At 54.1% G+C, this 224,853-nt stretch overlaps 8 protein-coding genes and 3 long non-coding RNA genes across 27 annotated transcripts; 7 read left to right on the top strand and 4 right to left on the bottom strand.

Annotated features, from left to right (window-relative positions):
* Window positions 1-12,723: 12,723 nt before the first annotated feature.
* PIGG (phosphatidylinositol glycan anchor biosynthesis class G) lies at window positions 12,724-45,294 on the top strand. Of its 3 annotated transcripts, none has more exons than XM_033105945.1 (13): window positions 12,724-13,019; window positions 13,845-14,050; window positions 19,437-19,574; window positions 20,899-21,087; window positions 22,302-22,443; window positions 25,746-25,958; window positions 28,941-29,158; window positions 29,493-29,774; window positions 30,908-31,362; window positions 33,446-33,637; window positions 37,379-37,688; window positions 41,262-41,425; window positions 44,013-45,294. In XM_033105945.1, exons 1-13 carry the CDS (start codon window positions 12,866-12,868, stop codon window positions 44,224-44,226), a joined length of 2,877 nt encoding a protein of 958 aa, XP_032961836.1. In that variant the 5' UTR covers window positions 12,724-12,865; the 3' UTR covers window positions 44,227-45,294. The 3 variants fall into 3 exon arrangements, with proteins under 3 accessions (XP_032961836.1, XP_032961835.1, XP_032961837.1); XM_033105944.1 differs by having other exon boundaries at window positions 19,437-19,646; XM_033105946.1 differs by lacking the exons at window positions 12,724-13,019; window positions 13,845-14,050 and having other exon boundaries at window positions 19,541-19,574; window positions 20,852-21,087.
* Window positions 45,295-55,869: 10,575 nt separating this feature from the next.
* TMEM271 (transmembrane protein 271) lies at window positions 55,870-57,738 on the bottom strand. The gene has a single exon (XM_033106390.1). It carries the CDS (start codon window positions 57,736-57,738, stop codon window positions 56,629-56,631), a length of 1,110 nt encoding a protein of 369 aa, XP_032962281.1. The 3' UTR covers window positions 55,870-56,628.
* A 715-nt stretch (window positions 57,739-58,453) lies between these two features.
* On the top strand, window positions 58,454-66,334 carry LOC117022484 (uncharacterized). Of its 2 annotated transcripts, none has more exons than XR_004423059.1 (4): window positions 58,454-62,905; window positions 63,355-63,522; window positions 64,186-64,293; window positions 65,614-66,334. It is a non-coding gene; the product is annotated as an uncharacterized LOC117022484 (long non-coding RNA). The 2 variants fall into 2 exon arrangements; XR_004423058.1 differs by having other exon boundaries at window positions 58,454-63,188.
* A 5,907-nt stretch (window positions 66,335-72,241) lies between these two features.
* On the top strand, window positions 72,242-102,177 carry PDE6B (phosphodiesterase 6B). Its single transcript, XM_033106575.1, has 22 exons — window positions 72,242-72,786; window positions 76,387-76,539; window positions 76,689-76,778; window positions 91,055-91,195; window positions 91,282-91,356; window positions 91,501-91,565; window positions 92,264-92,330; window positions 92,537-92,584; window positions 93,239-93,388; window positions 93,626-93,769; window positions 94,267-94,332; window positions 94,748-94,894; window positions 95,963-96,070; window positions 96,386-96,495; window positions 96,674-96,761; window positions 97,034-97,134; window positions 97,295-97,402; window positions 97,952-98,015; window positions 98,291-98,365; window positions 99,666-99,749; window positions 100,875-101,019; window positions 101,742-102,177. Exons 1-22 carry the CDS (start codon window positions 72,319-72,321, stop codon window positions 101,801-101,803), a joined length of 2,559 nt encoding a protein of 852 aa, XP_032962466.1. The 5' UTR covers window positions 72,242-72,318; the 3' UTR covers window positions 101,804-102,177.
* A 1,199-nt stretch (window positions 102,178-103,376) lies between these two features.
* On the bottom strand, window positions 103,377-104,904 carry ATP5ME (ATP synthase membrane subunit e). Its single transcript, XM_033105259.1, has 4 exons — window positions 104,746-104,904; window positions 104,452-104,506; window positions 103,873-103,971; window positions 103,377-103,453 (listed from the first exon to the last, which is right to left on the bottom strand). The coding sequence occupies exons 1-4, from the start codon at window positions 104,779-104,781 to the stop codon at window positions 103,428-103,430; spliced, it is 216 nt and encodes a 71-aa protein (XP_032961150.1). The 5' UTR covers window positions 104,782-104,904; the 3' UTR covers window positions 103,377-103,427.
* Window positions 104,905-105,043: 139 nt separating this feature from the next.
* On the top strand, window positions 105,044-110,293 carry MYL5 (myosin light chain 5). Of its 2 annotated transcripts, none has more exons than XM_033105258.1 (7): window positions 105,044-105,182; window positions 108,144-108,251; window positions 108,414-108,489; window positions 109,072-109,176; window positions 109,429-109,507; window positions 109,817-109,865; window positions 110,140-110,293. In XM_033105258.1, exons 3-7 carry the CDS (start codon window positions 108,426-108,428, stop codon window positions 110,239-110,241), a joined length of 399 nt encoding a protein of 132 aa, XP_032961149.1. In that variant the 5' UTR covers window positions 105,044-105,182; window positions 108,144-108,251; window positions 108,414-108,425; the 3' UTR covers window positions 110,242-110,293. The 2 variants fall into 2 exon arrangements, with proteins under 2 accessions (XP_032961149.1, XP_032961148.1); XM_033105257.1 differs by lacking the exon at window positions 105,044-105,182 and adding an exon at window positions 107,512-107,657.
* SLC49A3 (solute carrier family 49 member 3) lies at window positions 110,294-129,131 on the bottom strand. 9 transcript variants are annotated; one of them, XM_033105249.1, is made up of 10 exons: window positions 119,552-119,733; window positions 115,340-115,498; window positions 114,945-115,158; window positions 114,721-114,797; window positions 113,156-113,293; window positions 112,961-113,077; window positions 112,170-112,322; window positions 111,798-111,955; window positions 111,463-111,572; window positions 110,299-111,024 (listed from the first exon to the last, which is right to left on the bottom strand). In XM_033105249.1, the coding sequence occupies exons 1-10, from the start codon at window positions 119,684-119,686 to the stop codon at window positions 110,855-110,857; spliced, it is 1,431 nt and encodes a 476-aa protein (XP_032961140.1). In that variant the 5' UTR covers window positions 119,687-119,733; the 3' UTR covers window positions 110,299-110,854. The 9 variants fall into 9 exon arrangements, with proteins under 9 accessions (XP_032961135.1, XP_032961138.1, XP_032961144.1 ...); XM_033105247.1 differs by lacking the exon at window positions 119,552-119,733 and adding an exon at window positions 128,959-129,131 and having other exon boundaries at window positions 110,296-111,024; window positions 114,721-115,158; XM_033105248.1 differs by lacking the exon at window positions 119,552-119,733 and adding an exon at window positions 128,959-129,131 and having other exon boundaries at window positions 110,297-111,024; window positions 112,961-113,293.
* LOC117021892 (uncharacterized) lies at window positions 113,106-114,885 on the top strand. Its single transcript, XR_004422957.1, has 3 exons — window positions 113,106-113,186; window positions 113,355-113,551; window positions 114,754-114,885. It is a non-coding gene; the product is annotated as an uncharacterized LOC117021892 (long non-coding RNA).
* Window positions 115,046-117,416, top strand: LOC117021893 (uncharacterized). Of its 2 annotated transcripts, none has more exons than XR_004422959.1 (4): window positions 115,046-115,171; window positions 115,311-115,791; window positions 116,110-116,182; window positions 116,635-117,416. It is a non-coding gene; the product is annotated as an uncharacterized LOC117021893 (long non-coding RNA). The 2 variants fall into 2 exon arrangements; XR_004422958.1 differs by having other exon boundaries at window positions 116,107-116,182.
* PCGF3 (polycomb group ring finger 3) lies at window positions 128,448-174,454 on the top strand. 4 transcript variants are annotated; one of them, XR_004422956.1, is made up of 12 exons: window positions 128,448-128,639; window positions 142,257-142,296; window positions 142,625-142,758; window positions 148,027-148,144; window positions 149,315-149,411; window positions 151,804-151,859; window positions 152,824-152,934; window positions 153,850-153,938; window positions 160,467-160,604; window positions 171,353-171,433; window positions 171,527-171,655; window positions 171,919-174,454. XR_004422956.1 is itself a non-coding variant. In XM_033105255.1 (12 exons), the coding sequence occupies exons 5-12, from the start codon at window positions 148,036-148,038 to the stop codon at window positions 171,964-171,966; spliced, it is 729 nt and encodes a 242-aa protein (XP_032961146.1). In that variant the 5' UTR covers window positions 128,448-128,639; window positions 135,622-135,759; window positions 142,257-142,296; window positions 142,625-142,758; window positions 148,027-148,035; the 3' UTR covers window positions 171,967-174,454. The 4 variants fall into 4 exon arrangements, 3 of the variants coding, with proteins under 3 accessions (XP_032961146.1, XP_032961145.1, XP_032961147.1); XM_033105255.1 differs by lacking the exon at window positions 171,527-171,655 and adding an exon at window positions 135,622-135,759; XM_033105254.1 differs by lacking the exon at window positions 171,527-171,655.
* A 13,878-nt stretch (window positions 174,455-188,332) lies between these two features.
* CPLX1 (complexin 1) lies at window positions 188,333-215,868 on the bottom strand. The gene is made up of 4 exons (XM_033106309.1): window positions 215,709-215,868; window positions 214,303-214,406; window positions 195,778-195,953; window positions 188,333-190,251 (listed from the first exon to the last, which is right to left on the bottom strand). The coding sequence occupies exons 2-4, from the start codon at window positions 214,331-214,333 to the stop codon at window positions 190,054-190,056; spliced, it is 405 nt and encodes a 134-aa protein (XP_032962200.1). The 5' UTR covers window positions 214,334-214,406; window positions 215,709-215,868; the 3' UTR covers window positions 188,333-190,053.
* Window positions 215,869-224,853: the final 8,985 nt, after the last annotated feature.

Genomic DNA, 224,853 nt, shown 5'->3' with positions numbered 1-224,853 from the left:
TGGGAATGTGGATTATAACCAGTATGACCCCCTCACACAGATGGGAACGCGAATTGTAACCTGTGTGACCCCCTCACACAGATGGGTACGCGAATTCTAACCAGTGACCCCCTCACACAAATCAGAATGGCTATAATCAAGAAAACTAAAACTAACAAGAGGCACCACGATGTAGAGAAATTAGGACCCTTAAACGTTCCTTGTGAAAATGTAAAATGGTGTGACTTATGCACACAATACTTTGAAATTTCCACCCCGCAAAACATTCCTCTGTGGTTCAACAAATCCACTTCTAGAAATATACCCCCCAAAGCTAAGCCAGGTGTTAAAAGCTGATACCTGAATCCGCAGCAGCTCTGTTCACAACAGCAGAGAGATATGAACAGTTAAATGTCCATCTTAATCTTTAGTAAAAACTAAGTAAGAAATTGTGCAGTTACACCAGAGTTCTTTAGATAGTTATGACTGTAATGAATAATTTCTACAAATATATTTCCTCATAGCACATAAACGAATTTTAATGTGATAAAAGATATGTTTAGTAATACACCCAAATATATTAAGTTACTATACAATAAATAGCAAAACGTTGATAAATCTATGTTCAGTAATTAGTGTTTCACTATTTTCACTTATTTGGAAATGGTCTAGACATTCAATGAATATTCATCAGATAAATGAGATAATGAAACTTCACAGTTTCAAATTATCAAAGACACCTAGAGCCTTTTCAATGTATATGTACAATGTAATTACCACTGAAGTTTACTTAAAACCTTTTATTTGTACCTATTGTATTAATTAGTTAAAACTTATTGAGATTTCAGAGTCAATAATTGCCCAAGCTATCTTCTTGACAGGTTATGTAACATAAGACATACACTTAATATTGTAAACCCACCTAAAACAAATTCATTTTATGTTAATAACTTTCCAAAACATGACTATGTAATGAAACTAAACTTACCACTTTTAATATCAAATATTTCAAATTATCATGATCCTGAAACGCATTTGGTCAGTTTCTGTTTTATTTCTTAAATTACATTAAGTATTGAATTTCTTCAGTCCCATCAAATATTACAAACTAGGAATATCACCCAAACATAAAAAACATCTTACCACACAAACATAAACATGTTTCACACACTTGTCAAAAATTAATGCAATTAGCAGTAATTGTAGAGAACACATAAGATGTTTTCCAAAAAAAAAACAATGATTGTCATGATATCTCTATAACAGTTTCCAAATTAGTGGTGGTCGTCCCCAACCCCCTTCCCCGTTTCCAAAACTTCATCTTCTGAACGTGCACAGCGAGGTCTCAGCAGCGACTCACACACATCAGCCTCTTCACAGCTCAGGCCAGGAAGTCAGAGGCCTCCACACACAGAGGACCAGGGACGCAGCCCTCCCAGAGCCAAAGGGTCACAAAGACAGAGACGGCACAGATCTCATCACCCAGGCGGTCAGGATGGTGGGGCGCATACAGTGTCTCCGGTCTCCCTTAGAACGTGAGGTGCTCCAGCCACGAACACGCTCATCCGTGGCCCCGGCTTGCGCGACTGCACTGGGATCTGTCCAGCACTAACGGATGACGAAGGTTAAGACGACAAAGGCCTCCTGTGAGCTGGAGCCGCTCCTGACACACTTCCTTGGGAGCTGGCACGGCCAGGCGGAGGCACACTGGGAACCCCAGTCTATCCCACTGGCCACCAGGTGCACCGCGGAAACTGCAGCTTGCCCATGGCGGAGACCAGAGAGGATTATGTTCCCCGGTCACAGAGCCGTGCTCTCGGGACACAGAACGAGATGAAAAGAAAACCCTCATGCGGTTTCCAGACAGGGACCCACAGCAAAGTTTGTCTCCGCAGACGCCCGTCTGGAGAGAGCCACTTAAGTGCCCCTACTTAAGCATGTAGGGCCGACTCCAAAGACAGGCTTACGGGAGCCTGTGCCTGTGTTCTGGTAGTTCCTTAGGACAAATCGCACGCAACCCACAGACAGACACCAAAAAAAAAAAAAACCAAACATCGATAAGAGCAGAGACCCAATAGAGAAAACCCACCCCTCCATAGGCCGAGAGGCTAACTTCACAAATACGTAGTCATAACTGCCAGTTTAAACTCAGAAGACAGACATAGGACTCATCACATCTAACCCCTACCAAACCCCACAGGAATTTTAACACATGTGCAGGAGGAATTCACAGAAGCATGAGTGTTCGACAGGCGGTGAAACTACACATGGCACAGATGACAGTTTGGAAAAGGGGTGGGATGTACTTCTAGATTTTATTGTAGGAATGGGTGGTTTGCAGGTAATTTGGAAAATCTCAGTACATGTGGCAGATATGTTTCTGTTGGGCAAGCTAGAAAGCAATAGTATACTATGCAGTGTGGAGGGCAGGTGGGTTTCCAGGCTCCTGCTTGGAGTCTTCCAGTCCACAGCAGAGGTCATTGTGTTACAGTTTTTATTTGCCTTTGACAGTGTTTAAGGAGTCTGGGGAGGGGGCTATGCAAAGGCGTTGTGTGTTAATAAACGTACTTTTTATCCAATTTTTTCTCCTTCCTTTGCTCCGCTGGCCTGGGGCAGTTGTGGCCCGTGTTAGTATTTCTGATCTACTCGCCAGGGCATGGGGAAGGTGGTGAGACTTTTGTTTAAATTCCTATCACACTTTGAAAAATCTGTTTCTATTTTCCCAATTTCTGATCAATAGGTTAATAAATCCATTCAATATCTTGTTAGATTTCAGATGGGACACAGTAAATATTTCTGGTGTTGTTAAACAATCCCTTAGACCCAAAAGGGCACTAAAATAATAACTTCTAGAGTCTTTCCCTCTGATGGCAAAAAATTTAAAAAATGACAATTTTCATTTCCCATTTCCCCACTGAGACACAAGGTCTATTTTCACAATACAATCAGGTCAAAGAGATTCAAATAAAGCCTGTTTAAACATTCCAAATTCCATCATCATGCCAAAACTTCCATTTCTATATATTTTTTACTATAGTCATAGCCCTAGTCAGGGCTACACCAACGGGTTTTGGTCCCCTAGTCAAGAACTCCCATCAAGGAGTTCTGGAAATTTATCAAGGAAACCTGGAAATTTTTCTGACCATTTTACATGCTCTTGAGTCAAAATTAGAACGTCAAAATTCTCTGGCTCCTCAGAAAGAAGTCAGCCCAAGGGACCCTGCCCTGTGATCAGTCTTCACTGGACTGAACCGTCCTGGCTGCCGCCCCAGGGGATGGCTGGTCAGGTTTCTCATCCTAATGGCTTCCCTCCAGTGTTTTAAATTTCTCCACACGGGGGTAGAATACAGGTGACTTGTTTGACGCCCTTCGTTTTGGGGGGACTATCAGGGGTCAGTTTGGTCCACTCAGCTCTTGGTAGTGCTGTTCTGAAACTTTGGTTAGAACCCTATCAATGTCTTTTTTTATTTATCCTCAATTTACTTAAAGTATCTACAGATTTCCACCCTGCAAGGACCAGTCCTGTAATTGACTCTCCTTCCCCTCTGTTTCACCTTTATTAACATTTTAAAATAGGTATCTCTCTCATTATTTGATTTGGGAGCGTATGCTTTCCAAGTGCACTTTTAAATAGTCTAATAGGAATAGTCCTCATAACTGCCACTGTAGTTTTACGTTATCATTCCCTTGGGGCCGCAGCAGTTTTGATAGGACCTTAGCCGCATACGCGGACTTTCACTCATGTTTCTGTCTGGCCGTAGTTTTGAGCTTTAAGATTTCCTAACCTTGGATCCACAGTCTATCTTGGCTGCCCACCAGATAGATGCATGAGCCTCCTCCAGCTGGGAGAGATAACAGACCATCTCTGAGAGTAATGGGAGGACACCGGAAGCTCTCTTGAGAGCTTGCCATGACTGGACACTCAGCAAGGTGCACCCTGGATCGAAGGCCAGAGAGAAAATATTCTCATTGATCATAAGGCCAAGCTCTCGGGACACATAAGAGGATGAAAGGAGAGAAACCAGACAGAGACTGAGAAATGTGAGACCCACGAGCACTCATACTAAATAACAAAGAGCCACTAGCCCAAGAAATGAGTCACAAATATTTTCTCCTTCCACCTGAATATAGAAGAGAGAAAAGGTTTCTTACCAGTTTTGCTTCCACCACATCCTACAATAGAAATCTGGGGGTGTGCTGACGTGGTAAGAATCCTTACCTTACACGGGCCACTGTTAGATGACCCAGGATCTCCTGGTCTCCAGCAGCTTAGAGGCGAAGTCCAGGTTCCAGCCTACGAGTATGTTCTGCTCACAGTACCAACTCACAATTAATTTTCCTCTATCCTCCAGGTTGTTCTGGCTGTTCTAATAATTAAATAGACATGCGACAGATTAGCAAGAGAAAATAACCCAATTTAATACAAATGAGGACGGACAATTAAGTTTGCGAAATCATCCTAGAAAAAGTGTTCCATACCTCATTGCTGAATATCACTATGGTCACCTTTGAAGGACTCCCCTTGGGAAGCTACACACAGACACAAGCAACTAGTCCACCGTTCAAAGCAGTTTTGGAACTCTTTTTCTGGAATGGCCATCAGAGCTGTCGTCGTGTTACTCTTGATGTCCTGAATGTCATCAAAATGTCTTCCTTTCAATATTTCCTTTACTTCGGGTAAAGACAGAAGTCATTGGGGGCCAGATCAGGTGAGTTGGGAGGGTGTTCCAATACAGTTATGTGTTTACTGGCTAAAAACTCCCTCACAGACAGTGCCGTGTGAGCTGGTGCATTGTCGTGATGCAAAAGCCATGAATTGCTGGCGAAAAGTTCAGGTTATCTAACTTTTTCACGCAGCCTTTTCAGCACTTCCAAATAATAAACTTGGTTAACTATTTGTCTAGTTGGTACAAATTCATAATGAATAATCCCTCTGATATCAAAAAAGGTTAGCAACAAGTTCGCGAACTTAATTGTCAGACTTTGTACATCTATACATGAACCCCGCGTGCAAGAGAGTCAGACACTCCACATGCAGAAGTGGAGAGATAGAAAGGGAAATGGCTATTGAACACATCCTGAGCTAAGGGTGAGGTAAAGTGACATGGGGGTTTCAAAAAGCCAGGGCAGAAAGATTAGAGGAGATGATTAGTGACTATCAGGTTGCCCGGCCCTAGAAGTGGGTCAAACAGAGATGGTGGCTGATAATCTCATATTATGGGCAAAGCCCCTAATTAGCATTATTCTGGATAAAGGGAGGGCCAGAAGTTTATCATCAGCCTGAGGATACAATTACCCTTAGCTCAAAACAGTCTGCACACCACAATAACACATCTTGGAGTGACTTGTTCCGAACTCCCACAACTTTACTTGAAAATTAAAGCCATAGGATGGATAAGATAATACAAAAGAAGAGTTAGAACCAAAATGTACTGCTGGCAGATGGAATAAAATAAGCTTCCCTGTGTAGTCAGCCAAAGTTTTCTCTTCATAACATTTGTATGAAAAGCACTTCAGATTTGTATTTGTCCTTGGAGCAAGGGAGCCATGGAGGCATGGAAGCAGTCTGTGCTTCAAAAACACACTAGACCTCCATGTTTTCCATCCGTATGTCATTATGGAACAATATAAATTATTCATTTATCCAATGTGAAAATATATGATTAACACAACTTTGGTACTTAGGGTTGACAGGATTGTTTTCCTAGTAATCCAGGACAAGATTAAAAACTCTTTTAAGATAACAGAAAACTCTTTTACAACAACATAAGATCTTTGCTTTCTAAACAGAAAACTTTTCATAATATCTTCTCTGGAGCACAACAATGAAGGAAAACTTTGTCCTTTAATAAAGTTGAAAAGAACCAAACTCTGCTTCTACATCACCTTACTTTTGATATTTAAGTTCATTTACTTAATTGAATTTATTCTAACCTTATCTGGCTTGACCATACATAACATTTCTTCTCTCAAGATTTCTCTTCACAAACCTTTTACAACTGTCCAGTTTACATTCAGATTTTGTCCCATTTTCCTGTTTCCCATTATGAAACAATCAGCTTTACTTTCAAACAAAGTTAATTGCCTTTCCTTCAAAAATACATCTCCATATCTCATATCGTTTTTTTATACCCAAAATGTATCCTGTTTTTCTTGTATATACAATTTTTTCCTATTAATTTTTATTTCTGTAGCTTTAATTGCATATTAGAATACTTTACTTTAAAAAAAACCCTTCATTTCCAGTGAAAACTAAAAAGTAAGCACTGTGACTATTACACAAGTATTCTTTAGATTGACATTCATGAACAAATTTAATAATTTCTACAAATACAATTAGCCTCTGGAGGTTCAGCCACAGTGTGGTTTTAGTTGAGTGAAACCTAGTTTATGTTACAACAAACAGACAACAGCTTTCACTGAATTAATATGAGAATAGCTGGTGAACAAGTGAACGCTGTAAGAGTAGGGCCGTTTCCAAAGAGGGAAATTTCATGGTGGGAAAAAAGAGCAGCACAATAGCTGAAAAAATGGTCAAGAAAAGATGCTACATTGGTTAATGAGAGGTGAACATACTGTAAACACAAGGGAAAGAACCAGTACTGCATAGACACGGGAAGAGAAGATGATTGATGGGCTGAAGGACTTCTGGAGGGAAAGGCGTAAGAGCCAAACCTGAAACTGGACTACTCATTCCAAAGAGAAAATGGTGGAATAAAGTATGAGTTCGGTTTGTCTTCTAACAAGAGAAAACAAACCATAAAACAACCCTCTCCCCCACCGACATGCAGTTCTTCCTATCGGGTACTGTTAACAGACTCCAATGGGAATACATACAAGGTAGGTGCTTCAAAAGAAACAGAAAAGTTACTGAGTTCCCTTTAAGATGAGAAATACCCAATAATACTCTAGATAAAAGCATTTAATTAAATTAGAATTAAAGTACATTTTGCAATATAAGAGTGAATCAGGTTGTCTTCTATATGCAGCAATTAAGTCAAACAAGCATAAAAAACATAAACCCTCAAAACTTAGTTAAAATCCACCTGCTAAATCCTAGTTTATGTTACAACAAACAGGCGAAATCACACTTGGTATCCGACTTTACCATCTACTGAAGTTCCAATAACTCTGAACAAGGATCTTAGGAAATTCCTACAGGTAAAACATCAAATTTCCAAGATGTATCCTTGTCTTTTCTTATTCTTTATTATCTAAGAAGAATGAACCTTGAGTATAACTCATTTATGTACCATTTACAAAGTATTTTCTCCTTTTAACTGAAGTTGATATTGGTGATGATGTGGGCACTTCAAGTGTTTACAGAAACAAACTGGAGCCTAACTTGTCAAGCTGGGAGCAAAGAATAGCACTTACAGGTGACACCCAAAGGGGTGTCAGTCCCATGTTGTACACGAGGTGGCAGCAGAGAATCACTTTCCCCGGTGACCTGCACATGGTGTTAATTCCAAAATGCACAAGACATGGCAGCAGAGAGCGTTTCCTTGTTCCGCATTTCAATGAGAAACCAGACACCGGGGAATAAGTTCCCTGTGAGATAAATCCTGTTTCAGGCCCTGGACAGGCCTCCTCTCACCCGCTGCTCCCATTTTCCAGAAAAGGCAGAGACGATTATTATCTCCATTTCACATGGTACTTAAACGGGAGACTGATTTTAACACAGTTCTGAGTCTACACTGAGGCTGAAATGGGCCCACATGGGCCAGTAGAGCTTGAACACACCGGGTCCTGGACAGAGTGATCCAAATAGTCCTTCAGCATTGGTTGGAACCTTGGTTGTTCTATTGGGGAAAATCTGCAGATAACTTCATGGTCCAGCTTACCATGCACTCACCCAGGCAGGTTTTGGGGTGGGACCAGGGCAGGCAGATGGGGATGGGGACAGGTAGGGAGTGAGATGGTGGCCTGGCCCTTCACAGGAGGACAAGCAGCACCAGATCCCTGTGACGACGACTCCCCCCACAGCTAAGAGATGCCTGTGCTCGGGCCTTTTAACATCTCTTCTTCCTCAGCCCAGAACAGGGCTTTGCTTCTCCCCAGGTTCCCTTCCTGTGAAGTTGCAACTGATAAAAGCTCCCTGGCTCTTACCAGAATGGAGTCTGGGGCGGCACTTTCCTTATGGAGGGGTGCCTGAGCCTCAGTCAGGCGCAGAGCTGGCTTCTGTCCCCTCCACATACCAGCTGTGTGACTCCAGGCAAAGACATGGAAACAGTCTCCTGGGCTGTCAGGTGGGGATAACTGCTCCTTCTCGGGGTGGCTGTGAGGGGTCAGTGAGGTGAGGCAGGTCGGCTCCTGCCCCACACGTGATGGGCGCTCACTCCCCCGCCCTTCCCCTCTCAGTTCTTTCTCTACCTTCCATGGGCTGGAAGGATTAAGTGTTTAGCAAACAGCCTCCTGGTGGCAGAATGAGCTCTCCTGTTGGTGTCCACACAGCCACAGTCCCCTGAGTGCTGACTGCCATCTGTGCCAGCTTCATCCTCAGGGCGGTGCTCACCACAGCCCCTCCCTGGTCTTCTCACCACCACCACCCCCCCCTCCTCTCCAAACTCATGGTCTCTGCCTCAGCTCAGGCCAGAGCGCCTCTCACCATTCTTCTCACTGGTCTCCCTGTTTCCCATCCCTCTCTCGTCCAGTGCATCCTCCACACTGTGACCAGCTTGATGTTTCTAAGTTAGGGACCTAATCCTGTCACTTCCTGTGCCTAGAACTACCAACAGCTTCCCCCCAGGCTAGAGAGTAAATTCTCTACCATTGGCACAATGTCAGCTCTTTATCAGGCCTGTTTCTTCTCCTGGTCTCATTTCCTATCGTAACAGGCCAATATGGTTTCACAGGTACCCCAGCTGTCAGCATTCACCTTTGGTTGGATGACCAGTGTGGGTTTTAACAGACAGAGGCGCCAGCACTGAGACTGAGCCTGAATGCGGGGACCTGAAGAAGATGTAGACTTTAGTGTCTAATAATGCATCAATATTTGTTCATCAATTGTGACAATTCTGGAAAGGGGAGAAATTAAAGGTAAAAGTAAGATAAACCTACTGCATCAGAAAGGTGAATTCCTAATAAAAATACACATTACCAAAACGGACACTAAAATAAGGAAATAGAAACAGACCAATTAGCCATCCAGGACCTCTTCCCCTGCTGGTTCTCCTCTCACTGTTCTGGGGTTCCCTCTCTTGAGACAAGGAAGGAACAAGGACAGAGTTTGTTGGCAGCTCCCCTAAGGTCTGACCCCTCTCAGTGTCCTCATGTCCCCCAGACGTGCCCCGCCCAGTGAGGACACTGTGCAAGAGGAAGTCTCAGGGATTATTGATTCTGATGTGTCAGCCAGGACTTTTTGACTGCAGGGGACTGGTCACACGTACGGAAGTCAAATAATAATTTTTTTTTTAATTTTACTGGGGAAGGGGAACAGGACTTTATTGGGGAACAGTGTGTACTTCCAGGACTTTTTTCCAAGTCAAGTTGTTGTCCTTTCAATCTTAGTTGTGGAGGGCGCAGCTCAGATCCAGGTCCAGTTGCCGTTGCTAGTTGCAGGGGGTGGGGCGCAGCCCACCATCCCTTGCGGGAGTCCAACCGGCAACCTTGTGGTTGAGAGGACACGCTCCAACCAACTGAGCCATACGGGAGGCAGCTCAGCTCAAGGTGCCATGTTCAATCTTAGTTGCAGGGGGCAGAGCCCACCATATCTTGCGGGACTCGAGGAGTTGAACTGGCAACCTTGTGGTTGAGAGGCCACTGGCCCATGTGGGAATCGAACCGGCAGCCTTCAGAGTTAGGAGCATGGAGCTCTAACCGCCTGAGCCACCGGGCCGGCCCCAAATAATAATTTTTTAATGGCAGAAAGAAAGTAATACTTGCAAGAGGCAAGTTTAAAAGTAGGTCTGGTCCTGGCAGGTCCCACTTCTCACTTTCTCACAGTGGGACCTGGTCCCTCTCCAGCCCTCAATCCTACCAAAATGCATTTGGGTGGCCCCATTCACAGGCACAGTCTCTCCCTGCACCCTGGACTTCCAGCCACTCCAGGCTGACACCCACTCACCGTCCACTGTACCCGGAGGGTTTCTCCTTCCCTTTTGTTCCATTAAAAATCACAGCTTTTAATGTCTTTGGCCTGGCTTAGGTCACATTCTCATCCTTCAACCCATCAGCACCCAGAGGATGGGTCATGGGGTTGGCTAGACGTGGGGTCAGCCCTCTGGAACTGTTTGGACTTGAAGCAGGTGAGATGAATTCCCAGTGGAAGCTGAGGTGCTGTACTTGGGCCGAGAACAGATGCTGGGTCAGGAAAAGCAACAGATTCCACGTCACAGATGCCCCACTGCCCAGCTGCGGGATCCAAAGGCCACAGAAGGGGGTTCACAGGGTCGGGGCTGCAGCCACCTGGCCAGTGCTCTTGCTATCTTCCCACAACAGCAGAAGCTCTTCCACTTGCTGAAAAAGCAACGCCATTGGCGTTAAAATTCAGGGTCCTCCCTTGGGCATTGGGTCCTCGCATTTCAGAGACTGGCCCCGGTGGCCTGTGTGCCCTGGAAAGCACACAGACCTCCTTCGTGTCCCTGGGAAGTGGGAGGAGTCACGCCTGCCCCCGAGCCCCACATTACTCAGCCATCCCTAAAGAACAAAGTGGCCATTTCCAGTCTCTGCTCTTCCCTTTATAAGGAGCAGAGACAAAGGCTAGGGTAGTAAGGAAACTATTGCTCAGTGAAGCAGTGGGAGGCTCAGGATTATTCCATAACATGGAATCCTCAGTTGGCCAAATTTCCAGACACCGTACGAGCTGGACCATAGATGCATGTGGCCTCAGTGTGAAACTGCCTGTTGGGAAAGACGGTTGCTCCTGTATCTGGTAGTCACGCGAGTTCATCTGGAAGGTCACCTGGAGGTCACTGGGGCTCATGTTGGGGTCATGCCAGGGTCACATGGTGGTCAACTGGCAGTCATGTGGGATCATACAGGGTCATGAAGGTCACGTGGAGTTACATGGGTGTCATGTGAAGGGCACATGGTAGGAGGGGTCCCATGGGAGTCGCGTGGGGGTCACTGGGAATCACAGCATCAGGCTAGAGTGTTCCTGCCAGAAATGCAGGCCTGAGTCTGAATAGGAGACATTAGGCAGACCCAGGTGGGTGTCTTCTGTGCCCTTCACATTGATCAATGTGTAAACATGAGGGTCAGTCTCAGGGACAGTTCCAGGAAGACTCGATGTGACCGGAAAAAGACATTTCGCTCAGTTGGGGCAGGTGTGAGAGGTGAGATGGGCCTGAGGTGGGTTGTGATACAGAGACTCCACTGCTGTTTGCATTTGGGGCTTTGTGGCCATTCTGTGGAAGAGTGTCCCTATTTGGGGCAAACCATCCTGCAGCACTTTATGTGAGGTGGCAAATTTGGTGGAGCAAAGACAGCTGGGAAATTGGATGGCTTGGGCAGCTACTGATGGTTTTCTGTATGTTCAAAATTACTGGAAAGTAAGTACTGTTAGGAACAACCATGTGATATATAGGAACAATCTATAGTGATATGGAACGTGGTGGGCAGAACCGTGAGGCTCTCGCCTGACCAGTGTCTGCCTGGCTCCAGAGGCCTTCAGGAGACCATGACGTCTTGGGGTGCGGTGACCGGGTCCTGGGCTCGATGCTCAGATTCTACTGTCCACACTCAGCCCCTCCCTGGGCACTGAGGCCACCCCTGCTGCTGGGTGCCACATGAGCTTCCCCGTACCTTCCTGCCTCTATCCTCACTTCCCACTTTCCCAACCTTTTCTGCACCGTTCCCTCACCTTTCCACACTGTGACTGAAAAAGGGGTCACATACGAAAGCTGACAAGCTCAGGCGAGACCTGCATGGTGGGCCTCACAAACCCAGAGACCAAAGTAACCACACAGGGTGGTCCGAACATAAAAATATCTAACCTTCTAGAAGCGGGTCCTGGCAGGTAGCAAGGTCCTAGGCCTGCAGCTTCCTTGGCAAAGGTCAGTCTTTACCTCTGAAATTATCTATTGTCTTGTGCATCCAAGATAACATACCTTGAAACGTCAGAGTAATTTCCTTTTCCAGACCCCTCAGGGCACAACCTCCCACCAGGGCAGACCACAGAACCCCTCCTGGTGGCCTTGTCCCCTGAATACCATCTCCACGTGCTGTAAATGTCATTACCTATCCTGTGCCCGCCAATGGGAAACACGTGTGTGTCTGTTTTACTTTTTATCCAACCCCAGAGATTTCCCTCCTTTGCTTCTCCCACTCCCTTAACCTACGTCCAATGGATTCCATGTAACCTCCTTACGTCTCCTTTGATTCTAATGTATAAAATAAGCTGCAAAACTGCTGTTCTCAGGAGCATTTTCTCAATTGGTTGCGGTTCTGCTTCCCAGCAATTGTCAGTTTGGCGCAAATAAATTAATTCTACCGGTTTGGACGTTTCTGATGTCAACAGCACCTTTTCCTCATACCACCGTCACCCTAACCCTAACGAAGGGCTTTGCATCCCGCACCTGGGAAACACAGGCAACGACAGTTCGAAGTTTGACGTGAGGTGGACGGGTCTCACAGGTGGGAGTGGCAGGGGCGGGGTGCAGTGGGCGGGGATTCGCTGTGGGCGGGGACTCGCTGTGGGCGGGGCTGAGGCTCGGATCGCGCGCCGGCGCGCCGGAAATATATTGGACTGTGTGCCCGGGGAAGCGCCCTCCCCTTTCGTACGTATTTCCGGTGCGCCGCCGAAGTGCGACCCTGGGAGCCAGCTCCTGTCAGGGACGCGGGTTGGCGGTCGCTCAGAGGCTGTTCCCTGGAGCAGGAAGCAGCTGCCCTGGGCGAGTCTCCGGCCGGTCAGGGAGCCGGGATCCCCACCCGGTGGGCGGGCACCATGCGGATGGGCTCTGGGACCTTCGCCGCCTGCTGCATAGCGATCGAGGTGCTCGGGGTCGCGCTCTTCCTTCGGGGATTCTTCCCGGCTCCCGTGCGCTCCTCTTCCGGGACCGAGCACCAAGCAGAGCCCCCAGCGCCTGAACCCGCGGCTGGTACGGACCCCTTCCCGGCGTCTCCGATCCCCGGGTCCAGATTTGCAGCGACGAACCTCTTTCTGAGACCCTCCTCTGGGACTTCTTCCCGGAACTCCCGGGTGGCCTCCTTTTCCGTTCTCGTCCCCACCCTCATGACACCCCCCGCCCCTTCTTACAGCTCCGGCCTTTTTTTTTCTGTACCCAACAACTGTGGCATCCACCACTGTCAGCCCTACTTTGACCCCGCTCTCTGGTCACGGAAAAGTCACCTCTCCACGCCGGGGCGGCCGCCTCTCTCCTGCTCACCCGTCCAGTGACACCCCCAACCCCTTCCCTGAGCAGCTTGGAGTCACTCCCTGTGCCCAGCATCCGTTTTGCTCACTAAGTCACAACAGACAAAGATTACTGCCGACCCCTTGCTTTTTTTCCTATGACAGGTTAAGAGCCTTTTTAACCACTTAAGACCGCCCTGCATAGACCCCTTCCCACTCTCGTTACCCAGCAATACACACCAGGTAAAGGGGCTCCCATTTTGGACCAGGTCCACACAGTGTCAGCCACCGACCGTGTAAACACACCTACCATGCCAAGACCCTCAGGAAAGATCTCCGCTGCTCCAGTACTCACCCTGCTAAGCGCAATTACTGCTGGGGTCCCTGAGCTTACCTAATGCCCCCACCAACCCAGCATTGTGTACCAAGAACCCACCCTTTTCTATATGTCGATATGTAGAGATAGGACAGGATATATGCTGGAGAAGTAGGCAAAAACTAGATTATAAAGTGTTCGAATGCTAAAGAATGTTTAAAGTTCAATTTCCTTTTTTCCTTCAAACACTTTTAGGAGCCAGTTCCAACTGGACCAAGCTCCCACCACCTCTCTTCAGTAAAGTTGTTATTATGCTGATAGATGGCTTGAGAGATGATTTTGTGTTTGGGTCAAAAGGTGTGAAATTTATGCCCTACACAACTTATGTCGTGGAAAAAGGAGCATCTCACAGTTTTGTGGCCGAAGCAAAGCCACCTACAGTCACTATGCCTCGAATCAAGGTAAAGAGTTTGACGTAATGTTTTATAAATCATGGTTTGGCTGTTTCAGAGGTTTAGAGGGACTCTTGTAGTCTTCGTCTTGAATCTCAATATTAACTAAGTGGAAATTAGTTTGGTGCTATTGACTTCCCTGGGGCAATGGGGCAACAGGATGCTGAAGAAGCCTCACAGGTTAGATGGAACTGGCACCATGATTTGTGCCCCTTTTCATGTAGCCGAAGCTCATGCTCCACGGGAAGCAGAAATGATTAGAGCCTGATCGCGCAGGCCAGCCCGGTCTCAGAAATACCATCCTCCTTGCTAACCTGTTCGTTTACTTGTTGGTAGGTCAGTTACGGTCCTGGAAGGAGCCTTCAGAGTTATCTAGTTCAATCTCTTGGCTTTATAGATGAGAAAGGAAACTCAGTCTTGTGCAACACTGTAGCATACGCATGACCTGGTCTCAGCAGTTGTCACTGTTTCCACTGTGTCAACCACCTTCAGGTGTTCAGCCTGATGGGAGGGGCTTAGAAGTACACAGTGCTTTACCCAAGAACTATGGGTAAACAAAAGAGTATTTACTGCTCGGCTCAAGAACTATTTATAAAATAACTAGTATGTGTTAAAATGGTGTTGGGTATACAGTTGGGGGGAAATATTTCTGCCTTCATGGAGCTTTTAGTCCTAATGAGAGAAATAGCCATTGAACAAATAAACATGCAAATAAATGTGCAGTTATAAAGTGTGATTAGCGCCTGATGAAAAAGAACAGGATGGGTGCTGGGTGCTGGGTGGAAGGCTCAAATAACATGGGGGGGCGGGTAGAAAAACCTGTCTGAGGCAATTACATGCAAGTTGAGGCAAGAAGGGTGCATATAGGGGTGGAGGCAGAGAGGAACAGAGGGGCTTAAAAGTGTGACTAGATTACAAGATCGCGGGGTATAAAATGTAAAAGTCTCTGTTTGAGCCTTAATCTGTGGTTGACCATCGACGTCTCACAACTGGGGGTGCCACAAAAATGTACACATTTTAAGAGCTGTTATCTACGTATTATCTTTCGAAATTGAATCGAATTACGTAGCAACGTGTAGTATGACATTTGCTCAAAAGATGGCGTTAATCAAATGAATCCTAGCGTCATTCGTTGTATTACAATTTTAATACAGTTTTTTTCTTTCTTAAAATGTGTATACATTATTTTGGCACCCTCTGTATTTGGCGAGATTTAAAGCTTGGGGACAGCATTCAGTAGGAGCCCAGTAAATGTTTACTTGGTGAATAAAACTGGGACTGATGCCACACCTTTCACTGACTTTTTCTTGAGATCCCCACTCTCTGCCACTTTTGGATGTAGCGTGTCCTTCATTCAGTGACGTTCATTGAGCATCAACTATGGAACAGCCAGTGCACTAGGAAAGAGGGACTCAGTGAAGAACAGGGCAGCAGCTGTCCTGGGTTCAGGGAGCTTACTCTCTAATCGAGGGGACACAAAAAATGCATGTGTACAAGTAAATAATCCAGATAGTTTCAGAGACTGATACATGCAGTGGAAGAAATGATGGAGGAGAATGAGCTCGAGCGTGACGGGTGAGAATGCTCAGAGACAGCCTCTTGGGAGTGGTCGCCCTGCAGGAGGAAAGGCTTCCAGGCTCCCGAGCTGCAGGGCACCGGCCTCTGGATCTGCTCCATCAGAAGTGTGCAAGGGACCCGTTCCTTCTTCATTCTGGTGGGAGAAGTGTGTCTAGGGATCTGGGCACACTTCTAAGGAAGTGTGTACATGAATGTGCAGATGCCAGGTCTGTCCAAACCTGCACACAGTCATGCGCTTCTTAGGGACTCCTGCCTCCAGCCTGTTTGTTTCAAGTTGCAAACCAGTGTTTTGTTTTATATTCAGTGATTTGCAGGTTCTTGCGCCCATTCCCATCAGGAGCAGTTAGAAGAGGAAGTCTGTACTGAGTGAGGGTTAGGGGAACCAGGGGGTGTTGGCCAAGGAATGTGCCCTCCGCCCCCCTCTAGTTAGGGAAGGGACTGAGGTGACCTTGAGGTGTTGATACATTTGTCATGAGATGCCGATCGAGAATGATGTCCCTAGCAGCACTTTCACATGTTAGGGTCCTGCAGCGGCCTCTCTATAAAATCACGTAAGTTTTGAATGCCTTTCCTTTCTTCAGGGACCTTAGAGTCCCAACACGGAGCAGCTGCTGACCCTGCTCTGTCAGCGCAGAGTGAGGTGTCATCTCACGTACTGCCACAGCAGCCCCATGAGCCAGGCTCCTGAGGTAGGCACTGCTGTTTTCTGCATTTTTCAGATGAGGAAACAGTCTTAAAGTGGAAAAACACACCCCTGGAATCAGAAACAAGCATAGGGCTGTGTTTGTCTGGTTCCAAAGTCTCTTGGTCACGCCGTGCTACACGCCAGTACTGCAGATCAGGGGTTCAAGTCAGATCCTCTCCAGTAGTCTCTGCAGAGCCCTCCGTAGCCTCAGAAGACATAGAATTACTATCCCCAAGGCCATAGCGGCCCCAGGGACGCTCCAAGGAGATAGCAGCTGAGCTCACGCTCAGATTTCTTAGTACTCACAGCCGCTGCCTGCATGCTCCCTGTCCTCCTTGGAAATGTCAGTAGGGACCCGGGCTAGTGTGAGAAGGAGGGGAGTGCCTTGTAAAAAAGCCCCAGACGAGTGGATGGACAGATTTGGCTATATGAAAACAGAAAACCGTCATGTGACACAGACAAGTAGAAACAGTCAGCTGACCAGTGATAAACTGGAAAAATTACTTACAGTTGACATAAAAACAAGATGTTAAACCCAGAAATGTAGAGTATCCAATCAAAGAAAACAGTCCAGTGGCGACTGGACTAAGGACATAAAGAAGTCCACACAAGGAGACATTGAAATGGCCACGAACGATATGAAAAGATTCTTGACTAGAAATCATAGCAAAGCAGCCTGTCCATCAGGTTATAAACATGTAAAGGTTGATGATAACCTCTTCTTCACAAGAAATGGGTGGACAGGTGTCTGAATCCTATGGGTGTGACTGTAACTGCCCCAAGCCAACACCCCCACTGCCACCACCCTACTCCAGACCCTGTCCGAGCACAGGTCAGCTCATGCTCCTTCACACCCGCCAGGGGCCCTCAGTCTGCCTGCAGCCCCAGGCCTCGAGGCTGGGGACTCCTGCCCGTTGACGTCCCCACCCTCGCCTGGGCTGCTCGCCCTCCTTCTAAGTCTCTCGTTCACATCACAGCTTGTCCACCGAGTGTGCTGTCTCCCCTGTGCCTTGGAGCCTCTGCAGTTGTGAGTCTCCCCCTGGAAGGCCCCCCTCATGTCACCTAGACAGCTTCAACCTTCAGGTCTCAGCTCACACAGCACTTCTCCTGGAGGCTTTTAAAGGGAAATATCCATGAAAACAGCCTTCCTTACATATACTGAACATCCAAACACAGTACTTTATAGCTGTTTTAAAAAGATGAAGGAGCTGTTTACTTTCCAGGGCAAGAGGTCCATGATCTAGTCTTCGTTGGAAAACATAAGCTAGTTGTAGAATTGTTTATGGAGTTTGTTTGTTACTATTTTGGTAAAAAATACATCTCTGTATGTTTGTGGTTGTACATATGCAGAAAAATGTATGAAAGGGCACTCACCGAAAGTACCCGGTCACCTTTGAGGAGCAGAATTTGGGGTAAGAGGCTCCCCTTTTAGAGAGACTTCGTGGAAGTGGAGCTTGTACAGCACAGCGCACTTTCATGTGTGTAGTTCGAGGAGACAGGACAGATGTGTATATCCATGCCATGCTGCCCCCACCGCCACTCGCGATTCCGAGGCCCACCCAGGAGTGGTGACCGTTGTCACTGTTGTGTTTGTGTGGTGAGTGAACTGGACCGTCTGTGTCCCCTGAGCGTGCAGTCGCTGGTGTCTGCTAGTTGTCTTTTTAAGTCTTATTATTATATTTTCAGGCTGTTCCTCCTGAGGGTCACCCCCCTGGCTGGTGACTGATGGAGGCTAAGCTTCGACACACGTGCTGAGGCGACCACCTGTCTCAGGGCCGTGTGTGCGGGGCTGCACGCTCAGTGCCCAGGGCTCAGGGCTTACGAGTCGGCCCTGCCTCCGCGTTCCTTTGAGCAGGGCCTTCTGCTCTGCCGGAACGTAGAGATGATGAGGCCCTCTCTGTCTCTCCTGAGAGTACATCACACTCGTGTGAGCACGCAGCCTCTGGGTTCCAGGAGTGTGTGGGAGCTTGGGCAGGTCCGCAGCAGCTGTCTCACTCCCAGACCACCTTGCACTTGGGGCTGGTCTCTTAGCACAGCCGGCATCCGAGCCCCTGGCCTTCCTGCTTTCAGTCTACAGGGACTGCTGGTCCTTTGGCTGCGGCGTCCCGAGCTGGGGTGAGGAGCGCAGCAGCCCGTGGTGAGACAGTACAGGCGTGCTCAGTGCCCACCGAGACTCAGTGGTTTGTTCTGAGTGAGAACTCACTTGCTGTCTGTCCTTGGTGAGTTCTTAAAGTCCTGAAATGGTGGTTTTGGACAGTTTTATCCAGTTTTATCATTGCTTTTGGGGGAGAGGATTTGTGGAGCTCCTCACTCACATCCAGAAATTAATTCACATTGGCATTTATTTGCTGTTAAAGAAGTCTTGCTAAAATTACTGCACCTGTGGCGCGATCGAGGTTCCTGTGTATTTTCATTGCATGGGTCCCTGCGCTTGTGTTGGGGACACATTGTTGGGAAAGCCCCATCACGGAGGCCGAGACCCATCATTATGGCCTGTTGGACTGTGCTAGCATGAGGGAGGTCATTGCCTCAGTCCTCTGTCTGATAGGTGTGAGGACTGGCAGCCACCCTCTCCTCCCAGCATAGCACGCAGGGTGCCGCGTCGGAAGTCCCACCAGCACCCCTGGGCTGCTTTGCTGTGGGGATTCCTGAGTTTGTTCTCAGGGAGCGCTTCCCTCCCCGGCTGTGTGAGAAGCTGCCCTGTTGCTGGGGGGTGGACACCGGAGTCTCCGGGGTGGAAGGTCAGTAGGTGGAGGTCACTCGGAGCAGGTTTGAAACTTCGGTGACAACCTGCAACTGGTTTGAATGGGCAGGTCCGTGTTCTCCGCACACAGCACGCTGGGCCGTCTGCTCCTCTCTGGTGACCCCCAACTGCTCCTCAGGCCATCACCGTCGTGTGGCTGCCCCACAGCCCCTTCCTCCATCCTCTCCTCAGCTGAACTCTGTCCAGGTCCTCACCGTGGAGTTTCCTGCATTTGCCCAGACTCTGTGCAGCTTTCCCCGCTTTGTCCTGATACTGGCCCGGCCTCCAGTAGTGGGGTTGCCCTCGTTCACCAGTAACGTGGTCTCCAGTGTCCCGCCCCCGCTGCCCTTTGGACTCCGCTGTCTAACCCTGGGTGCTTCCTCCTGCAGGCGCTGATGACAGGGAGTCTCCCCGGCTTCGTGGATGTCATCAGGAACCTCAACTCTCCTTCTGTGCGGGAAGACAACGTGCTCACACAGGCCAGAGCAGCGGGGAAAAGAATCTTCTTCTATGGAGACGACACATGGGTGAAATTATTCCCAAAGCATTTTGTAGAATATGATGGAACAACCTCCTTTTTTGTGTCAGATTATACAGAGGTCAGTTTGGACAGTAAGAATGTTTGTTAGACTAGGTGGAGCCTGACGCCGTTCTCAGGGAGAGGAAACGTGGTTATGTGTGTGGCTGTTACGGGTGTATTGGGAGTAGTCTGGGGACGTTGTGGGCATTGTCCATTCTCATAATCAGTTATAACCCAGCGACGTGAACCCTGGTGCAGGTGTGAGCACGAAGCCCAGACCAGCTGAGCAGCGGCTGGCGGGATACAAATGATCAGGATGGGATCCCAGCAAGGGGACATGAGGTTGAGTTTTGACTGGGGAGTGGGGACCTGCTAAGTGGACAGAACAGGTGGCAGCATCTGTCAGAGGCAGAGCCCGCACCCTGCATGGGCTGCTGGGGTGCCTAAGGCTGTTGGTCCCGCTGCGCGTTGCGAGGCATGAGGGCAGATGGGGAGCTGGGTGGAACCTGGGCCTCGGGGCCATCGCCCCATGCTGGGAGCGCATCTCCAACAAGGAAAAGAGTGTGCATAGAGCCGTGAGGCAGAGGGATACCCAAGGGCCTGTCTGAGCATGGCATGGCAGGTTCGGCCCTGCTGCCCCCCACACCTGTGTGCCCGGAGAAGTGCCGGCCGTCTGCGCGCGTTGACACCCCTCTGCAGCTGGCCTCCAGCAGAGACTGGGCTTCCCCGCCTGGTACACACTCACTCAGACTCCCGTCTTTGTGGGAGATTTCTCAGTGGGAGGGAGGTGAGCCAGCTCGGGCGTCAGGGCTGACCTGGCTGAGGGCTCTGTGAGGGCTGCTCGAGGGCCAGTCCCTGCCTGGGAAGGTACTATGTGCTTTCCCTCCCAAAACAGCCTTATTGGGCACACGGAGATGCCCCCTGCTTCACCCCACTGGTCACCTGGACAGAGCACCGCTCGGACTTAGCCGACTGCCCTTAACCTCATCGTAACGTAGCACCTGCTAGACTTGGTCATTTGCTTAAGGCCCAGAATTGGCCCCACAGAACGGTTTAGTCAGAATAAATCTTGCTCATTTAATGTGGCTATATAGTATGTTCTGTCTATAACCTGGGGACATAAAAACAGTATTAGCGAGTGCTTAACTTAATACTAATAGCGTTGGCTTAGTTTTTTATGACACTTTCTATTTCCTGGTGTTTTCCAACTCCCACAAGTCCTGTTACTTACAATAAACCCCTGTAACTTACAATGACCATGTCCCTTTTCCTTGGGGAGTGAAGACCCAGGGAGCTCCGGGGAGCTGTTCATCCCGACTTCCCCCTTGAAGGTGGATGACAATGTCACACGGCACCTGGACACAGTGTTACAGCGAGGGGACTGGGACGTGCTGATCCTCCATTACCTGGGGCTGGACCACATCGGCCACGTTTCCGGGCCTGGCAGCCCACTGATCGGGCGCAAGCTCCGTGAGATGGACAGTGTCCTGATGAAGACCCATGCCGCGCTGCTGGCACAGGTGAGGAGACGTGGCTGCTGGCACAACCTCAGTGGCCGTAGTGGACATCCCACTCAGGGAGCCTTCGCAGACTGCACGTCCGCGTGCCGGGCACCATTGCGATGCTCACCTGGGCCGACTCAGTCTCCCAGCAGCCCTGCAGAATAGCGGCTGTGACCATCCCCACCGCCACTCCTCCATCCAGCCATGTTCCTGCCTGGCTGTTTGTGGAGCTCACACTCTAGCCAGGAGGCTAGAGCAGACAAGAAACAAATGAGGACTAGGGTTTCCAGGCGGGAATTCCCGCCCGTTCTCAGGAATCTTTTTCGCTTTCCTCTTCCCAAATCCTGAGATAACAAACTGTTTTCTGTTCTCCACGATGAATCGTTTCCACAGTGACGGCCAATACTACCAACCACCTGGGTTCAAGGAGCCAATTTTCCCGATTTCCTGACCAACTTTTCTTGGGATTCGGGAATGGAAAAGCGAAAAAAATTCCCCAAGACCGGACGGGAATTCCCACCCGGAAATCCTACCTATAAATAGGAAAAATGTCTAAGACGTACATTGTGAGTAGTACGTTTATTTCCCCTTGTGGGTATTACTGGGTTTAAGGAGCCGATTTTCCCAGTTTCCCGACCCACTTCTCTCAGGATTTGGGAATGGGAAAGCAAAAAAATTCCTGAGAACAGGTGGGAATTCCCACCTTGAAAACCTAATGAGGGCTAACATATTCTTAAAAGTGATTGTGCCATAGGAAAATGTAGGGCAGGAGGGGACAGCGTCTGAGAGAGGCTGTCACTGAAGCAGCATGGTCGGAGTAGTCAGGTGCCAGGTGAGCAGAGACTGCAGGGGAGGGAGGGCCAGAGCCTGCCAGGCACATTCAGGGGCAGCAAGGCCATTGCTTGGAGCCCCAGGGCAGACGGGACTGACGCCGACTGAGAAATGTACCTTAGCTGTCACAGCTTGGGAGTGGCAAGGACAGGACCTGAACCCAAGCCCTCTGCCCTGAGCGCCCCAAGCACGAGCCTGCTGTGCTGTGTGGCCTCCAGGGGATCCCTGCTGCTTCATATGTGACTTTGACTCTTTGATCTGACTACAGGTTACAAGAAAAATGAGCTCATTTCAAAAATGCTGTGTTTATGAAGTAAAGCCAAAAGCTGAAGTTGTTTTGTGAGCAAAGTCACGTGCTCTCTGTCTGAGTCCAGTTACCGTGCTTTCCCTTTGTCTTACAGGAGAAGAAGACTCTTTTACCCAGTTTGCTGGTTCTCTGTGGGGACCATGGCATGTCGGAAACAGGGGGTCACGGGGGGTCTTCCACGGAGGAAGTAAATACTCCTCTGGTCTTAATCAGCTCTGCGTTTGAAAGAAAACCTGGTGAGAATTGAGGCACGTGTAACATGTTGGACTGTGCTTCATTTCTGTGTTCTACAGCCTGCTTTTCATTTTAAAAACTGTTCTTGGAAGCTAAGTTTGAAATATCCTGAGCAATGTGAGAATGAAAACAAATGGGGCCACGGGCACTCAGAACTGACTTGACCACATGCTCTCTGGCCGCTCGCTGGCTGTTTCCTTGTTGGATTCTGTGGCTTCCTCCCGTGACCCTTGGTGTCACCGGCATTGCTGGCCCTTGTTCTGAGACCTGCCTTTTGTCTGGTTTCTTCCTGCCTCCAGCTTTGCCCTCTGGTCCTCCCTGCTGGCTTAGCCTCCTAGCCCGGCCTTTTCTCTGCATTTCTTTTGTCTCCTTTTACACTCACTCCCGAGGTGATCTGGGTCGTGTCCATGCTTCTCAGTGCCGTGAACAAGCTCACCTCTCTCACATTGACCCCTCCAGCTGTTTCCTCTTCTCCAGGCTCTGGACTGCCGACTAAGCTGCCTGTCCATTGGGCAGGGCGCGTCCAGCTGCCCTCCCTGTCTGCCAGCTCCTGGCCTTCCACGTGGCCTTCGAGTCCTTGATCTTCTTTCTCCCTGGCTCCCATGTGCTAGACCATTCCCTGCCTCCCACATGGAAAACCTTGCAGTGGCTGGAGGTGGGGCGCAGTGATACCCCCCGTGAGGCTTCTTGCCTCGCTCGCGCTTCCTCTGGAGCCATGGTCCCCGCTCCTCACTGCGTCCTGGCCTATGCCCTTCCCAGCACTTGCTCCTCTGAACATATGCCTGACCTTCTAAGACTAAGGTGTTCTCCTGTAACTTGAGCCGCTCCTAGGGCCCCACAGGAGCCTGCCTGTCGGGAGTGGGCATAACACCCTCCAGAGAACCCATCTCTACACCCCGTTGGCCCACACTGCATCCCACAGCAGGGTCCGTGCCACTCCGAGCTGAGCGAGAGCCCACGTCAGGAGGGGCCATTCCTTCTGTCCACTCTCTGGTCCAGCAGAGGTGTGCTGGGCACCAGCACAGCCGTCACCCCGGGAGCTTGTACTCTGGGGCGGAGAGGACACAGCTGAGTTGTCCGTTTCCACTGTCAGGATTTTTGTCCAGCCTGAGGGCTGACGTCCCATCTTGAGGGTGCGTATGGGACTGGCTCCTCCCCGTGCATGGGCCTGACTGCTTGCCCGGTGCCAGGAAGGGCCAGGGGAGCTGTGCTTGTACACTGACCTCGGTGCCAGCGGTGGGTTCTGGGTTTCTTCATTTGCTCGTTTTATGAATATTCTGAGACCTCATTCTGCTTCTTTTATGAGCCAGGACTATGGGCAGCCATCGTCAGTATCCATTTTAGGACATTTCATCACCCCCACCACCACCCGGCCTGCCTGCCTTTGTTAGGTCTGCCTCTTTGGGGTATTTTGTACGAAAGGAGCCCTTGTGTGACTCGCTTCAAGGTTCACCCCCAGGGCAGACGTAGCAGCTCGTCACTCTTTCTGTCGCCAAGTGACGTTTCATTGTGTGGACGTGCCACGTTCATCCCTCCAGTTGTCAGTGGATGGACAAGTGTCTCCACCTTTCGGCTGCACAAATGGTGCTGATGTGAACATTTGTGGACGAGTGTTTGTGGGGACGTGGACTTTCATACGGTATCGTTTTTCCTCCAGTGCAATTTGCCCCCCTCCCCACTGTGCTGTTAACATCAAATCCATTACATTTCCACGTGGTAACAGGCGGACACTAACTACATGGATGTAGTTTCATTTACAGTTGGCCCTTGAACAACGAGGGTTTGTGTGGGTCAAGAGGGTTTGAACAGTCAGTTTCAGGGGACCCTCGCAGTTCAGACCCGTGTTGTTCCAGAGCCAACTGCATTTTTGAAGCACGGTTGGGAATTCATGTGCACGGAGGCCCTACTGTGCTTACAGTCAGTTACACTCTGATGACACAGCAGCTCGACACCACAACCCCTGCATAGTTCAGGAGTCCACCAGGATGGCTTTTGGTGTCAGTCTTTCCTGATTGTATAATCACCTTTGCCTTTTTTATTGGATTCATTACCATCTGGAGTCACTTGCTCACAACCTGAGGAATTTGCTTTAGTATTTCTTGTAAGGCAGGTTTGCTAGCAGCAAATTGTCTTTCTTTCCCTGGATGTCTGTATTTTGCCTTTGCTTTTGAAAGACAGTGTTGCTGGATTTAAGGTTCTCGGGTGAGTGTCCATTTTCCTTTCAGCACGTTGAATATGCTGTTCTGCTGCCTCTGGCCTCCGTGGTTTCTGGTGAGGAATCAACTGTTAATCTAATGGGGTTCCCCGTCTCTGTCTTCGGCTTTCAGCGTTTTCAGTGTGTATGTCTGTGTGTCTCATGTTTATCCAACTTGGATGTGTGGATCATTATGGTTTCTCATCAAATTTGAGAAATAATCTATCTGTTGTTCAGATGGCATAAGTTATATCAGCCTGTCTTTAAATGGGCTAACTCTCCTGCCAGTTCAAAATCTGCTGTCGAGCTACTATACTGAATTTTTCATCTCAGTTCATGTTTTTCATTTTCAGAGTTTCCACTGGGTTCTCTTTTATAATTCCTGACACGATTGATAATCTCTTTGATGAGGCACTGTCATCACATGTTCCTTTACAGCTTTACGCGTGGTTTCCTCCTGTTCTTTGACCATATTTCTGATGGTTGCTTGGGATACTTAGTCTATCAGTTCTGACAGCTGGATCTTCACAGAAAGGTTCTGTGGCTTGTTAAGTTTCCATTTGAGTTATACTTTCCTGTTTCTTCACATAATTGCTCATAGTTTTTGATAAAAAAATGAACATTTTAAATGACACCGGAGGGGCCAAAAAATGTACACATTTTGAGAGATGTTATCTATGTATTACTTTTAGAAGGAGGTCTTGCTGGTCAGAGTGTTTAGGGGCCTGAGGTCAGCTGGAGCCCGCGTCCGTCGCCCGCTCGCCGAGTCAGTCTGAAGGTGGAGGGGCAGGGCCCCTAGGGAGACTGCCTCACCCTTTTTCAGGGCTCCAACTGCTGCCTCTGTGCCCCCCGCGCTCTAAGCTCCCTCGTGACAGTGTCGTGTGCCAGGCACCGTGCAGTGTGTGCTACTCTTGCAGGGGCCGCGCTCCACATCGAATGGGTTCCGGTCTATTCACTGACGTGAAAACAGTGAGGCAATTTCTGTAGAATCCACGTGGCATGCTTTGAAGACACCGGCACTTAGAGTCACATTAGTTGCAGGTCAAATTCGAGAATGACTGCCGTCGTGCACGTCCCAGAGCCTGTCACTTACACTGTTTTTTCCCCTAGGTGACGTCAGACGTCCAGCGCACGTTCAGCAGACTGACTTGGCCCCGACACTGGCCGTAGGGCTTGGCCTGCCCATCCCCAAGCACAGCGTGGGCAGCCTCTTGTTCCCAGTTGTGCAAGGGACGGCACTGAGAGAGCAACTGAGGTTCTTACACTTAAACACAGTGCAGCTTAGCAAACTGCTGCAAGAGAACGTGCCCTCCTATGAGAAAGGTGAGCCCTTCTGCGGTTGCTGCCATCGTCAGGCTGTGCGTTTTCACAGCACCTGAGGCTTCGCTGCTGTTTTCCATGTGTGTACACTGTCAGTCTGAGCGTCTGTGCACAGTTACGTCCCTGTTTCCTTAGAACCCTGATTCCCACCGTTAGCAATTAGCTAAATCAAGCTCTTTTAAAAGTTTATTCATTCAATAGAAGTGGAATTTTTTCACTAAGTTCCTGTTTGGCCAGACGCTACTAAAGCACTGGAGACGTAGCAGTACAAGGCTCTGCCCTCAGGGAGCTTATTTTGCAGAGGGGAACCAGAGAGGCTGGGGAGCGCGGTGGCCGAGGGGCCAGGGCAGGCCTGGCCTGCAGCCTAGGACGGAGCGCTGTGGCAGTGCTGGCTCCTGTGCTGGGGACGTTGCCTGCACATCCGAGGAAGTACCAGGGGCCAAAGTAGCTGGAGCAGAGAGAACGGCGAGGAAGGCAGAAGGATATGCGGTCAGAGGGCCGGCAGTTGGGACCTTGGCCTGAAATCGGGGCTCCACTCTCATTCCGAGCTGCGTGAGGAGTGCCGGCAGGGTCTCAGGCGTGGCCCCTGGCACTGAGGTCCTGCCTTGTGCTGCGGGAGAGTTAGGGGCTGGGCTGCTGTGGGGCTTGGGGGAGGAGGCAGGCAGTGGCAGTGGAGTCCAGGACAAATGGCTGCATTCTGGACACATTTTGAAGGTGGTACAAGCCCTGGACCTGAGACATGAGAGGGTGGGGTGACTCAGAATGACTTGGGGTTCCCAGCTGATCAGTGAAGAGGGTGAGGGGCCATTCCCAAGGTAGGAACAGCAATTGAGGAGCAGATTTATAAGGTGGGCGCTGGTGAGGTGTGGGCTCTGGTGTCGAGGGAGCCGAGGAAACAACTTGAAGCAGGGGGAGTGCATGCTGTGTTGGATGCTCTCTGGTCACAAGTTGAGCGGCTGAGGCCGGACTGTCCACCCGTCCACCGAGCAGCTAGGTCGCCGGCGACCTTGTCAGGGGCCTTCACGTGCGGTGCTAGGAGGGCCTGGCCACAGCGAGCGTGGCTGAGGGACTGGGCACAGCACGTGGCGGGGGTGGGGAATGGGCCTCTCTTGGGGGGGATATCTTCATTTTCTTTTTCATCTGGGAGAAACCAGGTGTGTTTATATGCTGGTAGGAATGGTTCAGAACAGAGACACCACCTCCCCAGGTACTGAAAGGGTGACGGGTCTGACACTGGAACTGGACATGTCTGGTGACCCAAAGGGGGGGACTCCCAGTCGGGACAGCGCTTCGTGGGATGTTGGCAGGTTTCCTGTTGGAACAGTGGGGACGCCCCGTAGACTGAATGCCCCGTAGACTGTGAGCGCCCTGAGTCGCTCGCTTGTGGAAGACAAACCTGCCAGCAGGGAACGGTTGGGAATAGGACGTCCGTGTCCTGAGTGGCAGCACCAGCTCTTATCGGGGGACGGCCGTGAGCAACTCCATCCAGGGCAGGGCTGGCCACAGTGCACACACCAGACCAGACAGAACTCTTACTGTACTTTTGTTTTTTCAAAAATAGCTTAGGAGCTTGGGACCTTTTGTAAATTTGTCTTTACTGTTACTGTGTGTTCTTTTTCATACATTAACAACCTGTAAAAATATCGAAAACAAAAACAGTGGGGGTGGTTTGCTTGTTTCCCGAGTAGCAGGGTAGGGAGAACTGAGCACTGCAGTGGATGTGGCTGGAAACGAACCTGTGATGTGAACACGGGCCGGTCCCTGGAATGAGAAAGCACTCATGGGCCTTGGACCCCTGGGACACCCTTTGTGTACACCATTGTGACCATGTGTCCTGAAACAAAACTGGGAATGTGTCTGACGCTGAAATAGATTTCAAGGCCATCTGTGAGTCCAGCCCAGTGTGATGCAACTCCGCCATCACTCATCTGACTTGCTTTGGTTCAGGTGGGAAAGGCTTTTCTCACCTCAGGACCCTTGCACGTGCTGTTCCCACTGACTGCATGTTCTTTGCCCATGTTCACCTGGTGAATTTCTGGGCACGCTTTACATTTCAGCCTAAATGTCAGACCTTCCTTGTCCCCCACCTTCACCCCAGTCTTAAGGCAGTTCCCTCATCATTACCAGAAGTCTCTCATTATTTCCTCTCATTTTCCTCCATAGCATTTTATACAATTTGTGATCACATGCATGTACGAGAGCCCAACCAAACAGGAGCTATGTGTGTTTGCACATAGTGCTTACTCAGCACTTAGTGCTTGTTCAGATGCACACACGGCTGTCCCCATGTCTGTGACTCTGGGGGGTGGAGTGTACCAAGTAAGGGTACCAGCCTTAATGCAGACTACCTGAGTGTAGATCCCAGCTCTCGCCTGCCTGCCTGTGAGTTGGTGTCTGAGTTTCCTGCCCGCTTCTCCCTGTCTCCTTGGTCATGGCGAGAGGACAGGAATGAGGAGCTGAGAGTTGTGCCAGCACCCAGCACATGGTACTTGCAGGTCAGCTGGCACCAGCAGCAGTGTCAGGGCTGGGCCTTTGGGCTGTGCTCAGGGCTTGTGCAGCAATACAGCCGTGCAGCGCAGGACAAGCGGAGAGTCTCTGTCCTGGCTGTGATGGGGCAAGCTGGGCAGGCACACGGCTGGTGGATAGGGCCAAAGGCACAGGAGGGCTTAGCCAGACCACCTTGACCAGCTCTGCTGGAGGTCGAAAAAGCATCCTAGATCCCAGGGAGAAAGACAGAAGGAGCGGGTGGGAGGGTGAGGTCAGGTGCGGGAGGTGGAAAGAGGGGGCAGAGCCTGGTGCTGAGGGCAGGCCCGGCGAGCAGATGTCAGCGGGTGCTGACCCACCACCCACTGCGTTAGGTGTCAGATTGTTCCATATGCCCTCAATAACCGCAATTTACTTTGAAATCACGTGTGTGCATGTGTGTGTGCATGTGTGCACGTGCGTGTGTGTGTGTGATCTATAACCTTTTCCTCTTCTCGTTAGAGCCTGGATTTGAACAGTTTAAAATGTCTGAAAGGTTGCATGGGAATTGGATCCGACTGTACCTGGAGGAGAATAATTCAGAAGTTCTTTTCAACCTGGGAATCAAGGTTCGCAGGCAGTACTTGGATGCCCTGCGGACGCTGAGCCTGTCCCTGAGCAGACAAGTGATGCAGTACGACATCTACTCGATGGTGATGGGGACAGTCGTGGTGCTGGAGGTACGGGGCTCATGGGGGTGCCGCCGCTCTGCCGTTAAACTGATCAGACCACTCAGAACACTGCAGTTTAAAGTACATATAATAGCAGTGTTTCTGAACATGGAAAAGGAAGAGTTTCCTGTTGGTTACACTCGCACTGTGTGTCCCTGTGCACAGAGGATTGCCAGCTGTCATCCCGGCCCAAACTGCTGCAGGCGCCGGTCCTGGCAGCTCAGTCGGGTTTATTGGGCCAGCTTCTGCCCCCTCCGTCTGACAGCTGACAGGTTGGGCCGGGCTGCTCTGATCGTCACCCGCCCAGCCCAGCATCCCGGGCCCTGCTACTCTCTCCGTCCAGGTCCTCACCCTGCTCCTGCTCAGTGTCCCGCAAGCACTGGGCAGCAAGGCCAACCTGGACGTGCCGCTGTGGTCGCCTGTGCCCTCGCTGCTCTTTTACCTGCTGCTCCTGATCCTCCTGGCCGCCCACGTCACTGTGTGCACCTCAGCTGAGAGCTCGTGCTACTTCTGCAGCCTCCCGTGGCTGGCGGCAGGCGGGGTGATGGCGCTGATCTCGGCACTGCTCTCTGCCGTCCTGGCTGCTCTGACCAAGCTGTTTGTGGATTCGCGGCGTCTGAGGACGGTAGGGCAGGTTCCTGCACAAGCCGACCTTCCACTCAGGCATTGGTGCAGCCCTGGTGTGTGCCAGGCACAGCACTGGTGTGTGCAAGGAAAGGGGCCGTGCTCCCAGGTCAGCGGGGAGGCACTTAGACCCGTCCCCTTCAGACATGCAGCTCAGTACTGTCGGCTCACAGGCCTTGCCTCCTACGGGGAAAGACAGGGGCCCTGCGACTCACACGGGGGCATACAGAGCTGCTGGTCACAGGCGGGTGGGCAGCTGGCTGAGGGGGAGCAGCCGAGGACGAATGTGCCCGGCAGGAGTCGCGTCAGACACTCCGGGAGGCCCCGGACTGCGTTTCTCTTTTCAAGAAGGACATTTTCCTTTAGAATTCTTAGAGCCTTTGGCCTCTGACACCATCACTCACTAGCCCGCGGTGGTGGCAAGGCTCTGAGGAAGGGTTGGGCACAGTCGGTGCGCGGAGCCCAGGGGCCCAGTATAGGGGCTGTTGGACGCCGACCCTGGGTGCCCGTGTGAGGACGTCCCAGGCTGTGGCTCATCACACGCTTCTCCCCTTGGAGCAGGGGTCGCCCCAGGTCCTCGGAGTCTGGGTCTCGGCTCCTGGCTGCACACAGGAAGTAGGGTGGGCGTCAGGGAGTTACCAGGTGTCAGTCAGTGAGTCATCATCTTCAGTTTTAAATGCTGCAGGTTAGTAAGATTCAGGGCCGTACTGTGAGGCCAACTTCATCATTTCAATAGAATTGATCATTTCCGTGGAAACCTGGATGTTTGGAAAATTCGTGGAGAAATTAGGTCTGATTTCGGGGGACTGTCCTTGGAGTTCTTTGCTTTCAAGTAGTGGGAACTGGGTGGGGATGCCTGAAGGCCCAGGCTCCCCGAGGTCAGAAGTCCGGCACGGACGGAGGGTGGGCCCAACCACCCACTCACTCGGGACTTGCAGTCCAGGGTGTTTCCATGACCCCTGACTGTGACCCAGGAGGGCGGGCAGTCCCAGCACAGCAGGGGGCTGGGTGCCAGCCGAGGAGCCATGGGTGTGTGTCACAGTGGGTTTTCTGTGAGCAAGAACCTCACGTGCGTGTAGCCAGACACGTGCAGTGTTCCGATTTCCCCTACAAAAGACGTCTTCCTTGTCACAGGACCCAGGCCCGTGCCCGTCTAGGTGGTCGGACGTGGGGCTCCTCGCCGTGTTGGGCACCGTGGGCCACGCCCTGAGCCTGGGCGCCAGCAGCTTCGTGGAGGAGGAGCATCAGACCTGGTACTTCCTCGTCACCACCCTGGGCCTGGCTCTGTGTCACGAGGCCTACAGCACCTGCTTCCTGGGAGGCGACGCGGAGCCCCCAGGCTGCCATCGCACGGAACGGGGGCTTGACAGCATGGTGCCAGTGCAGGGCGGGAACCCCGGCTGCGACGTGTTAGAGCTTGGCCAAACACACAGGAGGCCTGCGTCCCTGGACGGACCCTGGGGCCGTGACAGGTGGCTGGTGCTGGCCAGCCCGTGGCTGACGCTCGCCTGCTGCCGGCTGCTGCGCGCGCTGAACCCGACAGGTGTGCAAGGGGCCCACCGCCCTGGCCTGGGGCACTGGCTCGCCAGGTGAGAGAACGGGCCCACAGCTGCTGGCCACACGCAGCCTCCTTTCTCAGTCTAGGCCAGTCTTCCATACTCAGGACAGAAATGGCATTTGGGATCCGAACAGATGCCAAAATACACCACAGCCGTGACTGGCTGTTGGGAGGGGAATGTGTTTGAGACTGGCCTACTATGTTTGGGTTTTTATTGCTGAGTCGCAGTTATTGGTGCTACTTGAAGACCCGTGAGTTTTCAGTGATAATTGTAGCACCATGTAATGTCTCTCGCTGTTTCCCTGTGGTGGGGACGGCTGGGGAGCGCGTGGTCAGAGCCCTTTTCGGCAGCTCTGCCCCTTGGCTTTGTCCTCCCGTCGCTCCCTCCCACCCGGTGGCCGCAGTCCTGTAGACGTGGTGATACAGAGCTAGGCATGGAGCTGGCTGTGGAGGTTCCCCCTCACCCACTGCCAAAGCCTGTCACGAGTGGAGCGGCGGGGGGACCTGACAGGGAGTGTCATAGGCAGGGCGGCTGGAGTGAAGGCAGGAGGCCAGAGCGGGCTGTCCAGGTTTGGGCAGGTTACACATTTTAATTGTCAGTGAAGACTGAGAAAGCTGCAGTGAAAGGGGGGAGCAGAATGAATCCTGTTTCCTGAGCGAGCGAGCGGGTGGCCGATGGGTCACTGTGGTGCTGAGGGACTTCTGGAGAGACTGCCAGGGGGTGGGCTCTCAGGATGGTACCAAACCCGCTCATGAAGGAGGAAGTGCTGCCTCTTGCTGGTAACTAGGAAACCGCAGGTCAGACAAGGTGCAGAAGCAAAATGAGGTAGGACCAGAGTCCTGGACCACTGGCCGGCACAGTCCTTTGGAAGTCACCTGGCAGTGGACATCAGAGGCCACCAAACTATTTGCTCCTCTGGCCACGTCATTCCTCGGGGAGATTTCTCCCCGGTATTGACAACATAAGCAAACACTTCACAACCCTAGTAACCACAGGTAGCATTTCCAAGTGAGCCTGCTACAAGCCCAGCCTGAAGGGAGAGCACTGGCCTGTCCCACAGGGGGGAGCAGAGGGCAGTGGGACGCCTGCCCAGTGACAGGCCTTGCCGGATGCTGTGTCCAAAGCCTGAGCACGTGAAATGCAGTCCAGCACTTCTTTTCTGGAAAATGGGGGCAATGCAGAGAATTTACTAAGTCCAGCCAGTGCGGTGACGTGCGTGTGGGAGCGCCCCCAGCGGCCCTGCTCCCCTCCGGGCAGGCCTGTGCCCACTCCTCAGCCTGGACCCTCCTCCAGCAGGCACACTGGGCACGGCATCACTCACTGTCCCCGCACTGCTGGCTTCTTCCTCCTGCGTCATAGAGCCCGAGGGGCGTGTGAACCTCCTCCTCTGTTGCTCTGGTTTTCAGTTGTGACAATCCAGCAGCGTGCATAAAACCTACACTTGAAAGAGCCACAGTGAGTGGACACCCTCGTGACCACCTCCCTGAGCAAGGACCAGGGCAGTGCCAAGCCGCAGTGTGGCTGCCCTCACCACCTGCTGTCATCGGGACTCACCTCCTGACCCTGGCTGCAGCTTCCCTGTGCGTTTTCCCACAGAGCTCTGCATCCAAGTTCATGTGTATGTACTTGGCAGGATGGTCACTCACCCGCCTAAGGACTGTTGAGTGTCTGGGCCTCGTGAGTGAGCTGCAGCGAACACACAGGAGGGCACCCGCCGTCCCGAGCAGCACTCCCAGGGGGCAGTCACGGTGGGCGTGGCCCCTCCTGGGACAGCTGCTTGCTGCACCCTCTGGCTCACTGAAGTCCCCACCTGGGAGGATCACCCAGGACGTCGTGTGCCCATGCGTTTGCCCAGTGCCTCTTCCACCATGCTTGGGGAAAGGGGCGCAAGGGCCATGCAGGGCTGACGTGGGGACCATGGTGGAGGGGAGTGACAGTCTGGATGACAGTCCTTCGTTTGCTGCATTTTAAGAAGTGCTGTTTGAGTTGGAATCACCACTAACTCGTTTTGCTTTTCAGGGAAGTAAGCTCCTCTTCCTACGGTCCTTACAGAGACACTTGCTGTGGACGCGCCACGTCCGCAGTCACTCGGGCATCTTCCCTTTCGTTTCAGCTCCGATCACAGAGCTGAGCTCTCTGTCCTGGCTGCTCTTTCCCTCCTCGTGATCTTTGCGCTGGTTCAGAGCAGGTGCTCCTGGGCATCGAAAGTAGCCCTGGGGCTGGGCCTGCTGGGCGTCTACTGCTACCGGGCAGCCACTGGAAGTGTGCTGTTCCCATGGCAACAAGACAACAAAGACATTTCACGGTAAGTGTGCTGGCCGACCCCAGGCCTTGCTTTGAGCTCTGTTTAATGTTTTATGAACTAGAAAATACCATGCAGTCTTCAGGACACTGGAGTGTGTTGCTTCTGGATTGCGATGTTGTCAACAGTTCTAGAGCCTCCCCAAAAAGACCTCGGTGAACTAATCGTTGCCCTCTGCTTTCTGGTAGGAGAGAGACATGTCAGGGGAGTGTTTGGAGTTTTTTAAAAAGGGATTCTTTAATAACAAAAAATCTGAAAGTAATGAGGGTGAGAGCAGCTAGTGGATGTGTGGGGACAGAGCCAGGAGAACAGTTTCCAGGCTCTCAGCCTCATGTGGAAAGGTGCTGGCTCGGTTATTAGATGGCCGTCAGCTGTAACCGGTTAGTCATCAGCCACTAACATAACTGCCATGTCTGGGCTGGCACAGGGGTTGGCAGAGAAGCGGAGCAGATTGTGGCTAACAAATGGGGTTGGTTGGTAGAGGAGCAGACAGTGGGTTGCGGATCGTGTGGATCTTGCTTCCTGTGTCTCCAGCCCAGCCGCCAGTGAGAGTATGGTGGTGTGGGCCTCCTCTCCGTGGCTCCATTGGTGTTCCTTTTTGGCCTCATCATGTCCTGCATTCTTGTGCAGGGAGTGGGACCAGAGACCCTGCATTACAGGGTGCTTCCCAGCAGTGGAGAAACGAAGGAAGCTTCCTGTAGGGACAGAGTCCCAGAGCGCGGCTTCCAGGCTCTAGACCTGACATGGAAAGGTGCTGGTTCGGGTAGTAAATGGCCATCAGCTGTAACCAGTGAGCCATTAGCCACTAATATAACTGCCGTGGCTATGCTAGCAAGCGCAGATTGCAGCTAGCAAGTGCGGTTAGCAAACAGATGGCGGATTGCGCATCGTGTGGATCCTACTTCCTGTGTCTCGCCCGGCTCCCAGCGAGACTGGGGTGCAGGAAGATCCCTCGTTGGGGTACTGGCAGATGTTTGCTTTTGTGTCTCGACCAGCTGCCATCGAGTATGTAGTGGTATGACTCCCCTCTCTGTGGCTCCGTTGTTGTTCCTCTTTGGCCTCACCATGTCCTGTGTTCTTGTGTGGGGAGTGGGAGCTGAGTCCCCACATGACACTTCCCCATATTTTATGACTCCTGTCAGCCGGGGGCCTCGTGACTGCCGAATCGTGCTTCTGAGTAGCAGCTTCTCTGTCCTCGGTGGTGATTGGGGTGGCGTGAGCAAGGCCGTCTGTAAAGCAAGCTCACAGCCTCCCATGTACCCTCCAGGGCCGGGGCGGTGGGGGTGGGCAGGCACAGGCCCTAAGCACGCACAGCTGCTCACAGTGAGAAACAAGGGAATCGGCCAATGCCGGTGGGGCAAGCCTGACTTCCGAGCGAGCGCTGTGTCTGGCAGCCTGGAAGCTATCGAGTCAGCGATGTCTCTCAGAACACAGGATGTGGAGCAGTGCTCTGATGGACCGCGGCAATGTGTGCGCGTTTCCATGTTGGCGTGGGAGACTGTGCGACATTGGGGGTGATTGTGTTTAGACACGGGCTCAGGTAGATTTGATCTTCCTGTTTCACTTTTTTTTTTTTTTTTTTACTGAATTTGACATTTTATTCAAACACCTGTCTGATCACACATGGTCCAAGAACATTCGAATAATAAACCCAAAAGAAACAAATGTTAACGATTGGTCTTCAAACATTATAGCCAGTAGTGCCCGCCGACATAAAACCACATCCACACCTCAGTGGCCACAAACCATTCAGCGGAGCTTCATGCTGTGAGCTGTTTGAAGCTATCAGTTTGAGCACTATTGACTATTGTTTTCAAGTTCTGAGTAGCTGTAAGGAGCTCCCCAGGGGTTGTAGGAACCAGCTCAACCTTGGCGTAGTGCCAAAATGTGGCCAGTGGAGGCTGTCAGTAAATCATAGTAGTGTTTGGCAGTGCCAGGGCCTTCTCTACAAGGTGACGGACAGACTGGGCCGTGGTTCTAGGACTGAAAGTCCATGGCCTCGAACAGCCAGATGAATCCTTTTTCACTGATTTTTGTATTGCTTCTCTAAGCAGAGAAAGGAAAGCAATGTCTCCTTCTCCTGAAAGGTCAAGGTGAAAGTTGAGGGCCATGCCACTCCATGTGGGTGGCCGAGGGGCCCTAGGAGCACACTGGCACACGACCTGCCAACAGGTGGGGAGCCGAGGTGGTGCCCAGGTGTTGTCCCCTGACACAGGAAAGTCAGGTGGGGACAGCATGGTGTGCGCACTCTCAGGGTGCCCACTCCAGAGTCTGAGTGGGGGCAGGGGTCGCAGCTCTGGGTGCCCGGTGCAGGATGTTGGTTTAAATCTCAAAGTGGGATACGTGACTAACTCCTCACTTCCTCTCAGATGGAGGCGCCTGACTTCAGCATCACTCACTGCAAAACTCAGGTCACTTATCTCACCTTCCATGGACTCAGGCAGTACCTTGTTGGTGTCCAAAATACAGGCTGTGCTGTATCGTCTGTGCTGATTCTGGATCCACCCTGGTCCTGGAGCCCGCCTGGTTCCAGGGTCCCTGACAGCTTCCATGCTCCCCAGACACTGCTGCCCATCAATGGACCAGAGCCCGCCCTCACCCCTCGCTCCTCCTCAGACCCCAGCTCAGCTGCCCTGAGGGCCAAGTCACACTGGCCCGGGCACCAGTGGCCCTTCTCCTAGCATCCTGCCCCACGTCAGACCCCGTTCCTCTCGGCAACACTCTGGTTACTCAGCCTTGCTGGTTCCCCCTTCTGTAGCCCAGCCCTCCTGGGCCCGTCAGTATCTGCTTAGCGCGCACCAGGCCTCAGCCCCTGTGCCCGGCTGGGGGCCTGGGGCAGGTCCAGGCTGCGGCCAGGCACGCGGCAGACCGTGCGCCGAGTGTTTGGATTAAACTAATGACACTAAAAAAGATTTTTTTAAATGTATAAACCTTCCTAAGAAAACCTGAGATCTGAAACTTCAGTCTTTCAAAAGGCATTATTCTGATTATTTCATTATAAAATTTATGTACTTAGCATTACTTTACAGGATGTTTTCTAGTATATATACTGTATTTGATGTATGAAATTTATTTAGAATATGTTTTAGGAATATATGTGTTTCATGAGATAAAATTCTCTGGCCTCCTGTCATAACTGTGTCCTTTACAGCAGCTATAAGTGAAGTGCTGGAAGAATTAACCCTAAGAGCCCTGAGTACCTACTGCGTGCCAGACTCCCAGGGCAGCCCGTGAGTAGCAGGTGCCCTGCCTCTTCACTTCACTGACTTGTTCCCAGTGACAGAGCTAGTGAGCCACACTGGCTGGGCCTGGCCTGTGCAGGCCCCACGGTTGGATGGCACCGTGTGTGCCATGCTTGATTGTGAGTGTACTCAGTTGTGTCTTAGCATTTGTGCACTGTGGAAGCTCTTGACGGAGCTGGACCTGAGCCTGCTGCAGTGGCTTTCCATGTGAACTGTGCACAGCAGGTGGACAGCGCTTCTGGCTCACTGCCCTGGTCCTTGGGCCGGTGAGCACGACCTCCTGAGCCAGCTCCATCAGGAGGACGGGCCTGCTGGGCTGTGGCAGGGACTCGGGAGCTGATGTGCGGAGGCCGACACCTACCTCCACGGAGTTCCCTGGGCGGTGGCACTGTAGCTTGTTTGGTCAGCGAGTTGGACACTCACTCTTCATGGGAACGTGTGCGTTTCAGTCTTTCCAGCTGGCACTAACGAATCTAATGTGTTTTGCTTTTTTTCCCCTTAGGGGTGTTGTTGAAGCTCGTTTTGTTTATGTCTTTGTCCTTGGCATTCTGTTCATGGGTACCAAAGACTTGCTTAAATCTCAAGTTACTGCTGCCGCCTCCAAGGTCAGGACCAGGGGTTTATGGGAGACGCACAGCGGCTTCATCCTTCTGGCGGCGCTGCTCTCCAGGCCACACAACCTGCCCGTCTTAGTGTCCTGCCTCGCAATCCAGGCTGTGATGGCCAAGTTCATCTGGAAGCCCCTGAGGCACGATGCCGTGGAGGTCACTGTGATGCATTACTGGTTCGGTCAAGCGTTCTTCTATTTTCAGGTCGGTTTTCATTGTTGCTGTGGGTAGAAGACAACTAACTTTTTTATTTTTATTTTTATAAATTTTATTGGGGAATATTGGGCAACAGTGCGTCTCTCCAGGGCCCATCAGCTCCAAGTCATTGTCCGTCAGTCTAGTTATGGAGGGCGCAGCTCACTGGCCCATGTGGGAATCGAACCGGCACCCCGGTTGTTCAGATTTCACGCTCTAACCAACTGAGCCTTCCGACCGCCCCATGACTAACTTTTTATATGTCATTTACCTTTTAGTTTTCCTTTGAGAATATTCTGCCATAAATTGCGAAGCTACAGTGTTTTGGGGTTTTTTTTAAGATTTTATTGGGGAACAGTGTGTACTTCCAGGACTTTTTTTTTTCCAACTCAAGTTGTTGTCCTTTCAGTTTTAGTTGTGGAAGGTGCCGTTCAGCTTCAAGTTGTTGTCCTTTCAGTCTTAGTTGTGGAGGACGCAGCTCAGCTCCAGGTCCAGTTGCTGTTACTAGTTGCAGGGGGCGCAGCCCACCATCCCTTGCAGGAGTCGAGGAATCGAACCGGCAACCTTGTGGTTGAGAGGACACTGGCCCATATGGGAATCAAACTGGCAGCCTTCGGAGTTAGGAGCACGGAGCTCCAACCGCCTGAGCCACTGGGCCGGCCCGAGGTTACAGTGTTTTTCACTTGTTCAGTGAAAGAACTGTCATTATGGAAGGATGGGTCCCGCTTTAGTCCCACGGGTGTTTCATTCGATACAATATGCTGAGCTAGGAGGCACATCATGTCCACGTTGCTTTACCTGATGAGGATGCTGACCCTGCTGTCTCATGCCCTCTCCCCTGCTGTCAGCACTGGTACTTTTGAGTGTCCCCACTTGGTTATTAGCCCCCTGGGGCCCAGTAGTTGTCCCATCTTCTCTGCAGTTTTGAAAGGCCCGTCAGGGGCAAGCCCAAGCCGCCTCCATGACAGACCTGAGTGTGCACCTTCGTACCTGGAAGGGCACCCGGACGGGTGGACAGAAGCACCAGCTCCTGAGCTCCAAGGGACCCGGTTCCATCCCAGCCTCCCTGTGTGGAGCTCGGAGCCGGCCCTTGACCTGGCCCCTCCCAGCAGCTGCGTGCTCCAGTGACTGTGGTGTGCAGTTCCCAGCAGAGCTGCAGGGCCATGGCCTCAGCAGCAGTGTCCAGCCCTGCCGAGCTGGGTGGCCTCTTGCAGGTGCCTGCTGTGCCGTAGCACCCTCGGCTGTGGTGGGGGATCGGAAGCTCCCTTCCTCCTTGGTGGTTGTGAGGAGTACCGTTACCGGCCTCACACGAGGGGCGGTCCGTGCGGACGGAGCTCTCAATGCCGGCGGTGCTCCTTGACCTGGTGAAGGGGTCACAGCAGAGGTCTGTGTAGAACCACAGTCCCAAACTGACGAGGAGTTGCTGGCCATTGCCAGAAAGTGCCAGGTGAGGGAGGCCGCGTGCTGTTGGCCAAGACGCTGGGTGAGAAGTGCTGGTGGGCTTAGCCTGCACAGGCTGACTCCGGTGGGCCTTCTGACATTTCAGTTCGTGTGTCTGTGGTGTTTCAAAGGCCACAGCTTTCCCAGAGCCGTCTGAAGAAATCTAGGAGGTCACAGGCCTTGTGGGTTGGGGGGACATGCAGAGCTTGTCGGAATTCTAGAGCGCCAGCCAGGAACGGGAAGGAAACCAAGGGACCAGCTGTGAGCACAGGCATCGTGAGGCGGGGGGCACATCTGTGGGCCCCTGTCGGTGTGGTTTACATCCACCTGTGTCAAGGCCCTTCAACGTGGGGCTGCTCCGTGTCACTTAATTATTGTACAGGACTCCTAAGTTGGTTGAGCATTTCAGAAATTTCCAAATGGCGTGTGTCAGCCTCAGTTCCCTCTCTTCGTCCACAAGTCATGGTGCAGGCCTGTTTTGGGGGGTGGCCTCCCCTCCAGTGGTCTGTTAATAACCATCACTCAGTCTGACCACAAGGGCCTGGTGGGGGATGGGAACACTGCCAGCGCGTGAAATCACCACGCCCTCATTCCTTCTCTACGCTCCCCAGGCACCACACTAGAGAGTGTGTGTGTGATAATATGGAACACTCCTGGTTCAGGGGCATGCGGCCAGTCACGGCTCTGTGGGGGGCGACGCTGGCAGCACCTGACGAGTCACAGTCCGCAGAGCCGTCCTCTGTTCGCAGACTGTTGACACGGCAGACCCTGCTGGCATGGTCGGGAGGCTCCCCCAGGCTTCTCTGAGCTGAGGCCTGGCTGCCAGGAGACTCACGGAGCCACAGTTTGCTCTGAGTGAGGAGACAGCCTGTGAGGTTGTGTTTGCTCCTCTGTGAGAACGAAGCTGGGGCCGTGGATGTGATGCTGGTCCATCTCCAGTGATTCCCTCAGGCGGCAGAAGCACACATGTCTGATGACCGGGATTCCCACAGCGGCACCAGTGTGTTGGGGGCCCAGCGAGTACAGCCTGCACGGGTCTGGTCCTGTGCAGCTGGCCCCACAGCCTGTGGGACAGTGATGAGGCGCAGTGCAGGGACGGGACCAGTCATGGGGTCTCCAGTCACCTGCCAGGTGTCACCCCCTTCTCCATCCCACCACACTACCCTCACCCTAGCAATTTGGACACTTGTGCTCCCCCCAGCAGCTCCGGGGTCTTCTCAGTCTCCAGGGAGGGGCTTCTGGACAGGATGTTACATAACTGGGGACAGCCCAGGTGGCCGTGGGCGCAGTGGACTAGGGAAGCTGCACAGCGGAGGTGACTGTCGAGGGTTGGGGTCAAATGATGAGGGGAGCAAATGAGTGACCCCAACATGTTTGGAGGTCCTGCATCACGGCCCCGTGACGGCAGCCACCAGAGGAGGCCGTCGGGCTTGCCACTTGAGTTTGCAGAGTTGTAAACACCAGCCAGAATTGTGTCCTGGGCCTCAGGATAAATGGCTCTGGAGAGGGACGTTAGCTGGGCTGGGACAAACAATTGTGCTATCAGATGTGTAAGAGTCCTAAATATGTGAGGAAGTCCACCAGCATCCGTAAGGACTGCATGTGGAGAGAGTGGCTGAATGTTAGGGGACTCTCCTCTTGAACGAAACCCTGCCCCTCGTGTGCAGGACGAGCTGTGTGGCAGGACTTACTCACCGGGCTGGGTGGTGACAGGCTAGGATCTCGGGTCTGACATATCTGGATACCGAACAGCTGAGCCCTCCCAGAGGCCAGCTTGCCTTTAGCCTGCAGCGCGAACCCACTGGACCATGTTGCCTCTAGGGTCACATGCAGCCTTCAACAGGGCCCCTGGCAGGGGGTGGGGTCTGTCTTAACACAGACAGGTCTGGGAGACTCAGAATTTGTGCAGTTCGTCGGCAGACAGGTTGTGTGGTTTCTCAAAGGTGAGAGACGTTCACTTACTGCTCTGGGCCGGGGAGGGAGGCAGGCAGGTGGAGGGACAGTTCGCCCAGCGTCGGCCTGGGACAGAGAGCAGTGGACGGGGGCTGGGCTCCTGTGTGTCCACACACTGTGAGCATGGCTGTCGGTGGCTCTTCGCGGTCACTGGCAGCTGTGCCAGTGCCATCCCTCCCTGTGTTCTAGGGGAACTCCAACAACATGGCCACAGTGGACGTCTCGGCGGGCTTCGTGGGCCTGGACACGTACGTGGCCATCCCAGCTGCACTCCTGACGCTGTTTGCAACGTACATGGGGCCCGTGCTATGGGCCAGCCACCTGCTGAACTTCCTGAGCTCAGAAGCCGGCAGGTGAGGCTCCCTGGTTCTGCAGCAGCATCTGCTGCAGGGCGGCCCTGGCCTGGAGCCAGGCAGTGTGGACAATGGCCGCGGTCCACACTGCAGGGCCTTCGTCACTCCTCTTTAGGCAGATCGCTGTTGGCTGAGGTGGCAGGTGTGGCAACCCCACTGGGTGTCACTGTGGGAGGCACCTGTTTACCATGTGTGACACCAAGATGCAAAGAGGGGCCGTGTCCTGGGCGCGCCACATAGCCTCACTGTCCGGCCAAGAAGGGTACAGGGTCAGTAGGCTCCCAGCTAAACGCAGGCCCTGGGCTGTTCCCAGGAGAGCGTCAGCAGAGCCCGGGACAAGGCCCGTTCAAACACCAAGCTCTCCCTGAGTTTCCCTTTGAGTTGGTGCAGTGGCCCCAGGAGGTGACGAGGTAAGACCTGGGGTCTTACCCTGATGGCTTGGGTCCCTAGTGGACCCATGGTGCAGGCATAAGGACCGTCTCCAGGAGCTCACGGTTGGTGGGGGCAGCAGCGAAATGAACCAGCTGCAAGCAGAGGCCATCGTCGCACAACGGAGCCAGGTGGCTGGGCCCCTGGGTCAGAGGGCGTCTCTGCGTCCCCTGAGCGGGCGTGTGGGGAGGGGCAATCAAGGTGTGTGTGGGGGCAGGTGGAAGGGCCGAGGCCGCCTGCTGTGTGCGAGGGGAAGTGAGCAGAGGGTGGTGAGCGCCTTTGTGGAGAGGAGAGGTCAGCATGGGCGGGGCTGTGGCCGCGAGGGCTGGTGTCGACTGGACACGATAGTTTTCCAGGTAGTCCACCAAGAGGAGGGTTTATTGGGGAAAGGAAACAAAACAAATCCATCCCACCCGTGTGAGAACGTGCCCCTCAGGTCAGGCACCCACACGCGCAGGGCTCCACTCCCCTTCTAAGATGGCCTCTTTATATCTGTCCCCTCCCTGCCTGACTCAGGACGTAAGACCCATAGAGTTTTAACAGGAAGGCAGGCCTAGAGAGGAGCAGGAAGCCCAGCTCCATCCACAGACCTCCCAGCTCCTGGGGCGTTCTCTTTTTTTTTCCTCCCTTTCTTCCCCCCGCCACTTCAGTTCAAGCCGTTGTTTCTCAGTCTAGTTGTGTAGGACGTAGCTCCCTGGCCCATGTTGGTGTTGTGAGCCTTGCCCTCCCCCCGACTGAGGCAGTCGGTCGCCAGTCGTTGGTCGGCTGCTCACAGCAGCTCACGGCAGCTCTTGCCAGTGGGGTGGCCACTCACGATGGCTGCCAACCACTCACGCTGGCTGCCAACCACTCACGCTGGCACTAGCCACTTAGGCGGCTCACGGCAGCACACAGCAGCCTGCAGTAGCCCACGCCGACCTCCGGCTGCTCACCGCAGCCCAGCTCCAGGGAGAGCTGTTGTTCACAGTGTTAGCTGTAGAGGGCGCAGCTCACTGGCCCATGTGGGAATCCAGCAAGCGTTCCAACCACCTGAGCCACTAGGGCCAGCCCCTGGGACCGTTCTCTTAAAGTACCAGTTCGTTTTTATCACTGGATGGCATCTGGGAGCTGGCATCAGGGAGTGGGGCCTGGTCCACGGGCCTGAGCAGCCCCTTTGTAAAGCACAAGTCTGAGAGTGCACACTTGTACACGCACAAGCACGCACCCACACGTGTGTGCACCATGAGCAACATGCACACTCACAGCTCTGGGCCCTATACAGAGCTCCTGCTGCTCACGCTTCCTGTCCACACCCTTCGTGCAGGAACATGGTGCCCCCAACACCCCCAGCACACAAACCAGCCACCCCAGGGGGTGTGCTGACTTCCCGTCTGCACCCCATTCTCCTGGGTCCCCGTCCTCATGCACACCAGTGCGACTGCTATGCTGGGGAGAGGTGTGGGGAGGGGGATGCAGTGACATGTGGCATGCGCTGGCCACCGAGGGGCCACCTAGACGCTTGTCCGGGTGTTTGCCAGGAGGTAATAGGACCAGAATCCGGAAAGCCTGACCCCGAGGATTTGTGGGGTAGCTGAGGAACAAAAGGTGCCCTGACGATGGGACTTGTCATTTTTAAATAATAAGTTTGGAAGTTGCCTTAAAGAATAGGTTAGATTTCTGTGCCGCTGGTACTGACGGTTTGAGAACACGGGAATGACCTTCATGTACCTGTCCTCTTTCACGTGCTGTTCTGCACTGCAGTTTGCTTAGCTCGCACTCTTGGGCCAGTGTCCCCAGACCCAGCCAGCAGATGCTCCATAGGCAGCACAAAAAAGGTTCAGATGTGTATCTCATTCTTGTGTGTTTTTTCTCTTCGTTGTTTACAATTCACTATATATATGATATATTCGCATAGTAGTACATTTGTATGGTTTTGATGAGATGCAGAATTTGGGGTGCATTTTTCAAACATCCTTCACCAGCTGTGGTGGCCCCAGAGAGTGACTGGAAGTGCCTGCCTGCAGCTGCTGTCCTCTTGGGCAACTCAGTGCCCATCAGAAACGCAGACTCCCACCCACCACACCTGGACTGAGCAACCTGGTCAGTCTCAAGGTGAGACTCTGGTTGCCACGTGGTGTAAAAGTGTCGGAGGCTAATGACGTTTCCTTTCCGTTAACAGTGGTTCAGCCCTGAGTCGCGCGTGCTTCTGCTACGCACTGGTTTGTTCCCTCCCAGCTTCCGCATATATCATTTTGGTGACATCCCTGCGCTATCATTTGTTCATATGGAGTGTGTTCTCCCCAAAACTCCTCTATGAGGGAACACATCTACTCGTTACAGCTGCCATCTGTGTTCTCTTCACGGCCGTGGATCAGACCCACACGAAGCCTTAGCCTAGTCCATTAAGACAAATGGAAACAGAAGATATGTGCAAAGTCTAGTGTTGACTTCGTGGATTTGACTAATAAAAATGTGTTTAAATGAAAGATGATTCTAAAAAAAACCTCAAATTCTACAATGTTGTTGGATAGCTTCAATTTATTTGACTACTATACTTGAATTTGTATTAAATAGTTAGTGGGTTAATAACAGGTCACTTTAAAATACTTAATTTGAATATGAACCATGTTTCCTGTTGACAATCGCGACAGAAACTTTTGAACTTTCATTTTCCTCTTGATAAGTTATGATTTGATCCAAGATATATGTGTTTTAATTGATACATAGAAAGGTTGCAGGTTTGTCATGTGTGTGACCTCCAGAGAGCCTGGCAGCCCTGTGGGGGCGGCTTGTCTGCTGCCAGGCTTGTCTTGCAGAGCTCAGGCCCTTTACCACCTAGAAACCGCTTGGGATCCCAAGGAGATTTGGTTTACATGGGTTACATCTGTCAGCATTAATGGTGTTTGGAATTAAAACTAAGACATTTCAAAAAAATTTATTAATTTAAAAATAAATATAGAAACCCGTTGCATGTTTCTAGAACATATTTTTAAGAAAAATATATTTTCCAAAACAAAAACATTTAGCAAGAAGAAGGGCATTATTTTATATTTTTGCAAACTTCCTTAGTGTCTGGCTTAATTAAAGAAGGGTGGGTTCCCCATTCAGTCAGTTATCTGTGTGTTCAGGGGAAGCGGTCACACGAGATGTAGTTAGAGCAGGAGGAGGATATCCTCGTCCTGATCCTCGTGGGCTTGCTCTTCTGATACTGCTCTAGAACTCAACAAATGATAGTTTCTTAAAGGTTGGTTGGAAGAAAAAGAAATGAGTGCATGTAAAACAGGTGAGAGCCTGCTGAGGTCTGCCCTGCGTCAGGGCTGCCCCTGCGTGGTCACCGCTCCAGGACAAGCCTGTCACATGTCACTGTGGGAGGCCGGGGTGGCACGGAACTCTGTACTATTTTCCCAACTTCTTGTGAGATTTAACCTATTTCAAAATAAAAGTTATTTTGAAAAGGAAAAGATTAATTGCACTGTGTAACCTGAAACCATATCACGGAACTTTTGGCTTCATTAAAATCCAGTGCTCTGTCCTGCACCCGGGTGTGACTTTCCACACGTCGACACAATGCACTCTTCAGTACCAAAACCCACCGGTGCCTTCGCCAACACTATCATCAGAAAGCTCTTGGAATATGGGAAGCACAGTGCCAGATGCAGGTTTTCCAAAACTCTTTACCTCGGTGCGCAAACCCAGATTTTAGGAATGGCAGCATATGCTGTTTTCTCCTTGTACTGACTTTGTTTGCAAGGGAATGTCTGCCACCCATCCAACCCCAAACAGACACTTGGTCGTTCCTTCAAGTAGAAGTGGCGTTCCGCAACAGAGGGGCTTTCCTGGGCACAAACTCGGGGTCTGGGTACAGCCCAGTCCACGTCACACGGCATCACAGGTGTGGATTGCCACAGATAGGTCACTGCCGCTGCTTCTCCAAGGACGTCCTGGGGAAGCTGGCACTCTCTTCACTGAGGTGAAGAGCGCAGTGACCACAGCACAACAATTGGACCTTTGCCTTTAAAATTCTTCTGATTCAGAAAAGTACTGTAATCAAACAGGAAGAGGAAACTGGACGTGCTCAGTCCCATCCACGGCGGCCTGTGGAGCGTGTTCAGAGGACGGCCCTCGGTCATGGTAGCTGAGGTGTGAGGATGACCATCAGGATTGGCTCCTGAACAGGTGTTTGCTTAGCAACGCTCTGCGAGCCAGCACGCCCTAGGCTCTGGGAGCCCTGCTCTCTCAGCATTGGCATTCTCATGGAGGCACGTGTAGTTCAGATCTATTGCTCAGTGCTGAAAAGAAAAATGAAGGCAGGGAAAGTATAAAGACGGGCAAGAATGCTATTTTTAGCAAGGATATTAAGAAACAGCTTTTCCGAGGAAGGAACTTTTGAACAGAACCCTGTACAAAGTGAGGATGAGCTGTGCCTAGGTCAGCGAGGACCAGCACGTGCCAAGTCCCTGAGGCAGCAAAGAAACCTGAGAAAGACCTGAGACCAGGGAAGGAATCGTAGGAGATGAAGTTGAGAAGGAGATATGGCGGGCTGGCTGTCCCCCAGAGCGCTCACAGGAGCACAGATGATGGAGAGAGGGCCACTCGGGTGCTGGAGGGGCAGGTGGCAGGCCTTGGGAAAGAAATGTTTGCAAGGCCTTTGCATCCAATCATCCCACCGTCCTGTACTTTATTATCAGAACTAATTCCAGATTGAAAATAGGCAGAGAGGCTGAGATCCTGCTTGAGGCCACGTGAGTGTTGTACACTGACTGGCCAGACAGCACGAGGCTCTGTGGGGAAGCCATTGCGTGGTGAAGAACGTGTGACAAGACCAAAGCACTAGAGACCTGGTCCAGGGTCAGGGGCCGTCCGGCTCCGTGGCCGGGGTGGGGTGGGGGGCCACCTAGCGGGCTCCGTGTATAGCAGCTGCTCGGCCTCAGGCTGTGCCTCCTCCTGTTTCCTTCAACCAAAACCTTCTTGTTTTTCCTCTCTCCCCTCGTCTCCTCTGTCTTACATCCCCAGGGCCCACCCATCCCCCTTTTTAAGAAATAATGAGATGATATCATTTGTAATTTTTTATATTATAAATACTTAAAACAATAAAGACACCACATTTTTAAAAGAAAGTATTTTAAAGTATCCCCACCCAGAAGCAACAATCACTAACATTTGGTAACCGCAGTTCACGGCAGCTCTGGGGGCGGGAGGCAGGATGTGTCCATGAGGATAACCATGATAATACGTATTGCTTCTATAACCCAAAGTACATACATTTAACAGGAAAGAGAGAAATTAAAGTGAAACGAAAGGAAGTGCTGCACTTTGGGAAAATGATTTTATTACAAGAAGCGTTAGTTCATAAATATTCGTATAAAATTAAGAAGAAAGTTTATGAAAACACTGAGACTGAAGCAACGTAAATTTTTAAAAATTATTGTTTCCTGTGTTAGCCCTTAGCTATGGACTCGCTGCTATGAAACGTGACAAAATTAACACACATTCTTCCTTCTCCCACCTACCAAATTTTCTTCTAGAATTAACACAATTTATAACATACATTTTATTCTGTAATTTACACAACTGCTCAGTTTTGATCTGTAATAAATGATCATGGCTCACTACCACCCCCCCCCCAAACACACACACACACAGACCCTCCCCCGTCCTTTACCCCCCTGCTTTTTCTTTATTATCTTCCCTTGATTTGCAGGACAATTTTATTATCTATTAAATTTTTTTAGAAAGGATTCATAATGTGGACTTTGTAAATGTTTGTATCTGTGTAATATCTGGTGTGGAATTCTTATGCCACAGGGTCCCCCTCGGGACACGCAGACATCACTCTGCTGTCATCTGTGGTCCAGATTATCCAAACCCTTATGCGTGACTCATTTCCACTGGGTCATTCTTTTTTTATTTCTTCCTCTCGTCCCCTTTCCTTTCTTCCTTTCTTCTGTTTTCTCTGTCTTTCTGCATTTTTTCAATTCCCTTTCGAAGGTTTTCTAGAACAGTGGTTTTTTTTCCTCCTCATTTTTTATTTACCGTCTAGTTTTATCTTTTCCAGTTAGTTGCATAGCTGGAATCATACAGTATGTAGCATTTTCAGATTGGCTTCTGTCACCCAGTAATATGCATTTACAGTTCCTGCACATCTTTTGAAGGCTCGCGAGTTTCTTTTTAGTGCTGAATAATAATCCAGCTGTCCGGATGGACCACAGTGTGTCTGTCCATCACCTAGTGAGGGACACCCTGGTTGCTTCCCAGTGTTGCAGCCATGCATAAAGATGCTGTAAACACCTGTGACTGCCCAGGGTCTCTCGGCAGGATCCGCCCACGTGCCACTCACAGGATCCTTGGGACCCAGTGTCCCTTGCAGGGACCTGACAGGAGCAAAGGAAGGTCCTGATCTTGACTGCACAAAGCCCACAGCCCATGTCAGGAAGGGTGGGGGCTCAGGGAGGGGGGCCGTGGGAAAGGAAGCCTGCACTTTGGGCTCGTTTGACTGCGAGACAGGGTGTTCACCTCTGTCAACAGCTGGGGGTGACTTGGGAACAGATTCGGGGGAAACACCGGTCAGTTGTCAATTTCAAGGATCCAGGAAAGAGGATGTAGTCGCGGACCAGCGTGCCCCTCACCTGTGAGCAACATCTGTGGTCTTCATCAAACACAATACTGATTTGAAACAAAAAGCCAAAACTCCACTGGGCGGGTGGGGAGAGTGGCTGTCTATTGAGCTGTGGCTGTAAAAAAACCTAACCGCAGGGAGTGGGGGTATCACTTTGTGAGGGGTATAAATGATAAATGTCTTTTACATTGTTTTGTACACCTGCAACTAATAAAAGACAAAAACAAAACTAACTGCAATGCTCAATGGTAAGAAATCAGTAATAATTTCTTACCAAAATGGAAATAACCAGAATTGCAGTGTAATCATTTTTCTATAAAAACAGAGGCATATTCCCAAAGAAAATGGTTGCTTTCAGGGGTGGAAATACAGAGTAGAAGGGTAAAACAATAATACAACTGACCTTTAAATCAGATGCATTATTGCATGTTGATTTAAAATCAACATACACGTTACTACAATTTACCACAGTGACAGATTCATCCAGGAAAAAAACATGATTATTATAATTGATGAAAAAAGACATTAATAGTGTTAAAAACAAATTCCACTTAGTAAGTTTGGAGATCCATTAGCCTCATTAAAAGATTCATGAACTTGGCTACAGCTCATCTAGCAAACAGAGGGCAAAAAACATTCCTAGCAAACTGAAAATGGAAGGACACTCCCTGATGTCTTAAAAGGAATCTACCAGGATCCGGACGAACCCCACGCTCAGTGACTTGTCAGAAACCAGACGAGGAGGCCCAGCGTCCCCAGCGGTGCTCAGGCTTGTGATGCAGATCTTGGAGAGAATGCTTGCGCTGGAAAGTGTGCCGAGGGGTTGGGAAGACAAGCAAAACCACCATCAGAAGACAATGGAAATACACAGATTATTAGAACCGAAAAGACGTTTTTGCAAACTTGCTCAGCACAAAATCAGTATGCCAGGTCAGTAATAGTCTTTAAACCAGCAACACATATATAGAAGATGTAGTTTTTTGAAAGAGGACACATAATAGCCACAGAAACTAAAACGCATCTCGGGGAAAATCAAACAAAAGTCAAGCAATGCATTTACAGATGAACATATTAAACTGTATTGAAAAACATAAAAGAATCCTGAATAAGTGGAGAGAGAGACCCATGTAAAGGTGGAAGGAAGCAAATGTGTCAAGAGGACATTCTTCCCAAATTAACATGCAAACCCAATGTGGTACCAGCCGTCCTGGCATGGTTCTGCAAGGCACGTGACAGTCTCATCTAAAATGCACATGGAAAATGCCAGGAACACCACTTTGAAGAAGAAAGACACGGGATGTAGAAAAAAATGAACATAGAAGAAAAATTGTAAATATAGAATATCAGAATGTGAGATATGATGTTACAAACACCTTAAAAAGAATTATTTAATAAAGGAAATGAAATAATTGGCTTAACATGATAAACGAGTGCTAGAAAAAAATAGCTATCCATACAGCAAAGGGTAAAATGATAAAGGGGAGGGGGGATGGATGGAGAGAAGGAGAGAGAGAGGTAGATGATGGATAATTAGAGGTAGGTGTATACAACACACACATATAATAACACAGGATCTCACCTTACAAACAAAGATAAGTTCCTGGGTGGATTAAAGACCTGAACATAAAAGAAAACTAAGTTTTACAACAAAAGGAAAACTGAAACACGGGGATAGGGAGGATTTCTTAAGCAAGACACAGGAATACAAGCCATAATGGAAATGATTAATAAATGTGATTTAGGTTTTGACAAATGATCACAAACAAATGAAAACCAATTAAGTATGATCGGGGATAAGGTATTTGCGAACCCCAGAGGGGTACCCAGCGTATGTGTCCTGGAATGCTGGAGACAGTAAGTAAAAAAACAAGTGATTTTTTTTTTTAAGCTAGAGAATAAGAACTCAGAAGACAATCAGTACATACATCTCGCTAGTAATAGTGGAAATGCAGATGAGAACAATGTAACCCCATTTCACAGCAACCCACAAGAGGACAAGGGGAGGTGCTGGGGGTGGGGGTACCCGTGGGGCCTGGAGAAAGTCTCAACTGTAAATAAGACCCAGAGAGGACTTTGGTTGGGACACTGATTATAACAACGGAAAAGGAAATACCCTAAGAGGCCCTCAGGAATACGCTGTGGTTTACCTACCCAGTGGGATGCCTGTCGGTTAGCACCACAAACCCCAAAACAGTGTTGAGTGCAAGAGCGCATACTGCGTGAAGATTAAGTGTAGCTTGGCACCACTATGTGCCGTTTAGAAATGTGCAAGGCGGCTCTAGTGTGCACGGACACGCTATTTCATGGCAATAGCACAAAATCTCCCTGGGAATGACCCACAACCAACTGGAGATGTGTGGTGGCCCACAGGTGGGGGGGGTTAAGGGGGGTGGGTCTGCTGCTCCCGGGACACTATATATTTAACAAAGAAGAGAAATGTGGACAGATAGGGAAATAACAGTTTAAACTTAAACTGTTTCACTTTTGGTGGCAATGCAGCCAGTCTCATGGTGGTAACGTGAGTGTTATATTACGTGCGGTGCTTTACATTTCACATGTTTCCTGATCAAAATAAAAGAAATCTGTAGGAAAGGGGCTGTTCCAGGTGAGACCACTTACCACACAGCTACTGCGCATTTCAAACGCGACTGGTCCCAATCGAGATGTGCTCTCCAGTTCTCCCAGGAATGGCACAGGCTCTCATGGGACAGGCAGGTGGGAATGGTCCAGGCAGCTTGTGGGGATGGTGGGGGACAGGCGGGCAGGAGGTGAGGATGGAGGGGCACCTTGGCGGCTCCAGATGGCAGAGAAGCCTCAAGCTACTGAAATGAAGTCATGCATTTAGGAAAACATGGGCGATTTACACTTGAAAGGCAGAGGGAAGATGTGGGAACCCTGCAGCTCAGGCGCCTGCACAGCAGACACTGACCTGCAGGTGAACTTGAGAGAAGCAAAGGCAATGGAGCAGCTGGGTCAGGACAAGGGATAGGAACTGTGTCCAAGGCTGGGAAGTCGCAGAGCAGCACGAAGAAAGTTCCCACAATAAGCAAGACTGAGGCCAACCCGAGGTCCTGCATCTGTGCCCAGGTGGCAGGAGCCCCTGTCACAGGGAGAGGTCCGTTTCAGAGCAGCCTGGGCCATGAGCCGCTGGTCCTTCAGCCTTTTGGCCTCGCTCTCCCAGCTGCACTAGGAGACCCTCTCCCCTGCTCCCTGAGGCCACTTCTGCCCCGATCTGCCATGGAGTGACATGTATCAGCATGGATTTGTACAATAATTCAGTTGTTTATGGCTGTCATCTGGAAATAGTTGCAAATAAGCCAAATGTAACTTATTTTCGTAAAGCTTTTTTCCTTGGGCAATTAATTTTACTGTTTGAGCTTTGTTTAGAATACTCCTCAGACAGGTCTGTTCAGGTCTGGGAACACCCGTGGACTGACGACGGCTCCTCCGATTTCGTTCCCCGTGACCCGGCCAGGTTAAGGAGTGCCTGTGCCCTGGGGTCCTCGGTAGCTAGCCCCATGCAGAAGGAAGGGGCAAACGAGGAGCCTCGACCGAGTTCGGTGCTGGGTTCAGTCCTGTGCACCCAGAACGTGGCCTCGTGTGGAACTAGGGTCTTTGCAGATCATACTGGATTGCAGTCGGATCTACGTTCAGTGACAGTGTCCTCATAAGAGATAGAAGCACACACTGATATAGGACAAGGCCACGTGAAGGCAGAGATTGGAAGGAGGAGCCTTCAAACCAAGGAACGCCAAGGATTGCCAGCAGCCACCAGAAGCCAGGAGAGCAAGGAATAGATTCTCCCTCAAGCTTTCAGAAGAAAGCAACCCTGCTGACTCCTTTACTTGACTTCTGGCCTCCAGAAAAGTGAGAAAAAAATATTTGCTTTTCAGTTTTAACCCACCCAGTTTGTCCTTTGTAGTAGCAACCACAGGAAACTGATACGAGCTCCTAAAATGTCCAGACCCATGAGGAGGTCTAGGCCCCTGAGATAATACAGGTCCCTGAGACAGTCCAGGCACGAGACGTCCAGGCCTCTGAGTGTCCAAGCCCCTGAGTGTCCAGGCCCCTGAGACGGTCAAAGGGATCGTTTTGTGGAGTGTGTTGTGCGTTAACATACACTTTATTGATCCTAAAGTGACAGGGTGTTTGCATTCTGTTGAGGTTCAGTGGCAGATAAAAAGGCAAAATAGAGATCGTGGCTTCTCTAGATGAAACTCGCATGTATAAGCAGACTCCCTCTGAACGTGGAGGTTTTCGGAAACTGTTAACGACACAGCTCTGTGACGTGGACCACCAGGCTTTCTCCAGGAAGTCCTAAGGACAGTCGCACTGGGGACATCCTGATGTATGCATACCCTTATTCTAGGTTAAACTTTTCCATTTTGTTTTACTTTGTTCCTGTCAATTACTGTGCTGAAAGAGAGCAAATCGAGAAAGCCATGAGATTATTTGGGATGTAAACCAATTGACATTAGGCTTCTCTGTCTCACGTAAAAATGTAGGTACACAGGTATGTATATTCAGTTTATATGCCAGAATTCATTTTTCTGCAGGTCTCCGTCATTTATTTTCTTTCATATCTTGGGAGCAAACAGTGCTTTTGGGCATGACCACCTTGAGGGCACTGCAGGGCACTGACATGTGGAAGCCGTTCTTCAGTTGGGGAGCTCAGCCCAAAGGTGACCCAAAGGGTCAGCACCGACCAAGCACCATGTCCGTGCAACACACACCCACCCAGGATTCTAGGAACTCAATCTGGATCCCACCATTCACCCCAAACCCAGTGCAGCTCCAGTGTGGCTTGTTGCGCTGGCATCTGGGTAAGGGGTTACCACACCAGGCTGCCCCACCTGCATAAGACAGAGTGGGCCTCCATGCAGCTCAGTACCCCCAAGCTGCCCTCCAAGACACGGTCCTTAGGTGCATATCATGTGACGCTGCAGCAAGGAGGTGGGGCACACCAGCCACAGCCAGGCCACTGCACCCAGGACCAGCTCTACCTGGGCTCCTGGATGCCCCAGGAGAGGCTGCTGGCCTGGCCTTCAGACACTGCCCAAGAGGCCGTATGTGTGCACACGTGTCTGAGTGCGTACTGTGCACGTGTCCACGCGTGCTTTTGTGTGCACTTCCATGTGTATATATGTGCATGTGTACTCGTGTGTGCACATACTTGTGTGTCTGTGTGCATGTTTGAGGCTTCTGCCTGTACCGTGTCATGACACCAGCCAGGAGAAAAAAACTTTAATTACCAGCAGTTTGATCTTTACCAGAAAAACTGATTTTTTTAAATGATTGTTTAATTGAATTTCAGTCAGAAATTCAGTTGTGTGGTTCACATTTGTGTTGCCAAGGGTAGGGCACCTCCTCTAAGGAAAGACATGGAAACCGTGATACCTAAGACCCTGGGAGTGGATGTTTATCTTACAAAGTGTGGCTTATTTGATGGCCATATCATGTTACCTTAGTTACATTATTCCCTTAAAAGTAAACAACCTTGAGGTTTCACATAATAACTTACCAGCTCAGCATTAAGCCACTTAAAAATGCTGAAATGTGTTTGATTATGTTATTTTATCATAATGATAAACTCTTGATCTGGCTTCCAAGAATAACACCCATTTTCAGAAAGGTCCAAGAACTGGCATTATTTTCCAAGGAGTATAAATAATCAGTTCTAAACAATGAACTTAAACTTTCAAAAAGTAGAATGAATGTGAATAAAAAGTGCCTCCATGAATTAGACAACCTTCAAGGGATTTGGAGCGGCCATAAAGAAGTTGGTCCTATTAGCGGGAAGCTCGAAGCTTTGCGACTCCCCAGTCGGTTGGTTGAGTGCTGGTCTTTGGAACAATTTCAGCTTTGGGGTATTTGGGATTTTGTTTCCTGTAGTAAACATAAAAAAAGTAAAACCCTGGCATCCCACATCATTTCAGCATTTTTAAGTGGCTTATCAGCCTCTGTAAAGTGAATTAAGAGTATTTGTGAAGTTAGAAACACTCCCATCTTTAAAAATGCCTGCTAGTTTTCTGGTCACACTAGGGAGCAGCCCGCCTCCCGTACCCATCCCAGACACTAAGAAGTGACGCTCTTGCTTGCTGGGCACTGGCCCTGCCCCATCTGCTCTGCCTTCTGTCCTATCACAAGAAAGTCTGAAACTTTAGAGAGGTCACTGACTTTGATGGCAAATTTGGAAGGCTCCTAAGGCACCTACCATATCAGCTGTATAAATGGTGTGAAATCAAACAGTGCAGGGGCCAGGAAGGGTACGGGGAGGTTTGCTGTCTCAGGTCATGCTGCCTGCGTTCACTCCGTCCATCCAGGCGGGCCCTGCACAGCAGCGTCCTGCAGGAGCCCTCCAGGTGCCCCAATGCGCACACGCTGCCCAGGCCACCTCCGCGCTGCAGCTCTGGGAGTGGGAACAGGAGTGCCTGGCAATGCATGTTGATCTGACTTAGGTAGATGGGAAAAGCACTTTAAAAGGTACTTGCTGCCATTTCTCTTTCCTGCTGCAGGTTGGTGGGCAGCCAGCGGGTGGTATGGGGGCAGGAGAGGGACTGGGTTGTAAGGTCCAGTGGTGGGACTAGCGGGGCCATGCCCTCAGCCTGGCTGAGTCCAGAGGCCAAGTATGGACACAAATCTGAAGAGGCCTGTGGATGAGAACCTAGTAAAGTGGCCATGAATGATCCTTGTCCCCCAGGCGGCGTCCACACGGTAAGACACTGCCTCTTTGCTTCTTTGACCAGGTCCCCAGTTCCTCAGGACTTGATCATGGGGGGAGGAGGACGTGTTTGCCACCTGCATAGATCAACCACTGAGTGGTGCTGGGCCTCCACTCCTCTGGCAGGTCCCCGCTGGGATGGGTCCTTGGTCACCCAGGTATAGGGCACGCTGGCTTTGGCTCTGAGGCCTCACCCCACGGCCTGCACTTGCAAAGTCCACCTCCATCCCTAAATCTGGGTACTTTTTCCCAATTAGAAGTGGACCCCAAACACTGTAAGTGTATTACACGTATTTCTTTAGCTTTTCTCACCTTAAGTTTGTGCTGTGCTCACCCCTGGCAGAGCACTGGGTGTGTCCCCACCTCTGAGCGCATTCAGAATCGGTGGCATACCTGCTTGCGGCACTGATTCCAGCACGGGGCGGGATCACCTTTCCAGAGACAGCCTGCCTGGCTCCCAGCCAGCCCCCAGAGTAGACCGAAACCCTTCATCATCGTTTGGAATGGATTTCATACCGCGTGTGTAAATGTACACACATATATCCTCGAATGATTTAAAAGTATGACTTTCACATCCATCAAAAAGGATATTTTAAATGAAACGCTATACTAAAAATTACCAGAATAATGAATTAATCAACAGGAAAATAATCTTTGCCAGGAAAACTATGACTGATTTTCCAAAACAGGATTGGGTTGTTCATATATATTAACCAAAAATACACTCAGCTTCGCAGTAGAAACGGTCACCACTTTCCAAAAAAAATGTGAGACCTGGCACCCACAGAAAGTTGGCTTCAGAGAGAGGATGGAGTGAGTCAGCCTGCCAGCTGTGTACAACTGTTGGAACGCAACATCTGTGCGTTCTGACCAAATTCCACCATTTCCTCCCACACTGATTTGTAGGTAGACATTCTCTAATTTGATGACTATGTCCAACAACGTAGCAATTAATTTAATAAAGAAACTCACCAATTTTAAATTGCAATAAATTTACCAAACATTTCACTGTTTATGGAGAGCTTTACAGTAAGAAAGTACCGACAAAAGCAGGCACATCCGTGTACAAAGTGTTCTATTGGGTGCTTCTCGCTTCTCTCATTCCAGAAGTCGCAGCGGCTTGGTCCTGTCCTCTCAGCGAGCGGTCTTCCTCCCGCGGAGTCACCCGCTTGGTGAGCTCTCACCAGGGACCTGGGAGCCTGGCCCCAGGGAACGGACTTGCCAAAGAGAAGTGCGGTGGGGCGAGCTAACCCCAGAACATTTATTGTAAACTTTAAAATGGAATCCGGATACGAACAGACACAGAAAAGACAAACCTCCCAGACACAGAAATGATAATACTGGAGGACCAGTCTCTGGCGGGGAGCCCTCGGAGGCGGGCGTAGGGCCACACCGCCCCTTGAGATGGCAGCGCCCCGCCAGCCCGGTGGCCCCTCGTCGCGCGGGGCGGCCGGGGACTCAGCAGGCCCGGCTCGGCTCCCAAGGGCGCGCCGCGTCGCAGGGCGGCCGGCAGCAGTAGGGGTAGGAGGCGTTGAGGTCGGGGTCTGAGGGCGCGTACCCTGGCAGCTCCACGGACGGGTGCCCCCCGCAGCACACCTCCACACCCGCCTCGTCGAACGCGTGGAAGACGCCCACGTTGATGTAGGAGACCGCGTGATGCGCTGCGAACCCCGCGCAGTCCCCTGGGGCGGCCAAGTCCGAGTCCTCCGGGGACAGGATGGAAGCCTCGCTCGGGCGCTGCTGCAGCCGCCGGCCCCGCCGGCCCCGCCGACCCCGCCGCACCCGGGAGGCTGGCGGCTGCGCGCGGAGCCCCGAACCGCCGCGGGGCCGCGCCGGGGCTCGGCCTCCCCTCCGCCGGCCGCGCCGGCCGCGCCGGGCCTGCGACGACCTGTAGTTCTTGACCAGCAGGAGGCTGAGCAGGCCCAGGAGGCACTCGAGCGAATTGAAGACGGTGGAGAGCACCAGGCCGCGCTGGTAGTCCTTGAGCTGGCGGCACTTGGCCGACGTGGCGCTGTCCAGGCTGCTGCGGGCGCGCGGCGCGCCGGGGGCCGGGCCGGGGGCGGCGGGGCCGGGGGCGGCCGGCGCGCGCGGGGGCAGGCAGTAGTGGGAGTACTTGCGTTCCACCAGGGACACGGTGTCGCCGTCGATGACGGCGCCCGCGAAGGCGCTGAGGACCCCGAGCATGAAGACGAGAACGCCGAGCAGAAGCAGGTTCTGGCTGTTCACCGGCCCCGGAGGACCGGCTGCGGCTCCCGGCTCGGCCGGCGCGGCCTCGGGAGCGCCTGCCGCGGCTGCGGGGACCCCGAGGCCCGGGCCCGGGCCCGGGCCCGCGAGCGGGGCGTCCCGGGGTCCGCAGCACAGCAGGGCGGCGCCGAGCAGCGAGAGGCCGGCGGCCAGCAGCAGCCCCGAGTAGAAGGCGCCGGCGGCCGCGCCCAGCCGGAACGGCTCCCCGCGTAGCTCCGAGCCCAGCGAGAAGCACTTGAGGCCGACGGCGGCGGCGCTGAGCGCGCAGGCCAGCAGGAGGCAGGCGGAGAGCGCGGCGCAGGCCCCGCGGACGCTCCACTTCATCCTCCGCGCCCGAGCCGGCCCGCGCCCCGCCGCCTGCGCCTCCTCCCGGCGCCGCGCGGCCGGACCGCCGGCCTCCTCCTCATCCTCCCGCGTCCTCCCGGGCCCGCGCCGCCGCCGGAGCCCGCATCCCCCGCCTCCCGCCGCCGCCGCCGCGGCCCCGCGCCGGGAACCGATGCGGCGCGGAGGACCGCAGGGCGCGCGCCCCCTCCCCAGCCTCCGCCGCCCCTCCCAGGACGCTCCGCTCCCCGCACCGCGCCCGCGGCCCCGCGCGCCCGGCCCAGGCCCCGCCCCCCCAGCCCCCGCAGGCCCTAGGACGCCCCTCCGCCGCCTCCCGGAGGAGAGGTGCCCCCCGCGATGTCTCTCCACCTTCCTCCGGATACCGGCGCCCCTGGCCGCTTTGGAAACGCCAACCCCCACCCAAGCTCTCTCCCCTCCGGACCCCCCCACCCAGGCCCCACCCCCAGCACCTCCCACCTCCCGTGCCCCTACGTCTGCGCTTCCCTGGCGACAAGGCCTGGGCCGCACTCCACGTCCACCGGCTTGCCAGCGGCCACGAATCCTGAGGAAGTTAGTAGGGATGCGGGGAGATGGGGGAGAGGGGGCCCGGTGCTGGGGGGCGTATGGGGGAGAGCCTGGGTGCGGGAGGAGGGGCGAGTCGGGGGGAAAGGGGAGGAGGAGTGGGAAGAAGGGAGAGCCCAGGTGGGGAGGAGAGGGGGCCCCGGGAGAGGGGAGAGTGGGGTGATGGGGGTGCTTGTGGCGGAGAGCCTAGGAGTGGGCGAAGGGGCGAGTCTGCGGGAGAAGGGAGGGCGGAGGGGGCGGGGTGAGTCGGGGTGCTAGGGGGTGGGGGCAGGAGCTCAGGTGCCGGACCCTCCAGCGCGGCCTGGGACGCGCCCGCTTGCTTGCTGCGGGGGGAGGTGGGCAGACATGAAGCCCCAGGCAGAACCGTGGATAATCCGTTCTCCCGGGTGCAGGAATTTTCCACAGACGCGAGTGGTGTGAGTTAATTTATTAGAAGGCGGTTCACGGCCCGAGGGTAAATGGGCGGCGGGGGTGTAAATTGCTTCGTTTCGACCGTGAGATCTTCAGGTGGATGAGAGGAAGGCGTGGGGCGGGGAGACAGCCTTCCCCCAGGCCTCTCCGGGTCCTCCATCCTCTTCCCAAAAGGAGGCCTGAGGAAGGGGCGTCTCTGTTAGGCCCTCTGAGGTCCCACCGGACGGAGAGGCTGGGCCTGCGCGCGGTCCCTTCAGCGCGGTCTCTGACGCCACAGCCGGTGGCCCGGGAGCCGATGACTCACCCCGGCGGCTAATTACAGCGTTAAATAACTTTGCGCTGGATCCCGGAGAGGCCGGCGTGGATACAGCGAGGGGACGCGGGTGCGCGCGCGCGTGCAGGGGTGCTGTGAGAACACACCTCCGTTCCTGCCACCCACTTAGCAAGTTCTGCTGTGGGGACACCACCAGAGTGCGCAGCTTCATGGCCTTCACGCGCAGTGTCGGTTGGTGTCTGGTGAGCCTGGGCACAGTCCCAGGTGGCCCCTCGAGCCGGACAAAGCCGCAACCCCATCGAGAGGCAGCCCGCGCGCAGGGGCCCCTCGCCCACTTTCACGGAAACCATCTGCCCGGTGAATCTGCAAAGTTCCCTCCTTGGCTCTGCACAGTCGCGTGGGACTGACTTGAAGTGCGATCGCTGCAGGAAGGAGCAGGTTTCGCTGTATTTTTAGCAGGGGCTGCAGATTTTAGAACCGCGCCTGGACCTCCTCGTTCTGTCCTCCGCACGCGTGATGACTTTCCAGAACACTAAGGATATCGAGCCTTCTTTTCCATTTGTGGTGTATGGGTTTTTAAAGGACGTTGTGTAAATCAGCTTGTCTGATCATCAGCACCCACGCGCGGAGTTGCCATGAGCTGCCTTCTGATGATTATTTCGGTTTCCAGGGCAACGAGGTTTGCAGCCACCTCCGTGCAGAAAGATGGAGCAGCCTCTCCATTCCCAGCACAGCCGCTGAGGCCAGATCGATTAGGTTTTGGGGGCGGAAGCGCGCGGACGTCGGCTCTTCCTCCGCCGAGCGGGTGGGGGCGGGGCCGGGAGCGCTGGGGACCACTTGTGAGGTCCAGGGTCTGAGCGAGGCTGGTCGGCTAGGCAGCTCCTCCGCGATCCCGCAGCTCTCTCCTACCACGCCCCCCCACCCTCCAGTACACACTTCCATCCTGAACACGTCCCCGCCCCCACACTCGCCCCACGTCTTCCTGCCACAGCGCCCTCGCACGTGCTGATCCCTCTTTCTGCTGTGCATCCCTGTGGCTCAAGCTCCCCGGTCGGGCTCCTGCCTTCCCAATTCCTTAGATCTTAGCTTCAGCTCATCTCACAGGAACTGGCTTCTGTCGGGTGCCCACGGTCCCCCGACCCTCATGAGCACTTTGCCTGTTATCCTCAGACGATTCCCATGAATAAGCCCCGGTGGAGCCAGGATTCCAACCAGGCTCTGTACACCGCCTCCCTGCCGCCCGCCTCCCTGCATCCCTACCCCTTGGCACAGGGTCCCCAGGTGTTCTGAGTGTTCCCCACCAGGTAGGGAGCTCAGTGCAGGCAGGTCCACGTCCAGTTTGCCCCACACACACACACACTCTGCTTTACCTGAGCTGCATGGAGCGAATGACTGAATGAGTGGACAGCCAACCTTGGGTCGCTCTGACCTGTGACAGAATCTAAATGTCACTTGGGTTCTGCTCACAGGGAGGACAGGGACAGGTGATAGGCCAGGCAGGCAGCCAGGAGAGGCGCCCTCCTCCGGGTGAGGGGAGGGAGGGAAGGCCGTTGGGGAGGAAGCCAGAAGAGGGGTCAATAAAGGCGTGGTGGGGGCGGGAATTGAGAAAAGCTGGAGGCAGACAGTGACCAGCAGGTGCCCTGTCCTGGTGGGTCTTCATCCTGAGGATGGGGAGATTGGAGAGGGTCAGGAGACACCCTGTGTTTTAGGAGCACTGGCGCAGGAAGGCTGCCTGGGATGGTGGCATGCTGGGGGGGCGGTCCTGTCCCCATTAGGGTGCTGGTGGCCTTTACTGCCACCTTTGCTTTGCCGCTGCCCCACTCACTGCCTGGCACTCAGCAGGTAGTCAGCTGTCTTCCCACAGTGAGTGCCTCTGTGTCTGCAGGATGGAGCGGCAGCAGTTTGTGGTCCTGTCATACAAAGCGTCCTTTAGGGTGTCTGTTGGGCTCACAGGGCCTGTGGAACTGTGTGTTTCACAGGGAGGGCCTCTGCTGCTTTCTCAGCCCTATAACCAGGGCTGTGAAGTGAAGCGGCTCCTGCACATTGGGAAGCAGATTCGGTGGCTTTATGCAGGAATCCTTAGCCCCCCACCCCAGGCTGACCTGGGAGAACTCTTCCCTCCCAGCCACCTGCAGCATTGCTCCCCACCCCCTAGTTCCTCAGCTGGCCAGAGGGAACCCCAGAGCAGAGGTCTATAGCCAAGTGATTTGAGGTGCTCACTCCGGAAAGAAACCACCTTAGTGAAAACTGACTTTCTATAGGTCGCTGGGGAATGAGGAATTGTTTTAGAAATCACAGAGCCCACCACATGCACATGCCCTGCACGTTACAGGGACCCTACAGCATGACCACAGGGCTCTCTCCTCACTATGTCACTCCCCCCCACCCCCCCGTTGTAAAGATGGGAAACAGAGCCCAGAGCTTACATTTCTAAACCATCATGTGTGTTTTTCTGATCACAACAGTGATCATGTCAAGTGAAGAATATTTTCCCTATCATTTTAAAATCGCATTTTGCTATTTACATTTAAAATCCAATCTCCTAGAGTATAGACTTCAATTAATTTGGTCGGTTCTAATTATTTTTGGTAATTTATCATTTATTTTTCGCTTTTTAATGCTTTATCTTTTTTTTTTAAGATTTTATAGGGGATGGGGAACAGGACTCTATTGGGAACAGTGTGTATTTCCAGGACTTTTTTCAAAGTCAAGTTATCCTTTATCTTTTTATCTGGCTAAATACTCAAACTTTCTCTTCTCACTAATTCTCAGACCTCTTTTTCCAGGAACGATAGTATTCATCTTCTCTTACAGACATAGTGTGCACTTCTCTGTGCCAAGTCTGCGTAGGTGACAATCTGAAGACCTCACTCTAACAAAACCAGAGCCAGTCAGTTCTTGAAGACGCAAGAATGGACTTTATTGTTTTAAAAGCTTTTGTCCTGTGAAATAAGGTCCACAGAAAAATCCATCAAATATACACGGAACAGCTCATGGACTTGTGAATGAGCATCTGTGTACTTGCCACCAACTCAGGAAACAGTATGAGACATGGGCACCTCCCTCCACACAGACGCCCTGCTGACTCCATTTGAAAGCTCTTCCTTGGGTCTGTACTGTACCGCCAGGTGTGCGCTCTGAACACTTCTGTTTGGGATGCTTGTTTGCTGACCTTTATCTAAACGGAACATTACAGCACAATTGTCATATGTCTGGCTTCTTTCATTCAACTTGGCGTCTGTGAGGCTTGCCCGCTCTTGTACGTGTCTGTAGTCGCTGACTCTCACTGCTGGATCCAGGGCCATTGTGTGAATATGCAAGGATTTATTTAGCCATTTTACTGATGCTGTGCATTTGATTTTTTCTAGTTTGGGGATATTCTGAATAAAGCAGTTGTGAACTTCCTTAAACGTGTGCACGGATGCACTTGGGCGTATATTTGTGAGATCCTACGTAATATCGAAGTTCAGCTTTTTATGCCCTTTTTTAAATTGAGATACAGTTTACGTAACTGCCACAACAAGCACCCATTTTAAGTGTGCAATTCAATGAGTTTAGACAGCTGTAGGCGTCAGTATAAGTCACCCCCACAGTCACGCGGGGCTGTCGCAGCCCCCACAGCTTCCCCTTGGCGTCTTCCGTCCTCCACCCCGGGCCTCACACAACTGCCCATCTGTGTGCTGCTGCCATAGTTTTAGTACAAGATGCCACACACCTAGAAGCATAAAGTATGTAGTTTTTATGTCTGCTTTCAATTGGCAGAATGCTTTGTTTTTATTCATTTTATTCAGTTTTTACTACTGAGTAGAATTCTACCGATAACTGTTTATCCATTCACAGAATGGTGGACACTACAGCTCTTTTCTATTTGGAGCGATGACTAAAGCTGCTGTTCACATTCAGGTACACATCTGTTATGAACGTGTGTGTGAATCGATAGAAGTGCGATTGCTGGGTTGTATCGGGCTTTACATTGAACTTCAGAAGAAACTGACAGACGGTTTTCCGGAGTGGCTGTCCCCACCGCCAGGTTGGAAAGTTGCAGGCACCCCGTCCCCTCGACAGCCTTCCTGAGGTGCTCTTAGTGTTGGCCATTCTGCTGGGCTCGCAGTGGTGTCTCGTGGCTTGAATTTGCATTTCCTGCTCACGAGCCATGGCGAGGCTCTCCCACATCTTCTTTGTGAAGGTCAGTGCTTTGCAAATATTTTGTCTCAGCGTTGACTTGCCTTCTCTGTGTCTTTTATGTGGCAAAAGTTCAGTCTTTTGGAGTCCAACGTGTTACTTTTTTATGGTTTTTGTGTCGTATCTAGGAAACATTTGCCTAAACCAATATTATCTTCTGTGTCTTTCAGAGGTTTTGTAGTTTTTGCTGTTACACGCATCTGTGATCTACTTTGATTTAATTTTCATGCATGGTATGAAGTAATGTCCAAGGGTCTTACACATGATGTCCAGCCGTTCCACACCTTTACCATTAACCACCTTGGCACTTCTATTGAAGATCAATTGTCTGTAGAAATGTGAGTCTATTTCTACACTCCCGATTACGGCCCACTGAGCAACATGTCCTTATGCCAGTGCCACACTGTCCTGACTATTGTAGCTCTAGAGTAAATCTTGAAATCAGGTAGTGTAAGTCCTCCAAAATCTTCTCTTCAATATCATTTTGGCTATTCCAGATTCTTTGCATTTCCATGTAAATTTTAGAATCACCTTGTCAATTTGTACAAATAAAGGTGTGTGAAGATTTTGGTTGGGATCGTATTGGATTTATTGATTCATTTGGGCACAACTGATATGTTAGTAACATTGAATTTTCTCACATGAATATGTTCCATCTCTACATGTATTTAGGTGCTTATTAATTTCAACATTTTATAGTTTTCATATATAGGTCTTGCACACATTTTTTCTAATTTACCAAATAATTATTTCATATATTTAATGCTTTTGTAAATGTTACTTTACATAATATTTTATTGTCCAATTGTTTGTTACTAGTGTATGTAAACACAGCTGCTTTTTTAAATTGCATTTTTGTCCTGCAATTTTGCTAAATCCTAGCAGCTATTTTTGTAGGTTCCTTAGATTTTTCTGCACAGTCATATCACAGGTAAGTAGAAACAGTTCACTGCCTCCTTTCCCACCTGCATACCTTTCGTTTCTGCCTCTTCTTGCCTCAGGTAGGCCATCATGCACAGCCCTGAACAGACACAGGGCTGAAGAGAGTGAGAAGCCTTCATCCCTGATCTCAGTGGGAAACCATTTGGTCTTCAGTCATCAAGTCTGATGTAAGCTGTAGGGTGTTTGTAGATAACTTTTGTGAGCTTGAAATCTATTTCTAGTTTCTGAGAGTTTTTATCACAAGTAGGTGAATTTTGTCAAGTTTTTGTTGTATCTGTTGAGATTATTGTGGGTTTTTCTTTTTCAGTCTCTTAATACAGTGAATTAGGAGTGATCAAACAATATGGTGAATGTTTAAATAAAATACATTTATTACAGTGAAAGACACATTGCCATTAACCCCCCCCCCAAAATACTCCCCCTTGCTTCCAACACACTTATCCCATCATTCCTGCCACTTTCTGAAGCAGTTCTGGAAGTCCTTTTTTATGAGTATCTTTACTTGCGCTGTCATGGCTGCCTTGATGTCCTGAATCATTTTGACTTTGGAGAAGAGCCAGAAGTCGCGCGGTGCCGGGTCCAGTGAATAAGTTGGATGAGGACACTGTAATGTTTGTGTTTGACAGAAATTACCGTACCAGAAGCGATGTGTCACACAGAGCGTTGTTATGATGGAGGATGATTCATGATATACTTTAAAGCACGCCTTCTCTCAACTGTAGCTCACACCCGACTCCAATGAACAAGCTGAAACTTGTCACACACTAAGGTTCGATGCACAGCTTCCCATATTGAAGATCCCTGCCTTTCCATTGGATGGCATTCGGCAGCAGCACTTACCGTATTTTGTGATCACAATGGAAAGGCTCTGTATCACACATCACTTCTGGTACAGCGATATCTGTCAAATAAAAACATTACTGTGTGTCTTCATCCACCTTATTCCCTGAATCTGGCACCATGGACTTCTGGCTCTTCCCCAAAGTGAAAATGACCATGAAAGGTAAACATTTTGAATCCATTCAGGATGAGGCAGCCATGACAGCACAACTAAAGACATTCACGAAAGAGGACTTCCAGAACTGCTTCAGAAAGCGGCAAGAGCAATGGGATAAATGTGTTGCAAGCAAGGGGGAGTATTTTGAGGGGGATTTATGGCAGTGTGACCATAATATTTTTTTTATTTAAACATTCACCATATTTTTTGATGACACCTCAGACATTCATTGAGTTTCAATGTTAAACCTACCTTGCATTCCCAAGATGAATCCCAGTTATTTGTTGTCAAGCTAGTACCATGTTTCCCCAAAAATAAGACCGGGTCTTACATTAATTTTTGCTCCAAAAGACACATTAGGGCTTATGTTCAGGGGATGTCATCCTGAAAAATCATGCTAGGGCTTGTTTTCCGGTTAGGTCTTATTTTCGGGGAAACACAGTAATATCTGTTGCCCATCACCAAGAGAAGTACAAATATTCTCCCACAGGAAGACGCAACACAGCCCAGCACTGGATGGGACGAGCTTCACTCACAGAGAAGTGAGAGAGCTATGTGCCTGTTGCTCCCTGCTGGCCCGCGAGCCCCTCCCGGCAGCTGACCCATGGCCGTTAGCCTGTATGCACCCCTCTTGTGCTGGAGAACCGTGACGGGGGGAGCGGGGCGGGGGAGACTGCAGGTGGCTGCAGTTCCCAGCACTCCCGTGGACCCTCCTGTTTACACTCGGGAATGTGATTTGTTATTACTTTGTTGAGGATTTTTGTATCAATGTCAATGAGAGGTATTACTTATAGTTTTCTTGTAATGTTTCTGTCTTATTTTGGTGTCAGGATGATGCTGACTTTATAAAATGAGTTGGGAAGGGCTCCCTTATTTTCTGATTTCTGTAAGGGTTTGTGTAGAATTGGTATTGTTTCTTCCTTAAGTGTTTGGTAGAGTTCATTTGTGAAGCCATTTTGAGTTACAGTTTTCTTTCTGGTATGATTTTAACTATAAACTTCATTTTTAGAAACTGGTACAGGGTTGGGGCCGCCGGTTAGCTCAGTTGGTGAGAGTGTGATGCTCGTATAATACCAGGGTTGCCGATTTGATTCCCACGTGGGCCAGTGAGCTGCACTCTCCACAATTAGATTGAAACAACTACTTGACTTGGAGCTCGATGGGTCCTGGAACAACACACTTAAAAGAAATTTTAAAAAGTTTAAAAAAAATAGTTATAGGGCTATTTAGGTTATATATTTCTTTCCTGAATGAGCGTTAATAGTTAGTGTATTTTGAGGAATTTGTCCATTACATTTTTTTTCATTTGTTTACATAACGTTGTCCACATTCTTTCCTTTTATTGTATATTTTACATACAATAAAAATAAGTTGTTACCTTTATTGTTGTAATATATACTTCAATAAAGATGAAAGAATAAATGTTTTTTAAAAATTATTTTGTGTGTCTAGGATTTGTAGTGAAATTCCCCCTTTCATTTCTGTTATTGGTAATTTGCGTGGTTTTCTTTGATCAGTTTGGCTAGAGATTTATCAATATTTTTGATCATTAAAAAAACCTAGTGGTCAGTTTTATTATTTCCTTTATTTTTTGTTTTCAATTTTGTTGATTTCTGGTCTTTTCTTCATTTGGCTTTAGATTGCTCTTCTTTTTCTGATTCGAGACGTTTCTTCTTTTGTTATCTGGTCATTTAATACGATAAACATTGCCTGGTGGCTTAAAATAACAATGAGTACATTGAATCCCTGTTTTGTTTGTTTGTTTTTTAATTGGGGAAGGGGAACAGGACTTTATTGGGGAACAGTGTGTACTTCTGGGACTTTTCCAAGTCAAGTTGTTGTCCTTTCAATCTTAGTTGCAGGGGGCACAGCCCACCATCCCTTTCGGGAGTTGAGGAATCAAACCGGCAACCTTGTGGTTGAGAGGATGTGCTCCAACCAACTGAGCCATCTGGCCACCGGGGAGCTGAGTGGCAGCTCATTTACTTCATTCTAGTTGCAGACGGTGCAGCTCGCTGGCCCATGTGGGAATTGAACCGGGCCAGCTCGTGCTCTAACCAACTGAGCCACCCGTCTGCCCCTGAATCACTTAATTTGAACTTGAATTCATAAAACAAATTTTCACTTTTTATTTATACTCCACCACAACTTTTTAAGGTGCTATCTGATGGAAGATGCTGGAAGGGTTTGTTAGCCTTGAAGACAGGCGTTGGCAGGACAGATGGATGGTGGATGGATGGATGGGGGGGTGGATGGATAGATGGGTGGGTGGGTGGGTGGACAGACAGATGGACAATTGGATGCATGAACAGATGGATGGATGGATGGTGGATGGATAGCTAAATATGATGGATAGATAAAATAAGATATAGGAGTGGCCTTGCCTGGATCAATGATGATAATGTCTCGTGAACTGGGGAACAGGATTAACTGAACTCTGAACCTGTGTTTAAAAAAGAAGTTAGCTTCTTGCTTTTGCTGAGCTAGCAGACAGCCTCAGGTGAGTGTGGCTCACAACAACAAACTATTCCCCAGCCTCCGTGGCTGCAGAACAGCTGTGGTTTGCTCTCTCCATTGTAGAACCCCCGCTGGGGGAATGGCCCCTTGGAGAACCGATGCTTCTGTGGGACAGGGACAAAGGGCAATGGTGGACCCACTGCGTGGCTGTTTGCAGATGACGTTCTCCCTCCCTCTTTCCCTCCCTCCCATATTCCATTAGTCAAAGGCACAGCTCAGTTGCCCGAGGGATGGAGGGGGTGGAGCTTAAACCTCTTAGCAGAGTGTTAGCACTGCTTTTTCCGTGCCAGCTGGGCAGCAGTGTTTTATGCCAACTCCAGGTCCTGAAGCCACCTTGCTGCCAGCTACAGTTTCTTCTGAGCAGACTGACCTGTGGCTGTGGCAGGTTACTCAGCCACGGGCTTTTCTGTTCCTCCGGGTCCTTGGGCCTGTGATCGTCCCTGGAGAGCTGCTGTCTCAGGCCTCACACACACACACACACACACACACACACGCTCTGAAGTGCGGCCCCCGTCCCTTTGTACTTGTTTTCTAATGCATTTAATTTGTGTCTTCACTCCCACTTCCTGTGGTGAGTCCCGGTCCAACGTCCCAGGCTTAGGGCATGCCAGTCTCCCTGCCTGGCTGAGAAACGGGATGAAGGGGAGAACAGAACCTACAGAAATATGTTTGGGGCACCAGCAGATGCCTCTGGATGCTTACAGGACCCAGTGTTCTCGATACCCAGTCTTTTCCAAGTAGCTCAGCGGTGGGCGATACTTAACCTAACCCAGGGGGCAGCAAACGTTTTGTGTCAAGGACCAGATGTTACGTTTCAGACTTGGCGTTCTGCACAGTCTGTGACACGGGCTCAGCTACAAGCAGCCGTTGTGTGAGGCCTGCTGTGTGAAGCCCCAGGTCCCTGCCCACCCTAAGCAGGCTCTGCTGGACTCTGTCACTCTGCCTGGGGCCCAGGCTAAACCAGTCAGCACGGGGGGTTTGCTGGCCGATGTGGGCACTTACTGCCCTGACTGCCACTGCCACCAGCAGGGGACCCAGATCAATGCTGGGGTCACAGAGCCACAGGAGCCAGTGTCCACCACTGGTTACTCGACCTCTGGACTTGGGGCGTGTGAGACATTTCCTCGTGCCGAAGACAGTTAGAGCTGATACCTGCTTACTGTACTGGCTGCTCTGAGCAGGTTGTGACAGGGCAGCCAGGTCCCAGCTCAGTGGCCCGTCCAGGACAGCTCCCTGAGCGCCGCCAGCTGTGTAGTGAGCCTGCCCCAGATGGTGGGATGGTGTTCACCTCGTGTGTGTGTGTGTGTGTGTGTGTGTGTGTGGTGCTGTGATGACGTCGGGCTGGGAAAGCCTGGCGTTAGTGCCCAGGCAGGACGGGGCTTGCAACCTCCACTTGGACAGCCAAGCGCTTCTAAGATCAGGGGCCCCACCCCTGGCTTCAGGGACAAACTTTGATTTTGTATGTTGGGGGCAGCTGCCCACTGTGGATGCTGTGTTTGGTCTCAGAGCACGAGGCACTGCCTTTTCCTGGGCCAAGGTCAACTGGAGGGGCCTGGTGATCAGAGCTGGCCTTGTAGGGTCTAATGGCTGACGTGTAAATAACTGTGGTGGTTAATTTTGTATGTCAGTTTGGCTGGGCCCTGGGGTGTCCAGATACTTGGCTAGATGCTATTCTGGTGTGTCTGTGATGTTTGCATGTGGCATTAGCACTGGAGTCTGCAGGCTCAGTGAAGCAGACGAAGCAAAAGGTGGAAGGCAGGATGCTGAGTGGGGACGTCATCGCCTGTTAGGACTCGGACGGCAGACCGTGGGACTTCTCAGCCTTCATAACCACTTTAGCTAATTCCTGAAAAGTCCTCCTTTCTCTCACTGTCTCTGCTAGTGGTGGTTTCCTGGGAGGGTCCTGAGGACTGCTGTGACTGAGCTTTGGTGGCAGATAAATCTCTTCAGTGCGCAGCCTCCCCTGCAGGTCGGAGGGCTGAGGTGAGGAGGGCGGAACCAGCTGTGTTCTCAGATTCTACCGCCCTTCCTTCCTCTGGTCTTGGCTCTGCCCTCAGACCTGCCTCCTGGGACAACCACTGTGCGTCCAGAAGGAAAGAACCTGATTGGCCACCGTGGGCCCAGTGGTCCCCTCCGCACTGGCGGCAGTTGTTGGGAAGTCATTGGGGTGCTTGGTCCCCAACCAGTAGCTGGCCAGAGGGACAAGACTGTGGCTGGCTCAGACCAGGCAAGTGACGGCCCACAGGCAAACCTGGCCCACCGCCTCTGTCAGTCTGGGGCTGCCCCACCGAGGGCACAAAGTGAGGGGCTTAAAGCAACAGAAGCGACCATCTGTGGTACCCAAGGCTGGTTCAAGGGCTGGCTCTGGGGATCTGAGGGGAAACTCGTCCCAGCCTCTCTCCAGCTTCTCGTGTGGCTGGCAATCCTCAGGGTCCCTTGGCTCCTGGACACATCACTCCTGGCTGTGCCTCCGTCCTCTAGTGGCCTCCTCTGTGCCTTTCCTGTGATGACACCGGGGATTGGATTAGGGCCACCCTCATCCAGTATGGCCTCATCTTCAATTGGTTCCATCTGCAAAGACCTTATTTCCAAATAGGGTCACTGTCACGGTTCCAGGTTAAAAAGGCAAAAGGCAAAAGTTAATTCACCAGAGCCTTCTTTTTTATAGTTTTAAAAGACAAGACAAATCTCTGGGGACACTTGCTCCTGCTCCCAGCCTCCTCCCGGGACCCTTCCCCATGGAGGCTGAATGCTTTGTGGTTAGGGTCACAGTCATTGGGCCTCTTCTTCACTGAGTGAAAATGAAACCATTAACACTTTTAAGCTCGAGTGATTCCCCTGGGTTTGTGTCAGGTCATAGCCTAGCCAGGTAAGTGTGGGCCCCTTCCGTTGCTGCAGTGTCAATGAGGCCACCTGACCAGCACACAAGGCCATGCCTCTTATGGCACGCTGTCAGCAACCAAGGTGAGAACACTGGAAGCTTTGGGGGCTGACTGCAGAGCAAGGTGACTGCAGAGCATCCCACCCCAATCCCCAGTCAGAGCCCACTATTTTTAGGAAAAGTGGGGACCTTGGAGCGGATCCCTGAAAGGAACCCGCTGCATGACTAAGCAAAGGCAGGGAAGTCACAGCACAAGGGCCACCCACAGTGGCACAGCAGCAGGGTCCCAGCCCAGAAGCCCTGCAGAGACTTGTCCAAGCATGAGAGTCACCCCCGGCTCCACGCTTACACGCATGTGCACATCACAGGAACGTGCACACATTTTTACTAGTCGAATGCAGTAAAAGTCAGAATCGCACAAACCCTGCATCCTGGTTAAACGTACAGTGACGATACAAACAGGCAGCATGAGGGAGAGACAAACCCCAGACCGTTTTCCTGGTTTGAGGTTCCTGGTGTGTGGCTGGGAGGCACCTCAGGTCCTTCCTCCAGGGAGAGGCCGGCTGGCATGGTGCCACGCCTGCTGCTCCAGAAGGTGAGTCCTGAATGCCAGGTTTCCCCAGTCTCTGCTGAGTGCTGTGCACACTGGCTCACGCCACAGACATAGCTCCCAGCCCCACCTTCCAGCAGTCTACGGGTACACATGCACACACACACCCATGCATGCTCCTGTATGCACATGCAGAATGCATGTGCCCACCCGTGTACACACCTATATGCACACCAAGCACACACACCCAGCACACACATGCACATCTGTGTACATACCTGTATGCACACGCAGCATGTACACACATACTCGTGCATGCACACACATCTGCACACAGCCTCTGTGTGACGTGAAGGGCACTCCTGCAACAGAGACAGACCCTCGCTGAGTCCTACACTTCTAAGCCAACCTTTTGGATCACATCCTGGCTCACAGAGGAGCTAACGTCTGTGTGACATGCAGGGCAGATGGAGAAAGCCTTTAGCGGTGAGGAGGTGGGCGCTGTTTGAGGCCCGGAGGCAGGAGGGATCCCTGTGTCGTGGACTGTGAGAAGGCAGCACAACTGAAGGTGCAAAGTGAGTAGGAACCAGGCAGCAGAGACGCCCGCAGCAGCTCATCCAGACTTGGACACAAGGGCAGTAGCTCTTAAGGGAACAGCACTGTTGTGTGTCAAGGTGACCGAGTCTGCCGTGCAAACCCCTCACCTGCCAGACTGCCCAGGGCCACCTCTTCTCCAGCAAAGGGGAAAGTCTGTGTGCGCCCCTCCCACCTCCACACCAGGCACTGGGCGGCCTTCCTCCTCCCCACTCCCTCCGTGGGCATGGGACCCCAAGCTGCCCTGCTGAACTCCAGCACCTTTAGGGGACCCATGGGAGGGCTCGTGCCACACCTGCCCAGCACACCTGAGCCCAGGTCTGGGCGCCAAGGAGACCTGGGGCTGCCTGCTGGACCAGGTAAAAGGCTCACAGTGTTCGTGGGGTTCCCCTGCGTGCATAGGAAGAAGTGTGAGGGCCTGCTCCACTGTAAGCACGTGCCTGTCCCCAGCTGGCTGGGACCCTGGCCACAGGTGGCAGTCCCTGGGCTGTTACTTGGAAGGCCCACTCCAGGGGGACAGGAAGACAGGGACCTAAGTGGGGGGTGTCAGCACTCTAATCTGCACTAAGAAAGGCTTTGCTGATGACAGTGTTTGCTGGCCGTCCAGCTGCGCTGGGGACTGGCCGCGTTTCCAGGACCTGCAGCCAGACACCATGAGCCTCAGCGAGGACCAGGTGCAGCGGTTCCTGGACCGGAACCCCGGCTTTGCGGACCGGTACTTTGGGAAGAAGCTGAGCCCGGAGAACGTGGCGAGGACTTGTGCAGACGGGCTGCTGGGGGACTGCGCCAGCTTCCGTGAGCTGTGCCAGGTGGAGGAGGCGGCGGCGCTGTTCGCAATGGTGCAGGACATGCAGGAGAGTGTGAACATGGAGCGCGTGTTGTTCAGGGTCCTGCAGCGGCTGGGCGCCCTGCTGCAGGCCGACTGCTGCAGCCTCTTCCTGCACCGCCAGCGCAATGGTGTGGCCGAGCTGGCCACGCGCCTCTTCAGCGTGCAGCCGCACAGCGTCCTGGAGGACTGCCTGGTGCCCCCTGACTCCGAGATCGTCTTCCCGCTGGACATCGGGATCGTGGGCCACGTGGCTCAGACCAAGACAATGGTGAACATCAAGGACGTGACCCAGGTGGGTTCTGGGCCGTGACTCGCAGGGGCCGTGAACGTCCCACGCCATGTGGGGACCTCGGAAAGGTGGCTGGGGTGGCGGACGAGGGAGGAAACCCTTTGTTCCTCTGTCCCCTTGGCTAGGACTCCCTGGACGGGTGGGGGTGGGCAGTGAGGGGTCAGAGCAGGGCGGGACAAAGGCCAGAGAGAGGCCAACAGGAGGCCACCCACTCTGCTCGCTGGGGCAGGGGAGTCCAGCTTGCACCCAGGGAGCAAAGGGGTGGGCAGCAGTGCCTGGAGCTGAGAGATCCAGGAGGACTGGTTCTTTCTGGGCAGGAAGGAGCAGGAATGCCAGTGACACAGCTGGGTGTGGGGCTGACACACGGGGCGGGGGGTGGGGGACAGGTACCCCTGCGTGGAGTAGAGTGGGGGGTGGCCAGGGAAGGTGCTATCCATCTGGGACACACTGAGCATGAGGTTCCGGCTGGACTGTGTGGTGGGCGTCGGGACGAGGGCTCTCAGAGGGCCTGGCCTGGGAGCAGGAGCCTGGAGCTGGCTGGCCTCTTCAACACACCTGGACGGGCCTCTCCCCCAGCAGCCATTGTCCCTTGTCCATAGAGACAAACAGGCATGTGCAGACCCCAGACCCCTGGTGCCTGGGCCGGAAGCAGCCGGGCTACAATCCTCTTACACTTATCTGCTGTAAACCAGCCTCGGTCCAGCGACCTGAATAGAGTAATCTCCAGGATTAGCTTCATCTTGTCTCCTTTTTAAGAAATGGGTCACCCACGAGTCGGAATATCAGGAGCATGAATTACCCAGAAAAGGAGAAGTTCGAGGGGCGGGTGTTGGGTGGGTGGGGTGTGCACCGAGCACCTCCCGCCCTCCCCCTCCTCCCCTCCCTCAATACCTCTTGTCCCCTCCCTCCTCTGAGTCTGGGATGGTCCCCCCAGCCTCCAGAGGCACCCCACACCGAAACTGTGCCGTGGGTGTCTCATCATTGCTCTGAGGGTCTGGTCCCAGGTGTGTCCCGCCCCCTGTGGGGCTGTGTCTCCCCGGGGTCTTGTGGCCTCCATCAGACGTCTCCCTCTTGGGGCAGGGCCAGTGTGGGCCTCAGTCCTCGGGCCACGCTGGGTTTGTCTCTGATGAAGCAGAACAGAGACCAGAGTCAAAATCAGCACAAAAGTGAGTCCCATTAGGTGCAGCAAAAATCCCTGAGCCAAGTGTCTGGTGTCCAGACTCACACAAGGCAGCTGGACCGAAGGCCCTAGGAAGCTCCTGGACAGCACGTGGCTCAGCTACGGCCACCCACCCCTGGGCAGGACCAGACCCAAGTCCTGGCTCTGTGCTGGTCTCTGATCCCCCCACCCACAGGGCTGTGGGCCCTGAAATGCCTGTGTGTGACCAAGGCATGTAGACCAGTCGTGGCAGCTGGCAGTTGTGTAGTCAAAGGGGTGGTATGAGGGCATTCTCGGGAAGCTCCCGGGAGCTAGGACAGCGAGGGCGGCAGGACTGGCTGCTGTGCGAGCACAGATGGGTTGTGGCTGGTGGAAGCCCAGGGAGTCTGCAGGGACAGATGACTGGGTCTGGGCAGCGGCGCAGCAGCAACAAGTCAGAAGGCTCAGAAGTCTACTAGGTCTGAGGGGAGGGAGAGGCCATGGTGACACAGGGGTCCCCTCCATGGGGCGGTGGCTGGATGCCAATCCCTGGAACAGAGGTGCGGGAAGGCTGGTGTTGTGGAAAAGGGGTTAGGGTGTGAAGGGCCTGAGACTGCCCAGCTGCTTAGTCAGGTCTGGTTCTAGGGGCTTGGGGAGCGAGTTTCACCTGTGGCTGCAAAGTGGTCCAAGGTGCTGGGCCGCATGGCAGACAGAGGAGTAGAAGCAACACAGATGAGGAGCCCAAGCCTCACTCCTGGCAGAGGTGCAGGGGACAGGAACTCGGCAACCCCAGCCACTAGGTGACTCTGCTCAGAGCACTGGCCCTGGAGTGTGTGGTGGGGGCTGACGAGCTGCCTACAGAGGCCCTGAGTCAGAATATCAGGAGCAGGAATTACCCAGGGAAGGCCCAGTGCGGTGGGAGCCATGGGGTCTCTAGCACGGCTGTGCAGGGTCCCAGCTGGGAGCAGGGAGGCGCACGGGCACACGGCAGTAAGCAGGGTCGGGATGGAGCACCAGGAGCTTTGAAGGGACCAGAGAGAGGCTGGCAGGCACAGGGGCGTGAGAGCGTGACACAGTCCTGAGTGCTAGGGCACGAGGACACTGAGACCTTCTCTGGACAAGCTACTGCCTGGTGCCCTGCTCCTTGGAGGTGAACTTGGTGTCAGCAGAGGCTGGTGCCACCGCTTGATGTGGCATCATCACCAGGGCTTGCATACTGATCTCCCTTTGATGTCGGGTGCCACGTGGCTGCAGGTGGCAGCTGCCTCTCCAAGATTCAGGATGGAAGAAAGCGGGGCGGACTTGGCACCAGCCACATGCCCCCTTAGGAGAACCGCTGCCTCCTCCCCGCAGGCTTCCTGGGATGTCCCCGGGCCTCGCTGCTGCGAGGGAAGCTGGGCCCTGGGTGTACTGGACAGGCCAGCGATGGGGACGCCTTGGAGTCATGTGACATCAGTCACCCGGCATCTGACGCAGTCCTTGAGCTCACCTGGAAGAGTTCCTTTAACAAATAATAACAAAAAAAGTCAGAGGGAGCACTTACAGGGATTTCCCCCTACAGCCCATGCTGACCGGTGAAGAGGGGCAAAGAGCAAGAGGTCAAACATTGGGTGGTGCAGACCCCAGCCCAGGAGGCCTGACTCAGAGCCATCACCATGGCCACCGCACCAGGTCACTTTGGCCTCATGTGAAAACACGTCAGCACTAAGAAAGCAGGAGAATGAGGCTGGGGACAGAGTCCCAGACACCTGGGGGACGCTGAGCCTGGGTCTGAGCCAAGTCAGAGCTCAGCTGACCAGTACTAAGACCCCCACCCGCCCCACAAAGCTCTCAGCATGGGGCCAACGAACCCCATGGAGCAGACACAGCTAGAGCATAGGCCTGGGAGCCCCACAGTGGCTGGTGGGCGGGTCATGGGGGTGCAAGGGAGCCTCGACCCAACTTGCCCACCCAACTTGCCGGCTGTCCCACCAATAAGCCACCAACGAGACTAGTGCTCACTGTTCACTCTGCCAAACCTATTTTATGGGAAGGAGTGTGGGGTGGGGGGTAGGAGCGTGCGGGGAGGAGCATGGGGGGCGAAGCCTGAGGGGGGATGAGATGGCAGCCAGGAGCAGGAGGGACTTACGGATGAACAGAGGGAACATACTAGTGGCATCCAGGAGGCAGGTGGGGGGACCCAGGTCTGCCCAGAGCCCAGGTGGCGTGTAGCGTGTGCAGGTGCCTGTGGGACTCCACAGAGTCTGGAATCTGGGCGTGGGGTCATTGGCTCCAAGGCGGGGAGATAGGGACCCACCAGTGGCCGTGTCTTCATGTGCTTCCTGGGCTCCCAATGCCAATGGTAGGGCCACCTCGGTCTCAGCAGTGGCCTGGGGGCCTCCACAGAGTTCAGCCCAGACCCCAGGGATGGGGGTGCCAGGGCTCCAGACCCACAGAGTGACAGCCTCTGTCCTGTGTCCTCCCAGAGCTCCCACTTCAGCTCCTTCGCTGACCAGCTGACTGGCTACGTGACGAGGAACATCCTGGCCACACCCATCATGAACGGCAAAGACGTCGTGGCAGTGGTCATGGCTGTGAACAAGCTGGACGGCCCGTGTTTCACAAGTGAAGATGCAGATGTGAGTCTCGGGGCGCCTCTCTGTCCCCGAGCGCTCGCGTGCCCCGTGCCTGGCAGGGAGTGTGCACAGCTGTCCGTGTGTGTGTGGCCCCCAAAGGCACAGCTGAAAGCCAGGGTTTTTAACTGCTCTTGTTGCAACATCTGTTTCAGGTTTTCTTGAAGTACCTGAACTTTGGCACCTTGAACCTGAAGATATACCACTTGAGCTATCTGCACAGCTGCGAAACGCGCCGCGGCCAGGTACTGTGACTGGCGGTGCTGTGTTCACCAGGGCAGGGTCCCAGGAAGAGGCTCCAGTTGCATTTGTGGCCGTGGGAGTGATGTGTGAGTGTGCAGACCTGCCGTTCTGCCACACCAGGACCCTGGGGGGATGGGTCTCTCGCTCCCCGTGTGCCCATCCGCTCGTGCTCCACTCCAGGTGGACGAGAACACCTCAGATGCTGAAGGCACAGCCCCTGCTCACCAGCCACCTTGGAAACCCTCCGTGGAAAGGGCTGGGATGCGTCGACAATGGGAGCAGAGGGTCCGCAGGCCGAGCTCCCTGCTGGGTTTGGTCCCTGGCTGCATAGCAGTGGAGCAAGGCAGGCGTGGGAGCTGAGGGAGCAGGAGGGGACCTTGTATTGTGGGAAAGGGTGTGGAGCTGATGGGGCACGTGAGGGCCGGTCCCCTTCATGTCCCCTGCCTCTGAGTCCCTGGCCCATGGGAGCCCTGAGTAAATAGTGGGTGTTGGGAGTATGGACAGAAGGCAGCTGCCCTCATGGGCCTGGGGCTGACCTGGGGCTGGCAAAGCGGCACAAGATGTGGCCTTCAGGCTGAGCCTCAGAGGACACTGAGGGTGACATCGTCACTCCACACTATCCCCACTTTCTCTTCTGTCTGTGTCCTGGTTACCAGCTGTAAACCTGTTGAGAATGATGACAGGTTCCTGAGCTTTTCTCGGCGTCTGTAGAGAAGGGCTGAGTTTGGGGGATCTCTCCTGAGGGCTTCAAGAGCAGCCTGGCCAGCCCAGTGAGGCACCTGTGATAAAACCCTCCAGGAGAAACACCCCCAGAGTCAGGGCCATGTGGCGGGCATGAGGGTCAAGGGGGACGAGGCCAGCTGTCCTGGTGTTCACAGTGGCCTTTGGAAGGGGCAGTGGGAGGACACTCAGCGAGATGGAGTGCCCTGGCAGAGGGAAGGCATGCCCAGGGCCTGAGGCCAGCTGGACTGCAGGGTGGGGGTTGAGAGCAGGGATCTCAGGGCCTGGCTGGAGCCAACTGAAGGGCCGAGAGGTGAGCGTGACACAGCTTAAGTTGCATCTGGTAAGGCCCCTGGGGGACCGTGCTGTTTGGAAGGAAGTCACTCTGAGCCCCACACTACAGGAACAGGGGTTTGCACAGGGCTTTTGTCTCTTCTTGCCAACTTGTTAATTTATGTAAGTATTTGTTTATTATCTGGACTCATGGTTACTGACGTTATTGACTTGGTTACTGAGCTGGTTCCAGCTGCAGTGAGTACAGCCCCTCAGTGGCGCCTGGGCCCCTAACACACCCCAGTGTCCCCGTGATTGGGGTCTGGGTTGTTTTTTGTTTGGTTGGCTTTTGTTGTTTTGGGTTTTTTGCACGTCTGCTCTTTCTGGGACTCCCTGGTGCACCAGGCTCTGTGTGTTTCATGCCCAGTCCTGGAATCGGCCATTTCTGATAGGGCATTGGTTCCTCCCACTGGAGATGGTCTTAGAGACTAAGACCTGAGCTCTAGGTGAGCTCATTGCTGCTGGAGTGTCTGTGTCTCGGCCCTCTCACCCAGCACGGCGAGGACGAGGACGAGTCAGCCTGTGCAGATAACGGCATAACCACCCAAGTCCACACTGAGTCTCCATTCCAGCCTCCCTCCATGGCTGGAATGTAAGTTTCCGCTTCCGTCTTGTGCCATCCATTCAATTCCAGTACATGTGTTTGGGGGGGGTCAGACGATTGTTAACCTCTGTGCCCATGGGAATCCAGGGTGCAGTGTTCATGTGCAGTTTCTTTTGCCTTTCGTGTCAGACTCCACCCTTTCCCGCTGACTGAGGTCAGCGCCTTTTCTCCAGCCGACTTGCCTACGTGGTCTCATGCATTTCAATACAGTTACATTATCTTGTCACCATCTGCATTCTTTATCAGAATCCCCCAACCTACGGAATGATTTTTTTTTAATATTTTTTATTATTTTGTTAGGGTTGGGTTATTCCAGTTTCTTCCTGATATTTTTCCCTCTAGGACATAATGCTGCCAAGTTCCAGAATTGATAAGGAATTGGAACGTAATAGTAGTTCTACTTTTTTTCCCCCCTTTCTTCCGCCTCCCCCCCACACTCCTGTTGAAGCCATTGTTTCTCAGTCTCGTTGTGGAGGACACAGCTCCCTGGCCCAGGCTGGTATTAGGAGGTCAGCTTTAGTGTGATTTTTGAGCTGACTGTCAGCCCGTGTCACTGACACGGCTGTGAGAACTACAGAGCCAGCGGTGGGACTTCTGCTCGTGCCTCTCCCTGTCCTGAGTGGGGGCCGTGCAGAGGGATTCTTACCACAGGTGCTGCTCAGCACGGTAGTGCTACCAAAATGTTAGATCAATGAGTAGGCAGAAGTGGAGTTTAGTACCGGCCTGCGAGGATGTTTAAAAGCCTCTGAGGTTTTGAATGGCCTGCTGCAGGGCCAGCCCCACAGGAGTGGAAGACAGAAGGGCACAACAGTCAGCTGCCTTTCACATCTTCAGCGAGCGATAACGAGCGCTGCTTCACATAGAACGTGTAACGGCCAGGCCGAGGCAGTGACTGTCATCATTGGGGATGTTTGTCACAGGACCAGGGCAGCGATGGCTGCCTTTCTTTGGGTGGGGCTGACTGGCAGGAGCACCGCGGAGAGAGGTCATGTTCTACATTAACACGAGTATCGACAGGATCAGAAAAAAACATGAGGGACAGGTTGAGGCTGTTTGTCATCATGTTCATTTGGTATAAATAGGCCAATAAACCTGATTACTAGGCTACAGGTTGTGTTATTCTTCATAAGCATGTAACTGCTATTAATATAATAGTTGGATTAACATCCAGCAGCGGAGAAGGCTGAGGTTCTGTGTGTTGTCAGCACCACACGTGTTAGGTGCTGTGAGTGACATCCGCACTCAGCTTCTCAGACTGGCAGTCCTGGCAAGTGGGCTGGCATTATTAGTATGTGAGGGAGGTAGTCAGTATTATCACACTTACTATGACGACTGTTGATAGGGTTATCCTTCCTAAGCTTAACAGTGACATATTCAGTATGACTGCTGTATTGCAGTCAGGGACACTGCAAACCCTAGCACAGTGCTGATGTAGACGACAAATGCTGGATCATTACTAATTTAATCATACTCTAACCAATCAAAATGTTCACTTGAGTGTAAACTAATTGTCATTATTCAGTGTGTTCTACCGCTTTTGAGTCTTTCATACGCTAGACAAAGAGCTAATGGTGGCAGTGGAACTAGTGCTTTGGTGCGTGTGGCTTTTAGGTTGTTCGTGTGGGACGCACAGGATAAAAGTAAGAGGAGCACGATTTCTAGGTCAAATTATTAGAATGTGACAGCTGCTAGGGAGAATTTCACAGACAAAAGTCAGCATGCTGGTTGTGGTGGGCAAAATCTGCATTCGTATAGGATTGATTTTTCTTTACAGACGTTTACTTGACAGTCAGAATACGTAATTACAGGCAATGAGACTAGCAGTGTGGATGCATAGTGCTAGCATAAAGCTTATTATTCTTTGTCGGATTATACTAAAACAAATTGATTGGAAGTCACCTGTACTTTTTAATACTAGAAGAGCCTCAACAGTAACTGCACACACACAAGAATACTGAAACTACGTCGACGCAATGTCAGCCTCAGGCAGTGGCTTCAAATCCAAAATGGTGATTGGATGTGACACGGATACCATACAATAAGGAAGGTAGAGCCGATTGTTACATGTATCCATGAGAGCTTGTAAATAATGTTGGTCACCGAGAAATACACACCCAGGCAGATGTGACAAATGGGCTTGCAGCTTGTGTCTGTAGTTTCCATCCATCACACTGTGGGGGGCCCATGTGATGGAGACTCCAGAGGCTGGTGGTCTGGGGCATTAGGAAGCGGTACTTCCAGGGGGTTCAGGGGCAAATGCCTTAGGTGATCGCCATCCACCTGGTTCAGGTTTCAGGGTTACACTTAAATGGTAGAAAGTTCAGAAAAATCCAGAGAAAAATAAGACTTCTGAGATGATTAAAAAAAAAAAAAATGAGCCCATTTGAGTCACTGTCCTTGGAAAGTGCTTTCTCAGGTGCCATCTCGTGTCAGTGACCAATAGGAAGTTGTCAATGCACCTAGTAACCCTAGTGCTACAGTGTTGAAGTGCAATCATATTACGAAGCCAGCTGTTACAAGCAGGGCTCAGAGGGCTCCCTTACGCGGTCAGTGGCTTGGCTGAACTCTGTGGGAGGCTGGGGTTTCCTGGGTCATCAGGTGTCGGCACATAACTTGAGGCTTACAAGAAGGGTGGACACAGAGGCCTGTGAATTCGAGGACAGTTACTACAGTGAGAATAATACATGTAATAAAAACTGCAGTGGTGCTGATGTTTAAATGACCAGAGTAACCCCTCCGGTTAGGCAAGTTAGCAGATGCAGGCAGCGGTGCTGGCTGTTAGTTGTCGGGTGAGCACTGCTTGTTGAATGAATAGCCTGATAGTTTCGCTGACTACCAACGTGAGCATGAGGGGGATGGGGTTCCTTGTGGTGTGGCTGAGCAAGGGGGTGCTTTGTTTTATGGCGCCATCCAAGGATAGCCGTTCCTCCTGTGGATGAATGGCTACTCCTAGGTTTATTCATACTCACGTGGTGGGTGTCAGCCAGTGGGAGCAGGCCTGGCAGATGAATAGAGTGAGTGACGTCAGTATTGGGGGTCCAGGTTTGACTTTCACGGTTGTGAGTAAGTTATCTGCTTTGATTTTGGTTGAATTAGGCGTAGTTTAGTTTTTCAATGAAGGAGTTGAATGTTTTATTATTAAACGTTGTCTTCTGCAGGGCTGTTGCTTCACTGTATAAAAACAGCACCAGCAAACACAGTATATTGCAAAATTTAGACAGTATTGTTCATCATCTGACACTGTAACAACTAACAGAACTTTTCTCCACTGCCAGTTATTTCCGGTGGAAAGATCATTAAGTATTTGCACCCAAATCCCAGATGGATGGAAGCAAGTTGTAATATTGTATAGGGTGTAGGGTAACAATGTTATTGTTGAATTACATAATTTTTATAACTAGATTTTACCACAAATAGTTACAGGAACTCTGAATATTATAACTGTAGTCTAGCATAAAATTCATAGGGAGTTCTGAAAAAAGGTGCATGTTGTGTCTATCTGCAATCATTCAAGTTAAGGGGTATTGTTTTTTTTTTTTCCTTTCTTTTTTTTCATTAGTTTCAGGGTACAAAGCAATGTATAAGGAGTATTTTCTTCCGGTAGCCCTGTTGTAGTTACTTTTTCCATTGGTATTACTAAAAGTTGCTATTTTAAATCTTCTCTCCACCATTGACTTCAGACAACTATGCCAGATTAAGGAGTTTATGCTACTTTATTTAGGGGTTCCATTGCCACTCCTCAGCAGATTTCATGTCTTTCTCACATGTTTCTTCATCGATTATGAAGGGTTCCAATGTCATCTCCACAGCCAACCGTCCTCAGAACAAGATCGTTGACAAGTCCTGAGTTTTCTGCAAGACTTCCGTTAATTGCAGTTATTTCTCCTGAATAGAGGAGACTAGATTTCACTAGCAGCTGTTACACTTTCCAAAGCACCAAATTCATCTTGTTTGTTCAATTTTGTCCCAACTTCAGGCAATCTACAATAAACAACATTTCCCAAAGCTTTCTGTGCAAAATTGATGGTTCCCACTATCCAACACCATTTTCTGTTGTTATCCATTCGTGTTTCTCTGTGAATTTATGCACCAAGAGCAGGTCACTGGTGTACAGCGTGGGGATGGCACAGGTCCTTGGGCTCCAGGGCCCCAGTGGGCACCTAGGTGATGCTCAGGCCGCTCTGCACCGTGTTCCCCGGATGGCACATTGTTAAATGGCAATTAGGCAGTTGTTAATTAATCTCCTGGTTGATAGAAATAAAATACTTAGGGCTATGATGGTTAAGTTTACAATATACAGTCCTGTTATCTTAGGGGTAATGAGAGAGGAACATAAATTTTCATTCATTTTACTTTTGAGGGAGTGTTTTGATATTTCGTTTCAGGTTCAGGGCCGTAGTAATAATGTTTTGAAATTTTCAGTTATAATTAATACTGTGAGGATTGTTGACGAAATTGTAGTAGATCACGTTGCTCTATCCAGCTGTGGCTATTGTTAGGAACACAATTTATAATCTCACTATTTAACTTAAAAGGTTAATGCCAGTTAGCTCGCTATGGGCTTTAGAGTATGATGTAGATCATTTTTCGGTGCTTTAATGGCACTAGTTCACAGACAATAGGTATAAAGCTTTGGTTTCACCTGCAAAGTCCAGAACGCTGTCTGTAGTACGGATCCCCATGTGGGTGTCAGGTTGTTTGGCTGAGGGTCCTGGGGGAGCACCTGTTTTGGGGCCCGGGAAAGGGTGGCTCATGAGTGTGTGATATCTTCAGATGAAATTAGGATTGGGATTCTCATTTCTGTAGGTACAGTGACTGCAAGGCATCGCCTCCTGGCTTCAGGGTTCATTAAGCTTTATGCGGCAGTCTAAATTTATCTTCAGATTCTGTATCCTTTTTATCTTCAGGATCACTGGTGCCCCTTTGTTTTCACAGTTAGAAAGGCGTTATTAAACTCACCCGTTATGCAGAGGGTCCGTTGCGATGGCAGGGCACTTACGATTACAATGGTGTCTGGTAAGACGGTCCTGATTGTTTCTGCTGCCTGTGCCACTGCTGTGCTTCTGTGGGTTCGGATAGTTGTTAATGTAAGTGAGATAATGTACAGGTCAGGAGCCGATTAGGGAAATGATTGTCACTGTGTGGTCATGGAAATGCAGTTGTTCTGTGATGGGCAATGTCGCATCTTGAAAGGCTAGTTGGAAGGGATCTGCCGTGGAGATACAAAGACAAAGTTTGTGTAAGTCTGCTAAGGTGCGGCTTGTGGGGAAGGACGCAGTGGCTATGATACTGGCATGAACAGTCCGAAGGGTTCAATCCCTTTGCTTATTTTGAGTCTTTGTACGTGGGCTCTTCCAGCAGGTGGTGTGACGTGCTCGAGATGAGTGGTTGGTAATCCTGCTGTGCAGTCTTCTCGTTGGGACATGATGCCTCTCAGACTATACAACTGTTGGTGTCACTGCGGTTAATGATGAACGAGCCTACGGGTGAAACGGTACTTTATGTTGTTTGTGCAACTGGTAATCACAGTAGCGTGGGGGTCTTGCTGATGGGCCGAGGAAATGTGTGAAGTTCCATTGGTGCCAACAGATGTACTTATGAAGGGGATTTTAGGGTGTGGACTGGAAATTGTGGGGGTCAGTGGACAAATCCTCCTGTGACAGGGCGCAAATGCCGCTCTAGTGACAGGACGCTGTGAAAATGCTACGGCATTGTCTGTGTCATGAAGTGCAATGTGCGGTAATGACTTGGCAAGGGCAGTCCTGCTAAATGTCCCACTGTGCGTAAGCAGGTGGAAGCCAGGACCCACAGTACAGCGGCCAGCCCTCTGGTTACGTCTGTGTAGGGCTGCTAACCTGCCGGATGTGTTTACTCCTGCAGGAATGGCAGTAATTGTAGTGTTGGGTGTAGAGTATGCTCATGTGTCAGTGTCTGTACCCACTGTGATTTCGTGATGGGTTCCTACAATAAACCCTGTAGAGCCATAGGTATTATAACCCAGACTGTTCCTCTGTATCCGAAAGGCCCTTTCCCTCTGATCACCATGTAACAGGATGTGAACTTATTCTGAACCCTGGTGGAATAAGGGGTTGGCCACACATGGGGGTGGCCAAAAAGTACAATAGATGTTGATATAAGATAGTGTCGGGGCGGCCAGATGGCTCAGTTGGTTAGAGCGCGAGCTCTGAACAGCAGAGTTACCGGTGCGATTCCCACAGGGGCCAGTGAGCTGCGCCCTCCACAACTAGACTGAAGGACAATGACTTGCAGTTGATGGGCCCTGGGGGAACACAGTGTTCCCCAATATTCCCCAATAAAATTTAAAAAAAAAAAAAAAAAAGATGGTGTCTTCTCCTGCAGAGTCAAAAAAAAAAAAAATAAAGCATTTGTTGACTGGATAAAATAATTTTCTAGGTAGTCCGCCTAAAAGGGTTTAATTGGGAAAAGGAAAAAGCAAAACCACCACAGCAGTGTGAGAACGCACACCTCCAGCTGGCCAGCCAGCGGGTACAGAAAAAGCCATCTCTGAAAATGGCCCCTATATATACCAACCCCCAACCCCCCAACACACACACACACACACACACACACACACACACACACACACACACACACCAGAAGTCAGAACCATAGAGTTTTAACAGGAAATCAGGCCTAGTGAGTAAGCCCAGCTCCATCTAAACCTCCCAGCTCCTGGGGCTGTTCTCTTAAAGTGTCAGTTTGCCTTTATCACAATCAAATGACTGTGTCCATAGCACGGTAATTCCTGCAGCTAAGGCTTGGAGAGATGGTGGCAATACAGCTATGATTAGAACTGAGCAAACGGATGGTGGCATCTGGTATTGGGACAAAGCTAGTTTTATAATAATAACTGTAGAGGTGCAGTTAATAGAACCTAAAATTGGTGAAACTCCTAGATGGAGGGGAAAATGGTTAAATCAGCAAAGTCTCCTGCAGGGGCGGGGCTACCGAGACGGAGGGTAGACAGGTCAGTGATTCCCGCGAGGTGGACTATTGATGAGGCTAATTGAGTAATGATGAGGGTAATGAGGGTAAGAATGAGGGAGGGAGCAGTCAGAAGCTTCTTCCAGGGAATACTGTCTGCTGGTCCAATTATTAGTGGGACTAGTCAGTTTCTGAACCCTCGGAGTATAATATACACGACTATAAATAGAGTTATTACAAATGCATGGTCAGTTACAGCGACGCTGTGGATTTCATCATCTGCTCATAAAGCCCCGGGATGGCCGAGCTCAGCACGATTACAAGGCCCAGGGCGGTGCCCACCATCCCAGCTCAGGCACCAAACGTCAGGTGCAGGGTGCCAACGTCCTTGTGGTCTGGTGGAATGTCACCGGCTTGTGAGCAGAGGCGGCAGCCGAGCAAGCACTGGACTGTGATCTGGAGACGGAGTTGGGCCCCCTCTGTGCCAGGCCCTGCACTGTGTTACACGTCAGCGTGTTCAGAGGAGCAGCTTCCACCCTATCCATGCTTCTCCCTCCCGCCTTTCCCCCTTCATGTCCCAAAGTGCAATGCAGCCAGTGAACTAGGGTATTTACGTGTTAGCTGAAATTTCACTGGGGGAAAGCGCACCCCCCTGGTAAGCCTTAGCTTAATGAAGGTGGTTGGTTGCAGTCAGTTACTGTGGGAGAGTCTCGCAGGCCTTATTGTAAGAGCTCCATGTATTGGTTTGAAGTTTTGAAGGCCCTTGGTCTGGGCTAACCTAACGTCCTGCTCCAGTACTGGCATTTTTGCTGTTAAGGAGACAGTTAATGTAGATATCACAGTTATGGGTAATAGACAGTTTGTTCATTTTGTGTTTTCAAATTGTTGTTTAGTTTTTGAGTTGTGTGTGGATGGAAAAGTCAGTGATACAGAGTGTGCCGGTCACACCTACCCGTGAGGTGTGTGCCGGTGCCACCTACCCATTAAGTGGTGCTGCAGTAGCTGCTTGTGCTGGCTGGTCAGACAGTTGTCATAGTAGTTTGTTATTTCTTGCTTGACCATTCTCTTGTGCAGGAAGCATGATGGGGGAGGCCTCTGAACTCTGATATAGTAAGTGGAGATAGTAAGCAGGGACCTTATTCCAAGTGTGAAAGCATCGCAGTTGGCGGGCCACATGTGAATAGCGTCAGTGTGGGTGTCACTATTAGGATGCATGTTAGAGATTTCAACCATTGTGGTTGGGTTGTAAGTCATGATGGTGGTTATTCATCGTACGACAGTCGTGAGAGGGCTACTATTTTTCCTACTTGGGTCTGCTTTAGTCCTCCTCGCGGCCTCCTGTGATTGACAGTAGGATACAGATCACTAGCGGCACACTCAGACCAATGGGTGCTGAGATTCCGCATGCGGTGATGTTAGGCCTGGTGGCACCTGAACGCCCATGTCACTCCAGGACCTCAGAAGTACAGTGGGCAGAGTCCACATTTCACAGTGAGGACTGTTGTGGTGACAGTTCATTGTCCTGAGGACATTCAGTTAATGGTAACAGCTATTGTAGGGAGTACTGCTGTGCTGGCTTCTGTTAGGAATAGTTAGGGGCGGTTTCTAGGCCTCGTGGGTGGTGGTGTTTTATTGACACAGGGACAATGGCTAGCGCAGTATTTCAAAGCCCACCGGGATCATTAATCAGGCCAGCGTACCATTACAATTATAGTTCCTGATACACAGCCAGCACGATTCAGATGAGGATGAGGGAGGAGTCAGCACGGGAGGCATGCACAGCGCCTCGGGGTGTGAGTCCCATGGCGTTTGCAGCCGGCCTGACTGGAACGTGCTGGAAGGTGGGAGCAGGGAGATTTTTGAATTCTTAGGAGTAGGTTCAATTCCTGTAATTCGGGAAGTAAGGGGATTTAACCTCCTATTATTTAGTGTCTCAAAGTTACTCTTGTCCAACGTATTTCTCACATTTGCGGTGCGGTGCTTCTTGATGGCAGGCAGGGCTGTGTAACATGCTAAGAGCCAGCGCTCTGCTGGAAAGGTCTGCAGGAGGGTGTCAGCTGACCCATCGTAGGGGGGCAGGAAGGTGGTGGGGCTTTGATGGCAAAGGTAATTGTGTGGAGTTATCGTGCGAGGGCTGGTGAAAAGCTCCTAGAAATACGGTTGTTGTGAAGACATGTCTTACAGCAGTGTTGGCGTGTCCTGCCAGAAAAAAACGGCGCGAATGGGTCTCCTGCGTGTTCCCCGTTAAACCCAGAAGCCACCTGGATGCATCTTCTGTCGTGTCAAAGGCTCCGACTGGTCTGCGAGGACTGAGCTCCTTGCGTTGAGGCTGGAGGTCAGCATGGGAGCTGAGTCACGTGGTCCTGGGGAAGCACTCGTGTCAAGGTGCTTTGTGGACGAGCCCTTAGTGACCGGCTGATAGGAGGACAGTTGGCGGTGCTCCCGCGTGCACTTGCCCGCACTGCTGCTCGTGCACCCGGGATGCGGTCTGGAAACTCGGGGCGCAGCCAGGTCTGGGCACAGTGGACGGCTGGGCTGCAGCGCAGGTGAGGCTCACGCTGAGGACGGGTGTGTTCCAGGCACTGGCACCCACGCCACGAGAGGGCTGGGCCTGGTACGTTGATAACGCGGTATTGGTGACGTCCGTTAATGAAGAACTGCACGCGGGCGGCGTGCGCTGTATCAGTCCGCGAGGCCTGCTCCGCCCGGGCCCTCACGCAGTGGACGCCCCCAGTACTTTCCGTGGCTTGCGGGGGGTAGCACTGCGGTGGGGACAGTGGGACGAGCGCAACAGGAGATTACGTAGGAGCGAGCTACTGTTAGCCGAGCTGCGCCTCTGGGGACCACGGTTACGGTTACGTTTTACCGTGGTCGCCGGGCTCCGCCTCCCTGGGCGCCAGCAGTTACTTGGGTATTTATTACATTCGTGATATATCATCTACTACAGTGAAGGCGCTTTTGTGAAGTGTTTCTTTGTCCTTTCCTTCTGGGAGAAGCATAAAGTACAGGAAACCAGCCTGTGTCACTCCTGTCTGAGCTCAGACCACATGGGACTTGACTCGTTTCACAAAAGAACCATGAGTAGCGGTCACACCACTGGGGGACATCCCCATCCAACCCCAAGTGGCAAACCCTGTTGTCGCCGTGGAACAGGACTGGTGCTACCCTCTAGGGTAACAGCTCCGTGGTCACTTTTTAGGATCAATAGATGATACTATGTTTTGATGAGTCGGTCTAAATTGTAATCACTCAGAGACTATTCTGTTTTCTGAGGTCATCTCAACCTAAATTGTTAGTCCATTTAAAGATGTGTTATCCCTGAGATAGTTAATAATTTTGCTTTTTGGACTAATTAATTAAAGATCCATAGAGTCTTTGCATCTTATTTTTTTATTCACGTTTCTTCACAGGAAAGTCAATTTCATTATTAAAAGTAAGAGACACTAAAGCCCGTGTGGGCGTTTCATACGAGTCCTTCTTTAGGGAACAAGTGATCGCGCTACCTGTGCAGTCAGGACGCCGCGGCCATTACACAGATGTCCCTGGGCCGGCAGTGCTGCTAACAGTGGGAATGCCGGAGGTGACATCTGGGCACAGGCGGGTGTTGTGTTTACCAAGGGTCTCTTACTTTTTAACCTTTCCGTGAGTGCGTGCCTGTGTTGGGTTACCACTTGTTTAATGTGGTTTGATTCTTGGGCTGTTTATTTCTTTGGCAACTAGCGGTGGGTCATTCGTATGGACAGAACCTTGTGTAGGAACAAACCGTCTCCCACTAACAGTGCGCTCCTGTTTGTGACGGAGGCCTCTTGTCGCTGACTGTGGCATTGTTTTGCCCAGTTTCTGACAGAGCTTGTATCTAAAATGCTGTACCTTCTCAGATTCACATTTAAATTTCCATTACAGTGATTGTTTTTTAGGTAAATTTAAATTTGAACAGAAACTGTCTTCTGGACCAGCTGCTGTCGCAGGGCTGGCGGGCTCTTCCCTCCACCTGAGACTCTCGTTCTGGCACAGGGATGTTGGCTCCGTGAAGGTGTACGCAGGCACCTTGTCTGGTCTCCGGCTCTCCTCATTTGCTCTAGTTAAATTGTTATGTTCACGGCTTGTCACAAGAAGATGAGCAAATGGAAGGCAATATGAATATATGTGAAAATAGTTTTAATTTCATTGTCTTAGTTCTTAAATTTGCGTTACTTAGCTTTAGCAGTGGCAGCGTTCAACAGCTGGCTGTCAAAATTCCTGAACATTCGACAGCCCACTCTTGAGAAATGACCATTAAATGAGCATCCTGGAAGCCAAAGGTGGTCACAGTTTCACTGGGTCACCTGTCCTGTCTGCCCCCCCCCTCAGGCATACTGACACCTCCCTCCTGTAGCATGAGCATAAGGGGAGGCTTCACAAGGCCAGCCTCCCCTTCTAGGGGGCTCTGTAGCCCTGTGTCCTGTCAGTCCCCAGATATAATTGGATGCCCCTCGTCACCAAGGTCCCCAGTGGACTTCCAGGTGGCTGCCGGCCACAGGACTACAGTTGAGACAGTATACAAATCTCACAGCTGTCCATGCAGTTGACAAACACACGCTGAGCACTTTGGAGCATGGGGCGCCGCTGGGCCTCCCGGCCTCACACAGCTTGTGGTCGAGCACTGACACAATGACACTGAAACTATGAGGCAGGGAAGAAAATGGGGTGCGCAGGGAGCTGCTCTGGCGGGAGCTGAGGGAGGGCCTTCTGTACACGGCCTTGGGCTGAGGCTCAGTCAGCGTGAGGCAGCCCTGGGGTGAGGCAGAGGTCCAAGCCTGTGCCAAGGAACGCTGAGGGCCCGTGGGAGTGCAAGAGGTGGCCAGTGGGCTGTCCCCCGGGAGAAGACTCCAGCGCACGTGCGGTCTTCAGAGCCCATACTGCCTGTGACACAAAGGTGGAGGGCTGCAGAGGACCCCAAGAGGGGACGGCAGGGAGGGAGCCCAGCCAGGAAAACTCTGGTGGAGGAGGAGGGCTCAGCAGCAGGGGTGCTCTTTCCAGGACAGAGACATGCGAGGTGGTGCTTGGGGCGAGAGGTGGGGCATGGAGGGACCTGCCTTTGGGCCCCGGCTGAGGAAACGGAGGGGAGGGCAGCCCCATGAGTTGGTCCGAGCCTGGCCACCGCCCTGGACCACAGCTTGGGGCCCGGGGGCGTGGGTGTCGAGGCCAGGGCCTCCTGGGGCGTGTCAGTGAATCGTCACTCTCTCAACTCCCTTTGCTGAGACCAACAGAGGACCTGATATACAGAAAACAATGCATTCATGCTTTCAAACCCCCGCTCCTCTCAGTCTGATGACGGAGGGCTGGCTCGTCAGATCTGGCCTTTCAAGCCCGTGGCAACTGATTCCAGCTCTGTCGCTCACTGACCCTGTGTGAGGCCTATACCAGGCAGGGGGTGGCAGGTACGTGGCCGAAGCCTGGGGCCTCACCCTCCAGCAGGTTCCTGGGTCTCCTGGTCAGGTAGCAGGAAGTCAGGTACTTGGATGAAGCCCTCGCTAGTGGCAGTCTTTAGAGATGCTGTGGGGAGGGGCACCGGGTTCAGTGTGCCTCCAGGGCTCTGTGTGTGTGTCACATATGTCAGCTCACACCCAGGTGCTGCTGGGCTCAGCCAGGTGTGTGTGGGTGTGGCCACAGGCCCACAGGTGTGCCACCCCGCAGGTGCTGCTGTGGTCAGCCAACAAGGTGTTTGAGGAGCTGACAGACATCGAGAGGCAGTTCCACAAGGCTTTCTACACGGTGCGTGCTTATCTGAACTGTGACCGGTACTCGGTGGGCCTCCTGGACATGACCAAGGAGAAGGTGAGGCCTCAGCTGCACGAGCGTCCTGGCCAGCTGGTCCACTTCGGGGCTGACGCACTGCCTGTCTCCCTCTGTTCTCTGCCCAGGAGTTCTTTGACGTGTGGCCGGTTCTGATGGGAGAGGCCCAGCCGTACTCAGGCCCTCGCACCCCTGACGGCCGTGTGAGTCATAGGGGTCAGGCCAGGCCCACACCCCAGCTCCAACTGCAGGGCAGGGAGGACTGGGCAGGGTGCAGGTGCCAGGAGCAGACACCTGTGTCACCTGGGGCGCCCAGCGGGGCCTCACGACTGCGGTCTGTCCCCCAGGAGATTCTCTTCTACAAAGTCATCGACTACATCCTCCACGGCAAGGAAGACATCAAGGTCATCCCGTAAGTGCAAACAGCAGGCTCCCTGTGCTGACTCGCTGACCTGGGAGGGACGGAATGGGGTGGGCAGGGAGGTGACATCTAGAGTCCGCGTCCAGAGGATCAAGTGAGCTGCCCAGGTGGCCCTGTCAGCGGCAAATAACCTTAGAGGCCCCTCGGGGTGTCACTGTGGCTCGTCCAGCCACCCAGGCAGCTGGAGACCCTGAAGGGGCGTCCCAACTGTACACCCAGTGGGATGGGACAGGAGATGACATCCAGCCCAGCCAGTGGCACAGCCAGGGGAAACTCGGGGCAGGACTCCAAGCTGGAGAGACCGGGGAAAGGCAGCCGGCCATGCCCAGCCCCACAGCCACTTGGCCATGAGGCGATCACCCCACAGGCCTGTGCGGGGACTAGGAGCCATAGATAGGCCAGGCCTGCAGGAAGGTGAGCACGCTCAGCCCCAGGAAGTGGCCCCAGTAGGGAACGGGGTCCCCAGAGGATGAGGGGCCTCAGGTTGGTCAGAGAAGGAGGGAAGAGGCATCACAGAAGCCCCCAAACCTCACCCCACCGCTCCCCGAGTCCTCACCAGTTCCCCCACCCCACCCCACAACCTCCCAGAGCTCAGACTGCAGTGAGCATCACACACACTGTGCCACCACCACACGCACCCCTAGCAGCCCATGTCCGGTCCGCCTGACCCTCTGCCCTTCTGCCCCCAGCACACCCCCGGCGGATCACTGGGCGCTGGCCAGCGGCCTTCCAACCTACGTGGCAGAAAATGGCTTGGTGAGTTCCCCGAGGCCCTGCCCTTGCCTGGTGCCTCCCTTGGTCCCTTGTGCCCTGGCCCTTCCCAACAGGCGGGTGCCTCCTGCAGGCCCAGCCGCTGCCCCGCTTTGCCCATCACGAAGCTCATTGCGCTGGACAGTTGTTTTTAGAATCCTATTATACATTTGCCTGCTTCAGCTGAAATTGTTTTTCTGGCCCTTTTTCAGATCTGTAACATTATGAATGCCCCCGCTGATGAAATGTTCAAATTTCAGGTATCTGTCTGTTTGTTAATAGAAAATGCATTGCGCTTGGGGAAGATGACATGGGGGTTCAGAAATGATGGTCTGAATTGGGTTTGGCTGCGTAAGAAATGCCCTCAAAAGCTCAGTGACTGACAGCAACACATATTTCCTGCTCACGTCTGCGGGTGTGCTGGCACATGAACCAGCAAGGGTTCAGGTCTGCTCCCCACATCTTCACCTGGGGTCACATGACGAGGGCAGGCTCTTTCCTGGAGGAGGCCGAGGGTTGAGCGCCCTGGGAAGTGGGCTTGGTCATCAGGGCCTCTGCCGGGTACTGGCCAGTGTCCGTACTTCACTGGCCAGGCGTCAATTGCGTGCGAGTTGGGACCAGCTGCATAATGTGTGGGGCCGTGAGAGCCCTGTCAGAGTGAGACCCCATGTGACTGGAGCACCAACAAGGAGAAGCCACCTCACGGGGTGTGCCCTTGTCCCCCTGGGTTCTAGGGGTCGGGCACATGGACGTCAGGTTCTCATGGGGGTGGGGTGGTGAACACACCCTGAGGAGCAGTGACCCAGATACTGCAGTTTGAGGGCAGAACAAATGAGGTTCGTCGTCGCTGGGTGACAGGCCCAGGCTGGCACCAGACCCACAGCAGCAGTCGTCCCTGACCCCTGTCCCTGCAGGAAGGCCCTCTGGACGACTCTGGGTGGGTCATCAAGAACGTCCTCTCCATGCCCATCGTCAACAAAAAGGAGGAGATTGTGGGGGTTGCCACGTTTTACAACAGGAAAGATGGGAAGCCTTTTGATGAGCAGGATGAAGTCCTCATGGAGGTAAACCCTGTCACAGGCGCAGCTCTGGCGGTGACGCCTGTGTGATGGCAGGACATGGCTGTCTGCCTTAGCCCCCGACCCAGCATTAGGCCCGAGGAGAATGGGGACAAGCTGGGAGGCCCCACTCCTGACAGCAGGGGCTCTGGCGGGCACCCTGGAGGCCCTGGCAGAGGCGATCACCCTCAGCACCCGTGCACCATGGCGGAGCTGGCGGCTGACAAGCTGCCCGGTCTGCAGTCCCTCACACAGTTCCTGGGCTGGTCAGTGCTGAACTCTGACACCCACGACAAGATGAACAAGCTGGAGAACCGCAAGGACATCGCCCAGAACATGGTGCTGTACCACGTGAGATGTGACAAGGACGAGATCCAGCTGATCCTGGTACTGCCCCCGTCACTTCCGGTCTCCTCCCTGCCCAGCGGGAGGCGTGGCACCCCGGAGCTGTGACCCTTCCTGAAGTCCCACGCGCTCCGCACAGCCCAGGGTGGGTCCCTTCCTGGGCCCTGGTCTCCTCGGCTGTGAGCGGGGAGTGACCAGCTCCTTCCTCTGCTGTGCCGCGTGAGGGCTCCATCGGTCAGGAGAGCTCAGCACGGTGCCCAGGCAGGGGCGTGCAGGCAGTGGGCTCCACCCCTCAGGCACTGCCACCCATCGCTGAAACTGGAGGCTTCAGCTGGGGCTTGCTGCAGCCACCATTATTCTTTTGTGCCAGATGCCACCTTGTCCCACACTCACGAAGGGTGTAGCTCACACTGCCACCTTGTCACACACTCACAAGGGGGTGTAGGTAACACTGTCACCTTGTCCCCCAGTCACAGGGTGACTGTCACAGGATGTAGCTGATGCTGTCACTGTCTCATCACACGTGTTTTGTCTCCTAGCCAACAAGAGAACGCCTGGGGAAGGAGCCTGCGGACTGTGAGGAAGACGAGCTGGGGGAAATCCTGGTCAGAGTCTGAGCCTCACTCTCAGGTGGAGGCTGGAAGGGCCTGAGGGTGGGGGGACATTTCTTTACTCTCAGGAGACTAAGTGTTGTCTTGTGATGTGTGCTGCTATGTGCATGCCTGGTGCCCATGTCACGTGTGCCCTGTGTGTCTTTGCATGTGCACATCTTTGCATCTGTCTCCCTGACAACATCACTGTGTCTGCCCAGCAGGGCAAGTTGTTGGGCCGCAGGTGGGAGGAGAGGGCAGGAAGGGGGCTGAGCCAGCAGGGCATCAGTGTACTGGGCTACAGGCCAGAGACTGGAAGGGCAGATGTCACCAGACGCCTGGGGCATCTGAGGCTGGACAGAGACAAGGCATGAGTGGGGCTTTGACATGAGTGGGCCTGCCTCCCTCAGCTCCACAATCCCTCCTACAGAAGGAAATGCTGCCAGGACCCACCAAGTTTGACATCTATGAGTTCCACTTCTCTGATCTGGAGTGCACAGAGCTGGAGCTGGTCAAGTGCGGCGTCCAGATGTATTATGAGCTGGGCGTGGTCCGAAAGTTCCAGATCCCCCAGGAGGTGGGGTCATGCTCAGGGGCCCCAGGTCCCCCAGGAGGTGGGGGATAGGGTTGGGGTCCCAGATTCCCCAACCAGTAGGGGCATGGTCAGGGGTCCTAGATCCCCAAGAGATGGGAGAGATGTGCTCGGGGGTCCCAGGTCCTGCAGGAAGTTTGGGGGTGGGCAGTGAGTATGCCCAGAATAAATGACTGCTTGGGTGGGTGGGTGGAAAGTGTGACAAATAGGAGTTCCAAGCAACCTCGTCATTAAGTGCATCATTGGGCAATAGTGGGGGCTTGGTGTGCTGTGGAGAGGATGCAGAAGCAGCCCGTCACCTGTGCAGAGAGCACACGACGTCCTCCCACTGGGAACACTGAGGTCCTCAGAGACCATCCCACGGAGGAGAAGACAGCCTGCCCAGTGGTGCCCACAGCTCTGCTGCTGCCCTCTGGGTTCCCAGCCCACCTATGCCCACCTTCGACCCAGGGAGCAGCTTTCTCCCCAGGGTGCTTCCCCACTGCCCACCAGGGAACCAGCTTTCCTCAGGGCAGCAGGCTGGCATTTCCAAAAGACATTTTACCAAATACTAAAGGAAAACACAAAAGGAAAAATTATAGAAAGTATTAACAGGAAAAATAAAAGATTCCCAAATAATTTTCTGGCCCTAAAAATCCCAGCGGCAATAAGAGTCCCCCGGTCACCTTCTGTGGGCCCAGATAACTACCCTGCACCTCAGGCTGTGTTCAGCCTATGGACCTGCTGCCACCAGCCTATTTCTCCATCACCCCTGCCAGGTGCCCACACATCTTGCTCCAGTCAAATACCCGTGCTAACATGATCCTTTTCTTCTAAAATACCGCAGACCCCTCACTGGGGTCCTCTTCCCAATTTGGGGCTGGGCGACAGGGTGGAGGCCCCGAAAGCCCCACGAGGCTGGTGCTGTTGGGCGTTGGGCATTGTCCCCCTGGGCTGCAGGCAGCCCGCATGTACCCGGCAGGTCACACCCAGGAAGGCAGTGCGGGCCAGTGGTGAAGCAGGACGGGGAGGTTGCCGAGGGGACCGGGACTCGAGTCTCACGCCCTCCCGCAGGTCCTGGTGCGGTTCCTGTTCTCCGTGAGCAAAGGGTACCGGAGGGTCACCTACCACAACTGGCGCCACGGCTTCAATGTGGCCCAGACCATGTTCACGCTGCTCATGGTGCGTGGACCGGCAGGGGGCAGGGCGCCTCCTCCCGCACACCTGCTCCTGACTAGGGTTGGGATGACCCTGCCGGTGGGCTCCAAGGACTGTGCCCCAGGCCCCCGACGGTGGGGTGGGGCCTCCCCTGGCAGAGCTGTGCAGGCCACACCCCTCCAACTGGGAAGTGGGTGTTGGTTTGGGGAGGGGCAGCGCCTCAGGCCCAGCGCCCCCATGCCCTCCCCACTTGCCCCCCACCCCTAGCAGGGAAGGGCGGGGGCGTGGGGGGGAGCGGTGCTGGCCGGCTGCAGGACCCTGGGCGCCTGTCCCCTTCAGACCGGCAAACTGAAGAGCTACTACACGGACCTGGAGGCCTTCGCCATGGTGACGGCCGGCCTGTGCCATGACATCGACCACCGCGGCACCAACAACCTGTACCAGATGAAGTAGGCGCGCTGGGGGCAGCCGGGCGGCGCGAGGGGCTGCCGAGAGCTCCCGGACGCGCAGCCGCGGCTGGGGACAGTGGGGTCCCCTCTGACGGGCTGCAGCGCCCACGGGCTGTCCCTTCCCCGCCACACACGGGGCTTCTGACCGCTGCGTGTTTCTTCGTGAAACCTCTGACAGGTCCCAGAACCCCTTAGCCAAGCTGCACGGCTCCTCGATTCTGGAACGACATCACCTGGAGTTCGGCAAGTTCCTGCTGGCCGAGGAGGTATTTCCCGACGACCGACCAGCGCCCGCACCGCCCGCAGCCCCGGGCCAGCTCCAGCTCCACTGCACGGGCCTCGGTCCCCGAGCAGGAGTCGGAGCCGTAGGAGGGTCGCCGGCCGGGCATCCTCCGCGGGGTGGGCTGGGCTGGGCATGAGGCCACCCGGGTCTCGTACCCATGACCGCAGGGTGAAAGTTGGCAGGCAGCGCCCGGACCCCCGGGGGCGGGGGTGGGACGAACCCAGGGCGGCACCCGCGACAGACCCCCTCCCGCAGACCCTGAACATCTACCAGAACCTGAACCGGCGGCAGCATGAGCACGTGATCCACCTCATGGACATCGCCATCGTCGCCACCGACCTGGCGCTCTACTTCAAGTGGGCGCCTCGCAGCCCCGCCCCAGACTCCGGAGGGAGGCGGGGGAGCCTGGCTGGGGCGGGGGCGGCGGAGCCAGTGCGGGAAGGGTGGGCGGGGTCGGGGCCCTGAGCGCGTGGGGCGGTGAGGGGCAGACACTCTCCGCTTGTTGTTCGGGTGCAGGAAGAGGACGATGTTCCAGAAGATTGTGGACGAGTCCAAGAAGTACGAGGACAGGAAGAGCTGGGTGGAGTACCTGTCCCTGGAGACGACGCGGAAGGAGATAGTCATGTGAGCAGTGGGGTGGCAGGGACCTTGCGTATTGTCCGGTGGTTAATCCTGCGACGCACACGCACCCAAGACCAGGAGACTGCGGGGTCCCCGAATGCTCCAGAATGAGAATAGCTCCTTTCTTAATGGCTTTGATGCCTCAAAACAAATGTTTCACCTTGCCCCTAGTTTTCAGGGAGACCGCGGGGGACTTGGGGTCAGACAGGCCATTTCCCTAGTCTGTGAGCTTTAGCAATACTTCACTCACCTTGCGAGCCGCATTCCTTCATGTACGCAGTGGAGATTCAGGTTCTTCCCCAGGCCGGTCCCAGAAATCCCAGAAGGAATTATGTGCATATAAGTCACCACATAAATCCTTGTTGACTTTAGTTTGGGCTGCAGATAAGGGGAGGCAGAGGGGGAGTGGCTGTGCACACACTGCTCTGCTAGAAGGTCACAGGCCAAGGACCTGTGCCCGGTGGTCACCAGGCCTCTCACGGCAGGAGGGCACAGGGTGGGCTGAGGGAGCAAGGCATGTCTGGGCCCGCCTGGAGCTTCCTGTGCTTGCAGGGCCATGATGATGACAGCATGCGACCTGTCTGCCATCACCAAGCCCTGGGAAGTCCAGAGCAAGGTCAGTGCTTTTGGGGCTGCACCAAGGGGGAGTCTGGGGGCACACCCATTGGTCTGCAGGCAGGGCTGAGGGCTGCCGCCCTGCTCAGGGACCAGGCCAGCAGCTGCTGTGGTGGAAGATGCCGCTGTGCTCACTGCGCGTCAGGCCTAAATCGTGGGGTTCCCAACGGGCCTGGGGTGGAGAAGATCGAGGGCACAGAGCCTGCTGCATGTTCTCAGGAAGTTTCTGCCCACGCACTGAACTCCACAGGATAATCGCTTTTTTATGCCCCCCAGGTCGCTCTGCTGGTGGCAGCTGAGTTCTGGGAACAAGGTGACTTGGAAAGGACAGTGCTGGATCAGCAGCCCATTGTGAGTGTTGCTTCCAGAATCTTCTACCCCTACTGTCATCCTTAAGAGCCTCAGTCTGGTTTGGTGCAGACGGGACCCCGGGGATTCTGAGGTCCTGGGGCCTCAATCTCACTTCATGGGTCACGTGATATGAGATGTGTGTGAGTTAGGTGGCTCTGGATCTGGGTAAAGATGTGATGCCCATGCAGAGGCCAAAACTGGCAGAACCAGGCTGTGGCTCGGAGCTGAGCATCTCTGTGGGCCCAGGCAGTTGCAGTGAACACAGCTGGGCCTTCTCGTGCTCCAGGAATGCCCAGGACAGGACAGGCCTGGCCATGGGAAGGGTCATGCCAGAGAAAGCCAGTGGCTGGAGCCCAGGGGCCCACACCATGGTGGACAGATGATGCTGGGGTCTTTGGGTCCTGAGTGTGAGTCAGTAATGTGCTGCCAGAACACAGGGCCCCACAGAGGAACCAATGGGACAAGCAGCACGGTGCTGTCCAACACGTGGAAGAGATGCAAAGAGGGTTTGCCTCACAAGGAACCTCCAGTCAGTGAATACCGTGTTTCCCCGAAAATTAGACCTAGCTGGACCATCTAATGCGTCTTTTGGAGCAAAAATTAGTATAAGACCAGCTCTTATATTATATAAGACCTGGCCTTATATTAAAATAAGACCCAGTCTTATGTTAAACTAAGACAGGCCTTATATTAATTTTTGCACCAACGAACGCATTAGAGCTGATGGTCTGGCCAGGTCTTATTTTCGGGGAAACACGGTAACTGTCTGGGCACTGGTTTGAGAAGGCTGCAGGAAAAGGTGTCCTGACCAACTAGCAAAGTCTCTTGGAGGAAGGACGGGTAGCCCGTTTGTCCCCTCCGGGCCAGGCCTTTAAGATCATTCGTGGCTCACCTTCGCCACGCCAAGACCGTGGGTAATGGTGAAGAGACTGACAGGAGGCAGCTCGGTGGGTCTGGAGTCTGTGGACACCAAGGACAGCTCCGCCAAGCTTACCAAGGGTTTGCCCCACAGGGAGCCTCGGGGCTGTGTCTCAGCACCATGGACAGCTCCCGGGGAGCTGGTGGGAGGGGCTCGGGGCCTAAACCCAGCACCGCTAGCGTTAGCGCAGCTCTGCCAGATCGCGGGGGTCGCCGACCGGGCTGCCCTGGAACCTGGGCCCGATGGCTCAGGGGTCATCCCGTGGGCGCTGCTCATTCTGCGTCTCCGTGAATACGGTCAGCCACACTTGGGGGGCGGGTTAAGTGAGTCTTGGGTGCATGCCTGCTCCTGACGCCTCACGGTGTCTCTGCTCCCTCAAAGCCCATGATGGACCGGAACAAGGCGGCCGAGCTCCCCAAACTGCAGGTCGGCTTCATCGACTTCGTGTGCACGTTCGTGTACAAGGTGAGCACGCCTGGGTCACAGGCGGAGGAAGGGCCCGGTGGGGTCGCCTTACCGCCCAGCACCGCCCTGGCACCGGTCCTCCTCATACCTGTACTTACAGTCTGAACCGTGTCATCCCACGCGGAGGCCACCACCACCTCGTCCGGTCCCCGGTCAGGTCTTCAGAAGCACTGCGTGCTTTCCCACCAGGCTTTCTCCCTCTTGATGTCCTGGCACTTACCTTGAGATCTCGCCTCAAATGCCCCTTCCCCAAAGGCCATCTAGGGCACCCCCACCCATGGCTGACTGAAACTTGTCTTGGTGCACGTGTTCGGTGTCTGTGAACCCTGGGAGGACAGGGTCAGGTCCACCTGGCACAGCTGTTCACCCAGCAAACACGTGGCATAACTGACAAGTGACAGTTGGACACCAGAGACTCGGACCAGGTGCTGTGGCATCACAGCTCAGGCACTGCGGCGGGTCTGACTGCAGAGCCCCTCCCTGGTGAGGCCCCGCGTGCCCTGTCACAGGGCTGTGGGGGCAGCCCCCTCTCCCTGAGAATGCCTGGCTCTGAGTGAGGTCACCCCTGAATGGAGCGGTCCCGCCCCTCCTCAGCCCTCATGCAGCCCACCCACACTCCCCTTTACCGAAACCCCACCTCCTTCCGGCCTCTACAGCTGGCCGAGTGCTGGGGATGTGCCAGGATATGCGTCCAGCAGCAGTGTCACAGGTCACAGCCCCCCCGCAGCGCCCCTTCCCACGCTACACAGCGTGTGTTCACGTGTTTATGTGTGCATGTTGTGCATGCACTGTGTGGTGTGTCCATGCCTTAGCATGTGTGTGACGTGTAAGAGACACGGGAGGAGCACAGGACCCACATGTCCGCCCGTCTCCCTAGCCCTCTGCCTGGGGTCTCCCCTCTGCAGTTGGCACGCTGTACTCTATTCTTGGGGTCCTCTTCCCCCCCACCGCCGTGTGTGTCATGAGCTCCACGTTCTGACTTCAACAACACAGACCCATGCCCTTCCCCCTTCTCAGGGCTTTGCTGGGACAGTGACATCACAGTGGTCCTTCCTACTCCTGCCAGGCACACCCCCTCCCCAGGAGCAGCTGGGGTGCATTCCGACTTCTTGATTTCCTTTCCAGGAGTTTTCCCGGTTCCATGAGGAGATCCTGCCCATGTTCGACCGACTGCAGAACAACCGGAAGGAGTGGCAGGCCCTGGCAGACGCACACGAGGAGGTGAAGGCCCTGGGGCAGCAGCAGCAGCAGGAGACGGCGGCCAAGAAAGGTCTGGGCCCTGCTGCGCCGCGCTGGGACAGGGCACCGGGTAGTGGCCGAGTCAGTGTGAAGGCACAGGGTTAACCGGCCGCCAATGTGGAGAAAGGGTGGGTTCCTGGCAGCCCCGTGCCGGCAGGCCCATCCCAGGGGATCTGCTAACAGGCCTGCACTCACAGGGTGTCCTCCTGTTCCTCCCAGGAGGGAGTGTTACTGTGTAACGAGGACCAAAGCCCCACTGAAATACCAGCAGTGCTCAACAGCCTTTCTGGTCAAACACCAGTTCCCTCCCAAGAACTCAGAGACTCTTCCTACACTGCCATGCCAGCCTCACAGTCAGCAGACAAAAAAAGGCAGCAGAGCTAAAGGTGGCCCTCCCTGCACTGTCCTGTTCACCCTCCCTTCTGGGAATGTGGCCACACTGTGACAAGTCAGCACACCCCACGTTGAAGTGCGTGACCTTGTTTCCTGGTTTTTGCTCGTGCTGGGTCACCTCAATGGGGGACTTTTGTAGTTTTCCTGCTGTAGGGAGGGAACCAACGTAGCCGTTTCAGGGTTGCGGGAGGCCAGGCCTGAAAGTGGCACCAAGAGAAAAGACAAGAAAGGCTGAGACCCCATTCATAGGCTTAGGCTGACCTCTGACCCTGCCCACCCCCTCCACAGGGCTAGTGGACACGGGGAAGGGAGCCCGGCTGGTGCACCCAGTGCTCACCCACGTCCTGTGTTCTCTTGCAGTGGGCACAGAAGTTTGCAATGGTGGCCCAGCACCCAAGTCTTCCACCTGCTGCATCCTGTGAGCCGGCCACTGGGGCCTGATGGCTCCCTCACCTCACGCCCGCTCAGACTCTGCCTCTAAGCATTTGCTACAAGAGGTTAAGGAAGGCTGACAAAGTGACTGAAGACAGTTTTGGATACTTTCAATTTTTTTTTTTTTTAAGGTTTGTGGTTTCATAAACTAAAGCCAACTACAAGTAACTTCAAAAGTACCCTACCTTACACTTCCTCTTCTCCATCTTTGGACACAGAGTAATCCACCGAGACTGTGAAGTCTGCGAATTGGCTAAAAGCACTGGGCGAGAAGGTTCAGTGCACAAGGGAAGACGGGTAGGCATGGCTTCCTCCCATCTGGGTTAGGATAAAACATGACCAGAAACTTAGACAAAAATAAAGAGGAAACAAGTTGCCCTTTTTTCATGTGGAGAAAATGATGGCAGAGGACATGTGGTATATGCCCAACCGGAAAATTCTGCCAGAAAGGTCAAGGGCATGGAGTGATGAACAGCCTGCGTGGTGTCACTCTGAGCCACTCAGTCACAGGCACAGCGGTCAGGGTGAGCCTTACCGCCAACCTCTGTGGTCTGCCCTTTACAACGGAGGGTCCCCTACTGCAGTAACCATCTGCCTCCAGGGGCTTAGTTTGTGAGCCACAGTCACACCCAAACCGGGCAGCACAGGACTCACACTGAGACTTGAGAAGGGTCCTGATAACCTGATACAAATTTTAACCCCCAACGAGAGCTCCACGGCGTTTGTTCCCAACACTGAACGACACTTAACCCCACGGGAAACTCCTTTCAGCTTCGGGTTGAGGACAGTCATTCTGAGGCCATTCAGGTGCCACTCAGGCCCTCCCAGAGCTCCCAGCAGGGGTGGGGAGGGGGTGTGCCATCTGGTAAGGAACAATTTAGCTTCCATCTCAGTGGTCAGAGACCCTGGTGAGAAGGTCCTATGACTGGGGCCCGTGCTCCCCCAGTTTTGAGGGACTCAGTGCCAACCGACTACTATAGACTAGGCTGTACCAACCTCACAGGTGTGTTCACACAAACCTCACCTGAACCAAAAGCAGGGCTTTCAAGTGCTGGTATATTGTGCCCCATTTTCATATGAACTCAATTAACAAATGAAACTGGGGCTCAAATCCTAGGAAATTTGCACACAGCTGGAAGCAGCAACATTCCAGCACCAGGCCTCAGGTGGGAAGGGTGCAGCCAAACCTGGCTGTCCACTCAGGTACTGAACAGCTTATGCAGTACCCCAGCCTGGTGGTCAGGAGGCCAGAGCCCCTCCCTGGGGTCAAGGGAAGGAGTCACGGAGCGGGGCTAGAGATCCAGGTCTCAACTATAAGGGCATCAGGACCCCCAACATGTGCAGTGCCTGCCCCCTGCTCTGGCGGTCCAAGGGTCCGGGCCAGCCATGTCTCTGTTACAAACTGCACTCTTTGGGACTCCCCACCTGGATGCCCCAGAGAACAGGTGACAGTTTCTGTGCTTCCCTTCCCCCACATTCTGTGTCTGAAAACCCCTCACATGCCCACTGCACGCGCGCGCACACACGCACACACACACAGGACAGTAAAGCAGAACCAAAGCGTCACAACATAGGAAGCTTTATTCGTCCACACTGCTTTGGAGGAAGGCAGGCTCACTTCAGTATGCTGTCATCTCGGGCTGAAAGGTCAGAAGACGACGCGTGCGTTATTACGCGTGCGTTATTACACGTGCAGGCAGTCCAAATGGACCACTTCAGGTTTTTGGAGTGAAACCAGCTGTTTCTAGTTCCAACTAAGAGGACGCCCCACTTAAACTCCCTCACCCTGCCAGCTCCTCCGGGAAGCTGCCAGGGCAGGAGGGGATGTATCTGGTTCTGGGGCCTCTCTGAGGAAGACGTGGCCAGTCTATATTTCCAGACAGCTAACCTCCTGGGCGTACCACAGGCAGTGTCGCCATGTCCCCCCCCAGGACGACCCACTGGGCTAGGCGGGATAAAAGGAGGCCGCCTCCTCTCCTGTGGGTGCACGTGGGGCACCAGATGCTTGTTTCTGAAACGCCGGGGAGGACAAATCTGTTAGATTCACTAACAGCTGTACCTTCTGCCAACTCTCGCTCGATCCGTTTTAGTTCATCCTGCTTCTTCTTCTCCTCCGCGGCTATCCTCCTCTCCTCTTCTGCTCGAGGTTTCAGGTAACCTGTTTAAGGAAAGCAAGCAGGGAAGTACTCTGAATGAACTTGATCGACGTGCTGCTGAAAGCCATTCAGCCCCACGCAGGTGTCTTCAGGTGCACTGGGAACCCAGACGTACCTGCTTTCAATTCTCCTTTCCCTCCACGTAGGGCAAGGCCTGACCTTCACCCCGCAACAGGGAGCCCCACCCCGAGGGCCGTCCGAGGCCCCGCGGCCCCCAGGCGCCCTACCGCCTCGCGCACATCCTCGCTCGCAGTACCAACGACCGATTGCTTCCCAGTACCCCGGGCAGTGCGAGCACCAGAACGCCCTTTGGGTCCGGGCGCCGACCCCAAGGCACCTCCCGCGCCCGCCGCCTCTCGCCCGTAGAGTTTACTCCGCGGGCTTCACTAGACGGCGCCGCAGAGCGCTCACAGGCTTCGAGAAGCGCCCACAGCGCACCCCCATCGGCGGGGCCAACGGCGCGGCTGCCCGCGGTCACTCACTGTAGCGCTTGGCTCCGTAGGCCACGCCGAGGAACAGGGCGGAGTAGCGGCCGAGCTGCGGGGACAGGGCGGTCAGAGGAGCGGGGCGGGACCAGGGTCCGGGGAGTTTCGCGGCGCGCAGGGTCGCAGGGGTGCAGTGGACGCAGGAGGGGGCTCCTGGGAGTGGGGGGGTGAGGGAGGGGTCGCACGCGCGGGGTCGGGGGCGCGGGGCGGGGGTCCCGGGCTCCCGGCATCCCACGCGCGGGAGCCTACGCGGAGCCGGGCACCGAGCGGCGGCCGCGAAACCTGGTTCACCTTGATGAGCGGGGAGACCTGCACCGGTGGCACCATCTTGTCCGTGACCCTCGCACCGGAAGGACAATGTGGGGCGGACTAGGACACCACAAAGCCCCGGAAAGCCTGTGGAGTCGCGCAAGCGTACCGGGGCGAACGCATGCGCTGTCGGCGACGAGCGGAGGCGGACTTGGCGCCCCCTGGCGGCCGGAGGGCGAATGGCGCCCGCCCGCTCGGGGTGCGTGTGACGTCACCTGGCACGCAGTCGTCCGGCTCGCGATCGGCTGCGCGTGCGCGACGGCGGGTTTAAAGCGGAGCTGGCCAGCTGGCGGGGCGGTTTCTCCGTGGTTGAGCCACGCGGGTGGTCCCACTGCGTCAACCCCTACAGCCCCGACGTTCTCGGGCCAGGCTGAGCGTAAATCGAGGCCCGCACACCGTTGTCCAAACATTTGAAAAGTGTAAGTCAAGCTTCCCAAGTGCACCGCAGAGTGCGGTCTGTCCTGCGGGGCTGTCGGGTCCCGGCGTGGAAGGAGCTCCTGCCCTGTCCGCGCCGGGTCAGCTCCGAGGACGGCCCAGCAAGTTGGCTGGAGGTTTGGAGCAGGGAATCGGGGTCTGGGTACTGAGTGTGCCCCGAATGCCGTCCGGCCCCGCTGGGCAGCCCTTTCCCCAGGCCTCGCACACTGGAGGCGGGTGGCCGCGCCCTTCCCCTCGGGACTCAGGCAGGTGGCCTCAGCGCCCCCTCCTGGGACCACACCGCCCTGGGGGCCCTCTCGGGCACCCCCAACCCCCGTCCAGTCCTCCACCCGTCTTCCCCAACCCAGGAGCCTCTCGGACGGAGGGGCCTTAGAGCTGCCGCCTGCGTCTCCGCCCTCAGGAACCTGCCATCCAAGCTCCGAAGTCCACCTCAACGTGGGCTTCAGGGGCCACTGACCCCCAGACCTCCCTCCCTCTCTCACTTCTGCTGCCCGCTGCTCCTCAGTGGCAGGGGTCCCACCCCACCTCTCCCGCACCACCCCGGGGACCTCCTCAGAGTAGCCACCAGTCTTATCCAGCTCTGTGGTCAGCACTGTGGAAAACACCGCCAGGCCAGACCCAGGTGTGCCCCAGGGCTGCCCAGAGATGGGGCAGTTGTAGCCAGACACGTGGCTCCCGTGGTAACTGGGTGTGGGGGCTCGCCCCTGAGCCCTGTGCTGCTTTATGCAGAAGCTCCCCAAGAACCAGGGCTTGGGACTCACTAGAGTGCCCCCTCTGCTGGGGCCAGGGGGTGGGGGAAGGCCCCCGAGCGCCCTCACTGCTCCTGGAGGAAGATGGAGGCGCTCCCTGACCCCACAGGCGCAGCCAGCGCCCTGGTCCAGCGTGCTGCCCCGCCGTGCTCAGGGCTCACGTGCCAGCGCACACACGTCCTTTAACAGTTGGGTAGATGACCTAAGGTGACAAACATCTTCACCCTTCCCTGGATTTTAAAATAAACCAGACTCCTCAGCAACTGCTGCTTCCAGAAACAAAAATAAGTGTCTCTGGGGCCGAAGGTGGGGCCAGAGTGCTGGTGGGGGGACCCCATGCCAGTAGCTTTCAGTGGGTGGGAGATGGTGACCAGTGGAGAACGCACACACAGCACCCCTGCCCAGGGAAGACCCCTAGAGCCGGGGGACACCCACCTTGGCCCTGGGGCCTGGGGGCGGGGTGGATTGGTCCCACCTGGCTCCGGATAGGGCTGCCTGCTGACTTCCTGCACCTGTCGGAGCCAGCTGTCCCTGCCGAATCCCATATTCTCCTGGGAGCCAGGCTCCAAGGCTATCTTTAGTGCTGTCCTCAGACCCTAGCCGGCCCCAGGAACCCTCCCCAGGGGCTCTGCCGCCCTTCTGGCCTTGCCCTTGTCAGGGGCCTTCTGAGCACAGATCCCATACGCCGCGCCCTCTCAGTGTGGCACCCCCCATGCCTGTAGTCCAGCCAGCCAGCTCCCTCCAGGTGTCAGCCAGACCCCACCCAGCTGTGAGCAGTGGTGTCCCCATGCTAGGTGCAGCCCAGGTCTCCCTCAGTCACGTGTTCTCCCTCTGGTGGTCCTCTAGGCAGAGCGCCTGGAAGACCCAGGTCTTTCCAAGTGGACCATGTCTTCACACTCATTGCCTATTGTGCTACAGGCATTTGGAGTCGGCAGATGGTGAGCTGGCCCTGCAATCTCTGTGGCAGCACCTCAGGGGCGCCATGTGACTGAAGGTGTGTGCCCCCCCGGGGGCAGGACCCTGCCACAGCTGCACTCACAGGCACCTATCTTCCAGCTGTAGCAGGTGTGCCCCAAGGGAGCCCTATACAGCTATGGCAGCCCCCACCCAGGGCCAGGTCCCCTCCCCAGACCGCCCACGGGGCCTAGGCATCGTGGGAAGACCAGGCTGAGTGCTGTCCTGGGCCTGGCCCATCTGGGGGACCCTCCACCCTCTCCTGTGTGCAGACAAGTCGGCCCCAGCACCAGAGTTGGGGGCCCTGGGACTTCTCTGCCACCAAGGCAGGGAGGTGAGGCACACAGGACAAACTCGGGGAACGCTTGGTGACTGGCCAGCAGGGCCATTTACGGCAACTGCCAATCTGGGAAAGGCACCATTTTTTCTGGTCCCTGCAGCCGTCAGGCCCTTGGCTCACGTGCAGGTGGCCCTGGGGAGGCATAGAACCCAGGACAGAGGCTCCTGGGTGTGGGCTGGTGGGCAGGGAACTGGGAGGCTGGGGGCGCTGCTGGGCAGGGCAGAATGGGGGCATCTGAGTCACTGCTGACTGTCAAACCTCACTCTGCAGTTGTCTGGTCCCCTGGGTGCCCTGAGCCTGTCCTTGTAGGGAGTGACAGCCAGAGTCTGAGCTGTCCTGGGGGACTGGGCAGGAGCTTAAGACGGGCGACCTGGACAGGGAGGGCACACACCGTCCCGTCAGGCAGACCCGATATGGTGAGTGTGCAGCAGGCAGGCAGCTGGGGAGTGGGGCGCGTGTAAGTGTGCACACGTGCTGTCGTATGTGTCACAGGCATGAGGGTGTGTGCGCACAGCTGAGTCTGTGCTCGTGTGAAGGTGGATGTGTGCTGGGGGCTGGGGGAGACGCGGGCCCCATCGCTGCCCCAGGGACAGTCTGGCTGTAAGATGGAGGGTCCTGGCCACTCAGTCCATGCACCTGCTGACCACCTGTACAGTCCATTGGCTCCCTGGACACTCAGAGGCCCAGCAGGGAGAAGTTCAAGATGGGTGCTACATTGTCAGGGCCTCCTCAGGGTTCCCTGTGCTCAGCAAGCATCTGCAACTGCCCCAGCCTGGGGACCCAGGGCCCAAGTGTCATGGCCCACTCATCCTGTGCATTTAGTCTCCCCAAAAGCCTGGCTGCCCCCCAGGGAGGCCCCTAGCTGGACTGGGGGACCTACAGCCTTGGTGTTCTCATCCCAGGCCAGCAGGAAGACCAAGAAGAAGGAAGGTGGTGCCCTCCGGGCCCAGAGGGCATCATCCAACGTCTTTTCCAACTTCGAGCAGACACAGATCCAGGAGTTCAAGGAGGTAAGGCTTGGCTCTCATGCTGTAGCCCCTCCACCCAGAAGCTGCTGTCCGGGGGTCCCCGGGGCACCGTAATGTGTGAGCCTCGCTCCAGAGCCAGTAACTGGGTGCCAATCCCCACACGATGTGGCCAGGCCATCAGCCATGGTGCTGGGCTCTTCGCAGGCCTTCACGCTGATGGACCAGAACCGAGACGGTTTCATCGACAAGGAGGATTTGAAGGACACATACGCCTCCCTGGGTGGGTGCCAGGGCGGCACGTGGCCACAGGGGGCCTGCCGCCCCACAGGCTGAGGGGCCACACCAGCAGAAGCTCCCCTCTGCTTGGATCAGGGCTGGCAGAGAGCGGCAGCAGGGCCAGCCGAGGTGGGTGGCACAGCCCAAGCATAGGAGAGATACCGCCATCCAGGGGCCCAGGCACGAGCAAGAGGCAGAGACAGGTCCTGTCCCCAGCTCAGTGCAGCCTGTGTCCTGCCTTCCCCCACCTGCTCTGGGGACATGCTTTTCTCAGCATGTGGCCGTCCAGCCCCTGGAGCTGGGAGGACAGGCTGGTTTCTACCAGGGCCTTCTGGGCCCCCTTACACCCAGGTAAGCAGATCACAGCTCTGCCCCCTTCTCAGCAGCCCACCTCCCTGGGGCTCTGGGTTTGGGGTTCTGCACCCCACTGCACTGGGGCCAGGTGTCCTCCCACTGCTCGCCTCCCTCCCTCCAGTCTCCCCAACTTTGTTCTGGGGTCAGCTGGAGAACACTGGCCAGTGCTCCAACAAGGACAGGAGTGGGGAGTGGGGGTCACCCCTGCCCAGTGACCCCGTGTTGGTGACAGGCAAGACCAACGTCAAGGACGACGAGCTGGACGCCATGCTCAAGGAGGCCTCGGGGCCCATCAACTTCACCATGTTCCTGAACATGTTTGGGGAGAAGCTGAGTGGTGAGGCCTCAGGCTGTGCACCTACTTATTTCCTAACAATAAGCACAGATGTTTCACGTAAAAGTCCAGACGCTCAGACCTCTTGAGAAGCCCCAGGCCCCACATTGGCGGCCCCCCACCTCCCGTCTGCCCCTCACTCACTGAGCGCTCGGGGCCTGAGAATAGTACCCTGGGGGGCACTCAGGCTGAGGACACAGGGTGGAGGGGGCCCCGAACGGAGTGGCACTCCCTGCTCACGGCCTCTGTGGGCAGGTACGGACACCGAAGAGACCATCCTCAACGCTTTCAAGATGCTGGACCCCGAGGGCAAAGGCACCGTCAACAAGGACTAGTGAGTGTGGCACAGACACCGCCTTCCCATGGGTCTCGGGGACACCAGGCCGCCCCTCACCCCACCTCCCCGTGCCCCAAGACCCCGAGTCCCTCAGGGTAACCGAAGGCTGAACCTGTCCCACCCACTCAGACCACCTCTGGGTCTGGGGGCTCCTGGGCCCAGCACTGGGGACGGGCATATCTGGCGCCCCAGCACTTCCTCTGCACTCCCTCAGTGACCCTGTGGGTGTCAGGAAACCTCAGTTAGGGTGGTGCCCAGGGTCAGTTAGGGTCAGTCCTGACTGGGCTCCTCCCTCTGGGTCCTCAGCATCAAGCGGCTGCTGATGTCCCAGGCCGACAAGATGACTGCTGAAGAGGTTTGGCCCCTTGGCCCCCACCACCTGCTTCCCCCACGGCCCTCTGGGAAACCCATGCACGGCCCACAGGACACCAGGGGCTGCTGGAGGCTGTGCACTTGTGGGGGGACACCATGGTCTGGCCCCAGCCTCGCCTCACTCTGCAGTGTCCCCCCTCCCACTCCCCCAAGCACAGAACCAGACGGGAGCCAGGTGGAGTTCAGTGGCTGTAATTCACCCTGGGGACCCTTTGGCTTCCAACCCCAGCCTGGGCCTGAGCCCCCTGTACTGGCAGGTTGACCAGATGCTCCAGTTTGCAAACATCGATGCAGCAGGCAACCTGGACTACAAGGGGTTGAGCTATGTGCTCACTCACGGGGAGGAGAAGGAGGAGTAACCGCTCGGCCGCCTGCTGGGGCTGCAGCCCCATCAATAAACCTGAGTCCACACACCTGCCTGCGAGTGTCTGTGGGGGCATCTGCCATGGGGCCCTCCTCCTGTGTCCCCCTCCCAGCCCAGCCCGGCCCCACCTGCTGTCCCCACCCATCCCAGCGCCCAGGCTGGGGGTCTGGTCACTCAGCGACCGGAGGCTGAGAGAGGCTCTGGGCTGGGCTCCTTCACAGCTGTCAACTCCAGACTCAGCCGTGCTGGGTGCCCTCAGGATCCCCAGCCCGTCCAGTCCCCCTCTGCCTCTGCACCAGCCACCTTTGGTGTGGCCTGACCCCTGGGGCATCCTGTCAGATCAGTGTCAGCTTGTCCCCACAGCAGCTCCATCCCCAGGTGTTCCTGGGACCATCCTGCTGTGTCCGTGGCATCTGTGGGACACTGATATCCTGCTCAGGCACGGCCGTGGCTGGCACAGCAAGGTGATTAGAGCCTGTCTGCCCCACTGCCCTCCAACCCCCAGGCTGGCTTCTCCACACATGACTGCTCCCTCAGCCTCTGGACCAGGGCATTGCCTCCCAGCCACCTGCAGCACCTGCTGGGGCCGTGGGGGCCGAGGCGTGGCCTCAGGGGCTCTCTGCCAGGCAGGGCATGTGGTCTGCTGCTGCCGGGCAACCGTCCTGGATGGAAGTACTCGTGCCGGCCTCGGCCTGCAGGCGCCGGTACGGGGGATGGAAGAAGAGCACCAAGCAGCAGCTGAAGAGGACGCTCAGGCCGGCCATCAGCAGCATGGACACTGGGGAGACACAGTCAGTCTGCCCGAGGCTCACGCACAGCAGGCCGGTGCGGCCGCAGAGCCCCAGCTGACCCCACTAACCATGACCACAGGGCGACCCTGGAAACAGATCCCGTCCCAGGCTCCAAGGGAATGCTGAGACCCCGGTCACTGGCACCTCTCCGGTGGCATCCCCATACCCATCTCTCACTCCCTCTGTCTGTCTCTTTTTCTTTTCCTGATTATGTTTTATGACTCGCACATTGGGTTTATCGGTTGGGCTACTGTAAGGCTCTCACGGCTGCTTCCACCATGCTGAGCCCCAGGCCCTGCCCATTGCCCTCTGACCCCACCGTGGGTGCCCACCAAGGACAGCATGGAGGGGAGGCTGCCAGGGCTGGAGCCGGGTGGAGCCCAGACCCTGCGCTCTCGGGGGTCCCCATGGGCCAGGGCACTCACCTCTCCAGTCCAGTGGGTCCAGGCCATCCTGGCAGGTGGAGAAGGACGGCTGCGCTCGACGCACGGTCAGGGAGGTCAGCAGCAGCATGACGAGCATGCCCTCGGCCTGCCTGCACAGCCACCAGGCACTCAGTCCCGCCCCGGGCACTGCTTGCCACCCACAGTGCCAGTGGCCATTCTGAGGGCAGTGCACGGCTCTGGTAAGTGTGGGCCAGCGGCCCGCCCAGGCTTCATGTCGGCCCTTGCAGAGCACACAGGTCACCGCAGTGTGGCCTGGGCTGGGTGAGGGCAGGGTCAGTGGGTCCCCAGGGGAGTAGCGGGGGATGGACACTCACCCCAGCACGAAAACCAGGCCTGCGGCTGCGCCCTCCCCCACTGGGAAGGAGCTCTCGACTGCCAGCTCCATGGCAACGGGCGCCACCGAGAAGCCGAAGAACCCAAACAGTGAGCAGATGGCGGCCAGCGCAAGTGTCTGTCCCTGCAGCTGGGACACCTGGGCAGCGAGCCGCACAGGGGATGGCCGTCAGACATGCCGCTGCCCTGGACACCCAGCCCCGCCTGGCCTGCCCTGGCCCATCTCGGCTGAACCCAGGATCACCCAGCAGGCAGGGCCTGGGCCCGAGAGGGGTGGCATCTTCCAGCCAGGCTGCCAGCTGCCTGCCCCACTCCCATCCTGCAGGGTGGTCTCGGCTCCAGGGGATTCTCACCAGGGCAAAGGCCACGCAGACCACAGAGGTGAGACAGAAGCCGACCTTGAAGGCTTCAGTGAAATGCTTGGTCCGGTCCACGTACAGGCTGAGAACCAGTGCCCCCAGGATCCCAAATGCGATGAAGAGAGCCCCACAGAGGCCTGCAAATTCCTGGGGGAGGGGAGGAGGACAGGGGCACCCCGTCACCTGGGCACCGTGTCCCCAGGGACCCAGCAGGCTGTGCTCATCCTCAGGACGTATGCCATCACCAGGGAGCACACCGGGAGGTCACTGAGCGCGAGGCCCAGGAAGGACCACCCGGAAGGGGCACACAGCGCTGTTGGCTGTGTGCGGGGCGGGGGCACATACACCCCTGCAGGTGCCTCTTTCCTGTGTCACCCCCATCCCAGGACTCAACAGTTGCTAAGGGATGGGCCTGGTTGCCACAGACGCCCCTCAGTGCCCGAAGAAAACACAGCAGAGGGCACGGCCAGAGGTGGTGTGAGCAGAGCAAGGCCCTCCCCTGCGTCTCCACATGTCAGAGTGGACCCTTCGCTTGGTGGGGCAGTAGGAAAGACAGGGAAGCACCACACGAAGTCCCAGTATCCCTTGGCATGGCCACCACACCTCCACCTGCACAAGCCTGGCATTGCAGCAGTGCCTGTCATAGGAGGTCACCCTGTCCAGGTGTGGGGACCCAGGGCTAGGGCTTGTCATAGGCTGCTCCACGCCAGGCAGGCAGACGGCCTGTGGGGGACAGGCTCTCAAGACATGAGCTTCCTGGGCCCCCGGGCTGGGCCCGCACTCACGTTGGAGTAGCCGTACACACAGAGGACCTGCTCCAGAAGGGCCAAGAAACTGGAGAAGATGCCGACTCCGCCCCCAAAGCAGACTGCCAGGATGACGTAGGCCTTGTTTCTCACGAGCTGCAGGGGAAGGCCGCTCAGCCCAGGAGTCCAGCGTGAGCCCACCCTCCCAGCTTGCCCGGATCCCACAAAACCCACCAGCTTCAGACCATCCAGGAACTTCTCCGAGGTAGAGTGGGCAGCACCGGCGGAGGGTGGGGTGGGAGGCACGCTGTCCCAGAGGCATGTGGTGGCCAGCAGGCAGGCAAGGGCGGCAGGGATGATGTACGTGCCCAGCTGGTGAGACGGTGCGCACACTCGTGTGTGCAAGCACGCGTAGCCCCTCGCACACACACAGGCTCCCCATGCTTGCTGACCACCCCCTGTGCCTGGGCAGACACTGGTGAGCCCAGGGAGTGGTGGACCTGCCTTGCTCTACTGCATCTGGGACCCCAGCTTCCAAAATGTCGCCCAAGGATGACTCCACAGTGACAGCCGTAGCTGCAGCCCCAGACTCACCCAGGCAACTGCCAACTGGATCCCTCTTCTCCCACCGTGAGTGGCCCTCACAGTCACCACGGCACCCTCATCCCTCACCACACCGTAAACCCTGTGCCCGGGCCCCCCCGCCCTACCTGAGGAAGCCCTGGTTCTCTGCTGGACACTCTGACCACAGCCCTGGCTCCCTGAGTGGTTCTGGACCAGATTGTATCACTCTTCCTCTCACACACCCCCAGAATGTTCTTCACGCCAATACCACCCACTCCCCACCTGGGCTGACCGTTCCCCTTGCTCCGTGGCACACTGGCCTCTGGCTGCAGCCCGCACCCTCATTGTGTCCACTCAAGACCTTTGGCCTCCCCACAAATACCTACCACATCGCAGGCTCTGCCCCAGCAAGCAAACCACCACCATCTTGGTGCCTAGACCCACACCTGAGACCAAGAAGGTGCCCAGTACTGGCAAACTCGGAGAAGTCCACGTACACATGTGTACTCACCCTGTCGCCACAAGGAGGGGCAGGGTCTCACACACACACACACACACACACGCACACGGGTGTGGACACACTCCTGCATGCTCAAGCCCACCAGGCACATACACACACCACAAAAACATATGTGTACATACACACCACACATCACATACACGCACACATACCACACACATGCACACACCACACACGTGTGTGCACAAATGTACACATGAGTATGCACAAATGCACATGTGTGTGCACACACCAACGCACGTACACGTGTACACACCACACGTGCATGCACACCACACGAGTGCACACACATGAACACACTACACATGCACACATGTGTGTGCGCACAGCACATGTACAAATACACCACACACATACACACATGCACACACACCACACAAACATGCATGTGCATGCACTATGCACCATGGACAAATGTGCACACACACCACACACATGCACACTTTCTACACGTTCCCGTGCATACCACATACATAGGCACATATACATGTCTGCACATACCCCAGACATCATACGCACTGTATGTGTGTGGATACACCAGACATCATACGCACTGTCTGGTGTGGATACACCAGACATCATACGCACTGTATGCACACCACACACATGCATGCACACCATATACACACATGTGCACACAAACACCACATGCATCACACACGCACACACCACAGACACACATGCTCACGCTGGGGCACCCCATGCGCTCGCTTACCATAAGTAAGATGCCCTGCTCCTTCTTCACCAGGGCAGGCGACAGCACGTTGGCCACCAGGATGCCCAGGGGGTTTGCTGCATGGATGAACGGGGACACGTCAGCCCCGCCATGGCCATGTCTGGGCCCCCGCCACAGGCGGAGCCCTCCGCCCTCCAACAGTGCAGAGGCCCCAGATGCTTGCACTAAGCTGGAGGCGACTGCCCACCTCAGCCCCAACTCACACATGGTGCCGATCATGTTGGCCGTGGCTCGCTGGTGCTCAGGGAACCACACAGCGGCCAGCTTGGCAGGAGAGAAGACGACCAAGGTCTGGGCCAGAGCGCAGAGGCTCTGCCCGCCCATGAGGAAGGCAAATGGGGCCTGGGTCCCGAAAGCCGTGCTCGGCAGGGCACGCAGCACACTCCCGGCAAAGTTCAGCCATGCGCCTAGGACGGTCTGCAGGGACAAGGTGAGGGGCACAGCCCAGCCAGCCTGCACCCCCTCCTGGCACCGAAACCCACCCTGCACTGAGATGGCTCTGCCTGGAGACCCTGGTCTGGGATGAGGCGCTAGCTCTTGAGCCCACACTCGGGTCCCCCCTGTCCCAGAGCAGGCCCTTGTGTGGGGTCTAACTCACCGCCCAGCGGAGCCCGATGGAGTCCAGAAACCAGATGGCCACCACACCGGACGGTATGGACACCACAAAGAAGACCAGCGAGAGCCAGTTGATCTGCTCGATGGACAGGAGGAAGTGCTGGGCAATTGTATCGGCCACGGGTGCAAAGCTGAGCCATAGCTGTGGGACACATGCTGGTATCAACTCAGGGTGGGCACCATGGACCCCACAGCCGCCTGCTGTCCTGGGCTTGGGCAGCTGGCCAGAGAAGGAGAAAGTGCCTGCAGTCCCATAATAATAAAGGCCAAGTCTTCCCCTGGCCACCCTTGAGGGAGGTCGCCAGGTGGGGGTCAGACAGCATACCCGAGCCGTGGACCTGCGACATCCATGCAAGTGTGGACCTGGGGGCAGCCAGGTGGAGAGCCACCCAGAGCTTACAAGGCCACCAGCCCCACCAGCCCTGAGCCTCCAAGGTAAAGGCCCCAAGGGCTGTCAGTGGGACATGTGCTGTGTGGCAGGTGGGTGTGAAGGGGTCTAGAGCAGGAGGACAGCACTGGAGCCTGGGGAGGTAGGAAATGGTGGGGAGGAGGGGAGCCAGTGGCTCTGGCCCCAAGTTGCAAGGATGGGCCAGGCAGAGGGTGTGTCTGAGGAGACAGCAGTGTCTGTGCTGGGTGGCCAAGAGGCTCAGAGGAGTGGGTGGGAAGGGGTGGTTGGCGAGGGGGAGGGGCAGAAGCGGGCCCCAGAGGCACCTCCAGCCTGTCTGTGAAGTCCGTGATTTGACTCCCAAGCAGAAACACCTGGATTGTGTGCTGGCCTTGCCCGAGTCCAGCCGACATCCCAATGGGAGACCCAGGTGTTTGGGAGGTGAGACCCCCACCCCCAACCCCCACCTTCCCACCCCGAAGTGGAAGACATTCTCAAGCCATAGGCAATATTAACTGCTAGGACTCAGCTTGCAGACCTCCAGCAAACAGGAGTGCGGCCAGGTCAGTGGGGGAAGGCTTCCTGGAGGAAGTGGGATACCATCTGATCCCTGAAGGGTGGGTGGGTGGGTGGGGAACAGGAGGGGCTGGCCCAGGCTTGCTGCAGGAGGGGGGAGGGAGGTGGGCCAGGCAAGGACCAAAGCTGAGGGTGTCACAAATCAAAGTTCACGATCACTCCAAGTGTGAGAGGACCCAGGAATGCAGGAGCTTGCTCAGGCCATGCCCTCCGTGGTGGAGGCAACAAGATCCAGGCTTCCTGACTCAGAGGTCTGACCACAAACCCTCCCATGACCATAAGCTCTGACACAGCTGTTGTTTCTTCCTTTTTTAAAGGGCAGAGCAGGGCACAGGTCTCCAGGCTCAGAAAGAGCCCCATGCAGGCCTAGCTGCTTCCTGCCAGCTATGTCCAACACACAGACTGTGGTGTCTGCTTCCCAGCGTGCCCTGCGGGAAGCCAGCCTTCACTGGCCTCACCCATCCTTCCCAAAGCGTGTGGCCTGCAGAGCAGAGATGGTTCTAAACCATGCAAGGCAACATGGGGATGACAGTCTGTACCCACTACACAAGAATTCCCTTTGACATGCTCCCAGCCTTGCCAGGGGCCATGTCCTTTTGGGCATGTTAGCAGCTGCCCCACATGTTGGCTCTGGCCCAGACCTCTGGGCTGTCTCTTTGGGCCACTTGGGGGTCACCCCAGACCTCACTTCAAGCACTGCTCCATCTCATGTTGCCCTCTCAGAACCTGGGAGTCCTGGTCACTCGGCTACAGACGAGTCAGCGAAGAGCCAAGTGGACTTGGCCAGGGCAAGCTTGGTGGCCAGTGCTGGGCGCACGACAGTGCTGGGTGACACTGCTTGCTCCACGATGACTTGTGCATAAAAGGGGAGTGCAGCAGGACACGGCCCCCGTGTCCACGAACCTTCCCAAGGCACTTATGATGCCCTTCCACTCAGACTCATTGAAATAGTTCCAGGGGCCAAGGGAGACCCTGTCTGCACCCTCAGACCGCTTCACTCAAAGCCAGTTCTGGCTTCCCAGCGTCTAGACACAGAGACCCGGGGGCCAGGCCGCAGTCGTGAGCCCCGCAGAGAAAAGAGGTTTCTGAAGTTGGAGCCGACCCCAGGCCCTGTCTGCATCCTCAGGCCGCTTCACTCAAAGCCGGTTCTGGCTTCCCAGCGTCTAGACACAGAGACCCAGGGGCCAGGCCGCAGTCGTGAGCCCCGCAGAGAAAAGAGGTTTCTGAAGTTGGAGCCGACCCCAGGCCCTGTCTGCATCCTCAGGCCGCTTCACTCAAAGCCAGTTCTGGCTTCCCAGCGTCTAGACACAGAGACCCAGGGGCCAGGCCGCAGTCGTGAGCCCCGCAGAGAAAAGAGGTTTCTGAAGTTGGAGCCGACCCCAGGCCCTGTCTGCATCCTCAGGCCGCTTCACTCAAAGACAGTTCTGGCTTCCCAGCGTCTAGACACAGAGACCCGGGGGCCAGGCCACAGTCGTGAGCCCCGCAGAGAAAAGAGGTTTCTGAAGTTGGAGCCGACCCCAGGCCCTGTCCCAGCATAGGCCTGGCTCTCCACATCCAGTCCCGCAGGGAAAGGAGGAAAACAGAATGTATGGAGTGACGACCAAGAGTGGCTGCTGCCAGAGGACCACCCAGGCGGTATCTGGACCACCCGCGCCTGCCAGCCCATCCCTGCTTCCTGACAGTCCCTGGCCCCACGATGGCACCTCCCCCAGCTGTGGGTCCTGCTGCCAGCTGCAGCTTTGCATTCGTGACTACATGGCAGCCAAAGGCTGCCAGACCAGTCCTGGGTTCCGTGGGAGGTAAGTGATCGCATACAGGCTCCTTCAGGCACACTGTGGAGGTGGCACCACCAGGGAGGGGAGGCATGTGGTGGCCCACTGGAGCCCTGTGGGGCAGTTCTGCAGCCTGGCTCATGGCAGGTGACCAGGCGAGCATCAGGGATGGAAAGGGTGACTCCAAGACCCTGAAGGGTTCAGGACAGGCGTCCCCAACACCTGTCACTGTGGCATGTGAGTTATTTTGAGCTGAAGGCAATCAAGGCCCTATGAGCTCACGAGAAACTTGTACTTCTCCCTTAATGAATTTAAATTGAGGCCTTGCTCACCATAAGAGTTATCACCAGAAATAACTTTATGTCCTATCTATAGGGTAGGACAGACTTCTCATCACTGGACATCTGCTCTTGAGAACAACCTTTCTGCCTTGAGAAGCCCCAGGCGCCTTACCTCACCCTTAGCTCAGAAAGTCATCTGTATCTCACCTTGTCTGTCTGTCTGACTCTCCTGTATGTGGGCATCCCTATGTACATATGTACACATGTAATTACATTTAGTTACTTGATCTTGTTACTCTGTCTGATGTTGGTTTCATTATTAGGCCAATGGGAAGGACCTAGGACAGAGGAAAGAGTCCCTCCCGCTACCCCTCCCCAAGTGCCCGTCCAAGAGACATGGGGGTGGCACAACCGGGGTTGGGGGGTTCACTCACTGAGCCCACCCGTGTGTGGCAGGCTGTGGGAAGAGGAGCACAGCCAACAGGGCACTCACGGGGAGGTCTGGGGAGAAAGAGGTTGGGGGCAGCCCAAGTAGCTGGCAGACTGGATTCTCACTGGCTGGTCCCCTGGTCCCAGGGCTGTGATGAACATGGCTGAGTCCCTGCCAGCAGTGGAGACAGTTCTAGAACAGGTCACGGGGTCACTGTGGACCCCAGCTGGGGAGCTATGGAGGAGCGAGTGGGTAGGGAAGGCCTCCTTGAGGCACCTCAGAAACCCTGGAGGGCGCCCTGGGCCCAGGTAAGCACCAGGAGAGCCGGCCCCGGGGATCGGGGTGGGCGCTGGAAAGGGAGGGCGGGAGCCAGGTCCTGGAGGCCTGTCCCAGGTGTCGGGTTTGGCAAAGGCACTGGGAGGACCAGACTGCTCAGTGCTCCTGTTCTGTCGTGTTTCAGGAGAGGGATCCCTTCCAACCACCTTGGGTCACAGGACCTCCTCAGCAGCTAGGGGACACCAGCCCCTTTGCTCCCCGCCAGCCACAGGCGGAAGGGGCTCCCGTCCCGGTGCCTCCACACAGGCGAGGTTGCAGTACTTGCCATGCTGAGGTCGCCGACTCCCCCACCCCTGACGACCCACTGTCCCGGAGCAGACGCCTGCCCTGGGTGCACCTGGGCAGCGGAGGGGGCGTTCCGGGGCTCCGCGCTGGGGCCCGGCCCGCGCCCAGCCCCAGGAGCCCGGTCCCCTACCGTGGCATTGGAGCAGCTAAGCAAGCTGAGCACCAGCAGGAAGACCCAGCGGCGCGCGTAGGCACGGTAGCCAAGCATCGTGCCCAGGGCCGGGGTCTCAGCGGCCCTGGGCAGGTCCCCCGTCGTCCCCGCCATCGCTTGCCGTGCGCCGGCTGCGGGCTCAAGGCAGCTGTGCGTGGGCCGGGGACGCCCCGGAGGTGGGGCCGGGCGCGCGGGGCGGGCACTCCGGGTCACTCCCCGCCGCAAGGGACGAGATGTCACCGCACCTCCCGGTGGGAAAGGGACCAGTGGTGAAGTTAGACCCTGCGCCGTCGGCCAGGATGGAAGTGTGTGCCATCAAAAACCGGGACAGAGTTCCCTGCAGAGCAAGCCCGGCCGGGCCTCTGTGTGGTCCCTGCAGTGGACACGCCCACATTGCTGGGGGGCAGGAGAGGGCTCCGCGAAGTCACTCTGCCCAGTAGGGAAGCAGGAACTAGGGGGCAGGGGTGGTGCTGGCGGGGGAGGAAGGTGGAGGCCCGGCCATCCGGTCCTTCTGCCCAGGGAAAGGGCGGTGCCAGAGCGCTGAAGCTTGGGCCGGCCGGGGCAGGCGGCCTCCCCCACCAGCTGGTGACCTGCAACTTACAGTTGAGAAAACAGCTGCGGCAGAGGACGGACCGGACAGGGCTTCTGTTGAAGCTGGGCAGAGCGCGGGCTGGAAGGGAGGGAGGGGTATCAGTTTGTCAGTCTTCCACAAGAACACCCCTGTGGGAGGGCAGTCTCCTCTCCAGCTTCCTCCCCACCCCGCAGTCTAACTCCGACATCTCTCTCCCTGCTGCCCAGGGTAACCCTTCCTGACCCCTCCTGTGGTGCCTTGTGCTCTGGTTCCTGTCCACCTCTGACTCTCCTGCTGGGCTGCTGGAGTCCTCCTCCCCCATCCCTGGGGCTCTTAGGGGGAGCACACAGCGCCACAAAGGTCACAGGATCTATGGCATCTGTGTACACCAACACCTGGCCTGTGTGAACCAAAATTAAAGACACCAGTTATAGCTTCTTCAGAGAAAATGAAGTACTAAGGGATAAAGTTAACAAAATGTACACAGAACTTTTATGCTAAAAATTTCACAACGAAAACCTGAAAAATGGAGAGACATACCATGTTCATTGATTAGAAGATTCAATGTAGTCAAGATGACAGTTCTCCCCAGATCTACAGGTCTAATACAATTCCTAACCAAAGGTTATTGTAGGCATAGACTGGGAGAAAATATTTAGAAACCAACAAAGGACTGGTATCGAGAATATATAAAGAGTCCTGAAGACTCAACAGTAAAACAACAAAAACAAAAAAGTCCACTTATAAAATGGGCAAAAGACATGAAGAGACACTTCACTGAAGAGGATATACAGATGGCAAATAATGCAGATGGCTAACATCATTAGCCATTAGGAAAACGCAAATTAAAACCACAAACAGATATCAGTACATGCCTTTTAGTACGGCTTAAAAACAGACAAAGAAAAACAATGACATTCCATGCTGGCAAGGCTGTGGGGAACTCAGTCACTCCCACTTTGCTGATAAGACTGTGACTGCTACAGCCACTATGGAAAACAGGTTGGCAATTTCTTACAGGGCTAGCATGCAGTTCTCACATGACCCAGTAAGTGCACTCCTGTACGTTTATCCCAGAGAAATGAAAACATGTTCACACAGAAATCTGTGCGCTAACATCCATAGTAGCCTCATTTGCGATAGCCCCAAACTGAAAACTGCCCAGTTCTTTCCGTGGGTGATGGTCAAGTAAGTGCCTCCACACGACAGAGGGGTGCTGGGTAAAGGGGCTGTCATACATGCAGCCACCCCGGCAAATCTCAGGATACTTATGCCCAATGGGGAGAAAAGCCAAGCTCAAAAGGTTGCAAACTGTATGACTCCATTTGTATAACATGTTTTTAAAGATAAAATTTTACAAGTGGAAAAGAGACGAATGGTTTGGGGATTGGGACAGTGGGAGGGAAGTGGTTATATAATGACAACAGAAGGGTCCTTGTGGTGACAGACATGTTCTGTACTTGCCAGTGGTAGTGGCTACACAGCTGTGCACGTGACACAATCCTGTGACACTAAGTAAACACACATTTGAGTGTGAGTGAAGCAAGAACTCTGAAGGAGGTCGCAGGCTGTAGCAACGTGAGTGTTGTGGCTGGACAGTGTACATGTGTGTTTTGCTAGATGGTATCATTGGGGGAAACTGCACAAGGAAACAACTGCATTTGAATCTGTGATTATCTCAAACTAAGGAGTTTAATTTTTAAAACTCACATACTGTGGAAAGGACAGTCATTCAGAAACAAAGACTTTTTCCACTGTCACATTTTTAATGGAACAGTTTTATGTAAATTCTGGATGAGTATCTTCAACGCAAGCATCCAAGCTGTTTCAGTTTTCAATCCAAGTGTAAGACCATCCCCAGAAGTGTCAGGTGGAGCCCAGAATCCATCTGCACACCTTTGGGACCAAACGTCGTGAAGGTATCTTTTAGCGATCACACAAAAGCCACCTACTCATACGTCTCGCTTTCCAAAATTATCTTTTGGATAATTTAAAATGTCATTCAACACACACAATCATGACTAGATCTGTATTTCAGTGTATCTCCTTTTCACCTAACCAAATATAGACTCCTGTCGGCATCCCAAAGGAGCATTAGTTGCAGCTTTTTCAGGCTCATGTGTCTTTCCCTAAACAGTATCTTCCTCAACATTAAGCAGCTGAGAGCAGTCCCTTTGCAAGATTGGAGCACAAGCTCTGCTGAGGTTGATGTTGGAAAGAAACCTCACCTTACATGGTGAGGCAGTCGCAGCCCCGCGCTGTACATTTTCATTTGGCTTTTATCAGCTCCTCTCAGGGAGTGTCTGCTGTGTGAGGACAAGCACCTGGTCCGTCCACACCCAGGTGCCTGCCAAAACATGGTTGTGGCTGAGAATAGAAGCGTGTGGGGCAGGTGACCTTGCTGCCTCCTGCCCCTCCAGGCACTCCCCACCGGCCTGCCCAGCAGGTTCTCCACGGGTGCCCCCGTGCACATCCTGGCCCGGAGCCTTTTGGGCCTGGCTCCGGAAGCACACCTGCCCTCCTGGCATCCATGCCTTCTCCTGTGCCTGCCAGTGCTGCTCCCCAGGGGTTGGGGCTGCTGAAAGCCCACAGACCCCGCCACTGCCCAAGGCAGGGGCCTGAGTGGGTGCATCATAGTCTGGACTCCTAGGCTCCTCCGAAAGGACAGTGTGACCCCCTCTTTGTTCTCATGGCAGGCAATCGGGATCGGCCACTGAAGGCAGCTGACGCATTTGCACTGGGACATAAGCCCCTTTCCCTGAGGCCCCGCTCTGCTCACTGGCCTGGCTGCACTTGGCCCCCAGCAGAGGGGGGGTCCCCCACCCCACCTGCTATGTCTCCCTCCATCATAGTCTGGGGAAGGCCAGCACATTGTGCTCACATACACCCCAAAGTTGTGGCAGCAAGCTGGGCCCCTCCCAAGGACTCTGTGGTCCCATCATATCTCCTTTGCTCAGACCTAGTCAGCATGTTAAAGAAGTGGAAAGAACTGGTTTTCTCATTTCAGTGTGTGTGAGAGACAGAGAGAGGGGCATGGGGTGAGGTAGCATCTAGTGTGTACGTCTGTGAGGGGGAGGGAGGGACAGGGGAGGGGTGGGCAGCTAGTTTGGTGTGTGTCCTGATGTTCACCTACTTTGCGTCTGCGTCTGGTGCAAGATGGGCATGGGTGTGTGTTCAGGGTGTGCCAGGTAGACCTACATGGCTGGTGGTATGCGTAGTGGGAGATGGGTCTCTATCTCTTGTGTATGTGTGGGTGAAATGGTTACTAATTTTTCTGTCTGAACGGGAAAGAATGGACATCTGATTGTTTGGTGTGTAGTGTGTGAAGGATGTCTACTTTGTGTGTGTTAAGTCAGGAACTGTGAAGGCTCTGAGATTTCACTCTCCTTACAAACTAGTGAGGTCGCCTACCACCGTCTCCATGTGTGCAAATGCAGGGTGCACGAGAGGTGGGCCAGAGGCAAAGAGTGTGAGTCACTGTCAGGTACAGCTCCCTGCCGCTCCAGTGTCCAGGGGCATCCAGGTGGCACCTGCTTGTGCAGAAGAAGGACCTGACATTAGGGAACTCTTTCTTATCTTAGACAGAGTACTTGTCTAAGATAAGCACCTGCCTTCAGAGAGAAACCTTCTCTTTACTCTGGAATGGAAGCATCTTCTCCAGGCACGGGCACGGTGGGTCTTTTTCCTGTTTACCCTGGAATGGCTTTGAAATAAACATTCTAAATGTAGCTGTAAACACTGCTCTGAGGACCTCGCTGCACAGAATCAGAGACATGATGTGTCCATGGGGCACCGCTTCCCAATGGGATCCAGGTTTTAAAAATATTTCGAGATGGGTATCTAACTCTTTGTGTGTGAATATGGCATGATGAATATTTTAGTATGATATCCTGAGGTAGAAAGTGTGTGTGTGTGTGTGTGTGTGTGTGTCTGTGTGTGATGTGTGTCTGTGTGTGATGTGTGTGTGTGTGCGGAGTGTGTGTGATGTGTGTGTGATGTGTGTGTGATGTGTGATGTGCGTGTGACGTGTCTCTGTGTCTGTGTGTGTGTGTGTGTGTGTGTGATACGTGTGTGTGTGAGATGTGTCTATTTATATAAAGTGTGAGGGTGTCTAACTTTTTTCTCTATATGATTGAAATTAGTATCTCTTTTTTTGTCTATTGTGTGGCATGAAATTTTGTGTAGGGTATGAGATAGGTACCAAATTTTTGTTATGTATTGGAAATGGGTGTCTTTTTGTGTGTGTAGAGTAATGTGTTTCCATTTGTGTGTGTGCTGTAAGTTGAATATCTCGTATATGGTATGAATATTTTGTATATGGTATGAAATAGACAGCTAATTTTTTTAGTATGTATGGTAGGAGAGGCTATCTAAGTTTTTCATTTTTGTGTTTTTGAGATAAGTATCTAACTGTTGTCTGTATAGCATAAGGTATTTATGTATACCTGTGTGTGTATTTATGATGTAAGTTAGTTAACTATTTTTATGTTTTCCCATAGGGATGATCACATAGCACTTTTACTTTTTATCAATTCTAAATTAATTGATCAGTTCTAAATTACTTTCCATCTGTGTGTGTCTTTCAATCGGAAGTGAGGTGAGTCTCTTGTATGCAACATATGTCAGGGTTTTGCTTTCTAGATAAGAAACTTAGTAGATAACTTAGTAGTTTCTTTGTAATTCTCTCTCTCTCTCTCTTTTTTTTTTTTAATTGTATTGGGGAATATTGGGGGCCAGTGTGTTTTTCCAGGCCCATCACTTCCAAGTCATTGTCCTTCAATCTATTTGTGGAGGGCGCAGCTCAGCTCCAGGTCCAGTTGCCGTTTTCAATCTTTAGTTGCAGGGGGCACATCCCACCATCCCATGTGGGAATTGAACTGGCAACCTTGTCGTTTAGAGCTCGTGCTCTAACCAACTGAGTCATCTGGCTGCCCCTCCAGAAGCTCAGCAGCAGCTTGTTGTCTTGAATCTAGTTGTCTTGAGTCCAGTTATGGAGGGCACAGCTCACTGGCCCATGTGGGAATTGAACCAGCAACCCTGTTGTTCAGAGCTCGCGCTCTAACCAACTGAGCCATCCGGCCACCCTATAATTCTCTTTTTTAATTAACAGCTTCGTTGAGATATAATACTGTGAGGACAGAGCCAGGAGAGCAGTTTCCAGGCTCTCAGCCTCACGTGGAAAAGTGCTGGCTCAGGTAGTAAATGGCCATCAACTGTGATTGGATGGCCATCAGCTGTGGCTAGTTGGCCGTCAACTGTAACCAGTGAGCCATTGGCCACTAATATAACTGCCGTGGCTACAATAGCAGAAAATGGGGGCTGGCAAGAAGATGGTGGCTGAGCTAGCAAGCGCGGATTGCAGAGAGGCGTGGAGTATAGTGGTATGACTCCTCTATCTATGGCTCCGTGGGTGTTCCTTTTTGGCCTCACCATGTCCTGCGTTCTTATGTGGGGAGCGGGACGAGAGACCCTGCATGACACCCTGCATGACGTATGGCGCAGCGAGCAGGGTACGGTGCCGGCCAAAGCTCTCCGAAGGGCGGTGGAGCAGTTTGTGAGGATGAACTCAGTCTCAGGAAGACCAGGAGGAGTAGCTACCGGAGAGCTGGACCCCTGTGGAGGGGTGGGAAGATGTGGATGGTTCGAAGGTTGTTGCGGCCCTGTGGGCTGGGAAGTGCTTGCTGAGGCCCTCACCCCCAGGTTGGGGAGGACTAGCAGCCCTAGCCCTGTGGAGAGGGCACACATTGTGAGGCTAACGCACAGCCCTGGCGAACGACTATGGACTATGGGGAATGGGCTCCACCCCTAATTTAATGGACCTCTTGACTGTTTGCTTGGGAACGTACCACCATGTAATGGAACTGGTGGATGTTTGCTTTCGTGTCTCGACCGGCTGCTGTTGAGACTATGTGAGAACCTTCGCTGTGTCCAGGAAGTCTGGCTGTGCCCAGAAAGACTGGCCATACCCTGAGAGGCCCTGGCTGTGTCTAGGCAATTGGGCTATGCCCAGAGAGAGTGGCGGTGTCCTGAGAGGCCTTGGCTGTGCCCAGGGAGACTGGTGGTACCCTAAGAAGCCCAGGAAGTCTGCCTGTGCCCAGAAAGCCTGGCTGCGTCCAGGATATTGCATTCACCTCCAGGTTCCTCGCACAGGGCCCCTCGCGGAAAACGCTTGTTGTGTAGATTGTGAGGTGAGACCCTGTAGGGGTGGAGTGTGGGGACAGAGCCAGCAGCGCAGTTTCCAGGCTCTCAGCCTCACATGGAAAGGTGCTGGCTCAGGCAGTAAATGGCCATCAACTGTGATTGGATGGCCATCAACTGTAGCTAATTGGCCATCAGCTGTAACCAGTGAGCCATTGGGCACTAATATTACTGCCGTGGCTACGCTAGCAGAAAATGGGGGCTAGCAAGGAGATGGTGGCTGAGCTAGTGAGAGCGGATTGCAGATAGCAAGTGAGGTTGGTGGGCAGAGAGAAGTGGACGGCAGGTTGCGGATAGTGTGGTTCCTGCTTCCTGTGTCCCCAACCAAGCCGCCAGCGAGACTATAGTGGTATGACTCCCCTATTTATGGCTCCGTGGGTGTTCCTTTTTGGCCTCACCATGTCCTGCATTCTTATGTGGGGAGCGGGAGCTGAGACCCCGCCTGACACCCGGCATGACAAATACTCATATCATACAATTCGCCCATCTAATGTGCACGATTCAAAAAATCTCAGTATGTTAACAAATATGTGACCCAGCACTACAATCCATTCTAAAACATTTCATCACCCAAAAAGAAACCTTGTACCCACTGCCTAATCCATAGTCAAAAAAATTTATGCTCAAGTTTTCTTTGAAGCATTTAGTAGTTTAAACTCTTACACTTAGGCCTTGGATACATTTGAGTTAGTTTTTGTACAGGTGTATGGCAAGAGTCCAATTTCATTCTATTGCATGTGAATATTCAGTTTTCCCAGCACCATTTGTTGAATAGACTTCTTTCTCCACTGAATAGTCTTAGTACCCTTCTTGAAAAACAATTGCTCATAAACGTGAGGGTTTATTTTGGACTCCCCGCTCTAATCCATCGATCTGTATGTCTATCCTTATACTACCGTCACATTATCTTGATTACTGTAGTTTGTAGTAATTTCTAAGATCAGAAAATGTGCGTCCTCCAACTTTGTTCTTCTTTATCAAGATTGTCTCAGCTACTCTGGGTCCCTTGAATTGCATACACATTTTAGGATCAGCTTGGAAATTTATGCAGAAAAACCAAACTGGGTTTTAACATGGATTGTGTTGAATTTGTTGATCAAATTGTGGAATATTATTTTAACAATATTGTCTGCAATCCATGAAGATGGATGTCTTTCCATTTACTTAGGTCCACTTTAATTTCTTTCAACAATGTTTTTCAGCTTTCAGAATCTCAGTATTGCACTCTTTTGTCACAGATATTTGCAGGGCTGGCTCCCTCTGTGCCCCTTCCGTTACCATCCACCCTAGTACTGTGACTGACTCTGGACAACCACTGTCTCCCCTACCCACAGCTTGTTTCCTACATGACACCATTTTTATGCTTCCCTCTGTTATTGCCCCCCCACACACACACACATTGTGGACCCCATGAGGACCCCATGTGGACCCCACAGTCACTGCTTACAGCTCCAGGGCGGGGCCTGAGCAAAGGTGGACACAGGGGCGAGTTGTGGGGGTCAGCCCTGCTGCCACTTGTCCGGAGCCTGAGGAAGGGCTCCTGTCTGTCCACGGGCCCCTCCCTAGTGCACGGAGGGTGCTCGGTGCTAGTTCCCAGGAAGACTGGAATGTAAGCACACCGTCTTCGCCGGAGGAAACCCTGGTCCAGGAGCATGGCTCAGCGCGAGGGGCCTGCATAGTTTGGGATCTGTAGGCCCCCGGCGGCGGACGCAGCGCCCACCCAGCCCCGCCTCCTCCAGGCCCGGCCCCCGAAAGATCCCGCCTCCGCCAGGCCCCGCCTCCGCCAGGCCCCGCCTCTGCTAAGGCCCCGACTCCACAATGCCCACTCTGGAGCTTGGCCATTCCCACCAACCCCTTGCGGGTCACACGCGCCCAGCCGGGTCCCTCCTCGGAGCCGGGACCCGACACTCCCGGCTGTCCCCACCCACACTCCCTGACCGTGTCCCCGCCCCAGGCCCCGCCCCAAGCTCCGCCCCTAGGACCCTCCTCTTTCCAGGTACCTTGGTCGGGTCCTGCCGAACGCGCCTGCGCCTTCTGACCACGCCCGGTCCCCGCCCCCGCTAGGCCCCGCCCCTGCCCAGCAGCGGGCTGGGAGCCGGGCCGCGCAACGCGCATGCTCCTAGCGCGGCGCCCCCGACTCGGCGCTCGGCTCCGCTCGGGCATTTCCGCCTCTTTGTTTTAAACTCCGGACGGGTTTTTTTCTCCTGCTCTTGGGGGGGACCCGGAGGGAGCAGCGCCCCCTCCCCCTCCCAGCGCTACCCCCGCGTGCGCCCCGCTCGTCCGCAGCCGAGACGGCAGGTCAGTGAGTCCGCGCCCCGCCCGGCCTGGCCCGCGGCGCCCGCTTCTCAGGCCGCGGCCTCGGCCCGTATCCGGGCCCGGGAGGCTCCGAACCTCGGCCCTTTCCCCTGCGACCCTCGTCGGCTTGGCCCGTGGAGCCCCGATCCCGCTCGGCAGGCCCCAGGAGGGCCGGGACCCTGGGACGGGCCACCGGGGAGGGCCGGGACCTCGGAACGGGTCACCAGGGAGGGCCGGACCCCATGACGGGTCACCGAGGAGGGAGCAGGGAGTACTGGACCCCAGGACTGGCCACCGGGGAGGCCCTGACCCGGGTACTCACCAGGCAGGGACCAGAAAGCGCCGGACCGTGAGGCAGGTCACCGAGGAGCGTCCCACCCTGGGGTGGGTCAGAGAGGAGGGTCCAAAACCAGTACAGGTCACCAAGGAGGACTGGGGCCCCAAGACTGGTCACTCTGAGTCCTGTCATTGAGGAGGGTCAGACCCCAGGACCCGGCAGGAACCGGCGAGGGCTGGGACACTGGGAGGGGCCACCAAGGAGAGCAAGGACCCTGGGTCAACTGGGAGGACTGGACCCGGAGACAGCCTCTCCCCGGGAGGCTGGGACCCTGGGGCTGCCGTGAGACAGGGCTTGTTACAAGTGAGCGGCTTCAGGGAGGCACGGACCCTGAGATGAACCAACCGGAGTGGGGAGACAGGTCTCCGAGGAGGCCAGGGCTCCTGACCAAGCCACGGAGAGGCACCAGGCCTCAACAGTAGACCAGAAAGTGCTGGGACCCAAGCTGGGCCCCCGGGGAGTTGGGTCCCTGGGGCAAGGTCCAGCGATGTCCTGAATCTCCCCAGGCACTCAACTGGACCCCCTGCTGTAAAGGCTCCGGGACAGCAGGGATCCTGGCCACCTGGGCCCCACAGGTGCAAACCGCCCCTTTCCAGGAGGCCCCTGAGCACCGACATCTTGAGCACCAAGCCAGCCCCACAGACCTCCTGACCTTCAGCAGATGCCGCCAGGCTGGGACCTGCAGGCAGCTGTGAGGCAGGGTTGGGGCCCATTGTCCTGGCTCTGGGGAGTCAAACGGGGCTCCTAGTCCACACTGGCTTCCAGACCAGCACCGTGCCCACTGCCCACTGCCCAGCCCCAGAAGGCGGTCCCCTCCCCTATTCTCCCAGGGCTGCTCCAGGGCTGCGGTCCTTGCCTTGGCCCTGTGGTCAGATCTGTTCCTGCCGGCCTCTCCCTCTGGTGTTGTCACCAGACAGGCCCCATTCTCAAAGTCCCACAGATGCACCCTCCATCCTGAGCCGGGGAACGGGGTGTTTTCAGTGGCCAGGAGGCTCTAGGAGGGGTGGAGTCAGTTCAGGAAAGTTGGGGAAGCCAGGCTACACGTCAGGTGAGTGACTCAGGACAGGGAAGTACCAAAGGACCTTGGGATGAGGCCGTCGTGCTCCGAAACCTTTAAATCAGACTTGCATCTAGAACTTGCCTGTTTTTCTCTAATTCAGAAGTGGTTATGAAAAAGTGGCGTGTGGTGTATGCTGGGGCAGGGCTCCAGGAGTGTCCGGGAAAGTGCTGTTGGTCCTCTGAGAGGGTGCAGGGACCTTGCCCAGCTCAGCTCCCAGAACTGGCTGCCTGGCATGAGGTCAGCAAGCAGCACACACACACTGGATGAATGGGTGAGGGTGTGAACGGATAGAGGAGAGGCAGGAATACTTTTAGAATTTGCGGCAGGCTTGCAAACATACCCCGAAGTTGGGCATAAGGTGAGGTGTAAATCCAAAATTCTGAGCTGTATGGACTCCCCAGAGAGGTACTTGAATTAGTCATTATGGGTGTTTCATTTTGTGCCACAACCTCACTTGGTGACTTATGAGAAGGCCACTTTAGATTTTCAGATTAATATTTCATCAGACCGAACCCTAACCCAGTGGAGACCCTGAGCACTCCAGTCTAGAAACTTTTATTTGCCAAACGTAACCACACTTCTTACTCAGTGCTTGCTTACTTCTGATTTTTTAAAAACGTACACTTTACTTTTTTAAACCTTAATTTGCTTTGTGAAGTTTTGGGAAAGACTTGCAAAACTGGGTGTTCAGTTTGGGTAGGCTCTTTATTTTCCCATTTTTGGATTTTTAAAGGTGTGATAGTTCTGGGTGGTTGTATTATTTATAGAATGCTGTCCAAAACTTTCCCCAAAACTTTGTGCCTTGAAAAGACATGTTATTATCTCACAGTTTCTGTGGGCCAGGGGTTCAGCTGCATCCTCTGGCTAAGGGTCCCACAGGCTGCAGCCAGGGTCCCCGCAGGCCTGGGTCTCGTCTGAAGGTTCCACTGGTGGGTCAGCTTCCAGGCTCACCCATGAGAAGTCAGTTCCTTTCCACGTGGGGCAGCTCAGAGGGGCCTGCGACAGGACGAGAGAGTGAGCCAGACGGCCAGCCTTCGTGACCTAATCTTGGCAGTGACATTCACCCCTTTTGCCATATTCCGTTTCTTTGAACCGAATCACTAGGCCCAGCCCACACTTACAGGGAGGAACCGCACTAAGCCACGGGTACTGGCATGGAGCGTGTGTCCCTGGGGCCGTCTGAACGCCTTTAGCTGACAGCGGGCCTGTTCCTGAGAAGCCCCCGCCGGTAAATGAACAGAACTGGCTATGGAGTAGAGGGTAACAGACGAGGATGCAACAATTCATCTGTCTCTAGTTGTGTATGTTCCTACCATGTCATCATAGTGACCGAAACTATTGCAGTACTTGGAGCTTACAGGTGAGCGAGGACAGATTACAAACAGGAAAGACTTTCACGCATGAACCTGTAGCAAACCAACAAGACGCCCACCTTTTACCTCGGAGGGTGTGTGTCAGTAAGGAGAATTCCTTGGTGCCTTCAAGCGCCATGATTTTCGTTGTTCGTACAGCATCATTTTATTCCTGCCAGTGATTTTGCGCCAGAAATTATAAACTGACCTTTGTCAGAAGTTTCTTTAAGATGTGAGGGCCTGAAATGTTTTGGATCTTTGACCCGTGTAAGCACTGATGCCCCCAGGGGCTGTGTGCAGGGCCCTCTGTGACTGGGGCCTCCTGAGTGCCGGGCGCCATGGCACACCTCTCTGGCGTCCTGACCTGGGGCAGCAGTACGGGCTGTGATGGGCACCCCACCTCCCCCAGGCCCATGTGGGAGGCCTCCCTGGAGGACTCTTCCCAGAAGCCCCACCCACGGGGCCCCCTGTCTCTGGGCCGGCCAGTGCTCAGAAGTACCTATGTGGCTTGTTCGATTTAGATTATAAAGTAAGGTTTGTTTTGGTCCGTCCTGTTACTCTTTAATCTATTAAATGGTAGGATTTGTTATTTCACGTGGAGCTTTCTTTGATTAATGGTTGGAATCAAATTTGAAGTTGAGAATGTAATTTTCTTTTACTATTTGAAATATGTTGAGATTTGGGAACAGTTTCTCATTATCCTTCTGATATTTGCTGTTATTGTTGCAAAAATGCTTCAAAAAAGGGAATGATTATTCTTCAGTTCTACAAGGTGATAGTTTATCATTCAGTTTTGAAAAGTGAGGCCTTTCAAAATAACAAGGCTGTCATCTTTTCTGATCTGTCAAGTTTCTCCCTACAGAACTGGATTACATGAAGGACAAGAGGACAGAACAGGACTGACACACTAAACGTGTGAGGAGAGGGTTAAACTGTGAGCATCGTCCAGGTGCCTTTTCAGGATTGCACATTGAATTAAGCGAAACTTCACTGATGAGAACTGACACTCACTAGAAAATCTAGTTCTTGACAACCGATTGTGAGCTTCACTGTGCTTTTGAAGAGAACGTCTGATATCTTGGTGAATTTAGAGAGTGGAGCTTAATTGGACGTTTTTGCAAATATGTCAATATCTGTTGGACTTTGCTCCATTAACAGCAGATCTCAGCTGTTTAGCAAGAAACATGCAAACAGTAGGAAGCTGTCCGCAGAGCTGGAAGCCCCCGCTCAGCCGTGGGTCCTGTGGGACCCCAGCTCTGCAGCTCCTGACCCTCAGCTGGGCCTGGCCGCGTAGGTGCTCAGCAAACAACAACGGGAAGTGGTCTTATTGAGGCCTTTGCTGGCCTGTTCCGAAGGCACCGTGTCTGTTAACTCAGTCCTCAGAGCTTCCGAGGACGGCGCTGGGCACCCCGTTTGCCTGACGAGGAGACACAGTACAGCTAGGACATGAGCAGCAGAGAAGGGCTCGACTTTCCTCTTCCTATTTCAAGGGATTCCATTTTATTTTACCCAGGTGTTTTTGGGAAACAAACACAGTGGAGAAAAAATGGAAGGAATTGTACACTGAGCACCCATGTACCCCCACCCGCATCCAGTAATTATTTGTTTCACCTTATTTGCTTCATCTCTTTTTCTCAATACGTGTTTGTTGTTGAATCATCTCGAAGTAGCTGCAGACAACTTGCCTCATTCCTTAGACCATTCAGAGCACACAGGACATAGGAATAGGATGGTCTCCATACAGCTGCAGTGTTACTGTCACACCTGAGCGTGGGTACTTATTTCACATATTAGCTAATATCCTGTCCATTTTCAAAACTGCCCAGTTGTCTCAGGAATGTTTTTCCTTTACCAGACACAGGTGGGTTCCTAGCGTGGCACTGGGGGACATGTCTTTCAGTGTCTTTTCATTTCCAGTTCCCCACTTGTCCCCACAGCGTTGACTTTTCTAGCCCACCTGTCTGGACATTTCTGATTCTTCATGTACAGTGTCTTCTACCTGTGTCTGTGTCCTGGTGTCGTCCTCTGACGGAAGGCAGAGAGAGAGAGGCTGGCCCACGCTCAGGGTTTGGGAGAGCGCTTTAGAGGAGGTGTTGAGTGCTTCCAGGGTTTTGCTGTCGGGTTTTGGCGTTACTTGGGTCAGTGCTGCTGGTCACACCTCTGGAGCCCAGGTTTCCAGGGCCCTGTGGGCTGGATGGCATCTGCCAGGGAGCAAAGACGGTCAGGAGAGACCGGGAGTCCAGCACAGGCACCCAGGGGAGTCGTGCCTGGAGAGTTACCCTTTTTCTCGCAAGATGGCAAAGCCATTGGGCCCTCTCTTCCGTTTCTGATGCGGGGGTGTCGCGGGCCATTTCATGGTTTCTCACAGGCACACGCAGGGGTGAGACCCACGCCAGTCAGCTTTGATGCTTTCATAAAAGGTTTGGTGGGTACACAGTGTTTGAAATGGTTAATGGAAATATTTCTGCTGTCAAATAAAGTAACTGCCTTTCTTCCCATAGAGATGGGAGCAGCTAGAGGCAGCTCACACTCCCTGGCCTTTCATTGAAGGCAGCCCGGTGCAGGAGGTGGACATCAGAAGGCAGGAGGGGGTTGTTTCCGGTGGCTCGGCTGCCACAGCGAATGGCATAGATGGGTGGATTCAACAGCAGGGATTTGTGTCTCACACTCTTGGAGGCTGAAGTCCAAGACCAGGGTGCCGGTTGGGGTGGTTCCTGGAGGACCCGCTTCCCAGCCTGCAGACGGCAGCCTTCTCCCTGTGTCCTCACGGGGAGGGGTGATTGGGAGGGAGTAAGCTGTCCTGTCTCCACTGACAAGGGCACTGATCCTGTCCCTGGGCCCCACCCTCAGGAATCTACACCTGATCACCTCCCACAGGCCCCGCATTTGGAGATGGCGGAGAGGGCTTGAACACATGACTTTTGGAACAATTCAGTTCCAAGGGGCGACCAAGGGGCTCCAGCTTCTGCCACTAGTTTATCAACCTGCCTCTTGTGTCTAGAATTGGGAGATTAGTTGTCTAATGAAAGTGTTTCCAGAGTCAGTGGCCACTCTGTTCTCCGTGGCTGGGAAACTTGCTCTTTCTTCTGCTATGACTGCCATTCCTCGGAATACGACTGTATTTGTTTTCTATTGCTGCCTATCAAATTGCCACAGACTTGGTGGCTTAAAAGCACACCCACTCATCAGTCACAGTTCCGGGGTCAGAAGGCCAGCACAACGTGGCTGGCTTCTCTGCTCAAGGCCTCAGAAGCTGAAGGGGCGTGTCCGCCGAGCTGCGGCTCTTGTCTGGGATGTCGGTCCTCTTCCGAGCTCACCGGTTTCAGTAGACCAGCTGTCAGGCGACTGCACTTGGTTCTTTGCCCCTGGGCCGTGGGCAGTTGTCCTAGCAGGATGCTTTCTGCCAGGCCAGCAGGACTCATCCCTCAGACCTACTTTTCTGCCGCCGGCAAGAGAAAACTCTGCTTTGAAAGACCATGTGATTTGGTCGTGCCACCAGCTACTCACCGTGTTGTAAGGTCCGCTGTCTTGGGACCTCAGTTACATCTTCAGAAGCCCCTTTACAGCAGTGGCCAGGTTAACACGGGTGGAGGAGGTGTGCGTGCACCAGGGCCCAGAATCATGGGGCCATCTCAGACTCCTGCCTTCTGGCATATCCCCCCAACACGCAGGCCCCCCTTCTGAGGTTCCCCAGGGTGTCGTCTCTCCGTAGCATCAGTTCAAAGTCCCAAATGTCACCTGAACCACATCAGAGTCCAGAGTCCAGCCTCTCTTCCCCTGGGTGGTTATGTGCCGTGAGAGTCACTCTTGGGCACCTGTGAACCTAGAGACAGGTTGCCTGTCCAGCTCCCCAGCACAGCAGCACAGGCAGGGGACAGCAGGTGCCACTGTTCTGTCACCAAAAGGGAACGGGGAGGGAAGCCACAGGTCCAGTGCAGCTCTGAAATCCAGCGCGTTCCAAGCGCAGGGTGACTCCACTGGTTCTGGGTTGCACCCTGAGTCAACCTTTTTCACGAAGGGGCATATGTCTGTAGCTGGCCCCCTGCCAGTAGAAACCTGGGGTCCAATAGCCCCTTTTACTGTGTGTTTTTCATGCTTCTCCAGAGGTTGAATATGAGAGTTGAAGACCAGTGTGATTGTGTAAGTGTTGTCTGTTACACAACTGAATTCTGAATTTCCCCTTCCCTTCTTCCTGACATTGCCTGACGTTACTGTCTCATGTTCCAAATTCTCAAGGGTCCTGTTGAGCCTGTGCCGTCCTCGTGCCCCCACCCATCCTCCTGTGCTCCCTGATGTGCTTTCTTCAGCCGGCTCATCCCTCCTGATGAGTTGCCGTGTCTCGCCACCAGTGGTCACGGGAGGTCTGAGCAGCAGGTCAGTCTGTCATAACATGAGCACACAGCCACATGAAATGTGCTCAGGAGGCAGTTTGTGAACGAGTAAGCACATTTTGTGAGGCCTGAAAATGCTCTGGCTTCCATTCATACTTGGTTAATACTTTGGCTGGATGTGGAATTCTACGTAAAAGGCACTTTTCCTTAGAAATTTGAAAGACTTGCTACTTTGACTTGTTGAATTCAGTTTTGTTGATGAAAAGTCCGATTCCCATCCGACATGGGGACCTTTGTTCCCCCCGGAGCCTTTAGGGTCCTTTCTTATATCCTGATGTTTTGCGACTCTGGTTCGAAGGGGGCGTTCTCTCTGTGCTCGTCAGTGGGGTCCTTGCCGTCCGGTGATTCCTCCAGCCAGGGAAATGCTCGAATAATTTTTCCAGATTTTGGAGTATTGCCTCCAAACCAGTGAAGAGAAGGATATAGTGAGCATCCACGTGCTGATACCTGGCCTGAGACACTGTTAAAGGGTGTTGGAAAGCGCGTTTCAGCTGTTTGCGTTTTCTAACACCTGTTAGTTGGACGTTGTATCCTTTAGCTCAAGTTTCCTATCCTTTTCTACTCTTTGGGAAGATTTTGTCAACTTCATCATAGAGCCCTTCTGTTGCATTTTGAATGTGGCCAGTCCCATTGCTGACATCGTAGGTGAGCAGAGGAGAGTAAGTAGGTAAGTGAATGGCGAGCTCACGGGTGAGAGCATAGTCCCCGTGCGCGTGCGCACATGACCTTAAACAAAGGGGGTCTTAGGCGTCGGACGTTTGAGGAAAGGCCCTCTGAAAGGACGTCCCAGCCGAGAGAGCACCGTGGGGCGAGGGCCGCGAGGCAGCAGGGCCCTGGAATGTTCTGGAACTATGTGGGGGGTCCACCGGCCGCTGCACAGGGATCGGTCGGGGCCTCGTTGGCCATCGGAGCGGGGCAGGTGTTGGGGCACAGTTGCCCTGATTCCTGACGGGTGGCACCATGCACGCGGGCTGTTGTCCCGAGTGAGCAAGGAGCCGGCGTGGGTTTAATCCAGGTGGGACCTTGCGACGCGGACACGCACGTGGCGCGTGCACAGTGGGTGCCTGACCGCGGGCTCCGCGCGCAGAGCGGGAGGAACGTGCGTAGGAAACGTGCCCGTGACGCGTGGCAGCGTGTGCGCTGGGCCACGAGCTCGGCCCGCGGCGTCGCGCGGGTAGCGTAGACCTCACGCACGTGGCCGCCGTCCCCGCGGTGACTGTGTCTCACGCACGCAGTTGCCACACACACGTCTTTCCGCGAGAACTCACCGGAGCGAAGACGCAGTGAGCCCGCGGAGGTGGCCGCCGCCCCGCCCTGTCGCAGGAGGCGTGGCCCGTGGGCCCTCGGGGGCGTTGCTGTGCACTGTGCCCTGTACCCCTCGGACGCCTGGCGCTGGCGGAGGGGAGGTCGGGTGTCCCCCACCCTCAGCGCCAAGAGCAGGCGGCCCTGGGTGCGGCCTAAGTAGGGGACGTGGAGCCTGTCCTGAGTCGTGAACCCTTTTGAGAATCTAAATTCTAAGTATTTTTACAGTATCTTATCGCTGTTAATTTTAAAAGCTTCCATGGTGACATGTAACCATACAGGAATAAACCTAAAGTTTGTTTTTTTCTTGTCGTGTTGACCTGATTTCAGTGTCCCGGCCAGGAACATGCACGACATGGGTCTGCTGTCTCGATGCGGTTGTGACGACCGTGCTGTTTGGCCAGCGTGCCGAGCCCGGCGGGTCCATCCTTCCAGGCCGCGTGTGCTCACCTTGTGTCTGTGGAGTCCCGCTGTGTGCCGGGTCCCACTGGTGAACAGGATGGAGCGTGTGCCCTTACGGGGCGAGGGGACCGGCTTGGGGCAAGGGTGGCGTGGGAGGAAGGAGGGCGGGAAGAATGGTCCTGGGGCCAGTGCGAACCGGTTGCAGCCCGGGGTCGGGAGCAGCTTGGCGGTTTCTTAAAAAGTTGTACAACCTCATGTTGTACAACCAACCTGTGCATGTTGTCCACACAGAGACGTGGCCGGTTTTCCTAATGCCCCAAAGGTCACAACTCGATGTCCATCTGCTGGTGAGGGGGCAGCACAGTCACAGTGGACGCTGCTCAGATTAAAAAGAACGAGCTGTCCCCACACGTGACGACATGGGCCAGCCTCCCACCTGCGCAGGTGACAGGAGCCGTGCGTGGCACCCCATCTACGCGCTGTCCCCAGTGGGCCGCTCCCTGCTGGCTGGGGCAGATGGGGCCCTGGGGGCCTCATCTCGATTGTGGTGGCGGCTTCCCAGGAGGATGCCGTAGCTTACCATGTGGTCCTCATAAAAGGTGTGCATTTATTTGTCATATGTCCTCAGTTAACCTCTTTAATAAAAGTTACCCAACACTGGGAACAATTCTTGCCAACAAATTTGATGAAGCATTTTCTAAGGAAATGCAACTTTGTGAAACTAATTCAAAAATAGTTAAAATTCTTGTAAGACATAGTTAACAAAAGAAAGTACGACCTGTAGGTGTGGGCTAGCTTTCCTCTGGGGGTGGCGGGGGGGGGGGGGGGGGGCAATGCACTTAGCAGGGTCCAGGCTGCAGGTGGGACTGTCCCCAAGGAGGGTGGTTCCAGCAGAGGCCCGCTGGTCAGCCGGCCCATGTGCTTGCCTCTGGGTAAGGATGTAACACAGACAGTGGTGGCCGTGCTATGGAGCCTGGTTGTTGTGTGTGACGTTGGGAAGTGTCCTCGTGGTTCATTAGTTGTAAGAGCCAAGAGGACGGCGTGTCAGTAAGTGTGTGGTGTGCACACACGTCCCAGTCCTTAGGCTACAGCCATAGAGACGGGCTCGCATGGGTGAGTACACTATGCATTCGTACCTTGCTGTGCTCCTTTACTGTCCAAATCGTGTTTGATAAATGTCTGTGCTACTTTTATGCTACAAAACAAACCCAGTGCATGCACATAAACGACAGCAGTGGGTGATTTGGGGTGGGGGGGTGCCCACTAAATGGGGGTGTCCCAGACAGCGGAGTGGCTCCACAGACGTGGCCGAGGTGCCTGGCTTGGGGGTGTCTGAGGTGAGTGCACAGGGAGGCAGGGCCTCCAGGTGGCACAAGTGCCCCTGGGCCCTTGAGAAGGCTCCAGCCAGGCAGAGTGCTGTCAGGGCCCCCAGGAGTTGGATCTGGGGGACCAGCGGGGTTGGGGGCCCCGTGGTCTTAGAGATTAGTGATGCTGGTAACATCCTCATCACGAGTCTTGTCAAGAGCAGTTTTGTGAAGTTGGGGGATGGAAGAAGGGAGGGAGGTGGGTGACAGGGTCACAGGGGGGTCCTGTTGAGGGGCTACTGGTGGTTTCTCGTCACTCACAAGAGGGAGGTGTGGAAGGTTCTGGAATGAGGAGGGCCTGCTGGAAGGTCAGAGCCCTTGGAAGCAGGATGTTGCGCAGAGTGGGGCCCTCAGGAGCCCGGGCAGACCGGAAGAGGGGTGTGGATGCTGCCATCCCTACCCCGGGGCAGAGGGGGCAGGGTCCCCTTGGAGAGCTGGTACTGTGCGAGTGCAAGGGCTGCCAAGTGGTGTCAGTGTTGGGAGTGGCGAGGCCTCAGTCACTCTCCATGGCCAAGGCAAAGCGAAGGGTGGGACACGGGCAGGCTCCATAGACGACCCACAGGGCCGGGACCCAGGGCCAGTGGGCCCGGGGCACCGAGTGCAGCCCCAGCAGTGGGGGTGGAGACAAGGACTTGGTCGGCATGGGGCTCAGAGCTAACATCCCAGGAGTGGAGCTTTTCTGGGTGTGATATGCTAGCTCTGTTCAGTCGCATATTGGGAAGTGTCCTCGTGGTTCCTTAGTTGTAAGAGCCAAGAGGACGGCGTGTCAGTAAGTGTGTGGTGTGCACACACGTCCCAGTCCTTAGGCTACAGCCATAGAGACGGGCTCGCATGGGTGAGTACACTATGCATTCGTACCTTATGTGCTAGTTAGTTCAGCAGAGGGACCTGGCAGAACCTGTAAAGAGACAGGCATGTGGGTGAGGTCGGGGAGCCTGAGCTGCAGGCATGGGGGCTGTTGTCACCGGGAGGCTCCCTGGAGGCCCAGAGCATAGTGTGTCACGGAGCCACCCTGCCTGGCACGCTCAACTCTGGATGGAAAGCAGCTTGCCACAGAGCCACACTACATTGTCCACACACGTCCACACACTCTTAGCATTCAGGAAAGTTTTCAGTCGACGAAGAGAACTGTCACCAGCTAGGTTCTCAGGAGCCAGCTGGCCTCTGGCAGGACTCAGTGGTCGGCCGGGGGGAGTGGCATGAGTCGTTGGGCAGTACAGATGGACAGCACTGGTGCTGAGGTGACAGTCCGGGGAGGAGCCCCATGTCCCAGGTCCAGGACAGGGGACAGACTGCCAAACCAACACGAGGCCTGGTAGTGTCTGAAACGATCCATGATTTTGTTTCACATTTTTTATTATTGGTAAATTACTTTTTTATACACATACCTAGTCATGTACAGTGAAAAATTACCTGCTGTTTGCATCCAGTACACAGCTGGCCTGTGGCATTTAACCTCCTTGGTTAGCTTTGATTGATGGTGGCAGGACGGACCTGGCTCTGACACAGGCGGCCACCGGAAGCCCTACTCAGGCCACTAGGATTCATCTTCAGAGTTTATTTTAATGAGGACAGCGTCTGGTCAGTCAGCTTCGATCAACTTCCCACTTTGGAGGCTGCATGAGACGTACGTAGGACCAGGGTGTTTGCTCCTATCAGTATGGGACAAAGTTCTGTTTCTAGCGTTCATCTTCCCATTTTAAAAGTCTACTTAAATGTGTACAAATTAGGAAATTGTGATGAATTAGGACCAGAGTGTGTAACCCTTAGTCAGGGAAAGCCCCCTCCGGAGGCCAAGTGGGAGACGTGCCCCCTGCCCTGCCCTGCCCCTCCGCTGTGGGTGACGCTGGCTGTGTCTGTGCTGGGCTCTGGTGAGTGACACTGCCCTGGACATTCCGCATGAAGCTACGAGGCAGTGTGTTTGTTAAGTAGAGGCTCTTCTTGGGTCACAGACATTTCCTTCTTAATTTGTTACGTTTTTAAAAATCAAGAATGGATAATAAATTTTATGAAACGATTTCTTTGCATTTTGGGGAAGAGCTTGTCATTTTTCTCCTTGTATCTTTTGTCCCCAGGTGCATTTATTTTTGTGTTAACCCCTGTAGTCCAGGGACAAATCGAGTGTGACTGGCACGGTCCCCCTTTCATACAGGCCCGTGAGGGGGCTTGGTGTGTTCGCGAGTTCCACTCCACATCTGGTCCGGTGGGAATGTTACGTTAGCTTCATGAGTCGGGTTGGAAAGTGCTGTGTGTTTGCCTCTCTGAGAGGGTTGGTTTGATGGCTCCTAGGACGTTTGCGGGAGTCGCCCTTGAGACTGGGCCCGAGACTTCTGATGACTGAGTCGCCTCCTTAATAGTTACACGAATAGAATATTCTGGGTTTTCTCTTTCTGCTTGCCTCAATTCTGATGAGTTATTTTTCTAGGAATTTATCAATTCCACATAAATTTCCAACTTTACTGCCATAACGTTGTTCCTAGTATTCCATTATTGCTCCCCTGTCATCTAGTCTGTGAAAAGCCCGCTGGTTACCCTGTCCTCCCCCCGCCCCCCGCCCCCCGCCATGCTGATGGCCTTGGCTGTTTATTGCCTGCCTTCCGCATTCGCATGCAGGCCCGGACATCTGTCCTTTCCTTCATGACACACGAGTCAGCAGTGGCTAACCAGCCACCACCCGACCTGAGTAAAATGAAATACAGTGAGAGGCCTGAGCCGCAGCAGGCAGACTGCAGGGGCCCAGGGGCCACCGTGTGGGGGCAGTGGGCGTGTGAGCTGCTGGTCAGCGTGCTCGAGGGCCCTGCTTCTCCCTTCATCTTCGCTCTCCTGGGACTGCCGCACATGTGCCTCTCAGGCCCTCCTTCCCTCCCTTTCTTCCTTTTTTCACAAACGTCACATGAGGTTCAAAGATGAGCTAATAAAAAAATGCAGTTATGGAAAAACTTGGAGAGGAGCAATGCTGTAAGTTGGCTGTGGTGTAAACTTGGGTGGAGTAGCGTTGTGGCCCGTTGTCCCGGGTTGTGTTTAACCTCTTGTCACAGCACAGCTTTGCCCTTGCCCTTGCCATACGGGCCCTGACGTGTGCAGGGTCCTTCCAGAGGCTGCAGGCCACCAGGTCCCCACTGCCTTTTCTGCTGCCTCCTGGCGGGCCCACCCCTCACCCTCGCCCTCGCCTTTCACCTGCCCTTACCCCTCTCTCCTCACCTGTGCTCACCGGCCCCCGGGCCTCAGTGGCACCAAACTGCCACAGAGACCTGCCTGTGTCTCCTTGGTTGATGCTGACTCTTCACTCGCATTAACTCCTGTCTTTCTTTGGTTGTTTTAAGAAGTCGGCGAACAGCCGTGTTTACTGAGCTGGGGGCACGGGCTCTGGATGGCACACAAGGGTGACTCCTCCCGTCTTGTGTCTCCACAGGCTTCAAGATGTAGCAGAGGGCTCCAGGTGCCGTGTACAGGTAAACACAACTGAAACTTTGATTTTTCTCTTCTTTCAGTGCTAATAAACACGTGAAATTTACCTTGAATTACACTTTGTGAGTAAATTGTAGCCACAGAAAAATCCACCTCCTTTTAACTTCTTTAAAATGTAATTTCTGAGAGCATTAGAGCAGATTAGTGCACAGTTATTCCTATAAATTCAAATTCTCTCTTGATTAATAGTTTTGATTGACTCTGTTGTGCTGTTGGCTTCATGGGACTCACCTGAAAATTCTAGAAACTTAATTACAGGGCTGTGCGTCTCACACAAGTGACATGAAATGACAGGTGCCGTTTCTGTGCTAGAAAATGGACAAAGAGCACAGGACGGAAGGAGGGCGCAGAGTGAAGGACAGCGTGCCGAGAGGAGCAGCGGGGCAGGACCAGTAGGACCACACAGGAGCCCGAGTGCCTGATGCAGGGGCAGGCGGCGTCTAGAGGTGAGACACGGGTGTGCGCCGCCATGCGGGGCATGTTCGCCGTCTCCGCTGCTCCCCTGGCCTCCGCCCTGGGAGATAGGCCGGGCAAAGGGCGCCACGGGCCTGCTGCCGGGGGCGTCACGGATGGCTCAGGACCGACAGCCCGCCACTGCTTTCCTCCTCGGGTCAGGTGGGCATGCTACATGCTGTTCCGTGTCCAGTGTCCGGCACTGCGCAGGGGCCTCCACGCACAGCCGCGTGGCTGGTGACAGCGGGCTGGTGACATGGGCCTCTGTACCTCCTGAGTGCCCCTCCCCATGGGTCTGAGGACAGGAGGCACCGCTCTGGGCCCCACATGCAGGTCTGTGGGGACAAAGCCAGGACAGCAGTTTCCAGGCTCTCGGCCTCATGTGGGAAGGTGCTGGTTCGGGTAGTAGATGCCCATCAGCTGTAACCAGTTGGCCATTAGCCACTGGTATAACTGTCGTAGCTGAGCTAGGTTGGTTGGTTGGTTGGTTGGTTGGTTGGCAGAGAAGCGGACTGCGGATTGCGGCTAGCAAGTGGGGTTAGCAAGCACAGATGGCGGATTGCGGATCGTGTGGATCCTACTTCCTGTGTCTCGCCCGGCTGCCAGCGTGACTGGGGTGCTGGAAGATCCCTCGTTGGGGTACTGGCAGATGTTTGCTTTTGTGTCTCGACCAGCCACCATCGAGAATATAGTGGTATGACTCCCCTCTCTGTGGCTCTGTTGGTGTTCCCTTTTGGCCTCACCATGTCCTGTGTTCTTGTGTGGGGAGTGGGAGCTGAGTCCCCACATTACAAGGTCCCAGCAGGGGCTGGGCTGCAGCCTGGGCCAGGGAACAGGCCGCTTTTGTGTCCGAAGGTGGGAGGTCAGTGGGCAGAAGGCTGTTTCCCAGGCTGGTCTGGGCTGGCCCTCAGCCGGGCTCTGCATTCAGCTGCTTGTCCCTCCGTCTTTCCTTGCTTTTTATGACCCTGACGGGGTTGAAAGTGACCTCCCTCACTCAGGGCTTATCTGCTGTTTCCTGGTGGTGAGACGCAGCTGTGCCCTTTCCGCAGGAGGCACACCTGTCATCCATCTGGTTTCTGCCTGGGTGTTACCTGGTCCTCAGTAAGTGATGTCTGGGGGTGCTCTGAGATTTCGGAACCTTCTGTTCCTCAGCAAGATCTCGCCACCGTTAGGCGCCCACGAATCATTCCTGAATAACATGTCCCTGCAGTTACTGCCCTGGAGGGTGACTTTCCACTTCCACATTTCCCAGCTCAGTGTTCTCGCACAAGGACACGTGTCCCTCTCTTTGTCTGTCTCAGTGTGGATTCAGGGCTTCTGTGTTGCTTTGTGGTTTATAATTTGATTCGTTCTGTCACTGCTTCTCCTGATGCTCCATTCTACCCATGTGTGACTCCAGGTTCTGTTCCATTCCTGCCCAGCCCTGGGTCAGCCAGATTTCTCAGAACCCCGCTTCCTCAGCGTGGACAGCGGTGTGTGCACACAGGACCTGGGGCTACGGGCAAACAGTCACTCCCAGGCCCTTACACAGAGCTGGGAACATGCGTGCTTGAGTCCACACTCACAAGCATGCACGTTTCTCTCTATGTACCACCTACATAGAGTCATTGCCCATGGTCCTCACAAAGGAGACTCAAACTTGGATCCTGACAGAGGACACGTGAACCCTGGTAGCCTGATGGAGGTGCAGAAACTAATAACCTGAGGAGATGAGGACCCTGGTCCCAGTGATGGAGACGGGGACCCTGGTCCCAGTGGAGGAGATGTGGACCCTGATCCCAGTGATGGAGACGTAGACCCTGGTCCCAGGATGGAGACGGGGACCCTGGTCCCAGTGGAGGAGATGTGGACCCTGATCCCAGTGATGGAGACGTAGACCCTGGTCCCAGGATGGAGACGGGGACCCTGATCCCAGTGGAGGAGATGTGGACCCTGGTCCCAGGATGGAGACGGGGACCCTGATCCCAGGATGGAGACGGGGACCCTGATGCCAGTAGAGGAGACATAGACCCTGGTCCCAGGATGGAGACGGGGACCCTGATGCCTGTAGAGGAGACATAGACCCTGGTCCCAGTGATGGAGACGTAGACCCTGGTCCCAGGATGGAGACGGGGGCCCTGGTCCCAGGATGGAGACGGGGACCCTGATCCCAGTGGAGGAGATGTGGACCCCGATCCCAGGATGGAGACGGGGACCCTGATCCCAGTGGAGGAGATGTAGACCCCGATCCCAGGATGGAGACGGGGACCCTGGTCCCAGGATGGAGACGGGGACCCTGATCCCAGTGGAGGAGATGTGGACCCCGATCCCAGGATGGAGACTGGGACCCTGGTCCCAGGATGGAGACGGGGACCCTGGTCCCAGTGGAGGAGACACAGACCTTGATCCCCGTGGAGGAGATGTGGACCTGATCCCTGCAGAGGCTTAGAGGCCCTGCCTTGCCAGTCTCATTGTGGAGTGTGTTTCTGGCTTTGGTTTCCGTTTGGCGGTCAGTTACTTGGTGGCAGGAAGAGGTCATATTGCTGTGTGGTGCTGTGTGGTCAGTGTTCGCACATCGCTGAGCACGTCCTCGTACTCCTAGTGGCTGGAGTGTGAACTGAAGACACACTGCAACACCGTGCATGCAGCCAGGGGACCTTGCTCCCTTGGGGCTCAGCAGCATCACAGGACACTGTTTACGACTGGTCCCCTTCTGCTTTCTGCTTTGCTTGCTGTGAACGTTTTGGGGGTTTATCCTCTCTTAGGTGTTACCATCTTTTCCCAGCCCCCACAGTGGTGCTTGGTCCTTCTTCTCTAGCCATGTCCCAGCTCAGAATTACGTGGCCGAGGCTTCTGAAATATTTGGTGAGGACAGTGTGCAGCCCTGTGGGTCAGGCCTCACCAACTCGAGGTTATCTCATGTGGGGTTTGGGTAGCAGAACCGGTTGGCCTATAGGAGCCACTGTTGAATGTTCTAGAGTTCCACACCATCTTTACTAAAATGCTAGTAAGAGCGGCAAACCTTCCCACAGACACACCTGGGTCTCCAGTGGGCAAGGTTGTCTCCTGTGGGGACTGTAAAGGGGGCATAGGAGAGAATTAGGTGAGCAGCCAGAAGGGCCTCTTTCGTGTCATACGTAACTTCCTGTGGAGATTTCAGACCATCTTTGCTTGTTCTGCACGGGAGGTGAATCTGGCGGTCTTACTGAATGCATTAATTCGCTCTCCTAGTTCGCTGATTCCCATGGGTTTGAGTGTAGGGGACGGTCATGTCCAGAGTGCCCTCCCCTCTGGCCCTGCACCTCCTCGTCTGGCTGTGGGGCCCTGGTCAGGCCAGCACACCACACCACACTGCCTAGCGGCGAGCACAGCTCATTCTCCCCCTGGTGCCTCATCCAAATGGAAACGTCGGAAAACGCCTGAGCAATGTGCGTTACCTTCTTTCCCTTTTTAAATAGCATTGGACCCGATGGCCCTGAGCCGTATCTGCTGTGGCCACCAGGTGAGGCCCCTGCTGTCTGGCTGGCCATCTGTCCACCCTTGCAGCGCGGCCAGCCACCCCTGGTGATGTCATTGGCCTTTTAGGTCGCAGTGTCTGCTTCTGGGTCCTTTGTGCAGAATTCTCTCAGTACTGCTGGTTTTGAAAGCCCTCGCTGGAGTCCTGCTCTGGGTCAGGCACCTGTATTTGTCCCTCCTGCTGCGGTAACAAATTACTATGAGCTCGGTAGCTAAACAACACATTACCTGGCAGTTCAGGTCGCAGGTGCAAAACGGGGCTCATGGGGCTCATGTCCAGGTGTCCAGGGCTGGCTCCTTCCGGAGGCTCCAGGGGAGAACCCCGCCCTCTCTTCTCCAGCGTGTGGGGCGTCCGTATCCTCAGCTCGTGGCCCCAGCTTCATGCCAGCAGTGCAGCATGTCCCAGTCTCTCCCTGACTGACTCTCCTGCCTCCCGCCCATGAAGACCCTGTGATGACATGGGGTCCACCGAGGGATCCAAGACCATCTCTCATCTCAAGGACCTTTTGCCATGTGAAGTGACATACAGGTTTTCGGTAGGACGTGGACCTCTTTGCGGCTGCTTTTCCTCCTGGCACAGCATTGCATTAGGCTCAGGAGATGCGATGACAAACCCTGCCCTCATGGAGCCTTTGGTCCAGCAGGAGAGACAGTTAAAGCTGCAACAGCCTCCCAAGGGGACAAAGCAGGAAGGGCAGCCCCTCCCCCAGGCAGAGAGAGCATGGTGGTACTTTGGTGCAGGCGTGCCTACTTTCCAGCCCCGTGTTGTGTGCTGCACTGGTGTCCTGTAGGCCAACAGAGGGCCTCAGGCGCTGCCAGTGCTGCCCAAGGTAGCAGGAGTGTCTGTGTGCCCCCAGCTCCAGGCCCAGGGCCACTGCAGCCCAGGCACGTGGTCCTGGGCCTGGTTGGGTCTTCCTTGCACTGGGAGGACAGTCTGGAGCCACTGCTGGTTAGATAAAGCAGCTCTCAGCCAGCCAGTCCACCATACGCTTTTCTGTGTTGCTGTTTCAAACAATTGCAGTGGACATCTTTTGAACGTGTCTGGTTATTATGGTAAATTTCCAGAAATGGAACTGCTCGTATTCAATTTGGGCACATGTGGCTGACGGCCCCTCTGGCTACCTGCTTCCCGATCTTTCCTGATGTCAGAACGATACCTGGTGTGACCTCCTGTCTCAGAGAAGCCGTTTGCTTGTCAGCCACTCTGATCTCCAGATCGAGGGACTTGGTTCCTGGTTCAGGTTCATCCAGTGCCACCCTCACTGGCGTCCCTCGGGCTTCAGGGTCTGGGAGCCTGAAGTGGAAGAGGGGGCGCACCTCCCCTGCAGTCAGTCATGCCCCTGCCGCCCAGGTCTGGGCTCCAGGCCCTTCTGCTCCCCAGCTTCTCTTCCCGCAACGTCACACAACACCCTTCCTGCGCCGCCTGCCCCACCAGTCTTGCTTTTGATCAGCCCCCAGCAAGAGGAGAGGGTCGGGAGCTCAGAACTGCAAGGGAGTCAGTGCAGGGCCATTAAGGGCGAGCAGCACTGCATTTGCAGAGTGCTGCCCCTGGGGATGAGACAGGCTGGACTGTCACCGTGTCTCACAGATGGGAAGTTGACACGTCTTAGACTTGGCTCAGGTGTGGTGCCGGCCTCTGCTGCCCTCTGCACCCTGAGCCGCCTCCTGGAGGGACGTACTGCCACTTGATTTACATCGAACTAAACCTTTCATGAAATATACCAGAGTATTTTATATATTAGTTAATGTGCATTTTTCTCTTGCAGAAGCCAAAGATGTTGACCAGAAAGATTAAACTCTGGGACATAAACGCCCACATCACCTGCCGTCTGTGCAGCGGATATCTCATTGACGCGACCACGGTGACTGAGTGTCTGCATACGTGTATGTGCAGAACATTCTAGAACGTGGCCTTTGACAGCTGTGTGTGTGATCAAGTGTCTGCATATGTGCGGAATGTTCTAGAACGTGGCCTTTGACAGCCGTGTGTTCATGTGTGTGACCAAGTGTCTGCATACGTGTATGTGGGGAATGTTCTAGAACATGGCTTTTAACAGTTTCTAGCTGTGACCTCTTTGATATTTTGGCTTTTTTTTTTTTTTTTTTTACCAGAAAGCTTTTAGCTCAAGTACAAAGCAGGGCACAGAAGCAGAAATAGAGAGGGTCTAGAAGATAGAAGAATTATCTCAATTTAAAAATACTATGGGTAATTTCAACAGAAGTGTCATTTTAAGAAAGCTAAATATTATAGGACAATCTCAGTTATTTTCATACAAGGGCTAAACTGTGGTGTGACAATATTCATTTCCAGTGGGCAGAAATGCTTGTTTTTAAAATTTCCAAATGAATTTCGTAAACTTTGAAACAGGACTTGGCGGTCCACTGCTGGCATGCAGCCAGTAAGCCCATGTTTGATTTTCAGCACACTCTTAGCTTGTGCTGAGCTTGGACTTTTTTCTTTTGTAAACATCACCTCAACTGAAAAGTAGGCAGCGTGATTTACCTGGGACTAAGGATGCTGAGATGCCAGGAAGGTTCCGTCCACCGACTGTAGACACTTTCTTAAGACCCTTAAAATAGAACGAACAGCTGTAGTATAAACGAGTTTTCATCCTGTGTTTTGAACTTTAGAAAATAAAATATTTGCCAATCTTGATAGAATTGTTATTTTGAAGTAAATTGTATTTTTAGATATTGGTAGGTATAACTTGTTATTTTCACTGAATTTTATCTAACTTGGATGCACAAAGGAAACCTTGTCATCTTTTAGGCTAACTTAGTAGAATTTTAACCGTTGGTCCCTGTAGTGGTCGCGACTCTGGACTGCGGGCTCCTGGTCCTGACACTATCGTCCCTCTTGTCCCTAAGCCGCCAGCCTGTCAAGTGAGGCAGCAGGCTGAGCAGTGGGAAGCCTGCCCTGTGGGGACCTGACAGGTGGTGCTCACTGTGCCCCCCGGGTTGCGGTGCCTGCTGGCTGTGGTGTAGGCTGAGTGCGGGCGGCGGTGGCGTCTCCATCGTGCGCTGGCTTTCTGACGGGAATGTGCTTTGATGCAGTCTGCCGGAGCTGCCTGGTGAAGTATCTGGAGGAGAACAACACGTGTCCCACTTGCAGGATTGTCATCCACCAGAGCCACCCACTGCAGTACATCGGGTAAGGACCACCGTGGCCCACGGCTCCCAGCAATACTGGCTCCAGCTGAGCCGCTGCAACCCCCCAGGGACCAGCTGGCTTTCTCTGGTTTCTTGCTCAGTTGGCCGAGGTCAGTCTGAGGTGGGCCACGGCCCTGGACCCACCTTCCTGCTGCAGGACAGTGGTCGCAGGCCGTGCTGCCACCCCTAGGGGTCTTGGGGAGACTGGGTCCCTTGGAGTCAGTGCAGTTTCCGAGGGGGCAGGAGGTGCTTACATGTGGCTCTTGGCAATAGTTTTAAATGACTTCCAGCTTTGGGGCCATTCTAAGGGAAGTGACACAGTCCCCACACCACATGGGAGCTGCATAGGTACGACTGAAGATAAGTTTTGAAGGAAGAGAGGTGTGTGTGTTTTCACTCCTAAGATTGTGCCATGTGTGCATAGAATTAAAAAAATGTGAGCAGCTTAAATCAGCATAAGGAGAAACTGTTCCCATGTCTGGAAGTGGAAACTGCCAAGCCCAGGAGCCCCCCAGGCCCGGGAGCCCCCCACTAAACCCGGGAGCCACCCCCAGGCCTGGAAACCCTCCCTCGGCCCGTCTTCTTTCCGTTTCCACCACGGGCCGGCACAAACAACAGTGTGCGCTCACCTGTTCTCCAGCCTCCTCCAGGCGGGACCAGAATGTTGTTACAGGTGGACATCATGGGTGTCGCTCAGGACGTGTCACGTAGGCTTCTCTGGCCGCCGCCCCTGGGAGCAGAGTAGAGTGTTGGGTGGGGTACCTTCTCGTACTCTCCTGCTGGTTGTGTGGTAGGGGCTTCCGCCCTCGTGGCCTGTGGGCGCCTGTGCCTGGCTTCGCAGGTGTGGCATTTTGCCGGGGGTGGGGTCTCCGGAGGGGCCTCTGGCCCATCGCCCCGTTATCAGTGAGCATGGGCCTCCTCCCGACGTTACTTGGCCATCTGGGTCTGGGGAGCTGGCAGTTCACGGCTGCGTCGTTGCTCTCCTGGGTTCTTGGTTTTCTTCTGCTCAGAAGTGCTACATGTTTTCCGGACCCCAGTTTTGGGTACACATGCATGTTTTCTGTCTTGGTATAGTTTGCAGACCTGGGGGTTTCTCTTTCCCCATGTGAATTACTGAGGACAGGTGGGGGAGGCCGTGGAGACGGCTCTTTCTGTCAGCATGCGGGTCCCTGCCCTGTGTTCTGGGGCGGGCAGGGCCCAGGGCACAGTGCAGCTGCCACGGCGTGGGCCACAGGTCCCTGGCTCCTCTCTGTGGTGACCATGTGGTGACCGGGACCAGAGAGCTGGGTACAGATGCTCAGCCTGAGGTCCACTCTCCCAGGAAGCCTGTCCCTCACTCCCAGGACTCCGCCTAGAACCGCACTGGCTGGGGTGCACCAGTTTCCTGTCCTGACACCAGCTGTGCAGGAGCCTGTCCCCACACAGCCAGCCTGGCTGGGCCGCCTGCTCTGATTCTGCTACCCCCAGCGGACCACATGGTTGTCTGGGAGGGGGTGGGGGCGGGGCCTGGCGGTGGTGCTGGACGAGGGGACAGACGAAGCTCAGCTCGCACGTCTGGGTCTCGCCGTGTAGCCAGGACTCTGGCTGCGTGGGCCAGGAAGACCCCGTGCGTGAGTGCAGTAAGGGAAGCCAGCAGCATGGGATGTAAACGTGGAAGCTGCAGAGGTGACCTCTGTTTCAGGGGCTGCCACCCGGGAGCCTGTGTGTGTCTGGGCACCAGAAGAAATGCGCCCGCTGCTCTGTGCCTGCTCACACCTTCCCTGAGGAGGGGGCCCCAGCTCTGCACTCTGGGTCCTGTGGGTCCTCGGCCGGACAGGTCGCTCAGAGGACCCAGGTGTCGAGCTCTGGCCGCGGTTCAGCCCGGCGTCCTCTCCTTATGGACCCAACGAGCTTTACGAAAAGTTGGTGGGGTGTCGTAGGGTGCACTGAGGGTGTCTTTGTGTGTGTGTGTGTGTGTGTGTGTGTGTGTGTGTGTGTGTTACCCACGTGCACATGGGCTCGATGTCACAGTGGAAGTGTGTTTCTTAGCGTGGGTCACGGTCAGGAGAGTTTGGGAAACCTGCTTTCGTCTGCCACAGTACGGGCTGAGCTGTCCCTGCAAATTTCCAAGACTTGGAAACTTCCAAGTCTGGGGCCCATTAGAACGTGGCCGTCCAGCAGGCAGAGGGCACTGGCCACCAAAAGGACGTTACTTAGAATGTGTTGTTACTTAAAATGTTCATAAACAGCTAGAATGGAAATTAAATGATGCATCGGTTCAGTTCACGTGAAACTTGCTGGAGCAAAATGCAGCCCAAGCCTCAGATTCGTGCTTGTGAGGTTTGACGTGCGTGGGATGTACGTGAGCGCAGTGTCCTCGTTTCTGGCTCACCCCGCTCTCTTCTCTTTGCCAGTCATGACAGGACCATGCAGGACATTGTTTACAAACTGGTTCCAGGCCTCCAGGAAGGTAAGTGTCACGGGGTCCGCAGGGTGGTTCTGGGCTGGCGAGAGCCCCTTCTGTGGCACACGCTCCAGCCCTCATCCCGCCTTCCCTCGGGGGCATCTCGTGTGCTGGTTCATCCGTCGTCTGTCACTCATCTGCTTCTTCATTCCAGAAGCACTGGGTGCATGTCGGGCCGCCGTGTTTGGGCAGTGCAGGCACAGCCTGCAGCAAGGGTGCCATAAAGCTGACCTGTGTTTAAAGTCAAATCTCTCAGAGTGAAAAAGCGATATTATGTAGGACAGGAGGGAAAATGCCTGTTCTGTTTAAAACTCCTGTGCAGTTCTGAACACTGAGGCTGTCACTGCCCTTCTGAGGGTGGAGGGGGCTGCAGCACGTCAGCCTCTGAGTTCATTCATTACGGACGCTGGGCTGGCGGGTCCACTTTCTCTCAGAGGTGAGGTGTGTGAGGGACTCAACGTGGGCTATGTTTTCTTGCTAAACTTCAGGAGGGGGTTACAGTTGACACCACGGCTTCCTCCGCTAGTCAGTAGGGGTCCATCTGGCCTTTACAACTCGGAGTAACTATAAAAGTCTCCTTTCACTATGCACAGAATTCATTCACACGGAACCGAATTTCCTGAGCAAATGTACATAGAAACCATCATCTTATGATAAGGGCCTACTCCTGGGAACAGCAAAGACTGTATCAGAATAAAATACTGACGCCTTAAAAAATCATCATAGAATATTTTAAACATAAAAAGTGGCAGGATCAGAGTCCCACAGAGAATCACGAAGTCTGTCCAGAGCTGGCGGCCACTGGGGACTCTGGGAGCCACAGTCCAAGGTCCTTGTCTTCTCATTAGTAGCAGCTCAAACTCTGTATTCCCCGTCTGCGGTTTTCTTCATGTGATAATTGTGAACAGAGTTTCAGTGAGATTCAGTGCCCACTTAAGGTGAAAAGTTACGTGTTACTTTTATTTCATAGCGGAAATGAGAAAACAGAGGGAATTCTACCACAAGTTGGGCATGGAAGTACCTGGAGACATCAAGGGGGAGACTTGTTCTGCGAAGCAGCATCTGGACGCCCATCGCAATGGTGCGTAGGGCACACGAGCCTGCCGGGCAGGGCTCCGCTTTCCAGGGCCTCTGCCTGCCGAGCCTGGCTCCTCACCCTCCCCTCGGGCATCTTGCAGGTTAAGGGGTAACGCTTCGCAGTGAACGAAGGGGAGGCTGCTTAGGATTCGAAGTTTTCTCCATCATTCGGGTGCTGATGGGAACGGTGGTTGCAGACAGAAGGGTCATGTGGTGGGTGAAGTGAGAGCAGGTACGGGGGTCCCCCAGAGTTCCTGGAGGTGGGGTGCAGAGGGGCACAGGAAGTGTAGAAGGTGGGCTTCAGTTTTTGTGTTTTATTGTAGAATGGCAAAGTAACATTTTGTCTGATATAAAATTAGTGGTATTAAAATCTATACATATCATAACAGACAATTCAAATCTTTGATGCCATGGTATTTTTCTGGTGAACCACAGAATTCCTCAGAAAGTTTAGAGGGCCCTGTGTACTTCTGGCAGTCTGAGGAGGGGGGAGGTCCTGCGGGCGTCGGGGCCCCTGGGAGGCGCCGAGTGTCTTTGTCCCCACTTATCTGAGCTGGAGTCTTAATTTTAAAAGTGGTGCAGGGCCAGTGAAGGCCATGAGGCCATGGGTTACGTGATGGGGGAGGTGGAGGCAGCGCGGAGTGGTGTGGGGTGGCGGGAGCTGCCTGCCATGTGCCCCTCACTCGCTCCACAGACTCCACGCAGGGACCCCGCTTCCGGGGCTGCCCTGACGCTGGGGACACCGAGTGTCCTCAGAAGTGCTGCCGACCACGTCCTCTGACCTCGTGTGCGGTTCATGGTGCAGACCCTCATTACACAGTTTTTATTTTTACAGTGTTTATAGTATATTGTAGAGTTAAAAAATAATGGTTGAACATTTTGCGTTTCATAACACCATATGCTCTGTTTTTATCACAAGGTGAAACCAAAGCAGATGACAGTTCGAACAAAGATGCCTCAGAAGAGAAGCAGGAGGAGGACAGCGATTACCACAGGAGTGACGAGCAGGTGGGTGACCGCAGGGTGTCCCTTAACGCTGTGACAGACAGAAGCACGCTGGGAACTTTTCCCTGGGGTGTGTTCTCGTTTAAAAAAGAAAAAGTCCGAGAAGGAAAGAAAGTGGAGACCTTAAACTGTAAGTATACTTTCTTAGGTTTCCCTGCCAACTCCTTTCTTTCTTTAGTAACATATGCTCCCTGCAGAACATTTTAAATAGAAGACGTTGAAGTTCACGCTCTGTAGACTTTGGCTCTCTTCAGCCCAGTCCCCAGCTTGTCACTGAGAAATTTGGTGCCAGGCATTTTTGGTGCGCACGCAAATGTTATATCAAATGAATCCAGTAGTGTGGTAAAAGAAAAATTTAAATGTAACATTGAGGAATCTATTCATGTCACTTATTGCATTATTAGATTAAAAAAGAAAAGTCAGCCCTCACAGGGGTGCTGTAATGGGATCTGATAAAATCCTGTACCCGTGTCCCCCTGCCTCTTGACCGTGGCTTCTGAACTGGGACTCCATGACGCTCATCCTACATAAGATGGAACAGAATCGTCTCGTTAATATCAGAAACAAGGAAATGTCCACCGTTAGCTATTAGCATGATTTTGAAGATCTAGCCCCCATGCAGGAGGGAAACAAAGAAACGAGATGCGTGTGGGACGCCCCGCGTTCTCCGATCAGACCGTTGCCTGGCGTGTAATCTGAGACCGTCAGCTGGAAAACTGTCCGAGTGCAGGTTGCTCGTCCGAGCGATAATAACCGTGTACGTAGGTGGCACGCCTCACTCACATCAGTAAGAGAATCTTCAAAGCAGCCTCACAAGAAAGCGCGCGGCCTAAGCGAGGACGCTGAGACCTTAGGGAAGAACATAAGAGGCAGGTCAGGAGTTGGACGCAAAGCCTGGCGGTAAGGTGTCCGTGCTCCCCAGACTAAGCGCAGTGGCTGCCATTTAGTCACTGATAGTGGATTTAGGCCGCTGCTCCTAAGCTTATCCAGGAGAGGGAAGGCTCAGGACCAGCCATGAGGACGAGCAGTGCTGGCCGCATGCGGGTGTGTGGAGACATGTGCACATGTGCTGTATGTGTGTGCCTCCCACACTCTGCTCTGGACCTGTGTGCGTAACACACAGAGTGCACACCTGTGACTATATGGGCCCAGGTGTTTTTCAGAGACAGAATAGTGCGGTTTGGATCCACTCTTATATAAGGCTAGCATCACAGAACCTTAATTTGCCGGTTTGTGTACTTGTGTGCTGTGAAACTACCCTGAGCGTTGCACAAAAGCAGGTGTGTCTGCGGGGATGTAGGTTGTGATCAGTTGTATTTCAGGTCAGTGGAGAAGAGAATAGACCAGAGGGTGGAGGGCACCCCTCCGAGGCCCGGTGTCACCCGCTTTCCTGGGCTCCCACTCAGCTGAGGGGCAGCGTCGCCCATGGTGGCCACTGGGCTCTGTGCCCTGCCCGTTCCCACGGGTCTGACCCCTTTGCGCCAAGCCCTGTTTGTCCCCTCCCTCTCATCCCCGCAACTCCCTGACACCCCGCCTCCCCTGCAGATGGCTGCCCAGATCGCAGACTAGGAGAGTGTGGTGTTGGGGTGAAGGAAGGCAGAGGGCTGGGGGGACGTGGGCTTCCCGGTTGGGGTGCTCCCTGGGGACGGGGTATGTCTGCTTGGGCAGCAGTCCCTTGTCCCATGAACCACACAGCATCTCCCTTTGTCGGTCTCACCTGTGGGATGGGTTTGGGGACACTTCTGTTCACATGGAGGGAGGCTCCCTTTCCTGTTCCTTTTTTTTTCCAGCGTGTCTACTGTTAATGGTGTTGAATTTTATCAGCTGCTTTTCAGCATCTGTTGACATAGTGTGTAATGAACTACATAGGTATTTTCCTATTGGTAAACCACTCTTATATTCATTCTTGGGATAAACTGAATTTGATCTTAATTTTTAAAACACATTTCTGGATTTGCTAATATTTATGTAGCATTATGTCTATATGCTGAAACTGAGACTAGCCTATACTTCTCCTTTTTTTCATGTGTACATCTGTAGTTTTGGGGTCGAGGTTATCTAAGTCTCACCACTGGTGAGTCCCCTGTCCCATTTTTTATTCTCTGGGAAAGTCTATATAAGATCATGATTGTCAGTTTTTTGGACTTTTGTTCCTTTTCTGATTTGAGTTGACTCTTCGTATAGTTTCCAACTATACTGCTTGGTTCTAAATACTTTTAAACTTTCATTATGATTTCTTTTTTGACTCAGAGGTTATTTTTTAAAGTACGTATTAAACATTCTAAACATCAAATCTTTCTGAAAAGCTACAGTAATCAACATATTGTGTTATAGGCATTAAAGGGAGACTTTAAATCAACGGAACCAATTCTAGAGTCTAGAAATAAACCCTCAGATTTATGGTCTTTGGTTTTCAACAAAGGTGACGAGGCTCTATGCTGGGAGAGGGTCGTTCATGTTCTTACAAAGGGTGCTGGGATAGTTGGAAGTCCACGTGCAAAAGGATTGCTGTCTGCCCCTACCTACACCACACACAAAGGCGAACTCAAAATACAAGAGCCAACTCCTTAAACCTCTTACAAGGAAACACGAGAGGAAAATCTTCAGGACCTGGACTTGGGTTTAGGCCTCGAGTTCTCAGATTCAACACCAAGAGTACAACCCATGAAAGAAAAGCGATGACTTAACTTCATCAAATTAAATACTGCTGCTCTGTAAAGACACCATTAAGAAATTTGAAAAATAGGTCACAGACCAGAAGAAAATATTTGCAAATGACATTTCTGGTAAACGACTTGTATTAGAATATATGATTCTTTTTTTAAAAAAGATTTTATTGGGGAAGGGGAACAGGACTTTATTGGGGAACAGTGTGTAGCTCCAGGACTTTTTTCCCAAGTCAAGTTGTTGTCCTTTCAATCTTAGTTGTGGAGGGTGCCATTCAGCTTCAAGTTGTCCTTTCAGTCTTAGTTGTGGAGGGCACAGCTCAGCTCCAGGTCCAGTTGCCATTGCTAGTTGCAGGGGACACAGCCCAGCATCCCTTGTGGGACTCGAGGAATTGAACGGGCAACCTTGTGGTTGAGAGCCCACTGGCCCATGTGGGAATCGAACCAGCAGCCTTCGGAGTTAAGAGCATGGAGCTCTAACCACCTGAACCACCGGGCCAGCCTGAATATATGATTCTTATAGCTCAGTAAGGAGCTAATCCAATTAAGAAATGAGCAAAAGGGGTGGACGAATGGTTCAGTTGGTGAGAGCGTGAGCTCTGAACAGCAGGGTTGCCGGCTCGATTCCCGCAGGGGCCAGTGAGCTGCGCCCTCCACAACTAGAGTGAAGACAACAAGCTGCTGCTGAGCTTCCGGAAGGGGGGCCGGATGGCTCAGTTGGTTAGAGTGCGAGCTCTCAACAAGGTTGCTGGTTCAACTCTCACAAGGGATGGTGGGCTGCGTCCCCTGCAACTAGTTTGAAAATGGCAACTGGACTTTGAGCTGAGCTGCGCCCTCTACAACTAAGATTGTCTACAACAACTTGACTTGGAGCTGATGGGTCCTGGGAGAAAACACTCTTCCCCAGTAAAGTCCCGGATATACACACTGTTCCCCAATAAAGTCCTGTTCCCCTTCCCCAATAAAATCTTAAAAAAAGCAAAATATTTCAGCAGATATTTCATCCAAGAAGACATCCAAGTGGTTAATAATCACACGAGAAGATGTTCAACGTTATTAGTCACCAGGTAAATATAAATTAAAACCATATCGAAACACCATTTTACACCCACTGGGATGCCTCTTATCAAAAACACAGCCACTGACAGGTGCTGGCGGGACGTGGAGGGATGGGAGCCTGCACTGCAGGTGGGATGTGAACTGGTACAGCCGCCAGGCACAGCAGTTTCTTAGAGTGAAACGTGAAGTAGCCATCTGACCCAGCGGTTCTAGGTGTGTGTGGAAACACCCACACAGAGATTCGAATGTGAGCGTTCCAGCAATAGCCTTCATACCTACCAGCTGATGGCAGATAGACAGAATGCGTCCATGCATGCAGAGAAGAACCGGTCAGCTGTGAAAGGACGGACTGCTTGTACTTGTCACCATCCGTGCAGATGAAACTCAAAACATTTCACTAAGTGAAGGAAGTCAGATGCTACAGAGAACACAATGTGTGGTCCCGTTTATGTGAAATGTCCAGAGAAGATCAATCGAAAGAGACAAGGCCAGCAGTGGTTGCCTTGGGCTGGGCAGGCAGGTAGGAGTGCTCACCGGTGGGTCAGACGGTGGGAGCGGACGAACTCAAGCTGGAGCAGGATGGTGGTGGTGATTGCACAAGTCTAAGTTCACTAAAAATTATTGGATTGTGCACTCAAAACAGATCCATGCAAATTAGACCACGGTGCACACGGCACGCAGCATGCTTGAGGTTGTTCCTCGTTGATTCCGACTTCATCGCATTGTGGTCACAGAAGCTGGTATGCGTGGTGCCTTTACGTTGGGCCTGGGATCGCGTGCAGCTGCCACTTACACAGAAATGGACCGGCGTCACCACCGCGCTGGGTCTGGGCTTCCGGCATTCTGTCCATTTAAGTTGGTTCCGTCCTTAGGGAGTTTTTCTTACTCAGCTTTCTTTCTTGACGTCTGCTTTATTTAATACTAATATAGCTATGTCCATTTTCCTTTGATTCATTTGCCTGGTATTTCAGTTTGTTAAATATCTTTCCTAAATGTGACTTTTTTATAGCAAAGACCAGGGTTTTTTTTTTAAAAATCAAACCATAAAATTTCTTTAATTCACAAGATAATTTACATTTAGCATGATTACTGGTAGATTTGAGGGTTTTTTGCTTTATTTCTTTCCATTTATATTTTTTATGCTCCTCCCCCACCGTCTTGCCTTCTAATCTCTTTTTTGCCTCTAGTTGGCAACGTATATGTCTTATTTTTATTATGTTAGTTGTCACCATGTTCTAAAATGAATATTTACAGTTTTAAAAAGCCTGAAGTTAATATGAGTCTTTCTTTCCCCAAAACAACACGAAGCCAAGCCCACTCCGCCGGGTCCCCCCACTTTACAAGTCAGTCACCCCTCACCTTCCAAAACCCCAGGCGGCTCAGGGGCTTCGCTGGCTCAGCTCTCAGCTGGCACCTTGCAGCTTCCTCTCTCCCGGATTCCGGCTATTTCTTCCCTGACTACATCTTCTCATTACTTCCTGTCAGCCTCCGAGGCCCTGGTGACTGGAGCCTGGGAGCTGCCCGTCTTTCCCTGCAGTGTGTTCGGAGGTGTCGCCATGCCTGCTTAGGTGCAGGTTTCCTCTTCCTTTGGAGTTTTTCACTTCCTGAATTTGAGGATGGATGTCTTTCATCTTTTGGGGGAGGTCCTATGGCATTATTTCTTAATTTTGCCTTTCCCTTTTTCTCCGTTCCCTCTGGAACTCCTTTTATGTGCTTGTTAGGCCCTTTGGTCTCTCCTCATGTCTCTTACCTTTCCTTTATGTTGTCATCTTAATAAATACCTTTGTCTCCAAAACTTGTTTTGGGTAATTTACTGAAGTCAGTCTTTCAGGAAATTGAACTGTCTTTAGCTAAGAGTAGTCTGTGCTTCAGCCATCCATTGAGCTTTTAATTTAAGTGCATATGTTTTGTTTCTAGACGTTACATTTGGTTAGCTTTTGTATCTTCCTGTTAGTTTTCCAGTGTGTGTTTTGTTTTTGATTCATTTCGTATCCCTAGTAATTTCAGACAGACATATTTCAGTTAAGTCCTTTGTTAATTCTTTGCCTGAATTTAGGGGTGTGATCGGGCCATCTTTTGGGGTTGCTGCTGGAGAAGGGTGTGCTCGTCAGCGGTGTGTGTGCGGCTCTCAGCAGTCTTGCGTGGCCTGGGGTGCCCTCTGCAGAAGGCTCCCCTTGCATCCACCGGGCAGCCAGGACCATAGACTGACTTTTCCTTAGTTTGCCATCTTGTGGTCCCTTGTCACATACAACGTACTCTAATCCCACAGAACTGTTATCTAAAAGGTAACCTGATGTTTCAGACTTTGTGCCTTTGCTCACGGTTCTTCCTCTGCCCGGAGTCTATTCTTCTTCTCTGGCGAGTGCTGTTTCTGTCAAGGCCAGGCACAGTGCTGTGCCCTTTCTGAGCCTTATGGTGCATGTGCGGAACGAGTGGTGCCTGCCGTGCGGTGTGTGTCCTGCCACCGGAGCGGGCCGGGCCGGGTTCCGGGCTCTGTCGGCTTAACGCAGAGGCAGCACATTGCCTACGGTGAGAAAGTCAGTCTTGGATCTCTGTGTTAATAAGAGAATCGACAGTGTTAGATTATATTTCATAAAATGGCAGACAATAGACGGGTTTTAAGGTAATGTGTGTAAAATGATTTTAAAAGATTCTTGTTCTACAGTATTGAGATCGCAACAGATTTCTGATTTCCAAAAAGCCGGCATTCTTGGATTGAATGAGCCCGTGGCAGCCCAGGGAGGCCTCTGGGTGCAGCCCGGGTACCCTTGGCACTGCCGGTCCATGCGTGTGCTCTCTCTTGAAGGTGAGCATCTGTCTGGAGTGCAACAGCAGCAAGCTCCGGGGCCTGAAACGCAAGTGGATCCGCTGCTCGGCCCAAGCCACTGTGCTGCACCTGAAGAAGTTCATCGCCAAAAAGCTCAACCTGTCGTCCTTCAATGAGGTAACAGGCACACCATAAACGGAAGCTATCAGCAGTCGTTTCTCGTGTGTAAAAGTGGCACTTCTAGCTTCTTTGGTTTGGTTTTTTTAAACTTTGGAGGTTTTAAATCAGAAAAAATGCCTGTCTGTTTTGGCTGCCCCCAGATAGTGCAACAGGAAATAGCAGTGGAAGGGTTAGCAACCACGATGGGGGGACCCACTGGTCATCAAGGAGCTGACGGGAGCCTGATGGGTTGTTTCAAGTGTGTCAGAGGTTTTCCTCATGCAGAGGAATTCTGTTCTTCATTTTCACAAATGGGTGCAAGGGTGGGTTGGGTGAATGGGTAGGTAGGTAGATAGACAAGATCCTTTTAAGTTGTGGAATATGCTCTGAATAAAGTGAAACCTGGTGACCCGATGGTGCACAGCGGGGTTGGGGGAGCACCTCAGCGCCGGAGTCTCTGGGGAGCCCTCCTGAGGTGGCAGCGCTCACGCTGAGACGTAAATTGTCAGTAGGAGCCAGCTGTGCGTGAGTGGGTGCATGCAAGGGGCAGACACGGGGGCACGGGGCACGTGATTTGAGGTATATTGTTAAATAGTCCTCAGGCTGTGAGAAAAATGGGTTGTTGGGGTGCAGAAATGGAAGCCAGAGAGGCCAGTTGGAGAGTATCTGTGGCAGGAGTCCCAGGAGAGATGGGCCAGGATGGTACAATGAGGAGGGAGAGAAGTGGACGGACTTGACATGTTTCAGAGAGAGCAGTGGGTTTAACGGTGGCCCCAAAAAAGATATGTCCACATCCAAAACTTGTAAATGTAACCATGTTTGGAAAAAGGATCTTTGGGGTGTGATTAAGTTAATGATCTTGAGATGAAATAATCCTGAATTGTCTGACCCAAATCCAATGACAAGTATCCTTACAAGAGTAAGATAGATGGAAATTTGAAGCACACAGAAGGTGATGTGAGGACAGAGACAGACTAGAGGGATGCGGCCACAAGCCCAGGGACACCTGGAGCCACAGAGGCTGGAAGAGGCAGGAGGACCCTCCCTAGAGCCTCTGGAGGCAGCCCAGCCTGTCAGCGCCTTGGTCGTGGACTTGCAGGCCCCATGTCTGTGAGAAAGGAAATTCCTGTTGTTTTAAGCCACCAAGTTTGTGGTACTTTGTCAGCTGCCACAGGAAACCAAAATAGATTTTGGTACAAGAAAATGGAGTGCTACAGTAACAAACACCTAAAAATGTGAAAGTGGCTTTGGAACTGGATAATAGGTAGAGGCGGAAGAATTTTGAGAAACAATAAAAAAAAGCGTAGATCACCTTGAAGAGACTATTGGTAGACATCTGGTGATTAAAGGTGATTCTGGTGATAGCCCAGAGGAAGTGAGGAGCACAGTGGAGAAAGTTCCTATCATCTTACAGGGTGTGTAGCACCACAAACAGAATGTCCGTAGAGACAGGAATATTAAAGCCGTTTCTGATGAGAGCTCAGAAGGAAACGAGGAGCATAGCATTGGAAACAAAAGAGCGACCCTTGTTACACAGTGGCAGAACCATGGCTGAATCGTGTTCTACAGCTGTGTGGAAAACAGAATTGGAAGTGATGAGCGTGGATATTTAGCTGAGGAGGTATCCCAGCAAAGTGTTGATGGTGTGGTCTAGTTTATTCTTCTTACAGTAAAATACGAGAGGCGAGAGATGAAATCAGGAAGGAACTGCTAGGCAAAAGGAAACGAGCACTTGCTGATCGTGGAAACTCACAGCCTATCTAGTCATATTGGGAGTGTCTTTGTTAAGAAAGCATGCGCTGGAGAGAAGTCCAAGGGTATGGCTGGACAACCTTTTGCTGAAGGGATTAGTGGTATGACTCATGGTGGCCCAACCATCTAGAAATGGAGAGGAGTTACCCAGGAGAGATCTGTGGAGCTTCTTCATGTCTGATGACCTGGGTCATACACGGGACACCCACAGAGTTTCTGAGAATGATGTATCAGGAGAAGCACCACCAGCATGAACTGAAGGGGACAGAGATAGGAAAAAATGAGGAAAGGCTATCATACTTCAAAATTCTAAATGCAGGATATAGGCTTTTAGAGCTACTTGGCTGCAAACATGAGCTACCTTTCAAGAACAAGGAAGAATGACTCCAAGGACAGAGCCTTGGGGCCATAAGGTGAGGCCATCACAGGCCAAGAGGGCAGAACTTCAACCTACAGTGATGTGCTCTCTTGAACCCTCATGGGATTTTCCCTGCTGCGTTTCAGACTTACTTGAGACCAATGATCCTGTTATGCCTTCTAATATAGCTCCCTTTGGATAGAAATATGTATGCTATGCCTGCCCCACCCTTGTATTTGGGGAGCAGATAACGGTGTTTTCTAGTTTCAGGAGTCCACAGGTGGAGAAGAATTTTACCCCAGGGTGGATCATACCCAGAGTCTCACATACCTGTTTAATATGATTTAGAAGATAAGGCCTGGGATTTTTGAGATGATGGTTTCTAGATGAGATTTTGGAATTTGGAGTTGAGGCGGGAATCAGTTGAGACTCTTGGGGATGTTGGGATGGGGTGAATGTATTTTGCATGTGAGACGGGTCTAGATTTTGGGGTCCAGAACGCAGACTGTTATACGTTGAATGACTACCCTGACAAAAGGATATGTCCACTTCCTAACACCCAGAACATGTGGTTATGACTTCATTTGAAAAAAGGTCTTTGGAGATGTGTTAAGAATCTTGACATGAAGAGATCATCCTGGGTTATCCAGGTGAGCCCTAAATCTAGTGACAAGGGGTCTTAGGAGAGAAGGGGAGAGACACGTTGTGTCAAAAGGTTTTAAAGATACCGTGTTTCCCCGAAAATAAGACCTAGCCGGTCCATCAGCTCTAATGCGTCTTTTGGAGCAAAAATTAATATAAGACCTGGTTTTGCTCCAAAAGACGCATTAGAGCTGATGGACCGACTAGGTCTTATTTTTGGGGAAACACGGTATCACACAAAGTACCTTCTCTGAACACACTGGATGAAGTTAGAAATCAATAACAAAAGGAAAACTGGAAAATTCACAAAATTGTGGAAATTAACAACACACTTTCAACAAATTGTGGAAATTAACAACACAGTTTCAGACAACACACTTTCAGACACACTTTCAGGATCAAAGAAGAAATCAAAGAGAAATTAGAAAATACTTAAAGATGGTCGAGAATGAAAACTGCAAACCAAACCTTATGGGACGCAGTGAAAGCAGTGCTAAGGGGGAAATTTATAGCTATAAACAATTAAGTTAAAAACAAGAAAGATCTCAAATCAACAACCTAAATTTACAACTTAAGGAACTAGAAAAAGAACAGACTAAACCCAAAGTAGCAGAAGAGAGGAAATAAAGAACAGAGATAACCAAATAGAAAAATAGTAGAGAAAATCAGTGGTTCTTCAAAAAGATCGACAAAATTGACTAAGTTTTATCTAGAATAGACTAAGAAAAAACTCAAATTGTTAAAGTCAGAAAAGAAAGTAGGGACGTTAGTTCTGATTCTACAGAAATAAAAAGGATTATAAGAGCACTGTGAACAATTGCACACCAACAAATTGGGAAACCTAGAGGAAACGGACAAACTCCTAGAAACACAAAACCTACCAAGACTAAATCACGAAGAAATAGAAAATCGGAATAAACTAATAACTAGTAAGACGATTGAATCAATCAAAATCTTCCAAACAATAAAAAAGCCTGGGTCCAGATGGCTTTACTGGTGAATTTCACCAAACATTTAAAGAAGAATTAATACCAATCCTTCTTAAATTTCTCCAAAACAATTGAAGAGGAGGGAATACCTGAAACTCATTTTGTGGCCAGCATGACCCAGATTCCACAAAAAACCTGTTAGAAATAATAAATTGAGTTCAGTAAGGTAGCAGGATACAAAGTCAACACACAAAAATCAGTTGCATTTCTATACACAAACAGTGAACGGCCTGAAAAGGAAATTACAAAAACAGTTCTATTTACAATAGCATCAAAAAGAATAAAATACTTAGGAATTAATTTAACCAAGGAACTGAAAGACTTGTACAATGAAAACTACAAAAATTGCTGAAAGAAATTAAATAAGACATAAATAAATGGAAACACACCCCATGTTCATGGATGGCAGACTTAATGTTGTCAAAGTGTAGACATAATCTGCAGGTTAAACGCATCCCTAGCAAAGTCCCAGTGATGTTTTTCGTAGAAATTACCAAGCTGATCCCAAAATTCATATAGAATCTCAAGGGAACCCAAGTAGCCCGAACAATCTTGAAAAAGAACAAATCTGGAGGACTCACACTTCCTGATTTCAAAACCTACTGCAAAGCTACAGTAACCCAAACAGTGTGGTACTGACAGGAAGACAGACATACAGACCACAGGAAGAGAACAGTGAGCCCCAAAATAAACCCTTGTGTATATGGTCAGATGATTTTCGACAAGGGTGCCAAGGCCATTCAGTGAGGAAAGGAGTCTTTTCTCTAAATGGTGCTGGGAAAACTGGATATTCACGTGCAAAACAATGCAGTTGGGCCCATCTGCAAAAATTAACTCAAAATGGGCCATTTACTCAAAATACTAAATGTAAGACCTAAAACTATAAAACACTCAGAAGAAAACACAGGACAAAATTTTCATGACATTGGCTTTGGCAATGATTTCTTGGATATGACACCAAAGGCACAGATAACAAAAGGAAAAATAGACTAATTGGACTTCAGGAAAATTAAAAACTTTTGTGCGTCACCATCCACTGTAAAAAGGCAGCCCACAGAATGGGATAAAATAATTGCAAATCATATATCTGATAAAGGATTAATATCCAGAATACATAGAGAACTCCTAAAACTTAACAACCCAATTCAAAACTCGGCAAAGGACTTGAGTACACGTAGACATTTCTCCAAAGAAGATAAACAGACGGCCGACAGCCACATGAAAAGATGCTCAACAACACTAATCATCAGGGAAAAGAAAATCAAAACCACAAGGAGACACGACCTCACACCACTTAGGATGGCCACTATCAGAAAAACAGCAGAGACACACGTGCAGGTGGGACGTGGGAAAGGGAGCCCTGTGCTGTGGGCGGGAACGCAGAGCACTGGCCACTGTGGGACCGTGTGGGGCCCTCAGAAGCTAAACACAGACCTTCCTGTGACCCCGCAATCCACTTCTGGGCATACACCTGGGAGTGCAAGAGGGTCTCGAAGAGAGCACACCCGTGTTCACAGCTGCACTGCTCACTACAGTGAAAACGTGGGAGCCGCCCAAGTGTCCGCGAGCGGATGGTGGGAAGCAAAGGGGGTCCATCCACACAGTGGGACGCTCTTCAGACTTAAGAAAGAGGGAAACCCTGACACCGCTCCACCATGGAAGGACCTTGGGGACACTGTGCTGAGTGAGAAGCCAGTCACCAAAGGACACACACTGTGACCCCACTTACTAATAGTTCTCCAAGTCTTAGAGACAGGAAGTAGGTGGTGGCGCCAGGGGCTGGGGGACTGGGGGTGGGCAGTTGTGTGTAATGGGGACAGTTTCAGTTTGTTAACTGTAAACAAAGCTTGGTATTCCATACAGCCATACAAAAGGGATGTATTCTTGGCAGTCCAGTAGTGCTGCCATGGCACATGCTTCATAGGAAGCAGCAGGAAGCCCGTGAAGGAGGAGAGAACAATTCAGGGCGGGGCGTCCCCACCCTGGAGCCCTGGTGTTGACATGGCTGCGAGAGCTCCTGCACGGTCCCTCCGGGCTGCCTTCTAGGTTAAGGTCTCTGTCATAAATTTTGGTGTTTCCCTCCTTTTGACGGAGATCTTGCTCTGAAAACATCACTGACCAGTAATCAGGTCTTCCGACTGGCGTGGTCTTTTGTGCCTCGATACCAGAAAGGGCCCCTTCTAAGTGTCATGTCTCACTTTGGAATGAGGACGCATGGAGCAGAGTAGCTCGTGTCCAGGTTAGACCAGCACTGGGCACAGTGTGACAGCAAGAATACAGAGCTAGCTTTAAAACAACGTGACTGAGCCGGTCTACATGGCAACTTAGCCGGAGCCCCAGCCTGTAGGGGCTGCAGCCGGACTCTGCCTTGGGCAGCAGGAGGCTCTTGATGATATACCCAGCACCCACGAGATTCCCCCTTTCACAGCAGCTTGGGAAATGCAGAGAAGGGCATATTCCTGCCGGGAAGGAGAAACAGAACAAAGTGAGAAGCAACGGTAGGAAATGGCTGTGCGGTCGCTTTGGAAAGTTGTCTCCTTCGGAGACTGCCCGCTTCCATTTTAAGACAGCTGTGGTTTCTGGTCACCAGACCGTGTGCAGTTCCAGCCGGGGCTGGGTGGCTTCTCGAGGTGTGACACGTGTGTGCAAGAGTCTGCTCCCGAGTTCAGCCGCACAGGGGTGCTTGCACAGCTCCTGACGGGGGCCCTTCCAGCCAGACTGGCGGGAATCTGCATGGAGGTGTCTTCCAGTAAACCAGGTCCTCAGATTGCAGAGTGTGGGGTTCGGGGTTTCCGTCTCCTCGGAGCACAACTGTCCCAGAGCATGGCCATCTTCGATGGAAGCAATTAGGCCATCACAATAACAAAGTGTGATTTCTCCATCAACTGTGGATGGAAGGCAGGGGCCAGGTGCACGGGACGTCCCATGATTATGTCCGGAGCAGAGCGTCTCTGAGCCCAGAGGGGAGGGTCTGGGCAAGGCTTTGGGCCCAGGTACTTGGAGGCTGCCTACACATTTTACCAGCTGAGTCTTACTAATGTGGCTAGTGCTTTGGACTAAACCTAAGGGTTGAGGGTGGTCATATCGTGAAAGTGTAAAACAGGTCAAATGCACAGCCTTGTTGAAGCACCTGCCTAGTAAAGGGGGTTCCCCACCCCGGTGCAGTTTGAGAGGGAGCCCCACGCATCTCTAACAGGACTTCAGCCCAGAAGAGGCAGCGGCCTGTCCACAGGGAGGCTGCAGGCCAGTGAGAGAACACAGACAGTGACTGGGACATATCTGTACCCCCGAGATGGGGACTGCCTGAGACCCAGTCACCACCCTCCCGGGTCTCCCAGGCATTTAAACTGTCCAGGGCAGTGTGGACCGGTGCCCTGGGCGGGACAGCAAGGGCGGTGCTTTTCACGGCCTTGCTAATACCTCCCACCACTGTGGATTCTCCAGTGCTGTCATTCTGTGAGCGGAGCAGTGGTCTAGGGCAGATACAGGAGTCAGGAGTGGGAACTAGATTCCGCAGGACGGGGGCCTTATCTGGTCTGGTCTAGCTTTCTCCTTTATCAGAGCAGCAATTGGATTTCCAAGCTTGTTTTTCCTTTTCTGGAGCCAGTTGTGGGCCTCTCTGGACAGTTTTCCTAAACTACCCGCTGCGCAAATATCCGTTCAGACGAGGACAGAGGTTTCACGCTGCTGGTTCCTAGCAGCACGGTGACCAGGTGATCTCCTGTATCTTCCAGTCAGGTTTTACAATGTCCTGGGACCATAATAGTAGCTGAAGCAGCAGGTAACAGTATGGCCTCCAACAGTTCCCAAACACACAGGCCACTTTTAATTTTGTTTCCACTGAAAGTAAAGAAGGCATGTTCCACAGCGGTCAAAGTCGTGAGCCTGTCCACAGGCAGACCCACTGTCAGCATAGACGTGGGCAGCCTTCCCAGGCTAAAATACAGCCCACGGGAGCACAAATCTTCCATGAGGCCGGGCTGGTGGCCACAGGGAACAGTGCTGCCTCCGGGACGTCCCAAGGGGTTAGGGCAGCGCCCCAACACAGGTCTTGCCGCTGTTCATTAGACACAGACTTGCTGTCACCAGGAGGAACGGGTATTGCCCACCAGGGAAGGAGGTGACCCAGCAGTGTTACAGTTGGGATGAGCTGATTGGCTATTCTGACGGCTACTGTCAAATTCTAGGATAATTTCCCCCTTTCAGAATAAGAAATTCCGGCACCATACTTCTCTAGGAAGTCTCGGCCTACCAGTGAGTGGGGGTGGGGGCTCAGGAGAAAAGGGTGGGCACCCCTAAAGGGCCTGAACGAAAGGGGACAGGTTCAGAGGCAGGAACCTATGGGGTTGGTTTGAACTCCGAGGTGGGGCTGCTTTACAGCTGTGGGGTTGAGAGTGTGGCTCCAGGGTCCAATAAGGACCGAGAAAGAATCATTCCCAATTTGGAGAAAAGTTTCTCCAAGCCGATTATGAGGGACGGTTGGGAAGAGACCTGTACTTCTCAGAGCCCTGTCACTGGGGATTAGCAGACCTCGGGAAGGCTGGTTAGAGGACTGAAGGCCCCTGAAGGGCTTCCGTTGTGACAGTCTCTTTTCCGGTGTCCTGGCTCTTTGTAGTAATGGCGGAAGCCAGGAGACTTTGGGTTTCGTACAGGTGCCTTCCTTCATTTGCCAGGGCTGAAAATTAAAAATCTTAGCCATCTTCCTTCTGGGGGGCTCACCTAGGTGCAAGCAAGCTGATTGGCCAAATTAACCAAATCTGTAGTGGGTGGGGTTTCCCAGTCCATCTCATCTGAAAGGGGAGGTCTTGGCTCAGCCTGCTAAACACAGGAAAAGGCTACCAGTGGGTCAGCAGCTGAAGGAACACCAGAGTCGTCTCTGAAAACCGTCTGAGGTCGATTACAAGTCACAAGGTCCAGGCTGAGTTCTTTCCCGTCAGCAGGCTTTGGGGAGCTGCTGTCACCACTCAGTGAAGCTCACCAGTGAGTTTTCTAGCTTCTTCCCCAAAATCAGTTTGGTTTTACTCAATCACTTTTGGCATGTTCCCATCAGGCAAGTCTCATCCAGGTCCGAACCAACCAGCATAAGAGCTGGCTGACATAAAGCAGAAAAGCCAGGCGGGCAGGTCTGAGTAAGTGCCACACTCCTCAGTGACTCTGTGTGGCTCCTGTCACCTTAAGAAATTGTCTGGTTGCTTTAGTCCAGGGAAATAGGAAACTTGGGGCCTAAAGGGCATCCTGAGGGTGTCAGTCTAAGGGACAGGTCCTGGTGCGGGGGGAGGGAGCTCAAGGCCCCCAGGCTTTGTCTTTCTCTAATGTCCAGTCGCTCAGTTAATTCTAAAACTGTTGTGCAAAGAGGCAACTTCAGGTTCCTGATAAGGTTTGGAGGCAAAATGCCGCTGCGAACGGGCACCCGTTCAGCGCCAGGACCGCCCAGCTCGGTTTTCAGAAAAGGAAGTTTGGGGATCTCACAGGTTCCCTGCAGTAGCCATTGATGTCAGTTATTTTTGGTCACATCAGTCCATTTAGTTAAAGATGTACATGCAGGGGACTGTGGTTTCTAAACGAATTCGGCTGGGGTCCCTAGAGGAGGGACTGAAAATACTCAGGTACCTGAGATGCCATTTTTCCGAGGCTTTTTTCCAGCACAAGGGCCCAGATGCCCTAAAACAGTTCAAGAAGCTGTGGGCTCAGTACCAGCCAGTGTCACCAAGGACAGCCTGGCCCCAGTGGGGTCGGCCAGCAGCAGAACAGCCAGTTCTGGTAGAGGCAGCCTGCTCCTGAAAGGGGTAAAGGCGGAAGCACACAGTCAGCGGAGCCATGTGGTTCCTGACAGGATCAGACCAATGGCTGGCGCCGTTCCCATGAATGCGACCCAGAAGCTGATGGGGAGTTTGTGTAGCCCCAGCAGCTGCCTGGTCCCTGCGGGTGTCAGGCCAGAGTGCCCACCAAGCCCCCGAACAAACCAGGCCTTTTAACAACAGCAAGCTGCAGACAGTTCCCACGTAAGCCTGAGAGCATGAGGACACAGAAAGCAGAAACCGGCTGCAGGAAGCTGGCCTGTGGCCCCCGGGCCAGGGGGACAGAGCTCTCGCAGCTCTGTGGGCACGGGCACCTGTTTGGCCCCAGTCTGCGCCATCGGGGGTCTTCTCTGGTCGAGACCCCACTAGGCATTCCATCACCAGAAGGATTAATGCATGAAAAGTCCTCAGCTTTTCGGGCAGTGAAACAATTGTGTGACACCATAATGGTGGATACGTGTCGTCACACATTTGTCCACACCACCAGGAGTGATCCTGCCAGGAACCGATGACGACGTGTCAGTGTAGGGTCATCGACTGTACCAAACGTCCCACTGTGACGGCTGTTGACTGGGGGGCTGTGTGTGTGTGTGGGATGGGGAACGAGACTTCTCTGTACCTTCTGCTCAACTTTGCTGGGACCCTAACTGCTCTAAAGATACTCTTTGTTTACAAAAAAGAAGGAAAAAGATTGTTTGGGGAGCCCATTACCTTTTTCTACTGGGTGAGAGGGACAAGCTTGGCTAAGAGGTGGGCTGGGGTTGGCGGAGCGGGGCGCTGGGGGTGAGAGCAGCCTGGGGGCTTTCAGGGCGGGTGTGGACAGGGACCCCCATGAGCAGGTGTGGATGGTGCCCTGTGGGCGGGTGTGGGCGGGGGCCCCCATGGGCAGGTGAGGACGGGGGGCCCCATGGACGGGTGTGGACAGGGACCCCCATGGGCAGGTGTGGATGGTGCCCTGTGGGCAGGTGTGGACGGGGGCCCCGTGGGCGGGTGTGGACAGGAACCCCTGTGGGCGGGTGTGGACGACCCCCCCAGGTGCTCTGGGCCCCCAGGTTGATGGGTGGGCCTTCCCAGTGCTCCCTCCCACCATGAGTGCTGCCCCCACAACGAGGGCACATGGCTTGTAGCTGACCAGCACTTGGGACCTGACGGGCCCAGTGGGTGTGGACCAGACTCGTGTGCTGAGTGCCGGCGGCCCCTCTGACCTAAGCCTTCTCCTCCCACCAGCTGGACATTTTATGCAATGAGGAAATCCTGGGCAAGGACCACACACTCAAGTTTGTGGTTGTCACGAGATGGAGATTCAAGGTGAGGCATGTGACTTTGTGATGATGTGTGTTATCTGACTTTCAGTCTGCTGGGAGTGGCAGCTGCTTTTCTGTGCATGTTTTTATGTGAAAGTTTAGAAATAGTGATCCTGTCACGGGATCGCTGTGAAACGCAGTTACTTTGAAATCATCAACCCTGGAGTCACCAGGCCTGGCTCTGACTCACCCCAGCCCTGCTGGTCGAGGTGACCACCGCCCTGCGGTGAGTGGGGAGCAAGTGGCCACCCTGGAGCCTGAGCACCTCTTTGTGAAACAGGACCCAGATGGGTGGTACCCCGTCTTCCAGGTGGCCGCCCGGGGGTGGGGGAGACAGCCAGGGCTGACCGCGGCCGGGCTCTTAGAGGGCAGGGTCGGGGGGGAGGGGGCAGGGCTCACCCCGGTCACCTGGGCCCCCATCCCCCATGGCACGTCACAGCCGACAGCGTGTGTCCTCATTGCGGTGTGTTGAGCCGGCCTGTCTTGCAGAAGGCGCCTCTGCTGCTGCACTACAGACCCAAGATGGACTTGCTGTGAGCAGGCGGCACGCACAGACTCGGCCGCCGGGGCCCCAACGTGTGGCCGGCGGGACCACGACCGCCGCGCTTTAGGATGCTGCCTCTGGGTGTCCTGCGGACCAGATTTCTGAATAGAGAATATTTATAACTTTTGTACACGAGAACTCACATTCAACGAGACACTACCAGCACCACGGTGGTGACAGCACGGTGGTGACAGCACCACGGTGACGAGATGCTGAGACACTTCACAGTTCACAGAGCTGAGTAGCACTCACCACGTCCTTCAGTTTCCAGACCAGAGTGACACGTGCAGTGGTAGCGTGTTCCTTCCCCACACGTGCCCTTCGCTCGCTTCCCAGGTCTTGCAAATCTTGGTCGTTTCTGTTCAGTTTATGACTTAGGTTTCATGGTAAGCCTCAAACACACTTGTATGTTTATTGAATCCTTCCTAAGTTATTGAAAAAGTATCTTTTTATGAATGACGATATTTATGTTGCCTTTAGTTTCCTGCAGACTCAGAAGACGTGTAAAAACCTAATGTACAAGCGTACCCAAAGAGGTGGCCGTGGACGCTGCGCGTTGCCGTGCGGCTTAGTGGCCCCACGGTGCAGCCCAGCGTCGCCGGCAGCTCCAGGCCCCCGTGAGTGGCCCGGGCTGAGCAGCCCCACGCTGCTTTGCAGAAAAGTTCTGGTTCTTACAGATTACTTTGGTGATTGACTAGTGCAGTGCCACCATTCACTGTCCTGAGTGTTCTCCCCGATTTCATTGTGCTGAAGAGACATGCCGGCGTGGGGGGGAGCTTTTCCTGGGAAGGCGCATCCAGTGGACGAGGGGCTGGCAAGGACACCAGGTCCCCAGACACCCGCCCTGTAGGGGGGACGGCTCCTGTATCCGAAGTGGCTATTTCAGTTCCGTAATGACCTAACAGGCCAGTCACAGGCAGCACACACTCTGTTAGCCCAAGTGTTAACACTCTCTCCTCCCAAGTGTTAATATTTTTGTGGGATTGGAGAATGAACTCTGTGCCAGCATACAAATGTTTGTTCCTTTAAAGGAGCAGCTTGGGACGTGCAAAACAGGAAGGAGGAGAGGGAGCCCTTTTCCCGAGTAGCCACGGTGCTGTCTGCAAGTCCCCAACCCCTGGTGACCCTGTGGGCCGCAGCCCCACCCCCTGCCTCCGCTGGTGTCCTGGGGGCCGGGTTTTCCATGAAGTATTTCCCTTAGTGACTAGAGTTTTTTTCTGCAATTTGCTTTAAAAGTGACAGTTGGGCTCATGGCCATTCAGGTGTGTTTGTTTTCTTCCGCGTCCTGTTTCGTGTACAGGAATGTCAGAAGCAGCTACTCATGAGACCTAACGTTAGTGATGACAGAAACATTCAAGTTAATCCACCCCAAGCGATTGTAATGCAAGGCCTTTAAAGACGTCAAAACAAGTTGTTAGGAATTGGTCAAAATTCACCTCTTTGTTTCGACCCCTTCACTCCCAGTTCTGTTTGGATTGTCCAGTTACCTAAGCTCGCTGTTCACCCAAATCGTTTTTCGTTACTACACAGGGTTTACTGAGTAGGTGTGTATGAGTAAATATTACCTGTCTACCTCAAAACACACATTACTGCTGAAGCGTTCCGTAAAACACCAGTTAGCACAGTGCGGTCTGAAGTGCAACATTAGGACGGAGGTACCTTCCTGTGCGGTGAAGTGAGCACCCAAATTCAACGAGTCCGGTCACGGCTCAGATGCCGTAGCGGGAATAATCTCATGATACATATTTGTAACTTTGTACTATCTTTGAAATCACTTGAATTTGCTATGGTGCTAAGTTGATATATTTAAACAGAGGGAGAGATGGAGGTAAGTGGGAGCCAGTGCCCACGTCACAGCTGGTTGCTGACCACTCTCGTGTGACCCCGCTTTTGTAATCGAGTAACCTGATGAAACCTCAGCAGCAAAAGTACCTATTTTTCTAAGATTTCCTTGAGCAGAATGTTCCCCACAGGTGGGTTCCTGGTGACCTGCCTCTGGTCTGATGCAGCCTCGTCACGAGCTCAGCGAGCCCCGCGGGGAGGGACCGGGCACGTGGGCTCCTTTCATTAACATCAAAAGGCTGAATTTCATTTTTTCCAGCATGAAAATCAGGATCAGTGAGTGGCTGGATCCTATTAGGTTTTTTCTAGCAGATGGAGTTACCGTGAGGTCGTTGTCACAGCTGTTTGTGCTGGTGAAACAGGCTGTCCTGTCACCGCCGTCACCGCAGTACGTCCTGTCAGCAGCAGTGGGACCGCCACCCCGCGCTCAGTCCCACCAATACGGTTTTCATGAAAATAGAAAATTCAGATAGAATATATAATATTGAATTTAAGATTTGGGGGGTTAAGAAAGAAAACTTAACTTTATAAAATTATTTATTCTATTTTAAGCCGTCTATCATATTTTCCCATCCAGTTGTTTGGTTTCAGTGGTCCAGCTTTATTTACAGGCATATAACATGAAATTGTGAGATGTTTTGCAAGCTTCTTTTTACTTTGAGTCGTTTTGATTTGTTGTCGTCGTTCTCTGCGGATGAAGAGCTTTGCTCATGCTTTTGTGCAATAGGCCCCGCGTGCGCTCGTCAGATGCTGTTCCCGGTAAAGGGCGTCTCCTGCGAGGGAGTGTGGGTGGGATTGCAAAGCCTGTACCTTCAGCCACATGGGTTTTCCTTTCTCATTGTTGTTATTGTGAGAACGCCGTTACTGGGCTGTGCGTGTGCCTGTACAGTGTACCCATCAGCAACATTTGAAAACAGTGACCCAGCAGGCAGCTGTGCAGTGACGTGCAGCGCTCCCTAGCCTGGCCGCACGGCTGCCGTGGCTTCCAGGGCCCTGGACATGCAGAGGTGACGGGGCTGCTTCCCGCGACCTCCCTGCCCAGTCTTTAGAAACCATTTAGTTTTTCCCGAGAGTGCAGGCATTTTCCAATGATTTAAAATGTGTCGTTGGGTCGAATGTCCTGAGAATGAGCCAGCTGACCTTGACGCTATGTGTGGACATTTGATGTGTTCTCAGGACATCGAAGATGACGGGAGTGCAGGTAGCAGGTCAGAAGTCCAGTCTGTTTGCTCAGGAAGTCACACACACTCCAGCCTCACCGGCGACCTTAGCCCGATCCCCCAGTGTGTGTCTGCCTTGCTAGCGAAGTGAACTGAGCACGTTGGGATAAGTAGATGAGGAAACATCACTCACACGACACCACTGTCTTTACAAAGACTGTCCTGCCAGCCCAGGCGCCCCTCCCTCGTCAGCGTCCTGGGTGACTCCCCGGGTCCCAGGGCACATCTGAGGGATGGACTGAAGTCTGCGTGTCCCCTAAAATGTGTGTAGCGTTACTGTAAGTGTCTGTTCCAACAACTTAGAATTGGGAATAAGAAAACCGTGTTTTCCCAGACGGTGTAGGGTTTAGGTGAGAGCTCACCACCAGCCTGCTGTCACGCGTGGCACCATGGCAGCTGTCGCGGGTTATGGAGATGACAATGCAGATACATATTTTTGACTGTTTAATTTGAAAGTTTACATTTTTTATGCTTTGTGTTGGTGTGTAATTTTTGTACTATTGGTGGCTAGTTTTTGTCTAAAATCTTTTTTGGAATATTGCTTAAATGTTTTGATTTTATGACAGTGAAGCTTGTATTCAGTGTTTTGCCAATTAATATTATATGCTTGTAATAAAAGCAAGAGAAAAACTTAACTAAATTTTTTTCAGGCTGGAGATGTATTATCTAGAGCATTTGAAAGAGCGTAAGATAGGTGAGCTGTTGGGGACAGTGTGAGAACAGCCCGGTCCCTCCCTCCCCACAGCCCTGAGCCCACAGCTCAGCCGCCTCACTCCACATGGCCTTCTGATGTCACCTTGGACGCAAAAATTATTAACCTGGTGCAGTATTTGGTACCAGAGTTTTGGTGGGAACCATGTGTAAGGTCCCCTCAGTCACCTGTTTGCTTGGAGCTTGTGTACTGTGGCTTAGAGCTGGTGTGCCTGCAGGAGACCGGGGCCGCAGCCGGTGCGGTCCAGGGGCAGCAGACCCCGCGTCCAACTCCAACAAGAGTGCAGGGACGCCCACCACACTGGGGACACACCTCCACATGCCCCCAGAACTGTGTGAGTCTGGGCACCCCAGGGGCCCCACCAAGTCGGCACTTGAATTAACCATGACAGACCATTTGGAGGGGGGAAGTACTGTGCTCAAAACCTCAGGGGTTTTTTTATTATTAAAAACCTCAGTTTTTTAAAGGTTAAGTAATTCTCAGCAATCTTGAGAATCTGAGTTACAAAAAGGGAGAGTATGGTGACCAAAATTATGTTGGCTCATGGGTTTCAGATCAGTAAACTCCAAAGATAGGTTTAGTCTTAAGAAACTGACATAACCGATTTTATTTATTTTCGGTAAGTCATTTACTCCATCTTACGAATGTCAGAATATTGGTCATAGCCACATGTAAATGCTCCTGTCATTTAGATACTGGAATAAAATGCAGGGGAGTCTCACAATGAGGGCCCCCTTGCTGGTCGTTCACGTGGGCAGGTTGCGAGGTCTTGTGCCCAGTCTCCAGGTGAGGTCCGGGGCACTGGGCGTCTGACAGCTTTGGGCAGACCATCTTAGCTCTGCCCGCAGACCTGGTCGTCATCCCAGGAGAGGCAGCTCTGGGGACGGGTGAGCAGGCCGTTGAGCGGTTCTGGGTTCTGGGTGCTCCATGGCCTCTGCAGACGGCAGCGTGCGACCCTCTGCTGCTCCCGTGTAGCTTTTGCGGGCGCCTTTGTGTCACCAGTGTGGTTCTGTGTGCACAAAAATGTACAAGGCCCATTAAACCGTAAGTGCCATTACAGATACGTGACTGCGTGTCTCCTGAAGGTAACAGGTGCACAGAAGAACCGGTGTTGGTGCTGCCTCACGGCACCTGCCGTATGGCCAAGGATAAGTCTCCCTCTGACTTTCGGTCCTTCAGGATGAAACCTCCAGCGGGTGGGACTAACCCCTCCTAAGGGGCCGTGGTGGGGTGGGGCCGCCCGCTCCACACCGCTTGCATCGCGGTGCCCCTTTCACTAGAATGACGGCGTCGTGTGGCCCTGTCCTAATTACACCGAAATACAACTGCGCACACAAGTAGCAGCCCCTGCAGAACGCAGAAGGCCACTCGGCACCTTCTGCTCCCGTGTCCTGGGAGGGACGTGTCACAGCTTAATTGTCTGGATTTTATGTGGATGTACATGAACAGGTTACTCGACCATTACGTTTACTCATGTGGCTACGCTGTGCTGGGCACTGTGAAAACAGTACCTTGTTCAAGAACATTTTTAGTCAAAAATCTTTTGAAGGGTAAAAGGCTCTGGCCTTTATAACAGACGGACCAGCTGTGAAAAGTGCTGGGACTGAGAACAAACTACTGCTGGCGGCTACATCTTCGTCCACTAACACCTTGGGAGGCCCAGAACGGCGTGAGTTCTGAGTTCCGGTGGCTGAATTGGACCCCTCCATTGTCTGTAGGACCCCAGGCTCCGAGGGTGGGTGGGGGTGGGCCCAGGCCCCTGAAGGATGGAGGGGGGGTGGTCCCCTAGTGTTTGCCCCCTGGTGTTGGCTTTTTGGCGCCCACCGTGTGGCATGTTTGTGTTCAGATCCACTTTCACAATCTCCAAAAGAGCTTCCACGTTGTCTTGAGAATTCTTACATATTTCTTGTCTGGTTTGTGTCACTTGTCCCTCAGGGCATGGCAGCCTGGCCCACACGTTCGTGGGTTACTGTGGAAAGAGAAGACACTGACGTTGGTGCCGAGCTGCTGCGCTGAGGCCCTGGGGGCTCTTGTCCACGTGGTGGCCGCATCCCAGCGAGCACTGAGCCTCTCTGACACGTAGCCCTTTGTTCCTTTGTGGTTCGAGCCCCCTCCTGGGGCCTCTGGGAAAATGTTAGGTGGTGGTGACAGCAAGCACACCGTGTTTCGGCTTTAACGGGAATAGTCAGTGCCTCCACTGAAGCATGATTGTTTTTGTTGTTTTGTTTTATTTTGTTTTAAGGAGGGCGCAGCTCACAGTGGTCCATGTGGGGAAGGAACCGGCAACCTTGGTGTTATCAGCACCACGCTCTAACCACCTGAGCTAACCGGCCACCCCCCGAAGCATGATTGTTGAGGCTTGTAAGATAAATACCTCTTACAAGTCGAGACATTTCCTTCTGTTACAGCTTACTAAACATTTTAATCACGAATATGCTAATTTTGTTTTATTTTTTAAATTAAAAATTTTAAATTAAGCTTTTGTTTTTGAAGTTTAACACATATATAATAACTTGTTTCCCCGAAAATAAGACTTAGCCAGACCATCAGCTCTAGTGCATCTTTTGGAGCAAAAATTAAGACCCAGTCTTATTTTACTATATTATATGACTGAGTCTTATATAATAACATAATATAATATAATATAATTAATATAATATAATACAATACTGGGTCTTATGTTAATTTTTGCTCCAAAAGACGCATTAGCGCTGATTGTCCGGCTCGGTCTTATTTTCGGGGAAACAGCATAGATTCACGTAACGGCCACCACTGTCAGGACACCGAGTGCCCCCTCCCCTCCAAGCCCTCAGCCTGCCCTGTGTTGCCACACATGCCCCCCCCCATAACTCTGGCGGCCACTGATCCCCTGTGTTAAATAATGCTGGCTTTTCAAGGTGCCGTATAAGCAGAGTTGTACACATGCAACCTTTTGAGACTAGATTCCTTCCCAGTGACACCATCCAGGCTGCTGCACGTATCAGGATTTCCCCTTTTTCATTGCCAGGTGGCATCCAACAAGTGGATACACCAACACACATTCCAGTCACATGGCAGAAGGCTTTTGCATTTTCAGTTTTCGATGATCGTTAATCGAGCAGCTGTGCACACTCATGAACAGGTTTGCGTGTGGACAGAATATTTCGTTTTTCTACAGTAGGATTGCTGGGTCACATGGTGAGTGTCTAGCTTTGTAAGCAAGCTGCCACTCTGTCTTCCCGAGGGCAGGCCTGAGAGTCCAGGCACGTCATGTCCTGCCCTCAGTGTTCGCTGGGACCCTCGCCGTCTTTGAAGGTGTGACAGTGTCTCATTGTGGCGTGGCCTTGCATTTTCCTGACGGCCACTGGTATCATAGCAGTGCTCATTGGTCATCGGGTCATCTTTGCTGCGTGTCTCTTGTCCACTTTTGACTCACTTATTTTCTTGTTGTTGAGTTTAATTGGGTGTGTGGTTTGCAGATATTTCTCCCAGTCTGTAGCTGGTGTTTTCATTCTTTTGACACTGTCTTCAGCAGATCAAATGTTTGTAATTTTGATGAAGTCTAGTTTATCATATTTTTCTTTTATGGATTATGCCTTTGGCATCATGTCTAAGAACTCTGTCAAATGCTGGGTCACAAAGATATTGTCCTGTTTTCTTGTAAACATTTTAGTGATGTTTTACATTTATGTGTGACCCGTTTGCGGTGATTGTAAGGGGTAAGGTTCAGCTGCTTGCATGTGGACGACCAGTTGTTCCATCAGCATTTGTTAAAAAGACTGTCCTTTCTCCACTGAACTGCTTTAGCACGATGGTCAAAGAACCAATTGCCCTATTTATGTGGATCTGTTTCTGGACTCTAGTCTGGTCACTGACCTGAGTGTCTGTCCTTTTGCCAATGCCACACTTGATTATTGTTGTGTTATGGAAAACATCAAAATTAGGTAGTATGATTCATGTTTTTCTCTGTAAAAATTATTTTAGCTGTCTTCACTCCTTTACAAGTAATTGAGAGTCGTCTTATCTACAGCTAGAGTGTCCTGCTGGGATTTTTGAAACTGAGTTAATTCTGTAGATCACTTTGGGGGAGTTTGACCTCCTGACTGTGGATTCTTCCAGCCTATGAGCATGTTACATCTCTCCACTTATGTGGGTCCTCTTTAGTTTCTTTTATCAGCATGTTGTAGTTTTTAGCATATAATCCTGTATGTGCTTGGTTAGCTTTATATCTAAGTCTGACTGCCAGCCTTTCTCTCTCCCTCTCTCTCTTTCTTTCTTTTAAGGAGGCTATTGTTTTCAATTTCAATTTCCAATTGTTCATTGTTTTATTTCTTGTATATAGTAATAAGATTGATTTTTGTGTGTTATCCTGTGACCATGTTGTTGTACTTTTGGATTGGTCTGAGATTTTCTACATAGAGAAATGTGTGCACAGGGGAAGTTTTATTTCTCCCTTTCCAACCTATATTACTTTTATTTCCTTTTCCTGCCTTATTGCATTAGGTAAGACTTCCAGCATTGAAGAGGAGTGGTTAGAGAGGACATCATCAGCTTGTTTCTGATCTTAGGGGGAAAGCATTGAGTATTTCACATTACGTGTGATGCAATCACACAGTTCTGTGCATTAAAATTCATATAGCTTTACATTAAAAGGAAAAAATCTATATTCATGTATAATAAATTTCTTAAAAGTATAACTATCAGCAATGAACATTGCAATTTGAAATTTAAAATACAGTACCATTCACATTAGTACCAAAAAGAACAGAAATACGTAGGTATAAATCTAACTAAATATGCACACAATCTATGTGTGGAAAGCTGTAAAACTGATGAAAGACATTAAAGAAGGTCTAAATAAACGGAGAGATGTTCCATGTTCACGGATAGGAAGACTCAATATTGTCAAGATGTCAGTTCTTCTCAACTTGATCTATAGATTAAATGGAATCCCAGTCAAAATCAAGCACATTATTTTTTGGATATTGACAAACTGCTTCTGAGGTTTATATGGTGGCAAAGACCAGGGACAGCCAACACAGTACTGAAGGAGAAGAACAAAGTCAGAGGACTGACGCCACCTGACTTCAAGACTTACTATAAACTACAATCATCAAGACAGTGTGGTGTTTGGTAGAAGAAGAGATAAATAGATTAATGGCACAGAATAGAGAGCCCAGAAATAGATGCCCTCCTCCCACCATAAATATAGTCATCTCATCTTTGACAAAGGAACAAAGGTGATACAATGGAGAAAGGACAGTCTTTTCTGCAAATGGTGCTGGAACAACTAGACATCCACGTGCATAGAAAGAAACTCAACACAGACCTTACACCCTTCACAATAATTAAATCAAAATGGATCACAAACCTAAATACAAGGTTGGACAAGTTCACAAAGTCATCCTAGAAAAAGTGCTACATACCTCACTGCTGAATATCACTACAGTCACCTTCCAAGTACTCCCTTTGGGAAGCTATGTACCGACGCCAGTGCCTAGTCCTCCCTTCAAAGCAATTTTGGAACTCTTTTCCTGGAATGGCCATCAGAGCTGTCATCGTATTACCCTTGATGTCCTGAATGTCGTCAAAATGTCTTCCTTTCAATATTTCCTTTAACTTCAGGTAAAGAAAGAAGTCATTGGGGGCCAGGTCAGGGGTAGGGAGGGTGTTCCAATACAGGTGTTTGTTTACTGGCTAAAAACTCCCTCACAGACAGTTCCATGTGAGTTGGTGCATTGTCGTGATGGAAGAGCCCTGAATTGTTGGTGAAAAGTTCAGGTCGTCTAACTTTTTCATGCAGCCTTTTCATCACTTCCAGATAGTAAACTTGGTTAACTGTTTGTCCAGTTGGTACAAATTCATAATGAATAATCCCTGTGATATCAAAAAATGGTAGCGACGTCGTTGCAAGATGTTCACGCACTTAAACTGTCAGACCTCATATAAAATGTAAAAGTATAAATCTGATCTTCTAGAAGGTAACACAGGAGAAAACCTAGATGACCTTGGGTTTGGCAATGACTTCTTAGATACAACACCAAAAGAGTGAAAGAAAAAATGATAAATTGGACTTCATTAAAATTAAAAACTTCTGCTCTGTGAAATACACTGTTAAGAGAATGAAAAGACAAGCCTCAGACTGGAAGAAAATATTTGCAAATAACCAATATCTGATAAATGACTATTATCCAAATGACTGTTACACAAAGAGCTCAACAATAAGAAAACACACACACAAAATGGTCAAAAGATATACAGATGACAAATAGCATATGAGTAAATGCTCAAAATCATATGTGGTTAGAGTACTGCAAATTATAGCTATGAGATACCTGTCAGAAGGGCCAAAATCCACCACATGTTGGTGAGGACGTGGAGCGGCAGGACCTAGTGCTGGGAACGCAAAAGGTGAGGCAACTTTGGAAGACAGTTGGGTGGTTTCATACAGAACTAACACGCTGTCATCATACAAGCCAACATTTGGGCTCCTTGGTCTTTATCCACAAAGCAGGTGAAAACTGACGTCTACACAAAAACCTGCACACGGATGTTTACAGCAGCTTTGCTCAGAATTGCCAAAACTTGGGAGTAACCAAGGTGTCCTTCAGTGGGTGACAGATAAACGACAGTGGAATATTATTAATCACTAAAAGGAAACGAGTTCTCAAGCCATGAAAAGACATGGAAGAACCTTAAGTGCATGTTACTAGGTGACAGAAGCCAATCTGAAAAGGCTGCACACTGTGTGATTCAGCCATATGATATCCTGGAAAAGGCACAACTGTGGAGACAGCACAAAGAGTAGCGGTTGGAGAGATTTGGAAGGAGGGGAGAATAGGTGGAGCATGGGGTTTTTCGGGCAGTGAAAGTGGTCTCTATGACACTATAATGGTATAGATCATTATATGTGGGTCAAACCCATAAAATGTACAAGGAAAAGAATGAACTGTAATATATACTATGAACTTTAATTAACAATGTATCTGTGGGTTCACAACTTTAAAAATGCAGCACAGGAGAGCAAGATGACGAACCGGAGGGGAGTTGAGGGGCCCGTGAGCATACTGTGTACTTTCCACTCAGTTTTTCTATGAACCTGGAACTGCTCAAAAAATAAAGTCTGTTCATTTTTTTAAAAGACAAAAACCCAGTTTTTTAAATGGACAAAAGTTTCATGAACTGAGACTTCTCAAAGGAAGACAGACTTCTCAAAGGCCAACGAACACTGTAAAAATGCTCATCATTAGTCATCAAGGAGGTGCAAAGAAAGCCAAAATGAGAGCCCACGACAAACCCACCAGAATGACTGAAACTTTAAAGGCTGTTATGGACTGAATGTCTGTGTCCCCCCCAAATTCATCTGTTGAAATCCTGCCCCCCAAAGGTGATGGTGCGGGGTGTGAGATGATCAGGTCATGAATGTTTTCAGCGTTCTTACAAAGGAGACCCCCCGAGAGCCCCCTCACCCCCCCCAGGAGAACACAGGAGAGGATGCCATCCGGGAACCCCAGGAGGGCCGTCACCAGACACTGAATCTGCCACCCGCTCATCTGGACTCCAGCCCCAGACGGTGCGAACTCAGCGTCTGTTGTCTGAGCACCCATCTGTCGTATCTGTACTAGGGCAGCCTGCAGGGACTGATACAGACAACCAGTGTTGCTGCAGACATTTTGGTTATTCTTCATGTATTGCCGCTACAACCACTCTGGAAAACAGTTCAGCAGTTTCTTCTAAAGTTAGACAGACACCTACATGACCCAGTGATGTCACCCAGAGGTACTCACCTAGAGAAATGAAAGCAAACACCCATAAAAGGACACACTCATGCTTTGGCCACTCTGTCCAGAACTGGGTGCCAGCAGAGAGTGTGGCGAGGGTTTACTCTCCCCACCATTTCTGAGCCTGGTTTGCTTTTCCTGCCCTGAGTAGGAATGCTGCTGGGCTTCTGATAGCCCTGCTCACCTCCGTGGCCTGAGAGCACAGGGGGGCTGGGCCGCGGCGTAGGCCTCACCCAGCAGGTGTGTGGCATCTGTGCACGGAGCGCACAGTCCTGGAGTCCCTCCCACCAGGCGTCAGCCTCTTCCCTGGCCCCTTGTGGCTTGTCCCCCTGAGGCAGCTCAGACCTTGCTGGAAGGACCTTGCTCTTTGGGGCAGGGAAATGAGAGTGGAGGGCAGCAGCCCAGCACCCCTCTCCCGTGTGGCTCTGCAGAGGAGCTGGGAAGGGGAGCCTGCACTCACCTCTTCTGTATCTTTCATTAGCTGCTCGTTATAACAGTCTTTTAATTTTCTAAGTACATTTTATTTTTAGAACAGTTGTAAATGTGCAGAAGTGTGATGGTAGTGCAGTGTTACCGTCTGCCTGCACCCAGCGGTCCCCATTGTGAGCGTTTTCCGTCAGAACGGCCCACTGTGAAATGTGTGAGCTGACTCATCTTTATTAATTGAAGTCCGGTCTCCCTTCAGATGTTCTCAGTTGTTACCTGATGTCTTTCTTCTGTTCTGGGCTCCCATCAAGGATCCACATGACATTTAGTTGTTGTGCATTCTTAGGTGCCTCTTGGCTGAGACAGTTTCTCAGACATTCCTTGTTTTTGATGTCCATGACAGTTTTAAGGCGTGCCGGTCAGTTATTTTGAAGGATGTCCTGCAGTTGGAGTTATTCTGTTTTTCTCACCATTAGATAGTGTCATGGTTTGAGGGGAAGAGCACAGAGGTGAAGTGCCCTTCTCCATGTGACCCGTCACTGTGGTCAACATTGACCTCCTGGAGGTGGTGGTTTGTGAGCATCTGCACCGCAGTCCACTTCCACCCATGTCCACATGGTGCTCTGCGAGGAAGTTCCTGCACTTAGGGGGGCGGCAGTGCCATGTCCCCGGGGGGGCATTGTCTAGGAAATTGCTTGGAATCTGCATGAGAGATTTGTCTCTTCTCCCCAGTTGGTTTATTTATTCCAATCACTTATCTCAGCGTGCACTCATGGATATTTATTCTGTACTTGGGTTATAAGCCAGCACTACTTTACTTTGCTGTCAGACTGTTCCAGCTTTGGCCAATGGGAGCTCGGCCATCTGGCTACGTGCCTTTGACACACCCCATCAGTGTGGGTTTCTGTTTGTTCTTTAGCATTGCTTTGCTTCCAGGTTCATCTTGTATATTTCCTGCCCCAGCAGTCAGTCAATTTCTCCTGGTTGGGGAATTTTGATTATTTATTTATTTATGTTCATTGTATGAGGAACTAACTGCAGGAGAAAGAATCTGAGGAGTGTCAATTGTCCATCTTAGCCTGGAAGTCGCAGCCAGGCCCAGCCCCTATTCCCTGGCCCCAGTCCTGGACAGGTGAGAGAGGTGCGATGGGCTGCACTTCTCCTTCTGGGGCCCCATGGCCAAGTCCTGGTGGATACGTGTGGACAGAGGCTGACTTCTGGATGACAGACCCTGGAATCGAGGACTGCTTGGAGAGAATCGGGGTTTTGCCCCCTGGACGCAGGGCACAGGGCCTCACTGTGGGCATCCTCTCGCTGCAGCAGAATGGAGGACCCACACCAAAGATTTGTTCTTAGAGCAAATTACCAGTCAGTGCTTGGGCTGGCCTCAAAGGTCAGTTAATAAATTCACATTTGCCTTTCCAAGGAGTCATCTTTGCACAGGGCCCTTTGGAGAGAAGTGGGGAGACAAAGTGGCAGGCGCTGTGCCCGGGATATCCGTGGCCACCAAGCCTGGGTCCTGCTCCTACAGCCAGGAGCTTCTGCCAGGTCCGTCATTCCACCCCAACCTCCAGGCCTCTCCCCATCCAGGCCGGGCCTCCTACCTCTCCTGGCGAAGTCCTCCTGCGCCCACTACATGGCATAAATCTCAATGGATGCACTCAGGTGCAAGAAACAGTTTTATTTTGTAGAAATCAACCAAAATTCAACTCCCTGCCTCATGCTTTGGGGCCAATAGAAATGCCCCTGGGCCCCAACCATGGGCGCCTAAAGCCGGGTGCCCAGGCCTGAGTGGGCCCTGGGGGCCAGCGGCAGGGAGACCCCGCCAGGCCCCACCCTCCCGGAGGCGCAGGGCGAACAGCGCAGGACTTGGGGTCCCCGCTGAGCCCACACACCTGGCTGTGGGTCGCCTGAGCCCCAGGCTGCGGAGTGAAGCCCGGCTGGCCCGCATTGGTCCCTGAAGCCTGCTCCATCCCCAGCCCCTCCTTAGCTTCCGGGGTCCTGCAGGAACCAACGTGGTCTCCCCTGAAGCTGTCCTCAGATAAGCACGGACCTCGGGGAGGACACACGGGGGAATCGAGGACGGGGTCTGCCGCGGGACCCTCTGACTGCCTCCCGCCCGGCATTGGTGTCTCCCGGGCTCCGATTGGCTAGGCACGCGCCACGGGGGCCTCCCGGAGCCAATCGCGGCGATCTACCTTGCAGACTCTGATTGGCTCAGGCTGGCGGGGTGGGGCGGGGCCGGGAGGGACCCGGAGGCAGCGGGACCCGCCCTCCACCTCCCGCTCCCGGGTCTCTGTGTGCCCTAGACGCTGGCCGGATTTCGCTCGTTGGGTCACGCTTGGCAGGCCAGGTTCCGGTGCCTCGTCGTTTACAGCTCCCAGCTCGAGTGGCACTGGTCTGGGGTCCCGCCCTGACGTCCTTCCATCCTCGGGGCCACTAGGAGAGCACCGCGACAACCCCAGGCCGTCTCCAGCCGTCCCTCACCCGCGACGCGACCCTTAATTGGGAACAGGCTGAGAAACAACTGGAGCGTTTCCAATGCGGACAGGTGGCGCAGACCCAGGGTTCGCTGACCCCGCTGGCTGCGACTGTGGACAGCAGGATTCGTCTAGCTGCGGATTAGCAGAGCTAGACAAATGGGCCTTAATTGCCAGACCTTTAAAAATTTGTGCTCGTGGTTAAGCGGCCTGTGATTCAAGCAGCTCACCGAGTGCAGGTCGCCGGAGAGGAGGGGAGAGGAGACAGCACATTCGACGCAGAGCCTTGCCTGGGGCTGGCTGCGCCCAGGGACCAGAGGGGTCATCAGAGCCGGGCCGTGGAGGACCTGCCTGCCCAGCGGAGGACGAATGTGGAAGGTGGCCCGTACCGAAGAGTGCTTTGTCAAAATACAGTTAAATGTCCACTAAGAATAGAAACTGCCGAGTCCGTGTGACCCAAAGCAAGCGCCCAGGGCAGCTGCTGCCTCAGGCCCCGGCAGCTATTACTCTGCCTGAAATGCTCTCCCACTGAGGTCCACGGGGCCGCCCCTCCCTTCCTTGGGGTCTCCGCACACGTCACCCCCTCAGGAAGTGGCGGGCTCACCGTCGTCTTGGCCCCCTTCTCCTGCCTGGTGTCCTCCACAGAAGGGCTTATGTTCTTGCTTATCACGTCTGCTGCCACGGGAAAAATCAGTTCCAGGAGAAAGGGCCCGCACTTACCCCAGCGCCCAGAACGGGGCTGGGCCCGTGGTGGGCTGTTACCGCGAGTGAGCTCTAGCTTGGCGGCAGCCCGCGGACACTCGCGCCTCAGGTCTGGCCAGGGTTTGAGGAAGGGTGCCGGGTCACCGGGCACATCTGGGCAGAGCGGGGTGTGGCCGGGCTGGGGACTGAATCTCTTGGGGGCTGCGAAGGTTTCCGGGTGGGTGTTGGACCCAAGGGAGGAGGGTGAACAGCTGCTCCCGCAGCAGGCGGAAGGCCATTGGGCGGCTCAGCTGTACTTGGGACTGGAAGCCACCTCCGCCCCCGCCCCAGACAGCAGGACAGGGATGGAAGACCCCCCCCCCCCACCGTGTGCTCCTGGAGAGCAGACCCCCTCCCTGACAACACCCAGCATCTGAGGCAGAGGCAGAGGGGCCTGGCTGGTTCCCTCGCAGCCTTCCGGTCACAGCTGGTGGGGAGGGGTGTAGGGAGGCAAGGGTGGGGGTGAGTGTGGCCCTTATACTTGCTGAGACTGGACAGGCTTTGCCGGATGCTCCCTCTGCTTTCCCAGCCAGCAGAGTGAGAAAAGTCACAGGTGACCCAGACTTGCCGCCCCCCCCTGGAGAAAGGCCCTCAGGAGTGAAGGACGAACAAGGCCTTTCTGGGACCATGAGTAGCTACTGCACCTTGGAGTGGGCTTTTGGGCACGGGAAGGACAAGGGTGGAGGCTACAAGGGACAGCGGGCTGTTCTCTGGGCCCAGCAGATCCCAGAGCACCTGGTAGGGCGTCAGGGCAGATGGGCAGGCACCCTGCAGATCTGCAGTGGGGCAAGGGGGCCTCCCTGAGGGCTCAGGACTGAGTAGACACAGGTCCCTCTGGGCCCCGTAGGAATTTTCAGGGTGGGGCCAGAGGCATGGTCAGCCCAATGGGACCTGAGCCCCCCGGGAATGGCATAGTTGTGGGGAAAGGCCTGTGGTGGAGCTTGCAGGTGGGGGTGGGAGAAGGCCTGAGGAGCTGGTGTGCATTGTACATGGAGCTGCCTTAGGGAGAAAGGGTCAGAGGGGTGAAGCTGGGTCAGGGCGGTCGGGAGACCCTGCGGGGGCTTCCTATCTGGGTGGGGTGGGGGTGAGGGTCGCGCAACGGGGCCGGGAGGGTGTGCATCTGTGGGGTCCCACCAACACCGCCTCCCCGGCAGTCATAGCTGTGGAGAGGCCGGCCACACGGTGTGAAATCACTATTTTATTGGCTGTGATTCCATCCGGAGAGAACACACGCGACGCCCCCCCACATGCAGGAGGAGGCTCAGGCGCAAGGACAGACGTACAGACGACATCCACGGTCTACGCTAAGCTCGGCTGCTCCGGGCGCCCCACGCGCTGGGAACTGGATGCTGGGTTTCTACGAGACAATGGCCTGTCTGCTCAGGGCTGGCTTTTTAAAGTGTGAAAACAGGCATTTTAAAAAGACGTGGAATCGGGAGGAGTCAGAGGGCGCACGCAGGACGCGGGGCGCCGCCGGGCGAGCGCACGCGTCTTTGACTGACCGGCGTCGCACTTAGTATTGCAGTCTAATTGTATGGCTTCTAAACAGCGATGGAGGGCCACGCCCCTGGCCCGCAACACGTGGACACAATGAATTTCTGATGTGAACAGAAGGGCCCGGGGCGAGGAGAACGGCTTTCTGTCAAAATAAACTCCCCAAACACGTTAGACCTCATTTACCTGAGATTCAACACATTGTGATGCAACTTAAACAAGGATGGAGGAAACTGAGGGCTTCGGGAGGCCCAGGAAGGTCGGTGCTTCTGTCTAATCCCCCCTGGGCTACGCGCAAGGACACCTCTTGCGCACCTCGCCGCCCCCAGCTCGGGGCGGGACCTAGCGAGGCCACCGCCATCCTGTGGAGGGGGTGGGTCCCTACACGCGACACTCAGGTCCCGGGGCTCTGGGCCTCCCCAGCTCTTGGTCATGGGGTGGGCGTTAGACAGTGAGGGCAGGGCCCTCCGAAGCCTCGGAGAGGACGAGGTGCCAACCAGGGAGGGCAGTGGGTGGGCTCGGCTGGGCCCACACACACTCAGAGGGGAGCGTTGAGTTATAGGGGGTATGTGAGAGACTGTGTGCCACACTCAGAGGTGTGAGAATTTCCCCCCTAATCGTATTGCTTTGTTTCCCTTAGTTTAAGAAAAAGGCCATGGCATTCAAAAGAAGCAAACCCTTCCAGAGGAGTGGGCCAAGACGGGAGAAGGAAGGACAGAGGGAGACGGGGACAGTGAATATGACCGGTTCGGGATGGAGCGAGGTGGGCAGCCGACAGGAAGATGCGGAGATCCAGCAACCAGGTGTCAGTACGGGGGGAGGGGATTGGGGGCCAGGCTGAGCGGGCGGGGAGCGACTTCCCACCTTGCCCCACGGGTGGGGCCCCGGGCACCAGCTGCTCGCCCCTCCCAGCACCCCCACTATGGCTGTGCTCCTGAGTTTGGGCCCGGACAAGCGCGCACCCACGCATTGATCGCGCACCCAGGGATGGTCGAGGGGCTGGCCCTTTCGGTAGCCGGGGCCTCGGGCGCTGCTGGGTAGGCGATGAAGGGCGGGAGCAGTAAGGAGCGGTCCAGGCTCTGGGTGAGGGTCCAACCCACTCGCGGCCAGAGGCGCAGGGGGTCTGGCCCCGGGGCCTCCAGCACGGGACCGCAGGGCCCTGGGGGTCGGGCGCCCCTCCCACGGTGGCGGTGGCGACGGCAGTGCGGGGAGAGGGAAGGCGGAGGCTCCCGCGGCGCGAAGGGGCGTGGGGCGGATAGACTCAGGACTATGGCTTATACTGGCGCTGGGGGCTGCACTCTGCTCCCGAGATCCCTCCGGGGCCTCCGCGGAAGGCGGGGACGGGGGTGGGCGAGGGGGCGGCGGGGTGGGGGCTCCCGGCTCGCAGGGCTCTCCAGCGCCGGGGTTACTTCTTGAACATGTCCTGCAGCGGCCCGGGCAGGTACTTGATGACCGTGTCCAAGATGCTCTCGTCCTCCTCCTCCGGCTCGTCTCCGCAGCCCGGCGGGATGGCCTTCTTGGGCCGTGTCAGGCTGCCCTCCGCGTTGGCCTCCATGGCGGCCTGGGCCTCGGCTTCGCGCTCCTCCTTCTTCTTGATGCCGTACTGCGGGGAGAGGGCGGGGTCAGGGTCTCCCGGCCGGCCGGCGCCTCGCGGGAGCCGGAGGACTGGACCCTCGCGGCGCAGCGGAACGGGCCGAGTGGCCTCGAGAGGCGGTGCCTGTGGCTGAGGGAGGCGGAGGCGGGTGTGGGAGCACCAGGCCCCACCAACGGCCACCAGGACCCCCGGAAGAAGTCCCCACCCAGGAGCGTGCCAGGAGGGGTGGGAGGCAGCGGATGCGAGGCGGTGGTCCCGCCTCCAGGGACGCTGTGCCATCCTCCCCCGGCCTGGGCTGCGGTACTGGAGCGCCTGGTGCAGCGGGCAGTGGCGGCGAGAACGCACTGCTCGGTGGCTGGCTGAGCCCATGCAGCCCAGGTCCCTGGTCTGGTGACAGGAGGTCGTTCTGGATGCGGCCATGACCGCAGCCCCTGGCAGATGACTGCACAGTCCGTGGGCCGCTAGCAGAGGACGGTGCCCAGTGGCTACCTCACTGTGTTTGTCCTGGACGCCCCTGGGTGTGCCCTCAGCCAACACTCTAGGCACCCTGGAATCCTCTATTCTGGTTTCCTGTGTCTGCCCCCCACCCTTACCCAGTTCTCTTTGTAGTGGGTTGAATGGTGTCCTCCCAAAATCCATGTCACCTGGAACCTCAGAATGTGACCTAATTTGGACACAGTGTCCTTGCAGATGGAATGCAGGTAAGGATAGAAATGAGATGACCCTGGGCCATCTTCCGGGACCCCGGAAGAAGTGTAATGAGAGTTTCCTGGTAAGAGAAAGAAAAGGACACAGAGAGAAGGCCACATGAAAATGGACAAAGATTGGGAGTGACACTGCCACAGCCAAGGACACCAAGATTGCTTGATGGCAGGTTCTCTCCTAGTAGGTCCCAGAAGGAGCAGAGCCTGCCATCTTCATTTTGGCCTTCAGGCCTCCAGAAGCCAGAGGAGTTTCTAGGAGACCAATACCTCCCCACCCCCGACCCACGAGCACAGATAGAGTGTACCCGTGGTCTCGGTGAGGCCTCCCACCTTAGGGCTGGGGGGACCCAGCTGCCAAGCTCAGGACCCACCCTCGCTGGGGGAGGGGTGCCCCTTGGCTAGGTCTGAGGTCCTTGTCACGTTAGGGAGAGGACGGGAGCAGCAGCAGTGAGGAGGGTAAGGGACACTGGGAGTGTGGGGGTGTCAGCGATTGACACTGACAGGCTGCAGAATCCCGCTGAGGGGCACACGAGTACTCGGCCCTGGCCTTGGGAGGGGGGCTGCTCCTGTGGAGACCCCCATGGCCCACTCATCCCTCGTCAGTCCCTCCCTAAAGAAGTGTGGTTCTGCTTGCGGGGGGTGCCTTGGCTCTCCTGAAGGCCCTTCCTTCTGCTTCCAGACCGGGGCGGGGCTGACTGTGCCCCACCCCCAGCCTGCAGCATGTCCTCCCCGGAGGCTGTGCAGGCCTTCAGACATGGGGGAAGCAAGGGCCACGTTCAGCACAAGTCCCAGAAGAGGAGCCAGGCTCTCAGCCCACTCGGGACCAGAGCAGAGCCCCGGGCGTCCTGGGCACCTGCAGGCCCTGAGGACAGGAAGAAGGTTGTGGGTGCTTCTCCAGCAGGGGCCCTGAGCGGCACAAAGCCCCTTTTGCCCCCTGACCGGGAGTACTGGGAGGGTCTCCATGAGGGGCAGTGAAGGTGCCCTGACAATGTCCTGAGCAGCAGGCACGTTGCCCAGAGGGCCCTCCCTACTGAGCACTGACGTCAGGTCAGCAGCGGGCCGACACCAGGCACTGCCCTGGGACCAGTGCAAGGACCACAGGGCCCTTTTCCCGGGGGTCACGGCTCTGGGACAACCTCACCTCTGGGAACAGCATCCCCAGGGCACAGAAGGCAGGAAAGGATGTGAGGCAGAGCGTGGGCTGGGGAGAGATGCCGCCAGAAACTAGGTCAGACCAGGGAGAGCTTTCCTCCAGCCAGGGCACGGAGCCCAGCAGCCACCTCCTCCCACAGGACGTCCATGTGTCAAGGTGCAGGTCTGTGCTGGGGCCAGGAGCTGCACTGCTCAGCCTGCACTCAGCCAGAGGTGCATATGCTCAGGGGAACACGTGAGCAACAGTGAGCACGCGTGTGGAGCAGGGAACATGGGGTATTCCGTTGAGCAGAGGGAGGGACTCTGACCAGGGAAGCAAGTTCAGGGCTTGTGGACGGACCCTATCTGCAAGCAGTGGCGGGGTCCTACCCTCGGGTCCAGGACGGAGACCCCAGGCCCCAGCCTAGTTGTTCCACTGAGGCTCAGAGGCTTTCTGAGGCTACAGCCACTCTGGGCTCGACCTGAGGGTCACGGTTACTCTCTGGAGATGGTGACGTGGGGTCCGCCCCAGAGCTGGCTCCGCTGTCGTCTGAGAGCCGCTTTGAGGCTTCCAAGCTCCAGACACAAATGCCCAGCCATGCCCGGTCTAAGCATCCATCAACAGCCATTCACCAGGCCCCCTGACCACAGAGGTGCCCCCTCTTAATGTTGATTGCCGAGAGGACCCTGTGGAAGCCCAGGGGCACTTGCCACTCATTAGCAGTGAGAATCTGTAATAGGACCAAACTAAACGCAGTCACGCCAACACCTGTTATAGTTGGCACAAACCTCAGACCAACCCTTGAGCGACTTCAGGGCCAGTGGGGACTGGGACCTGCCCGCTCAGCACAGAAATGATGCTGGTTCTGGCTCTGAGTTGCCAAATGTGGACGCTGGAAACACCAATCACGAAGAACGCATGCAAACGACTTGAAAGTGGGCCAATCTCTCCTCCCACTTGGACTCACGCAGGGGACGGGATAGAGGAGGCGCTCCCCACCAGCCTGAGGCGAGCAGTCTCCCAAGCTAGCTTCTGCTTCCTGGAATGAGGTCGCTCAGGGAGCTGAGTCCCAGAGGACGCATGACCCCAGCCTGGCCCCTCGGCCTCCATCTGATGGAGGCCTGAACTGGGGCAGCTCAACACTCCCTTCTCTGACCTGCCCCCACAAGACCTGGGGCGGGGGTACACGGCACTGAGGGTAGGGAGGAGGGTGGGAGGAAGCCAGGTCTGGAGCCCGGAGGGCCATCTGGGGGAGCCATACCTCAAGAGCAGGGTTCCCACCCATGGGGAGCAAAAGGGCAGGGGACGGGATACCTGGGTGTGGGGACAGAGCCCCAGAGAGCAGTTTCCAGGCTCTCGTCCTCATGTGGAAAGTTGCTCACTCGGGTAGTAAATGGCCATCAACTGATTGGATGGCCATCAGCTGTGGCTAGTTGGCCGTCAGCTGTAACCAGTGAGCCATTGGCCATTAATATAACTGCCATGGATGGCTACGCTAGCAGCAAATGGGGGCTAGCAAGAAGATGGTGGCTGAGCTAGTAAGGACTGTGGATTGCAGAGGCAATCCAGAGGCAGATTGCAGTTAGCAAGTGGGGTTGGTTGGCAAAGAAGTGGACAGCAGGTTGCGGATCCTGTGGCTCCTGCTTCCTGTGTCTCCAACCCAGCCACCAGCAAGAAAGACTAATGGTATGACTCCCCTATCTATGGCTCCATGGGTGTTCCTTTTTGGCCTCACCATGTCCTGCGTTCTTATGCAGGCAGCAGGAGCGGACACCCCGCATGACACTGGGTATACCCAGGTGGAGATGGGCTCTGCGGAGAATAGTGCAGACCTGGGTGACGGGCCAACACCTCACCAGGGCAGGGCCCTGTGGTGCTGGGGACACAACGGGGACTTTGTCAGGCGGGAGGTGCCAGGCGCTAAAGCTCTCTATACCTGCCACCACGGGGCGCCCTGCCCCAACTGGTCAAGGGGGCAGCTCTGGCCCTGCACCCCACAGCATTGGGGCACACCTCTCCTCCCACTACGCGTGCTTCCCACTTGGCAAGGGGCTGGAGCAGGGCGGGCACCTCTTTGCTGAACTGAAGGCTCTCCCTGGAGTGGACCAAATTCTAGAGGCTGGAGTGGTGAGGTGGGGAAGACCTGGGTCTCCAGCATCCAGAACAGGTCAGACCCCGTCCTGAGCTGCCCGACCCAGCAGCTGGGGGACTCTGTTTTTCTCTCTCTCTCTCTGGCATTCCCAGTCACAGCCTACTTGGTTGATGGTGCCCATTTTCTGGCTCTTCCCCAAACAGCTCACAAAGCCCTCAGTAGGAGACTCCTGGCTGCAGAGGGCCCTGGGGGTGGTGGGGGTGCTGAGGAGCTGCTGTCATAACAATCGACTGAGCTTTCTGCAAGTCTCCAGGAAAGGCGTCGTGTGACCCATGTCCCATATATGTGGGGGCTCCTGTGGGCTCAGAGACCTGCAGGCATCCCACCTATGCTGCCCCACTCGCTAGGTCTGGCTTCTGCATCGGGCTGGATGGAGCTGGCCCTTGCCTGGGCACACTGAGGCAGAATCCACGGGCTTTCTTGCCTTGCAGCCCCCGCACCTCACTGGTCCAGGGCCAGGCACCACGGAGACCCCCTCAGGAAGCCTCACCATGTTGAGTTGGGAGCAGTAAGGAACCTAGCAAGGCAACGCCCCCCCCCCAAACCGAATCTCCCACCAGGGCACCTGGACCCGTGCCTCACAAGTGCCTTCACAGAGGAGGCAGTCTGGCGAGGGGCCAGTGGTGGGGGCCAAAGCCCATGGTAAGGCCTCCAGGTCCTTGGGAGGCCATGTGGCTCGCGGGAGTGCAGACCCACACCACTCGTGCCACCTGAGCCCCCAGGGGAGGGCCCATCTCCTCCCGCCTGGCGCCCAGCCGGGCCCACCTTGGATGAGTGGGAGCCCACTGCCTGCCTTTCCCTCTCCCACCCTCCAACCTGGCTGCTGCATGGACAACTGAGGACGGGCCATAGACTTGTCCCTGGGGCACTGACCACCTGTGGCCCCTCACTGCACCAGACACGCGGGCCTCGCTGCCACTCTGGATCTCAGCTTCCCCAGGTGACAGGTACATGCTCTCAGTGCCCCACTCACGCATGGGGAGGCCACCCAGATGGTTCTGGAAAGGTTGTGGCTGCCAGCTCACAGCCCACCCTCCAGCCAGATCTCATAGGTGGAAGGCCTGCTGCCCCCCACATCCTGTTGTGAGCGTGAGAATACTGGGGGGGGGTGTCCGGTGCTTCCCCATGCCCTTCTCCTGGGAGTACCAGCAGTGAATCCCCGAGACAGCCAGGCTGGGGGGCTGTCCCCCACAAAATGCTACCGCCTAAGGAGCCTGGGAGGCCCCCACCCACCAGGGCAGGACCATCCTCCACAGGGGGCACTCTAATCCCCCGTGAGGCTCTGTTGCAGATGTGGACACTTGGGATGCAGTGACCTCACTTCTCCTGCTCCCCCTGAAGTTCCTGAGTGGACAATCCAAAGGTCTGTTCAAAGGAGCAGGGCAAAGGGGAAGGGGCAGAAAGGGCTCCACACGGCCCCTCCCAGGCAGACCCTCGCCCCCAATCCAGGACCAGTCGGGGATTCCCGGCCCCAGCACCCAAGCGGGGCGCTGCAACCCCGGCAGTGAGGTCCTGGCGGGCTCCGCACTCCGCGCCGCGGTCCCCACCTTGTCGCGGATGCCCTGACGCATGGCCTCGCGCTCCGCCTCCATCTTGGCGTACTTGGCCTTGCGCTCCTCCTCCTCCTGCCTCAGCGCCTCCTGGCGCTCCTCCTCCTTCTTGGCCGCGTCAGGGTCCTTCTCCTCGTCGCCCCCAAGCATCTTCCCCATGTCCTTGGTGGCCCCTGCGAACAGAAAAGCGACAGGGTGAGGGCAGCCGCCGTTGTGTGAAGGCCCTGCCCAGACGCAAGACAGCGCCGGCCGCACCGGGCAAGACCCTCGGTCCTGGCGTTTTCTGTCCACAGAGGGAAGCGTGGCCTTCGTGTGTGTCAGGGGGGAGGAGGGGGGAGGGCTGTCGTGAGCAGAGCTCGCTGTGCTCTCGTGCTGCGCGCGCTCCAGGAGGGGCCGCTGTTTGTGTCCTCTCTGGGTCGTGTGTCCAGCAGAGACGAAGCCTCGGGAAGGTGGTGGAAGGAGTGGCCAAGCGCGCGGACCTTGGATGGAGGAGCATCGAGAAGGCGGCGGAGGCCCCTGGCCTGAGCCTCCGCGGCTGCGTGTTGCAGCACCAGGGCCCTAATTTCTCCGCTGCGCCAGCCACCACTTTTCTCATGAGCTCCTGATTCACAGGAAACAACAATCACCTCCCCAGACGCCCCCTGTGACTCGGCCCACAGGACAGAGCCGTGTAATTACAGCCGCGGAGCGTGGCAGTCGCACAGCAAGCCCTGGCCCTTTGGTGGCTCCAGGGAGCTCCACGGCCCGCCCGGCGGCGCGCAGGCATCTGGGGCAACAGAGAGGCCAGCACTGCCCATCGGCCTGCCTCAGCCTGGAGCAGCCAGCTCGCAGGGCACCCCGCGCACACGGAGTGCCAGCAGGAGAGAGCCAGCCAACCCCATTGCAGGCTCCCTTGGGACCAGCCGTGTTCATGAGGGGACTCCCCTCTTGCTTCCTGAGCCTGCCATCCTCCTCCCACAGTCCCGAGTGGGGACCAGAGGCTGCATCCCCACTCCTGTCCCGGAAGGTCATGCCCCTTCCTCTGGTCCCGGACCCCTGACCAGCACTGCCCGAGGCTGGCTGAGCCCATGTCGGGAATAGGGAATAACCCGGAGGTGGGCGTGCACAAGAACCCCAACCGAGTTTGTGTGGGTGGGTGCTAACACCACTGCCCGTCTGCCAGCCTCCAGAGGTGCCCATCCCGCCCTGGCTTTGAGGCCCAGCCCTAAACCCCCTTCCCTCTGCCTTGTTCAGATTCTCCATTTCCAGGTCCTTGGCGCTCTTGGTACTATTGTGCTACTATGATACTGCACAGGTCTGTGCAATACTGAACCTGGACAGGTCCCCTTTCCTGCAGGTGAGTGTGCCAAATGCTGCTTTTGCTGCAGCTGTGATCCCCTCCCCCCCCCCCAGTGTGGGCACAGGGAGTAGTTTGGGAGGCCACCAGATGTCGGTGGGACAAAAACAACTTTGTGGTTGAACCCTGGGCTAGAAACTAGATGCCCATCAGGCTGGGCAATGCCTATACCACAGGGCCTTCTGGCTGCCGGAGGCTACTGTAGGGTCCTGGGGGGTGAGAAGGACCAGGTCAGCTTGCCACCGCTGTCACTGAGCACAGGACGTCTGCCTGTACCAGGTACCAGTGGCACAGATCCAGACAGACAGCCTCAGGGTCAGTTTGCAACCACTTCAGCAAAATTTTGTAAAGCAGATTTCGGGCCAATGAATGAAGGGAAACTGGGTCATATTGCCACTTATCTCGTCTTCTTCCAGTTCCCCCAGATAACTAGGCCAGAACCTGTCTGCCATCTCCGGCAGGTGGGGTCCCCAGCAGCAGCTGCAGTCGTCCCATCCTTCCCGGCCCCTTGGCCGCCCACAGCACTCTGGGCACAGCTTCTCACCACTAGAATAAGCTAGTTCACACTAGAGAGTGAACAATAGCTTTCCCTCGAAGGTGGAGGTGGGCGAGCCATTTCATCCACATCTCTCCTGAGAAGGAAAGGTATGTGGGGGTCGGGGGCTGGGGTTTGAGGGGCCCTAACTCGGTGGGCTGGGCCTCTCAACCTGCCCCTCTAAGACATTACACGGGCCATGGTTCTCATAATCAAAACAGGCATTTATTGAGCACCGACGGTGTGCTGAGCTCTGCTCCACCAGCTGCCAGCCTTCGGGCCTTGCCCGGGGCCCTTCTGGCTCTGAGTGTCAGGGTCCCCAGCCCCCAGTTGAGCTCTGGGGTGTTTCACTTGGCCAGAGGGGTCAGGAAGGCCAAGGGAGGAACGAGCGGGCGAGGGGCAGCTCTGAGAGGCTGGGTGACCTCTCCTAGTCCAGGGAGAGGACATGGATTCACACTCTGGCTGCCACTGCTGTCCGAGTGGACCGTGCTCCTGGGGTGTCCACAGCGTGACCTTGGAGTGCCACAGGACCCCACCCTGTGAGGACACGCCCCAGAGCCCCCCTAGCTGGAGATTAGCAGAGGCTACCCTGCAGCAAACACTACAGGGAGCTTGTTCACGGCACAGAAACCCAACATGCTGTTTCCTGGCACAGACGCAGGGGAAGCGGGGCTGGTGTGGCCAGGTGGTGGGGGCTGGGGTGGGGCTAAGTGGCAGAACCTGGGGGTCTCCGTTCCATGCCCTCTGCCTTTTGCCCCGACCCTCTGTGCATGAGGACAACCCTACATTTTCCCCGGAGAGAGGCACTGTGCATCACCCTGTTTACAGGTGACAAAACTGAGGCACTGAGCAGTTGAACTGGTGCCCCAGTCTCCGACTGCGGGAGGCGGCTGGACTCGACTGGGGTCCCACAGCTGGGGTCCGGCACCGAACTTGCCATGCAGGCGTGGCGCGGGGGGGTGTCCAGGGTGCCAACCCCATCTCTTCCTTCACTCTTCTTAGAGGTTCAGTTTCCCCGGTGACACGTGAGGACCAGAGCATTCAAGAGGGTGGTTGGGGGTGGATAGGGCTGGTGCTTCCCACCCTCTCCCATACAGTCAGATAAACCTCTGGGGGCAGAGGGTCCCACAATGGGGGGGCGGGTTATGCAGAAATCGCCCAACAGCTGGAGAGAGCCACTCACCAACGTTCTCAGAGAACCTGCAAGGGAAGAGATGGGGGTCTGCCCTGCCCCCATCCACCCCAGGTCCTCTTCCCTCACTGCTCCTGCTAGTATTACTGCAGGCCTGGGGAGGGACAGGGCAGGTGCATGCTGTTCCCATCCAGAACTGTGTCCCACTTCCTCCCAACCCCGTGTCTCCCCAGACAGGTTCTCCCGGGAACCACAAATACACAGGTACCCTAATGGTCAAAACAATGGACCCATGTTCACTACATTTTCCGTAATTGATACGACATACATTTAAGTAGTACGTACATTAGAGTTGATTTTTAAAACTTCATTCTGAAATAATTTTAGATTCGCAGAAGTCACACAGGTTGCAGGAAGGGTTCCTGCACACGACCAGCTTCACCTAGTGTCAAGCACAGGCCAGCTGTCAAAGTAAAGACATGGACGCTGGAGCCACACTGTTGACCCACTACAGGTTTGAAATAAAAGTATGAGAAAAATTATACAACTTAATGAAAAACTAAAAAACAAAAGACACTTGTCACGTTCATGGACGGGGAGACTCCATAATGTAAAGATGCCATTCTCCCCTAACTGAGTTATGAATAAGTGTAATCGCAATCAAACACCTGAGTTAAAAAGGAAATTCTGTGAACATCGACAAGCTGAGAAAGTTGCATATATGGAAAGGCAAAGGTCCCCATCATCTGGGACAAACATAGGAAGGAAGAAGCAGGATACACAGTGTGGCTGGTGTGGCCATGGTGTGGTTCGGGGAGGGTGGGGGGACAGACCCACAGACACGGGACTCAGAGAAGGGTCAGGGACAGAGGGGGACCCCAAGCCTGGAGAAAGAACCAGGTTTCCCTAAGTGGGGCTGAGGAAACCAAGCTCCTTGTAAGGAAGCATGAAACCAGACTCCCACGTAACATCATAAATTCTTGTTATTATACATCTGAAAATTAACCCCAAAGAAAAGTGGGCAAAGAAAAAACAGCCCTCATCACCTTCTAGCCCTATTTTCATCCCCAGCATGTGCCATTACTTGAAATGGTGCCATGTTTGCTTGTCAGTCTCTGCCAATAGAAAGTAAGCTCGTGAGGACGAGACTCTGACTGGCTCGTGGCTGCAGGCCCAGCACCCAGGTGACACCTGGTACATAGTCAGTGCCCAACAAACATTTGGCAAGTTGCGAATTGAAAACATTGAAGAGAGACGTGCCATGCACTGAGTCACAAATAAAACCTTAATAAACCCTACAACTAACATCACGTAGTCTGTGCTGAGATGGTGCCCACTTTTCTCTTAGCCCAGCAACAAAGGATTCTCTCTGTCATTGGTCCCATCCATAGAGGACCTAGCCATTGCTCTATGTCAAGAACGGAAATAAAGGGCATGACAATTGAAAAGAAAGAAGTAAAACTGTCCTTCTGAACTAACGACATGATCATCTGTGCAGAAAATCTAAGGAATTTACAAAACCACTACTAGAACCAAGAAGTGACTGTAATAATCACGAACAAATGGACTTTTATACACGGGCAGAAAACAATAGGGATGTGAAATTTAAAAACAAGTCCGTTATCAATACTGACAAAAACATAAAATACCTGTATTTTTAATAGATGTGCAAGACTGCTTCACCTATAACTACAGATTTGTTGAGAGCAATGAAAGAAGACCTGCGTGAACAGAGACATACCACGTCCATGGAGTCAGTGGCGCATGAGCTCAGCATCCTCACAGGCCGTGCAACCCCAATCAACATGCAAGCAGGCTTTTTTGAACAAACTACCAGCTGGTCCTAGGACTTATATGAGGTGGCAAAAGACCGAGAGCACATGAAACAGTTTTGCTGGAGAACAACTGTGGAGGGCTTGCACCACCTGATTTCAAGAGTGTGGTATTGATGAAGAACGGACATGTGGATCGATGCATCAGAACAGAGTCCAGAAGGAGACCCACCCACACATAGTCACTAGATTGTTTTTACAAAGCTGCAAAGATAATTCAATGAAGAAAGGGTAATCTTTTCACAAGTGGCACTGAAACAATTATACTTCCCTTACCTCACACCTTACACAAAGCTCAATCATAGACCTAAATGTAAAATCTAACATTGTGAAACTTCTGCAAGAAAGCATACAAGAAGAATCTGTGATCATGGCTTAGGCAAAGTCTTCCGACACAGATGACAGAAAGCATAAACCTTAAAATAAGACATTGAAAAATTGGACTTCATCAACATTTATTAAAAATATTTGTTCTTCAAAAGATGCAGATAAAATGGAACAGCAAGCCACAGAATGAGAATATGAGGTCGGACAATTAAGTTCGCAAACTTGTTGCAACAATGTTGCTAACCTTTTTTGATATCAGAGGGATTATTCATGATGAATTTGTACCAACTGGACAAATACTTAACCAAGTTTACTATTTGGAAGTGCTGAAAAGGCTGCGTGAAAAAGTTAGACGACCTGAACTTTTTGCCAATTCACTTGCATCATGACAATGCACCAGCTCACACAGCACTGTCTGTGAGGCAGTTTTTAGCCAGTAAACAGATAACTGTATTGGAACTCCCTCCCTACTCACCTGATCTGGCCCCCAATGACTTCTTTCTTTAACTGAAGTTAAAGGAAATATTGAAAAGAAGAAATTTTGATGACATTCGACGACAGCTCTAATGGCCATTCCAGAAAGAGTTCCAAAATTGCTTTGAAGGGTGGACTAGGCACTGGCACCGGTGCATAGCTTCCCAAGGGGAGTACTTGGAAGGTGACCGTGGTCATATTCAGCAATGAGGTCCATAGCACTTTTTCTAGGATGAGTTCCTGGCCTTAATTGTCAGACCATGTCTATTTACAAAGCATGTATCTGATAAAGCTCTTATATATCCAGAAGACATAAAGAACTCATAACTCAGTCACAAGAATACAAACCACCTGGTTTTCAAAAGAGAAAAGACTGGAACAGACGCTTCACCAAATAAGTGCAAGAAAAGATGCACAAATAACTTCAACATGGTCAGAAGGGCTGCAAACTCGTCCACAAAAAGAAACCACCACATGCCTCCTAGGTTCCAAAATGAAGAGGATGGACTACCCTGAGTGCTGGTGGGGATGCCTGGGGCTGGCACCCTCGGCCACTGCAGCTGGGGGACACCTGGCAGCCACTGTGGAGAACAACCTGGCGGTTTCTTATAAAATGGCACATGCCTACCACACGACCCAGCAGCTCCACACCTAGGTATTTACCCAAGAGAAACGGGAACAGAAGTTCTCACACAGACAGAACTGGAATGTGCATAACGCCCCAAACGAGAACCACCTCAAACGTCGTCAGCAGGTGGATGGACACACAAACGGGTCCGTCCACTCAGTCACCAGAAGGCGTGAGCTACTGCCATCAACAACGCGAGTCTCAGATTTTTACACCGAGAGGGAAGCCAGACATAGGATTTCACTTATGTGAACAAAAGCGCAAGCTAGTCAGTCTAGTGACACATCAGGGAATGCCAGGCCCAGGGCAGAGGGAGGGCATCGTGCAAAGGGGCCAACGTGACGTCACTGCTGCCAAGTGTGGGGAAGGCGTCCTCTCAGTCCGCACAGAAAGGTGGATGACCACAGCCGCTGGGAAAGCAACTGGAATCCCTGAAGCACATTTAGAATCCACCCACCCTTCACCACCACCCTCTGCTAGAGGTCCGTCCCATTAAAACAAAGGCCTTTGCTGTAGGAACACATGCCCACAGACACTTATGCAGCCTGTTTGTTTTGGCTGTGGCCCTGGCAAATGACTGGAGATGAGTGACATCTTGGGCACATGGCCACACGGGCATACGGCCACGATGCACCCACGTCAGAGACTCCCAGGTGGCCATGTGGACGAGGGGCCGCCGAGGAGAGCAGGTGCAGGTGTGTGTGCACCACAGATGCCATTTTTGGAAGGTGAGGAGGAAAAAACCTTAGGTGTGAACATCCCCTTCTGAAGACAGAAAACGGCTTGGCAGGTACAAAGTAGGCTCACAGTCACCCGCCCCTGAGAAACACAGCACACGTGCTTTTCAAAGCCTCCTGGAAGGGTTACGAAGAGCAAAGACGTGTCCCCAGCACAGTGATGGCACTTCATACCCGTGACGATGGCTGTTACAGAATCTAACAGAAAACCAGGCACGTGCAGGCGGGACGCGGGAAAGGGAGCCGGGCGCTCCGTCAGTGGGAACGCAGAGCACTGGCCGCTGTGGGACAGTGTGGGGTCCTCAGAAGCTAAACACAGACCTTCCTGTGGCCCAGCAAGTGATAAGAGGGACAGACGGAACTGGGAGCCAACAAGCAGTGGGAGGGCCTGTGGGTGGAGCTAGGGCCTATGGCAGGGGGTCCCGGCTCTGCGTCTGGAGCTCAATCGGCCAGAACTCCGTTTATAACGACGCCCTGGCGCTCTAACTCTCTCCACTTAACTCCCTCCCCTCCTTTTAGCTCGCATGCACTGGATTGCAACCCTCTCTTTTCCCAAATAAATCCTTTCGGGTGACAAAACACCTGGTCAGTGTTAGTTTTCAGTTGACACAAGTCAACACCTAGGTATACACCCCAAACAACTGAAAGCAGGGACAGTGAAAGGACTGAAAGACGTTTATGGTGCCCGTTCACTGCAGCATTATTCATAAAAACCAGAAGGTGGGGACAACCTAGGCGTCCGGGGCCGGATGACAGGCAAGCAAAGGTGCTCCATCCACACAATGGAACATAGTTCTGCCTTAAAAAGAAGGAAATCCTGACACGCTGCCACATGGATGGGCCTTGAGCATGTTGTGCTACATGAAAGAAGCCACAGAAGACAAAACTGTGTGATCCCTGTAACATGAGACTTCTAAAGTGGGCACAATTATAGAGACAGAATGGCGGGGCTGCAGGGGGTGTCAGGGGCTGGGAGGGAGGGCAGTTACTATGTGATGGGGACAGAGTGTCAGTCTGGAGATGGGACAGTCCTGGAGATGACAGTGGTGGCAGCCACACAACAGTGTGAGGGTACTGAATGCCACTGAGCTGTGCACTTAAACGTGGGAAAATGGCAAATTTCATGTTCTGTGTATTTCATCACAATAAAAAGGAAAGAAGCATAAATGTCAGGCTGCAGGGACTACCTCAGTGCATTTTAAAGCAGGAACAAGGCCGGAAAGTGAAGAGCGTGAAGAATAACCCCCAGGTCCCCGTGAGAATGAACTCTAACGACAAATGAGTTAGAAAATATGATCCAAACCACAATAGCTGCACATCTGGGAACTGGACGTATGAGGCTGCGATCTGGCAACACCCAAAGGCCCACCAGCACGGCACATGCCCCTCGGACGATGCTCATGTCCCCACGTCAGCGCACACATGCGCGGCACACCTGCACCTGCAGCCTCCAGGGAGCAAGACGAAGCAGAGGGTGGCGTGAGCACAGCTAGCAGCACAGTCACGCGTCCAGGGCACGCAGGCCAAGTGCACAGTTCAGAAGGTGGCCCTGGAAACAGCGAGCCAGTAGAGCGGCCTGCACAGGAGGAATGAGTGACAGCCCCGCAGCAAGGGGCCCCACAGCACACAGCACACACGGGTCCACCTCATTTGAAAACTTGAACGGAATAGACTCTCTAAAAATGCTGTCAAAACTGAGAACTGTGTCTAAGCACTCACAGATGGATTCTTTCAAACATTCAAGAAAGATGATAACTCCAGTGATATTTAGAATGTTCTTGGAAGGGAGAAGAGAGAAGGAAACTCCGCAGGTTATTTTTGTGAAATCGGCATGAGGACAATGCCAAAACTCAGGGGAGAGAGAGAGAGAATGAATGAATGGCGGGCCAGGCGCCCGCATAAATAGCAGAATGGAACCCCGAGAGCAGAAGTGGAGTTTGGCCTTTCGTACAGAGTCTATACTCAGTGGGCTCATTTGGGGAAGTAAAGATGGCTCGACATTCGAGAACTGTTTCACTCCTGTTGCTGCCCATACTCCGTGGGGGTCCTGACCCTGACGTTGGCCTTCCCCTCTGCAGGGGTACAGCCAGGGGGACAGGGGTGTGCCGAGGCTCTTTCTCCTCCAGGGGGTCCCTGTGGCTGCTAAGACCCCTGCCCTGCCTGTCCTCTGCCACCTCCCCTGTCCCCATCGTGCCTCAGGTGGTGACCACTGCATGGCCATCGCAAAGGCAGGTGGCCTCAGTGACACTCACAACCTGTTGTTAATGCAGCTTTATGGAGGCGTGATGCACACACCACACGTCACACAATCTGACACCTGTGCTCCTGCCCAGACTGGCACCGCTGCCAAGACAGTGCTCACGTGCGTCCCCCAGTTTCCTGGTGGGAAGTGAGAGGAAAGGAATTTAAAATATAATTCCACAAGGACAAATGGAGCAGGACCGGAGGGAGCCAAGTCAGAGATACCCAGCTTGGGGACAAAGGAGGTCCCACAGAGCTCCAGGGAGACGCTGGATGTGGGGGTGCCAGGTCCTGGGGGGCAGTGAGAGCTGAGCTGAGATTGATATAAAGGCACTTGCACTCCCGGCCCTGGGGACCCACTGCCCAGCCAGCAAGAGAGAGTCACGTAGTCCTTTCCCTGGAGGAAAAGAACCTAGACCCTCCAGGCACTCTGGGTGCAGCGGTGACAAGCCCAGCTGCAAACAGGTTAAGTGGGTATTTGCTCCCTGAAAGAGGCCTTGCCCAAGCCCCTGTTAACTGCCCTGCTCGCAAATCCTATCATTCAGCCACAGAAGTCCATTTCTGCAGAAATGGGACCACGCCCCCAAAACAAGACCTAAAGATCTTGGCATTTGGGGATCCCCAACCCTAACAGCCAGCTTCCACGTGTCTACCCCCAGGTGAGCACAGAGCCCACACAGCACACAGGCCTGGCCAGGATGTTCAGAGCTCACTTTGAAGACAAGCACCCAGTAAAGCCCCAACGCAAAGACGATGACCAAGTGACAAACAGGCCTGACAGGGCTCGGAGCAGAGACGGAAGCAGGCAGACACTCAGAACACACAGAAGACCTCCTGCAGTTATAGATACAAATGCAGAAATTAAACACTGAGCTGAAGAGTGAGAAACTGCAACTAAGGAAATACGCCAGAAAGTAGAAGAGAAGGTAAGGAGATGGAGACCAGGAGAGAAAATATAAGAGAATGAAGGTGCAGGGAGCCCACAGCTGGCAGACAGTCCCCTGGACCAGGAGGGGAGGATCGTGATGGGGTCTCTGAGGAAGCGACAGGCAGCAGTGGCCCGGAAACAAACCCCTGCCGCACAACGAGGTCCTGACATCTTGAAATTCCAGAATGCCAGGGTCAGAGAGAAAACCCAAAAGCCTCCAGAGAGAGAGAAAAACAGGTCATGGAAAAAATGACCATGAAGTAAAAACAGCATCTGACTTTTCAACAGCAACTTTAGAATCTGGAAGACAACAGAAAAATAACTTCAAAATTTTAAGGAGGAAATTCATTTAAATCTAGAATTTTATATCCAGCTTAACTATCATCTGAGCATGAGGGGAGACTAGAGACACTACGTGCCTTCCTACCTCAGAAGGTCCCTGAGGAGCCAGCTGGGAGAGAAGATGAGACAGGGGCGGGCGCTAGACAGCAGACCGTGTGGACCGCAGTGGAGGTGCCAGAGTCCAGGGGCAGATGCCGGAGGAGAGCACACCAGCAGTTCATCTGAGACCTCTAACCACATGGAGGTGTGGTGTTCAGGGGGCTGCCAGTGGGTGTGGAAAGAATTAGAGACAATACACAGGACACTAGGCAAATGGAAAATGAGACGTGTGGCAGTCATAGGGCGAACCAAAGGCTTTATAAGGAGGAAAAGTAATCGAGCGCTGCCCTGTTCCTTGGTGAGTGCTATTCGCCTGGTCGTGGTGACGCCGGCACCAGTTGCTGACAGGGTCATGGAGGAGGCGTGGGGCAGCAGGTCTGTGCAGAGCCCTGTCCCCATCCCTGACAGGAAACTAACAAAACATCGGAGGTGACCAGAGCGAGCACGTCACCGAGAAGCACAGAGGGACACATGCACCGGGGCTCACCTCACAGGTGACGAGAAATAAGTCATTTTTGTTCCAGATGATCTTCCGTCAGGATCAGAACTGTACCGTCACCCCACGCCTCTGGGAGCAGCTGGTGGGGCAAGAGGGGCAAGTATTCCCAAACCTCTGCGGGAGCTCTGACCCTGAAGGTCGCTTTCTGAGTAAATCTGTCTAGAGACTTCCCTGAGACCCAGGTTCAAAGGACCAACCTCCAGGAGCTCACAGCTGGAAGCTATTCTAAGCCAGTCACCTTGGGAGGCGGACCCTCCTGCAGCGGTGGGAACCTGCCCCCCTCAAGTCTAATCAAGAAACAGCATACAGGACTTTGCAGTCTTTTAAAATTAAAAACGGATCTAAGGCATTCCTCCTTGAAAAATATTTTTAAATAAAGCAATGAGTGATTGTAAGGGATGAATTTGAAAGCAACGCAGTATCTCAATTTCCCATCTCATTTCTTCGTATTTTTCTTTATTACTTCAATTCCATACAATGAACATTTACTATTTTAATGATAGGAAAAATACCCACTTTCACATTAGAAAATGAATTTGTATAAACATCTCTTATAAAACTGAAAGCAAAAACCGAAATATTTTTATACATTAAGAAAACAGGCTGCAGCACCAGCTGTCCAGGTCAGTCACAAAGACAGAAGACGCATGTGGGTGCGGGAAGAACCCCGGAAAGGGCCAGCCTCATGGTGACAATTAGAGCTTAAGTAATGTCTTGAAAGGGCACACAGGTTTCAGAACACTGCAGGGGGTTTGTAAGAAGATAATTCAGCCCATATATTAGCATAAAGTAAGCCAAACAGCAAGGAAGCATGATAAAAAGGCAAAAGTTAAGATGACAGAGGTCAGATCAGATACACTCACTGTGACACAAACGTCCCCTCATCAGACGGCCCCACCCGCCTGTAACAGGAGGGGCCCAGCACCGGGGGGCGCTGCGAGGGGCTGGCTGTGTTGGGGCCTCCCTCCAAAAGAGGCTGAGCCCGGCCTCAGGGCAGCGACCTGCCCTGCCCTATTGAATGCACTCCCCTAATTTTCCACGATGCTCCTCTTGCTTTTGCACCCACTTGGAGGTGCCCCAAACCACCTCTTCTCCCCCCAAACACCTCTTCTCCCCCACCCCTCCTTCAGCGCACTTGCAAACCTCTGTTAGTCCACTGGGAGTTTAACCCCTGCTGTGAACAAAGCCCTCCACCTCAGTGGGATCAGAGGCTCCTGGCCGGCTATGCTGGGGCAGGCAGTGGCCTTGGGCTGTGGGCCACAGCTGTCCCTGCCGAGCGGGCATCAGGCACAGAGCGTCTGGTCTTGGCTTTCAGAAGAGGACAAATGGAGACAGAGGCGAGATGAAAACGCCAATTAGTGAGCCCAAACGGAGCCAAGCTGGGCGACAGATGGCACCAAGGCTTCTGGACAGCTGTAACCCTGTGTCTGTCCTGCTCAGGCACCAGGCCACTCACTCAGCTGTGCTTTCACCGCCGGCACAGAACAGGGGTCTGAGGGAAGCTAAGTGGGCCCTGGAGCGGGACCCTCCACGGTCCCCATCTCGCACCTCGGCCGGAGGCCAGGCTGCTGCCTTCCCCGGGGAGGTCTGGCAAACAGAAGCCCCTTCTAAGCTTCCACCTTCCCAGTGACTCTTCAGGAAGGCCCTGGGGGCCTCAGGTGAGTTGCAGAAACCTCCCACAATGCCCCCAGTGACACAGAATCGGAGTGCTCTGAGCAGACCCGGGGGTCAGCGGGAAGGTCAGGGGGCCTCCCCTCGCTTGGTCCGTCCTGACCCATGATGGGCTCAAAGGCCTAGGTCTCTGGCTGTGCCTAGCCAGACGTTCCTTCTGAGCTAATGGATTCCTGCTCAATGTCCCATCAGGATACTCCCGGGTCGTCCTGGGGTCTGGAGGAGCCTCTGATGTCAGCACAGGCTGGCTCTGACCAGGAGACCTTATCAGCTGAAGCGCACAGTATCTGCCTGTCCCCACACGGGGCTGGGGGCTGTGACTGGGGTACAGCCTGTCCTGAGGGAACGTTGTCTTTCATGGTTTCGGGAGAAAAGGCAGTTTCTCTAAAGTGAGCCATGGGGTGAGAAGCATCTCGAGAGCCCAGGAAGTGAGCCGGCTTTCTCTACCCCACATGGCATTTGCAGCTGTGGGTATTTTCTCAAGTATTTGTGGGCTGCCTATAGAGGGGACAGCGGGCCCTCTGGGGGCTCATGGTCTGGGGGTCTTGAACCTGAAAATCAAGATTCCTGTTGACGTGAGCCAGGCATTCTGAGCTGCCTGCCCAACACGCCCCGCCTTGTCTGGGGGGTGATGTGCCCCTCGGCCCTGACCTTCCCAGACCCTTCTTGGCCGTGACACATAAAATGGAAACCTCGAGATTTCACAAACACACTGGCTGAAGAGATGAAGGGCTGTCCCTGAGCTCCTCCCCTCCTCTCTGCCCTGACTGTGGACGTGATGTTGGAGCAACCACAGCCACTCTGCCACCGTGAGGGGCAGGCTGAGCGTGAAAGCTCCACCGGAATGAGACAGTGGCACAATGATGGCCAGAGCCAGGTCCCTGATGGCTATGCTGAGCAGCTCAGCCACCTCCTGACACCTCACACATAAGAGAAACAAGTCTCTATCCAAGCCACTCTGTGGTTCTCTGTAATTTGTGTCAAAAGCGCCTTCCCGGTGCAGAGTTCTAAAGCTTCCCCTTGCCATCGGCTCCTCCCACGGCCCAGCTCGGCCCTTGGCCACCATTCCTCCAGGTGCCAGAGAACCGGGCCCAATGGTCAGTGTCCCAGTGGGACAGTGCCAGGCCCATAGGGTGCCCCTCATAGACAGACAGGCAGGGAAAGAGAGCCAGTGGGCCCAGCCCTGCCCTCGGGACCTGGGCTTGAGGCAGGATGGGGTGACTGGCCTCCCTGTGGCTGTCAAGCCCCATGGGTGGACACTGGGGTCGGGACAGGAACACCAGGGGTCTCAGGCTGCCCCCGCAGCCCTTGACCTGACATCCTAGGAGGTGAGGCGAGAGAGGTTCAGGGAGGAGCCCCGCCTGACCTCCAAGGACCTCAGAAGCCCCAGTGCTGGGTCTACGGGGCAGCTGCAGACATACACAGGACCCTGCTGGGGTCCGGTGCAGCAGCTGGGGCCGGGGGGGGGGGGCTCAGGCTGCTAAACAGAAGAGGGGCCCGCAATGCTCCCAGCTCACAGAGGGACACACCCCTACCCACCTGTGGGAGCCCTGAGTGGGTGCTGCCCTCCCTCTCCCAGCCTTGTCCTGGCCTGGACACATCTGGGGACCCTGGGGTGTCCCAGCCAAGAGCTCATGGCACACCCCCCCACAGGGTGCAGAGAGCCCAGACCACAGAGCCCCCCGAGGCTCTCCAAGGCTCTCCATGAAGTGCTTCTCCTCCGTCCATGGAGGCCTGGGGGACAGTGGCCAGTCTCCCACACACCTGCTGCCTCACCCAGCGAGGCTGCTGTCCCAGCTCAGCCTCAGGACAGCGGCTGTTGGTTTCCGCCTCCCTGAGACACACCAGCCTCCCTGCCGCCAGGACAGTGCCAGCCGACTCCCCACAGACACTGTCCACACTGACGAAGCCACTGAGAGACACTGGGGGTTCCCAGGGAAGACACGAGCTCTGTGAGAAGACCCCCTTGGGCTTGGGGTCGGGATCCTGTCATGGTCTCCCCTGAATCTCCCACTGTGTCCACACCCAACCCAGCCCCTGCAGCCCCTGGTCCTTTGCACATGCTGTGTCCCAGTCTCATCTGTTCATTCTTGGAGCCCAACTCAGATGTCCCCTCCTGCATGAAGCCCTCCCCTGTCCCCCCCATAGGCCCCAAGAACCTGAATGTGTTCCAGACACAGAACGTGTCACACTGAGGAGGAACGATGGGACAGCAGGCCACGAACTGGCTGGGTGGGCGAAAATAGCCACAAGGCCCCTGGTGGGCGTCTGCAGCAGCACACTGAGCTGACACTGGCCGTGCTCTCGCTCTCGCCCACAGTGTGAATACCGCTCCAGGGCCCTTTGCCACTTCCCGGCCTGGGGCAAACCCAGTTTCTTCAAATGATGCCCTTGAGGACCTGCCTGCAGGTCTGCGGCTGTGGCCAGAGAGCCTGGCCCCGGTTCAAAGCCCCAGAAAGGGAGCCCCAGTGCCCCAGGCGAGCTGCCCCAGACTGGCAGGAGCATTTTCTCCTTTCAGGACAGAGCACTGTGAATTAAAATGTGGGGGTGTCTGCAGGGACCGTGGGGTGGTCCAAGATGGGTGACAGCCACCAGGACGTTCTGTGGGGGAGAACAAGTTTGCCGGACATGCCCCTTGATGATTTGGCCCCGAGAGCGTCTCCTGCCAGCCTCGGGCAGAACCCAGGAGAGCTGTGGCCGGGGGTCACATCTTCCGAGTTTGAAGGACCAGAGGTGCCCCAGGCAGCCCGCAGAGCACTAAGCGCAGACGCTCCCACGGGCCCCGTCTGGCCACTCTCAGGCAGCATCTCGACAGAGAGAGACGGCCACCATGTGAAGCCCTCCATGTCCACTCCAGTGCCCAGAAGCTGGAGTGTCTGGCAGATCTTGTCACCTCCGGGGAGGGACTCTGGGAGCCACCTGTCCCTTCCTCTGTGGTTCACAGCCGCCCACCTGCCCTTAGAGAAACAGCTTGGCGCCAGGAGTGGCAGTGAGGTCATGCTGCTGTCCTTGCTGGGGTGTGACGTGCCAGGGCAGTCGGTGCGCTGGCACTGGGCCCCACTGCTCACACCATGGCCACGCCGAGGACAGCCCCAGCTTGCCAGCCCACTGTGCCGGCCCCTCCCCGTCTGCGGCCTGCCATCCTCCCTCACTGTCCCTCATCACCTGGTCACCTCCCTCCCCCTTCCCGGTGCAGCAGGTGCCCCCAGGGGTCTGGCCCTGCTCCAAGTGACCTTGTATTCCCCAGAGAGGTAGGCTCAGCGTCCACGCAGACAAGCTGCAGGAGGAGAGGACTATCTGCAGCAGCAGTCAGAACAACCGGCTGCCCAATGGGGCTGGCTGCAGAGACCGGCGGCGTCAGGAGTCGGAGGGGGTGCCCAGGGCGGGGAGGTCACACCGTCAGGCTGCACTTGCACTTCTGAGCTGCCTCCCCTGGTTTTGCTCTGTCCCCGCACAGTGTCACCCAGGTCCAGCCTGGCTGTGTGGTAGGTACGTGCCTGGTGAGTGGCACATGCAGAGGGCAGAGGCTGCTGGTGGGGCAGTGACCAGACGACTGTGGGAGTGAGTGGCCTCAGTACCACAGAAAAGCCTGGTCAACCTCCCAGCAATGACCAGAGCTCGAGGGCTGGGAGGGTGGGGGGACAGCGCCAAGGGCAGGCACCTCGTCTGAGGCCCAGCCAATGTGGGACCCAGTTCCCCCCGTCAAGGGTGCCCCAGAATGGACACGGCCCAGCAGAACCAGCCACACGCTGGGGGGTCTGCGGGCATCCCATCTGTCTGTCCAATACAGGATTCTGTCCCCAGCAGAGGCCTTGCCTGAGCCACAGGGTCAGGACAAACAGGAAGACACGGGTGTGTCCTCGGCAGAGGACTTACGGCTGCAGCCCACCAAGCTGGGGACAGCCTCAGATGGCCACCAACTAATTAGGCCGCATCTAGTCCTGTCCTCAGCGCAGCTGAGGAAGGCCTGCCCGGGCGCCCTGCCAGCCTGTCTCTCCCTCCATTCTACTGAGCCTCTGAGTGTGCAAGGAGGCAGTCTCTCTGTCCCTGTCCGTCCGTCCCTATCTCTCCGTCTCTCTCTGTGCCCATGTATTCTGCTCTAACATTTCTTGCCCCGTTTCCTTGGGTCCCTGAGCCTCCAATGCTTTCCCCTGGCTGCCTTGTCATCTGGCTCCAACACTCCTTGCTGTCTCTTCTACGTCTGTCTCCCTCCGGCTCTGTTTCCCCACATACTGTCTCGCAGGTCCTGGGGCATTTCCGTTTCTGTCTTTTTCTCGGTCTGTTTCTGGGCTGTGTCTTCTCTCTCCAACTCCATACTCAGACCCCGTTTCTCTGGCTTCACCCATCTCTAGACACTTTGCTCTGTCTCTGTCCCTCTGTCTGTCTCCCTGTCACTCATGCGCGTCCTGAGAGCCCACAGAGAGGAAGCACAAAGACAGAAGGAAGGCCTCTCCCGGAGGTCTGACGCAGCCCCCAACCCCAGGCCAGTGAATGGGGGAGCAACACCCAGCCTGGGGCACCCCACGGGTCTCCCCCTCGCTCCCACACCCTCAGGAAGCCCGCTGCATCGTCCCTGCCACAGGAGAAACTTGGGCTGACATGGAACAAAGGGAGCGCAGACTGGCAATTACCCAGCTAATTTCAGCTGTGTAGACAGCCAAATCAGATATTGCAGTTTCCCTGCAAGCCCACCTCAGGGCCTGAATTAGCTGCCTAATTAATTATCTGCACCAGCCTGGGGCTGGCTGGGTGGAGCATGGATCCCTCCGCCAGGACGCTGCCGGCCCCTGAATCCCATCCCGGTGACGTAATCATTATAATCAGACTCAACCTACAGCCTATCCTTGACCAGGAAACCTCAGGGAATGTGGCCCCCGGGCCAGGCCCAAATGTCTTTTCTTTTCATTTGTGTTGAGCAGAAATGCAGCCATTCTCTAGGACACAAGCCCACAAGTGGGGCACAACGCCCCCCACCTATGGCCAAAGCTCCCGGTTCCTCCTGACCTCGCACCCACCAAGACGGTGTCCTTGTCACGTAGCACCTGACTGAGGCCTGGCTGTGAGTGGCACCACATCAGGGTGTGGCCACAGAGGCCGTCCAAGGAAGCCATCACTCACGGCGATGTGGGGCGCTGCCCGCAGGCTCCCGTCACAGGAGCTCGGGCTGGGACGCACGGCCTGGGGTGACGCATCTGTGCCAGTGTGGCCCACTGCCAGCCAGTGGGGGGAGCCACGCCCAGCCTGGGACACTGCCCAATGGCCTACTGCCCACCCTCCCCCACCCCCCACACCCCCGGGCTCAGCCCACCGTCCTACACCACCTGCCTCTCCTGGGCTGGGGGTCTGGCCACAATGACGGTCTTCAGCCAGGTAGGCACAGGACTCCCTTCTAACAGGAGTCAGCTGGGATGAAAGAGGGTCCCTCCTCTCTGCGGAGGGGCTGCGTCTCGTGTCCCTGTGCCCAGCCAGCCCCGGCCTCCTGCGTACCCTGCTGCTGCGGCCACCCCCTGACTCTGCCCACCCTGGGGTGCCACCGGTCCCACGTTAGTGCCCCTGAAACCCACCCTGGGCTGTCTGGCCGAGGCTGAGTGGGGCCCTGCTGCCTTGCCCTGACCACAGCATTCCAGCGCACATTCCGCCAATCCCAACCCTGCCCCACTCTGCCCAGATATGTGCAGCCAGCTGAGGGTGACCCATGTGCCTGCCTGGCGACCAGCTCGGTGCAGCGGCCCCCCTCCTACCTCCCAGGGCCTGTTTCATCACGAACTCCATGACGATGGCTTTGATTCCTCAGCAGCTCCTCTGAGGGTCCGAGCTCACATGCAAGTGCGGCTGAGTCCTCTGCCTAGGGGAGAGGAGGTGGTCACGGGCCGCCCCGACTGGCTGCACTTCCTGCCCCCCTTCCCCGAGCATGGGCCTGCAGTCTGAGAGCGCGTCATTTGCTGGACCCTGGCACTGGGAAGGGGCACCTAATAGGGTCCCTGTGGGGGGAGCTTTCACCCCACTCCCTGAATAGGGCAGGCAGATCCCAGGACTACAGCTGGATCTGCAAAGGGGTCTCACCTGGCCCCTGGGGCTTCTGAAGCCAGCTTTCAGCTGCTATTGCAGGGTGGGGGGTGCTCACCACTTGGCAGAGCCAGCTTGTGAGAAGCAGGGGCAGGCCCCAGGGGCGTTTGAAGGTGACTGGCTCTGCTGCCTCCCTGGGGGGCCCTGGGCCATGGAGGGTGGGGTCAATCTGAGAAACAGGGTTAGGGTAGTGGGCCCTGAGTGGGTGCCCCTTCAGGGAGGTCCCTGTGGCTGCTGCTGGAAGTGTTGGGAGACTAGGCTTTACCCAGGGAGAATCAGTACCCACTGCCACCTGCCCACCACAGAGATGGGTGTGGGAGAACCAGCAGGGGGCTCAGCCTTGTGGGAACAAATGGAAATGGGGGGTAGACCACCCCTCCACCTGCATCTCCAGGAGTGGGACCTCCTGGGTCCAGGCCAGCTGGAACTCTGGTGGGGAGATGCTTCCTGTAAAACCTGCAATTCCCCCCCACCCCCGTGATGTCTCTCCTGGCAGGGAAACCCAGGTCCCTGCAGATCCACTGTTTTGTGGTTTTTCCTCTCCTTCCTCCGAAGGAGACCAGCGTGTGTGCGGGTTGGGGAGGGGTGGCAGCGGGAGTGGCCCCCTCCCGCAAAGCGCTGGTGCGCAGGGGTGCCTTTGCCGCAAAGCGGATTCTCTTCCAAACTTCTCCCCTGGCCCCTGGGGGAGAGGGAACCGCAGGGCCCAGCCGCAGAGAGGCCGGGGTGCTGCTAGAGCTCCCCCAGGGGCGGCAGGCTGGGGGTCCCGCCTTGCCGCACTCCGGCTTTGCGGGCGGGCGAGTTGCCCGGCTTTGCCGAGCGGCCCTCAGGCGGGAGCGCGCCAGGAAAGAGAAAGAAAGAGACAGAGGACGAGGGAGGGCAAGGGGAGACACGAGAGGCAGGAGACTCGGAGAGCGAGCAAGGAAGAGGGAGGGCACGGGCCGGGACCGCGCGGGCCGTTTCAGCACCGCGCCAGCGGACAGCGCCCGCCGGGGCCGAGTGCGCGCCCAGCCCGGCCGCGGAGGTAGCAGGCAGGGAGGAGCGGCGGGGCCGGGGAGCGGGGTGTGCGCGGGGCTCCGGTTACCTTCCCGGAGCCGGGATGAGGGCGAGCGGACGGGCGGTCAGCGGCGGAGCGTGCTGGGGCCGGCCGGGTCCATGTGGCGCCCTGGAACTGCGGCGGCGGCTGAAGGGCACGGCGAGGAGGGCGCGTCACACGGAAGCGCTCCCCGCCTCCCGCCTGCGTCCAGGCGTGACGAGGAGGGCGGGGCCGAGGCGGCTCGGCGGGCGCCTGCGGGGGGCGGGGGCGGGAGCGCCGGAGCCGCACCCCCGTCTCCCCTCCTGAACCCTGCCCCGGGACGCATTCCGGGGTCCCGGGGCGCGAGTCCTCCGAGCCAGTGCGCGTGACCGTGACCCGCTCAGCAGTTCAGAATCCCAGATACCGTGGCCCCGGAACCGAGATCCTCGGTGTGGACCTGGGTGGGGGCCGCCCTCTCTCCCAGACGGGGTCCTGCACCCCTCTCCTGACGGGAGGAAACCTCGTGAGCGCGTGCGGGACCGACACGCCCGACCCCCCTGGAAGAAATCCTTTACTCGTCGGGCCGGCGCGGGGAGGGCCTGGGGCTGCGGGGAGCTCCGCCTGGGCTCGCACGTGGAAGGGTTCCCCGACCCGGCAGAGCAACCCGGAGCCCACGGCCTGGACCCCGCCGCTCTCCCGTCTCCGCGCATCTCTGGGCGGGAGAAGGAAGCCCCCTACTCCTAAAAACCCACCCGCCCCCTGGCGGAGAGAGACCAGCAGACCGGCCCAGACCTATTTTTCAGTGTAACCGTCGCAGAGAGACTGACCCCGCCCCGCGGACAGTCCGCGGCCCACGGCGGGTAGGGGGCGTGAAGGTCACTCCGAACAGGCCGCTCCGCCCCCGCTGTCCTCGCAGCCCCGCCCCCGCCGCGCCTCCCCCACCCCGGAGCCTCCGGGACTGCCTCTGCGGCGGAAGCTGCACTGCGGGGACAGCCGGGTCGCTGCAAGGTCGGCGGCTAGACCTCCTGTCTGCCGCCCCTCCCGGGGGTTGGCCGACGCGGCTTTGCGGCCCCTGATCGCGGCTTCGTTGAGTCCAGGAGTCTCAGAGCCACCAGGGCCGGCTGCCTGGTCGGTGGGTGGACACCCCTGGTGACCACTGCATTACCTTGTCACCGCCCCCGCAGAGCTGAGTCACTGGCTCCCTGGGCCTGGGGTGGGAGCGGTGGCTCCTGGATCTGCCCCTGCCCCTCCCCTGTCCCGGGAGACCCTCCTCCTGCTCCTCTGCCCACCTCTGCTCTTACCGGCCTGGTTCCCCAGTAGGCTCGCATCTGCTCCCAGGTCCCACCCTTGCTGACCCTCTCCAGACCTACCTGTAACCAGTGGCCTGGCAGGGGCCCTCAGCAGCCAAGGAATGAGGGATGGAGAGGAGCGCAGGGGGCTGCTATGGCCCCTGGGAGTGGTGGCCCTGGGGAGGCCCACGTTCCAGGACACAGCTGTGGGCTCCAGGGATCCCAGGGCGGTGGAAAGTGGCCTCAGCACTATCCATTCCTCCTGCTGACATGTCCTGTCGTCTAGATCTGGGCCAGGAGGTGCAAGGTGGGAGTGCTGCTCAGAAGGGTGGGCCTGGGGACAGGACAGACAACTCACGCCAGGAGTGCAGGGAGCCCTGGTGCTGATCCACCCTGGCTGACCCCTGAGAATGTGAGAAGCACGTTTCTGTTTCATTCTTCACGAGAGGTGGGTCAAAGCCTCAGGCCTTGTGCAGGTCTGGGGACAGGTGCTCTGTGGAGTGGTCACCCATTTCCAGATGTCTGAGGATCTTGAGAGTCTGGCCTGAGCCCCACTCAGGGTGTGGTCAGTCCGGCCCTTCTGGTGTCCTCAGAACCCGGTAGTGGGTAGACAGGGGAGAGAGGTAGGTCCAAGAAAGTGAGAAGTCACTTCTCACTGGAGCGTCTTCCCTTCACACCCACCCCAGGTGACCTGGGAGTGACCCACAGGTAACATGCTGACGGCAGCCCCACAGAGGACCCCAGAGCAGGCTCCATGACCAACGATCCTACTTCCCCTCGAGAGTCACCTGCACGGGGACACCCCACTGACCTTAGGGCGGCCAGGCTGGGCAGGTATGTCCCGCACAGTGTCAGGGGAGAGCAGGCCCCACTGAGTCCAGAGCCTCGGGCCTGGCTGAGCTGCACATGCACCCAAGCCAGGCGCTGTGTGGCAAGGGATAGGCTTGGGCACGGATGACAGAGGCCCTCTGCCACTGGACCCTCCACGTTTCTTAGTCTCCCTCTCCCTGTAGGGTCACCATCTCTCTGTCTCTGTTGTTGCTCCTCTTACACTCACCACACACAGTGGGCCCTCAGTTCTCACTTTTGCTCAGGCCCTGAGACCCTCCCACCCAGGGGGAAATAGACAAGGTTGGTGACAACCTTGGGTCAGAGTGACTGGTGCTCTGGGAGAGGGAGGCCAGGCAGCTATGGAGCGTGAGCAGGACTGGTGGGCCGTGCCAGCTCTGGGCAGGAAATGAGTACATAGAATGCCCAGGAGCAGCTCTGCCCTCGTGTCTTGCTCCCACGGGGCCACGGGTCCACACCCGGTGGAACTCGTGGCCCTGTGTGTGTCCTGGAGAACAGTCTCCAGACCTGCAGCGAGCAGTAAAGACCCATGGGAACTAGTGGGAAACTTGTTAACAGCTGAGAAAGGCTGAGCCAAGGGCTGAGAAAGGCTGAGCCAAGGGAGGCGCGTTCAGCAGGCAGAAGACCCAGGAGGTGGCTGGGGAAGCACCTGGTTGTGGCTACTGTTCAAGGCGGTTCTGGGCGCAGAGGAGGTGAAAAGAGTCAGATGGGGAAGGAAATGGCCAGGGAGCTGGAGTGAGGGGGGAGGGTGTCTCACCAAGACGTCAGCATCTGGGGCCTCGGCCAACCCTGGCCAGCTCAGCGTCCTGCACGCTCTTCAAAGCACTGCCCTCCAGAAATCCGCCTGGCACCCTGACCCGAAGCAGGGTTGTGCCAAAAGAAGCATGGTGCTGGGTTTGAGGCCCCTGCAGTCCAGTCGCCACAGCAGATGGCAGAGAGAGGTGGCAGCCGCTCTGCTCCAGCTCCTACCCTGCCTTTCTGGAAGCGGCTCCTGGGCCTCCTTCTGCTCCCGCCAGGGAGGCCTGGCTGACGCCTGCTGTCCATCTGTCTCCTGTGCCCCCGGGCACCCCCCTGGGAGTGCTTTCAGGGAACTGTTCTCCAATCCTGGCGTGGGGGCTGAGAGGCGGCACAGGCTCCTTGGGTCAGGCTCACCCAGAAACTTCAAATGCAAACTTAGTAACTTGACAAACTGAGTAATTCTGTCCCAGCACTGCCACGGGTTTCCTGCTGGATTTTATTATTAAAAAGGTAACAACGTGGGCCGGCTCGGTGGCTCAGTGGTTGGAGCACCAAGCTCCTAGTGCTGAAGTCGCCAGTTCAATTCCCACATGGGCCAGTGAGCTGCGCCCTCTACAGCTAAGATTGTGAACAACAGCTCTCCCTGGACCTGGACTGCTGTGACCAGCCAGAGGTTGGCATGTGCTGCTGTGGGCTACTGTGTGCTGCTATGAGTGGCCAGTGGCCAGTGTGAGTGGCCAGCAGCCGTGAGCTGCTGTGAGTGGCCGACCAACGACTGGTGACCGACTGCCTCAGCCGGGGAAGCGCAAGGCTCATAACACCAGCGTGGGCCAGGGAGCTGTGTCCTACACAACTAGACTGAGAAACAGAGGCTTGAACCGGAGTGGGGGGCGGGCAGAAGAAAGGGGGGGGGAAAAGGTAACAATGTGTGAAAAGAAAAGCAGCTGAGCCAGGGCAGTGCCTGGTCTCCTGACGCCGGGCTCGCCCCCTGCCCAGACCCCAGTGGTCCTGGGGATGTTCAGCTCCCCCTCAGACCTTGCCTGGTCTGGGGATGCTGAGATGTCCGGTGCCTGGTCAGGCTCACGTGCAGAAGTGCACTGTCTGCCCCACTGTCCCTTTCCATCGAGGCCCCCAGGCTGCTTCTCAAGATGCAGACACGAGGGGCCTTGGTCCCCTCTTCCCGAGGAGCCGGTCCAGGATCTGGGCTCAGAGCACACGATGCCTCCGACCCCTCTGCCCACCCTGCTCCTCTCCCCACTTGTGCCCCTGCTCTGCCCCAGAACCCAGACCCCACGGGGAGACCCACACCCCTCCCTGCTCCTGGCACATACCTCCACTCCCTGGCTCTTGGCTGGGCCAGCCCCCACCCGCTGTCTCTTGTCATTGCCCAAACAGTCCTGTTACACACAGCACAGGGGCCACCCAGCGGGCACAGCGTCAGACCAGAGGTGCCACTTTCCGAGGTACTCACAAAGGGGCCTGAGGAGGGCTGGGGCGGCCGTGAGGCCCTGTCTGTGCTCCAAGGGGAAGAGAGCAGAGTCCACAGGGGCCTGAAAACAGCTCGGTGTTTCCAGCTGCCTGAGTGGGGCTAAGGGCCTCGGTCACGAATGGAGGGGTGGGGACGCTGGAGGAGGCTGTGCTTCTGCCAGTGGACCCCTCACTGTTGGGCTGCACCCAGGTGCCTCTGCCTTTCGTATCAGGGTCTCCTCCTCAGCCTCAACCAGCAAGGCAGATCCCAAAAGGAACGGGCATCCAGGCTGAGCAAATGCCCTGGGCTGTCTCTGTCTTGGGGGTGACGTCTGGTCACATCTGCTGGAGTTTGGTGATGACCCACACTGGTGCCCACCCATGGGCTCTGGGCCCAACTGTCTTTCTGACCCGTGGTCACTCCCTCTAACCACTGCATGACCCCACAGGGGAGCTCCCTGAGCTGCAGGCCAGATGGCTCTTCGTTGTGAGTGGCCCTGCCTGGAGCTCTGCCCCCCCAACCCATCAGGTCTGCCCTCACCCCAACTCCCTCGGTTGCTCTGCACTCCCAGAGGCCACCGCCACCCTCCAAGAACCTGCCTCGTCCTCACCACTGAGCCTCCCTGCAGACCGTCAGAGGCCAAGCTCAGCCCTGAGACACAGGACACCCATCTGAGCATGGGGCATGGAGTGAGCCTGGACAGATGTGGGCTGGTGGGGGGGCCCGTCTGCACACTGCGGGGGAGACGCGCTCGGCTGGGCTGGGTCTTCCTGCACCCTGGGTCTTGACCGTCTCCTGGCTATGCTTATGTCCAGGGGTGGGGCAGCCCTGGTCACACAGGACGGCGTTGGGGCTGGAAACTGGGTCCCTGCAGGGCTGTCCCCTAGGCCCCGCCGTGGGTGTAGACTGAGGCCCCTCAGCGGGAGATGTGCCCAGCGTTCAGTGACTTCCTGTGGGCAGCGTGGAGCCCCTGCGGGAGCATTTACACCGTGGGGCTCAGCAGGCTCTGCACTCAGGCCTGCTTGTTGCATCGTCCTCCAGAGGCGGCCAGTGGCGAATGGAAGCACAGTGCTGCTTTTGGGCTCCTGTGCAGGCAGTGGGTGTGCCAGGCCCTCCTAGAGGGGGCAGCCTGGGCCCTGCACCCACACAAGTCCTGGGGAACCTGGGTGAGCAGCACCCCATGCCGCGGGCAGAGGAAAGTCCTGACTCCAGCATGGGGTTGGGTCCAGGTGTGCCCCCAGGTGGGGCGCCAGGCGGTGCAGAAGTACCCATGGCCCCACACCGCCTCGGGTGCTGGGTGAACCCTGGGTTTTGTGACTCCCTCAGCTGTGTTACAGGTGAGAATGTTGTGGCCCAGAGAGGTGAGACCTCCACCCAACCACACACCACTGGCCCTAAATTGAGACCGTCTGAGCAGACAGGCTCCAGGCTGAGTCCTGGGCAGTTCAGGGTCAGGTACACCTAGGTCCATAGATGGAGCCCTGGAGGGCTGGGGCACCCCTTCCCCAGGAGGAGGATGAAGCTGGGTAAAGTCTCGACTTCATTCTGGAGGAGCAGGTAATTACAGGAATTATGTATTTAAAGTATTGGTGCAGAAAAATAAAAATGATGATAAAAATGAAAGGTGTCCCAAACCACAGGAAGCAGGCACCGCCCCAGAGAGGAGCCCCGGGCAATTACTGACTAAGGCTGTCAGCCTTGGTGCCTGGGCGGGGGGTTGGGCCGACGTGGTGTTCCCAGCTGGTGCCCTCCTGGCCTGGCTAGGGGGCTGCACCTACCACCTTGACCATGTGGAAGAAGCAATGGGGGTCTGCCTCGAGCCGGGTCGAGCCATGGACCATCAGTGCTTCCCCCGCCGACACGATGGCCTGGCAGCCTTGAGGCCAGCCCTGGGCCTGGTGTCCTGGTCTACGGCCTGCTCAGGTCCTGGCTGGGGGTCTGGAACCACCTCTTCGGCTTCCCAGGCACCAGGGGTCCAGTTCTCCTACCTCCTACCTGTCTTGGGGGCCTGCGTCGGGTAAGATGACCCAGCAAAGGCCCTGCCCCAACCCCAGGTGGTCAGGAGCCTTCCTGGGTCAGGTGAGAAGCAGGACGGTCCTCCAGTGGCCCCTCAGTGGCCCAGAGCAGCCCCATCTGCCCCCGGACATACCCTGTGCCCTGGTCGACCTGGCCTGAGTGCACAGGCCCATCACTGCCATGGCTGCTGGGCTCATTGCGCTGCCTGAGGGGGACCCCTCCGGCCCCCCTCTGCTCCTGCTCCCCCACTGAAAGGTGTCCCAGTGAGGCTGCCCAGGGCCCTTCCTCAGCCGGTGCTCCCACTCTGCTTGGACGCCTCTAACGGACACTGCCATCCTCACGCTCAGGCCAGCTTCCGCCTACAGCTGCGCCATCGCCCTCTCCCACCCTCTCCAGGATCCGGGAAGGGCAACACTGCCTAGATTAGCGATATTCTAAAGGTTCCTGGGACAAGCAAGGCCTACCCCCAGGAGGCTCTGCCCCCCAAAACTCGTGGACAGGTGGGGGAACGGAGGTAGAGAGTTGGGGAACAGAGGTGGACAGGTGAGGCTGGCTCAGCATGGATTCAGTGAACCCACCCCGCTCCTGATGGGCGCCCAGCAGGGCAGCTGGCCCCTGGTCAGCAGAGGCTGTGCTTGTTGCCCGTGGCTCGTCCAGGGCTCTGAGGACCGAGGCGGGGCCACTGCCACTGGATCTGTCTGGTTGGACGGAGCTGGGGTGGGGCAGAGGCTCCACGGCTCCCCGTCAGTGGGACGAGGGGACCTGCCACGGTTGGCAAGCTTGCTGTGGCAGAGACTCGCCCCTGCTGACCTCTGGGGCAGCCAGGTTTGGGGACCCAGCTGACAGATTCTGATGGTGTGGAGAAGGGACGACGAAGACTGTACAACAGTTACATTCGATTTTCTGCCTGAACTGAGGTGGCTGATCGGCTGTGGTGGGAGGTCGCCTGCCGGTGCCCATGGGCAGCTCTCAGACCAAAGGGCACGTGTTCCCAGCGTCTCTGGGCTGACAAGCTGGTACTCAGAGCACAGCCATGCCCCCCCTCGAGGACCGGTGACCCCTCTGCACCCACCAGCAGCCCCTGGTCAGCACTGGCCACGAGCCCTCTGCAGCCTTGGCTCTCAGGGCAGCGCCCAGCAGCTCCCTCTGGGCTCGGCGGGCGAGCCGGACCTGGGACAGGCTGCCCGCGTGCGGCTGCTCTCTGGCGGGAGTCAGAGGCAGGGCCGTGTGCGGGGAGGCTGGGGTGCAGACGGGGGGACGCGGCCTGGCGGTGGGGGGGCTTCTGCTGCTGACCTCGGCCCTTGTGGGCAGTGCATCGTCGGACGCCCCCTCCTCACCCGTCTGCCTGAAGGGGACGTGGAAGGGGACGGGTTGGTGGGGGGGCTGGCACCAGAGTGCTGCTCTGGTGGGCGGTTCTGGCGCCCACGAGGGGACCCCAGCAGTTAGGAAGGACTCAGCAACCCTGCTCTGTCCTGGTTGTTTCCGTGGCAAGGGCTTCCCAGCCAGGCTGAGCCGAGGCACAGCTCTGTGAAGGACATGCCTCACGGGGGCTGTTTCCAGGGCTGCAGAGCCTCCAGCTCACACCACCCGAGGGACCCCTTCCCGCAGGACAGGACCCAGGAGTCTGCGCCCGAGGAAAGGCCTTTGTCCTGCCCTCTGCACGTTAGCACAGGTGTGCTGCCCGAAGGTGCCCAAACCTATGGTGTCACATTGCTGTGGAAAGGCTGGTGGCTCCTCGGTAGGGGACACACAGCTCCACTTGTGAGGACCGGTCCCAAGAACTGGAAATGGGTCCAAGCACAACGTGCACCCACGTCCACAGTGGACGAGTCACAGCAGCCCGGTGTCCTCGACTGTGACTGTGAACAAACCATCGTGTCTGTCCAGCAACTGTGAGGGGCCACGTCCTGATGTGCTGACACCGAGGCGGGGACGCCTCAGACGAGTGCCCCGCGGTCCCACACACCCCTCTGCCCCCACCCTCCGCCTCTGCCCCTCCCCCCTCCTTGCCTCCCCCTTTGCACACCGCTCCTCAAAGGGCAGATGCCACACGTCCCTCTCCGGGTCACTGGGCCTGCACGACTAGCCTGTCTCCCTGGGGAGTGTGCCCTGTGTGCCGCGGAACCTGCTTCCTCAGTACCTCCCATCGGTGCAATAAAGCATAAAACGGACTTGTTTAATCACAAGGGTCAGGACCGATTCCTCTGCACAGCTCGGGGGGCAGAATGGGAGGACCCTGGCCCTGGGTCTCCCTCCCTCCGAGGGGTGGGGCAGCAACATTTCCTCCTAGTGAGACACTGCTCAGGCCTCACCCCCACCCAGGAAGGGCTCCTGCTGAGTGTGGGGCCCATGGAGGGGCGGCCGCCACGGGCCTTGGTGGTAACAGAGCCAACAGGAGACACGTGTGCGTGAGGACGTGCGCGGGCACGCCCAAGGCCTCCTCCCCCCAAGCCCTGGCCTTAGCTGCGAATGTGTGTGTGGTGGAGGGTGGAGGGGGGTCCTCGTGGCACCGAGGCTTAGCCAGCCGTTGTCCCTGAAACAGGCAGGCCCAGGCTGGACCACAGGGCACTGGGTGGGCTCGGGGGGCTCCTGGCAGTGGCCCAGACACCTGGGGTGGGGGCTCAGAGCAAGGCCCCACTGGTGTTGCCCAGCGCTGGGGGTCTGGGCCAGCTTTAATGGGACCCCATGGTTCCAGGTGGGGCTGCATCTCCCAGGACTGTCTCCAGACCTGGGGACACAGAGCCAGACCCAGGGCCTGATAGACACCCAGGAGCTGCAGGACGGACGAGGTCCGGAGGGGATGTCTCTGAAGGGACCAGAGCCAGCCCAGGCCACCTGAGGCTTGGATCCATGT

Source organism: Rhinolophus ferrumequinum, chromosome 5 (genome assembly GCF_004115265.2).
Source record: "Rhinolophus ferrumequinum isolate MPI-CBG mRhiFer1 chromosome 5, mRhiFer1_v1.p, whole genome shotgun sequence".
NCBI classification, from domain to species: domain Eukaryota; kingdom Metazoa; phylum Chordata; class Mammalia; order Chiroptera; family Rhinolophidae; genus Rhinolophus; species Rhinolophus ferrumequinum.
This window is presented reverse-complemented; position numbering and strand designations above follow the sequence as displayed.

Excerpts from the sequence above, each read along its gene's own strand:
- PIGG (XM_033105944.1), top strand. The coding sequence starts at position 12,866 with ATGCGGATGGGCTCTGGGACCTTCGCCGCCTGCTGCATAGCGATCGAG. Across the intron at positions 29,159-29,492 it reads GGACAGTCGTGGTGCTGGAG|GTCCTCACCCTGCTCCTGCT; the intron begins GTACGGGGCTCA and ends CTCTCCGTCCAG. Across the intron at positions 37,689-41,261 it reads AAGCGTTCTTCTATTTTCAG|GGGAACTCCAACAACATGGC; the intron begins GTCGGTTTTCAT and ends CCTGTGTTCTAG.
- TMEM271 (XM_033106390.1), bottom strand. The coding sequence starts at position 57,738 with ATGAAGTGGAGCGTCCGCGGGGCCTGCGCCGCGCTCTCCGCCTGCCTC.
- PDE6B (XM_033106575.1), top strand. The coding sequence starts at position 72,319 with ATGAGCCTCAGCGAGGACCAGGTGCAGCGGTTCCTGGACCGGAACCCC. Across the intron at positions 91,566-92,263 it reads GAAGACATCAAGGTCATCCC|CACACCCCCGGCGGATCACT; the intron begins GTAAGTGCAAAC and ends TTCTGCCCCCAG. Across the intron at positions 94,895-95,962 it reads AGTTCCAGATCCCCCAGGAG|GTCCTGGTGCGGTTCCTGTT; the intron begins GTGGGGTCATGC and ends GCCCTCCCGCAG.
- ATP5ME (XM_033105259.1), bottom strand. The coding sequence starts at position 104,781 with ATGGTGCCACCGGTGCAGGTCTCCCCGCTCATCAAG. Across the intron at positions 104,507-104,745 it reads AGGTCTCCCCGCTCATCAAG|CTCGGCCGCTACTCCGCCCT; the intron begins GTGAACCAGGTT and ends CTGTCCCCGCAG. Across the intron at positions 103,972-104,451 it reads CTACGGAGCCAAGCGCTACA|GTTACCTGAAACCTCGAGCA; the intron begins GTGAGTGACCGC and ends TTCCTTAAACAG.
- MYL5 (XM_033105257.1), top strand. Across the intron at positions 109,177-109,428 it reads GTTTGGGGAGAAGCTGAGTG|GTACGGACACCGAAGAGACC; the intron begins GTGAGGCCTCAG and ends CTCTGTGGGCAG. Across the intron at positions 109,866-110,139 it reads ACAAGATGACTGCTGAAGAG|GTTGACCAGATGCTCCAGTT; the intron begins GTTTGGCCCCTT and ends CTGTACTGGCAG.
- SLC49A3 (XM_033105244.1), bottom strand. The coding sequence starts at position 129,105 with ATGACAGGACTCAGAGTGACCAGTCTTGGGGCCCCAGTCCTCCTTGGT. Across the intron at positions 115,159-115,339 it reads CCATCGGGCTCCGCTGGGCG|ACCGTCCTAGGCGCATGGCT; the intron begins GTGAGTTAGACC and ends TTGTCCCTGCAG. Across the intron at positions 111,025-111,462 it reads GGACCCACTGGACTGGAGAG|TGTCCATGCTGCTGATGGCC; the intron begins GTGAGTGCCCTG and ends GTGTCTCCCCAG.
- PCGF3 (XM_033105254.1), top strand. The coding sequence starts at position 148,036 with ATGTTGACCAGAAAGATTAAACTCTGGGACATAAACGCCCACATCACC. Across the intron at positions 152,935-153,849 it reads TCTGGACGCCCATCGCAATG|GTGAAACCAAAGCAGATGAC; the intron begins GTGCGTAGGGCA and ends TTTTATCACAAG. Across the intron at positions 171,434-171,918 it reads TCACGAGATGGAGATTCAAG|AAGGCGCCTCTGCTGCTGCA; the intron begins GTGAGGCATGTG and ends CCTGTCTTGCAG.
- CPLX1 (XM_033106309.1), bottom strand. The coding sequence starts at position 214,333 with ATGGAGTTCGTGATGAAACAGGCCCTGGGAG. Across the intron at positions 195,954-214,302 it reads GATGAAACAGGCCCTGGGAG|GGGCCACCAAGGACATGGGG; the intron begins GTAGGAGGGGGG and ends TTCTGTTCGCAG. Across the intron at positions 190,252-195,777 it reads GTCAGGGCATCCGCGACAAG|TACGGCATCAAGAAGAAGGA; the intron begins GTGGGGACCGCG and ends CTCTCCCCGCAG.